General features: G+C 35.2%; 11 protein-coding genes and 3 long non-coding RNA genes across 25 annotated transcripts in view; 8 read left to right on the top strand and 6 right to left on the bottom strand.

Annotated features, from left to right (window-relative positions):
- Nucleotides 1–10499, bottom strand: part of LOC138691947 (zinc finger protein ZFP2-like) — a 23518-nt gene extending 13019 nt beyond the window's left edge. The window contains exons 1-2 of one of the 3 annotated variants that reach the window (XM_069814610.1): nt 10372–10499; nt 8078–8160 (exon numbers count right to left, since the gene is read on the bottom strand). The gene's annotated coding sequence lies outside the window, so the exon portion shown is untranslated. Of the gene's footprint in view, nt 1–41; nt 385–1330; nt 1408–8077; nt 8161–10371 lie in introns of those variants that run through there. The other 2 variants (XM_069814611.1, XM_069814612.1) reach the window with 2 other exon arrangements.
- Nucleotides 10500–25696: 15197 nt separating this feature from the next.
- LOC138691943 (zinc finger protein OZF-like) lies at nt 25697–44683 on the bottom strand. Of its 2 annotated transcripts, none has more exons than XM_069814604.1 (5): nt 44379–44683; nt 34813–34907; nt 32107–32232; nt 28778–28860; nt 25697–27828 (listed from the first exon to the last, which is right to left on the bottom strand). In XM_069814604.1, the coding sequence occupies exons 2-5, from the start codon at nt 34903–34905 to the stop codon at nt 27204–27206; spliced, it is 927 nt and encodes a 308-aa protein (XP_069670705.1). In that variant the 5' UTR covers nt 34906–34907; nt 44379–44683; the 3' UTR covers nt 25697–27203. The 2 variants fall into 2 exon arrangements, with proteins under 2 accessions (XP_069670705.1, XP_069670706.1); XM_069814605.1 differs by having other exon boundaries at nt 25697–27863; nt 44379–44679.
- On the bottom strand, nt 36547–42765 carry LOC138691928 (uncharacterized). Of its 2 annotated transcripts, XR_011329992.1 has the most exons (6): nt 42093–42765; nt 40973–41129; nt 40616–40866; nt 40228–40353; nt 39789–39996; nt 36547–39536 (listed from the first exon to the last, which is right to left on the bottom strand). It is a non-coding gene; the product is annotated as an uncharacterized lncRNA (long non-coding RNA). The 2 variants fall into 2 exon arrangements; XR_011329991.1 differs by having other exon boundaries at nt 39789–40353.
- A 1695-nt stretch (nt 44684–46378) lies between the features above and the next one.
- Nucleotides 46379–63248, bottom strand: LOC138691937 (zinc finger protein 135-like). 3 transcript variants are annotated; one of them, XM_069814594.1, is made up of 5 exons: nt 63139–63248; nt 61302–61399; nt 57751–57861; nt 56386–56465; nt 46379–48354 (listed from the first exon to the last, which is right to left on the bottom strand). In XM_069814594.1, exons 2-5 carry the CDS (start codon nt 61392–61394, stop codon nt 47376–47378), a joined length of 1263 nt encoding a protein of 420 aa, XP_069670695.1. In that variant the 5' UTR covers nt 61395–61399; nt 63139–63248; the 3' UTR covers nt 46379–47375. The 3 variants fall into 3 exon arrangements, with proteins under 3 accessions (XP_069670695.1, XP_069670696.1, XP_069670694.1); XM_069814595.1 differs by lacking the exon at nt 63139–63248 and adding an exon at nt 62828–62972; XM_069814593.1 differs by lacking the exon at nt 63139–63248 and adding an exon at nt 62712–62814.
- A 53-nt stretch (nt 63249–63301) lies between these two features.
- On the top strand, nt 63302–67217 carry LOC138691946 (uncharacterized). The gene is made up of 2 exons (XR_011329994.1): nt 63302–63437; nt 63726–67217. It is a non-coding gene; the product is annotated as an uncharacterized lncRNA (long non-coding RNA).
- Nucleotides 67218–69012: 1795 nt separating this feature from the next.
- LOC138691942 (zinc finger protein 239-like) lies at nt 69013–265305 on the bottom strand. 3 transcript variants are annotated; one of them, XM_069814601.1, is made up of 6 exons: nt 265006–265305; nt 262003–262084; nt 77053–77150; nt 74681–74791; nt 74203–74285; nt 69013–71748 (listed from the first exon to the last, which is right to left on the bottom strand). In XM_069814601.1, exons 2-6 carry the CDS (start codon nt 262028–262030, stop codon nt 71025–71027), a joined length of 1044 nt encoding a protein of 347 aa, XP_069670702.1. In that variant the 5' UTR covers nt 262031–262084; nt 265006–265305; the 3' UTR covers nt 69013–71024. The 3 variants fall into 3 exon arrangements, with proteins under 3 accessions (XP_069670702.1, XP_069670703.1, XP_069670704.1); XM_069814602.1 differs by lacking the exons at nt 262003–262084; nt 265006–265305 and adding an exon at nt 82184–82356; XM_069814603.1 differs by lacking the exons at nt 262003–262084; nt 265006–265305 and adding an exon at nt 78677–78803.
- LOC138716465 (zinc finger protein ZFP2-like) lies at nt 82364–125296 on the top strand. Its single transcript, XM_069849578.1, has 8 exons — nt 82364–82482; nt 88202–88308; nt 98949–99086; nt 100447–100529; nt 105541–106556; nt 120066–120151; nt 121864–122001; nt 125222–125296. Exons 2-8 carry the CDS (start codon nt 88222–88224, stop codon nt 125294–125296), a joined length of 1623 nt encoding a protein of 540 aa, XP_069705679.1. The 5' UTR covers nt 82364–82482; nt 88202–88221.
- Nucleotides 137367–146957, top strand: LOC138716464 (zinc finger protein OZF-like). The gene is made up of 4 exons (XM_069849577.1): nt 137367–137510; nt 138609–138719; nt 140759–140829; nt 145377–146957. Exons 1-4 carry the CDS (start codon nt 137367–137369, stop codon nt 146362–146364), a joined length of 1314 nt encoding a protein of 437 aa, XP_069705678.1. The 3' UTR covers nt 146365–146957.
- LOC138716463 (zinc finger protein 841-like) lies at nt 151406–196648 on the top strand. The gene is made up of 8 exons (XM_069849576.1): nt 151406–151722; nt 159816–159895; nt 162460–162539; nt 167922–169193; nt 179431–179575; nt 183049–183165; nt 185876–185946; nt 192873–196648. The coding sequence occupies exons 2-8, from the start codon at nt 159818–159820 to the stop codon at nt 194116–194118; spliced, it is 3009 nt and encodes a 1002-aa protein (XP_069705677.1). The 5' UTR covers nt 151406–151722; nt 159816–159817; the 3' UTR covers nt 194119–196648.
- On the top strand, nt 201836–212740 carry LOC138691934 (zinc finger protein ZFP2-like). 3 transcript variants are annotated; one of them, XM_069814588.1, is made up of 4 exons: nt 201836–202039; nt 202370–202486; nt 207394–207467; nt 211372–212740. In XM_069814588.1, the coding sequence occupies exons 1-4, from the start codon at nt 201947–201949 to the stop codon at nt 212471–212473; spliced, it is 1386 nt and encodes a 461-aa protein (XP_069670689.1). In that variant the 5' UTR covers nt 201836–201946; the 3' UTR covers nt 212474–212740. The 3 variants fall into 3 exon arrangements, with proteins under 3 accessions (XP_069670689.1, XP_069670691.1, XP_069670690.1); XM_069814590.1 differs by having other exon boundaries at nt 211380–211480; XM_069814589.1 differs by lacking the exon at nt 201836–202039 and adding an exon at nt 205082–205288 and having other exon boundaries at nt 202365–202486.
- On the top strand, nt 219691–226620 carry LOC138691930 (zinc finger protein ZFP2-like). Its single transcript, XM_069814582.1, has 4 exons — nt 219691–219943; nt 220624–220740; nt 223717–223787; nt 224533–226620. Exons 1-4 carry the CDS (start codon nt 219848–219850, stop codon nt 225779–225781), a joined length of 1533 nt encoding a protein of 510 aa, XP_069670683.1. The 5' UTR covers nt 219691–219847; the 3' UTR covers nt 225782–226620.
- LOC138691945 (uncharacterized) lies at nt 232136–238801 on the top strand. Its single transcript, XR_011329993.1, has 4 exons — nt 232136–233297; nt 235615–235731; nt 237549–237607; nt 238696–238801. It is a non-coding gene; the product is annotated as an uncharacterized lncRNA (long non-coding RNA).
- On the top strand, nt 248582–257370 carry LOC138691936 (zinc finger protein 235-like). The gene is made up of 4 exons (XM_069814592.1): nt 248582–248904; nt 252783–252899; nt 254997–255055; nt 255850–257370. The coding sequence occupies exons 1-4, from the start codon at nt 248815–248817 to the stop codon at nt 256928–256930; spliced, it is 1347 nt and encodes a 448-aa protein (XP_069670693.1). The 5' UTR covers nt 248582–248814; the 3' UTR covers nt 256931–257370.
- A 6207-nt stretch (nt 265306–271512) lies between the features above and the next one.
- LOC138691941 (gastrula zinc finger protein XlCGF17.1-like) lies at nt 271513–286892 on the bottom strand. 2 transcript variants are annotated; one of them, XM_069814598.1, is made up of 5 exons: nt 286805–286892; nt 283641–283779; nt 280564–280686; nt 276112–276194; nt 271513–272716 (listed from the first exon to the last, which is right to left on the bottom strand). In XM_069814598.1, exons 2-5 carry the CDS (start codon nt 283716–283718, stop codon nt 271942–271944), a joined length of 1059 nt encoding a protein of 352 aa, XP_069670699.1. In that variant the 5' UTR covers nt 283719–283779; nt 286805–286892; the 3' UTR covers nt 271513–271941. The 2 variants fall into 2 exon arrangements, with proteins under 2 accessions (XP_069670699.1, XP_069670701.1); XM_069814600.1 differs by having other exon boundaries at nt 283641–283709; nt 286805–286869.
- Nucleotides 286893–288358: the final 1466 nt, after the last annotated feature.

Here is a 288358-nt window from a genome sequence, read left to right as displayed (position 1 = left end):
TATGTATGATAAGAACTTTCTTATGTTAAATATTAACGAACCTTGTTAACATGTTTCGACCTATTTTCGGTCATCTTCGGAACTGGTCGTTGTTGGTCCTGGTGCCTCTTGTTTCCTGTGTGGGTGCGTTCGTAGTGTAGAGTCAAAGAGTGTGTGTGTTTTGAAGTTGAGTTGTATGTTGAGAATATCGTTGGGGTACCAATGAACCAACAGGATTACAACGAAGAACTAAACACAATCAAATACATAGCACAAGAAAACGGATACAACCCCAACATAATACGTGAGACAAAACAAAACCACAAAAAACAGAAGAATACAACACAAACACAAGAACACAAAAAATACATCACACTAACATACGAAAACAAAAACACACATAAAATTGCATCAAGAAATTAAACTACAACATCGCATACAGAACAAATAACACTCTACAAAACCATCTCAGCACACAAACAACACAAACAAATACAACCACACAGGCGTATACAAACTCAAATGTAACACCTGCAACAAGTTCTACATAGAACAGATAGGCAGATCATTTCAAACACGTTACAAAGAACACATCACAGCCATAACAAAATTACAAAACACATCACAAATGCCAACCACACCTACACAGACATCAACACAGACATGGAAATACTGCACATCCAACCAAAAAGCCAGAAACTCAACACACTAGAACAATATGAAATATACAGACACACGAAAACACACCCCAACGATATTCTCAACACACAACTCAACTTCAAAACACATACACTCTTTGACTCTACACTACTAACACACCCACACAGGAAACAAGAGGCGCCAAGACCAGTTCCGAAGATGACCGAAAATAGGTCGAAACATGTTAACAAGGTACGTTAATATTTAACACAAGAAACTTGTTATCATACATATTCCGAAGTGATACAGTGTTAAAAGTTGTGTAATCAAGATGTATAATATCTGTGTCATAATACTTCTAATCGGAAGTACAGTCTTATGACTCAAGTATTGTGAATGCTTCGACATAATTTTCGTATTTTCTTGAGCTACTGCTTAAAGATTATCAAATAAAATGTTTGTTGCCCCACGTTCCACCATGATCAGTCAGTAGTCGACGCTGTAATTTCGTTCACTGAAATTGCAAGGGTATATTGACCCAATCACAATAATGTGTTAAACTAGAAAACAAATTATTGACAGCCACTGTAACGGTGATAAATATTATACTAAGTGTACACATAATAAAATTATTCTCCAAAGAGAACTCATATACAAATTCAAGCTTAAGAACAACACATTTCAGTTAAGGGTAACTGTCTATTCAACCTACAAGAAATATTTTTGACACAACTAATTTCTCCCGTTTTAGTACTATCTTAAAAAAAATTCTGCTTAGAGTCCTTTGAACTGCATGTTCTGCATTGATTGAGATCAAATGTGCCGTGCTTTACATTTCAGGATAACTGAGGGGCGAAAAATTAAATTAAATGCTGTTTCCTTCGATTAAAGTGTAGCAAACTTAATAGGTTGCTGCTTTGGAAATTACATACTTTTCAAAATTAGGGCAGCTTTCACAAGTCTCCCTTTAAGATATTCTGTCCTTTTCGAAAATATCAAGGATGTTGGAAGTAAGAAGAAAAACAAAGGATCGCGAAGGGTTGAAATGCTGGGATCATTAATTGAACAAACCACGAAATGCCATGGTATTAGTTGCCTCATGAGTGATGCATTATTGGTGTCACTTATGAGGTTAAAAGCTAACCTATCTTTGACAGCTGACCTACGTAAACGAGAACCTTCGGTAATTCGGTAGAAAACATTGGTCAATATGACGGACATGCAGGATCAGTAATAGGTCAGATTTGGTTTAATAATAATAATAATAATAATAATAATAATAATAATAATAATAATAATAATAATAATAATAATAATCGGTATTCGTTAATAATGTTTCAATATTTTCTAACATTACTGGTACATCAATATATTTGTATGTGATGATTCACAAGAAATCTGTCCACACCTGTGCAGTAACTGTCAGCGCGTCTGGCCGCCAAACCAGGTGGCCAGGGTTCGAATCCCGGTCGGGGCAAGTTACCTGGTTGAGGTTTTTCCGGGGTTTTCCCTCAACCCAATACGAGCAAATGCTGGGTAACTTTCGGTGCTGGACCCCGGACTCATTTCACCGGCATTATCACCTTGATTTCATTCAGACACTAAATAACCTAGATGTTGATACAGTGTCGTAAAATAACACAATAAAATAAAAACAATAAAATTCACAAGGAATCTTGTTTAGGTGTAGGAATAGACATAAAATAAATACCTATATATCATGTTTGCAGTCTTAATTAGTTTGGGTGTTCATGTAAGGATGAAATAAATCTAATCTAGAATTGTAATATAATATTTCCAACTCTTTTCTAACTCGAACTCGTATTATTTTTTTCAGTTTGTTAAATAAAGACGCTGTATCAATTATTCAGTTATTTATTATTAGTTGGCGACATGAGACCGCGGATTCGCCATAGATTACCTAACAATCGCCTTAAAGTTAAAAAAACTCAATCAGGTATTCAGCCCAATCGGGAATCGAACCTACGACCGAGCGCAACTCTGGATCGGCAGGCAAGTGCCTTAGTCGACTGAGCTACGCCAGTAGCTTACTTGTATTGGGCACGTGAAGAGTCAAATTGTCTAGTGCTAGCATTGACGTAAATTACTCATTTAAACAGTGTCTGCAACTGAATATGATATTTCTCGACTCTAGTAAAACACAAGTATGCCTTCCACTAGAGGACACTCATTTCAAGCTTAAAAATAAATTACAATTAATTGTAACAGACTTTGTATGGCAAGCAAGACATATTATGACCCCTGTGTTCCTGAAAGCTTTCTAACATTCCAGACAAAGTCGGTATTAATCTGAAAAATCATGTTCTGAATTACTGCCTGTGAGACTTTCCTCTAAACTTCAACACATTGACTTTATTAAGGGTAGTTTTTGTCCTGGACATCGTGTATATATATCACTATGTATAAAAGCAAAGTAAATTTCAATTGTTAAAGAAGTTGCGCAAGAACTCTTTTCCTTGTACACTAACGTTCAAACAACACTGACCTTACTAATCGATAGTGATCGATAATTTGTTGCTGCAAGCACAGTCTAGTATATACAGTCGCGGAGATCAATACGTAGTAAATATGCAAACATTAGGTAGTTGCTCACCACTAGGATCGCTAATATCGCCTCATTACAGGCAGTGCAAAATAGTACCGTCACAGTCTATTGTTTCTATCACCCTCAAAACTCAAGCTTCGTGACTGTATATAGTAGACTGTGGTGTAAGTGTGACTTCTTTAGTTATTACTTCTATGGATAGATGGCGAAGATAATAATGTTGCCAATCGCACATAACCACATTATAGAAATATATTTTTCATTCCACTGTACAAATTGTAAAATAACACTGGGTTTAGCTGGGAATCGCTGATATTGTCAATACTTAATATACATAATCATTTTCCCTAACACTTTTTAAACTGTCCCAATATTGAGAACTAGCGCAACTTTTACAAAGTTTGTCAATTTTTTTTATATCTTTGGAATATGCATGGTAAGAACTTTGTGTTAAATATTAACGTACCTTGTTAACATGTTCCGACCTAATTTCGGTCATCTTCGGAACTGGTCGTTGTTGGTCTTGGCTCCTCGTTTCCTGTTTGGGTGCGTTCGTAATGTAGAGTCAAAGAGTGTATGTGTTTTGAAATTGAGTTGTGTGTTGAGAATATCGTTGGGGTGTGTTTTCGTGTGTATGTATATTTCATATTGTTCTAGTGTGTTGAGTTTCTGGCTTTTTTGGTTGGATACATACACTCTTTGACTCTACACTACGAACGCACCCACACAGGAAACAAGAGGCGCCAAGACCAACAACGACCAGTTCCGAAGATGACCGAAAATAGGACGAAACATGTTAACAAGGTACGTTAATATTTAACACAAGAAAGTTCTTATCATACATAGTCCGAAGTTATACAGTGTTAAAAGTTGTGTAATCAAGATGCATTATCTTTTTGGTTCTGACCATCGAATTATATAGTATATAGCTTGTTGGTTCTGACCATAGTTCTGACTTATCCCGTGGTTGGAAAGTTCGCTTACACGATCATAAAATCATAGGTCAGGTCCTTAAAAGCCAGTTTACATGTATCGAATCAGATGTATTTGATGTTGGAATAACATAAATGTATTAAGATATATGGATCATATGAGGAAACAAAGAGGGAGGCAGGAAATAGGAAAGACTGGAAAACGTTGGATTTGCAGTGAAAGACGTATCCTTGGGCAGAACACGAACGAATGATTGAATAAATGAAACAACATTAAATTTTATTTATTTTCTATTTATAAGAAAAACTTCATTTTTTTCACTATCCTGTCAGATTACTGTTAGAGTGACTAGTTGTGAATAATAGGGTGCGGATTGTATTTTTATGTAAAGAGGAAATATTTAAATTATGTGAAAGATAAAACTGGGACATGTCTAAAAAACTTGTTTAACAAAACCCAGAAATTTTATTATATATGGAATTTTTAAAGAGAAATTGTAGTCAACATTTACCTATGCTTGAATCTTAGCTGAATGGAGGACAAGGCCTGCTAGCTGTAACTCAGCCAGGGGATATAAAACTATTAGTACCAAAGGCGTACAGTAACAGACAAATATATGTTGAAATGTCCGAACATAGGATAAGCTTGTCGCTATATCCACACTAATATAAGTCGCATTGCTTAAAAAACAAGAATGTATTCCTCCTACATATTATCTTAAAACACTATAAAATTACATTACAAAATTACTGTCATGAACAATTTGAAAACACTCACTGTATCATAAATTATATTGGCTTGGTACATAAGTTAGTAGCGGTTTTCTGTACTTCCATTTATCTGCTTACATATTTCCATAGCAACCAAGTATTTATTTATGCTACGAACTGATGTACTAATCCAATGTATAGAACCAATATTCAACTCGGATAAAAGTGAACAATTTGATACTAGCACGTACCAGTATTACAAGATTTCCCTCTCATGTCTCATATCTTTGTTGATCAATTCAGAGAAACATAAATGTCTCAATAATTGAGCTGTTTAGAGCAGAAGTGGTGTAAGTCAAAAATGGATAATGAGAGTTAAAGTAAACATTCCGTAAAATAAAGCGCAAAATAGCAATTAATATTCAATTTATTAAACTATTAGTAGTCTGTGGAGAGCAAGAAGGACATATTAATTGCTACTTTGCGCTGTATCTTACAGAATTTTTAATTTACACCTCATTACCAAATTTTGACTTACATCACTTTTGCTCAGAATGGCTCAATTCATAGTTTTCTGCCTATTTTCAAATATATAAACCACAAACAATGTACTCGTTTAACTTTATAATTATTCTTGGTTGCTATAGTGTTAAATATGTATGACATCAATCTCAGACTTGTAGTCTTGATATTTCCTTGCACATGCCCAGAGGTGTCCCGATATAAAGAACTTTCAAGAACCATCACATGCGAACAGGTCCACATCTCCATGTTGGCGCGCATGCTTTTTCAGATTTTGAGACTTCGCGAAAAACTTTCCGCACACATCGCATCGGAACGGTTTTTCGCCAGAATGGAGTCGTCCGTGAGATTTGAGATTTTGTAATTGGGAAAAACGCTTCGCACAGATCTTGCATTCGAAAGGCTTCTCCCCAGAATGTACGCGTGTATGAATCTTTAAAGATGTTGACAAAGCGAAACACTTTCCACATATATTGCACTTAAAAGGCTTCTCGCCTGTGTGGACGCGTACATGTTTCCTCAAGAACCCGGAATTCGAAAACATCTTTTCACAGAAACAGCACTTAAAAGTTTTTTCACCGGTGTGCATGCGAGAATGGCTTTTGAGAGATCCTAACTCCGAAAAACACTTTCCACACACATCGCACACGAATGGTTTCTCGCCTGTGTGCTGTCTGGAATGGCCTTTGAGATGGCCAGCACGCGTGAAACATTTTCCACATACCTGACATTTGAAAGGTTTCTCACCAGAGTGAACTAGCATATGCCTCCTTACACCTTGAGCACGTGAGAAACACTTTCCACAAACATCGCACTTGAACGGGGATTCCCCTGTGTGGAGTAGTGCGTGGCTCTTGAGGTACGCAGAACGTGAAAAACACATTTCACATACTTCGCATTTGAATGGTTTCTCTCCAGTGTGATAATTAGCATGACTTTTGAGATCTGAAGAACGCGAAAAACTTTTATCACAAACATCGCATTGGAATCTCTTCTCACCTGTGTGCAGGCGTTCATGGCACTTCATGCTTCCAGAGCAAGTAAAAGATTTTTCACAAAAATCACATTTGAATGGTTTTTCGCCTGTGTGCTGACGTACATGAATTTTTAGATCTCCAGAACGAGGGAAACATTTCTCACAAACATCACATTTAAATGGTTTTTCGCCCGTATGAAGGCGAACGTGATTTTTCAGAAGTTCCGAACGCCTGAAACTGTTCCCACAAACGTCGCATTTGAAAGGCTTTTCGCCAGTATGGAGTCGTACATGGCACTTGAGAGTTCCCATCTCAGAGAAAGACTTTCCGCAGACATCACATTTGAATGGTTTGTCGCCTGTGTGGAGGCGAAAATGGTTCTTTAGATGTTCAGAACGCTTGAAACACTTTCCACAATCGTCACATTTGAATCGTTTCTCATTCTTGTCCTGAGATTTCAGAGACACCGAATTAGCTATATTACATTTGTTTGAGCTGTGAACAGTTTTAGCGGGAAGTTTTTGGCTATGCGGCCGTGAGTGTACATTGTTTTTCGTTGTGGACAGCTGGTTACACCTTGGGCGTTCAACAGAATTTACGCCGGCAGGTTTCTCAGAGACATCGGAATTTTCGCGTGTTTCTCGGACAGTCAAATGTTCTTCATTTGCAATATCGTCGGAATGCGATGATCCTCTATTCTGATATGTAGCTCCAATGCTACGATGAAAATGCTTCCTTAGTTTATATAAAGAACAAGATAACATAATAAAAATAACCATCAAGATATATATATATATATATATATATATATATATATATAAGTTGTGTCATGTACTTAATTGAATTGATATATAATTAATTAAGTTGATATGTAATTATTAAGCTGATATGTAAAATAATTAAGATGATATGTAATTAATTAAGACGATATGTAATTTAGTTGATATGTAAATTGATTAAGATGATGTGTAATTAAGTTGGAATGTAATTAATTAAGGGGATATGTAATTATTTAAATTGCCAATAGTTGGATGAAATAGCAGTATTTATAAGTTAGATTTACTTTTGCTAATCGTAGGCGTTATTATAGAATAGTTTTTAATTATAGTCCTAGGTTTATTAAATCTACTATTTATATATTTACGTTTATTTTATTTTATTTCATGTAATTGTAATTATTGTATATTATATATCACTGCCACCGGGTGTATACCCAATTGTAGTGTTAATAAATACATACATACATACATAAATACATACAATCATATTTTGATATTACAAGTGAGTAGTAATTGCATTTATTTTAGAATAAAAGAATTTCCAATTGTGCTAATAAGAAAATACATAAATAAAGAAGGTAATAACTATGTAAATAACCAAATGAAAAACTTAACTCATATAAATTCGAAGGAAAATTTAAAAGTAAAGTCAACACAAATTAAGTGATGAGACATTGGCTACGTTATGTTACAGATATGTAAATTGGATATGAATTTACGCAACGAAATCATTTCGTCTTTAAAAATGAGATAGCAGTGGCAGCAATAGTACAAGTGCTGGCAAGAGTAATAACATAATTACTATTCAATCACATTAACATTTCTCTTTGAGAGGTAAGGAATGCGAACTACAAGAATTAGGTTCGGTGGACTGGAGTTGATCAGACTTTTTTCCTACACGTCCACGTGTTTCAACTGAACTAGTCATATCAAGCACAAACTGGAGATACATTTGAACATTACTACACTCACCTCTGAGTCAAGAATTCATAATCCTCCGTCTTTACTTCAAGTGTATCCTCCTCTTTTACTGTAACTGCGTCATATGCATCTTCCTGAAAATAACACACATTATGACTGAGAAAGTTAATGCAGGGATACTGATGGGTAAAGCATAGTAGATTTTTCTGTCTTGTTCTGATATACCATTGCATCCCGTCGAATTCTACTGTTTACTTATAATCTACTGATGAAAATACCATTATACAATAAAATCCCTCGTAACAGGCACCCAAATAACCGGCTATACCAAAACAGAGGCATATATGGCTGGGAGGGTGGGAAGTCTAAGTCTGCCAGATTGCTATAGCCTAGACCAGCGGTGGCGAAAATGTAATCGTGCGCCGAGCCACTGTGTAAGCTGCAAAGTGCATAGCACCTATGGAGGGAGGCGGACACCCGAAGGGGAAGGGAAGCAACTGTCTGACTTATTAACGCATTTTCACTTTTTTATGTCAAGCACTTAAATATAATTTTATACAGTATAAGGCTACAAACTAATGTTTAGTACGTGTAACGAAGAAAGAAATGAACAATAAATGAACAATATCACAACCTAAAATTAACTGTCTTCAGAATGTCTCTGCGATAAAGTTTCAAAATCAGGAATTATGTCACTTACTGCCAGTCGTAGTTGATCACGAAGGTATTTGTCGGTCTGTCGTGATCTAAATTCGGTTTTTACTATTTTAATTGTTGAAAATAATCGTAAGTTGTAGCGAACATGGCTTCAACAGAGCAAGCGAAAGAACGAAGCTTTGGATATTTATTTTTTGGCAAAGATTTGAAAGTTCAACATTTGTCAAGTCCTTACATCTAGCTTTCATTTGACATCACATAGTAAAACAGTGAGTTCAAATTGAAGAGCTAACCGTATTATTTGTACATCGGCTGAAAAAGGGTCGATGTACAGAGATGATGATGATGATGATGATGATGATGATGACAATAACACTTAACCTTTTAATGTTTCATCAGTAACATGTAGTATAATGCCGTTTTATGTTACACAACCGTTTTCCTCGTAATACTTGTGAACAAATCATACATTTAATATTCTCATCATAACCACCTTTCAAATTTGAGTTTCCTGCCTACTTACAGTGTGATTTTTTTTTCAAAACTACTGCGCTACGTTCACTGATCCCTAGTAACTGTAGAAGAATTTTATTTTCCCTATATTTGTGTTGCTCCACTAAGATGGCCGATGTTGTTGTGTATAGTTGGAGTGTGGAAGACTCGCTACGTGTTTTTATTTCCGTTGTATGCTAAAATATCACAGTTACATAAGTTTCTATTTGATATTATTTGTCTTTCGGTGTTTAGAAGATATTTCAGTAACAAGATTGTAATTTCTCCGATACATGTGGTGTCAATATAGAAATAATGGTGGTTTAAAAACGTGACCACTACGCAAACAGGGTAGATATGCTTACCATATCCAACAAAATGTTGCATTTTTGTGTCAGCTTATTCATCATGGCTACAAGGAAGAGATGGTTGGTGACAATCACAAAGTGTTTTTGACAACTTTTTCACAGGTTCGAATCTGATGATCTCTAAGGCAGCAAAATATCTATGCATGTGGTACAGTTAGACATGGGCGTATTGGTTTACCACACGACGAAAGAAGAGACCGCGACATGAAACGTGGTGAGAGTGATAGCCACACGTCATATGCTGGAGTGTCCAGCTCAAGTGGAAGGATAGAAGGTCCATTCTTTTCCTTTATTATTACCACTCAACACATGTGAAGTGGCGTTTTGCCTTAATGAAACCAAAAACTGTTTCCTTTTGTATCATTCACAATAAGTCTGAAAACATCGTGTTCTGCAGTACTGCATAGTGGTTTTACCATGAAACCACCCATTTTCTGTGTAAAAAATGGAAGTTTTTTAAAATGTGAGGCAACTCTCTTAGACAAATAAAAGTTTAATTTCATTGCAAACACAATTTTTTATTTCCTTCCCAAATGCGTGTATCGAAGGGTTACTGAGGAAAATCCACACAGTTTTTATGTTTATTCAGTTACGAGCAACTGATAGAAAAATAAGCTTCACATGGCTGCAATTCAACATCTGGCACCATGAAATACGAACTTTTTTTGTATATACCGGTATTTATTCAATTATCCGGAAAAATCTGGTATCCGGAACTAGCCTGGTCCCTCTGGTGCCGGATAACAGGGATTCTACGTTAGCTATGCGTCCAGTTATACTGGATTATGGAAGGCTTTCGTATGTGACTTGCCAAGAGATATTACTCACCTTAAACTCACACTTCTCTACAGGAAGAGTATTTTGGTCTTGAATTTCCTCTATTTTCACGTCGCATGACAGAGCACAGTTCGAGTTCTTGCCCTCCACTGTTCTCCAAGAAACATGCGATGTCAAATTCCCTTCCTGTGGAACACACAAGTATAAAAAAATGTAATTCATTGCTGTTTCTATTGGTTTATTTTACAAAGCTTTATGAACTGCGATGGTTATCTAGTGTCTAAGTGAAATGAAGGCGATAGTGCCAGCGAAAATACTGCAGGGTCCAGCGCTGAAAGGTACCAACATTTGCTTTTAAAAAAACCTCAACCAGGTAACCTCTCCCAACCAGAATTTGAAACCAGGCCTGCTCGTTTCACGGTCAGACATGGTAACCGTTACTCCATGAAACTAGAACCTCATGAAGTACTATAAGCTCCTAACGTAAAAATGGCTATAAACGGAAAATTTCTGAGAAAAAAAAACAAAATAAACTACTTTTCACAACGGTACAGCAAATTATACTTCTATAATAATAATAATAATAATAATAATAATAATAATAATAATAATAATAATAATAATAACATAAGACACACTAATAAAAAAGGCAAAACAAAAACAGAACAAACCAACACAAACACCACGTGAGAATAAATACACAACATTAACATATCACAATACCAATACCCACAAAATTGCAACTTCATTCAGAAAACTAAAATACAAGATAGCATACAAAACAAATAACACAACACAGAAATATCTAAATAATCACATTAAACATTCAAATAAATATAATTCAACTGCAGTTTACAAACTAAAATGCAATAGTTGCCCACATTTTTACATAGGACAGACAGGAAGATCCTTTCATGCAAGATATAATGAACATATTAAAGCTATAACCAAACCTTACATTACATCAAATTATGCAGACCACATTATCGACAATAATCATGACTACAGTAATATAGAAACAGATATGGAAATTTTACACATCACACCAAAAAGTTCACAATTAAACATCCTAGAACAAGACGAAATATATAAACATACAATAACATATCCACAGCATATACTTCACACACAATTACAGTTCAATACCCACACATTATTCGACGTCATGATACATAGCACACAAACAACCAGCCCCCACCATAAGAGCAACACACCCCCACCCTACAACCAACAAATGCACATCGCAGAATTCAAAATCACTAGTAGTTCAGGAGACACTGATGAAGACGTGACATCACGTCGAAACAGGCCGTCCTTTTTTTTTTTAATTTTAACACTTTTTAACGTGTGACTAAGTAATTTTATGTTTTTAATAATAATAATAATAATAATAATAATAATAATAATAATAATAAAACTTTATTTATACTGGCAGAATTAAGACCATAGGGCCTTCTCTTACACTCTACCAGGTAACAAAGTATACAAGCAGTTAAAATTTAACAAAAAGTTAAAGAACAGAATTACAAAATAATAATGATAATAGCATAATAAATCGACACTAAACAACATGAAAATAATACCATAATAGAAAAAAAAAACACATTGGAATATAGTGAAACCAACTCATTTAGTACAAATGGTTAATATGGAAAAACGTAAGGAAGAATATAACAAAATGGAATGTAATAAAATAATAAAAAAGAAAAGAAATACGAAAATTAAATACAATTCACAATGAAAAAGATATGATAATAAATTCGTCTGGTGATCAAGAGAACAAAAAGGGGAAAGGGAGAAAAAAAGATATTTTTATATTTTAGAAAACTATCGCAGGGAAAAGGGCTTATAACTGAAAGGAATCAGAATTGAAAAAACACAATTTTAATTTATTTTTGAAACTAGACAATGTCCGACAGTCTCGACATGTTGTGGTAGAGAGTTCCAGAGATGAGCTGCAGAGACGGTAAAAGATGAAGAGTAGAAGGATGTTCTGTGTTTAGGAATGGAGAGTGTGATATGGTGTTGTAAGCGATTATCTATTTCGTGATATGAGGACAAATGTTGAAAACGAGAAGCTAAAGTAGCTAGGGTTAGAATTTTGAAGAAAATTGAAGAGTAAAGTGAGAGAGTGAATAGTTCTTCGCTCTTTGAGACACACCCAGGACAGCATATTTACGATGCAAATAAATCGAAGACATGCATTATGAACAAGCTGCAGTCTTCCTGTCAGTCTCCTCTATCTGTACCTATCTACAATCAAGTTTATATACAAATCATAGTAAAAGCCTGAACAAATCGAACCTAAATTTTCACTGATCCTCGATCTAAAGAAAACTCTCTTTCTATGTACTGCATATACCTGTACATGAAAGGCATACGAAAACCATGAACAAACCAAAGTTATGCTGTCACTGATCCTGGACCTAATGAAAACTCATCTATACTGTTTTCGCTGTAAGACAAATCCTAATGTAAACACAAGCACGTTGCTGTCATACCCGTGATTGGCTCTCAGTCGAAACACTCACACGACGCAGGAAAATATAGTTCCGCATTTGGAAACAATAATCTTGTATTATTCGGAAAAAAAATTGCATTCTAGTTGTTAAATACGATTAAACATTTAACTTCACTTGTATGTAAAACGCTATGTAAAAGAAAAGCTACTTTTATATTTTGTTATTTACTATGAACGCGGATGAATACCAAGAGTACTACCGAGATAGTCTCTTCTTGTAACAAGCTGGCATCACTTGAGCTCGTAGTTGTTCACTTAAGCACATGGTATTGTAATATGGCTTCTGCACCCGAGAAGGAATAATCCTTTGTCTGGTAGCGATTGACCTTACAAATGTAAGTTTAAAATAATTTAATTACAGTAATTATAAAGCAAAACTTTCCTAAGCAAACTAATGCATAGTAGTGAGGTTAGGTCTACTTGACGAGTAACGGGAAATGTTTAACATGAAACAGAATGTACAACATTGGGCGGGATCACGTACTGAGAATCTATGGCGCCACACTGCGGCCAATGAAGCTTCACTTCAATCACGTGATAATGTTTACATTAGGATTTTTCTTACAGCGAAAAGATTATATTCCATAGTTATACAATTTGCACAAATACACTATCGAATAATATGCTTTGTCTTAAAAAAATAAGCAGTTCTTCAATTTCAACAATGGTTCCTTCGAAAATGTCAAAACCGCCAACTCTTAATTAATTAACTTACATATTCAAACACTTGAGATTAAAATTGGTGCCCAATGACCAACTAGCCATCGAAAAAGTAGAACCGTCCGTTGACAATCGTAGCATAAACTTACGTGTTTTCTTCCACAAAACCAGTAAAACAAAATATCTTACTATGACAATACCGAACAGCTAGCAGTTCTGCGCGCGAACGGCGCAGGTGCTGCTACCTAGGCGACAGGGTGTGCTGAAACCCGTGAAAGAAACTGTAATCTACTACAATGTAGATTGTTGCTGGGCTAGTAAATAGTTTTATTAATTAGTGCTGTGTTAAAATGTCAGGGTGGGTATATGTGCTGTTTATAATTACTACAATTACAGCATTACAAATTGCTCCAAATCGTACTTTCGATTTCCGAGGGATCATGAAACGTGAGTCAACAACATTCTTTAGTAGGTTTAATGCCTTCGTCTCTGTGTTGATGGAACAATAAAAATTAGCTTTTTTTTATTCAGGCCTAATAAATGAATAGAAGTTAAAACGTACTAGAAATGTTAAGGTTTTATTGTTGTCCACATGCCTTTACTAATTATTACAAGCATCAGATTACTACCAATTTTATCTTTGCAGCTGTCAGGATTGCGTACATAAAGCGATATAGTAAATTCAGCCTTAATGTCAGAATTAATTTTGACTCACTACAGCTAATAAGAAATATGTAACAATTAAGTACGGAAAGTAATACGAAGTATGCAATATTTCTCATAATATGCAGCTTTGATATATAATAATAATGTTACATTAAATAATATTCGACATTTCTTAAGTGTCTCGTGTATTATTCCACATTAGTACCTCACGCTTTAAACAATAATCCGATTCCCGATATGTTAATATTTGTATTTGTGGTCGTAATACCATACATTTCGCACTTGCGTCAATGCTGCTAGTATACAACTGTCCGGTATTATTACAGTAAGGTATTTGTTAAAACCACAAAAATAAAATAAACACAACACGGACTCTTAATTGCATGACCAGCACTTCCTAACAATAAATAAATGCGCTCAAACCCACATTAACTTCGAAATGTGAATGTACATTTTATCGGCGTTATAATGACGGTATCAAACTGCAAAATGTGAACTGTCACGGAAAATGATCCAATGTGAAATAAATTTGTACAGCCCTAAATATTATCTCCGAATAACTTCCTCTTTGCATTTTAATATATGTATTCAGACGAAAACCAATGGCATCAAACCAATTATAAATACGTTCACACTTACACTAACCGAAGGATTTCGCTTTTTCATATTTGCGTCCTCGCTTGACACTGCTGCCAACGGGTCTACCTCGTCTTCAGTCTTGATCACATCCATTGCAACTAAAAGAAGTGTTAGAAAATCATTTGTTCGCAAGTTTGTGATCTGTTTAAAATGATTATGACTAATACTAGTATTGTAGGAAATTTAAGAATCATTTACATATTTAATAAATTAATAATTTGATTCTTCCTCCTACTTTGTCAATGACAACATATTAATCGGTACACAACAAAACGTCGAATAACAAGTACCTTCCATTCTTTGTTAATACAATGCAAACTAGACAAAAAGTAGAGCATCACAAAATGTTCAAGTAACTTATTTCATGTTAATAATCTATTCGTTGCAGGGTTCCGAAACTATACAAAATTAATAACTATTTTCATCCGGTTCCGGTTACATGCTTCTATCGTATCAAGGAGGCTATGGCAAGAAATGGGCATTATCTAAGGTGCCATAGCCAAAATTTCTCTGTAGTGACTGTTTTATGCAAAAGTGGTGTAAAATTCGAACATTTTTTCATGTTTTTATTTTAGTAGGTTATTTTTCGACGCTTTATAAACATCTTAGGTTATTTAGCGTCTGAATGAGATGGTGTTAATGCCGGTGAAATGAGTCCGGAATCCAACACCGAAAGTTACCCAGCATTTGCTCCTTCTCAACCAGGTAACTTGCACCGACCGGGAATCGAACCCGGGCCACCTGGTTTCGCGGCCAGACGAGCTAACCCTTACTCCACAGGTGTGGATTTGCTCATGTTAATAATAGGCCTACTTGAATAAACTTTCTGCCTTATTTTATAATAAATTATTTTAGATGCTCTACCTTTACCTAGCTTTATAACGTAATTGCTTCTTCATTTCAAAGTCGCTAAAATTGGATAGAATATGTGTAAGACCTGTACTAATGTCGGTTATGCTTAATTAATAACATTGTGTTAGTTTTGGTTCCTTGGTTCAGGGCAAATAACTTGTTTCCAAAGCACAGAAATAAGGGCAGGTTAGGTTAGTGTTGTAGTATACCTAAGTTTAATTAATTTAAGTGGTCTATGTGTAACGTCGTTGCCTACGAAATTACCTGAACTGTTTGAACCAAGGCAAGGGGAACACCTTCAGTTTTCCTTTATTTGGTTGAGGGAGCATGTTGGGAATCAGTAACCATTTGCTACACAAATTCAAGAAACAACTTATCTCCAAAGCATTCAAATACAGTGCACTAAGCTAAAGAACAAATTTCAACAGAATTTTTTTTGTACCGGTACCTATTACTTGAAAGAAATCCTTCATAATGTATCAATTTACCCTGGGTAGTGAATGTGCGTGCGACTTGCTATTGCGTTGGGATATGAGAGCTGTCCTGCATCTTCGTAACAGGTCTGAACTCCCAAGAATTTGATAGAAAGACTGTTATTAATTAATATTAAAGACGTTCGATATTTTCTGTTGGCTCTTGGAATAGAGGAAGCAGGAATGCGTCATGATAAATGTAAATTGGTAGTAATACTTTAAAGGTGATATGTTACAGTTGTATGAACACTGATGGCGCTTCTGGCTGATGGCGCATCTAGCCTCCCCGACCCTCCTCACTGTCGACAACCTGTTCCCACAACTCTATCCACTTGTCTGTCATCCTCCCCAACCCCTCTATTGTCTACCACTCAGCTGTTAAAGCAGTCTTTCTCACCTGACCCCAAATCTTTGAAAATAGCACATTTAAACTGTCAAAGCATTACTCCTCACTTCCAGGAATTCTCTTCTATTTTCACTAATATAGATGTCCAATGTATTCTTGTTAGCGAGACGTGGCTAAAACCCTCGTTGTCTTCCTCACTCGTTCACTTAAACGGCTATACGTTATGTAGAAATGACAGATTATACAAACGAGGGGGTGGAGTTTGCGCATATATTAGGAATGATCTGCACCCTAAAATTATTCTAAAATCACAAGGCGATGCATTACGACCCGAATATTTGTTCGTAGAAATACAAGCAAGTCTTCATAAATGTCTCTTAGCAGTTATTTATAAGCCTCCCAAAGCTGGACATTTATCCGATTTAGAAAGCCCGTTAGCCGATCTTTTACCGCAATATGAACATATCTTACTTATGGGGGATTTCAATATTAATCTTCTGGCTGTCAGATCAAATGGGACTAATCAACTGCGTAATTTGTTCGAAACTTTCAATCTAACAATTCTTCCACTCAATCCTACCCACCACACACCTACTTCTGATACTTTAATTGACCTAATCATTACGAATAATTCTGATAGAATTCTAACCTCAGGACAGTTACCAGTTCCGGGAATATCTGGTCATGATCTTATTTTTGCCGAGTACTCTCTTCAGTGCCCAAAAAATGCAGCTAAGGTAATTACTTACAGAGATCTAAAAGGCATTGACAACGACCAACTAATTTCTGACGCCCTACAAATGCCATGGCATACTATTTTTAATTTAATCACAGTTGACGAAAAAGTTGCCACCTTTAATGACATGGTAATACAATTATTCGACAAACATGCACCTTTAAAGAAGAGACGTGCCACACACCGACCTGCCCCATGGCTGAATGACAGTATTCGTAATCTTATGACGTCACGTGACGCTGCTTTCCGGAAGTACAGACACAACAAATCTGCCGAAAACTTTAACAACTACAAAAAACTTAGAAACAAAACCACACAAAGCATTAGGAATGCTAAACGCCGTCACGCCCTGAGTCTCGTCGACCCGTCCATTCCCCCTCGGTGTCTTTGGAATAACTTACGTGATATGGGAGTAGGGAAGAAAGCATCAGAAGCTGAAGTTATAAACATACCGCTTGATAAACTCAATGAATACTTTACCTCACTTCCCACTATACGACCTGAAAAACAGTCAAAACGAAATACAATTAATACTCTCCTAGCTATTCCTTCACCTTCTCGCGAAAAATTTTTCTTCTCGCACATTACTGATTCTGAAGTAAGAAGGGCTCTTAAAAGCATTAAATCTAAAGCACAAGGCACTGATAACATAAGCATTGTCTTTATCAATAAGTTAGTCGATGTCGTGCTTCCCGTAATAACTCATATTTTCAATTCATCAATTATCACGTCTGTTTATCCGCAACTCTGGAAAACAGCCTTGGTACGCCCACTTCCTAAAGTAAATTCACCTACTTCTGCAAAAGACTATAGGCCAATCTCCATTCTTCCCGTTTTATCTAAAGCTCTGGAACGCATCATTCATAAGCAGTTGTCAGACTACCTAATAGAATTTAATCTTTTAGACCCTTTACAATCAGGATTCAGAAATGGCCATAGCACTTCTACTGCTTTGTTGAATGTTACTGAGGACATACGCGCAGCCATGGATAAACGACAGGCTACTGTACTAGTTTTATTGGACTATAGCAAAGCCTTTGATTCTGTTGACTTCGATCTACTATTGACTAAACTACAAACGCTACACCTTTCTGATAGTGCTATCACCTGGATGTACTCCTACCTTACTGGCCGCCAGCAGCGTGTCATATCTAATAATCGTTTCTCATCCTGGCGTACTGTAGACACAGGAGTTCCTCAGGGATCAGTATTAGGCCCCTTGCTCTTCTCTATTTATATAAATGGAATTTCCAACTCATTTAAGCACTGCAGATATCAAATATATGCAGACGACGTTCAATTGTATATTTCAGCCCGTCCCGACGCACTAAACGATAGCATTAATAGTCTGAATGAAGATCTTGATTCCATCTCTTCCTGGTCTCAACAATTTGGGCTTAACCTAAACGCATGTAAATCACAGGCTATTCTGTTCGCGAACCGTAGATTAATTCCTGAAGTCAACGACCTGAATATTCCACCTGTGAAACTGAATAAAACAATCATCCCGTTTAGCTCTACCGTAAAAAATCTCGGAGTACATTTCGAATCTAATCTAAATTGGGATACGCATATTAAATATACATGTAAGAAGGCATTCTCTATTCTCCATTCACTAAAAAGATTGTATCATTATCCATCTAAATTAAAACAGACGCTGGTACAGACACTCATTCTACCTCACTTCGATTATTGCGACGTTTTGTTCAGTGATCTCAGGATTGATTCCGCTCAGAAACTACAGCGTGTTCATAACGCGTGCGTCCGCTTCATTTGTAATGTTCGATACTATGATCATATCTCACCTTCTTTCAAGAAGTTATCATGGCTTAGGTTACATGAGAGGAGAAATCTGCACTCACTTTCTCTCTTATATCGAATTATGCACTCTTCATCCCCCTATTATTTATTCGCTCGATTTCATACTCTCTCTCGCTATCATAATATTAATACTCGATCACAACGCGATAACACGCTAGAAATTCCACTTCACGCATCGTCTCTGTATTCCTCATCCTTCACTGTTGCTACCTCTCGTCACTGGAACTCTCTGCCGCCTGAAGTCAAGGGCTGCCGAACATTGAATTCTTTCAAATCCAAGTTAGAAAATTATCTTATGACGAGTTGCCAAACTAACTTACTATTATGACAAGTGTTGTATTGCATGTTTCCACGTATTCACATTTTTTTTATGTTCTAATGATATTCAACTTATTTTATATTTTTGTTTTCATATTTTCCGATAATGTTATATCTCTAATGTGATAAGTTGAGCTATATATAATCCTAATTTTCCTTTTTGTGTGTACTTAGAAATATTGTATTCACTGTATACTTTGTACTGCACTATTTTATTACTATTATTATTATTATTATTATTATGAATAATTGTCTTTTTTTTTGTATGCCTCATTTATTTTGACCTGTTGTTCACATATTATTATGCTTTTTTCTTTCTTTCTGTATGTTATATATTATGTCTGATTTCTTCTTATTTGTTGTTTATTTTTTATTATTATTATTATCTTATTCAGTTTTGTGTGTAAAATTGTAGTGTAATTTGTTAATTTGTAGTGTTTTTGTAACGCAGTCTTTATTCCTGGTTGAGTGTTAGAGAAGGCCGTATGGCCTTAACTCTGCCAGGTTAAATAAATCATTATTATTATTATTATTATTATCAGGGAAAGGATTTATATGTAAATACATATTTACTTATAAAGCTAATATAATTTATATTTTGCATTATCTTTATGTTTCACAATGTGTAGGGTTGAAAAATCCTACTTTTATTTTCCATATTTTTCCATATTTTAGAGTTTAATACATATTTTCGTTAATTTCCATATATTTTCCATATTTCATATAAAACAGTCCATATTATATTAGGTTTAACAATAAAACAAAACAAAATTCCATTAACTTTTAAAAATACATTTCAACAATAGAGATTTAAACACATGTTCAGTAATCCCTTTAACATCAGAATTATTTGAAAATTAGCAGTCCTATCAACAATGGGAAAGTAAGTTACAAAACTGTATTAATTTAATTTAAAATTTTTAACAGACTTCAGTTGTGCAGCTCAACAGTTAAATGCCAGTCAGAGTACACATAGGTTCAGTTTTGTAAATCATACTATAAAGACGGTAAATATGCCAAAAGTACGTCATTCAGTCAATTTAAAATCAAAACTAACAAGTTACATTTCAGAATTTAAAGAAGATGGTTTATCAACTGACAATAAAATATTATTTTGTAATTTGTGTCAGTGTGCAGTATCATCTACACAAAAGTTCCTGGTGCAACAACACATTACAACTAGTAAACATCAGGCCAACAAACAACTAAATTCCAAGCAGAGACAATTGTTTTTAACACAACCAACAACATCGAATGTAAGATCTGAGTTTAACATCGACCTGTGCCGTTCTCTCATCTCTGCTGATATTCCTCTCTACAAACTAAAGAATAAGGTCTTCAGGGAATTCCTTGAAAAATATACTCAACATACAATCCCGGATGAGTCAACACTTAGGAAGACGTATGCTCCATCCATCTACGATGAGACAATACAGAAGATAAGAGATGAAATTAAAGATAGTTCAATTTGGGTTTCCATTGATGAGACTCCCGACAAAGAAGGTAGACTTGTTGGTAATGTAGTTATCGGTTTGTTAAGTGAACAATATTCTGAACGAATTCTTTTACATTGTGATGTTCTAGAAAAGTGCAATAACAAAACTATAGTTAAACTGTTCAACGAAGCTATGGGTATCCTGTGGCCAAAGGGTATTATGTACGATAATGTGTTATTCTTTATTAGCGATGCTGCCCCTTATATGGTCAAAGCTGGACAAGCATTATCTGTTGTATATCCTAAATTGACTCATTTTACTTGTGTGGCGCATGCATTTCATCGTGTGGCAGAAGTGGTCAGAGACAATTTCCCTAAAGTAGATTTGTTGATTTCATCAGTGAAAAAAGTATTTCTCAAAGCTCCCAGTAGAGTTAACGTGTTGAAAGAAATGTACCCTGAAATTCCATTGCCACCAAAGCCAATTTTAACTAGATGGGGTACATGGCTAGAAGCAGTTGAATATTATGCCGAACATATAGACTCTATTAACAATGTTCTCCTTGCATTGGACTCTGAAGATGCAGTCTCAATTGATACTGCGAAAACAGTTACCTGTGACATAAGTGTGAAGAATGACTTAGCTCACATTCAGCATACATTTTCATGCATCATAAAAACGCTCAAAAGTCTCCAAAATAGGCACCTTTCACTATCTGAAAGTTTTGAAATTATAAATAGTACTCTGGAACAACTGAATCGTGGTAGAGGTAAAGTTGCAGATGCAGTAAGAGCTAAGGTGGACACTGTACTTTCAAAAAACCCTGGATATGAAGAACTACAAAAGGTTGTTGCTGTGATGAGTGGTGAATCAACAGTGAAGATTAACTTGGACTTATCCCCAGCAGACATTGTGAAATTGAATTATGTACCAGTTACTTCTTGTGACGTCGAACGCTCTTTTAGTCAGTATAAATCTATCCTCAGAGACAATAGAAGAAGATTCACTTTTCAGCACTTGAAAGAAATGTTTGTAACCTATTGTTATGGTAACAGACAATAAAAATTGTGTTTTGTTGAAACTACATTGGAAGATAAGGTACGTCCATAGTCATTTTTTTATAATTTTAAGTCCATATTTAATTCCATATTTTGGTAAAAATCCATATTTAATTCCATATTTTGGTAAAAATAACTACATATATATTTACATATTTCATATATTTTTAGTCCATATAAATCCGTTCCCTGATTATGACTATTACTAGTATTGTAAGCAATTTTAAGGATCATTTACATAGGCCTAATTAATAAACATTTCAAATTTGTTTCTTGCTTCCTACTTTATCAATGTCACAACATATTAACCGGGACACAACAAAATGTCGAGAAATATGTACCTTCCATTCTTTGTTAATACAATGCAAACAAGACAAAAAGAAGAGCATCACAAAATTTTGAAGTAATTTATTTCATGTTAATAATCTTATTCGTTGCAGTGTTGCGAAACGATAAAAAATTATTAACTATCTTCATCCGGTTACATGCTTCCATCGTATCAAGGAGGCTATGGCAAGAAATGGGCATTATCTAGGGCAAGGAACCATAGTAAAAATTTCTCTGTAGTGACTGTTTTATGCAAAAGTGGTGTAAATGAGAACATTTGCACATGTTAATAATACTTGAATAAACTTTCTGCCCTATTTTATAATAAATTATTTTAGATCTTATCCACATCTGTGGAGTAACGGTTAGCGCGTCTAGCCGGGAAAGCAGGTGCCCCGGGTTCGATTCCCGGTCGTGGCGAGTTACCTGGTTGAGGTTTTTTTCCGGGGTTTTCCGTCAACCCAATATGAGCAAATGCTGGGTAATTTTCGGTGTTGGACCCCGGACTCATTTCACCGGCATTATCACCTTCATCTCATTCAGACGCTAAATAATATAAGCTGTTGATAAAGCGTTGTAAAATAACCTACTAAAATACAATTTTAGACTATAGATGCTCTACCTTGACCTTGCTTTATAACGTAATTGCTTCTTCATTTCAAAGTCGCTAGAATTGGATAGAATATGTCTAAGACCGGTAGTAATGTCGGTTATGCTTAATTAATAACAATGTGTTAGTTTGTTCCTTGGTTCAGGGCAAATAACTTATTTGCATAGAAATAAGGGCAGGTTAAGTTAGTGTTTTAGTATACCTAAGTTTAATTTACTTTTAATCGTCTATGTGTAACGTCGTTGCCTACGAAATTATCTGAACTAAAGCAAGGGAACCACCTTCAGTTTTCCTTTATTTGGTTGAGGGAGCATGTTGGGAATCAGTAACCATTTGCTACACACACTGAAGAAACACTTATCTCCAAAGCATTCAAATACAGTGCACTAAGTTAAAGAATAAAATCCAACAGAATTTTTTTTGTACCGGTACCTATTACTTGAAACAAATCCCTTATAATGTATCAATTTACCCAAAGTGCTGAACGTGCATGCGATATGCTATTGCGTTGGGATATGAGAGCTGTTCTGCATCTTCATGAGAGGTCTGAACTGCCAAGAATTTGATAGAAAGACTGTTATTAATTAATATTAAATACGTTCGATATTTTCTGTTGGCTCTTGCGATAGATGAAGCGTCATGATAAATGTAAATTGGTAGTATAGAATTTCGTCCTAGGAATTCGATATGAGGGAGGGTCAGGACAGTGATAAAGTAGTAGGGCTGAAGACACGTGCAGGGACAAGAACTTAATTGAGATGGGATCGGGATTAGTGCTCTCCATCGATGACTTCACAGGCATAACAGGTAAACTACTAAAGAATGTTTTCCAGATATAATTTTACCTTAAAGTGACATGCTACTGGGTTTTGTAATTTCTACAATTTTCATAATATTACTCTTGAATATTTTATATTGGTTAGATAGTGGTAAAATTTCTAAAAATTTTACTTAGAAAAATATGCATACAAAAATATGTGACATACTGAAAACTAATGTACTGGTGCACTTTTAGTAAATATTTATTAGGGACTCACACAAATATAATTGATTTCCTAAAAGTTAAAAAATGAAGCTAAGAATCCCTATGACACTCATTAAAAAGATTGTAACACTATCCAGCTAAATTAAAGCAGACGTTTGTAGACTCTTATTATACCTTATTTCGATTATTGTGACACTTTATTCAGTGATCTCAAGGTGAATTTATCCTAGAAACTGCAACGTGTTCATAATGCGTGTGTTCGTTTCATTTGTAATGTCCGCTACTACGATCACATTTCGCCTTCTTTCGATAAATTATTGTGGCTCAGGTTAAATGAGTGGAGAAAGTTACATTCCCTTTTTCTGTTATACCGAATTTTGCACACCTCTACTCCCTCTTTCTCGGTATCATAACTTAAATACTCGGTCACAATATGATAACACGCTAGAAATACCACTCCACACATCATCTCTTTATTCTTCATCTTTCACTGTTGCTACTTCTCGTCACTGGAATTCTCTGCCGCCTGAAGTCAAGGGTTGCCGAACTTTAATTTCCTTTAAATGTAAATTAGAAAAATATCTTATGATCAGCTGCCAGACCTAACGTATTGCAAATATTTAATGGAATGTATTCCACTGTATTTTTTTTATGAAAATCATGTTTATTTATCACTTAACGCCAATATGTATCCCACTGTGTTGTTTTTTTATTAGTCAATTTTTTGTGTACATTTTATTCAATTGTCGGTTTCTGGTCTAATTATGTAAATCCTACTTAATTGTAATCTAATACTAATATGTATACTAATGTGTTTATTTTTATTTTTACTATGTACATTTTTTATTGAATTATCGGCTTCTGTTTTTATGTGATTCGTATTTGATTCTAACAACGTTAATATGTATTTCACTATGTTTATTTTTATTTTATGAGGTAAATTTTATGTAACTATCTCTTTTGATCTCATTATGTACCTAAATTGTATCAGTATGTAATTACTTAATATTGATCCAGTTTTATGTTCAACTGTGTAAGCAAGTTTTAATCCTGGTTTAGTGTAAGAGAAGGCCTTACGGCCTTAACTCTGCCAGGTTAAATAAAGCCATTATTATTATTATTATTATTATTATTATTATGAGGCACGCTTTCTTCCTAGTCAATACTTTTAGTATCGTAAGATAAAATAAATAGGTTCTTTCAGCTTTTCTACAGCACATGACACTGAAACTCCGAAACCGCATTTTCCCAAGTTATACGGTGCTGGAATCTGTGACAGGTTAGTTACGTTATATTAGTGTAGGCTTTTGGTATGCCTATCATATACGAAGGAGACAGGTTAGGTTAGGTCAGTTTAGACTTAGCATATACGAATCTGTGACAGCTTAGGATAATTGAGGCTTTTAACTTAGTTTTCCTAGCATATACAGGTTAGGATAGGATAGTTTAGACTTTTGGTATGCCTGGAATATACGAACCTGTGACAAGTTAGGTTAGGTTAGTTGAGGTTTCTGGTATGCCATGCATGTACTAAGTGATGTGAAATGTGCGTTTCTCTTTCATTTATTTCACGAGTTAAATAATCATGTTTAGGTTACCTACACCAATCAATTCCTTCCAAATTTAGCAATTTTCTGATTGTTTCTGATTATTTTCCAAGTCAAATGACGTTCGTCCTATATGAATTCTTCACATTCAAGACTACCCTTCCCCTGAATATCAGACCTTTCTTTTTTTTTATTTCTTCGTAAAAAAAATATTGTGTCATATGTGATGGAATCTTCACGACAGTATTTCTTAAAAAAAAACGTAATCTTTTTGGCACCACATTTAAAAATGAAAAAAAAAAAAAAAGACCAAAAATTCATCAAAACTCAAGAGTGTGTACCAGTAGCACTTCCCCTTAAATGGTTGCAAACACTAAACTGAAGTTTCATCATTTTTATTCAATGAAATATCAGTAAATTATACAAATTTGTTAATTCCTCAATATAACATAGACAGTGAATATTTGCCAAAATTGTAACAAGGCACCAAAAACATACTTGCCTAGCTAATCTATATTTACCAACAAAAGATACTGATCATAACCTCAATTTTTCAAATAAATCAAGAGTGAATTGTGCTTTCAGCAAAACTAGTCTTCAAATTAAAATGTCCCTTTCCAATTGATTTAGCCTGGCTACAACAGTATTGCACTTCAAATGTTGTTACATACTTTCTAACAATGATAATACCAACAACAGCTTCACTGGATGATCAAGTAACCTAGATTTTATTTCTGCATTCTCTTCTTCTTCTTCTTCGCATTTATTATCATCACCACAATTCTGATCATTCCGACCGTCACAGAGTTCCTGAACATCACAGACAACCTGTTTTCCATTTCATCGTCATAATTAAATTGAAATATGTACGCCTAATAAAACAATGTGTACAAAAGAATACAGCTTGCAGAAACACGTGAAGACAAACTTGCAACTTTCAGTCATCAATGCCAAACGTATAACAGAAAGTCACAAAGGCCAAGTGGCCCAGCGAATAGGGATTATAAAGAATGGACACTTCGCATCGGTACCTTTGATGTAGCCGGACTGATTTCAATGACCTTCAAGCCGGCTAGAGCGTGAGATTCTGCTTTCTCCCTAGAGTTGGTGCTGACATCACACCAGCTAGCAGTCGATACAGTGGAAATATAACACATATAATTAATATATCTAGGTACATTATGTATTCAAAATAAAATAAATTGGATCCAAAAAATAATAAATCCGTCATTAACTGTAATGTCTAGACTCTAGAGTTCCTTTATAATGAGAGTTGAGACGTTGACCCCAACAACAATTAAAATATGTAATGATTTGATAGCACTGGAAATGGAAAAACAAAACTCTTACGAGAAGTAAAACCATATACTATATTATATTATATACAAATATTAAACGAATTCAATACTTAATTTTATACTGTATTATATTATTTTATAATATAATTTATTATGTCTGAAATATAAAAAATTATTATTACAACCAGTTTGTCACTGAGAAATAAGGAAAAGATGTTAACTTGAATTTATTTGAAGCAAAGCGTTACTGGATTATGCAATAAGGTAGGCGATGTTTGGATCCTGTGTCTCAACTGTATTCTCAATTATTATCTTAGCCTATGCTCGATTACACTAACCTCTAGCGCTGGAAAGTAGAACTAAACGCTGGCACACAGAGAAACAAAACACAGGAAAATTTGCTCAGTGTCCATTCTTTATAATCCCTATTCGCCGAGTGGCCGTCGGATTCAAGTGGCCCAGCGCATCTGCTTGGGTACGCCAGCAATGGAACTTCAGGGCAATCTTCAACAATTTCTTAACTTTTAATAACACTAAAAAACGAATAAAAATTGGAGAACTCCTAATTTTTTATGCCATCGCTTTTAATATTATTTATATGAAGGTGTATCACATATGTATGAATGTACTTTGAGATATGCTGGTTCTGCGAAATGCTTCCCACAGAAGTGACATTTGATGTCGTCTTCACTTTTATGCATGCGGGCGTGAATTTTGAGTTCCCCTGTCAGATGGAAATGCCTTCCACATACGTTACACTTGTGAAGGTGTGCATGGACTTTGAGACTGTCCGATCGTGTGAAAAACTTACCACAGACGTTGCATTCGAAGGGTTTGTTACCGGTGTGTTGATGCATATGGCCTCTTATTTTTACCTTGTCTGAAAAGGACTTGCCACAGATATCACATTTAAACGGCTTCACGCCTATATGACTCTGTAAGTGTCTCCTAAGAGAGAAGGAGGTCGATAAAACCTTTTTGCAAATATCACACTTAAAGGTTGATTTGCCAGCTGCGTCAGTATGTTCCGAGTCACTGCGCGATTGTGTCTGTATGCTGTCTTCTCTTGTGAAACATTCCTCGAAATTGTGGCAGTCACTGGCAGGTTTCTCTGAGGAGTCACAATTATTAGGGTCTAGCCTTATAGTCACGTGTTCGTCTTGCAGAAGTCTATCGTAATGTGATGAAACACTAATGTCTTGAGTGACTGCAATGCTGTGATGAAAATAGATGATTAGTCTAAATAAAAGCTAAAGTTCAAAAGACACAAGAAAACAAGATCAAAATACACACTTAAATATACAAATTAAAAGATCATTTAAGGTTTTCGTCCTTTGGTAGGAGTATTATTAGTAGCAGTAAAGAACACAGGCATTTTTACTTGCAGCAAATAATGATATAGGATTGAAAGTAAATTTCGAAAAGACAAAGTATATGACTATGTCTCGTGACCAGAATATTGTACGAAATAAAAACATAAAAATTGGAGACTTATCTTTCGAAGAGGTGGAAAAATTCAAATATGTTGTAGCTACAGTAACAAATATAAATGACACTCGGGAGGAAATTAAACACAGAATAAATATGGGAAATGCGTGATATTATTCGGTTGAGAAGCTTTTGTCATCCAGTCTGCTGTCAAAAAATCTGAAAGTTAGAATTTATAAAACAGTTATATTACGGATTGTTCTGTATGGTTGTGAAACTTGGAGTTAGTTAGTAGGGTTTAAAAAGGGCGCGTCAGCTACTATGGCTATTTGCGCCCTTATCTAAAATCATTCACTAAACACGAACATAACACAATAACCAGAATGCTTAAAAGAACTAAAAAGCGTTGTCACGGTTAAAACAAGGCAAACAAATGTAGTTTCAACAAGGTGAAGCATAAAAACCATAAAAGTGAGAAGTTCTCAGACCCTAAGTAGTATTTAAAAAGAAACAACAAAACAATAAAACAAATGCCACCAGAGCATTTATAAAATGCAAGGATGTAAAAGGTGTGAAACTTGGATTCTCACTTTGAGAGAGGAACAGAGATTAAGGGTGTTTGAGAATAAGCCGTTCGTTGAATACAGGCCAACTCTTTGTATGAAGAACAAAATACCGTTAACACATTACAAATTTATGGCTTACTGAAGCGGTGAAACCAACGACATACACTCACCTATCAGTTAAGACTTCATCCTCCTCAGGTTCTGTTCCCACATTGACTTCCTCCTTCACAGTGACCAAGTCAAATGACTGTTCCTAAAAACAGGAAAGTGTCCTGGAATAGGTGATCAAACAATCCATCGAATTTATGTGCTAGGGATCTGAATTAATGTCCTATGAACTCCAGATACAATTTTGTATAGACAAGGAGAAATCTTTGTTGAAAATTACAATTGCATTCCATTGTCTGGTTACTTCGAGTAATGTATTAATCCGTACACCAGAAAATTAGATCTAGAAGCATCATTAGAAAATTTTCAGATCATTTAGCTATCAGATACTTAAAAGATTAATACTATAAGAATGAATATATTTCAGAGCAAGATATTAAAGATTACTATACAAAGCGAATATATGCTACTGTAATTCATTTTGCAAAGTTTTGAACACTGCACTCCACCTTGGATATATAAAGCTCACACTTCCTGACATATGGTGCCGAAAATGTATAAGAAAGATCTCTGTCAACCATAAGAAATGAAGTAACTGAGGTCTGCAATTTTATTTTACTTAGATCTATTTATTTATTAATTGATTCATTCAGTCATTTATTTATTCAATTGTTCATTCACTGTATTAATTAATTTGCTTAGTTATACTCATTTATTCATTCATTTACTTATTTCATTTATTTATTAAGTTACTTACTTATTTACATAGTTACTTAATGAGTTAATTAGTTTGAGGTGTATGAAGAGATTGATTGTATTTCAAATGAAGGTTCCACTAAGAGAACAGACAGAGAAATAAGGGTTACATAAATGACCCAATGGTAAGCTTTGAAAGAGGAGGCACTCAAGTACAACATGTAAATCTGGAGACAAACATCATTACGATTCTTGTTGTGCATATGTTTCAAACAAATAAAACACTGACAGCCAGTTTGTCCAAGTAATGTTTAATTTTGCTTAACGAATGTTAAATTAACAGCAGTTGGTAATGATTCTACACATGTAAGACAATTTTTGATTGGCTAAAATTAATCTTTAAATTCTATATAATAGAGTGAGTCATGAAACTTACATAAAATGACAACCTGTTATAGTAGGTCACGCTCCATAAACAAACCGTTGACAAATGAAAGTTGTAGGTGACGTGCTGAATAATAATTACAAAGTAAGGTTATATTTCCTCATTGCTATTATGGATACGAAATACGAAAGAAATAAAATAACACTGATGTATTTAAACAGTCCAAAGTATTTTTTAAATGTTATATTACCAGTCATATGTTAAACAATCCCTACTGAGAGACACAAAATATTAATTTCGCAACTTCTGATCGAACAGCTGTGGAGACATCGGCCATATTTAACTAACTGTTAAACGAGTTAACTGCCCGAAATCCTACATTTAAAATTAACAAACTGTTAACAATCTGTTAAACCAAACTGGTGTTGAAAATATACAATTTTATTAATTAACAAACTGTTTAGAGTTTAACAGTCGTTCAATTTTCTAAAAATACTTGGAAAAACCAGCCATCAGAATTGAGAAATAATTCTGTTGCCTTATGGTGAAAGAGTAACTATTACAAGATTTTTAGTTTATCTTTTCAACTGTTTTGGCCTACAAAATTACCATCCGGAGGACATCAGGGTGTAAATATTAAAACACTCCGGAGCTATAGTACATAGCTTTATAATTAAACAAATGAAAACGAAATAACTCAATGAAATCGATAGCTGCCCACATAAATAGTTATTATACTCATACATAAAATAAAATTACTTGGTTGGGTTTTTCCCGAGGTTTTCCCCAACTATAAGTCAAATGCCAGGCAATCTTCATCTCGGCAAGAATTTGTAATGTTGTAAAATCTTAATTGTTCCACATCTTAAAGCTTCAATGCCAATGTAAGATCTGTGGAATTCACTAAAGTAAAATTGTTTGGGTTGATCACTAGGCCCTATCTTCATGTTATATCTGTTTCACTTATTTACTTAGTTACTTAATTACTTACCTACTTATTTACTTACTAACTTAGTTACTTTTTAGTTAATTATTTACTTACTTAATTACTTGCTAACTTACTTACCTACTTATTTATTTACTTAATTCGTTACTTAATTATTTATTTAAATATTGGATTACTTAATTATTTAGTTACATACTTAATTACTTAATCACTTAATTGGTTTATTACGTTTAGAAACAATATCAATAATAATTAAGGATTCAGGCATAATATTTGACAAAATTTTAACTTTTAAGTCACATACTACATCAATTTTTAATTATGCTTATAAAGCACTTGGATTTGTTATAAGAAATTCAAAACTCTTTAATAATCCTGCAGTCCTGAATCTACTATATAACAGTTTGATTAGAAGTAAATTACAATATGCCTCAATCATATGAGACTCAATGCTTCAAGATCAACAACATGTACTTAAAATTATTCAGAATAAATTTTAAAGATATATGTGTTTTAAATCGTTTAAAAACTCTTGCCCTATTCGGACATCAACACTGCAGCTAAGATCAATGTTTAATAAGAAATCCCTCCAACATAGGAGATATGTATGCACAATGTTATTTCTCAGGAGAATACTGAGAAACAAAAGCGATTCTTCAGATATATTGAAAATAATTCCTTTTTATGCTCAGTTCGTTAAGTCATGTAAAAAAGTACTTCATATTCCTAGATCAAAAACAGTCAGTCATAAAAATTCACCCCCAATCAGAATGTAGTCCCTTTATAATAAATTAAATAACCCCAATGATAATTATTTATATTTAGGAACAGATGATATATTTAAGAAACACATTTACGTAAATTTGGTTACTTAAGAAGGTACGTCTGTCCCTCTCTCATTATATTCAGATTATTCAGTTACTCATTGTATATGTTATAAAACTCTGCTGGAAATTTAAATTTGTTTTACATTATTAACTATTCTCTTGTAAATAAAATGCTAAGAAAGTGCTTTTATGGGCAATAATGTGTACTTTAAATAAATGAATGAATGAATCAATGAATAAATGAATAGATAAATAAATAAATGCATAAATAGATAGATAGATAGATAGATAGATAGATAGATAGATAGATAGATAGATAGATAGATAGATAGATAGATAGATAGATAGATAGATAGATAGATAGATAGATAAATGAATAAATAAATTTATCTGAATATTTAGTTTGGTTAATTAGTTATTTACGTAATTATTTAATCAATCCTATCTACTTACTTACATATCTACCTATCTACATATTTTGTGAAAATTGCATTATCTAAAGAAAGAAAAGGCACACGGCTCTCAAACACAACTCACCTCGGCTTCGTATTTTACTGCACAAACATTAATAGGTTCTTGAGCTTCCTCTAATGTAGGATCATAGCTGTCATCCACGCTTTCTGTCTTTATTCCAGTCACGTCTTGGCCAAACATGTTGCCATCCTGCGAAATATATACACATCCTAATTACGTAACATATTTTAGGAGCTGCTATTTACCATCGTTTGTACATGCAAAAGCAATCACTTCACTGAAAAGGGAAGTACTCGGGTTGTCAGAAAGAAATACTGGATATTTCTACACCATTAGCAAGAGCTAACGGAATAGTTTTCGAGTCTAGACAGACACATCTGATTTTTTACTGCCTTTATGCTGAAATCATACTTACACTCTGGCTGTCATTGTTGCAATAGTGAAACATTAGTCGAATCGACGTATCACTATGCAAAAAAAAAAAAAATGGTCCAAACAACCGGGAACATCGAATTTATGCTGGTGACCAGCAGTGAACATATTCTCGCAAACTGAATCAAAAGCCAAATTTGTTTGACGGCGATTCGAAGCAATATAGTTCTCTGACCTCATACCTCATTTAGAGTAGGAACACTGCTGATTGGAAAGCTATTCGATGAATACAACGCGAAAGTAACAGACACAAGACCATCTTGACAATCAGCAAATCTCTTGCAGAAGAAGGCGAATCTTCACAATCAGCCAAGTCTGCCAAAGTCGAAGGTGAATCGTTCCAATGAGAATATTTGCCCTTGCTGGAAAAGAAAGCTCGAGCAACTGTCGCCATTACTGATGAGCTCAAAGGAAAAATTGCTGCTTTTTTGAGGAAAAAAGCTGAAAGTCTTAAAAGGTGACAATTGAAGCTCGATTGAATATGTAAGTAGCTTGCGACAAATTCAATGCTGGAAAAAGGAACTTGCTTGACGTGGAAATAGAGATTTGTTGAACATGTTCGATATTTGGTATTCTCGGACTTAAAAAATGCAGTAAATCTGGGTTATCCGATTCACGAGTTCGACATTAAAATTTGGACCCTAGGCAACGAGTCCGTCGGTAAAATGGAGTACTCAACTGACTTCATACTTGTGAATGACAGACACTTAAGTATCCGCCATTAGTAAAAATATTTTTTTATGGAAATGTAGGCCTACTTCATGACAACTGCTACAAATGATGACTTCTGCATTGCTCGGAGTCCTATGTCGAACACATGAACGTAAATAAATGGGAATATTTTTTATATTATATTGCAAATTATTTCGTATTTAACGTGGCAAGTGTGAAGGTCGCCTCTGCTTAAACGCACTCGAAAATCAGATGTTTCATTTTAGATTCCGTAACTACATCATTAGTTCTTGCTAATGATAGAAATATCCAACATTTCGTTCTGAACCCTCCAACTGTGTCACTGAACCAGGGACTAACCTAACCATTTCTACAAGGGACAACCACTGTGTGCAACCTCACGTTAAGTGCGTGCAATATCGGCTCAAGTTATATGGATTTAGACTTTACCCAAAAAATTTAACATGATGTAATTTGGATATAAGTTAAAGTTATTTCTAAATCATGCTATAAAAATATAGTCCTGACCAACCCTTCAAAACTTGTATGTAAATAACAAAAAATATCCTGTGATATGATGGAAATGGATCAAGAAGTTGTAGGCTTGATTTTCTACACACTGTAATTCAGTCTATCGAACATAAACTAGAAAACATATTGGCCTACTTTCGCGTTATTTTAATTGGTCAGCACTAAGGTTTGCTTCTTAAATAATGAAGATATCTACATTATTATTTGAAAGTATATCGGCTAGTTCAGTCTTCTTAGCTGATGTTATACCGCCAGCATTCCATTGTAAGATGTTTAGTTGATTCTGAATCATTAAAGTAGTCCCCGCCTGGAAATCCGATTGGGGGACTATTTTACCTCCAGATAATTTTACCTTAACGGTCTTCTTTTCATATTCGAGTGGCTAAATGGCAAGTTGTAGCCGATTTAAGTGAACACCATATTTTAACGTTTTGGTGGCTACTTCATTCACACACAACCCCCAGAATGTCTGAAGGACCACACCTGCTGTTGGTTGACGGGTCCATTGGACCTAGCTGGGAGATCTTGTTGATCACAGCTTTCCCTCCTTAAGCCACTGGAGGACGATTTTAGTGCCATAGCAGGTCAGCACTAGGAACAGAAAAGTAGAAAGAGGAGGAAGGAAAGGGAAATGAACCCCTAGGCCTCGAATGCTCTAATGCCGTCGGGGTCGAAGAAAGTAAGAGTTCAGGCAGAGGACTGGATAGGAAAGGGTAAAGAGAGAATTAGGTATTGGATAGAGGAAAATTATACCAAATTCAGTCATTAACTCATCAAGCTGACCAGTGCTAATTGATGAGTAGCCCCTCCCTTGTAAAATTATGCTTAACTTACTAACAGCTGCATCACGGGAAGGTAGGGATGGGACATTGGGTATTTGTCCAGGTTGGTTCCTTAAGGCCTTCAATGGGAAGGATTAATGGTGCTCCCCCCTGTATTCGACAGATACCTAAACACCTCAAAATCTGTGCTTCAGTGGCTGACCATGATAATATCTTTGAAAAACATTGGAGTGCAAGAGGTCAAATGACTTTATTGTCAAACACCTGGCATTAGAAAACAACAACAACAACTTTTTCGTTATATGTATGTTCTTCATATACATATCGCATATACTAAATATTTTCAAATTACCTCCGGTAAAGGCTTCGTGTCTTCTATAGACGTGTTATCTATTGCTTCTATATTCAATGGATCCTCCTCCATCTTTATCTTGATTGCATCCATCCCTGAAAAGAGCGAATACAAATTAATACCTATTAATCTGAAGTATGAATGCAATGGTGGAAAGCTTATTCAGATTGGAAACAAAATATCTGTTGTAAAACTGTTAATCGTTTCCCAAATTATAGAATATTGTGAAAGACGTTTAATATCAATACGCATAAAACTCTGATGTAACAATAATGCCTTACCGAGCAACGTGGTTCAATGGTAACGCATTTCGGAGATCCCAGATCCAAAAGCCGTGGTGTGCGAATCTGAGGTTTTTCATGATTTTCTTTAGTCAAGAAGGCAAACACCGAATTGGAGATTTATATACCATGATTCATCACCACCTTAATCACCAGTATCATTATGATATTGATCAATAAAAACAGCTGGGCTTTTCTATAGTAGAAGAAACTGAAATTACCAACTTCCATTTCTTTTTTTTCTTTAAGTTCTACGGTTTTTGGTATGCCTTTCATAAATTAATCTGTAACAGGTTAGGTTAGGTTAATTTAGTCTTTAGTATGGATTTCTTACAAGGTAAGATAGGTTAGTTTAGTGTTCGAGAATAAGGTTCTTAGGAAAATACTTGGGGCCAACAGGAATGAAGTTACAGGAGAATGGAGAAAGTTACACAACGCAGAACTGCACGCATTGTATTCTTCACCTGACATAATTAGGAACATTAAATCCAGACGTTTGAGATGGGCAGGACATGTAGCACATATGGGCGAATCCAGAAATGGATATAGAGTGTTAGTTGGGAGACTGGATTAATCTTGCTCAGGATAGGGACCAATGACGGGCTTATGTGAGGGCGGCAATGAACCTGCGGGTTCCTTAAAAGCCATTTGTATGTAAGTAAGTAAATTCATTATTATATCTGAATAACGAACCATGATATAGTGAGGATCACGTAAGTTCAGTTCCCAAACAGCAAATATTTCCGCCTTGTCAGTGTTGCCAACTGTTACCAGATATCACCACATGTAGTAAAATCACGATCCTATGTACTGAATGACTTCTTTACTCACAGTACTTTACCTTAATGTTGGAAGGTTATTCTAAATAGTTTCAATAATAATGAGAAATGTATTGCTATGTTCTATTCTTTTATTCCTTTACATTATTATTAGTATTAGCATTAATAGGTTACTAGACGTAAATATACAACAAAGTATAGTATATAATATTCAAGAATCAAATCTGTTCCAAGACCAATTAAATTATTGTCACTCCACTTCAAAGATTCCAGCGTACATATACTGTACTTCCTAAAGGTAGATAAATTAATAACCAATTGACTTTTGGTTGGAATTCGAATGAACTTCTGATTATCTTTTGAAATTAGTAAGGAAATGGATAATACAACTAGGCTAAAACTGAAATAATAATAAATCAACTTACAAAAATAATTTTGGTCCTTAAAAGCCATAAGTAATTTCACTTCTAGATACCTTTTTAAAGATTTCATTTGTTTGTAAATTGCTTAATAATGCTACACTTACACTTATTATTTCTGCAACTCCACGTCTGTCATTGAAAAAATGTATGATACATAACTGTGAAGTCTCTTTTTGGCTCTTGTGTCCTAAATTTAAATAAGAAAAAGCAAATGATTCAAGAAATGTGAGCTGGTGAAAATTAAATACTCAATTAATAAAATAATTACTACCAAAAGAATATTTTATTAATTCTATACAAAAGATGGATTACACAGAACAGATGGCCAGAAATCATAGATTTATACACAACATACAGCATGAAACGATCATCAAAAAATGCTTTTTGTACACAATAACATCTTTCAAACGAAGTGAAATAGCCAATAAGTTCAATAAATATTATGCTAATAAGTAATAACTATAATTAATAATTATCTACAAGTTGTAAAAGGGAATAAAATAGTATATTGTTGAAATTAGGGGGTTATGGTTTATTACGTGTATTTATAATTTTAATTACTTTTTCTACATTTAATTATATTTTAATTTCTATTAGATTAGTTGGTGGTGTGGTTGTTAGTTTTATCTGTGTACGTCAGACTATTAAGGAAAAACTGAAAGAAATATTAAATCTACTATCTACTTTATATAACAATATTTAATCAAGAACTGAATATTACTATTCATTTAATAACATAAGACCCAAAACATCTCCAAGTCCAGACAATACACATGCTGATTTTCTTAAACATGTTGGCAAACAAGCAAACTCACTACTTTTATCTTGTAATCTCATCTAAAATACAATATCTGTCTGGAGAAAATCTATCATAACATCAATTTTGAAAAGCAATTATTCAACTAATATCTTTTCGAGTTATCGACAGATACCACTTACTAGTATGATAGCCAAAATTATGGAAGAGATGATTTCATAGATTGAATTGGTTCCTGGAATCTAGTAACTAACTTTCATTTTATTGGGTTGACTTTAGAGAATTGCATTAAACAAATGGACAGATTTTAAATTTTAGTCAAGATATTAAAGATATTTTAAACAGAAAACAAAACAACTTAACAATTTTAATTTATTTTCAAGGATCATACGGCTCTGTAGATATAAATCACTTAAGAAATTGCAAACTTAGGGTGTCCATGATAAAGTGTTACACTGGGTCAGTGACTTGATTATTTGATTCATTGTCACAAATATGTAAATAGAGACAGATTCATCTGGGTTTCCCACATTGTTGTTTTCAGGAATACATTTTCCAATATTAATGTCGATGGTCTAACTAAAGAAATAGATCTTATGATAATCTCATCATTTGCAGATAATATGGTTGTCTAGAACAAAAAATCACAGTCCACAAATATTAATAAACTGAGCCAAAATCCCAACAGACTTTTTGACTCTACTTGGAGAACTCAAACTTGCTCAATTAAGGGAAACTTTACTAATAAAACACAATCCCAAGTTATTTCAAAATGAATAGTATATAAGTTAACTTTAACAGATGATGTTAAGAAATGTGATACTTCTCCAGACATTTTAAAAATCATTAGAAACGATAAATGATCTGGTCAGTGAGCGACTACATACAGTATTTTTTATAGATGGATCCTGTTTACCAAGCCATAGATGTAGTGGTGTTGTAGTACAATACCAGTATATTCCCTTTTACAGGGAATTATATTCAAACACTTGTTTGCCCCATTTTAACCGTGACAACGCTTTTTAGCTTTTTAAACATTCTGGTTATTGTATTGTGTTTGTGTTTAGTGAAAGATTATAGATAAGGGCGCAAATAGCCATAGTAGCTGACGCGCCCTTTTTAAACGCCACTAACTAACTAACTAACTAACTAACTAACTAACTAACTAACTAACTAACTAACTAACTAACTTCAAACACTGACTAATTTTGATAGTGAAAATTTAGATACACTTTTAAGCTTACAAAATCTCCAGTATCGACTTCATAAATCTGAGAAGGCTGTCATACTATCAGATTCAAAATCAGATGTTCTTGCTGCAGTAATGGACGTAACAGCATGAAATCTCAATATTTTACAGTGTTTTAATATTTTAAGCAAAATGGTCGAATTACATCGACGATTGGTACTTCCGTGGATCCATGAACTTTATGGAGTGGGAGGTAATGAGGTAGCTGAAAGGTAGCAAAATTACTGTAAGGTTATCTATACCTGCATCTTACCACACTGTTAAAAGAATAACAAGATCAGAACATGACAATGTGGTAACAAAAATCGGAATGATTCTAAAGCAAATGAAAAAATTGCAATAGGCCATCCGGCGTCTGCTCCACGATGGAGGAAAATCCTCAGAAGAAACCAACTAATCAGACCAAATGGGGGATCCAAACTATCCTCGAGTGCAGCTCTGAATTTGCAGGCCAACGAGTCTACCGACTAAGCTACATTGGTGGCTCCACTAAAAATATGAAGTACATGGCACTCAGATTATTAAATTGACAAACCTAAACAATTATTCATCAGTTAAGCTATAAAATATAATACATAGCAAGCAAGTTAAGTCAATTTAAAAGTATAAACAATTCAATCAGTTGAAATATACAGAAACTGATAATAAATATCATGCAAATTACTTCACATTACAAGCATAAACAATTCATCACTTGTGGTATACAGCCTACTATTTAATTTACAGCACATACAATTCATCAGTTAAGCTATAGACCTACAGTCTACTATTCAATTTACAGCATATATAATTCATCAATTAAGCGAAACAAAAATATAGTACAATACATAGTAAAAATAATACACCTAATTTAATAACTGAACTTCTATGAAAATCTACAGTGGCAGTACTCATATTATCACAGGCCATGATTGTCTCAAATATTTACAAAGAACTGATATTTCAGAATCTCCCCATGCCATTTCTGAAATCTCAATGAAGATATGGATCATTGTCTTGACTGTTTAACTTTACACAGCTTTCAATCATCTGGTTAAATATTGGAGTGCAAGATAACAAATGACATCAACTGCTGAACACTTGGTATCAATCAACCAACAACTTCATTACATTAAAGGGGAAAAAAAACTGAAAGAATTAATTGTATATAGACACAACACATAAGACAAGGCCGCTTCAGAACAGTAATTGGCAAGGCTCTGTTGTTTTAGGATTCTTATGTAGATTCAATTTCACCTGAAAGAAAAAAGTAGCATCTATAAGTAGTAGTAGTAGTAGTAGTAGTAGTAGTAGTAGTAGTAGTAGTAAAGATAATAATAATAATAATAATAATAATAATAATAATAATAATAATAATAATGACTGTGAAGTATGGAAATTAATATTGCAATGTTATATCAAAAGGTGATTTCACACCATCAACTCTTATCAATTAGTACAACTCTTATCATTTAGTACAATAAATCTATTATATTCAGTTGCAATCACCAGTAGCTGTTCTTTCCTCCATTTTGTTGTTGGCTGATTTTTCACAAGTCTGCTATGATATGCAGCACTATCCATGACAATAACGCATTGCCCTAATGTTCTCAGGTCAACAACTGTGTTTGCACCCACTTCTCAACTACAGGGCTATTCATAGCACTATGGTAGTCCTGACTTTTCTTTCAATTGCATGAAAAAATTAAATCAGCACCTGCAATAAAAATTATACCTGGGCATATAATTACGTCACATGAATTCACAGCATTTAAATAAAGAAAATAAAACATAACATAACATAACATAACATGACATGACATGAGATCCTCTTTGGTGAAAGGCTTTCCCACGTTTTTATTTAGTCACCAATTTTTATATTTTTGTACCCTGATTTAAAAAATTACTCTTGCCAAATTTATGTAAAATATAAATCAATATAACTTACCGAGTATAAATCCACCTTTCGTTCCGGCATCTAATCTTCCACTCTCATTTGTTGGTCTATGAATAACACCATTCATGTCACTGGAAACTTCACCTGGTTTATTTCATGAATAAGTGGGTGATCATACTTAAAAAAACAGAGAGAGAAAAGCAATTCACATTGACACTCTAAGAGACACAAAAATTTTAAAGACAGGAAAACCGTTCAAGAATTTTATAACTAACCTCTAGTTATAATATGAAACTATTAATTGCAAAACATGTTGTTCCCACCTGAATTCATTACTAGTAGCCTATATTAATTGCAATTTCATATTCCACATAAGTGTTAATCTATTTGTTAGTAAAAAATTCAATCACTCAATGTCTCACAATACATTGAAATTTACCATTCATAAAAATCCAAGTCTCATCCAAGAATACTACGGGTTTAGGGTTCTCACGCTCCACATTTCTTATATATTCTCTTAAAAACGAATAACATCACTTTCTCATACATGTGTATAAGGATCCCCTTTGCTCCATAGAAATTTCATCTCTTTCAAAATTTTTTTCACCGATGATAAGGATACTCTAAATAAATATGTTTCATAATCATCATTCATATGTTCCAGAACTTTTGCTGCTGTTAGTACTTCCCCTGTAACAGTAAATGAAAATTATGCCATATTTTTATACATAGGCCTATGACTAATATCAGAATTACATTGCATAAATCAACACAATAATTCCTGTAACTTCCCTACCTTTATGTAACTTGTCATAAATAAATCTCGCAATTGCATCTTTCGTAAAATCATCAGCATCAGTCACTGGATGTTTACGTAGTCTATGTTTTCCTGGTGTCACGAGTGGGGTCCCCTTGTGTGAATTTATCACTTTCGTGGCTGTAGTTAAGCCAAGCTGTAATAACAAACAATAACATAATACTTCTAAAAATTGTTACATCATAAAATTCATGCATAATACCAACATTTACAGCTATATGAATAGAAAATGATCAACATGTTAGGTTGGGTCTACGATAGGTTTAAGTAGGCTAATATTTAGGTAATTCTCCAGAAAAGCTACACCAAAGAAGGCATAATTTTATTTTGTTTAATTGATTTCTGTGATATTTACATAGTGATGAACACGTGGTTTTAGTGCACAGCCACAAATACTTTCAGCACAAAAATCCTTTGACACTTACCTGTATATTCTAATGCATTGTTGTAGTCCCTCCCTCAAACTTGTTACTAATTACCAATATAACATGCGAGAGGTCCATGACGAAGAGAAATGGTTAGTTTCCCAGTAGTGCGTCCTCGTCCTCTCGAGTGTTATATCTTAACAAGTACTTTGGGTGGTGTAGCTTTTCTGAAGAAACACCATATTTAATATTACTTAGACCAGTCATGAATAAATTATTCAGCCAGAGTCAACGTTCCTATGCTTTATAGAGTATGTTATATAGTTATTATATAAAACTGAATTATTTTTAAGCACCATAACAGGCCAACATTCATGTAATATTTGCTGCAATATCAAGTTAATAATTACAATATGACTTGTATTTTCTTCGGCCGATGTGGCATGTAAATTGTGATCTGAACGGTTAATTTAATACCAAAAGAGAAAACTGGAAATTTACTTTCGTGCTGTTTGATTACTTGTTCGTCTAATTTGTAAATGTATTTAAGCTATCACCTACTGCAGTATTACAGTATCTTAAATGTATTTAGTTTGGCAATATGAAAATCACTGACTTGATTAAACATTAGGCCTAACCTAAAAATTTGTTTTGTTTGACCACAATCATGAAATTATTAGTGCAAACTCCTAAAACTGAATACCACTTTGAAATGTATGCTTAAGAATACTTACTCCTAATAATTGTCCTATTCTGGTTGAAATTGCTGTCTCCGTTAGCATAATTCCTTCTTAATTATCTTCTTTCTTCAACTCATTATACACGTGAACTACAGATTTCTGAAGCGTACTCTGAATGCCACACATTTTCTTCCTTGGAGGAGTCACTGCAATACTATTTCATTTTTTTCACATAGTAATAAAAATCTAAACACGAAAGAAATTCATTAAAATTTGAAATAATATTTCTATCCATTACCCACGTGCATTATCACGCCCAAGTATATTATATTCATTCGTACTTATCTGACTATTCTTGAATTATAACCACAACGCAACACATAACATAACTATTATGTATTAATATTAATACTAATATTAATTAATTATTAATAAGTTCGAATTTCACTATCTTCCAGTAACCGGCTGAGAAATCTAGTACAATTTTAATTTCATGGAACTCCAGTACCGGCAAATATTGTCGATATTTGCCTCAGCTGCCAACATACCGGTTACAAAATCACTACCATTTATAGTATTTGTCAGTATCGAAATTCGAAACGAAGTTGGCAAAAGAAAATTCAACCTTCAAACTAGAAAATCACCATAATCCACTAGCATTTGTAGTAATGGGGGAAAAATGGTTAGGTTTCACCCTTAGGGTATCAAGTTACCTGATCTTCCCTATATACAAATTCTTGAACTTTCTCAAACATATATCCTCCAATTAATATTATAAACAGACTGTAATATTTTATTTGGGATCTCGTTTTCTTTCAATATAATTAATAGTTTTTCTATTTTAATTTGTCAAAAGCTTTTTCATAATCTATGAAAGTCATGTGTAGTCCTAAATTAAATTCTTGTCGTTTTTCTAATATAAGCTTTAAAGTGAAATCACCGTCAGCACATGATGTCTTTTCTAAAATCATTTTGTTCTTCAGTAATCAATGTTCTATATTAAATACTGGTTGTTAGCTTCTTTTTCAAAATAAATGAATAAATGTGGTATCTAGCATTAAGTAAACTTATCCCTCTGTAATCAAATACATTTATTTAATATGTTTTATTTCCTTTTACAAATATCTGTAGTCCTAACGTTTTTACTAATAAATTCTTTTGATTTATGACTAGGATTTTGCTCTTCATGAATGTGAAAAGCAAGAATTTTCATTACCTTAGAAATCTGAGATACGGTGGGCCTATTTGATTGAAATACTCTTTCACGTTAAGGTTTTCTCATTTAATAACTTCGTGGTAAGTACTCACGAAGATTATGAAATATATGTGGCACAGCAATGGGATCCAGTTTCCACCTCTCCCTTGGAAGCTCCACTTCTTTACCATTTATGACGAAAATGTCGTTCTTTAGGAAAAGTTCGTCGGCGAAATGCAAATCACACACAAAACTTTTGTTGCATAAAGGAAAATCTTGACGCGCAATAGCTTCTGCCCACTTCACAAACAGAACTTCGTTCTTTGGTGGCGAAAAGAAATGTCTCCTTTCACTTGAATCTTTATTGTAACACGATTTACAGCCAGGAACATAACAATGGTCGGCATTTTCGTGTGTTTATGTGAGCAGAATTTTCCACTACACATATATCTGCAACATGTAGCGATTTAAAAAAAAAATTACATTGATTTACCGGCTAGACATTTTCACGGCACTTTTAATCATATCTGCACGCCGTTTTAAGGTTTTTATCGACTCTAGAAATGTCAGATTTCTTTCAAATTTGGTAAATAATATTTTCGCCTCATCCAGAAATTCATTTTTTCTAGTTTTAAAAAGTATACAACTTGTACCAACTATCTCAATAATTTCATAATCATTTGGGCATTTATAATATAAGGGCATTTACTATATTTTCTACACCTTACGCCATCTTTAGTGTCTATTTCTCCTATTTCACATTTTCATACATTTATTATCCTTGTCAAAGAAGAAAAGTAAACTTCCAATAGGGACAAGGACTTGAGGTACCAGAATGAAGCTTAAATATGCGGCTATGTTGTGAACCAAAATTATTATTTTCAACCGATTATAATTACTTTATTCCATAAATATACAAATATACGTATATACTTAAAAAAAACATGCTTATATAATGTGACACACCTTTCAAAGGTTGAAGATAAATAAATAATGTTGGTATGTACCATTTATCATATGTAGGGGATCATTTTGCGAAAGATTTACCCTGGGTCAATTTATACTGGAGTTAGGTCGGTCTAAAATTATATTAATCTTTGGGCCCCAAATTCGATTTTCAAGATTGAATTATATAAATTACTTACTTTGAATCCAAGAATCATGTCACCAAAGTTTGAAAGGGATGAAGGGAAAAATTTGGATTTTTGTCCTAAGACTTGACTACTTTTAAATCAAGATCAAAGATGCCGTGGTGACATTCTATGTTTCAATACTGTTGTATGATCTGTCATTTTATCTATGAATGAACGTAATTAATTGACGCTCCGTGACTACGCCTTAATACGGTTACAAAGTCTCATAAATTCAGAGCAGTAATCAATAATAGATGAATCAACACGGACAGAATTCTATTTGGCTTGGTTAAACTGTATCACAGGGTTGCCAGATTGGGCGTAATATTACCGTTAGGGCTATATGAACGGAATTTGCGACTTATTCTAAAAAGAATTGTGACTGTCGTCATTAGGAAAACTTCTGTCTGGATTATGCAAAATTGGAGCGACGTTAAAAAACCCAAGTACCGTAATCGATTATTTTAGGCATATATTGTTTTACTTTATTAAGTAATAAGCTTGGTTTCCCGTTCTTGATACATTTCTGCAAATCGATTCCAATGACATAATAGGAACAAAGCATTGAAAAGACTCTTGCAGAATTGTTCTATATTTTGAAATAGTAGCCAGTCGTTCAAAGACAGGCCTAAATGTTACATTTGTTGGATGTGAAAGGAAATAATTATGATGAGCTTATTTCAATTTTTTAAACCTGCGTTTCTGGAAGAAACTAACATCAAAACAAGTAGTGGAAGCTTTAGGTAATCAACTGATTCTTCTGAAATTGAAGTGTATAGATTATGGGGCTGAATTTCAGATGTTATCAGAATCTTTCCTTTCTAATGAAACTAAAGGAACAATAAAATATATGTTAACTAAAGCTGAAGCTGATGACGTCTTCATGAGGACTGCACAATGGACAAAGCGGTGAAGAATAATTAATTTCTTAACACTCTGTATATACATAAAATAATCGACTGTACTTTCACGTGATTGCTATCATCTATATTCACGGATATATTTCATGGTCTTATATAATGAAGAATCAACTGCTTAAGGTTGGTTCACAATAAACCGAGAACGGAAATCTTAAAATAAAGTATTTAAATGTGAGCATTCACAATAATAATTCAAGGGGCGAAGGTCGATTCACAATAGTTTTCCAGGAAAATTCAAAACATTCAGTAACGGAACATAATCATCCTGAAAATGAAATCTCATAAAATGACAGTAGTAATTATGATAGTGGTAGTACAGTACGTACATAGCAATCAGACGATCAAAATTACTAACTTAAACAATTATTCATCAGTTGGACAATTAAAAATAGACCTGTATTATGTAGGATGCAGCATAAACAGTTTTATTAGCTATGAGTAGTGCAATATTAATTTGTTCTTTTTTCACTCCATGAACTATTCAGTTTTCTTGTGTTCATGTTCAGTGAGACTGTAGTTAATTGTGAATATTCACATTTAAATACATTTGAAGAGTTCGCGGAAAAAACGATGAATGTCACAGTGTTCTTAAGGTTGATGTCATTATCTAATTCAATGGATCACTGCGAAATTTAATGTTATTCTTATGAAAAATGGTAAAAAGGAGAATTATCACCACGAATACAGTAATCCTTTCCTTTATTTTCTATAGAAACAGCACTACATCTTGCAGTTATACTCAATTAGATCATTATCTAATCCTTAACATAAATGCGACATTCAACGTTTTTCCCGCGAACTCCTTTATTTTAACAATATTTCCATTCTCGTTGTCGTTTCCGTTCCTGGTTTATTGTGAACTAGCCTTTACCGATACTACAACGTTTAAGATCTCATCTTAATGTTAAGGCTTTCATTGTGATCGGGCCTAGTTCTTTCCAGAAATTTTGTTATTAAGTTATTGATTTTAGCACACCATTCTGGACACGTTTCTGAATTATATTTTTGAAGTCAAAAACATAAGAAAGTAACTAACCGTGGAATCATAGTCTATTAGACTTATGAAGAGTGGATTTATTTCTAGCCTTGAAATCTGTGGCCGGGAGGAAAAAGGTCTTAAATCAATTTTTTTAAGTGAGATTTTTATATATTCTGAAAACGGAAACAATTCTCTACAATCTGGTAAAACGGCGAAAGTCAAATAAGACTCCTGACTGGATTTATAGAGCTTTACCAAATGTCCTAAGTGCTTGTTGAATCGAGCAGACACAGAATAAAGGACTTAAGAATATTTAATACTTTATTCTTTACAAACCATCACATGTTTACTTTCCATGCTTCCCTATTAAAATGGTCCAACTTGTATTTTAGCTATTTTATCACTTACTTATGTCCTTTCGTTTTAAAACTTTAAGCACCAGGGTAAAAAGTCCTATAATTTTTAAGACCCATTTTGCATTCCTAATAATTTACATTTCTCATTTATTTTGACATGAAAAAGGTCTTATGTTTATTAGTCCCTTCTACTCAGTTTGGCTTCTAGTCTTAAAAGGGCTTAAGTGCGGCTATTTTTGGAAATAATCAAGAAAATAGTTAAATGAGCAACATTACCTATTTTAGAAGATATAGTAAACAAAGAATATCCAGGGAAAAACTCTTAATTAAAAGAAAAACTCTATAATTGACACCAATTTCAATCTTTCTACTGCTTTCCTGAAAAGTATAAAATTGTTACTTAAGATCTTTTTCCTCCCAGCCACAGAAATAATGCTAGCAATGATTACTACATACGTAAATTCAGAACAGTATAGGTAAAATGTAAATATGAATGCTAAACTTGTTACATATTTATGTTATGTGTAATATTTACGTTATCAATGATACACAGATAATGCATTAATTTCTTACTGAATAAAATTTGTACATTTTATATTGCATTTTCTTTATCAGTGCGTAAAATAAATATCAGTTCACAAAGTAATTACCTATTTATTTTTTACACATTACTCTCTTAAAAGCTCAATTTACACACTGATATCAACGGGTAAAATACAGCCTTACACACTATCGTAAAAAAAGCCTTTTGATGTCAGTGAATACGCATGTGTCGGGCTAGCGTGCTGGAGTGTGAATAGCCTCTCCCACAGTTATTGCACTTAAAAGGTTTCACTTTAGCGTGAGATCGTATATGGTTTCTGAGTGCATCTAGTCGTGAAAATGATCTGCCACAAATATTACATTTGAAGGGCTTTTCCTCCAAATGAATAAATGAATGGCCTCTAAATTGTGAAGAGCTAGAAAAGCTCTTTCCACAGACATCGCATTTGAATGGCTTCTCACCTGTGTGAATTCGAATATGTGGCTTTAAATGTCCCGATTGTGAAAAGCATTTCCCACAGATTTTACATTTGAATGGTTTCTCTCCTGTGTGCGTACGAATATGCTTGTTAAGTGAATCCAAGTGTGAGAAACATCGCCCACATATATAGCATTTGAATGGCTTTTCCCGCGTGTGTATGCTTATGTGTTTCTTGAGACACCAGGACTGCGTGAAATCTCTGCCGCAGACTTTGCATTTGAACAGCTTCTCGCCAGTGTGCGTACGTTGATGACCTCTGAGGGCTCCTGACTGGGAGAAGCAATCTCCACAAACATCGCATTTGTACGGCTTCTCGCCTGTGTGCGTACGTATGTGCTTTTTTAGAGAGTCCGATTGTGAAAAGCATCTTTCACAAAAATGGCATTTGAATGGCTTCTCGCCCGTGTGCGTATATTTGTGGGTTTTCAGATGTGCTGATTGTGAAAAACATTTCCCACAGATATCGCATTTGAATCTCCTCTCGTCGTCGTGCGTGCAGATGTGCATTCGGTGACTCTCCGGGTCTTGTAAGAGTTCCCAACAAATATTGCACTTGAGAGAATATTCGTCGGAACGGTTAACCAACTGTGGCTTTCTTAAGAGCAATTCGTCATGAATCTGGGATTCACCCGAAGCTTCACAAACAGCATTCTCAGCCGAGCTTTTGAGCTTTACCAGCGACGGTTCGTGTTCGTCAACGCTCAGAATGCTGGAACCAAAACACACTATGAGTGAAGATTAGGAACATCTATGCGGATAACGTGAATATGCTAGGAGAAAATCCACAAACGATTAGGGAAAACACAGGAATTTTACTTGAAGCAAGTAAAGGATAGGTTTGGAAGTAAATCCAAAAAAAGACAAAGTATATGATTTTGTCTCGTGACCAGAATATTGTACGAAATGGAAATATACAAATTGGAGATTTATCCTTCGAAGGGATGGAAAAATTGAAATATCTTGGAGCAACAGTAACAAATATAAATGACACTCGGGAGGAAATTAAAAGGCAGAATAAATATGGGAAATGCCTGTTATTATTCGGTTGAGAAGCTTTCTTCATCCAGTCTGCTGTCAAAGAATCTGAAAGTTAGAATTTATAAAACAGTTATATTACCAATTGGTTTTTATGGTTGTGAAACTTGGACTCTTACTTTGAGAGAGGAACATAGGTTAAGGGTATTTGAGAATAAGGTGCTTAGGAAAATATTTGGGGCTAAGAGGGATGAAGTTACAGGAGAATGGAGAAAGTTACACAACACAGAACTGCACGCATTGTATTCTTCACCTGACATAATTAGGAACATTGAATCCAGACATTTGAGATGGACAGGGCATGTAGCACGTATGGGCGAATCCAGAAATGCATATTGTGTTAATAGTAGAAAAGTTTTCCGGGCTATGAGGCCGTGGTCTGTTGGTTGTGAGACCAAACGTTTCGTTCACTGCTGCGGTGAACATCTTCAGTGGTGTCTATTGCTGGTGCGGCTGGTTCTACTGCGTGTGCCGATTACAGTCGGCGCTGGCTGCATCGTTGTATATATAGTGCGGGAGGGGGGGCTTGCTGTTGTTGCCTCGGTCCGCACTCGAATGTGCTTCGCGGGCGGGTTTGCTGTTTCCCACGCAATTTCAATCGAAAAGAAGAAGGCCTCAAGGTTAACAAGGCCTGGTATCCGGCATTAAGGAAAACCAACATCAAACCCGCCCGCGTAGCACATTCGAGCGCGGACCGAGGCGACAACAGCAAGCCCCCCCCCCTCCCGCACTATATATACAACGATGCAGCCAGCACAGACTGTAATCGGCACACGCAGTAGAACCAGCCGCACCAGCAATAGACACCACTGAAGATGTTCACCGCAGCAGTGAACGAAACGTTTGGTCTCACAACCAACAGACCACGGCCTCATAGCCCGGAAAACTTTTCTACTATTGACGCCGGCCGTGAAAGCCTACACTCCAACATATTGTGTTAGTTTGGAAGCTGGACGGAAAAAAATCTTTAGGGAGGCCGAGACGTAGATGGGAAGATAATATTAAAATGGATTTGAGGGAGGTGGGATATGATGATAGAGAATGGATTAATCTTGCTTGGGATAGGGACCAATGGCAGGCTTATGTGAGGGAGGCAATGAACCTTCGGGTTCCTTAAAAGCCAGTAAGTAATTAAGTAAGAAAAATAGGAAAATCCCAAGAAGAAGAAATCAACACAGCCTTGAAAATGTCCAAATGTCTCAAAATAGCAGATAGGTAATATAATGGTACATCCCTTTGCACATGGTGATGGGAAGAGAGCCCGCAGGCAAACCTCACAGCCTTTGGCTTATTGTGCAATCTTCTTACGTTGGAATGATCGTTGCAGTCCATTTATGATTGCTCTTCAAGCACATGACTCACTTCATGGTGTCATCGCTTCGATTCAGCCACAGCATCCAGTTCTGACTGCAGACCTGATCCCCGCCTGCCTGTGATGTTGTTCTGCGGCATCTGTTCGCAATTCATGTGCCTGATTCTCCTGCATCCTTAACCAGAAGAACATGCCGCAGTACATTCCACCACTCAAGAAGGCGCCATCTATCCAAGGGAGCTACACTCCTCCAGTCACCTGCAGTCCGCTTATTAAGGATATATGTACGTGAACGACCACAAATATTATCAGAAAATGCAGGCTCTAAATTTATAAAAAATTTTATAAGAAAATGAACTCACAATTGGACAGAAATTGTAAGGTACCACAACAAGACTTAGAACTTAAATATCTGATAAAAGTATAAAAAATGTTACTAATATTTTCCAAACTAGTTTTACCAAAGTACGGAAAAAAAAAACAAACAAACAAAAAAAAATTCTCTAGTTACATCATTTGGTGTCCATAACATGTTATGGTCTGTCTGACATCTTTAATATTTTCCTGCATGTAGTAAACACTTATTTCTGAAAAGTAGACTACTCTCGGACATGTAGAGTTATTTTAATAAATTAATATATCAAATATATTAAAATTTACATAATGTGCTGTGACCTAATTTTTCTATTTTCAAAGAAATGGACATTATTTTAGTCTACCTTTTGCACAAATACATCTTAAATCACAGTATAAAATTTCAGAATTCTATCTCTAATGGTTGTGGAGTTATGAAACAATATGTGAGAAAATATTGAAATTTTGGAAAATTAAATTTAAAGTAAAATGTGAATTATAAAAAAAATATTATTAGTAACCTTTTTTATATTTTTATGAGATATTTAAGTTCTAATAAGTCTTGTTGTGGTACCTTGTAATTTTTGTCCAATTGTGAGTTCATTTCCTTATAAAATTTTAGAAATTTAGAGTCTGCATTTTCTGATAATATTTGTGGCCGTTCACGAACATACACCCTTAAAGCCCCTGCAACTTCGCTGGATATGTGCAGCTCCCGCAGATAGATGCCGCCCAAAGGCAGATCCTGCAACCACGTACGCCATGTCCTCCTGGTCGAACTCTAAACTGTTAAGATGATTAATGGAATGATACTGATGAAGGCGAAAGGAAGTCTGAGGTCAAATGTCGAAAGTCACCCAGCAATTCTGCTTAGAGTGGTTGAGGGAAAACCTCAGAGGAACCTCAACCAGGTAACTTGTCCTCACCAGAATTTGAACCCAGGCCCACTTGTTTCACGGTCAAGACTAATCATTACTCCACAGCGGTGTACTAGTGTGAGTCAGTAAAGCTGGGGCCATGCTCAGACCGTCTTGTTCCCAGCAACGAACCCATTCTTAATTTGAGAGAGAGGATACATGTACCGAGAAGCAGTATTGGACGTTTCGGGAATGGCACCTCCCAGTATTTAACTCAGAACCTTCCAGTACCTAACCAGTTTCTTTTCCAACTGAGGTGAGCTGACGGAACAAAATCAGTAACAATGAAGCTGGGCGATACTGCTAACAGTATGATGTTAAGAAATCTGCTCTAACAGCAGTTGGCAACATGTAGCGCTGACTTTAGTAGTTAGATCAGGAAAGATTGCAAAAAGCAGAGTTAATGATGTAATTGAGTTGGCCATACAAAGCAACATATTATAAAAAGCTCAAGAATGGGGTCGTCCACATTATGTAAGTCTCACAGAGGCCAATCCTGCCCTGCAGATTACTATCAATTAATTTACAATTACAAAAAGACTTATCTTCAGAATTAGTGAGGTCCTTGCTTCTTCCTGTTTCTTCAGTTATTTTGCTGGGACGTGTGTTTGGTTATGTGGAATGAAGTAGGGTTGCTAGATTATTATAATTTTTGTTACAGTCTCTAAAGTAATGCCGTAGTAGAGCGGTGACCGAAGCAGGTGTCGTGATTACATCATGTAATCACAGACATTCAAACGGGCATGACGAGTTTCCTGTACATTGCTGTGTATTTTATTCAAGGACTGAAGAAAGCATTGGCGGTATCATGTCGCCCTACAAACTCTGTCTCTACAAGCAGTAAGAGGTGGTTTCGTAAAGAATGCGAAGGAAAACTTTTTTGTTGTTCTGTCGGATAAAATATATGTTTACTTTGCTCAACGGTTCAATTAGAAATATATAGAAACATTAATTGCCATGCTGAGTAATTTATTATTATTATTATTATTACTGACCACTAAGTATGTGTTTCTATAATTAATGTATACGTGCATGAATAGTGATATTTTTACGTCTTCTCCCTAGAAGGATAAAATTGTTATGTTTTATCTCAATTTTAATCTTCTTAATCTTTAGATGAGGGTAACTATTATTTCATGTAGAAATAACACTGTAGAAAACTGATTCAATATTATGTGCCAACGAACTGCTAGACGCCAGGAACTGACATGTCTTAAATCATAGCCAGGAAGAGAAAGATGAGATAAATAAATGTAAGACAAGAGTTTGAAATATCTCATGCTCTAAAGCATTTTAATAGAACAGAATTTCTAAAAAGAGTAAAGATTAAAATAGCTGAAATAACTTGTCCATAATAAGTTTTTAACTTTTAAAAACTACGAAATTCTCGATCAAGTATCGAGAGAAGAATTTAGAAATTTCCTGTTTATATTTAAGGGGAAGGTTAAAAAAAGAAGCAAGAAAAATCGTATATACTGGCTCTTGATAATAGCAATGACATTACTGATACAGCAAAGCTTGAGATTTTTATCCGCGGGATTGATCAAGATGTTAGTACAGGAACCACCACTGGTTGTAGTTTTCATGCCTTTCCTCCATCTCCTTACTTCATAGGCTGTCTGTCGCATGTAATCACTGCAGCTCGAGTTTTGGTCACCGCTGTCATAGTGCAATCATGACTTGGAGTGCCTGATCCAAGAAGTACTTTTGGTTGAACGAGGATTGAGCGTATTCTCTTCCTGCACTTTCAGCCATCTTACATGTCATACCAACATAACTTAGGAGGCATTACGAACGTTCCACGCTAGTTTGCGATGTTCCAGCTGGATGGTTGAGCGGGTATTTGAAATGTATATATTCATAGCTATCGATATAAGATTACGAATGTTTCGCGCTAGTTTCTAATGTTCGAGCGGGAATTCGTAATGTGGAAATGGCTGATCGTATTAATATTAGGAAGCTGAGCATTATTAATACTGAAAATGAAGCGCAACAGTGGTGCCGGGAGAAAGGTCTGCTTCCCGCAAATATGGAGTGTCCACTTTGTGGGGAGTTGCTGTATCCTCAATTTGGCAGGAGAGACAAATACGGTTTCTTTCATTGTCAAAAAAAATGCGCCGGGCATGAGGTTTATGGAACATTTAAGTTGTCTGCTGCAAATAACACATTTTTCAGTCGTGCGAGATTGTCAACTATGAGAGTTCTCCTTACAATTTACGGTTTTGCTGTGAAGTTTTCGTACTCCCAAACAATAAGGGAGTGCGATGAGACGAATGTACCTGATGTAGCAGAGTCAACGATCGCGGATTGGTTTTCATACTTGAGGGAAGTGTGTAGAGGTAAGAAAATGAACTGTTATGGCAGATTGGGTTAGTTTAGGCTTTTATTATGTCTTTGGTAATTATCTGTGACATGTTAAGTTACTTTAGGATTTTACTGACAGGTTAGGTTAGTTAAGGATTTTAGTGACAGGTTAGGTTAGTTTAGGATTTTAGGTTAGGTTAGGTTAGGTTTTTATGATGCGTTAGATAATTTTAGCTTTTTTATGCCTTGTGTAGGCAAATCTGTGGCAGGTTAGGTTGGGTTAGGTTAGGTTAGTTTAGGGTTTTGCTTAGGTTAGATTAGGTTAGGTTAGTTTAGGTTTTTATTTTATTTTTTATTTATTTATTTTTTTTATTTGGTTATTTTACGACGCTTTATCAACATCTCAGGTTATTTAGCGTCTGAATGAGATGAAGGTGATAATGCCGGTGAAATGAGTCTGGGGTCCAGCACCGAAAGTTACCCAGCATTTACTCACATTGGGTTGAGGGAAAACCCCGGAAAAAACCTCAACCAGGTAACTTGCCCCGACCGGGAATCGAACCCGGGCCACCTGGTTTTGCGGCTAGACGTGCTAACCGTTACTCCACAGGTGTGGACATTAGGTTTTTATGATGCGTTAGATAGTTTTAGCTTTTTTATGCCTTGTGTAGGCAAATCTGTGGCAGGTTAGGTTGGGTTAGGTTAGTTTAGGGTTTTGGTTAGGTTAGGTTAGTTTAGGGTTTAGGTTAGGTTAGGTTAGTTTAGGGTTTTGATTAGGTTAGCTTAGATTAAGTTTTTATGATGCGTTAGTTAGTTTTAGCCTTTTTATGCCTTGCGTAAGCAAATCTGTGACAGGTTAGATTGGGTTAGGTTAGATTAGGTGAGTTTAGTTTAGTTTAGGTTTTTATGATGCGTTAGATAGTTTTAGCTTTTTTTATGCCTTGTGTAGGCAAATCTGTGGCAGGTTAGGTTGGGTTAGGTTAGGTTAGTTTAGAGTTTTGCTTAGGTTAGATTAGGTTAGTTTAGGTTAGGTTAGGGTTTTATGATGCGTTAGATAGTTTTAACTTTTTTATGCCTTGTTTAGGCAAATCTGTGGCAGATTAGGTTGGGTTAGGTTAGGTTAGTTTAGGGTTTTGGTTAGGTTAGGTTAGTTTAGGTTTTTTATTATGCGTTAGATAGTTTTAGCTTTTTTATGCCCTGGGTAGGCAAATCTGTGGCAGGTTAGGTTGGGTTAGGTTAGTTTAGGTTTTTATGGTGCGTTAGATAGTTTTAGCTTTTTTATGCCTTGTGTAGGCAAATTGTGGCAGGTTAGGTTGGGTTAGGTTAGGTTAGGGTTTTATGATGCGTTAGATAGTTTTAACATTTTTATGCGTTGTGTAGGCAAATCTGTGGCAGGTTAGGTTGGTTTAGTTTAGGAGTTTAGTGAGAAGTTCGGTTAGGTTAGTTTAGGCTTTTTTTTGCTTTGCATATACGAAACTGTGCAAGGTTAGGTTAGTTTAGGCTTTTGTTATGGTTTGGATATACGAAACTGTGACAGGTTAGGTTAGGTTTTTGTAGGCTTTTGTTTGCTATAAGTTTTATTTTTCTTTCAGATAGTCTGGATCGCCGTTACAAGAACGAACCTAGAATTGGAGGGCCGAATCATATAGTAGAAATTGATGAATGCAAGATTGGACGTAGAAAATTTGAGGCTGGTCGTGTTGTGGAGGGTTCTTGGGTTTTGGGCATGATAGATCGTGAGACGAAGGAAGTGCGATTGGAGATTTGTCCGAATAATAAGAGGGACAAAGATACTTTGCTTCGCCTTATTGGGAAACATGTCGCGGCTCAAAGCACGATTATGACGGACTGCTGGAAGGGATATGAAGGCCTGGATGTTAACAATTTCCGTCATTTGACTGTGAATCACAGCCTCAACTTTGTTGATCCGGAAAGTGGTGCATGCACGAATTTGATCGAAAACGCATGGCGTGGACTTAGGGGACGTCTGTCTCGGGGAGGCGTGCGCAAGGAAGACCTCAGTGATCACCTTTGTGAATATTTATGGAGGAAGGATTGTTCGAGGCTAGCGCGCGATCCTTTTGAGGCTCTGCTTGAAGATGTAAAATTGCTCTATCCCGGAGGTGTCCGTTTCGAAGAAGGAGAAAGCGATTGAGTGTGGCTGTCGTGTAGTAGTGATTTTTTTTTTTTTTACGTTGGCAGTTGAAGTGCGTCATTGTGTACCATAATGGCGGGCTTCGAAAGAAAGTTTTCAGTTGTGAAATTTATGTTTATTGTAGTATTATATGCTCTAGTTGAGTGTTTTTCAGTGGGTATTGAATTAATAAGAGTTCTGCGTTCTTTACATTACATCGCATCGTGTGTTTCATATCACTAAAATCGTTTCACTGGCTAGAAAACTGAATGTTCGCACTCGTATTACGTTGGACGTGTCATTTCTCAGGTAATTTGCCACATATCTCTAGAATTAGTTTACTTGTAACAATTACCAATGGAATCCTTAAGTTTTAAAATGCATCTCCACAAAACATTCCATCAAATTCGCTTTGTAATTCGAACATTTTCTATTGCAAAATCGTCGGAATCCGCTCAATCCTCGTTTCACCGTACTTTTATGTGTTCTGATTCCTATTTCACCTCACACGTAAGAACATCGTCAGACAGGTGATGAAAGCAATTTAAAAATAAAGTATGGGTGTATTACAATTCTGTTACTTTCTACACCTTGAGGCAAAACTGAATTATTGATGACCTATATAATCATTTAACTGAACGCATGATATTAAGAAGAAATCAAAGGCATCAACGCTACACTTACCTTTCAGTGAAGACTTCATACTCTTCGTCTATTTCCAGGTTAGTGTCCTCTTTTACTTTAAGCACGTCAAATGTGTCTTCCTGGAAACAATGAAGATTAAGCAGAGAGTTTGAAAAGGTCACAGCCACTGAGATACAAAGTAATTATCTTGCGATTTTCATATTTCAAGATATTTTTTTTTTACAGGAAAACTCGTTTGCATTAATAACCAGCGGAAATGAATTGGGCCTAATACGTTCTTTTCTAACAATCGATCATACTAATAAATAGGGCCCGGACATATATGCACTGGAAATACCTAAAATAGGCAGGCAAATATGCACTAAAAGTGTTGAAAACATGCACTAAAAAGAATACAATATGCACTAACCAAATCTTGGAACTGTACAGTGGTTGGTTTTTTCCAACACTTTGCATGAAAGTAAATGAGTATTGCTGGGTTCTTTTGGACATAATTTACCCACTATGAAGTTGGCTGTGTATCTGCCACACGAATCTGTTGATTCATCAACCAAAATCCATACGCAGTTCCCTCCTATGTTAGACCATATTGAATCTAGGATAGAAGCATGTAGTGAAAGTAAATCATTTTTCCTAAGAGTGGATTCATCCGGTGTCCTCTGATTAAGACAATATTTTTGAAGAAATGATCGTAGATGTGGATTATTTAATTTATGCAGCGGAATGTTCTGCATACGAAAGCTTTACAAAGGTCAGCGGAAAATGTACTAACTTCAGACTGTGATTTCGCCTGAGTTAAAAGTACCTGTTGCATTTTCTTACCCTTTTGTTTTGACCAGAGATGTGCAGTTGTTTTCGAATGCTGTTCTTGTTAAAACTTTTTCTCGCGTTTCACAGTCTTCTCACATACTTGACAATATACTACATCGCCATCATTTGAATAGTCACTATTGCCTGAAATCCCACTGTTACATTAAAAATGATTTAGTGGACTTATCTTTTGGCATTTTTAGTTTAATCTCACAGAACACCGCATAAACTAGATGAAAAACAAGTCAGCAGATGAACACCTGCGATCCTGTCGACACGAACTTTGAGAGGATACTGCACTGAGAAAGGAGTGTAAGAAATTCCTTCTGTGAAAATGTCTGCAACGTCCATCTACCTGCATGTATTGTGAGACTGGAAGTATGGTCCCGTTAACATTTCACTTGAAAGAGATAGGTTATTGTGGTGCCAAGGGATGTCCAACATGTTGAATCATTAGGCTTTAAGTTTGCACTAAGCCTAATGATTCAACATGAAGCATCGTGAGTTACGTTTTATGGAGATGTTTTATGAGAAAAGAGAACACAAAATCAATATCGACGTGTTGAGGGAGAAGCAATCTGTAACATCACTCACCTCAGGTTCACACTTCACAGTACCAAACGTAATTCGCTCTGCAGATTCCTCTACCTTGATTTCCTTTTTGAGATCGCAGATAGGGTCGCTCCATTGCAGGAGTGTCTCTTGCTGTGGAATACAGACATCATCAATTTGTTAAACAGTATTATTGTTGGATGCTGGGTGTACAAGACAAGTCTTGTCTTGAAAAATAGGCAACACACAGAATATAAGAACGTGAAAAGAAAGGCCATGAGGTACTTGAACTCATGCCGGAGTATAGTGTGAAATCATGAGTAAAACTTGATAGCTATGGAGTTTCTAGGAAATTACAGAAGAGCAATAATTTCATAGTTAAAATACGAAATGGTGCCCCACTATATACTGCACAAAATTAAATTAAATGTAGAGTAAAATCCCTCGTATCCGGCACCCAAATAACCGGCAAGTAACTTTTTCAAAACACACACGATATAAATACCGCTTGTTCCACTAATAATAAGTTAAATAATGTCATACCTAATAAACTTCAAACCAGAGATCGTCTTAAAGATAACAGAATATATATGTTGCATTTCAAAAATTGTTCTAATAAATACATCAGCCAAACTTGTACAAATTATACAACCCGGCTTAAAGAACACATTTCCGATTTCAAATACAACAGACAAGAATCTAAATTCGCAATGCCTCTAATAGAGCAAGGATATGAACTAATATAAATGATACGCTATAGATTATTCAACCCATGAACGATAATCCACTTATCCATATTGCCGAAGAATTTCATATTTCACAAGCAATTAACAACGGTTTATCGCTTTTAAATGAACAATTCTCGAATAAGCACTGCACACTACACAACTTAAATTCTCCTTGCACACGTAACTTCCGGTATTCCAATACACCTCCCCCCTCCAACTTTCAGGCTGGCATTACTTAGTTAACTTGTAAATGTATATTCAATTAAGCAGTCACCCCACTCTGCAAAGTCGCATATTCAAAATTGTTTTCAAAAGTAATTCTTTAATACAACAAAGATTTTTACGTAATTTTCAGACCATAAGACCACATGTGCCTCCAGGTAAACAGCAGTAAACATGATGCTCCATATACACAATCTTCATCTTTTCACCATTTTATAACTGTATATTAACTTGTGCCTTGTAAATGCAGACATTATGACATCCATTATATACAATTACAAGATACTTTTACATATAATCGCAAGGAAGCACATGCTGTTTATACTACATAATTTTCATATTGGACCCTGTGCTTGATTTTAACATTTTAAGAATTTTAAATTTGTTTATGCTCGACCATGCCGAAATGTAGTAATTACACACCTGGTAGCAGTCCTTTAATGCATGTCATTAAAGTACACCTACTCATTAAAGGTCAGGTTTTCGATTATTCTCGGATATGCAATCGAAAGACAACGAGGAAAACGTCACGGAGGCTGGAAATCCAATACTGTCGCAGAAGGTTATGTTCTGTTACTATAATAATTAGCGTTAATTGTAAATAATATTCAAATAAATTCAATTTGTCATCTCGTTTTTCAATGTCGAGTTCAATTTCAAGGTTATATCAAGTTTAACATTTATCTTACTAGATTATATCAAGGCCGTCGACATTCGTTGCCCGGAAAAAAACAATACTTTCGCGTCTGCGCACATCTCACAATTTACGAGCTTGCACAAGGTCAGTTCGCTCCTCAGTCACATAAGCATAACATGAATACTGCTGAATAATTTCAAGTTAGGAGTATGGTCGAGCATAATAAGTCGTATGAAACTTGCCTATAATGGTAATTAAGACGCTCGTATGAAAATTATGAAACTCGCTTGCGCTCGTTTCATAAACATACATATTCGTGTCTTAATTACTATCATTATAGGCTCGTTCCATAATGTACTAATATACATTTAATGTTTTGTAATATTCATTCCTATTGTATGATCTTACACTTTCTACATGATTCACCTTTATGTAACCATTGTGTTTCATTGTTTATAGTGTAATAACTGTTCATTTTAAGGATTAATGATGATCTGATGATGGTTTTTAACAAACCGAAAAAGTTTATCATGAAATAAAATACTGCACTATTATATCAAATTAGATAAGTTTATGACGGTCATATCTGAAAAGCATTTGCTAAGTTAGATCAGTTTAGTTCAAGTGTACAGTATTATTAACCCATAATTAGGTTTTTAATTGGATATTATACGACGCTTTTTCAACTGCTATGGTGTTATAAGGTCTGAATGTAATGAAGGTGATAATGCCAGCCAAAAGAGTCCAGGATCCAACGCCGAAAGTAACTCGGCTATTATAGGGTTGAGAGAAAATCACGGACAAAATCTCAACTAGATAACTTTTCCAACCAGAATTTGAACCCAGATCCGCTTGTTCTACGAACAGACATGATAACCGTTAATTACTTCACAGGGGTGGTTTCTAATGATGTTACACTACAATATGTACAAAGTGCAGTACCAGCATTTAAAAATATCTGCAATATAATAAAATCTCATTGATGATTGAGCCCGAATGTTTAGGCATTTAACAGTTAAAATAGGCAGGGGAAAAAAGGCAATAAAAACGTAAAGAAACAATAACCTTTGAAACAGGCATTATAAATTTTACAAAGGCATAATATATTTTAGCAATAAGTTTAAATTATATCAATATAACACACATATTTACTTCGTAGATGACACATATTGACTTATAAAATACTTTTTTTCTTGGTTAACTCTTTTTTTCACAAACCTTACATAATAAAACTGTTCCATCGGTTGAAAACACATGGGCACCAAATTCACAAACGTAAGCATGAAGTTTACTTTTCAATGGATTACTCAATTTAGGCATTCTAGCTAACCGAACTTATACCTTCTGTCACCCGACAATAACTGACTGTTCCTCACTCAAATTTCTTTCTCCTACAATAATAAACACGTGTAGCACAAAATTGTAACAGTAAGATTTGAAAACATGAAAGCAAACAACTGGAAATGCTACGTGACAACTTCTATGAGAACGAGCTTAATATTTAAAATTATAAAGCTGATTGTTGGTATCGTGAAGATATGACAATATTATATTTGTAACTGTGGATTGTCAATCATTATTCATATTACATCAATAACATTAAAGCAAGATTATTAGCAGATTAAGCACCGAAATAAGTCACTTTTATTTATTATTGTTAGTATAGTGAGTCATTCTTTCTAATATTTAAATTTCATACACTTTACATTACAATTAATTAGAAAATTGCAATTAAACAAAAAATAGTGCTTTAAAATGACGAAAAAGGCATTTATTAGTAAGGCAAAATAGGCAAAATAAAGATTGGCCCTATCACTTTGATTTACTCCAAATCACATTTATATCTATGCAAATAATGATTTACTTGCACCCAGTATAAAAGGCATTTGCCAAACATCTGGGCTCTATTGATGACATTATATTGTGACAACCACCCAATAAACATAAACGTAAAAGAAGAAATCATTCAGATAAGGCGATTTAATGAAGGATGGCTTCACACTTACATGTGATAAATGGTTCGCCTCTCCTGTGTCTGAGTCGTCATTTGATTGCAAAGCCAAGGGATCGACCTCCGGTTCAGTCTTTACAACATCCATGAGGACTGAAAGAACAGTGCCAGAAAATTAGTTATTTATGATACGAGCATCACAACGTTTGATATTACAATGCGATATGTGAAAGTTGTCGAACGAGTTTGTTAACAAGTCTAGTATTTTAACATGAAGTTACGAAGTTTTAACATGAAGTTATGAAGTATAAGTATACCGTACAACGTTTTATCCACTTTGATAAACAAATAATTCTTTAATGAGACCAATATTTAAACTATTCAGTCCGCTGTAGCTTCGTCAACTTCAGGAATTAATATAACAAATAGTGAACATATTGTTGTTAATATTTATAATAAATAAAATCAATTCCATTTTATTTAATGTGTGGATCACATTATGCAACCAGTTAGGTAAGAGCAATATCATTATCTAACTACTTGCGTAATGAATATGTTTACAACTTTTTTATTAGTGATGTAAAGTCCACATTACATACTCAAATTAGATAAAATTAGGGTGAAGTTTTATTAATGTACTGCCAGAATAGGATATTAAAAACAAACACTGAAACTACCTTAGTATTGTAGTGTGGAGTAGTGGAAACTCGATGTGATCACTGGGAGAGCTGTGGTCCCACCCAACCCGCCCTAAATAGGTTCCTTACTTATATAGGAAAATCGTCGTACTTTAAGGAAGAAGGCGGCCATATTCCGTCGTTGTGACGTTATTTGAGGTGGAGTGGGAGAATAATTGCAGTGTCGCCAACTGTGATAACCATTCATATTATCTTACACACCTAACCTAACCTAACCTAACGTGCTACATACCTATTGTAACATTCCTAACGTTTAGCACACCTATTGTAATATTCCTCACAGTTTCATTTCGTTTGCCCATATTGGCATCCCTGCTACGCCTATAGCATGGAACTCAAGTGTCATCTAGTGGAAGTGAAGTGAAACTGCGACTCTGTTAATTAGGCCTACGTTTCCGAAGTTGTTTCTGTGTTATCTGCAAGAATTATTGTGTCATTGTAGTGATAATTGCATTTATATTGTACAGTAAAAATTGAAATGTGTCGTGGCTGTGATAAAAGTGTTCTAAATTTATTTCCAGCGCCACAATCCCAGTGATAAACGTGTGAATATTCGTTAGGAGTCCGTTGGAAGTGGCAGTACAGTAATAAAACTTGATAAAAATTAGTTATTTGAAGCTTGTGAAACGTTCTAAATGTTATTAGTTCAACTGAAAATATGCAGTGCTAAAAAAAAAAAAAAAAAAAGTATCGTATGGTTTACGTCCCTACGTTCCTTTCCTTCACTAGAAACCACAACGTTAGCACTTCCATTGCCATTAGCTTACCATGCATCTCTCATTTCACACGTGATTTATTACATTTATGGACAATTTCGTTTTCTTCGAATATTTCCTTATAAAATCCTCAACTTTGAAATCCATTAAAAAACAAAAAAACTTACAGATTTAATCAATTTCACTTCGAAAATTACCGGAGTAACACAGCGTTAGTTTCACCAAGAAACATTTAACATACATTAGTCAACCAGAAAGTGCGAACGGCATGTACAGGCTAATATTCAGAATTTCAAAGCTACAATGATGATTGGTATGTTATTTTATAGGCAAGATTGTGTACAAGGGTACTATAACCAACAACTGTAAATTAAATTGAAACTAGCATTATTTCACTTCTAAATTCTCAATAAAAATGCGGTATTGAAAATGTTAGATAGCGTAAGGTAATTAAGTTCAAAGAGCAGTAAATACGTACAGAAACTTCAAGAAACCAGTCAAACTGAATACTTTCTGTAACACAGTTACGATTCAGTGGGTCGTGACTAACAAATGTTTAATAATTCATATATGAAGACATATGGTTAATAATGATATAATAATTCTTGCAGAAAACAGTGGTGAAGCTAAGTTGTAAATACTGGATAGGCTGAAAAATCTGGTTACCTTGTATCTCTCTTTTATACAGCAGATGTTTTTGCGCTTTTATATCCATTTTTTTGTGATAACAGACCTTACATGAAAATGACCACTCATTATCACCCTTAAACAATACAGGTATAATAATATAACTTACTTGTCTCATTGGCAATTTTATGTTAAAAGCCATATTTTTCTAGAATGTTTAGTCTTGAAGAAAATTTGTTTTGTGTGCGAGATTTTTTCTAATTTTCAAGAGAAGAATTAGAGATTCTTTTATTATAGGATAAACTTTGAATACCATTACTATTTCCAAAAAGTGTACGGTAAATAATCTTAAATCATATATATGCAATTATTTATCACTGAAGATACTTTTAGCGCAGCGCAAAGTTTAACCTATAATATTGTCACATGTTTTAACAGATCCATTTTGACTTTCTTCTATGCAGACTGGACGAGAGAAAGAAAAAAAAAAAGACAACGGATGAAAACAACGTTTTAGCAGCTTCTAAAAATGTGTAGGGAGACTCTTAGGCTTCACGGCTTAGACCACACGATTTTGTACAGACATAAAAAATGAAATAATGGGCCTAAAAATGAAATTGCATAGTGAACAACCTGTTCTCAAACTTGATATTGAAAATGTGATCGTGCACTGAGTGGGATTATACAATGAACTCCTTCGATTTGAGAATCAATGTTAAGCATTACCTGGATAAATCTTGGAGAAAAGGGTCCACATTTAGACGTGCCCTTCTTCCGACCATTAAAAATGACTTGGAGGAAGACTGGTTCTGTGTCAAAGACGGTGTTTCTTGACCTGCTGAAATCTGTGATGGAAACTGTTAGATTGGAAAGAAGAGGGAATGTTAAGAGTGGAATTGTGCCTCTAAATAAAGACAAAGGGCCGAAGCCAAGGCAGCAAGGAAAGAAGATGATAATGCCAGGTCAGAGTGTTACTGGGGCAGATTTAGGCCCGTAACACACTTGCAGTTTTCGCTAGCGAGAAATGTGTTGCGAGAAAGAGGCGAAGGGCCTTCCTCCACACACTTGGCGAGTTCTCGCTATCACAGATCACACCTCGCTATGATCATCTATGCACTGCCTTCATGCAGAAAGCATCTCTCTTATAGTAATCACTCGTTGGGGGAAATATTATAGGTTATGTATTTACTTATATTGTCGTACTTAAATATATAACCTGTAAGTATATTGTCGTACTTTACAAATTACGTACGAACGCTATGTTGAATCTGAGTATTCAGATGATGAGGAAATGGAGTTACATGAACATATTTTGTTAATGAAAAAAAAAAAGGTAGGCTTAAAATTAAAGCCAGAAATATTTCAAAATCACATTGTACCTTACGAAAATAAGGGCGAGTTTTGGACACTGGTTTCGATTTGAATGATGATACGTTTAGGCGTTATTTCAGGTTGAATGGACCTCAGTTTTTTCCATTCATGATATGATAGAGGATTCTTTGCTATGTTCTGATTAAAATTATGTAAACTGTTAAGACATATAGATACATTATTTCAAATGTTTAATACTATTAAATCTCATAAAAATAAAATATAGCCCTATTTATTTTCAGATAATCTGATATTTGTCTCCAGATTTCTTCTTTAAGTTTCGTGTTTTTATAGATTTCATCCCGTTTATCATATAAATAGGCCTACGGGTGACATCGTACAAGTTCGATAAGTTTCTGCCTGCAATTATCAGCCATCTTTCCTCATTTTAAAATAAAAACAATACAATTCATCGCCATCTGTGGTATCTTTTTCTACATTCAATCGTCATAAAGAGTATGAATGTCAAACATCTTTGATAAATGTGTCAAGAAAATTCGCTGAGCTACCGATTCCAACGAGAAACTCGCGCGAGGTTTTTGCCTCGAGCGAGAATCTCTTCCAGTGTGTGGACGTCCATTTGATTCCATGTTATCAAGTTTTTAATTTTCTCGCAACACATTTCTCGCTGGTGAAAACTCTGAAAGTGTGTTACGGGCCTTAAGTGAAGATCATCCCGATGCTGTTATTGCTGCTGACAGTTCCAGGAACAATGAAGAAACCACAAATGAAGACACATTTATTGCAGATGTAAACATGCAAGAAAGAAGTGAGTGTATGTACAGAGATGGAATGACATATACAGGCATTTTTCCTGTGAAAAGTGCTGATATAAATGTAAATGACTGACTCCTAATGACGTTTCATAGCCGCAGCTATATAGGGAAAGTGATAGTTTTGTCCCCCAAATTTCTAGCAACATTTTTTGAAGGAGAAACCCTCGAACAAAATGCAGTGTTCCTTGTTTGTCTTCCCCAATACAGACGACATTACTGAATTTAAGTATGATCAAGCAATAAGTAGGCTTCAAACTCCATATCAGAAAGAGGATAAATTCTGACATTTGCGATAAATTCAAAGGAGTGAGAAAGTGACAACACTGTTCTCTGCCATTAATTTAAGCGTGTCATTGATGTATGTTAGCTTACTTTTTAAAATATGTAATTTGTGTTGCTATTCAACCTACATGACTAACAAAATACATAAGAATTAAACACTTCTCATTCACTCCACCTAAGAGGTGAATAGAAACAAGAAGAAATTATTTTTTAAAAATATATTTACATATAATTTTAAATGTTTTAGATACTTAGAATTTATGTTATTCAACCTACACGGTGATTACTAGCAAAACACATAACACTCAAATGCTTGTCGTTCACCCCACCCAATGGGTGAATGCATATCATTTAACATTAATTTGTGAAGCATTTATGCAGAGAATATTCAAAGTCGTTGCTATTGATCCCGTTTCATGGTACTAGGAGATTTAAGTTGTATAATAGACAAACCAAATACAGAATGCCAGCTCAACTTACAAAAACATTGCTTCACCCCATTAAATGGATTTTTTGTTCCAAACAATAAAACTCAAACTTTACTGTTATTCACTTATTCGGCAGGTAATCACTACTGACCTATTTGCTTAGAAAAAGATTTAACAGACCTATCGGTGAAGATGAAATAAAATACATTTCAAATGATCTGAAAGTTTTTCGAAATAGTAAAAATGACCCAAAAAATATAAAAATGACCTATTTGTTCAAAAGTAAAAAAATGCAATATAAGAAATCAGTTTTTTACGTCGATATTAACATAGAAAGGATTTCTATATTAATAACCATCGTCTTAATGTGAAAAATAAGAATATGACTTTTCACCAACATCCTCCCCCTACTGATAACACATGTAGGTTGTAGATCAGCTTTTATACGAAACAGCTGTTATGATTGCAGCGTAAGCTGAAACCCTCTCGTAGTGGTCAGTGACCTCGACAAGATTGTTAGGGTAAGTCTAAAAAAGACTGAATAGTACAAGTTCAAGATTGGAGTATCCCACAATTTTAATTCTAATTACAAATTTCCCTATCAAGTCTTTTTTTTTTAAATTATGTTTTATTTAACGACGCTCGCAACTGCAGAGGTTATATCAGCGTCGCCAGATTTGCCGGAATTTTGTCCCGCAGGAGTTCTTTTACATGCCAGTAAATCTACTGACATAAGCGTGTCGCATTTAAGCACACTTAAATGCCATCGACCTGGCTCGGGATCGAACCCGCAACCTTGGGCATAGAAGGCCAGCGCTATACCAACTCGCCAACCAGGTCGACATCGTAAGTCTTCCAAAGTCAGATTTAAGACACTGGAAAAGATTAAAAAACGGGCTCTTAAGTGTTGTCGGAAAAATTCACCATTAAAATGGGACACACTCACGGACAGGAGAACGCGAATTCGATTATGCGCACTGTTCAAAACACACAGAGGTGAGCCTGCCTGGAGAGAAATAAAAAATAGGTTGCAGCCGCCAAATTACTCTTCAAGGAACGACCACTCATATAAATTGAGGGAAAGAAGGCAGAGGACGGACACTGGAAAGTTTTCTTTTCTCAATCGTACTATCAGGGACTGGAATGCTTTACCTGCAGACTTACTAAAGGCTTTACCAATAACCAAAAATGTATTTATAAATAGGCTTAAGGACTTTACTATTAGACGGTAATTATACACAGTACTTAAAGGGTGTAAATGATATGTTGTTATTGAAGTGTTGTATCAGTGAAGAAGTATGTTGTCAGTGAAGTGTGTTGTATCAGTGAAGAAGTATATCGTGTCAGTGAAGTGTGATGTGTAAGTGAAACGTGTTCCTGTCAGTGAAGCTGTATAGGTTATAGTGGCAGTGCAAAGTATTTGAACAGTGAAATGTTTTTGAAGTGTTAGTGAAATCAGGATAGAATCAGTGAAATGTGTCGTAGTTCCAGTGCAGTGAGTGAGTTGACAGAGAAATGAGTGTAATGTTGAAAGGTACTTGTGCAGATATGAACATATACTCGTGAGTTTTAGTTCGATCTTAGTTTTAAGATACAAACTAGAATATTTCAAATGTTATTTTAAGTGATCGTTTCATTTAATTTAGTATATTCCCTGTTGTTATTATTATTATTATTATTATTAGTATTATCATTAATTGTATTTTTAATTAATAAGTTTATTATTGTCATTATTGAGTGTAATTAGTTACCACTGCCACCGGGTATATACCCATTGCAGTGTGAATAAATACATACATACAAGTGGGGACGTCTCTTAAATTTTTTTTTGTACGTTATTTTACGACACTTTATCAACATCTCCGGTTATTTAGCGTCTGAACGAGATGAAGGTGATAATGCCGGTGAAATGAGCCCGGTGTCCACCGCCTAAAGTTACCCAGTGTTTGCTCATATTGGGTTGTGGGAAAACCCCGGAAAAACCTCAACCAGGTAACTTGTCCCAACCGGGAATCGAACTCGGGCCACCTTGTTTCGCGGCCAGACGCGCTAGCCGTTACTCCACAGGTGTGGACGCGTCTCTTAAATGATATGCCCCAAATCTAGTAAGCGAATCCTCCATCTCCAAGCAAAAGTCCTGTGAAATAAAACAGTCTATCTAGGCATTACTCTTGAATATGACACATGCAACAACTCCAACGAATAAGTGCCCTGGTTCGCATAGGGTATTGTGCATAGAGAGGAGCTACTGATTGAGTTCTGTTGCCATGGTGCGCAGAATTACAGTTGTTGATGCAGATGGTTCGTGGACGAGATACTAGTCCTTAAGACAGCATTTATTTTTGCTTTAATGTATTTAAATTATTTATTTATATCTTGTGTATAAGAAAAGAAGCAAGTATTATTTTTGTTTGTTCAGGCCAGGTCTCGCCTATTAATAACCCACAGGTGATTGGCGATAATATTTCTACATGACTGGTATAACGAAAATTATTAACGGATGTCATTTAACATTTGAAATAATCAATTAAAAAAAAAAAGCTTTTCCTGTAATAGGAACCGAATTCTCAGTCTATGGAACAGAAGACTGACTCCTACCCCTATGCCACACACCTCTTAAAGTTGACTACACTGTAGACAGAAGACTTACAATAAATAAACATTGCCTTCAAGTACAGTTCGTTTACATGTGTAAACTAAACTTTACATTCTAATGACAAAGAATCCGCCCATTCCTTTGCCGCAAAGTGTATTCATTAAGGAAATATTCTCCTCTCTCTCTTTAATATGGTGGCTCTCAACTTTTCAGAGACCGCGCCAGGTAAATGGTTTCTCTAAAAGGCGAGGGCAAACAAATTTACTCGTTAATACCTTCCCAATTTTTTTATATTCATACATTTCACTAACATAAATATTAATAATTAAGTATGGCGTACGTAATATTAAGGCTTAAAGCCCATCAGTGGTTGAAACTCAGGAAAAATTTTTCTTTTTTATTTTCAGTGCATCTTTCTTACGCTAGGAGACTCCAGTAGGTTTGTTGACTAAATCGGAATGTTTTGTGTTGAAGATCTCGAAAATGTTGCGATGGCTTCATAGCTTCACTTCCCAAAACAGTAGCACAAGACACACTGAGGTCGTGGCAATTGGTATGATACAAACTTTTAAGTGCTTGTCCGTGTACTTAAGTGTGAATCCAGACTTTTTCTTCTGCGCGTTGCTAGTTTTTCCCTCCATTTGTTTACTCTGGAGATCGCTCTGTAGACTTCGAATCGCTAGTTGTTGCTCACAAACATCAGTACGAAATATCTTAATATCAAAATAAAGCGAAGTCCCTTGTCTTTTATTCATATTAACATTTAAATCTGTACGCCTATTACTTAAAAAAAGCACACACAGAACAGTGGGCTTTGAAACAAGCACTTAACATTCTACAATGCGAGCTTGCGAAGACACAGTTTCCACTATGACTTTTTCATATCAAGAACGGAGACATATAGGCTTAATTTTCAATTTAAATGCAATAATTTTGTTCATACTTTCCGGCTAATATCAGTCAGTGACATCTGCAACAGAGATATACTTCGTTGAGTTTTGAAAACAGAGGATTCGCCGACCATTCTTGTAAACGGTTTGCGGGCAATTTTTAAGAGCTGTCATAAACAGCGTGGTATTCTCTTTTCCGAATATTGAAAGCTTTTTAAGTCAGAGAAACTGCCGATCATTAAAAAATAAGTGGCTTGGTCATAGAGATTTGCTACAGAAATGTCATTTAATCACATTTTAGAGCTTACAGTTCACAGACGAACTGGATCTGCACTTATCGACACGATCACAAAAATTATTCGCATAAGAATATCAATCAATCTTCTTAATGTATCCAGCTGTTTGCTGACGACATAAAGTCCACGGTATAATCTTTTCGCTGTAAGAAAAATCCTAATGTAAACAATAGCACGTGACTGAAGTGAGGCTTCATTGGCTGCTGTTTGGCGTCATAGATTCTCAGTACGTGTTCCCGCCTACTGTTGTACATTCTGTTTCATGTTAAACATTTCCCGTTACTCGTCAAGTAGGCCTAACCTCACTACTATGCATTCGTTTGCCTAGGAAACATTTTATAATTACTGGTAATTAAATTATTTTTAAGTCTTATGTCTTCACAATGGACAGTTGAGGATGCAGAAGTCATACTTCAGTACCGCGTGCTTACGTGAACAACTACGAGCTCAAGTGACGCCAGCTTGTTACAAGAACAGACTACCTCGGTATTACTGTTGGTATTCATCCGCGTTCATAGTACATAACAAAATATAAAAGTAGTTTTTCTTTTACATAACGTCTTACATATGAGTGAAGTTAAATGTTTAATTGTATTTAAGAACTAGAATTCAATTTTTTTATTTTCAAATAATACAAGACTGTGGTTTTCAAATACGAACTATATTTTCCTGCGTCGTGTGAGTGTTTCGACTGGGAGCCAATCACGGGTATGACAGCCACGTCCTCATGTTTACATTAGAATTTTTCTTACAGCGAAAATAGTATAGTCTATTCAGTTGTTGTTTTTCACGAGAAATGAGGGGTATTTTGATCGGTGTTCATTCTAGATGCATGTTGCTAGTAGCCAGAGTTGGGGTGTAGTCAATATGTACTGCAGGACTGTGTCTTCTGCATTTTAATTTACTTGTTTTGTGGTTTATGGATGGACAGTATAGAAGAATGTGTTCCAGATCTTCATCATGATTATTACACCACAGACAAGTAGGATTATCAGAAATGTGAAATCGGTGTAGGTACAATTGTGTGACAATGTGACCTGTTCTGGCTCTTGTTAAAAATGTTTGAATATATCTGGGCAAACACTGGTTTAACGGTTTCTAGTCTTTGTGCGTGCGTACATGACTCTTAAGATCCTCTAAATGTAAACAAGATATGCCACAGACACCGCATTTAAATGGGTCTTTACACTCCCCACAAAGGTGGAATCGAGAATTTATTCTGACGGCCAGCGACTGTGAGAACAGTTTGCCACACTTATCGCACGGGAAGAGTTTCACTTCATTGTGAGTCAGCAAATGTGCCTTGAGCGCAGATTGTTTTGCGAAGCACGTCCCACACACTTGGCATTTGAATGGCCTCTCGCCGGTATGTGTACATAGATGGAGCTTGAGATATGACAACATGGAGAAACATTTCCCACAATAATCGCATTTGTAAGGCTTCTCACCAGTGTGCAATCGAGCATGTCTTCTGATTGTTCCCGAGAGCGAGAAACATTTTCCACACACGTCGCATATGTACGGCTTTTCACCAGTGTGTATACGTAAATGGGCTTTTAGGGTTGACGAATTCGCCAAACATTTCCCGCAGATATCGCATTTATATCTCTTATCGTCGTTACGTTTGCAGACATGACTCTGGAGATCTGGTAACAATTTGCCACAAGTGTTGCACTTCTGTGAAGATTCGCCAGCGTCTTCAGCCTGCAAGTTTCTCTCTCCTTCGTAAATCTGCGTGTCGTAAGCAGAATTCCCTGCCGAGACAGAATTCCCAACTCTTGTGGGTTTGTCCGGTGCTGCGTGTCCGTCTCTCTTCAAAGTGCTGTAATTGAGAGATTACAGCACTGAAGGTGATGACATCACAGTAACAGTATATTACGATACAAGGTTAGCAAGTGTTCTTACAAAATCGAGGGTTTTCATTTTCAGATTTTGTAATGCACGTCACAAATGTGTACTGTACATTATTTTTTCCACGATAATATATTTTGAAAATAATATTGTTAAAAATTTTAATGTATAGTACGTATATTACATTCTAAACAGCTGACTGATGGCTAGCAGTCTGGCCAACGTACAAACTACACCATCAACTTCAATGTGAAGGAATAAAAATGAATCAGGTACTTGTAATATTTCATGTTCATAGTAAAAGAGAGGGCAAACGAAATTTCGAGACAAGATATTTCTAGTAATATTAAAGACATAGGATCACTAAAATACTATAGAGAGGTTAAGCAGTTTTGGGAACAGGAAGAATATGTTAGACTAAATTCAAGGGAAGAGAGAACAGGAATGGCATGGTGGAGATTAGGTATCTGGAGACTCAAGAATAGGAGAGGGAACGTAGAGAAGGATAAATGTCCTTTGTGTGGACTAGCTGAAGACGCAATGCATATTGCTTTAAAGTGTCAGGCAACGAATGATTTGAGACACAGTTGGGTGGATAAAAAAATTCTACAAATAAACGCTATAGTAGCTTATAAAAAGTGAATGGTCACCTAAACGCCAGCAATCTGCGTTAAAATTAGATGGGAAGAGAAAGTCAAAGCTCTAACGGAGATGGAATTATAAATGTTGAGTAGTCACACGATAAGAAACTACGAAGAGTAGTCAATGGAGTGACAGAATAATTCTTAAAAGAGTAGGAGTTTTAAATAAAAGAGGTATACTTATTAGTTGTTTATTATTATTACTTTCATCATTATTATTATTATTATTAGTATTATTATTGTAAACATAAGATACTTAAAAGTTCAAATGTATTAATTTTTTGTTATATTTGTATAGAGAGAGATGGCGGATTAAGAATTGGAATACATCTAATCCGCCATGACGTGAACAATGATTGATGAAATAAATAAATAAATAAATAAATAAACATTTCGTGTTCAATGGGAATAATTTTTTTTTCTTTTGGTTAAGTGAAGTTTCAGTTGTTTAAATAAATTTCAATACATTTCAAATGTAGTAATTTGTTATGTATAATGTATATTAAATAATTAACAATACCTTTTGCGTATGAATTTTACATGCATGGTAGGATTGTAGCATATATAGAAGGGAATGGTTTTCATTACAGCTCTAAAGCAGTTACTTGTAATATTTCAACATACTTATCTAGATTGACAACTGTGAAATCAACAATGGCAGTTTGCTATAACAACAAAACACACTATCGTGGAAAAAAGTAACAAACAACATGGCAGTAAAATTGTCCAGTGTTGTAAAATGCTAAAGGTAGAAGACTAGAGATTAATTTAGAACCAAGTTCTCAAATTGAACTACTGAGATTACGTCTTGGTCGCGTTGTGTCGTACTGAACTCTGTTTACATTAATCTAGTTCAATTCTCATTTTAATTTTGAAAAGTGGACATTGCAATACAGAAAAACAAATGAATTACGAAATTCGTTTGCTCGTAGGATAATACGGAACAAAACGATCCAGCTTTCAGCATCCTGTGACAATATAGTGACTGCACAGAATGAGTAAATTATGGATGACACTGTAGCTAAGAAACAAGATTTGCAAATTTCTCGCAAAAGATATATATATATATATATATATATATATATATATATATATATATATAATAGAAAATAAAAAAGGCGATTCAGTTACTTCCAAATCTAAAGAAAAGACGTGGAAAGAAATTCTAACTGAATTTAAAGCTATGAATATATCTGAAGCCTGTATATCCTCCCACACAATGTTTATTATTGTTTTTTTATAAAGTCGAAATTCGTTAAATTATTAACAATTCCAAGCACGTTTATTTTCAAATGGTAAAGAATAACAGACGTTTATGCCATCCTAGCATTATAAACAGGTTGTTGCTACATCGAAAATCGTGCGTAATTGGCTTATTATAGCATGTGTGGCAATAATAGCAATGACGTAATAATGGAATGCTTGCTATCTTGGTTATCACTTCTACGTGCGATGCAACAAGAAATGAATTGCAGGACAGATGGTAACGTGCCATTATTGAAAATCTTTAACAATTTTGTATATGTTTTGTAATATCACATGGGCACAACACGTATGTATGTATGTATGTATGTATGTATGTATGTATGTATGTATGTATGTATGTATGTATGTATGTATGTATGTATGTATGTATGTATGTATTAGCACTACTTGACTGTTGCATGGGAGTTCACACTCTTTTCCTATACATCATGGTAAAACTCAACTATGAATATCCTATGCTATCACTGAACTGAACCAGAGAAATAGACAAAAATTAAATATATGCACATCACACTCACCTCTCAGTCAAGACTTCAGATTCTTCTTGCATCACTTCCAGCTTAGCCTCTTCTTTTACAGTGACGAAGTCAAATGTGTCTGCCTGAGAATAATAAATATTTTAAAGGCGAAGACAGACTGAAAGGCTGAGGATTACTGACATACAAACTAACTGAAAACGTTGCGGGAATCACACTCCTTGTCAATGCAATTTGTAATCACGCACGCACGCACCCACCCACCCACGCACGCACGCACACACACACATATTTTGTCCTCATTTTCGCAGAAGTTAAAAATCCACAACATAGCCTATGTAACTCTTTCTCAGAAACGAAGAAAGCTAGAAGCATTAAATTTATAATATATAAGAAACACTGAAGACGAAATGGCCCATCACGAAACATTACGAGTAGAGTTCTATGGGGATGTACTTTCGTGGCAAAACAGAATAACATCGAAACGGTCGCCATAGCAACAACCAATAGCACCACTCACCTCAGGCTCAAACTTCAAGGAAGAAAACGTATTTGGCTCTACAGATTGCTCAGCTTTCACCTCCCATTTGACATCACAGTTCGAGGTGTTGCACTGCACTGCTATCTGTCCCTGCAGATTACAAATACATAATAATTTATATCTGTACACACACGGGATACATCACAAGGTTCAATGTTGGGCAAAAATCGGTAAAACTGAGAAAACGGCCCAGCTGTTTGACATTCTAACACCTCTGGAAAAAAAAAAAAAAAAGGTGATCAAGATGAAATCTCATTTCTCATTTTCTCACTGCCAAGTAGGTGTAAAGCAGTCCTCAATAGAAGTGACATAACTTTGGCATTAAAATCATAAGACAATTCGACAGAAGAACTAGACCAAAGAAAACATTTTTTTTTTCTTTATGCTCGACCATGCCGAATTATACACCTGGTAGCAGTCTTTTAATGCATGTCATTAAAATACACCTATTCATTAAAGTTCAGGTTTTCGATTATTCTCGGATATGCAATCGAAAGACAACGAGGGAATCGTCACGGAGGCTGGAAATCCAATACTGTCGCAGAAGGTTATGTTCTGTTACTATAATAATTAGCGTTAATTGTAAATAATATTCAAATAAATTCAATTAGTCATCTCGTTTTCCAATTCTAAATCAATTTCCAGATTATATCAAAATCAGTTCATGTTATTCTCTAGATTACATCAAGGTCAATGACATTGTTCCTCAGAAAAAATCAATACTTTCGCGTCTGCGCACATCTCACAATTTACGAGCTATGCTTCCGATCTTCAGTCAGATAGAAATAATTTCAAGTCAGAAATATGGTCGAGCATAAAAAGTCGTATGAAACTTGCCTATAATGGTAATTAAGACGCTCGTATGAAAATTATTTAACTCGCTTGCGTTTGTTTCATAAACATACTCTCGTCTTAATTACTATCATTATAGGCTCGTAGCATAATGTACTATTAACAATGCGCACTACAAATAGTACAGAGTAATGAACATGAGTGGCTTTACTTTTCGGCACCCAATACCATTCTATACTTTCCACCAGCTCTGATTGAGGTTCTGGCTGATATATATATATCTATTATCAGACAGCACATCTCACTTGGAGATATGTGTCAGAGGAAGAAATGCATCAGAAGTCTGATTAGTGTAATATGTAGCTAATCGGCGAAGTATGCAATGGAGGGGGACAGGAACTGACTACCATACCCCATATCTCCTGGCCTACATGCCTCATTAATGCTGCCATATTGGTATCACTTGTGAGGTTCAGACCTGTCTTTGGACAGTTGACTGAACAATAGTTTTCACAGCCTAACTTACAACTCATAGTTTTTTTTTTAGTGTGCAGTCATACACAATTCGAGCTGCAAAAAAAAAAAAAAAAAAAAAAACCAAACAAATGTTGGGGATGTAATAAAAACACAGCAAAATATGTGAAAGCAATAGTTTAATATTTATGAAAATCTACACTGTATAAGCTACTTGATACAGTAGCAAAGTAAAAGTAATATAAACAATTATAGAAGAATTATGTAGAAAAACAATCTTGGAAGACTCATCATTAGTTTAGCGCTCTTCTTATTTGTTGTTGTGACGTCAGCCTATTGCGAACTGTCTTCTTGCTCGACATGGCTGAACATGCCAGTGAAGCATTACAAATTAAACTGTCTAAAGATACTAACTCACCGTGTTGGCAAAGGCGTCTTAATGAGGAAAACTCTAAATTTCTCCATTTCCATAAAAATTATAAAATCTGTTTATATGTCAATTATACTTCCATTTCTCAGCATTAAAATAAACCACGATTTTGATCATTGGGTGAAAGGGTTTCGGAGCTACAACAGTTTAAAGTTGCTAATTTTATAAAAATACGATAAATTTAAATATTTTTAATTTAAACACTATAAAGTTCTGATGCCTCAAACTTTGCACAAAGCATTGTATCACAGTTGTCAACGGACAGAAAAAGTTTCATTGTATTTAAAATTTGGAAGGTCAATTTTCTCTATATTTCAGTCGATTTGAGATGGAATAGCTCGACATGTTTTGCTATTAATAATCGCTTCTGCTGTAAAGACGATATCAATGTCATATACAATACTATGAAGGGGTTTATCCCCTGTTACCTCATTTTCTCGCGAAACTCTTCGAAAGTGCCATAAGGGAAAAACTGGTGGCTTTTAAACAATTGCCATTTTTTTATAGGCGAAGTCTTAGTTAAGAAATCACACCTCATAACATTGTATTAAGAATTTATTATGTAGTAGTGTAACTGTAACCTAATATAAATAAATACAAAGGCAAAAAATATTCGAATTCTTATGACATCAAAGCAAAGTCCATTGATACGTACCTCAGATAGATGGCTTGTGTGTTCTGTATCTGCATTATTAATCGACTGTATAAGCAAAGGGTCGAACTCAGGTTCTGTCTTGATCAGATCCATTACAACTGAAACAACAGCGTCAAAAAGTCGTAATTGTCTAGTTTACATTCTCGAAATATTTTTTTTTCGGAAAGACCGATGCTACCTTAAGGTACAGGAAGATTTCGCTAAGATTAATCCAAAAGTAGGAATCATGATAAAGAATATTCTGAATGGAGATCATACTGCGAAATTCCTTGTGGTGAGGTTACGGACCCGGAAAAAGAAAACTTTATGGACCGTAAGAAACAAATATGAAACTTGAAATGTCCGTCCATGGAGAGCTACAATTTCCGGTCAACAGAACAAATTGAAAAGGGCTACCACTAATTAATGTAATAAGTCCCTAGAAAACTTAATTCCGTATTATGTGCAATGTAGATAAGCTACACAATTGCGAAAAAAAAAAAAAGAATAACCACTTGCTATTTGAGGCGTGTTGGAAATGCTCTCATTGCAGGTTCAAATGTGCCCCTCCTTGAATTAAAAGCGAAACTCATACACCTACAGAAGGCCGTATGCGTCAGGCAGAACCTGAGCTATATTGTAAATGTGGAGAACAATGATTGACTACAATAGAATTAATGCCGGTAATTATTTATTTAGCTCATACCGCATTTTCTCGAAGAAATTTATTCAGAACAGCTTGATCTGAGAAAAAGTCTAAACTACTGAAATTATGAGGAAGGCAAGAATTTTAACTAGTAAATAACTACATTAAAGAACAATAATCTTCGGTACACTTCAGTGTGTGGTATAGTTGGCACAGGATGACTGAAGTTGCTGTATTTGTGACATGCCATATTTGACACATATTAGCGGTACTGTGTAAGCGCGGGGATTGTTTTGCATTGTTTTTTTACCGTCCGCCGATGTATATTTTCGTAAAAAATCGCGTGTTGAAGGTTAGAAAATTACTAAATTGTAAAACTATAAAAATTTGTAAAAATTGTAATTGTAATGTTGCAAAATTTTGACTTGTTCCACATCTTAAAGCTTCATTGCTCATGTAAGATCTATGGAAGAAAATGAATGAATGAAATGGAATAGGTTAGACTAGATGAGGGGATAGATAAGTGGTAGGAGACCGAGGACTCTGACAAAGTTAGTTATTTAGTATTGTTTTATGCTCAATTTTAGCTGATACTACGTTTTTGCGAAGCCAAATCCAGCAGTTCGAAATAAATAAATTTTGTCGAAATAACGCGCCATTATCTGAAGTAAATAATTACCTTAATGTCTTTTCTACTCGTTTATTTACACACAGGCAATCACAAGCACATCCTAGCGAAATATTTGTGGACAAAGTAGTGCACCACATCACAATGAAACGACAGTCATTTACACAGGTATAATTTCCTTGGTACGAGCATTACAACATGCATAAACATTAAAAAACAATTTGTAATGTCTTACGCACGTGTGGCACCGATCAAAGCGCGTTTTTATGCAATGACGAGACAATACAAGTTGGAGAGATATACAATAAAATTACATCTTTTGTAACTTACAGCCTACACAGACGAAGTCGAAAACTTTGCAAGCTGCTTACCTTAAATTGTTTACGAATACTGATTTGTAAGATATTTACACTCGTAGAGAAAGGAGCTGAAAACTTATGAGACACGTAATAACTTCAATAAAAGTATTACGTCGGCAGAACAATTATTCAAAACATGACACTGCCTCCTTGATAAGTTGCGCGCAAGTGACTGGCGTACAAAAAAGGAACAGCAGGATGAAGGGAAACAAAGGAACCCGAATTACGATGCAACTATTGCTTTTGTAGATATATGTAAGGCGTTACACAATATTAGCCACTCTCATTTACCGGGAAAAAACTCGAAAATTCCCCTTCCAGTTTAAAAATTATTATTATTATTATTATTATTATTATTTTATTTTTTTTTTTTTTTTACTAATGGTTGGTACATGAACTTTTCGTCACTGACACATGTAAAGCCAGTTGTGTAGACCAATTTACCGTAAGAGTCGTCGCACAGCGAGTCGCTCATTCTTGCAAGAGGTTGTGAGGAGAAATGGCGGTCATATTGAACATATTATTCCTTAGGGAACGTATTCCAGTATATAATGATTAATTCTGTACTCCTACAATATAAATGAATATGCGTTATGTGTAAAAGAATTGGTATGACATTTCATGAGCCACCCTACACTTATTGCAAGAACACACTACATCTTTTCTCTCTAAAGTGAGAGTATCACCTTGCAGTCCACGCCTGTGGAGTAACGGTTAGCGCGTCTAGCCGCGAAACCAGGTGGCCCGGGTTCGATTCCCGGTCGGGAGGTTTTTCCGGGGTTTTCCCTCAACCCAATATGAGCAAATGCTGGGCAACTTTCGGTGCTGGACCCCGGACTCATTTCACATTTCACCGGCATTATCACCTTCATCTCATTCAGACGCTAAATAACCTAAGATGTTGGTAAAGCGTCGTAAAATAACCAACTAAAATAAAAAAGTATCACCTTGCATCCTTGTTACCAACGCAGCTTCAACATTGTCTATACAATCACATGGTACGTGTTTTGAAAATTGTAAATAATTTGTCCTGTTTTCTTATGAAGAGTCATGCACTTTCTAAATTAATATTTAATAATAGTATTACTCACCAGATATTTGGTGATCCAAAATGGGATACGCAATATTTTTCTGGTAGTATAACACAGATAATTTAATAGGAAAATGGATCTAATCGCATTATATTTACATCTTTCATAAATAGAAGAAACAGACTTATTATGTACGAGTACATCACTTTAACTGAATGCCTACTGCCCTGCGTTTTTCGTAAGTCACATATTGTCAGCCATTTTACACTCTTAACGGGATAGTAGGCTATGTGACCTGAACCTCTTACGCGGGAAGATGTCCATCTTCTACGTATTTATCCGAAATATTAAAAAAATAAAAAAAATACTATTAAGGAGAGCTAAATCTTCAAGGAAATATTATTAAAGGAAGAGATACGTAATACAGTGACGGTACTTAGGATTCATTTTTTTTAACGTTGGAAGATTAATTCTTAGGGCTATACTACACGAACGCTAAAAACGTTGCGTTGACAACGTTCTTTTATAGGAACTTAGTTTTTGGTAATATGATTGCTTGTATAATTGCATGACTATACTACACAAGCGTTAAAAATGCTGCGTTTGGTTGCGTTGCTTCGACGTTGAGAAGTTTCAACGCAGGAGTCTGCGTTGGCAACGCCATCTTTTGCAAACGTATTCATACTACATGTGCGTCACCAACGCAACGTCAATAACAGACTGGATATTGTGAAGCAAATGCAGATTTTACTACCTACTCTTGGTGAGAATGAAACCATTTCGAATATACCTCCACCTAAACAAGAAGACATACCGGATGGTATTATTTCTCAGGCTACTTCGGGTAATGTAGACGATACCCAAACAAAATCGGGACCATCTCTTCGCTCGACAGGGACAGGAAGAAAAGAAAAATCTGAAAATATTCTAGTAACTGCAACAAGGGTTATTACAAATATATCAGAGAGCGTGGCCATACAAAGACAAGACAAAGAGAATGACAAGGATGCAAACAAAGCTTTCCTATTATCATTTATCAAAATCATGGACAATTTACCTCCAGAGCTTGCAATTGAAGCCCGTTTCAAAGTTTCGGAAGTGTTCAGAAACCTGCTTGTCGAGCAACGGGCAACATCAAGAATGTCCCAATTGTCAGATACATTGCCGTTGAATGTTATTGCCGATGGTTCAAATGATTCTGAGTTCATTGTTAATTTCAGTCAGTACGATTTTTGCAGCTTGTAATGTTCTTAATTTTCAACATATTATGCATGAAATAAAAATATAATCATTACAAATTAAGGCAAATTTTATTACTTACCTTAATGTTACTACCAGCTTTTCGACAGGATGAATTGATTTCCTCACTACAATATCAGTTTTCCTAATTTTATCAGAAATTAAATTCAAAAGATCATGAAAACTTTTTATTGATGTTCCGTAATAGAGAAAAAAAACTTGTCGGAATACTGTCGGTGATTTTCAAATGCAGTAGGTATAAAACTTTCCTGTCGAAAGTCTCTCAATGTTTGCGGGATGAATTCGCCATCTCCTTTTCCTCTTTTTTTGAGACAGACTTATAAATTGAACACATAGCAGAGCTACATATGCAACTTGTATAACCCATTGCAGTTCTGAAACCAAACACAGCGTCCCTAACGCAACGTGTAGTTTATACACTTTTCATGCGTTATCAACGCCTGTCAACGCAACATTTTTAACGTTCGTGTGTTACAGCCCTTAATATGACTACCAGTGGGCCAACCTATAACCCCTGATCATATAATATCAGCTTGACTATTCCCATGTTATGAAATAACAACCTATAAAAGAGGGCAAAGAGAACTACCACTAAGATCTCCACTGTCGAAAATCAATTTTTTGGTAACCACTAAGGTGTACTGCAAGCTTTTACTTCATGCAATTCCATCAAGTTAATACGTGACTTCTTTCGCAATCGCTAGATGGCAGCATAGTGAATAATGAAAGTTGTCTTGAATATGTCATATATGATGAAGGCTATAGGCCTACCCTACGTCTTTTCTTCTAGTAGGTTATTTTACGACAACATCTAAGGTTATTTTAGCGTCTGAATGATATGAAGGTGATAATGACGGTGAAATGAGTCCGGGGTCCAGCACCGAAAGTTACCCAGCATTTGCTGATATTGGGTTGAGGGAAAACCCCGGAAAAAACCTCAACAAGGTAACTTGCCCCGACCGGGAATCGAACCCGGGCCACCTGGTTTCGCGGCCAGTCGCGCTAACCGTTACTCCAAAGATGTGGACTTCCCTATGTCCTAGGCAACATTGTACAAATCCAAAAGGAATTCAAAATAATTGAAACTTAGCTACTTTATTTGCTAAATCTATCAACCCTACAGTAGAGTTTAATTTCTGAAATAATAACAAACAAATTAACGTTTCTTTAGCAATAAGAGCCGGATGATTAAAGCTATTTTTAGAAACAAATTTAATTTCTGACATACCGATATGATGAACGCAATGAAAGACGTCTTCCAATGCTTTGGTTAATTTCTCAGATGAAAGTATGTTACTTATTCCCAAACGAAGAACGAAAAATTCACTTAATGCAGGCAATAAGATTATATTTCACAATCTGAATTTTCGTTAATTTGGGTGAATTGGAGTGGCACGGCAGCCTAGATCTTCATCATGTACCTACGTACAACCCAGGCCAGTAGTATTTAGTGGTTGTTATTAGGATGATTCAATACTAATTGTGGCACCTATTTTGGCAGATTCGTAGATATTATTTTAAAATAAGGTAATACCATGAAGTGTAAATATTAAGGAGCTGTAAGGTGAAAGGATAAGACATCTTTACCGCCCAGGAGCTGATAATGAAAGCATCAAAGTGGCCTAGGTTGCACTTCGTTTTCTTATATCTTAATTAAAGAAGCAAATTTTCGAACATAGAATTCTTGTAAGAGGTGACCTGGATTGTCTTGAGCATTGCTTACGAGATTATACAAGCTGGCGCATAGCGCTTGAAATACGAGTCTGAAGTGGTTCCCTCGTAATGCCAATTCCGCCGCTCGGAGCGCTGTTCTAGACTAAATATTCATAGCAGAACACTTAAATGACATTGACATTTGGGGCATTTAAGGACTCACCATTGCTTATTAAATGCTTCGTACAATATTTTATGAACAATAGACGTAATTTCCAAACTTATACGCCTCAATTATATTACAATAAAAAGGCTGTCAGTCTTGATATTAAAAGATATTACATAGACTATTATAAACTAAGGTACTACTTTCTGTTGTTCAATTCATACACAGTACCTTTTCGGAAATAATGAAAGAAACTTTATTTTACATGAACACTGTAGTCTACCCTTTTCACATATTCATTTATTATTATTATTATTCCAATGAATTAAGGTACTGTATTATCTTCCATTTCCCTGACTTCATAATTTAATCATTTGTAAGTAGGCCTAACTTATCCCTTTCTTTTTTTAAAATATATTGACGTTGAAGTGTTATGATTTTTACAAACTGCAGTCACAATACATGATTAGTACAAATGTGCGATTTTTCTTGCACAACTTGCAGCGGTGAAATAAATATCTAATAGGCCTGTTGATTAACCTGTTACTTACAAATGGCTTTTAAGGAACCCGCAGGTTCATTGCTGCCCTCACATAAGCCCGCCACCATCGGTCCCTATCCTGTGCAAGATTAATCCAGTAGTGGGTAGTAGTAGCAAATGCTATGATATTTTAGTGTGTGTAATAATAATAATAATAATAATAATAATAATCCGTGGCGCTACAGCCCGTGGAGGGCCTAGACTGACCAGCCGGCTGCTGGCCTCACGCCTACATGCCGAAACAGAGGTGGACGATCATCCAACCACAATGGAGGTATCGTGTGGTTAGCACGATGATCCCCCAGCCGTTATAGCTGGTATTCGCAACCGGATTTCGCTACCTATCGTAGCTCCCCAAGTGCATCATCACGATGCTGAGTGGGCACCGGTCCCATACACTGGCCGAAATTTCATGAGAAAATTTCTTCTACCACGATGATTCGAACCAGCGTGCATTCCGTAACGCGAGTCCTAGGTAGGATGCCTTAGAATTCGACGCCACGGCGCGGGACAATAATAATAATAATAATAATAATAATAATAATAATAATAATAATAATAATAATTTATTTAGCATACAAGATGAATCATAGTCTTTTGTTATTTCATATATAATGGCAATGCAGTGTTTGAGGGTATGAAAGTAAAAAAAAATGTATTTTGGGGGTACCTTAACAACAGTCACGTTGCCAGGATCAGAGCAAGGGGGGTTCGGGATTAAAAAATGGGGTGCGAGCTGTAATAATGTAGTACATAAAAAATCCAAAATGTTCTTTCTTGCACTTGCGCGAATACTATACATGTTTATTATTATTATTATTATTATTATTATTATTATTATTATTCTTGCTCATCACATCCATTACGATACACTATGGGACGTAGTTGTTTTTTCACATTCAAGAAATTGTTTGTTTTTGTTCTTCAAAATAATTTATGCCTAGTATTTTGTTAAATGTTAAATGTTATGTTTTATTTAACGACGCTCGCAACTGCAGAGGTTATATCAGCGTCGCCGGATGTGCCGGAATTTTCTCCCGCAGGAGTTCTTTTACATGCCAGTAAATCTACTGACATGAGCCTGTCGCATTTAAGCACACTTAAATGCCATCGACCTGGCCCGGGATCGAACCCGCAACCTTGGGCATAGAAGGCCAGCGCTATACCAACTTGCCAACCAGGTCGACTAGTATTTTGTTAATAAATTGCCCTTAGGGGTGCGGAAAGGCGTACTCTGATTTTTTATGGGTTGCTTGCGCACCCTTTCGCACCCCCCTAGCGACGTCCCTGCTTAACAACAAAGATTGAATACCACTACTCTAGTGAATATACTCGTCGTATTAACTGTGGACAGTAATGGAAGGAAATAACTGACTATACAACCTGACAGAAGGGCAGGATATTGTAAAATTTATAAGAGCCCAAAGGATAAGATGGCTGGGACATCTAAATAGAATAATAATAAGAATGTTAAAGGGTAGACTATATTTATAATAGCAGAAGAAAGGTTACACCAAGGTGAGGTGGATGGACAGTATAAATACAGACCTTGAGCCTATGGGAGTGGGAGACTAGACAAATATGATGGATGACAGAGCAAGATGGAAGGCTGTTGTTAAAGAGGCCAAAACCCACCAGGGTTGTAATGCCATATGATGATGATGATGATGATGATGACTATTAGCAGCACTGTAGTGTTAGCTTCTCATTGGATATGCTAACACACGACTTTTCAAGTGTCGCAGTGTCATGGTCGTATGGTGTAAGAAAACGAAGAACAACGATCTGACCACTAGATTTTCCATAATTTTCATCTCAAAAGAATACAGACGTGGACAAATTATTAGCAAAATGGAAGATTTCTGTTACATATTTTTACAAAATATGATTCTTCAGTTTAGACTACAGTTGACATTCTTGCGTATTTCGAAATTATTAGCAAAATTGAAGATTTGTACTGTATATTTTTTTACAAAATTTGACTCTTCAATTTGGACTGCATTTGATATTTTTGCATATTTACAAATTATTAGCAAAATATGAAGATTTTTATGATATATTTTTTACAAAATTTGACTCTTCAATTTGGACTGCAGTTGACATTTTTGCATATTTACAAATTATTAGCAAAATATGAAGATTTTTATGATATATTTTTACAAAATTTGACTCTTCAATTTAAACTACAGTTGACATTTTTGCATATTTCTATCTACTGTAATGATAGAAATATGCAAAATTGTCAACTGTAGTCTAAATTGAAAAGTCAAATTTTGTAAACAGAATTATCATAAAAATCGTCAATTTTGTTAATAATTTGTCCACGTCTGTACATTCTGGATGTACTTTGGCTGTAATAATTTAACTTTCACTATCTTACAGTAGCACGGGAAGAGCTCGAGTGTTGTATAATTTTATCTTTGTATTTGTGAGTTCCTTAAGTTGCTGAATATGAAAATATTAGTTGTCACTGACATAAAAAAGTTTGGATGTATTTATTTGCTCCATAATTTTGGTCTTAATTAATATAGGGGAGACGGTTGTACCTTTGAACATTTTTTGTTTCTTATTTTCGCTGCTATCTAAAGGACTCGAACTGAAGTAGAGTGAAGAGAAAGCTGCTAAATAGCTCTGGTCATAGTTTCGGTTTCATTTATTGCAAAGTGTGAGTTCTGTGAACAAAACAATTTTTTTAGTACCAAAATTAAATGAGTAGCTTAATATCAAAGATGGACATCTGTCATCTCCATAGTTTTGATCTAGAAAGCAATTTTTTAATTCACAATGTTCTCTGTAATATTTAACACAATTTATTTTATAAATATAGTGTTAGAGTTTGCATATGGTTCCACTATAACTGGGAAGAGCATGAAAAATTGTATACAAAACCACAGCTATCTAAATTTCGATTGAGGTCAGATGTCCGTCTTTGATATTAAGCTTCCTGGGTAACGTTCGGTGCTGGACCCCAGACTCATTTCACCGGCATTATCACCTTCATCTCATTCAGACGCTAAATAACCATAGATGTTTATAAAGCGTCGTAAAATAACTTACTAAAAAAAAGATATTACGCTACTCAAATATTCGTTCATTGTTATATATTTTCTAGGAAGAAACCAAATTGTATTTGTGATTATCAATTAAGAACAATGTGTTCTATATCAACCTGTGCATGATGACATACGTTAATTTCCATGATTTATTCGAACCTCTAGTTTTGGCAGCATATATTTGTTTAAACGTGCACCCTCTTCTACCTTTGAACACAAAACATCTTGTACCATGGAACATTGCTTTTATTTTAAGATCATGCCACGAAGTAAGTCTGAAGTTAAGAGGCCCCCAATTGATCCGGATGCCTTGAAGAAAGCTGTTGAAGCCGTTATTGCTCCTCCAGAAAATAAAATCTCAATCAGAGAAGCCTGCACTGGTTTATAATGACTATTACACTCTTACTACGTCATACTACTTTTGACCAATAAAACGATACGAAAGGACGTATTTCAACCAATCATGGCTGCTTATCGCACAATTTTATCGCGTCCCTAGCATTTGTTTAATTTTATCGCATCCCTAGCATTTGTTTAATTTTATCGCGTCCCTAGCATTTGTTTCTTTGCTTGCCAACATTTGAAACTACGCTGGTCTGGACGTCAAAAAAAAAAATATATATATATATATATATAATTACAAACCACTCCAGTCGATGCACAGCAGTTTCAAATATGACTCGCATTGGCATTCAAGAACAAGAATTAATAAAAATCACTGATCATACCTATGCATCTTCTGAAATCCGATTTACAAATAAATGAAGAGCACCATTCGGAAATCCTGAATAAGTTGAATACACCATGTAGGCCTAAATCAACGAGTTACACTTCTATTACGCACACGTCTAATATAACATCAATTGAACCACCAACCACATTCAAATTTGAAAAGTGTACATTCAATAATTATTCCTTTTAAAATTATTTATGTTTATTTTTTATGTCAGCGTCGTTAATTAAAACTTTTCTAACACTTGTGTATATTAGTTAGGTTATGTTATAGCTTCTGCTATATGATATTATGGATAGTCACGTATCAGAGATTGTTTAATATTAAGATTTATTGAAAATCATCTGTCAAGTGACGTTGATTACTGGGATTCGGATAATTGAAGTGGAATGTTGCATTTTAGTAAAAATGAAACTGAATCAACAAAGCCTTCTTGACTAGTAACATTGCCATTGCCATTGTGTATAATAGAGAACTTCTCGACGAGAAGGCATTGCTCACTACTGCCATCTAGCATGCATCTAGCGTAATATTTGTAATGTTGAGATGGTACACTAATACATTTGAAGACAAATGTATTTTCGTAAGTCAATTAATATTTTATTGTATTGGAGTACTTCGTTACTTCTAATCTTTATATACTTTCTTCTAATCGTGTAATAGTCAATTAAATCCCACTCGAGTTTTGATTTTCTGTAGACAAATCAAAACGTCTAGTGAGGTTACTGTTGACAAATACATTTTAAATATGATTATGAGTTTTTACAGCTTTATTCCCACCTATATTCTATGTGTTCCAATTTAGAATAGGGTATGATCCAAGGTACATGAAGCTGTTGTATCTTTGAACACATAACATATCCCCTCATTTTACTTTTTCCATCCTTCAAAGATTTGCGAAACAGGAAAAATAAATACAGAAAATTCTAGAGGAATCTTGAATAATTATTTAAGCATTTTTTGCATTTAAAAATTTCATTTTATATAAAAAATAAAAAATAAAATGAAGTGTGGAAAGTGTTTGAAGGCACAACAGTCTCCCCTAAACCCAATGCAATGCAATATTCAGATAAATGCTTCCCAACATCCTCATGTTACAGTGAATGTCAATTTCCTAACGATGGATGTAATCAAGACGGAACTTGAAGAGCAAGACCCACTGGCTATAGATAACACGGATTTAGAAGATAAGAAGCCTGAATCACAGGTATGCCTATGTTGAAAGTAATTATTTTCTTTTGTTTATTCATGACATCTATAATAATCTATACTAATAATAAATCTGTAGCAGAAATTTTTCTGGTAATTTTCGAAAAATAATTGGTCCTAACATATATAATTAACCACCCTGAAACCGAAAATCGCTTTTTTGAAATTTTTGTTTCTATGTCTGTCTGTCTGTCTGTCTGTTACCTTTTCACGCGATAATGGCTGAACCGATTTCGATGAAAATTGGAATATAAATTAAGTTCGTTGTAACTTAGATTATAGGCTATATGGCATTCAAAATACGTTATTTAAAAGGGGGGTTATAAGGGGGCCTGAATTAAATAAATCGAAATATCTCGCTTATTATTGATTTTTGTGAAAAATATTACATAACAAACGTTTCTTTAAAAATGATTTTTGATAAGTTTTATTCTGTGAAAAATTTTGACAGGACTGATATTTAATGAGATAAATGAGTTTTAAAATTAAAATAACTGCCATCTAAGGCGGTGTATTGAAATAAAAAACAAATGACTTCGTGTATAAGGGGCTATGAAACATAGCCTACAGACAATGTTTCTGTGCTTGTATGAAGTAATATAGGAAGCTAAATTAACCGATTTGTATAATTAATTATTATTTCATCATTGGAAAGTGTAGTTTCTCTAGATGGACATAATGCTATAATGTTATTACAGTAACTTGTGAGTGAATTGACGACAGGTAAGATTAAAATAGCTTCTTATGCACAGAAAACTTGATAGGTTATTCTGTATATTCATTTCCTGTATTTCTTAAAATAATGTTTATGAACATATTCATTTTTATCTCAGAGAATTAACGAACAACGAGAGTGTAGTGATTTAGTATGCAGTAATAGTACGTTAGCTTAGCAATCCATTATTTTATAATTCAAATTTTAACTATGCTCAATTGAATCGTGTTAAAATACATAAAATACATATGCAATAAATGCAATGCAAAAAAATTGGGTAATGAGCCAAGCAGATATGTTGCGCTGTTGTAAAAGTTGTTCCTCCTGAGATTCAAGAGCGCCCACAACAAATTAAAAACTTTCTAATTCGAGTACATCCGTTATCAACACACTTTTTCATAACGTAACGTAACGTAACGTAACATAAAACATAACATAACATAAAACATAACATATAACATAAAACATAACATAACATAACATAACATAACATAAAACATAACATAACATAACATAACATAACAACATAACATAACATAACATAACATAACATAACATAACATAACGTAACGTAACGTAACGTAACGTAACGTAACGTAACGTAACGTAACGTAACGTAACATAACATAACATAACATAACATAATAATAAATCTGTAGCCAAAATTGTTCTGTTAATTTTCGCTTTTCCAAAAATAATTGGTAATAACAATTAAGACACATGTTAAAGGAATTGTCATTGCACCAAATGAGTGGTCTCTGGATCAAAATGATTGCATTTTAATATTTTAAATACAATTAAGTAACATATTAAACGATTTATCCTTCTATCAAACACGAATGTTCCCTGGATCAAATGTCCAATTTTAATTATGTAATTACTTTATATTTATTTCTAACGGGTGCAGCGGAGAGCACGGTTACGGCTAGTATATCATATTACAAAAAAGTGTACGTCTTTCAAATTATATTCAATGCACTTAATTATAGTAATGGAAACTAAGCAAAAATATCTGTGCTAATTGCCATCATGTCACTAGCAATTCTATTTCTTTTTTAAGCTTCTAATAATTGATCACGCGCCCTGATGTAAATAGCGGTTTACAACAAATTGCAGGCTAGTTTATTGTATAAAACACGCATGACTCTTTAATTCTTGTACATTATAGTATAAGTAATGTAGTACATAAGTTCAAAAGGAAAATATTATTTTAGGTGTGCGTCCAGATTGATAACTGTTGAATGTGTAAGTGAAGCAATTTGACAAAAAGTAAATTTCTAAGGCAATCTTTAAGCACAATTGTTTTGTTGCATTCATTGCTTAGGCCTATATTTATTTTTTCCTCCTCTAATGTACACGCAAACAGTTCCCGCGCTTGAAAGTACATCAGACATGGTGATTGTCAGTTCGTTTTCTGATTATCGCTGGACGGAGAGCCACAGAGACACGGGACGAGCCGCTAAATAAGCCCTCACTTCTGCAGTGAAAATAGCTTAATGAAAACTTTACAAAAACTTACCTTATGCCTAACGATGATAGCTCCCTGGCACATTTCACATCTTTGAAACACATTTGCTATCACTCGGCAGAATTTTCTAGACATTCTTCTACATGAATCGCACTTCACACAAGGATAATTAAAACACGCTGTTTCACAGACACTGTACAAAGTCTTGAATAAAAAAGTATATATAAACGAAACACTTCTTATTGCGAACTAACAATTGCCGCATGTGACCTACTTTCAAGCGCGGGGAATGGAGACTACATTGCCACTACTTCCCTTTCTCCCAACCAGAGATAATTGGAATACATTGTTTTTACAGATTTTCATGCAATGTCATTTTATAAATACTAGTAAAAGGTTACTCACACAAAATTAAGAAACACCTGGTATTTCTAAGTATTAATTAGCAGTTATCACTAATACTACCAACGATTACGGAAAACGCGGAATTCTACTTGAAGCAAGTAAAGCGATACGTTTGGAAGTAAATCCCGAAAAGACAAAGTATAAGATTATATCTCTTCACCAGAATACTGTACGAAATGGAAATATAAAAATTGGAGATTTATCCTTCGAAGATTGGAAAAATTCGAATATCTTGGAGCAACAGTAATAAATATAAATGACACTCGGGAGGAAATTAAACACAGAATAAATATGGGAAATGCCTGTTATTATTCGGTTGAAAAGCTTTTATCATCCACTCTGCTGTCAAAAAATCTTAAAGTTAGAATTTATAAAATAGTTATATTACCGGTTGTTCTTTATGGTTGTGAAACTTGGACTCTCACTTTGAGAGAGGAACATAGATTAAGGACCTTTGAAAATAAAGTTCTTAGGAACATATTTGGGGCTAAGAGGGATGAAGTTACAGGAGAATGGAGAAAGCTACACAACGCAGAACTGCACGCATTGTATTCTTCACCTGACATAATTAGGAACATTAAATCCGGACATTTGGGATGGGCAGGGCATGTAGCAAGTATGGGCTAATCCAGAAATGCATATAGTGTTAATTGGGAGGCCGGAGGAAAAAAGATCTTTGGGGAGGCCGAGACGTAGATGAGAAGATAATATGAAAATGGATTTGAGGGAGGTGGGATATGATGATAGAGAATGGATTAATCTTGCTCAGGATAGGGACCAATGGTGGGCTTATGTGAGGGCGGCAATGAACCTCCGTGTTCCTTAAAAGCCAGTAAGCAAGTAGGTATCACTAATACTATTGTCCACACCTGTGGAGTAACGGTTAGCGCGTCTGGCCGCGAAACCAGGTGCCCCAGGTTCGATTCCCGGTCGGGGCAAGTTACCTGGGTGAGGTTTTTTCCGGGGTTTTCCCTCAACCCAATATGAGCAAATGCATGGAAATATCATATGTACTTCGGTACATTAAAATAATATATATAAATTGTTTGTTTTGATTTAGATTTTTCTTTTCGGTTGAAATTTCATCAATTAAAAGCAAATTAACTATACTCAATATGATTAATGAATCAAAGGATATATTATTCGATGCTTTTTCAAGCATATTAACAAAAAACGATAAAGTTAACGAAATGACAAAAAAATTTGTAATGTGTAAGGCTATGGAACTGATACCTCAGAACAAAGATTATGCATACGTTAGGGACACTTACTGGCCCAACATTAAGAAGGCAACTTTGATAAGTACCAATTCAAGTTCACAGTATCATAATATGAATATATTATGTAGCTAGTGAGTGTACTGCCGACATGAATGCCACTTATGATTTGAAAAATTCGGGTTTTTTTTTTTTTTTTTTCAGTTTTACGTTTGATCTATTCGTAAATTAGTGTCGTTTTGTATTTAATTTGTAGGCTAAAGTTGACAATGTCAGAAGAACTGGCAGTGGAGGAGGAAAGCCAGCAAAAATTACTGCAGTTGATGAATTGGTATTAGATTATTAGGAAAAAAATCTGCATGTATTGCTGGTCAAGGGAAGAAAAACCTGATGGCATTGGAAAATAATCAACATCCCGATTTGTAGAGCAATTTGCATTTGAAGCTTTGCTGATAATGTATGACTTCTATTTGTTTGTCTTGTTATATCAGGTCCCACTATATTTAACAACTCTTCAAGCTTTTCAGCACTTTACCTAAACTTTTCATTATATTTAAACAATGCTCCTTTAAAGGAATAATATTTGTTCTTTCTCTATATAGTTTTAGCTCCTCTCATAACAACTTCATCACTTCAATCAGAATCACGAAACCACATAACCGCAATATTTTGTTTTATTATCTGAGAAAGGTTGCCACTGGTAACTGATAATATAGGAATCACCAGTCTTTAGAGTCTTGTAGGAATATTCCTGTTGAATACTAGTATAATCAACTAGATTAGCATTTTGAGAAACAGAATCACTTATGAACTGGTGAAATCGACCAATATTACTAGTCTGTGAACTGGTAACTAGTACTTTACCCTTGTAGTTTCTAGAAACACAGACTTGTAAAATAAACTAATATTACTACTGCACAGACTAGTATTACTAGTCCATGAGTTTTGAGAAACAAGCCCCTGGTCTGTGATTAGGGTGCATGATGACTGAGTAGTACGGAACCACTATAGTTTTGTTCCAGCAAGCATTTAAGAACGCGTCCTGAAGCATGCGCCAGTGCGTCACAACTAGTTCGAAATTTTATGTTGTTGCAACGTCGTTTGTTGAACTTTCTGTCACGGCCTTCGGAGTTTCTTCTAATATTAAAATTATAGTCATCTTTCGACTTAATTATTCGTAAAATATATCTCTATCACCTTTCAAATCACTCATCATTGAACATTTGTTTATTTTAATCTGCCTAATCTCGAAGCATTTCAACCAAAACCTCAGATTAAAACATCTTCGCATGCGTCAACAGTTCAGAATTCCCAGTGCCGGAGCCTTCTTCAGTTACAAGCCGGAGCCATACGTCGGCAACTCTGTAATTAACTGCCACCCTGAGGCTGACCATACAGGGCAAGTTGTTTGTACTAATGCCGATTTTCAATGTAAATTAATGTTACAATACAAGTGTGTGTTCATGGAATTATGTTCGCGGTCGTACCTAACGTAAATTGTTGATGTATTATATAGTAAATGCGCGTTGGTGATAAAAAACAAGATAATAAATGAAAATAAAATGGTTGCAGTCTTTGGGAATTTTTACGGTTATTGGTGACAAAGTAATTGGCTATTCTACTAAATATTAAATATTGTATAACTACATTTTTATAGTCTTATTTGTGGTATCAGAATTCTAGCCAAATTGTTGGGTCTCGCCTCCTATATCAATAAAGTTACGCCATTGGTTTTCAAATTCATTGCTAACAGCTGTTTTGTGAACCCATAAATGTTGCAGTTTTGTTGAAGATTCGGAATGCCTGCTATACGTCAGAACTACCTATAATTTGTAGACGCATATAATCACTTTGTTGGTTTTCAAGGTTTGTTTATTAATATTATTTATTTTGTAATAAATTAGGTATAAACATGTTTCTTTTCACTTCGTATTTTTTTTAGAGGATTTAAAGTTCACCGAGTTTATGCTAATTGACGCATACATGTACTTAATGATAATGTTGCGTTTTGTTACTACGTATTATGTTGAAGGTATGTTTTTTCATGGATTTTTTTACTGGGCTTAACTGTATTTACATCTTCACACTTTTATTATAATAGGTATATCAATAGTTTCTTCTGTTTACATTTTATTTTAGGCCTATTTGCATAATTTACATTCTTAGCTTGTTTTCTGTAGTTAAATTTATTTAAAATTATATTTTAAAAAGTTTATAACAAATAATTTAGGATAACAGTATTGTTATGGTGACTGGCCAGGTTCAAACTAAAACTGGCTTCCTGGACATCTGAAATATTTATAGAAAAACACGACATAATCACATGAAATTAAAATGCATATGATATCCTACACCTTTCATGGCAGAGTTGAAACAACATTAAGCGGCAAAACATTGTCAATTACTAGCCACAAATTTGTTAACTGAATGGAACTTAAGAATACTGCGTAGGAGCTTACGTCTTTATTGCATTATTGATTTTATTATTTTCGGTGCAAGGAATATCTTTTTTATTTATTTATTTACCTTCGTACTATCAATAAAAACATGTTTTTTTTTGTAATTATTTTAAGTGGCATCCTTTGTATGTAAGTAGCCTACTTACGCCGTATTCTGAAGTATAGCTAATTGATTGCAATAAAACACTATTTTCGAACCCGTAATAATTTACATCCCTACTCTGAATCTTGATCTTACCTTTGTGCATGAAGTAATATTGAAAAAATACGCGTTACGTACAACGAAAGCAATGAGCAAACACAATATCACTTTAAAATCTCTGCCAGTGCTGTTCGTAATCGATCTTGTTATAAACCACGTTCGAACAGGGAACTGGAAGTTCAGTATCGGTTCGGAATCAGTTCTAGTCTTGTTGGAACGCACATTGAGTTGCTGCGCATGAGTAGGCAGTTCAGAATCGATTCAGAAACCCATTAATGTAATCTGCCTTGAAGTTCTAAGGGTCTCAGTGTGCTTCTCACACAGTTAGCGGAGTTCTGGTTTTGCATCTTGCGCCTCTGCAGCGAATTAAGGTTAGTTCACAATAAACTGGAACAGAAACGAGAGCGAGAATGGAAATATTGTTAAAACAAATGTATTTAAATAATATTGTAAGTAACTATTGTGAATGCTGACATTTAAATATATTTTAACATTATTTCCATTCTCGTTGTCGTTTCCAATAATAATAATAATAATAATTATTATTATTTATTTATTTATTTATTTAGAATATTAATGTGCGAAACAACAGCACAAGACCAATTACAGTTTAGCATGAGATACAAACAAAACAACAAATGATGATGAGAATGAATGATAGAAATGGCAGTGAGATGAAATACAATCAATATAACAGTCTACATTAATCAATTGACCAAATGCAACAAAATAAATAGCACAAATAATAATTATTAAAATTAGTTCAGTGAGATGATAAAAAATAAAGACAATTGAATAGAATGAATTACAAATGTATTAATGAAATCAAATAAATGAAGACTGGAATAATATAAGTAATACTGTAAAGATAAGAATTGGCAAGAATAGTATAATACATATATTGACAATGGCATAAATTAATAAAACTGACATAAAAACTCAAATATATACTACACATTAAATGGATCCAAGTTCAATCCACGCAAATTAGCATAATAATAATAATAATAATATTTATAATTATAATAATAATAATAATAATAATAAAGAACATGAATTACACTGATTATTTTACAAGAATTAATACTATTATATTTTATGGAAAGGAGTTGATTCATACAAAAGTATTACCAATATGTGTAGAAAGATAATGCAATCAATATTAGCAAAGACATTGCCATGTTCTAATACTTCTATACATTGAATGGATCGAAATCGCCTACATGTAAGTTAGCATGTTTAATACATCTGGAGACCGGCGACGAAGATTTAGAATTTCTAATATAGAAGAGTTTGTGATGTCTCATGTCCTTCATAGGAATACGAAGGCTGACACTGTTTAAGAAAGATGGACAATTAATGTCACCTTTAAGGACCTTACATAAGAAGAAGTAATCGAGATCATGACGTCTGGCATACAGGCTTCGACATTTAAAGTGCTCGCAATTTTTATCATAGTTATACTCAGAGTTATTAGACAGGAATCGGTAAGAACATAATGAAATATATTTCCTTTGAATATTTTCCAGTTTAGCCGAATCAGAACTAGTAATAGAGTTCCAAACTACAGATGCATATTCGAGTTTCGATCTCAGTAATGTATAGTATGGTATTAAAAGAGAATCAGGTGTTGAAAAAGAATAAGTTATTGATCGAATTATTCCTAACATTCTTATTGCATAGTTATAAATATAATCTATATGGTTATGAAAATATAATTTATTGTCAATTAATACACCGAGGTCTCTAATACAATCTTTTCTGGTAATTAATACATTTTTTAGATGATAGTTATATTTTAGTGTAGAGGTTTTCCTTGAAAATGATATTACGTAAGTTTTGGATTCATTAATCACCATCCCGTTATCAACTGACCAATTGGTAATAGAATTAATGTCACCCTGAAGAAATTGACAGTCGGCAACACTGTTGATTTTTCGAAAAATTGTAAGATCATCAGCGAATAATAGATAGTCAGAACTTATTCTTTTGCAAATGTCGTCAATGAAGATTAAAAATAGAAGAGGTCCTAAAGTTGAGCCCAGGGGCACACCACAAATAATATTAAATGGATCAGAGAGAGTATTCGAAATTCGTACACTAGATTGTATATCGCGTAAATAATTTTCAAACCAGCTTACATAGCTTACCGATAGTCCTATATTATCTAATTTAGACAAAAGAATAGAATGTGGAACTACATCAAACGCCTTACTGAAATCAAAGTATATTGCATCAATTTGGCCCTGTGATTCAACAACTGGTACAATCTGATTCAAATAAGAGACTAAAGTAGTTGTAGTAGATTTGGATTTAGTAAATCCGTGCTGTGCAGAATTTAATTTGTTTTTTACAAAAAAAGAAAAATGCTTGTGAATTATAGTTTCAAAAATTTTTGAGAAATTATTTAAAACAGAGATAGATCTGTAGTTACCAACTACATTCCTCTTGCCATAATAATAATAATAATAATAATAATAATAATAATAATAATAATTTATATTATTGCTACTACTATTACTGCTACTTATATTTCTATTATTCGACTATTTTATTGATCCTCTCAAACAGTGACAAATTTGTAACGGTTACTTCTAAAGGGCTGTCAAATTTGATATACATCACAATATTCTCATGTGGTTTATACAAGTCAAGACAATTGCTCGTTGCATATTGAATGATGAGTTTGGATATTGTCAATGTTCGGTTCTTTTAATTGGCTGCATTAATCCAGTTTGGTATTTTCCTAAGTGATAAAATATATTCTAAAAGATATTTTCACATACGGCGTAGAAGAAACTCAGCTTCTATTACACATATTACAGTATGGGCTATTCCATATGAAATCGATCAGTAAAAAACCTCGCATTTTTTTTATACTCTAATTTTTTCCCTACTTATATAAGGTGCTGAGGGGAGTGCATTTTCAAAAATATACTATCGAAAGTCAAACGTTTTCATATTGAGTGACAAATTTAGCGTATTTTATAAAAACAAGCCTCTTTCAGCGCTCAGAACTCTGGAACCATTTACTGCAGAACATTGAACGAGAGCTTATTTTGAAGCTGACATTTGGTAGGTTATGTTAAGAAGTAATCCTTATTTTTATTGTACACAGAGAAACAGATAATCTGATTTTACTTGCTTTTAGGATTTTTGGCCATTTGTAAAAATGTAGAAAAGTATTGAGAAAAAACTTTTCATTATTAAGAGGGATCCGGTATTGTTTGCTTAGTGGCTCGACAATAAGTTTCGAGGGTATTAAAGAGATTATTTTCACACGATGCAGTCCCGCACGCACTGGTCGAGAGTGAAGATAAACTAGTGTTTGGCGTCATTTTACTCTTGTGTTTAGGAAAACCTGTGACAAAGCTAGCACAGCCATGACTACTAGACGACACATCACGTGTTTGTCTCCTGGCCTTGCTTCCTTCGGCTAGCTCCCGCCTCACAGTCAGCTGGTTAGCTCACGCGCGTACTATTTATTTTCTTTATTTCATATTTTCAATATTTTCTTATCAACGGTGCACCAGTAAAAAATGTGTTTATTTGTACTTTCAATGCGGAATCTAACTATATATTTTAAAAATATTTTTTCGTGGGCAATGAAGACAAATCTAAATTTCTCCATTTCCATAAAAAGTAAGAAAAACTGTTTACATGTCAATATAAACTTTAACTTCTGAGCATCAAAATAAACCATGATTTTGATCATTGGGTGAAAGGGTTTCGGAGCCACAACAGTTTAAAGTTGCTAATTTTATGAAAATACGATAACTTTAAATATTATTAATTTAAATACTATTAAGTTCTGATGTCTCAAACTTTGCACAAAGCATTATATCACAGTTGTCTACAGACAGAAAAAGTTTCATTGTATTTAAAAATTGCAAGGTCAATTTTCTCTATATTTAGGTTGATTTGAGATGGAATAGCCCGTATGCTAGTTATTTCTATTAAAAACACCTGGTCTATAACCAGGCATTTGCTGTGTGCCTTAAGGTCTCCTGCCTATTGTGTGTCAAATTTTCTTCTCTAATTTGTCGTGTGAGTTGAGGCAGTTAGCCAGTGACCATGTAGAACCATATTCACGGCTAATACCCATGTAGACAACTTTAAAATACTTAGATAAAATAGGTATAGATGATGATTTTTTTTTTTTTGTTCTGTAGGAATGGAATTTATCCCATCTGGAAGCGATGGCCATGAAGACAGAATGCGTGGACTACAGCTATGATATAAAAACAGAGATAAAGGTTGAAGACACTCCAGTTCCTATCAGCTTTCCTATGGTCAAAACTGAAGTAGATGTAAGTTGTTCACCATCAATATACAGATATACCGGCAGTGCATTTTACATAATATATCAGAGCCATTAACAATCTGGAATAGTAGTAAGAATTTTCTCTTTTTCCAGTATTTCCTAAACTTAGAAAGCTCTCACTTCAAGCTTGATGTTATGTAATAATAATTCACAATTATATATTACTGGTAGTTAACAGGGAATTATCTGGAATGTATATAGAAAGTTCATGATCCTAGTAGCAGGACTTCATTTTATCTTACTAAAATTTCTATTTTGTTCTTATGTGTAGCAGTGACTCTGCTATTGAGCAAAAAGTTCGAACTTATACAATGGATTATTCAAACATCACGAATTTTTCTTTTTTTAAGTCTGCTTTATCAAGAATTAAATCTGTATAATACTAATAATGATAATACACTTTTTTATAAGCGATTTGGGGTTACTCTGTCACAAACAATTCTATGAAAATATTCCACACTGCTGCTTGGAAATTAATTAATTCGCACTGCAAACTACAATCTCAAATGTTTTTTTTTTAAATCAGCATTAATAATTTTTATGCTCGACCATGCCGAAATGTAGTAATTATACACCTGGAAGCAGACCTTTAATGCATGTCATTAAAGTACACCTACTCATTAAAGGTCAGGTCTTTCAGCCAATGACGACTCAGGTTACAACTGTTCAGCCAATGACAGGTCAGCTTTCTACCGTTATAAAACCGCAAGTATCGATTATTCTCGGATATGCAATCGAAAGAGAATTAGCGAAAAGTCAAGGAGGCTGGAAATGCAATACTGTCGCAGAAGGTTATGTTCTGTTACTATAATAATTAGCGTTAACTGTAAATAATATTCAAATAAATTCAATTTGTCATCTCGTTTTTCAATGTCCAATTTAATTTCAATGTTATCTCTGTAGGTTCTTATGGCCTAGCAAGGTCAATGTGGATATCTGTTCCTCAGAAAAAATCAATACTTTCGCGTCTGCGCACATCTCACAACATACGGGACATTGCTCCAGGTCAGATACAATAAAATTAATAATATCAAGTTAGAAATATGGTCGAACATAAAAAGTCGTATGAAACTCGCCTATAATGGTAATTAAGAAGCTTGTATGAAAATTATGAAACTCGCTTGCGCTCGTTTCATAAATATCCATACTCCCTTCTTAATTACCTTCATTATAGGCTCGTTGCATAATGTACTATTATAGTATTAATGAATAACGCCAATCCACAAACGATTAGGGAAAACACGGGAATTTTATTTTAAGCAGATTCATGTAACATTTTTCATGTTAGAATAATTGGAAAATTAAAATAACGCCTGTTGACATCTGTAAATGCTGTTCACTTGCAGCACCAGTGGTGGGACTTGGACGAGGTGAAGGCAGAGGTCAAGTTGGAAGTAATGGCAGAGGAGAATGAAGTTTCGACTGAGAGGTGAGTGCAGTGTGCGAGTCTTCGCTTCATTCCTTTTCATTGGTTCATTAAAGTGATCACGTAAGATGCACCTTCTAATGTGTTGCGTCATTTTATACCAAATGTAGTCATTGTTGTGTCTATGAATGGCACAATGTATAGTGGTACTGAAATGTCATAAAATATGTTAAACATATCATTAGCGCAAGTACCAAAACCTGCAATGCTACATTCCACCATCGTCACTATTGTTGCTGCCCCTGCTCCATAACCTTCAGCTCGTGTTCTCAATTATCATACTTCATAATTTGGTCTTCATTTGTTTAAGGGTATCAATGAATGAAGTCTGAGAAAATTGGTAAATGAAATTGATTATTAGCGTTTTCAATTTAAAAGTATCACAAATTTGTCTACAAAGTCACTTGTTCCTGCACTTTTTCACTCCTCAACGCAGAATTTTAGCAGTAATGCACATTATATTTAAAATATCCTTCACATCCCTCTTTGCTGTTTTTGTCACTTTGTTATTTTTTCATCACTCCTCTGTAATGATTCCTGCAGCGGAGTTAAACATATGAGTTCATACTTTCTGAAAATATTGTCACAAGTGCAAAAATTTAATCTCGTCTAGCTTTGATGGATATCGTATTTCAGTAGAAGTTTTTATAATAGTGAAATTACAATGGTAATTAAATTTTTACCTCTGAAGTTCTGGCTGGTATGTTCATCAATTATCAAGCAGTACATCTACTTGACGATATGTGTCACAGGAAGAACAATTGTTTGTATGCATCTGAAGTCTCATCTGTGTAATATGTAGCTAGTGGGCGATATATGCAATGGAGGGGAAAAGGAATTGGCCAAACTATCCCATTATCACCGGGTTTAGTTGCATCATAAGTAGTGCCTTATTGATGTCACTTGTGAGCTTCAGACAGACCTGTCTTCGTACAGTTGACTAAACAACAACAATTAAATTAAAAGAAATAATATAAAGTTGTAAGTTTAGGAATTTGTGTACAGTGAAATATGCAGTACATTCCATATTAAAAACCACTGCAAATTATGTTCATACGCACGTGAGATAATCTATATAAAATTTGAGCTCATTGATATTAAAATTGTTATAAAACGTTCTGTTTACATACCATCCTTGTTTTTAAGAAACCTCCTATGTGACAGTACGGAAAAAAATTTTCCAGGAGGAAGAAAAAATCAATGTTGTCATTTATGTTCATCATATTCACCTTCGTGTACATAATGTCTGCGTCCGATTTATTTTCAATATCCGCTGACATGATCATATATCGGAATATTTTCTACGACTCTCCTGGCTCCGCTTGCAAGATAGACGTTTAGTACATTCTCTTTGCCTGCTATATCGAATTATACATGATTCCACACCCAACTACCTTGCCTCTCGGTTTACTCTCCTAGCTTCACATCGTAATCGTAATACACAATCTGTTGCTATCAATACCACGTCATCAGACATCTCTATAGTCAAGTTCTTTCTCAATAGCCATGGCCCGCTCATGGAATTCGCTGCCGCTGGAAATCAGGGGTAGTCTTAGTCCCCAGTTGTTTAAAATTAGGTTGTTTAGAAATATTTTAAATGCACAGAATTAGTTCTTTTAGGTGTAATTTTTATGTATTATTATTATTATTATTATTGTTATTATTATTATTATTATTATTATTATTATTATTGTTTTACACAGTCATTACTTTATTTTTCCATTAACACTAATATCTAGGTAATTGTCATTGTCTCAATTTAACCCGTGCTGTGCTGATCATACTAATTCTACTATTCCTTTAGTTGTGAGATTATATTCATATGTATTAATTCTTTTTTTTTTTTTTTTTTAGTTAATACTGTATACTAGAATGTATTTTCCTGTTTGTGATTATGTATTCAGTCTCTTTTTTTTATTATATATATTTTTTGTTATTATTATTTTAAAGTTAATACTGATTGTGTATATGTATTCAATCTCTCTTTTTTACTTTACTATGTTTATTATTTTTTTAAGCTGATATTCGTATACCAGTATGTATTTTTCTGTATGTGATTTGATCCTGGTTGAGTGGAAGAAAAAGCCTGTTGGCCTTAACTCTGCCAGGGAAAATAAAACTATTATTATTATTATTATTATTATTATTATTACTATTATTACGTTTTCTACTGAATTATTTCATATTCTTACGTATGCCCATTGATTTTAATTAATCTTTTCTTCCTCCTGAAAAATTTATTTTCTGTACAGCAATATAAGGAGTTTCATAAAAAATATCGACGGTATATTAGTAATTAAAAACTAATCAAAGCTTATCATTGGATAATATGTAAACCCACAGTCCAAATGTGCTACAGCGTGTGCCGGTAAGTGCTTAAAAAAGTGGTAAAGGCTTCGTTGTGATTACTTTAAAACTGCAGAGATCGAAAAATTCAGTAATGGCTATTGTTAAGATTATCCTCTTTAACTTGCAACGAATTTTGCTAGGCCCTTCAACTTGTTTCTAGACCTCTGCTTTGCATGTGTTACCTGGTCTGTACTCATCACATGACCAGCCCATTCTTATGTAATGTCACAGAAGTACAGTATATATAAAAAAGATAAAGAAATATAAGGAAAAATCATTATTATTATTATTATTATTATTATTATATTATTATTATTATTATTATTATTATTATAACAATTTATAATAGATTGTTCAATATTAAATCCTCTGCTTCATAACGCAACCTAAAAGAAAGAAAGAAGGGGAAAAAAGACAATGGATGCAGACAATTTTAATAGTAGTGATAGAAATAGTTTTGAGACATGAATCACTTAGAGTGAATAACGAAACAGATTTCGTTAACAGCAAACAAAAGAAGGGCTGTAAATTAATTCCTGCAGACTATAATCCCACGAACAGAATGCACAGGGCGTGGAAGAATCAAAATTAGTCCGGGTACCTATATTCTTTGTATGACCCAGTGAAACTAAATCATCTGCTCAATATTCATTTCGCTCTCCAGTTCTTTGTACATTTGTCAAAAGAAAAAGTAGCCGCTCTCTAGAAGCAAAGTTCGCTACAATTCGGAGACAGGGGATGTTACATGTTGTTGGACCACGTTGCCTGATATCCACAGTTATAATTAAAGTGTTCTCTGTGTTACTTTATAGCGTAATGGTAGCGCTCTGGCCTGGTATTCGTGAGGTCATGCGTTCCAACACAACCTAGTGCTTTTTATGTTTTTTTTTTTGTTTTGTTTTTAAGAGAGGACGTGTCATCGAGCATATGTTCTTTGACAAAAATGACCCCTTCTGTGTGATCTATCATTCCCAAAGTTTGTCGGCGATATCCTGTTCAGTGGCGGCTCGTGAATTTTTAAACATGTGCTACAATAATAATAATAATAATAATAATAATAATAATAATTAAAGTTAATTCTCCTTCCGGTTGGCGAACGTTTCTATCACCTTAGTACTGAAAAATGTTACGTTTTATTTAACGACGCTCACAACTGCCGAGGTAATATCAGCGTCGCCGGTGTCCCGGAATTTTGTCCCGTAGGAGTCCTTTTACATGCCAGCAAATCTGACCTGGATATATCTCTAATTTTATGAACTAGATGAATTGAAAACCACATTTGTAATAGAAAAATAAATGTCTCATATTTAAATACATTTTTAATAAATGAAGTTTTAGGTACTAAACACATAAGTTGGCTATTCCATTCTGGCTACTCTTTGGTGAGCACAAGGGACAGCAGTTTGAGGAGGTTTTCGGTGCTTGCGGGGAAGTTAAGAGGGTAACTGAAGCCGCGCATTTCTCCATGTCTTGTGCTTAGCACATCTCTCACTAGAGTGCAGGGTGAATGATGAAACGTGTCAAGGCGGACGATTCAAATGGTTTAACAATATATCAGGTAAGGTTGTTGATTGGTGTAGTGCGAATAACCTTATGATAAATTCTAACAGAACTGTTAAGTTAAACTTTGGTATTAATCGTCTTACTACTGTTAGTAATACTGCTGTTAGGTTTCTGGGCATCTTTCTTGAGCCTAGAATGGGATGGAAAACTCATGTTGATAATGTTGCTAAGAAAATAAGTAAAGGCCTATATATGTTAAGGTTGTTAAGGAATAATTTACCTAACAAGGTATTGTTTACAATATTTCATAGCCATATACAAAGTCTTTTAAATTATGGTATTATTCTTTGGGGTCACCATACTTCTGCTCAAGCTCTTTTCATATTACAAAAGAAAGCTTTAAGATTAATTTATGGAGTACCAAATACGACTCATTGTAAACCTCTTTTTATAAGGTCACAAATTTTGACATTGCCGTCTATGTAAATATTGGCCTGTCTCCTTTACATTCGGAATAACATTAATAATTACATAGCATGTAATTCTGTTCATGAATATTCTACAAGAAATAATACAAATTTACATATTGACAAATGTAAATACAGTATTACTCAAAATAGTTTTCTATTCTTTGCTTTTAAATTATTTAATAGTCTACCTGTTGATATAAGGAATCTTCCATTCCGAGTGTTTAGGACACGAATTAGGACTATATAAATGGCAAATCCATTGCATGATGTCGATGAGTTTTTTAATATTCATGTATCTTAATTTGTATCCATTGTATAATATCATGTATTTTAAATTGTATATGACGATGCCATACATGTTCCACATGTTTTTGCAAAATAATCTATCTATCTATCTATCTATCTATAGAATGGAAACATACGATAACTATTTAAATTAAAGAAATATTTTTGAGGTTTTTAAAACAAAACATATTTTTCTCTCTTACTTTTATTATGTGCTGAACCACATGAGCACAAAAGTACCAGCCGCCCCTGGTCCTTTTACACCCTGTAGATGCACGAATTTGAACATCTGCCCTACAGTATCATCCATTCAGCATTTATATCTGGTGGTAATTTCTTGTACGTGTACATTTATATGCAGCTGTGGATGTCACTTAATATGATTCTGATGCTATATTTTATTGTAGCTTTGCAGTTACCCAGAACAGCAGTGTATCATCGGAGTACAACAGTATAAAACATGAAGAACCAGAGGACTCTTCAAGCATGTGCAATATTTGTCACAAGAATTTTTCAAATCCCTTTACTCTGAAATACCATTTGCGAACTCATGCAGGTGAATCGCATTCTGAATGGCTTTCATTCGAGAAATTATTCAAATGCGATGTGTGTGGAAAGTGTTTCGCGGATTCGGTTCACCTAACAAGACATGAATGTCTGCATACCGGCGAAAAACCATTTAAATGTGACTTCTGTGGAAAATGTTTCTCGCAGTACGTTAATCTGAGAAGACACGCAGTCAAGCACCAAAGCGAGACACCTTTCAAATGTGATGTTTGCGTTAAGTCTTTTTCACAGTCAGGAGACCTCAAGAGACATGTACGTCTTCACACGGGCGAGAAGCCATTTAAATGCGATATCTGTGGTAAATACTTCGCCCAACCAGGACATCTTACAACTCATGCACGAAAGCATACTGGGGAAAAACCATTCCGATGTGGTGAATGCGGAAAGTGTTTTTCGGAGTCTAGTAACCTCAGACGACATGAACTTCAGCATTCTGGCGAAAAACCATTCAAGTGTGATGTCTGTGGGGAATGTTTTTCGTATAACATTACTCTGAAAAGACATTCGCTAAAGCACACGATGGTGAAGACATTCGAGTGTGACTTTTGTAAGAAGTGTTTCACAGAATCAAAGGATTTCAAAATGCATCGATGTCTAGAAACAGGCGAGAGGGCTTTCAAATGCAAATTTTGTGATAAGAACTTCTTGAATCCGCGGCAGCTAACAACCCACGAATATCAGCATACTGCCGACAAACCTTACAAGTGCGATATATGTGGAGAGTGTTTTCCGTACTCAATAAATCTCAATAGACATTCACTGAAGCACGCAATTGAAACACCAGTGAAATGCGACGTTTGTGGGAAGAGTTTTATGCAATCCGGTCATCTCAAACGGCACCAACGCCTTCATACAGGTGAGAAGCCATTCAAGTGCAATTACTGTGGTAAGCAATTCACGCAATCCGCACAAGTTAGAACTCATGAGAGACAGCATACCGGCGAAAGACCATTCAAATGCGACGTATGTGGTAAGTGTTTTCCGTTTTCGATGAACTTGAAAAGGCATGCATTCAGGCATACAGGCAAGAAACCGTTCAAATGTGACGTTTGTGCAAAGGCTTTCTCGCAATCGGGTGATCTCAAAAGACATGTACGGCTTCACTCCGGCGAGAAGCCATACGAATGCAATTACTGTGGAAAGTACTTTTCTCAGCCGGGTCATCTCACGACCCATGAGCGCCACCATACTGGCCAAAAGCTGTTCATGTGCGATGTCTGTGGAAAGTCTTTTTCGCAATCGGCATCATTAAACAGACATGCACGCAAGCATATTGCCTAGAAAATATTGCAATATAAAAAAATTTTAATATCAATAGACGATTATATAGGAAGTAATTTGGTGCAGTGCTTCAATATTCAATTTGATATCACCGTTTCTTGTGAAGAAAATTAATGTAACTGTATAATGTTAAGGGTATATGTACGTGAACGACCACAAATATTATGAGAAAATGTAGGCTCTAAATTTATAAAATTTTATAAGAAAATGATCTCACAATTGGACAAAAATTATAAGGTACCACAAGAAGACTTGGCAGAACTTAAATATCTGAATAAAAGTATAGAAAACGTTACCGATAATATTTTGCAAACCAGCTTTATTAAAGTATGAAAAACAAAAAAAATTCTGCAGTTACATCATTTGGTAACCATAACATTGTTATGGTCTCTCTGAGATCTTTAATATTTCTCCTGTATTTAATAAACACTTATTTATGAACAGTAGACTACTCTCAGACATGTAGAGTTGTTTATTTTAATACAGCTAATTTTTTGTTTGTTCTATATAAAATATATTAAAATTTACAACATGTTTTGTGACCTAATTTTTCTATTTTCAAAGAAATGGACATTATTGTAGTCTACCTTTTGCATAAATGCAAGTTAAATCAGTGACAAAATTTCAGAATTCCATCTCTAAAGGTTGTAGAGATATGAAATAATATGTGTGAAAATCTTCAAATTTTGGAAAATTTACTTTAAAGTAAAAAGTGAATTCTAAAAAACATTATTAGTACCCTTTTTTATACTTTTTTCAGATACTTAAGTTGTAATAAGTCTTGTTGGTGCCTTGCAATTATTTTTATTCAGTTATGAGTTATTTCATTATAACATTTTAGACATTTAGAGCCTGCATTTTCTGATAATATTTGTGGTCGTTCACGTACATATACCCTTAAAGGGACAAATTGTTCCGGGACCTTTGGCTAATCATGCGAACTCTCTACCACTGAACTATGCAGGCGCGATACTAATTCTCGGTCCAATTCTTCACTTTTCATGTCTACACAGCTTTATAGGAAGCCAAACCTGGAAGCCAGCATTAGTATTGTGTAGTAAGGAAAATTAGAAGTGGTTGAAATGAATTCTTTATAATGTGTTACTGTATATTATGTGTGTCTTTAAAGCAGGCAATTTGAAATTCCTTAGTGAAATATATGTAATGTAACAGTAAAAATCTTCTGTGCCAAAATATTTCTTCTTATCAATACCTTAATAATTTTTGTATGAAACTAGAAAAATATGGACCTCTGGCATTATAATTAAAATGCAAATTTTACTTTTCGGATCCGTGTATACATACATTGCAAGTTTTTAAACTCTAACAGTTCCGCCGAAATGGCTTCAAAATCCACCTCACAGTTAATTCCTTCAAATGATTTGGCATCTAAACTTCATTTTAAGAAAATGCTAAAATCTGTTAGTTTTATTATGCCTACGTCGTTGTGCTCCAAGAGAATAACAGCGGAAGCTAAAATAATGAAAGAATTCACCATCTAGCAATATTTCAAGATCTATTTATTTACTTGCGAAATCTTCGAAATGTTTCAGTACAAATTTTCATACAGTATCTTTAGAGGTACTAGCAAGTCGTGTATTTCATTTTGGAATAAAAAAACTACTTTTAGTAGAGGTTTCTCTTTCATGATTTTTTTTGTCAATGTTCTAATCTTTTACAACAAAAATTGCCTGGGAGTCTTGAATTTTTACCAGAGGTCAACTCAGTCTATAAATATCCTCATTAGTTTTCGGGGATTGTCTAGGTTCCTTCTTTGGCCAACAACCAGCAGCAGTTACTGCATCACATCACAGCTGTGGTGCGGTTTACATATTGCCACACACTGTGCAATGTGGGAGGAATCGGATTATGAATTAGATATGTTGGCACTTGGAGTGTTTCCATAGTATTAACAGTCACAGATATAAAGTGCTATTATGAAGTAGCTGTAAGTGAAATAGCTAATTATGAAGACAGATATGAGAGTATGCGAATACATGTAGACAATGACTGTGTAAGTAGAGAGAAGTTTGTGAAAAATAGAAGAGGAATGTAACATGCAGGAATGAAATGTGGTCGTATATATTTTAGTTCTGTTTCAATGTGCATATTTAGAATAGACACCTAAAATAGTTATCGATTCAGAAATGTTATAGTTCAGAGTTCTGGTGTTAAATATTTGATTTCTGCACCCCTCATCCGATATGCAAGATGCACAACTATTCAACTAAATCCACGTAGTTTACAAGTGCCTAACTTTTTATGACCTACTATAACACTGAAACAATCTATTTAACGAGATTGTACAGTTTGCAATGATATACATTCCGTTTGTAACATTACGCAAATAACACTCTGTAACTACACATGGAGCTCAACATTTTTATGTCACGAAATTGTAAAATAACTAGCATACACAAGTGTACTAATTTCAAGCTATATACAGGCTTAACCATAAGTAATCTCAATAATTTAAGGGAGTTATTCTTTGAGGTATTTCATACGAAAAAGTTAAAAAAAAAACTTTCCTCGTTTTTGCTTAATTTTCGAGATAAAGACTGTTTTATATGAAACAATTTATAGCGTGTTTGTGAAATTGGGAAAGTCATTCACTGAATTCCCAACATCCTCAATCAATTTGAGAGAGCAGTGTATTATAACGATAAATGAGCTGTTCACAGCAAAAGTGGTGTAAGTAAAAAATGGGTAATGAGGGTTAAAGTAAACATTCTGTAAAATACAGCGCAAAGTAGCAATTAATATTGTTTCTTTAATCTATTAGTAGTCAGTGGATAGCACCAAGGATATATTAATTGCTATTTTCCGATGTATTTTACGGAATTTTTACTTTAAACCTCATTACCCAATTTTGACTTACACCACTTCTGCTCTGAACGGCTCAAATGATTGAAGGAATTTTAGTTTTATTCTTTAAATGTGCAGAAATTTTATGCGAACAAATGTAATGTAAAATTTCTTTGCAGAACGAAAAGCTATTTTTTATTCAGATCACATTTCTGCACATTTAAAGGACAAAACTAAAATTCTTTCAATAATTTTATTATCATAATGCACTGCTCTCTTAAAATGACTGAGTTTACTGGGAATTCTAGCACTGGCTTTCCCAAAACACGCTATGAAATGTTTCATATAAAACCATATTTATCTCGAAAACAAAGCAAGAACAAAGAAAACTGTATTAAAATTTTGTTTGAAATATCTCAAATAATAACACCGTGAAATTAATGACATCGCTTACGGATCTCTCTCTATATTGAATTCAAGTAAATGTAACATGTAGCCAACTTCAGTATGTCAAACAGTTTTCAACGACCTCCTCTATTTTTGTCAAGATTGACGTATCTGGTTGAGAAAATATATATTATATACACAAATATTTAGTGTTTAGTCTAATGATCATCATCATAATCATAATAATAATAATCATCATCATGTGTGAAGAGAAAGTAAAAGACTTAGGGTGGGAATCTCTCAAATCAATGCGACGAAAAACCAGACTCACAGCAATGTTTAAGGCACAAATGGGACACAAAGCATGGACCGATATCAATGCTAGATTAGCAACACCATCATACTTAGGCAGGGCAGATATAATAGGAAGTTTAAATGTAGAAAACAAAGAACGGACGTGGCAAAATTTTCCATTGTTAACCACACAATAGTAGATTGGAACAGCTTACCTGCGGCAATCTTTCAGGGTGGTCCTCTCAAAATCAATACATTTAATGAAAGGTTGAGAAGATTAGACTGAAAATGTAATTGTAGGTGCAGTGTAACTATCTAAGTTGTGTCATGTAATTAATTAAGTTGATATGTAATCAATTAAGATGATATGTAATTAATTAAGATGATATGTAATTTAGTTGATATGTTAATAAATTAAGGGTGTAATGAAGTTGATTTGTAATTAATTAAGGTGATATGTAAATTGGTAATAGTTGGGTGAAATAGAAGTACTTATAACTATAAGTTAGGTATACATTTGCTTATTGTAGGCGTTATTATAGAATAGTTTTTATTTATAGTCCTAGGTTTATTGCATCTAGTTATGTATAGTTAGAAATAAATTTAGGTTTATCTAATTTCATTTTATTTCTTTTATTGCTGTAATTATTGTATAATTGTAATGGTATTATTGTATATTATATATCACTGCACCAGGTGTATACCCAATTGTAGTGTTAATAAATACATACACATCATCATCATCAGCAGCTCTAGCAGCATCGCAGTAACTATTCCTACGTAATTTCCTTTATTGTATACCAACTTCGAAAATTAATTACTTTCTTCACTTGCACATTTTGTTATCTCAAGTGTACTCTACGCTACGTGTTTGTATTTAACTGTTTTAAGTAATCAAATCATGATTTCATATTGTGTTTATACATTCGTTCTTTTCATTTGATATTAGGCTAGTGCCAGCAGTAATATCGAAAAATGTATAACTTTTTATACAGATAATTGAAGTTGACACGCTACATTGCGTAATATATTTACTGTGGATGTGTCTGAAATACATTTGTTCTACTGTAGTTAGAAAGTGCAATTACATAATAATATGGTGATGATTCTGCTATGGAAGATACATCCAACGTCAGTTTGCAGGACTCTAAACATTGATTCAATACAATACCTGGCGACATGTTTAATAAACTACTGAGCAATGCCCATTCTGTTAATTGCAAACACATTTTATAGTGTACAGAACTTTTGAATGTTGAAATTAATTTGGTTTTTAAATTAGATTTATTTTTAGTATTTTTATGTATTATTTTATAGTACTGGTACATGAATTCGTCGATAGCATTTTGGCTAATGATAAAATACAGAATTATTTTCAGCTGAAAATGTAGATATACTGCATGAAGACAGTGGTAATGAACAAGGAATTAATTTTTTTAAGTAAAAGTTGATTGCCTATCCCAGAGCCAGATGTAACTAGTATATGGAATGAGAAAACCGTTCTGTTAAAAATGTTGATGATAATATGGAATTATTCTCAAGAGGAAAGAAGCGTTTTTTTGTTCTATATTTCGAATCTGCCATAAATATACCATGTCAAATTGTTGCGCACATTATGAACTAAATTAAAAATGTATAATATTTTATATAATTTAAATTTAAAAAAATATATTACAAGTCCTTTGCTGAATGGTCCACTGACAGATGTGATACCATCAAAAGGTGAGAAGAATTTTGAGAACGATCAGACCTTGAGTTTTATTCTTCTAAAAATGATGTGGTTTGTGTCACTGACAAAGAAGTACTACGCGCAAGAAGTGAAAAATGATGATGATGATGATGATGATGATAATAATAATAATAAAACCATTTGGCAGCTTTGTTTAAATTAAAAATTTCCAACTAGACCAGAGCATGCTTAACATATAACTTATTTAATATTTTATGAAAGAAAACTTCGCCACATAGATTAAATATGATACTCTCCTACACAGGCGAATATTCATTTAAATAGAGAACAATTAACATTAAGCTTAATATATATATATATATATATATATATATATATATATATATATATATATACCAATGTTAAATTACGCAAGTAGGTGATTCCTTGATATAACAGAAAATTTTAGAATGGCTAGATATTTTTATAACACAATCTGGAATGAGGAACATTTGACAAAATTTTATTAAAGGAGCCACCGAGGTGGTTTACTCGCTGGACAAAGACTCCATCACCCAATTTATAACTTGTTTTTTTTTTTTTTTTTTTTTTTTTTTTGGAAAGTCCTTCATTAACGGTAAAGGGGTTTTCTCCATGAGCCCCATTTCAACTGTAGCATCCCAACTATTCTTCCTAATATTCTTATCTCATTGAGGGTGCAGTATAGACCGACCTCCTGTTGCGCACCCTGGTCAACAGCTCTGTCGGTAAATTGGTCTGCAGAACTGGCTACGTTCGGATGAATGATGAACAGTGAAGTATCCGCCATTAGATAAAAAATCTAGTAATATTACCGTGCTAATAGCTTATGCGAGGAAAGCATACCTGCAATTTGAATGTTACGATGAATTTTTTAAATTTATCTTTAAAATACAGAATAGCCCTACCAGAAACAAAAGTCTTTGCTTTTTTTTTTTTTCTAGTATTCATTTTCTTACATTGTTCAGATCCGTTTTCACATCGTACACAAGGATCAAGGTGTAATATAAGCGCCATACTAATTAACAAGTTTGTATATTCAAGGTGGGTAAAATTTCCATACCCATAAATAAATTTAACCTGAATTATTATTATTATTATTATTATTATTATAATTATTATTACCATTTTTTGTTTGGTGATTTAACGACGCTATATTAACTACCGGGTTATTTAGCGTCGTTGGAATTGTTGATAGCAAGATGCTCTTTGGCGAGATGAGGCCGAAGTTTGGCCATAGATTACCTGACATTCGTCTTACGGTTTGGGAGAATCCTGAAAAAAGCCCAACCATGTAATGAGCCCAAGTGGAAATCGAACCCACAACCGAACATAGCAGGCAAACACATTATCGCCAGGGCTATGCGGAATCAGCATCCAATTACTTTCACTGCATAAATACTCAATTTATGAATATAATGCCTAACGATTCACTTCACTACAGGTGAGACCTCTGTTACGGCTGCAAATTAATCAGAATTAAAATAAAATTGAGACCAATGCACCTAATTATAGCAACAATAACAAATATAATTGTAATTACTTTATAAATTGTAAAATAAAGTAATAGTAATTCAGCAATGAGCGATGACAAATTTGAGAATGGGAAATGCAAGGTTAACGTTCATTATTGATACTTAATATCTGACGTAATGTGATGTACATAATGGACGGCACCTCATTAGGCAGTAGGCCTTAGCTACATTCTCAGATTAGACCATATAACTTATTCTTACAAGAAGGAACGAATATTCCTTTGATGGAGAAAAATTTCGTATCGACCAATTTTGTTACCCATCGAGAAGCAGATATTGCACGGCATTCTTGATCGACATTGTTCAGTCGTATGTTATGAACTGAATATTGTGAAGTCTCGTTAAGTTGTTAAACATTAATGTGGATGATTTTGGATTAATATTTCTACATACAAGTAACTGCAAGTAATTAAGGTAATTGTTTACAAAGACTACACCATTGATTTTTGCCGAAAAAAAAAAAAGTAAAACCCTTGAATGTCTGCTCAAATTTAAAAACATTCAGAAATTTTGGCTTGCAAATGTAGCCTATAATATTTCTAACGCGGAATCGAATTCAACATAGAACTTACTAACAAACGATAAATCTTTACAATAGCGTTACCAAATGAATGCAGACTGCAAGAAAAGACACATTCGTAGACTACTGTGAGTATATGCAAGGGATACCAAAGGCCTAAACTACCACTGATTCATATAATATGGAAGACATCAAAAGCCTAATAATGTATGCTAACATGTCACAGATTCCTAAATGCAAGGCAAAACAAATGCCAAAACTAAAGTGACCTAACCTGTCACAGATTGCTGCACCTCTCTTTCGGCTCGACTTTCACAGCAACTTTCGACCCTTAATTTCGGTGTGTCCACACATGTGGAATAACGGGTAGCGCGTCTGGCCGCGAAACCAGGTGGCCCGGGTTCGATTCCATGTCGAGGAAAGTTACCTGGTTGAGGTTTTTTCCGGGGTTTTCCCTCAACCCAATATGAACAAATGCTGGGTAACTTTCGGTGCTGGACCCCGGAATCATTTCACCGTCATTATCACCTTCATTTCATTCAGACGCTAAATAACCTAAAATGTTGATAAAGTGTCGTAAAATAACCTAGTAAAATAAATAAAATTTTGCTGTTAATTTGTTTTTAAGATACGTATGACTCGACTAGAAGCCAAAGATGTAAATATGTTTGTACACTTAGCGGCTAAAAGGATGGGCCGACTCCTGGTCGATAGAAATGCTAAGTTCTATCGCGCGGTCCACTCGTGTAAATGTAACCCACTGCAAGGCATTGCTGTGGTGCCTCTTCGTTGAAAGTCGTCCGTCTATAATGTAGTAAACCTTACGAGCAGTGTGTGGCCCAGTGGTAAGAAGTCTGACATCCATACCAGAGGTTGTGAGTTCGCCTCTCGGTACAGTAAAATTATTTCTTTTATTTTCACTTTTACTTAATTTATTAGTTTAAATGTGAAATGGCATTTGTTAACAAACTTCGTTACACCTGCTTTGTAAAAATATTATTGTCCATCACCTGTGGGCTGTTAATAGGTGAGACCTGGCCTGTATAAACAAAAATACTTGTTTCACATCCTAAAAAAACGGACGCATATCTAACACAAATAAATAATTAAATTAACAAAAACAAACAATTTTTTAATCAAAACAAGGCCTGTGGTGGGGACTAGTATCTCGTCCACAAACCACCTGCGTCAACATCTGCCCTCATTCTGCGCGGCATGGAGTCCACAAGTTTATGGAGTTCTTGGCCATCTCCTCCCAAGCATCTAGAACTCTATCCCACAATTCCTCAGGTGTCCGAACGGGTGGTTGTTCTGCCCAATTACAGCGTAGGATCCTTTTGACTGCAGCCCACAAATTTTGAATCGGATTCATATCTGGTGAACTTGGAGGCCAGTCGACTGGGTCGACATCACGCCTCCTCGTAAACCATCTTTGAATCCGGTTGGCGGTGTGTATCGGATGATTATCCTGCTGGAAGAAAAGTGTTCCTTCTGGATATCGTTTTCAGGGGGAAGGGATCATTACATTTGCCAAAATGTGTTCGTAGACTTCTGCCGTAAACCGCCCGTGGATGCGTTCGTTGCTATTGGAGACAATTACCTCGTCGAAGAAAATGATATTTTTCCAATCGAAGTCCTGTCGGAACCAGGGCAATGATTTATTGTTTCTGTGCCATCTTCAAGCGTAATGACGAGACAGGACGTTTTATTAACATACAGCAGTATTGCTTGAAAGAGAGAGGGAGGTTTATTATTTATAAGAGTTTGAGCATATTCTAAGAGATATCGCCACATAATTAAAGCTTTGCGAGACACATATGATGGCAAATTTGTAATAAAAAAAAAAAAGAAGATTGAGGGAGATTCGAACCTTGAGCTACTACTACTAGCTTGTTCAATAGACCAATGCCGTAACGACTTACGCTACTGTAACTGTTAATATCAGTTCGGCATAATATGTGATTTTCCTGTTCATATTCGCTCCGGTTGATTTTGTATTTATCAATTTTATTATTATTTCACTCTTTAAGGGCCCTGGTGTATCTAGAATCAACCCGCCATTCGATTTTATTACATATTTTAGACTCTTAAACAAAATACAGCAAATTTAAATGGTTTACTTATGTGTTACCTGGTGAACTATGGCTTTGACGAGACGAGCATGCGGATTGTTATGTCTGAGGACTTAGAAATTGTCGGCCGGCCCATTCTTTTTGCCGCTAAGTGTACCTCAATGTGGTAAACCAGTATTAGTACAGAAATACCAAAGGCCATATTATAACCCGTAATATAAGTAATAATTGAAGGGACTCACCTATTAAAACGTGATGTTTGTGGGCAGGATACAATTCTCCAACAGGAGGAAGAATATATGATGCCTAATCCGCCACTGAACGCCTAGTCATATCAACTTCATGTTCAATAAACGTCTGACGCAGAGAATCACGTGTCAAATGAAAGAACACAAAAGCACTTCCTCTACACTCAAATGAAGACTCTTGTACATGCATTTTACTCAACGTAGATTCATTAAATTAAATTAAATTTGAAGAACAGAACAACCGCATGCCTCCGTGACTTAGAAACAAAAGAGAGTAACTAATTGCCTCACAACTAGTGTTGCCAACTCTGTTCGATAGGTTATGCTAAACAGGTCGGAAAATCTTCGAGAAAAATAATTTTGTACTTAATTCTGTAACTGCGTTTAGTGCGAATAATTAATTTTTGAGTCAATACAGTTCATACATGATTCAATATATTATGAACGAAGCATTGTTATTTTTTGAAATCCCACTATACTCTTCTGTACCACACATGCAGAGTCCTTATGCACGAATTAAAGTATTTAATTCAAATTCACTACATTAAAAAAAAATAGACATTTCAGTATCATCCACGCTTTTTTCTACAAATGCCATGATATTTTCAGACGTCGATAGAAATGTTGATGTTTTATGTAACTTTGATTTAAGAACTTAAAAATGTTGATGCAGAGCGTATATGAAGAAACGTTTAGCCCGTTGTTATACCACATCGAAGAGTTTCATGTAAATTCGATTTTGTAACAATGAATAATATCGCATTTATCGTACATTTAAAGTTCGATTTTCTTCTAAACAGTATTGAATAATGTAGGCAATTAATAATTTCACTGCTTGAAATACTGGAGTGAATTAAGCAATGTAAAAAATCTGCCAGATTTTCCGCTATCAGCTGACAAGGATATTTTCGTTTAACCAATTCAAATATGCCAGATTCAGCTAAGTTGGGAACGCTGCTCACAACGGAAAAGTATAATTCCATGTGAAAACGACACATGTGGCGTCATTGGAACGTCACCAATTGTATCATACGCTACTAAATGTCACGGAGTGCATCAAACTCACACGGCATTAAAACGTCACCATAATCATTGTTCAGATTCTGGCTGATACGTATATCTATCAGGCCAAGGTTACCAGACTGGGCTACTCCAAAGCCCTGTTTGCGACTAATTTTTTCTTCAGGCGATTTGCGAATTTTTGGATTACTAGAAATTTTGGCAAGCGAAATTTGGGCGGAAGAAAACTCCTTGTCATTTTTAAAAAATCTTATATTTTTCTTTCAGTTTAGCCTATATTTGACATGACATGGGTTTTCGATCTATAAATGAATGATTTCGCCTAATAACTGATACGATAATTGAAAACCACGTGAATCACCACCGATGTTAATCCACAGTGTTACGTCTCTACGTGTCACATTCTTAGCTTGTTTTCTGTAGTTATATTTATTTAAAATTATATTTTAAAAAGTTTATAACAAATAATTTAGGATAACAGTATTGTTATGGTGGCTGACCAGGTTCAAACTAAAACTGACTTCCTGGACATCTGAAATATTTATAGAAAAGCACGACATAATCACATGAAATTAAAATGCATATGATATCCTACACCTTTCATGTCAGAGGTGAAACAACATTAAGCGGCGAAACACTGTCAATTTACTAGACACATAATGGTTAATTGATTGGAATAGGGTATTGCGAAAGTACGTCATTATTTTATTTATTTTTGGTACAAGTAACATTTCTTTAAGTATTTATTTATTTTCCCTTGTACCATCAATAAAAAAACAAGTGTGTTTTTATTTTTTTTTAATTATAAGTGTAGTTGCTACGACACAGGCACACAGCACTTTCTAGGCATCTGAAATATTTGTAGAAAAACACGATAGATAATCGCTTAAGCTAATATTAAAATATATCCTAAACCTTTCACAGATGAAACACCATTAAGTCGCAAAACATTGACAATTTGCTAGCCACAAATTTGTTAACTGAATGGAACTTAAGAATACTGCGTAGGAACTTACGTCTTTATTGCATTATTGATTTTATTATTTTCGGTGCAAGGAATATCTTTTTTATTTATTTATTTACCTTCGTACTATCAATAAAAACATGTTTTTTTTTGTAATTATTTTAAGTGGCATCCTTTGTATGTAAGTAGCCTACTTACGCCGTATTCTGAAGTATAGCTAATTGATTGCAATAAAACACTATTTTCGAACCCCTAATAATTTACATCACTACTCTGAATCTTGATCTTACCTTTGTGCATGAAGTAATATTGAAAAAATACGCGTTACGTATAACGAAAGCAATGAGCAAACACAATATCACTTTAAAATCTCCCGCCTCCACTCTGCGTTGCCAAACCTACCCATGCCCCGGCTTGTAACTAAAGAAGGCTCTGGCTTTCTCCACAAACAATCTTCATGATGAAGTTTGTGCCATCAAAACCAGTAAGTCTATGATCAAAACAAACCACTTTCGGCGCTGGACCCTGGACTCATTTCGCTGGCATTATCACCTGGCGGTTTTGTGGCTTGTCATATACCATGATACAGTTTGTGGACTGTTGACTGACAGAGCGTATAACACATAACAAAGTTACGTCCTTATGCACGAATTAACATATTTAATTCAAATTCACTATATTAAAAAAAATTAGACATTTCAGTATCATCCACGTTTTTAGGTGCGATCAAATCACAGTTAGCAGTGTTTATTTCATGTTTTCTGTACAAGACAAGCCTATATGGGAATTTTAATAGTAAAAGAAAAAGAATTTAGGTGCAGAACCTAAAATTCCTAGTTCTAGGTGTATCATATTGAATATAAAATAACTTTTGTAACACTCCTCATATGTCCGCCCCCTTGGTGTCGAGATAGCGTGCTGGACTCCTGATCAAGGTGGTCCGGGTTCGATTCCCGGTCGTGAAGTCAGGGGTATTTAATTCGGACCTTTTCACGGGTACTGGTGGTTGTCTGTCCATTGTCCCAGTGTGTGTGGTGTCTTGCAGTGGCCCCTGGGTAACCTGATCTAGTAAAAGGGGGAGTCCTGGAGTATGTGCGTGTGTTCAGTAGAGTTGTGGGTCTAGGCACAATAAACCTCCAGGCTGCGGTGCCGAAATTACTAAAAAAAGAAACACTCCTCATATAGTTTTATACTGGTGTCTGTCCAAATGGATCAGAGAGTAGGATTCATTAAACATCACTTCTGCATTGCTAGCTCACCTTTAGAGTCTGGATGTGGAAAACAGTCCATTATGCACGACTTTTATGTTTAAGGAGAGTTCGGCCGGCGCTGTATAGCTCAGGTGGAAAGAACGCTCAGAGCGCACAGCTGAGAGGTCCTGGGTTCGATTCCCGGTGACGGAATGGATTTTTCTCCAATAATAGGTGTCTACAGTATGACTATAGTCACTGATTATTCAATGAGGACGGTGAGGCCCCATAATATATGAATATAAGTAAAAGAATGTCACTTTCTTAATGACTTCTTTCAGTTGCAATGGATGTCATCAAGACAGAAATTCAAGTCGACCCGTTGGCTGTACAGACAGATGTGGGCGAGAAGAAACATTTTGCAGAGGTAATATTATGTTCTATTTTATATATGTGTAACAATATTATATCCCACTCCATGGCATTTTGGTCTCCGGCATCCTGCCTAGGACTCGCATTATGGAATGCACTCTGGTTGAAATTCTCATGTGGGGGGGGGGGGAAATGGCGTGACTGGTGCCGACCCAGCATAATGCATTTGGGGACCTAGGACAGGTAGCGAAATCTAGTTATTAAAGCCAGCTGTAATGCTAGGAGAGGGGGATCACTGCTGCCATTCTGGTTGGATGATGGTCTAGCTCTGTTTTGAGATGTGGACGTAAAGCTCTTAATGTTCTGTAATGCCTCGGATTATTATATATTATTATTAATAGCAACAATATTATGTCGTATGTCAGAAAAGTAAACATCTTCGGATTTGTAAGTAATTTTTACCTCCTAAATTATTGGTATATTGATAAAATTAGAGCATTATCATGGTTTGTACGCTTAAGAAGCAATTCGATTAAAACTTCTTTTCAAAAACATTTACTGAATGTCTTATTTTTAAATATAAATACGGATACAACATGTAACACAATGACAAATAAACGAACAAACTCTAAGCCTTGGGAATAACGTAAAGAGACGGCATAGGAATGAAGATATAAAAAATCAGTTACAGATATTCAACTTAAATACAGAAATAGATCGTTAGAGACAGAACTAGCTAGAACATGTAGATCGAATGAATGATGAAAATGCTGCAGTACTTAGGTACCTATGTAAATGAAAATGAAGTATTGGCAGGTCCAAAAATATAGATAAATCAATGAACCTACTATTTGGAACTCGGAATTTAAAGCCTAAACAATAACAAATAACAACATCAGGTTACATTTCTATTTGCACTCATATTGGATACCAAATGTACCCCACAAGATCGCACTTAATTGTTATACATTATAATTCCAGTCTATATGTTAAGTTGCTACTTTATATGCAAATTACCGCAAAAATATCGGTGGTGTTCGGGTAATAAATGACTTAAGGGGACGCAGAGGTGAATATTTCAAAATCCACAAAATTTATCCGATTTGTTTGAAATTGATCATGGACACTAAGTGTATTATTAGTAATGGACATACCAAGTTTCAACTTTCCAAGTACAATAGTTCTGTAAATATTAATAATTTGATAAAACTTTATATCCTTTGATATAAAATGCTCCATCACCATATTGTAAGAAATTTTCAATATTTCTTTTTATTTATATGTTCAGAGAAGGTATATAAATAATGATAAGTATTAGTTTATTATGGGAATAATATAGTAATACAGTTATCTTGGTTTTAATTTCGCACCTTTAAGGGCACAAAATAAAAAACTGACATCGGAATATCAAAATAAAAATGGAAAAAAACAAATTTTTAATTTTTCTTCAGTTTTGTTGGAAAATTTCACCTCTACCTCCCTTTAACTCTCATTTTCTTAAATCTCACATTTTTGCTGTAATTAGTGTAATTAGTTAAAATTTAATTAGAAAACATTAAGAATATTTCTTCAAAGTTTTGATGTACACCCTGTGTATGGACAAGAATGAATATATAGACATATATTTCTAGGCGCAAGACATTTTATATCGACAGTTTTTCCAGTAGTACACTTGACGCTATCGTACAATTAGGAAATAATGTGTTCGCCTGCTTCTTTTAGGATTTATAAAACATCAGGCATTTATGATACATCTGTGTTCTGCAGGGAGGAAATTTATTGGGTCCAGAAGAGACCGGCATAAAGGCAGAATATATGGACCATAGCTATGATCTCACATCGGAAATGAAAGTTGAGGCAACACCACTGCCATTTCATTTGGAAATGGTGAAGTGTGAAGCTGAGGTAAGTGAGGTTCATGAGGCGCACAGCTCATCTCTTTCCTTAATATTTGCAGTCCACTACTGAAGACGATCCAGCAGTAATTTGCTATTCGCATAGCGCTTCATGACTTTATAAAACGGAAACGTATTGATTGGCTTGTTGCTCTCCATACACTTGTTTTAAAACATTTTCCTTACTGTGCTAGGTACCTTTGCAAAGTTTTCTGAGGAGAATTTTCTAGTAGGTACTATATCTCATGTTTTCCACTGATAAAACAGGAGTAGCCCAACTCATATATCTGTGGCCGGGAGGAAAAAGGTCTAAAGTAAGAATTTTATACTTTTCAGGAGAGCAGTAGAAAGATTGAAATTGGTGTCAATTATAGAGTTTTTTTAACTAAGAGGTTTTTCCTGGATGTTATTTGTTTATACTTCTTCTAAAATAGGTAATGGTCAATGTTCCGAAATCTGTGGAGCAAATCACAGATTTGCTCATTTAACAATTTTCTTGATTATTTCCAAAAATAGCCGCACTTAAGCCCTTTTAAGATTAGAAGCCAAACTGAGTAGAAGGCACTATTTAAACATAAGACCTTTTTCATGTCAAAATAAATGAGAAATGTAAATTATTAGGGATGCAAAATAGGTCTTAAAGAATTATAGGACTGTTTACCCTGGTGCTTAAAGTTTTAAAAGGAAAGGGCATCAGTATGTGATAAAATGACTAAAATACATTTTAGACCTTTTTAGGAGGGTAGCATGGAAAGTAAACATATGATGGTTTGTAAAGAATAAAGTATTAAATATTCTTAAACCCTTTAATCTGCGTGTGCTCGATTCATAAAGTATTTCGGACATTTGGTAACGCTCTGTAAATCTAGTCAGGAGTCTTATTTGACTTTAGCCGTTTTACCAGATTGTAGAGAATTGTTTCCGCTTTCAGAATATATAAAAATCTCATTTTCACAAAAAATTGACTTAAGACCTTTTTCTTCCCGGCACAGATATATAGATTTTTCCTATAATAGCATCTGTTCGCACTTTTAATACTAACTAACAAATTCTTTGTGATAATGGAAAGTAAGTCCAGGGATAACAGCGGCGAAATTTCCTCTTCCAGGATTTGTAAGAATGTTTCTTCACTTAAATGTAGTAAATCAACTTCCTTTGTTCCGAACGGTATGGAATTCTCACCATGTTACGCAATGTGCAAAGCACAGAGCAATAAATATGTTCAACTAGCACCACATTCACAACTCATCTGCCTGTAACACTGGTTGTCAGCTTGTATGACTGCATCGCACAGTGTGTAAAAGCCACAATCTAGCTGGACAAAATCGTAACTTCTCTTATGGCTAACAGATTATTGTGAAACCTTGTACAGGAGTTACAGGTAGAATATATATATGAATCAGTTATTGTTGAAAGGAACCATGTCCACTTTTTAAAGTTTTGAGATAATCGAAAAAGACTGTTTTGTGAGTAATCTATCGAAGATTAAACCAAAATATATTGTGCACATAAAATATAGATATACAGAATTAGTTTAGACTCATAAAAATATTCACACAGTCATTAGAATCTTTTTAATCTAGGAAACACGTCATTGGACTTAGTTGCTTTCAACATGGAAATGCTCTATTTATAAAAACGTAAACACATTTTGGCCCATAAGAACAAATTGAGAATTTATTAAATCACCTGTAATGCACGTCTTAAGGAAAAAAAATCAAGTATGAAACATGTTACTTGCATGGTGCAGTATAACATACATTATTTTCACAAAATACAAAGAATATTTACAGTAGTCATACACCTCTGTAATGAGAACAACTCAGAAAACAAAACAACGTTTTTAAAATATCCATATTATTTGATTGAATTAACCAATATATTATTATTCTTGGGTAAATACAGAACAACAGTACAAATAAATTACTGTTTTCAATAAAGTAGGTTCTCTTTTTGCTCCATTGGCCATTGCAATATTTCATCATAGAAAACTTTGCTATCTCCTGATGTAGTAACATAACGATAAACTTTCCTCACATCTCCTAGTTTGCTTGTTTTGATTGGAACTCGTCCTTCAGGATAGATTTTCTGTAATAGGCTAATAAGATTACAATTTCTCGTGTATTCCGTCCTCCATTATCTGCTACTGTTATCAAGTACAGAATAATCAAATCTGAACATTTAATGCGACAAACAACTAGTAATCAACAATCAGTCTCTGCAGACTCATAAAACCCGTTAAATATTGGAGGCAGAATATACTGTAAACACAGGGCCGCCAACCTGGAATCTTCGTCATTCCGTGTTGAAAAGCACTGTCTGCAGGAGCTACTTCCTTTCAACACCGAATGACAAGATTGACCTCCTCAAATAAAGCACAAGGAATATGAGTAATAAGTTGCTTTCTACATTACTACTCGATAAAAAAAAATGAAATTGACAAAAATGTGGACTTAGTTGCTTTGAACAACGAACGATTCATATATATTGCGAAATCTGATTGTGTTTGTGTAAGAGGAACAACCCCTTTATAGCGGGTGCCTTTAGACAAAATTTACAATTTCTCTCCTAGATAACAGTATGTTACGAATGCACAAGAATTACAGGTAGCATTTATTTTTAGTGTAGGAACTCTGATATCGCGACTCTTTATAGTAGGCAGTTTTAGACAAAATTATTGCTCTTCGATATAAGAGAAGTTTATGAAACTTAGTAAACGACTTACATTTAGCACAAATATTTTGTGTACGAGAAATTTTATGTTATATATAAACCGTATTTTAAGCTGATTTAATTGTAAATGTGATAATAATTGATTCCTGGTACGGCTAAAAGCAGAACTCCATGGTAATCTGCTCCTAATATTCTCTTCTATTGAAGATTAGACTTGATATGCATTCAGGCCGCCAGCATAGAAGCTTATAGGTCCACACCTGTGGAGTAACGGTCAGCACGTCTGGCTGCGAAACCAGGTGGCCCGGGTTCGAATCCCGGTCGGGGCAAGTTACCTGGTTGAGGTTTTTTCCGGGATTTTCCCTCAACCCTATACGAGCAAATGCTGGGTAACTTTCGGTGTTGGACCCCGGACTCATTTCACCGGCATTATCAGCTTCATATCATTCAGACGCTAAATAACCTAGATGTTCATACAGCGTCGTAAAATAACCCAATTAAAATAAATAGAAGCTTATTCTTCAGCTATATCTCTGTTATTACCACATCTGTTTCAGGATGAGTCGCCTGACTGGCAAACTTTGGAGACGGAAGTGAAAGCTGAGGGGGATGAAGTGTTGACTGAGAGGTGAGTGTGGATTCTTATTGAGACGAGACATTTATTTTTCACGGTTGGAACTTTGGGGTTTTCCCAGTCTTAGCTTTGAGCCCACAATAGAATACATTGTGCGAGTTCTCCGTATCAGTTTTTGCAATAAACAGACGTCAAGATTTTCCTACCAGTTCACATTGAGAATCTCATTCAATTTGCAAAATGCTGTTGATAAATTTGTATTTTCAACCATAGTTAGATACACAGCACAGCAACATATTTTCTTCGTTGAAACATATCTACTAAGGAAGAAGTCATTCGAGAAAATTTCGGCGGCCAGAGATGTAGGCCATCCCGTATTATGTGCAGAGGACAGAGGTATAGTGATTACAGCCAACACATTGCAATCTTCAATAGAGGCAATTCTCCTCAAAATAAGGGATTGCTTCTCATGCAATAAATCAGTATTAAATTGTAACAACACTAACGTAGTCCAATTTAAATCCTGCCCAAATTGAACCTAGCAAACTTCAAGCGCAATAATTAATAACAGACTCCTAATAGAAACAACAACCAAATTTCTTGGCTCACAAATCTATATGTTAAATTGGAAAAATCTTATTAAAGAAATTACCCTTAAACTAAATACAGCATGTATCGCTATTAGATCTATGCAAGTGATAGTAAATATCAATACCTTAAAAACAACATAATTTCCATAATTCCACTCTGTAGAGTTTTGGAATAATGTTCTGGTGAAATACTACAGATGGTAACAGTATATTCCTTACTTACTGGCTTTTAAGGAACCCGGAGGTTCATTGCCGCCCTCACATAAGCCCGCCATCGGTCCCTATCCTGAGCAAGATTAATCCATTCTCTATCATCATATCCCACCTCCCTCAAATCCATTTTAATATTATCCTCCCATCTATATCTCGGCTTCCCCAAAGGTCTTTTTCTCTCCGGCCTCCCAACTAACACTCAATATGCATTTCTGGATTCGCCCATACGTGCTACATGCTCTGCCCATCTCAAACGTCTGGATTTAATGTTCCTAATTATGTCAGGTGAAGAATACAATGCGTGCAGTTCTGTGTTGTGTAACTTTCTCCATTCTCCTGTAACTTCATCCCTCTTAGCCCCAAATATTTTCCTAAGCACCTTATTCTCAAATACCCTTAACCCTTGTTCCTCTCTCAGAGTGAGAGTCCAAGTTTCACAACCATACAGAACAACCGGTAATATAACTGTTATATAAATTCTAACTTTCAGATTTTTGACAGCAGACTGGATGATAAAAGCTTCTCAACCGAATAATAACAGGGATATACCATATTTATTTTGTGTTTAATTTCTTCCCGAGCATCATTTATATTAGTTACTGTTGCTCCAAGATATTTGAACTTCTCCACCTCTTCAAAAGATAAATTTACAATTTTTATATTTCCATTTCGTACAATATTCTGATCACGAGACATAATCATATGTATTATGGGGAAGGAAACGGTAATCATCAATTAGGAACAGGATTCTTTGTTCATAAAAGAATAAAATCAGGAGTAAAAGGTCGAATTTATCAGTGATAGGTTATCGTATTTAGTACTTAAGGGTAGATGGTGCGATATCGTAGTTCTAAATACTGATGCCCCTACAGAAGAGAAAGACAGTATATTCCTACTACAAAAAAGAGTAATTGGTATAACAGTAAGTGCCAAACCTAGGTAATCATGTAGGCCCATTTTTAAAGATTTATAAATTATGTCCATAGCTTGTCAGTATATTTTTTTATCAATAAGCTTTCTTATATGTAATCGTGAAAATTTTGTATCTAATTCAACAGTTCATAGCATAAATACTCGTCAAAAATGACTTTCATACTCCATCGGCAAGTCTATCGTGCTATCAAAAAGAAGTGTGTTACATGGCAGTAAAAAATTTTGTGCGAGATCGTGCGTATTCGCTTGGTTTTCGCACAAAACCAATCCGCGGAAAGTCTAAAATTCCACATTCAGTATTCCCAACCTAACACACATAACAATTCCCCTCTTCTTTCCGCTTAAGTGACATATTGATTTTACTGCTTTAGGCTTTTAACATATTATTTTTAGAGACGTTCAATATAGTAATAATTATAAATTGGAAACTTACCACTGCAATTTCAACTAAATTGCACTGTTAATTTTTGTTTTTAAATATTTGCAAAAATTAAGTAAACTCTACAACTTGCCGATGTTATTACTGCAATATGTTATATAAATAATATTGTTAAAATATTAAAATGAAAAATAAATCATTACATAACCTTACCGTTTGTTTTGAGTTCGGATTTATTGACTGGGGGGGAAAAAGAAGACAGACGTATATCACGGCCTGCTGGGGTATAGTAAACACAGAAAACATTTTAAAGCAACAATGTTGAAGATAGATATTTTTGTTTTGCAAATTTGCCGACATTGAACAGAAACCAAGATGGAGATTTCATTGCAACTAATTAGAAATTCCTCTTTCTGGTATGTAATAAACGATCTTCGCACAAAATAATGTACGATACACGAGCGGTATGTTTTCTTTCAATTCTCGGAAATTAAAAAAGCTCAACTACGTTTCACTTTTTCAAACTTTCCCTCGAACATGAAAACTTTAACGTACCGCTCTTGTAACGCATATTAGTATTAATATCCTTCCTATGGATGTAAAAAATCAGACTGAAAACATAACATCATTTATGGCGAAATTAAAGAAGTATCTAATTTGTCACGCCTTGTTTTTCCTATAGGTGAATTTATAATATTCAGCAACGTTGGATGAATACTTTTGTCTTGTATTAAGTATCGATACTAACCCCTTGTGTTGTACTAGTATATTGCAAACTCTTCTGTATATATTTCAATTAGACTGGCACTATAATTAAGACTTTGTCATACTATTAAGATTTTTTTTGGCGTTCCACATTCGAGCTTTGAAGCAATGTACGAATAACATGGAATGTAAATAAATACAACGCACTTTCTTCTCAGCTTTTCAGTTGCACACGGTAACGGGAAGTCATCAGAAAGCGACGATATTGAACATCACGACCACGTGACGAAATGCCACAGCCCAAGAAATGCCATGTCCTCAGAAAATTCTTATTTCGAAAGTTCTTCTAACAGCTATAATTACGAAAGGCTGTCATACACAGAAGACATCTTGAAGATAAAATCTCGCAACCAGAAAGACGACGGTTCAATTCGTAATGAAGCAGTCAACAAATGTAACATCTGCGGAAAGTCTTTTTCATTGTTAAATGCTTTAAAAGTACATTTACGTACACACACTGCCGAAAAGCCATTCAAATGTCAGGTTTGTGGAATGTGTTTTTCACAATCTGGACATCTGATAACGCACGCACGGAAGCATACCGGTGAGAAGCCATTTAAGTGTGATCTCTGTGACTTAAGTTTCTCAAAGTCGGGGAATTTAACGCGTCATGCACGTCGGCATACCGGCGATAAGCCATACACGTGCAGTACCTGTAACAAGTCTTTCTCGGAAGCGGAATACCTCAAGAGGCATTCACGCCTACACACAGGAGAAAAATCGTTCAAGTGCGACGTGTGCGGAAAGCTGTTTCTGGAAAGGGGAAATCTTCGTAGCCATGCTCGACATCACACAGGCGAGAAGCCATTCAAATGTAAACTCTGTGGAAAGGATTTTTCCAGATCGGGGCACCTCAAGAGACATTCACGCGTACACACGGGAGAAAAACCGTTCAAATGTGATGTGTGCGGAGAGCGTTTTTTCGAACTGGGGTATCTTCGTAACCATGCACGCCATCACACCGGCGAGGAGCCGTTTAAATGTGAAGTCTGTGGAAAGCATTTTTCCAGATCGGGGCACCTCAAGAGGCATGCAAGTGTACACACGGGCGAGAAACCATTCCAATGTCATATCTGTGGAAAGACTTTCAGGGAATCGTACAGTGTGAAAACGCATTCACGACTGCACGCTGTTTAATATCGTTTCAAATGATTCATCTTTTGTTGTTATTGTTGTAATATAATATGTGGAAATATATCTACTGAAAATGTCAAATGCTATAATTATATATTGTAAGATGTCCACTCAAATTAAAATTGAAAGAATACTGACTTACTTCTAATTGTAAATAATAATAATAATAATAATAATAATAATAATAATAATAATAATAATAATAATAATAGTAATAATAATGAGATAATTTACATATTTATCGGCGATATATATAACCATTAAACATTGAGAAACCTGAAACAGCTATTATTGTTAACAAGAATTGTTAGAAAAATATTTCGTTAGCCTATTCTTAAATTGGTTTGATGTCTGACAGTCCCTGACATTACTCGGTAGGGAATTCCAAAGCCAAGGAACAGCCACAGTGAAAGAAGATGAATATGTGGATGTTCGGTGGGAGGGAATGGATAATATTGAGGAGTGTTGTGATCGCGTGTCAAGGTTATGATGGGTGGATAAATTTTGAAAACGAGACGCAAGATAGACAGGAATGGAGAAATGCAATATGTGAAAGAGAAGGGAAAGACAGTCGATTTTCCTACGATCTTCTAGACTGAGCCAAGACAACATTTCGAGGGATGGTGTTACGTGATCAGCCCGGCGAATATTGCAGACGAAACGGACGTACATTTATGAACACGTTGTAGTCTCTGCGCCGAAGTAACGCTTAGGTCAGTAAGCAAAATATCACAGTAATAGAAGTGGGGCATCACGAGTGTTTGCACTAACTTTTTTTTTTTCATGGAAAAGGGTAGAAAATTCTTCAATCGCCTAAACGAGTGGATTAATGAGAATACTTTTTTGCAGGTTTCTGCAACTTGAATGTTCCAATTTAAAATTTTATCCATATAAATACCTAGATTCTTTACTGATTCACTGAACGGAATTTCGGTGCCGTATATTTTAATCGGGGACAAATTTGGTATGGTAATAGTGCTTAACAAACGTGAATGGACCACAATGATTGACTGTGATTTTTGTGGATTTCTTTAAGTCGGAATTTCCGTGTCCATGTTCAGATTGAGTCCAGATCGTCATTAATTTTAGTTATTGCATCATTTATTTAGTCATTATGGAATTTTATGTATATTTGAAGGTCGTCTGCATAGAGATGGTGTCGGCAGTACTTTAGAGATTCTGATATGTCGTTGATATAAATTGTAAATAGTAAAGGGCCAAGAACTGATCCCTGTGGGATCCCTGGAATTAAAAATTTTCTGTGGCAATTTTTCTAACCTAACGCATTTATTCATTCGATGATAACCATGAACTGAGACTTCAGTATATTTCTACTTGCGTGGCGACCAATGATCAAAAATGTTCGAAAATTCGCGCTTAGAAATTATTTATTTTATTGGTTATGCCATAATTGAAGGGTAAGGAGAAAAGGATACGGGAGAAAAAAGGTAGGTAGTAAGTCAACTTCCTTGACAATCTAGAAAAGCGAAATTAGAGCTTCAAAACCTTACTTGACACGTAAATTAACAGTGAAAAAACCATGTACCGTACATTGAATAAATGAAGTTTCAAATATTACTAAATGAAACAAAGCCTGATCTCAAGTCCGGCATTTATCAACATCGAAGGAAAGCCGAAAAATCGCTGAGACTACCAATTGTCCTGGGGGGAAAAAAGCCAGGAAAGTCATCTGAAAGAGACAACACTCGGATTATGTGACTTAAAAGAACTTCTTACGTAAATTCTGTTACAGTTATATTTATAACAAAATTATTTATTTTATTTTTTTATTGTTAGTGAGTTTGAAATGAATACAAATTAATAAATACAATGAAATACTCCTGAATGAGTAAGACTCGTGCTCAGGAGGGGATTCCAATACAGACAAAAATAAAATTAAAATTGAGAGTGAATACAGATTAAAAAATGTTTAATATGTTTAAACCCAAGACTATAAATCCAATACAATTTCTTTTATTACTTTGGAGAGGATTCGTGGTTAAAATAATATTGGAATATTTTTTTTTAATAATCTGGGACCTTGACCTATGCTATGATAAAAAGCTGCATTGGTTTTACATTTAGGTTCACACAAACGTAGATAATTCATATTTTTGTTCTATATTTATGTATATACATCTCAAAGTTATTAAAATTTGTATAAAAATATTTTAATAAAATAAAATAATACATTTGTTTAATGTTGAAAACTTTGAAATGTTTAAACAACAATTCAGCTAAGTACTCTTTCTGCTTTTTTAAACAAATTTTAATACTTTTTTCTGTAGTAAAATTAACGGGTAAAGGTTGGATTTATAATTTCCACCCCAACCTATAATACCATACATAAATATAGAGTGAAATAATAATTATAATTAATTATTGTTGGAATTGATTTATATATAAGCTCATAGTATACGAAGTGTCCGGCCTAAAGGTATACATAAATAACGGCGTATAATGTGAAAAATTGGGCATTCTCATTTTGCAATGTAAAGCGCAATAGATAGAACATCTCCCCGAGATTTTGATCTCACTCACTTGCAAGATCAATGCTGCGTCATGTGCCGCGCAAGCGCAGAAACGGAATGAGTAAGATGATCAGTCTTTCCACGTGAGTGGAGATGTGCACGCTATCAGTCAAGTAGAAGCTTCAAAAGTAGCGCGAGACTTAACATTATCATCAGGTCGAAGTGCTTCAAAGTACAGAAAATCATAGGCGTATCTAAGGCCGCAATAAATGCAGTAACCACAAATATCTTGTAAGGAGGCCCTTTCTAAGATAACAGAAGAAAAGCTAACAAGACATCAACATATTCCAAAATAGAGAATTAATGAAATCGATGCTATCTGGACAAGGAATCTACTTCCATTATTTGAATGTGTGATAGAATGATATAGCAAGCTCTTCTGGACCATACCGTTACCCGACTGATAAAGTTTGAAGAAGTAATAGCTTTCTTGGATGAACGATTTGTCAGCAATACGTCACTGATAACAATCTGAGGCATTGACGGCATAGGCTCCACTGAGTATGGAAACAGAAGTTCTAGGAAGATGATACCGAGCCTCTGTATTTATGACTTCTTTAGTGCAATTGGAATTACGTAGTGGAAATTCCAGGGAAGTGAATTTAAAAAATAATTTGGCAGAATCCTCGTCCTTCATCAGCTCGGTACTGCAGGACAGTGAGATCTGTGTTTCAACGAGAGACTGTACTATAAGCGAGCTGAGTAAAATGTGAAAGCTCTAAAACCAACCGATGTTGAATTCAAAGGCCGTAAGTGTGGTGTTTGACACCACTAACTATTTTCCATGACAGATTGAAAGGTATGCAATGCGGTAACCGGAACTACATAGCCCCTACACATAGCTTTGATACATGTATCTGCGGAATAGGTGCCAAAGATGCTAATGACTTAGAGAAGTATATGTTCAGGGCAATTAAGGAAGAAAATCTAGGATCAGGGCTTTCTTTTTATATAGGTGGATTTACTGCTATGGTTTCTTTACGACAGTCATCGTCGGCTGGATTGATTTGTCTTCAAATTGAGAGCGATGTTCGTCGTAGAAAGCAAAAGAATGACGACAAACCAATATGGCTTCAAAAGGTGTATTTAGCAACTTCTCAACAATAAATTATTATATTCTAATTAATTTTATTACCAATCATCATGGCCTGTATGATATGGGTTCGAAAGTATATAGAGATGCCCATAAAAAATAAATGTTGTAGAAAGAAGTTTGTGAAATTATAGGGAGGACTGGTAAAGTGACTTGTTTTCTAGATAGGCTAATATACGAGTACATTAGAAAAACAATATTACAAATGAACTTTTAAATGACAGTGTTTATAAAAATGCCGAATTGAGTTTTTTTTTTAAAGTAGGGACGTATAAACAGGATGTCAAGAGAATCTTTTCCGTGAAATTTCAACCTTTAATAATGACGATTACAGTAATCTAGGTTTAATTAATTAGATTATTTGAGGCTATTTTAAAATTCAAATGAAGTGTGTCCTATCATTAGATTTCAGTTGAATACCTTGGCGATAGCTTGAATATTGAAACCACTACAATTTCTAACCAATAATGTAATTTATTTTGCTCACATTGTTCGCTCGCTCGGAAAATAAAAGTATTTTTACAGAAAAGCTACAACAAAGAGGGCACAATATTCTTGCCCTTCACCGACTTTTGTGAAATTTAGCTACTGTACATACTGTATATTGATAAACACGTTGTTTTAGTTTGCAGTCACATATATTTTCAATGCCGAACAAAAATCGTTTAATGCCTACCTATATAATCTAATGCACTGTTCTAGCCCCACCCCACATGTTAATAATTCCCACCATAACATGCGAGAGACCCAGGACGAATAATTACTATACCTATTGTAACAAGCAGACGGAGGGAAGCTGCATATTTCTAAAAATTATAAAATTTAATAAACATGGATAATTATTGCATTATTATTTACGATACCCAGTACCTTAAAGTAATAGACAATTTCTCGCTAAACTTCTTCGTTTTTCAACAAATGAAGTAGGCTTTCTCTTCACATCATTTTCAGTTGAAGACAAAATAAAATTGAACTGCTCTATGGTAAGTATAAAATATTATTTGACTTTAATTTGATTAGTAGATCTAAGTAGATATTTACAAATTAGCGTACTGAAACATCCTTCTGATTTTAAACATATCATCACTGGATTGGAGTCTCTGTCTATTGGTGTACATATATGTAATTCGATCATATTCTTCTTCCTCAAGCAGTAATACAGTCGTTATTTTTTCCTTATTTAAAGCCATTTTAACAACTTGTAAATTCTCAAGTTAATTGTTAAACAGCTGGATATTAATCTACGATATCCTCGATCGACTGATTGTCGATTCTTAGAAATGGATTATTCTCTACAGCGTGTGTCTACTGTGCAAGAAAGATACCATATCCTACACTGCACCGAAAGAACAAAATCATTGATTTCATGCAGTGACGACAGCGCCCGTAGGGAAAAGCCCTAAAACTCTTTGTCTTTGCACGAATGTGCGCATTTTCTACTTTATAACGTCAGCAATAAATCTTTGCCCTAATGCATGAAGTTTTCTATCAGTTGCGATCAAGTCGGCAGTGAGCGCTCTCTCTGTACTGAAGAGGACGAGCAAAAAGAAAAAAAAAATTAGAAAAGGCCAGTTTAGCTCACCAGACACTGTACGTGATAGGTGAGTGTTGTGTCGAATGCACATTTCATGTGGGTGGGAATGATTCCTGTATATGTTACACGTCTTGACAGTAATTCCGAAGATACGTGTGTGCATGATTTAGTGTAGGTGTACATTGGACATCGAGTGTCCTGAAGTTGGTTTAAATTCTTATTAATACAGTTTGTGATGATGTCTGTGGTTTTAAAGATCCCTTTGTTTATCTTTTGACGCTTTATCAACTGCTATAGTTATCTACCGTCTGAATGAGATGGTGATAATGCCAGCGAAATAAGTCCTGGGTACAGCGCCGAAAGTTACCCAGCATTTGCTCTTGATGGGTTGAGAGAAATCTCAGCAAAAAACCTCAACCAGGTAACTTGTCCCACCCAGGATTTGAACACGGGCCCGTTTGTTTCACTGTCCTTTTTTGTTGTGTGCAATGGACTCACTGACTCACTCACTAGGGATTCGGTATGGGATTGAGATGTAATTCTGTGGTTGAAAAGTATGCTTTATTTATTAATTGAATTCAGTTAAGATATAGACACCAATAATGTATTGTTACAGAGGAAGGTCTCCCAGTACCGGACACTTAAGCCTTTTCAACAACTGTGGAAAATTTAAGTAACTGATTGTAATAATAGTACTGCAAATATGATGAAGTGACTTTTACTCTCACAATCTCGATGAATTTAATTAATGACCTACAGTTAAGACAAATTACATAAACAATTAAAGTTAAACATCCTTGCTATTACAGTAGGCCTACAGCACAAAATGGATGCCGGTATGGGACATACAGTAAACATCATTCGTCGGACAATTTAAAACAAATACAAGCAAATAAAAATAAGGAATCATTAGCATGAAAGCATTTTGAATCAAAAGTAGACATTTTTTATATTTATAAGGAGTAAGAAACTACTTAAGCACATTGTTTATACACAAATACCACAATAATCCTTTGCCACACTACTTGAAGATACTGATGATTTGGAACAATTATTGGATTTACTGAAAATGATTGCATACAAAATAATTAATGTTATCTGAATCGGTAAATTCCAAATGTGACCAATCTGCACATAAAGTTCACTGTACCCAGGATTCATCACTTGTTTCCAAACAGATGATGCATTCCCTTTCATCTTCGGTCAAGTCAATAGTTCTCTTTTATGATTCCATTTCCTTTGCCACATTTGCAATGTAGTAGTTGAATTCCCTGACTCTAATTCCTTAACTATGTCTCTTAAGGTACTTTCATGATAGTGATTCCCTGTTCTATAACATTTTATATTATTCTCTTCCCATTTGCCTCCGTTATTGTTTTCCGCGTCAGAACAAAGACCTTCAAATAATAAATAGGCTATGAAATCTTATCCTTAATGTCTGGTACTGGGAGAACAGATACTTTCCGATAATGGATGACTAGCGGGCTGACCTAAATTTTCCCGAATGCACACCATATTCATGCGCAAATCAAAACCAATTATATAGTACACAGCCCTTTTAATATACAATCCAAGAACTACATATAACAAATACTGTCACTTCAAGAAACAGTAGAAAGTGTAGAAAACACTTCGAAAACATTTTTTTACTAGGTTATTTTACGACACTTTGTCAACATCTTAGGTAATTTAGCGTCTGATTGAGATGAAGGTGATAATGCCGGTGAAATGAGTCCGGAGTACAACGCCGAAAGTTACCCAGGATTTGCTCATATTGGGTTGAGGGAAAACCCCGGAAAAAACTCAACCAGTAACTTGCCCCGACCGGGAATCGAACCCGGGCCACTTGGTTTCGCAGCCACATGCGCTAACCGTTACTCCACAGGTGTGGACTTGGAAAACATACACGTCACACTAAACACTCATATAACCTACTGTAGAGGCCTAACACTTGTCTCAAACTTAAATCAAGAAATACTCTGTAACGATACATATGTGCCATCTATCATCTACCGGGAATAGCAGGAATTCCGTTTGTCCGATACTGCGAGCTGTCCAGGGCTAGGGAGACGTTCCCCTACATTTTGTGTAGAAGATAATTACCTCATAACTATTTTCGAAATTTCACCAAACGTTGTTTTCACTATTATAAGTAAACCTTTCTCAAAAGCCTTCATTCTGCAAATATCTATCAATCTGTCACAATATGTCTTTTTCAGTTGTGATGGATGTGATAAAAATGGAATATGAAATCGACCCATTGGCGATGCAGACAAGCGATAACACAGATCGAGAAGAGAAGAAGCTCCTATCAGAGGTAACCTGGAACTGAGTAGTAGACAGCAAATACACACGTCAAAATTGTCTAAGGAACAACTAAAAAATTTCAAATATTGAGAAAATTGACCAAGTTACAATACTGAACGGAAGTGAATATTAAAGTGCTAGTCATTTGTCATTCTACCAGGTTACCATAGTAACCAACGTTGTTATTTTGTATTGTTACATTGGAAAGAATTAAATTAGTGTGTTTTAACAGGGGACATATGTAACTAAAAACTGTCTAAAATCGTCATAAACAGTTAAGAATAGTTTTAATGATGGAAGAACGTCGTCATTTAAACCATCATTAAATGTTTAAGGTGATTGGTATAATTGAAAGTGGCGGAACACGCTGATGAGGGCTCTAAATACGGGAAGAGGTGTAATTTCAAGAATGTGGAGTCGTTATGAACAATTTGGCAGTCCAGAAGAAAGGCACGAAGGGTTACCACTGCAGGACAAGACAGATTTCTGTACCTTAAAGCCCTGAGGGAAAGAACTTCAACTGCCGCAATGTTAAGAAGCGGCTTGCAAAATGTAAGTAACGTAATTGTTTCAACTCAAACTATCAGAAATAGACTGCATGGAAGAGGCCTTCATGCCCGTCGACCTTTAAGGTGTCCAGCTATTCGTCATGGAAATCGAGCACGTCGTGTTTTGTGGTGCCCACAACATCAAAATTGGGCAGTGGATCAATAGGGACAGGTCCTCTTTACAGATTAATCACGCTTCGGTTTGCACCCAGACTCCAGAAGAGTGCTCATATGGAGGCCACCAGGTGACGCAGAAAGGCTTAGGAACGTACAGGAGATCCACAAATTTCAAGGAGCTTCTATCATGGTCTGGGGAGGAATAATGACCAATAGAAAGACTGACGTCGTTCTTATAAGAGAAACACAGCGAGCAAATGTTTATATTCTAAACATTTTGCAACCTTTGGTGCTTCCGATCGCTGAAGAGTATGGGCCTGAATTCCTCTACATGCATAATAATTCCAGAGCACATGTTGCCGGAGTGGTGCGTCAAACACACAATATTCAAGTGCTACAGTAGCCTGCGCAATCTCCTGATTTAAACCCCATAGAGCACCTTTGGAATAACCTTCAAAGAAACGTTTCGGAGAATCTAGACAACAACCAGTGCCTTGATCAGCTGTACGCTCGGCTTAGACATCACTGGGATACCATTCCTCAAGATGAGATTTTCCATCTTATTTCGTCAATGCCAATCGCCTTAAACATTTCATCATGGTTTAAATGACGACGTTCTTCCATAATAAAAACTATTATTTACTGTTTAGATCTGCTGACTTTCAATACAGTAATGTTATTTCTGACCAAGCATTATCGTGAATGCTTCACGGGGATGACAGTGTTCATGAAAAAATGGTGAAAGGTTTGAATGCTAAAGTCATTGTGGATATGAACTATAATTATTAATATCCTCCATTGGTTGAAGAAACGGATGCTTATTTGTTTAAATGTTGAATGTCGCCTGTGAACCACTTTTTTTTTGGACAATACTTGAAATATATTTGTATGCACTTACTTATGGCTTTTAGGGAACCCGGAGGTTCATTGCTGCCCTCACATAAGGCCATCATCCCAAATAACACTCTATATGCATTTCTGGATTCTCCCATATGTGCTACATGCCCTGCGCGGCTCAAACGTCTGGATTTAAAGTTCCTAATTATATTTGTATTCACTATCTGTAAGAATAGTAAGATAACAAATGTACGACAGTTTTGTGCTGAAATACAACATCTTTTGATAAGTTGGTAGGACGGTTGCATTTCCTTTATCTGGCAAACGTGGTAATATATATATGACAGATATATTGCATCTCTATGTTTTTTTTTTTTTTTTTTTTTCAGGAAGGGAATTTCTTGCATCTGCAAGTGGCTGAAATAAAGGAGGAATGTGTGGACCACATATACGATCTCACATCAGAAACTCCAAAGGCAGTAGTGAAGTGTGAAGCTGAGGTGAGTGGAGATCGTAGGATGTACTTGTTCTTTCAATTTGAAACACAGTGGTTCTTGGTTTGTAACCAAAACATGGATTGCTGTGGCTTTTGAGATGGTTTGCCGTCATTATTGAGAATATGGCACTAAGAAAATTGAAGTCTGTCGATTTGGTTGCCTGTTGCATCGGAAAGCATGGCTCATTAGAAGGATAATGTTACTTACCATTATGGCATTGTAAAAATGATGTGACCATGCAATTAAATTTCGGAATAAGAACCATCAAACCTAATAACTTTGTGGTCAGTTGTGTTATGGCTCGAGGTGGCTACTCTAGCGATAAAGTGAGAGTGCAGTGTATTGACACAGACTCCGATCTTGACGACACGTGACATGTCTTCATACAGGCTTGCATGGATCATCACCCCCTCCTACTAGGATGGACGTAAGTACAACACTTAGAATTACTTGACGGACAATATTACGGATTGCCATCTAGTGTTAGCAGAGTGGCTGTGCGGTCATTTCCACTTATTGCTTCTCCTGACAGCTCTCTGCTTCCCCTCTCCAGATTGAAAGTTAATATGATCTCGTCTATCAATGTTATACTACACAACAATGTTCCTTTTGTTAAACATAATTCTATTTGTTCGAAGAATCGCGGTGTAGATCCCTCATGTGCTCTGTTTCTTTCAGCACGATTCAATCTTTCTATTCTTAGTGGTTCCATCTAACGGATTTCTCATAAATGAAGATCTCCCCACAAAAAGGATTCTTACATTCATAGTTCCTGGCCAAGGCAAGGTCATTCACTTCAAACCCAGCATTCTCCAATCTTCCCTATTTCCTACCTTCCTCTTACAAGGAGAGGACACGCTCTGTATATCACCAAATTAAATCAGATTTTGTGACATGAAAGTATAAGACGTATTGTTTAAAGTCATACCTAGCATGGGTGGCCAATGACCCCTCGTCTTGGAAATATTGGCTATTGTTTGTGACATACTTCCGTTAGGTGCTCAATAGGGAAGCATTAGACTGTGTAATGGCGTAGCCCATATGGTTGGATGCTCAGTTGTTATCCAGGCAACCTGAGTTCGAATCCTAATATTTTCTGCTACAGAAATAGAACAAACGCCATAGACACATCTTGCCTTCCTACCTGAGCAGTATTTCATTGTTTATCCTTTACAATACAATGTTAGTTAATTAGTAAATTGTTTAAAACATGATGAAGCATTGAATACATTGAGAAATGTGATATAGGTATGTAAATACATAACTGTGAATACAAAATTAATCACTATTAAAAGAAAAAAAAATATAGGACCAGTTAAGATTCGAACTCAGGTTGCCTGGATAACAGCTCAGCATCCAACTATATGAGCTACACCCTTACAGAGTCTAATGCTTCCCTATTAGGCACCTAACGGAAGTATGTCACAAACAATAGCCAATATTTTAAAAACGAGGGGTCATTGGCCACCCATACCAGGTATGACTTTGAACAGTGCGTCTTGTACTTTCATCTCACACAATCTTATTCCATTCGGTGATGTACAGAGCGTGTCCTCTCTTTGTTAGTCTCGATATGAGATCAGTGTATCTTAATGTCGTCTATCATCTGATATCTTCTTCTGCCCCATACTCATTACCCGTTCACCATTCCTTCCAGTGCATTCTTCAGTATTCAGTTTCTTCTCAGCCAGTGACCCAACCAATTCCTTTTCCTCTTCCTGATCAGCTTCAGCATCATTCTTTCTTCGCCCACTCTTTCCAACACAGCTTCATTCCTTATTCTGTCTGTCCATTTCACATGCTCTATTCATCTCCACATCCACATTTCAAATTCTTCTAGTCTCATCTCGTCACTTCGTCGTAATGTCCATGTTTCTGGTCCATATAATGCTGTACTCCACACAAAGCACTTCCCTAGACTCTTACTTATTTATTTTTCCACAGTTCTGCAGAATATCCTGGTTTTTCTCTAAAAAGCTTCCTTTGCCATTCCTATACTCAGAATTCTTACATTTACTTAATTTAAAGTTGTCCCTTTTCAGGACGAGTCATGTGAGGTGAAAAGAGTGAAGGAGGAGATCAAGCAGGAAGGGGACGACGTCTTGACTGAAAGGTGAGTGAAATATGTATGTCTTTCTCTTCATTTATACGATGAAGTAGGAAGTCTTAAACTTCATGCAAGCAACTAATTTTTATGGCGACTAAAATGATACAAACCAGTTATCAGAACTATGATTGGTGCACCCATTTACTCTACAAGTCTTGAAGCACTCAGACTCTGTGCAAAATATCAGCACATCATTCTCTTTCCTTAGCTTTGTACCTCCAACTTACGTCCTTTATTTGTTTGAATCATCATCTATGTATTTCGTTTTCAAGCAACATTATGTAATATTCGGACATAAGTTTTTTTTTATTTTTTTTATAGTAGGTTATTTTACGACGCTTTATCAACATCTTAGGTTATTTAGCGTCTGAATGAGATGAAGGTGATAATGCCGGTGAAATGAGTCCGGGGTCCAGCACCGAAAGTTACCCAGCATTTGCTCATATTGGGTTGAGGGAAAACCTCGGAAAAAACCTCAACCAGGTAACTTGCCCCGACTGGGAATCGAACCCGGGCCACCTGGTATCACAGCCAGACGCGCTGACCGTTACTCCACAGATGTGGACCGGACATAAGTCATATCTGTTTAAAGAGATGTTGCAGTTCCTCTTCAAGATCCATTGAAGTATTGCAAGGAAATGTTTAACTTTTTGAAATGCCATTCAATAACCATTTTTTTGTCGAATTTCTGTGTTACAGTAAATAATCTTCTACATCTCCTTTAATATACATACTTGTATACTGTCCCAATTTCACATTTTGTTGAATTCGCTGTTCATTACTTCACATTCTAATATTATTGTGAGTAAAATAATGCTGCCTATACAGTTCCACGACGTTTACACCTGAGAATTGTGATGGCAGCGCTACACCACAACTTACAGCTCAGAGATTGATATTCTTTCTCATTTGCAATAAGTGAATACTTATGTTTTGCTGTTGATTTTAAAAAATTATGCTTGTTTCACAGTTTTTGTTGAAGTGGATGTTTATTTACTGTGGTTACACATCTTTTCTTGTTCTTGTACACTTTACACGGTCTTGAAAGAGGTGATATTAGTCGATTTTTTGATATACTAAAGCTTTTGACACTATGATACTCATACTCATGAGAAAGCTTGATTCTTGTGGCTTTAATATCTCTAGTAATTGATCCGTTGTATTCATAGCTAGGTGATAGATATGAATCTGTTTACATTAATATTTCTGGGTTTAAATTAATCAAGTATGATGTCCTTCAGAGTTGAATTTTGGGACCAGTATTTCTCTTTTTATACAGGGTGATTCACGAGGAAAGGTAAAAAAATTAGGGTGTGAATTCTGAAGCAATTCTGAGTCAATAATTTCATATGAATATAGGTCCGTTTTCGAACGGTTACGGAGATATGGCTCTTTCATTAAAAAAAAAAAAAACTTCCAAGATTCCATTGTACTAACTCGCATTTAGAGACAGATAACGGACAAATTTAAAGTTTATATTCATGTATGCATTCATACCTAATATTCTAGAAGTCGGGGTCGATGTTTTCGCACATTTTCAAAGGTATCTCCTTCTGCTTCAATGCACTGTTGCGCTCGGGCGTGAATCGCGCTCATCGCTTGGGAGAGTTGCACGTAACTGTTCTCTATGCCGCATCCAAAATACGGTCGATTAGCGACTCTCTCGTTTCCCCCTTCCTTTGCTATACCAAGTCTTTCATCCAACCCCATAGACAGTAAGTACTCTTCGATATGGTACCCTTCTGTTCGGAAAGCGTCGTTCATATTCAGCGACGGCACGCAAGAACTTCCATCACACAAACCATAAACATACACAATATCGGCGTATTCAGCAGTCGAAAATTTATAAGGCATCTTGAAAAACACAACTTAACACTTCCGATAACTGTACCTGTATAACTACTGTACTGTAGGTAGCTGACTGGACTGCTGTGAATTGATAGGCTTAAGTGATAGTGTAGGCCATTTGTGTTATCTGCGGGTTCTGTGTCATTACATCAGACAAGGGCAGGCGATTGGACATTTGTAATGCCCCACCACCCGGTTTCTTCCTCTTATCTACACCGTTCACAATGCAGATTCCAATGTTACGTCATTCATTGCGACCTTGACCTTGTCTCACGCCTCGTCTCACGTCAGCAGCATATGGTAACGTCTGATTCACATTGGGGCGAGACGTTTTACCAAAAAAATGCGTCTAGCTCCGCCATCGTTTGAAAACGGACCTATGTTCATATGAACTTTTTCACTCAAAATGGCCTAAGATATCGTATACTAAATTTTTTACCTTTCCTCGTGAATCCACCTGTATATTAATGATCTTACTGACATATACACGGTAACTGTTTAAACTGCACATCTTTTTGTTGATGATATAGCGCTTAATATTTCATGAGATAGCGAATATCTTTGTTCTGTTAAAATTGAGAACATTTTTTTCTAAAATTGTTAATTGCAGTAGTGCTAATATTTACGTCTCAACAGTAATAAGACTGTTAATATAAATTTCAGCGTCAATCGAAACGATTTCGTTCCTGGTAATTCGAATAGATTTTTAGTTATTTACCTATCAAACTTGGAATAGCAATCTCACAATGATTTTATTGCTGACAAAATAAGTAAACGCATATTTGTATTAAGAATTCTTAGTTATAGCATAGATCAAAATTCATTCATTTCCGTTTACTATGCTTATATACACAGCAATTTTAGTTATGAAATTTTGGAGTAATCATAATTCATATACTAAAAAAAAAAATTATTTTTATTTTGTACAGAAGAGCCATGAGGATTATCTGTGGTGGTGTTCCTCGTACCAATTGTAGACCATTATTTCCCAAGCATGGTGTGTTAACATTAACTTCTTTATATATCTGGAGCTACTTTATTTTGATTGATTGATTGTTTATTCCATGCATGGCCATTATACATGGATGTACACGTCAATTACATAATAAATAAAAAACACAATAAAATTTAAAACATTACAAGTTAAAATACATTTAAAATAAAAAATCAAGTTAGTATTGCATAAATCATAACTTGTGATTTATGAATTCGTTTACTGAATAAAAAGTTCGATCAGTTAAAATCTGTCTAACGTTCACTTTAAATTTTGCATAAGGTAAAGTTTGTATCTGCAATGGTAATTTATTAAAAACACAATGCCAGTATAGGCAGGCGATTTTTCATATTTCACGAGTCTATGATTTTTTATTGAGAACAGATGTGCATTTCGTGTATTATAATTATGATAATCTAAATTCTTATTGTATTTATTACTCATTCTGCTTCACGAAAATTAGGCATTTGTAAATATAAATGGTTGGAAATGTTACAGTTTTGTATTGTTTAAAATATAGTTTGCATGAGTCAAAATTCTTTAATTTAAAATTGGATCGTATAATTCTTTTTTGTGAAATAAATATCCTATTAACATTGGTAGAGTTACCCCATAAGAAAATGGCATAATTGAGATATGCATAAGCAAGTGAATGGTAAATTCAAATCAATATACAGGGTGCGTCAGAAACAACGGATGGATTTCACATGGCAAGAAAATTGTAAAGATTCATCAAATCAAAAATTTATTGTTATCAATATATTCACCAATACATGCAGTTTATTTATGTAAAACAACATTATCCATATGATGTCCTTGGCTTTCAATACAGGCATCGAGGCGTTTTCTGATGTTCGCCATCACTTTCACAGTCATAGCTGGTGCAATTGCCACGATTTCTTCACGAATCGCTGTCTTCAGTTCGTCCAGTGTATGTGATCGATGTTTACAAGCTTACGCCTCCAAATGGTCCCAAAGAAAGAAGTCGCAGGGCGCGAGATCTTACCGTAGCCTCGGACAATCTCAGTGCAATAGAATTTCGTCCAGGTGATTTCTTCTTTAATGTTGAACCTGTGATACGAAATGAAGCCACCCACCGCAAAATTGTATTCCGAGTTGGAATCCTAGCGTGACATCCGATGTCGAAATGAGTCCTGAGTGGCGATCACAGACTCTTCATTTTTCAAAAATGTCTCTACGATGAAAGCACGTTGTACACCAGACCAACACCATATTCTCAACTGAAACTGCATTCTATGGCTGACCCAACAGTCGTGGTCCCCCTCACTATATCTCTCTCCTCGTTGCGTATCGATAGTTTGACATCCATCCGTTCTTTCTGACGCACCTTTTATTTTATATTAAGAATAATTTGTCGAAAATATTTCTTTTTCTATTTTACATAATTATCCAACTCAAAATTTTTCAGGCATTTATCTTAATAAAAACAAATTCAGCATTACTCAAATTAGATTTGAAACTTTATCAACTATACTTTTCAATCCATATAAGGAAATTGCCCATTAACGCTTTTAAGTGTAAGGTCAAGACATTATTGACTTAAAAGCCTTTATCTAGTCTAGATGAATTTCATAATATTAATTTTTAACGTATGTTTTTATGTGATGATGCTATGCATTAATTGAAATGTCTTCAGCATGAATAATCTACCTACCTACAAAACCTATCTAATGTAAGATTTTGATTACAGAATTCACACACGACTGTTACCTGAAATCGACAAGATTGCGCGTGACGAGAATGTTACACTCAGTCCCTATCCCGAAAATTCGTCACCTTCTGAGAAGGAATTGAACCATCAACATTTTGATAAATGTTGTGATTATGACAAATTGCCCACAAAGGAAGAGAACTCGAAGATACTATGGAGTCTTCTCTCGACTCATGCAAGCAAGAGTCCAGATGACTCACAATTCAGTTGTCATATCTGTGGTGCGGTGTTTTCAACAGCAAGTTTTCTAAAAAGTCATTTTGGTCACCATGCCATCGACAAGCCGTTCAAGTGCGATATTTGTGGAAAGCGTTTTGCGGACTCGGGAAATCTGATGAAGCATTCTCGCCATCACGCTGGTGACACGCCGTTTAAATGTGAGACGTGTGGAAAGTGTTTCTCGCAAAAGAAAAGTCTCAAAATTCATGCCAGGTTTCACAACAGCGAGTCAGTATTCATCTGCGATATCTGTGGGAAATGTTTCAGATTATCGAGAAACCTGAAGACCCATATATTGCAACACACCGGCTTGAACCCTTTCAAATGCAATGTCTGTGAAAAATCCTTCCCGAAATTCGGAAATCTCAAAAGGCATGAAACAGTTCACACACGCAATTTACCGTTCAAATGCGATGACTGTGGAGATTCTTTTTCGGGATCCGAACTTCTCACAAAACATCTGAAGTTTCATGCAAGCGAGAGGCGATTCAATTGCGATGTGTGTGGAAAACGTTTCAACCGATTGGCAGAACTGAAAACTCATATATTCTTGCATACTGGCGAGAAGCCTTTTAAATGCAATGTATGTGAGAAAGGTTTCGCTCAGTCGGCGCACCTCAAGAGGCACGCACGTGTACATACCGGCGAGAAACCATTTAAGTGCGTTGTATGTGGAAAGTGTTTTACGGAATCTGGAAATCTGAAAAAGCATTCAAAATGTCATAAGCGCCAAAAGTCGTTAGAGTGAGCTTTATGGGGCACATTGCCCGTACTAAAACTAAAGCGGCCACATTAATAACGGAACCTCTGAAACGCTAAATTTGAAAATCTAAATCTCGCTGAAGACAGTGCCAACTGCAATTCACGCCACTCTGCAAAAGCAACGTTGTGTTGGCTGTTTGAAAAGATATAGGGATAGAAGTCATATACTAGGATCGTCTACGAGCCACTATGGCGGAACTTCAAGTGGACAATTAGCAAATTTCTTGTTTCATCTCTGATTTGAGTACATGTATTTGAAGAGTCCACTGCAAGAATGATGGATGTCATTTGGAATACATTTTGCAGGAGAAGCATTTGAAAGTTTGAAATGCTTAGCGCTCAAAGCTTAACTGTGATTTTCCGATCATTACTGGACAATGACTATCCGTGTTAATGCCATATAACTCTGTATGTACATTCTATATGTCTTAAGCTATGCATTGACAGTCTTGGTTTATTTTCGACAAGAAAGTGACGTCCATCATTCTTGCAGTGGACTCTTCTTTTCTGAGCTATGGTGTGTTGGCTTTCACCATTGTTGTTTACATCCGATTCCATATATGCAATAAATTATAATTTCCTACAATTCATTCTTTGAGATTTATTGTATTTAATTGTGGCGATGGGGTAAAACAAATAATATGGGCAAGGAAATTAATCCTTTTAATATTACGAATGAATCGGACTGCAGTGAAAGATTTTCATTGTTCTTAAAATCAGAAAAAATTTCTAGCCAGTGAGTTCGGAGTGAGTTCGGAGAGCAACTACTCTATCTCTGGTGGGTGGACAAACATTCAGTTTGCTAAAAGCAGTAATTATGCCATTGAATGGCAGGTCTTAAGAGGAGTTAATTGAAGTATTATCTTAACATTTTATTACGTAACGTATTAAAATTTATGAACGATACTGTTTTGAGAAACATCTGCAAGGTTCGGACGAATTAATTATGTCATGTGGCGAAATTGCACCGTTTAGCTAAATTATGTAATTTTGGACAGTGTTTAGACACGTGTATGTAAGATCAATTGGTATGTGGAATGCAAGATGAAATTAAAGAAATAGTTGTTAGGTCGTAATGATCTTACCTTGCAGCAAGCTATTACCGATATTTTAATGAGTGAGAAAGCAGCTTCATGTTGTCGTGAAGTCAGAGAAAGCAGTAATTAATATAACCACGGACTTCCAAGTACGGTATTAAAGGAACTTCAAATACCAGTATTTCTTTCTGTTTTGGTTGTGGAGGGCAACACTTTCGCAGTGAAGTGTCCGCTTAGACAATCCATTAGTTTTGCTTGCCAACACAAAGGTCATATAAGGAATGTGTCACTCTGTAGTTCGTTCAGTTGACTCTAAATGAAGTTCCAAACTTTCTGCTGAAATGGCATTGATAATTTTGATTCTGTCCATTTAGTTTCTATCAATAATAAGTAAAGGGAAGACCTATGCTCAGATGGTTTGATGGCGTGACAGATGACTTGGTGGCATTGGGATTGAGAAAGTGGAGGAGGAAGGCACTGGCTTTTAAGGAACCCGGAGGTTCATTGCTGCCCTCACATAAGCCCGCCATTGCTGCCTATCCTGAGCAAGATTAATCCATTCTCTATCATCATATCCCATCTCCCTCAAATCCATTTTAATATTATCTTCCCATCTACGTCTCGGCCTCCCTAAAGGTCTTTTTCCCTCCAGCCTCCCAACTAACACTCTATATGCATTTCTGGATTCGCCCATATGTGCTACATGCCCTGCTCATCTCAAACGTCTGGATTTAATGTTCCTGATTATGTCAGGTGAAGAATACAATGCGTGCAGTTCTGTGTTATGTAACTCTCTCCATTCTCCTGTAATTTCATCCCTCTTAGCCCCAAATATTTTTCTAAGCACCTTATTCTCAAACACCTTAACCTATGATCCTCTCTCATAGTGAGAGTCCAAGTTTCACAACCATACAGAACAATCGGTAATATAACTGTTTTATAAATTCTAACTTTCAGATTTTTTGACAGCAGACTGGATGATAAAAGCTTCTCAACCGAATAATAAGAGGCATTGCCCATATTTATTCTGTGTTTAATTTCCTCCCGAGTATCATTTATATATTTTGTTACTGTTGCTCCAAGACATTTGAACTTCTCCACCTCTTCAAAAGGTAAATTTCCGATTTTTATATTTCCAATTCGTACAATATTCTCGTCACGAGACAATCATATACTTTGTCTTTTCGGGATTTACTTTCAAACCTATCTCTTTACTTGCTTCAAGTAAAATTCCCGTGTTTTCCCTAATCGTTTGTGGATTTCCTCCTAACATATTCACGTCGTCCGCATAGACAAGAGCTGATGTAACCCATTCAGTTCCAATATCATAGTCCTTGTAAAATTCAAGCAACAGGAAAAGCCACATTACATGATGTTTTGTACGTTCGAAAACAACCTAGAAATCTGTTGTCCCTATTAGCAGCTCAATATAAAAATCCAAACAGTGGAAGGAGGAGAATTAATAGTCAAACTTCAGAAGCAGAAGTTAAAATATGCTTAAAGTTAGCATCACATTATCTTGGATTAGCAAATAAGCAATATCATGGAACAGTTAATGTGAGTGAACAAGAGCAAAGAAAATATTAAAATCATTTTGGACTTTCCAATGTAAAGGAATGAAAACTCCAATGTCGAAAAGTTCTTCAAGTTGTCAAGAAAGAACTGAAGATGGAAATGGCCGTGCAGGGCTGCAGTGCGTTCAAAGAAGGGCTAAGAAGAATTTATTATGCCAAATTTAATTCCTTACTCAGCACATTTGTTCTTATTTCAATAATCTTCTTCTTCTTCTTCGTCTTCAGGTTCTACAACTCTCAGGTGAAAGTTTTGGCCATGGATGAATATACAGAGACATCATTTTATTTTTACTTCAATTTTTATTGTACCTGAGTTTTTGAATGTACTTCACTCCCACCCCTTCCACTAATGAAATTCCCCTCTACACACAGATCCAAGACCGCATATAGTAAACAGCACTGAGTGAGTATAATACGTTCCAGAAATATGTTCGCGTTTTCCATTGACGAAAGAGCTTTCAATATTGAATCATATTTTCGCACAGGTGCTGTCCGTTTGCCTACTTCGCATCCCTATTTCCTCCACCTGTTTCTGTTCGCCCCTCTGTAAAAGCAGGGCTGTGTTAGCTCTTTTCTGAAAACATTGATTTCTGTTAGGAATTGGACGTTTACGTAATATTATACAACTATTTAAAATAACTTAAATAAAAGGGCCTCGTTAAGTAATTAACTGTCACGTGATTTCCCCCCTTTCTACGATCCTGCGGCATAACCACTCGGACGGACAGTAGATAGCATGTCTGAGTAATTTTATATTTTCGGGTCGGGCAGAAGTGGAGATTGAATTTACAGTACGTAAGGTACTCTTTTATATAGTAGGTACAGAATTATTTCAACATGAGTTACTAGTACGAAGGACGAAACTGGCAATTGGAATTAGATGCAATAGTCTATAGTGCGATAATATGCACAAAAGAACTGAAGCCTGTATCGAAATGAACGGCCACCATTTTCAAAAATGTTTTTAAATATCCACTAACCAGATATCAATAAAGGAAAACTGGAGTGTTTTAGTGATGCAGACTTTGGAGGATTCAGCGAAACTGTTGCTATACTTTTGTGCTGGCAGCAACATCGCTACATCAACGAGCAAAGCTGAATTTATCGCGGCATCCGAGGCAGTCAAAGAAACTATTTCACTTGGTAAGCTTTTTAATTTTTAAATAATTAACAAAGCTACTGTATGCTTCACTCCTACAAGTGGCTATAATGACACAACAGTAGGAATATTTCAAATTCTAGAACTTCACAACAGGACAAAGTATGTAAATATTACACATTCCCTTATACGAGAAAGAGTGACTGAAAGAAATCTTGGATTACATCAGATTGCAACTTAGCAGTAAATTGCAGACATACCATAATCAGTAACTCATTAGCACAAGTAGACAAAAATATAACTTTATTTTTCTTAGCAAGAGAAAGTATTAAATTTTAAAGTATAAATCGAAGTGTTACATATAATTACGTTACAATATTTTGTTAAAAATATAGAAAACAACAAATGAAGATTGTCATAGAAAGTTTAGTTCTTCATGACTGGAGAATTTGCTACCATATTAAAGAACTTACACTAACATAATTATATATATATATATATATATATATATATATATATATATATAGTTCATATTCTTTTCCTACGGTATTCAATACTTCAATGTCACTTAAAGTTAGTACGGTATTTATAAAAGAGTTATTTTATCGGTTGTCCTGTATGGTTGTGAAACTTGGACTCTCACTTTGAGGAAGAAACAGAGGTTAAGGGTGTACGAGAATAAGGTGCTTAGGAAAATATTTGGGGATAAAAGAGATGAATTTACAGTAGAATGGAGGAAGTTACACAACGCAGAACTGCACGCATTGTATTCTTCACCTGACATAATTAGGAACATTAAATCCAGACGGTTGAGATGGGCAGGGCATGTAGCACGTAGTATTTAGTATTTATTTATTTAACCTGGTAGAGATAAGGCCGTCAGGCCTTCTCTGCCCCTCTACCAGGGGATTACAACTATAACATGAACAATAAGATTACAATTAATATGGGCGAATCCAGAAATGCATATAGAGTGTTAGTTGGGAGACCGGAGGGAAAAAGACCTTTAGGGAGGCCGAGACGTAGATGGGAGGATAATATTAAAATGGATTTGAGGGAGGTGGGGTATGATGATAGAGACTGGATTAATCTTGCACAGGATAGGGACCGATGGCGGGCTTATGTGAGGGCGGCAATGAACCTTCGGGTTCCTTAAATGCCATTTGTAAGTAAGTATTATTATTATTATTATTATTATTACTATTATTATCCAGAGTTTAGTAAATTTTCTTCATTTGCTAAATGTGGCATATTGATTTATATACACACATGTCAAGGCATCCTTAATCCCCTGCGTGTACATTCAGGTACCTTAACTGAGAGTCATTTCGACAGGTCAATTACTTTTATTGCAATTTTGTTAGAAAAAATTGTCGCGGATGTTCTTTAATTCACTTGCAACTTAATATGCATTCCAATTACACAGCCTACATGCGTGAATGCGAGTTTTTATTTGGTATATGGCAGTCATTCTACAAATACTTAAATGGCTGCAACCCTCTATTCTATTTTAGTTTGGAAACATGCAGATACCTTGCCTGTTTACTACAATGCTGTTAGTTTTATGGTTTAGAGGACATATATGCAATAATTCTAGTGCTTCAGTGCAACAAGTTTGTATCAGCTGGTACAAGGTAGGAAGTTATCCAGTGTATATTTTCTGCAGAAGAGGATTAAGAAGATTTTACATAATGTAAATAATTGCTGATGTCATAGAGTTAAATACCATTATGAGGCATAATTATAAATCTAATAGCCTACATGTGAATTCTGGAGGCACGAAAAATCTTTTACTTCGGATAGCTAATAGAATTAAGAGGGGCAGTATTCCAGTAATGACCAGTATAATTCCTGCTTTCGCCTTTAAAAAAAAATATAGGTTAGAAAACGAGAGTTGACCTACAGGTAATCAACACAGTGATTGAAATATAGATCATACATTTTGTAGGTCTAATTCAAATTCAAAAACAAAAGATATCCGTAGGTACCGGTACAGGTAGTTTAGTTAATTTCATAAGAACATACAAAGCCTTCGAAACAGGTCAGCAGAGTTATTGACATTCCTAGAAATCGAACAATTAAAGCCATACATAATATGCTCCACTGAATATCACTTGAAACACCACGAATTATACACTGTAAGGATACAAACTAGAAGGTACTGCTAGCTATTGCAGACAGAATCTACAGAAAGAGGTACCAGTATATGAATACTTTAATAATATCAACCTTTCAAAATTTAGCAGAGAAAAAGATTTAGAACGTCCGTGCGATATATATATATATATATATATATATATATATATATATATATATTTGAACTGGTAATGGAAATTATGGGAAAACGGCTGAACGGATTTTAATAAATGACCCCTCATTTTGAAGCTTGGAACTCAAAGTTTTTCGGAAAAATAGTAGTTTTCAGTGAAATGTCAATTTTTCAACATAATTTTCCTATTTTCCAAAATCCATCTGTCGTCAGTTTTGAGAACTAGCTAATTGTATTTCATAATAAAACAAAACACACACTACAGTAAACAATATTACACGAAGGCCATAAACTGGAAGAATGCTGACATATTTATAGCTCAAATTAAATTGGTTATTAAAAACTTAACTTACTAAAAATAATTTACAGGTTCGATTCTGTGGTGTGTAATTTTCTGGGTACAGCTGTGTATTGGATATTAAAAACTACAAAACTTAAGGTGGTTTGATGACATTATTACCATTAGAAATGAAATATTATTGAAGTTAATGCCATGATGCGACTATTTTTCTTTAATTATACATATTAATGCTATATTGATGATATGAAAGTGAATCGTTTTGGGGTTGTGTAAGTAGATGTAGCGAATAAAAAATTCGATTTTGATTTCTATATTTTACTGAGTGGCGGCTATATAGTATATGTTACTGAAAGCTATAAAACTTACGTAAGAAAATAATATTATACACATCTCAATCCGATAAAATGAGCTACAACACATACATGAAAAAAAAAAAAAACACGAATAAATGTTTTGAGGAGACTTAAATATTGACTGTCTCACTGAGAACACTAAAAAAGAAGCATTTAACACATTACTAGCAACCTTCAATTTAATAGATACGGCAAGATTTCCAACTACACCTAGAATACAAAGAGGGTCGGTTTCTGTATTCGATAATATGAGGAAGAATAAATGAGCGAGTTAGGCCCACCGGACAGTTCTCATTATAAATGGTCTGACGCACAACTAATAAGCATAAACGATAACCTTACTGCATCAAAACAAGACTAAATCTGTCACGTTCACACAGGTATATAAGTCTGGTTAGGGTACACCATTTCGTAGCATGTTTCAAATCACTATGATAACCTATAAAATGAACGAGCATATCAGAAAAACGCGGTTTGAAAACTGAAATCCATCCGCCCATTCCAGACTGTGTTATTTTTAATATACCTAGATACCGTTGGCCAATAGCAGGCACTTCGACTTTGCATACTTCCACTCGGTAATGAGTTTTGGAATAATATTCTGGGGAAATTCCACAGATAGTAACAATATATTTCTATTACAAAAAAGAGTAATTAGAATAATAGTAGGCACCAAATCTAGGGAATCGTGTAGGACTATTTAAAAAAAACTACAAATAATGCCCATGGCTTGTCAGTATATCTTTTCATTAATAGTGTTCCTCGTATGTAATCGTGAAAACTTTGTAACTAATTCAACAGTTCATAGCATAAATACACATAAAAAAATGACTTTCATACTCCATCGGCAAGTCTATCGTGCTATCAAAAAGGAGTGCGTTATATGGCAGTAAAAATTTTTAATAGCCTCCCTATCGATATAAAAAATGAAACTCAAAACATAAAATTATTTAGGGCCAAATGAAAGAAGTACCTAATTTCTCACGCCTTCTATTCTGTAGGTGAATTCATGACATTCAATAACACTTCATGAAATTGATACTAAAACTGTGTGTTGTACTAGTAGACTATATTGTAAATCCCGTCTGTATATATTTCATCTAGACTGTGACTATAAATTAAGACTTTATAATAGTATTAAGTTTTTTGACTTGTTCCATATTCTAGCTGTAAGCATGTATGAATACCATGGAATGTTAATAAATACAATACAATAAGACGTAAAATTGTCAGCTGTACCCAGTTGAAAAGCCTTGAGCTGTAGCAATGTGAATATCCTCGGTCCCCTGTCACTTAGCAATCCGTCAGTAATTATTTACTTCAGAACTCTGATTTTATTTGGATTGAGCGGAAAGCAATAATTTTCATTTTATCTAGTTAGTATGTACGACTTTGAAGTAGCTAGGGATATATTCTAGGGTAGACATAAGTGTGTGATATTATAGGTTGCAGGAAACTTGCAACTTTACTTACCTTGCCGATGTCGAGATTCGAAACACCGATCTTCACTCCATAGTCCTAATCCCTAGACATGTGGTAACATGCTTTATATTAAAGCATAAATCTTCGTCGGAAATTCAAACATTACGTCATATATTACGTAGAAAAGCGCGCCACTTCATCACACAAGACCAACTTCTGCCAATAAACACCCTTCAAACACCCTAATCTTTCCTCTAATATACATCCTTCGTAAAACACTAACCTGTCACTGATATACAACCTTCATCAAGCCCTAACCTTTCACTGATAACCGTGCTTGTAACTATAATAATATCGTAGCATTGCAAGTATATCTTGACGGCACTGCAATTATTGACGTCATGAGCAATTTACGTTTTGTCGCCTCCATTACGAACATAGAACGATCAACACATTGCCAGAAATTGTCGCTGCAACACGGAATGCAGAAAGACCCATATTACGCAATAGGATACAAAACGACCTGTTCGTTACAAGACATGTAGTTCCTACAACATTACATGTACACAAAAAATGGGCTATGATATTCCCAAGACGAAAATCGCGTATTTCATAACCTCGGTACCAAAGCATAACCTAGTATAGTAATAACCAGGGAAAGGATTTATATGTAAATACATATTTACTTATAAAGCTAATATAATTTATATTTTGCATTATCTTTATGTTTCACAATGTGTAGGGTTGAAAAATCCTACTTTTATTTTCCATATTTTTCCATATTTTAGAGTTTAGTACATATTTTCGTTAATTTCCATATATTTTCCATATTTCATATAAAACAGTCCATATTATATTAGGTTTAACAATAAAACAAAACAAAATTCCATTAACTTTTAAAAATACATTTCAACAATAGAGATTTAAACACATGTTCAGTAATCCCTTTAACATCAGAGTTATTTGAAAATTAGCAGTCCTATCAACAATGGGAAAGTAAGTTACAAAACTGTATTAATTTAATTTAAAATTTTTAACAGACTTCAGTTGTGCAGCTCAACAGTTAAATGCCAGTCAGAGTACACATAGGTTCAGTTTTGTAAATCATACTATAAAGACGGTAAATATGCCAAAAGTACGTCATTCAGTCAATTTAAAATCAAAACTAACAAGTTACATTTCAGAATTTAAAGAAGATGGTTTATCAACTGACAATAAAATATTATTTTGTAATTTGTGTCAGTGTGCAGTATCATCTACACAAAAGTTCCTGGTGCAACAACACATTACAACTAGTAAACATCAGGCCAACAAACAACTAAATTCCAAGCAGAGACAATTGTTTTTAACACAACCAACAACATCGAATGTAAGATCTGAGTTTAACATCGACCTGTGCCGTTCTCTCATCTCTGCTGATATTCCTCTCTACAAACTAAAGAATAAGGTCTTCAGGGAATTCCTTGAAAAATATACTCAACATACAATCCCGGATGAGTCAACACTTAGGAAGACGTATGCTCCATCCATCTACGATGAGACAATACAGAAGATAAGAGATGAAATTAAAGATAGTTCAATTTGGGTTTCCATTGATGAGACTCCCGACAAAGAAGGTAGACTTGTTGGTAATGTAGTTATCGGTTTGTTAAGTGAACAATATTCTGAACGAATTCTTTTACATTGTGATGTTCTAGAAAAGTGCAATAACAAAACTATAGTTTAACTGTTCAACGAAGCTATGGGTATCCTGTGGCCAAAGGGTATTATGTACGATAATGTGTTATTCTTTATTAGCGATGCTGCCCCTTATATGGTCAAAGCTGGACAAGCATTATCTGTTGTATATCCTAAATTGACTCATTTTACTTGTGTGGCGCATGCATTTCATCATGTGGCAGAAGTGGTCAGAGACAATTTCCCTAAAGTAGATTTGTTGATTTCATCAGTGAAAAAAGTATTTCTCAAAGCTCCCAGTAGAGTTAACGTGTTGAAAGAAATGTACCCTGAAATTCCATTGCCACCAAAGCCAATTTTAACTAGATGGGGTACATGGCTAGAAGCAGTTGAATATTATGCCGAACATATAGACTCTATTAACAATGTTCTCCTTGCATTGGACTCTGAAGATGCAGTCTCAATTGATACTGCGAAAACAGTTACCTGTGACATAAGTGTGAAGAATGACTTAGCTCACATTCAGCATACATTTTCATGCATCATAAAAACGCTCAAAAGTCTCCAAAATAGGCACCTTTCACTATCTGAAAGTTTTGAAATTATAAATAGTACTGTGGAACAACTGAATCGTGGTAGAGGTAAAGTTGCAGATGCAGTAAGAGCTAAGGTGGACACTGTACTTTCAAAAAACCCTGGATATGAAGAACTACAAAAGGTTGTTGCTGTGATGAGTGGTGAATCAACAGTGAAGATTAACTTGGACTTATCCCCAGCAGACATTGTGAAATTGAATTATGTACCAGTTACTTCTTGTGACGTCGAACGCTCTTTTAGTCAGTATAAATCTATCCTCAGAGACAATAGAAGAAGATTCACTTTTCAGCACTTGAAAGAAATGTTTGTAACCTATTGTTATGGTAACAGACAATAAAAATTGTGTTTTGTTGAAACTACATTGGAAGATAAGGTACGTCCATTATATTTTTTGTTTAGTTTGATTAAAATGTACCAATATTTAACGTACATAGTCATTTTTTTATAATTTTAAGTCCATATTTAATTCCATATTTTGGTAAAAATCCATATTTAATTCCATATTTTGGTAAAAATAACTACATATATATTTACATATTTCATATATTTTTAGTCCATATAAATCCGTTCCCTGGTAATAACATAGCAAAAGCATCCTATCCACATACAAAATACGTTTATCAACAGTAATCTCACTAGAGGTTTTGATTTATCTAGAGAAAATCAAAATTCGAGTGGGATTTCATTGACTATTACACGCTTAGAAGAAAGTATATAAAGATTAAAAGAAATAAAGTACTCTAATACAATAAACTATTAATCGACTTACTAAAATTCTATTTCACTAATGTTAGCTTCACCAAAACGTTATAACAGAGCCGCCATTTTCAGTTGACTGCCTATGCTGTAAACAAATGACGATCGCAAAGTATGTTTTATAGTACTGTACCATAAAGAATTTGCAGTTTGAAATGTTGGCAAACAAATGGTAGGGAGGTGATAAAAACAGAATAAATAAAGTACCGGTACTCTAATACAATAAAATAGATATTAACTGACTTACACTAGAATTCTATTTCACTAATGTTGACTTCACCAGAACGTTTGAACGGACCCACCTTTTTCAGTCGACTATCTATACGGGAAACATTATGACGATCGCAAAGCATGTTTTATAGTACCGTAAAGAATTTACAGTTTGAAATGTTGGCAACCAAAGAAACAAATGCTAGGGAAGTGATAAAAACAAACAAATGCTATTGAAATGTTGGCAAACAAAGAAACAAATGCTAGGGAAGTGATAAAAACAAACAAATGCTAGGGAAACGATAAAAAAAATACACAAATGCTAGGGAAGTGATAAAACTGTAGTATAAACAGCCATTATTGGTCGAAACACGTCCTTTCGTACCGTTTTTTGGTAGGTTATTTTACGACGCTTTTTCAACATCTTCTCCTCTATGGTACCCTGACCAGTGATTGAAGATGGTGAGTTTGTGGGTTTACCCTATTTTGAACATAGTAGTAGTGTCTGATCGTGGGAATCGTGTTGCAGTACGTTTTATTCTCCGCCAGGGTATGCTCCCGTAAATATTGAGTGTTAAAAGTTGGGTTAGAGTAGGTTACAAGCGGTACGTACCGGTAATACCAAAGTGAAAACCTTTGATGGATTAAATGGGAGAATAGCAAAGTGACAAGATATTGATGCATATGACAAGGAGAGATGCTTTCTTCTCAATTTTAGTACTTTGTACGTATTAGCCAATTCAAATCCAGAAGTTCTAAATAAATTTTGTCAGAAAATACGCCATGGACTGAAGTAAGTAATTGCCATCCTTTCGTCTCAAAGCTGGTTCACAACAAACCAGGAACGGAAACGAGAACGAGAACGGAAATATTGTTAAAATGTATCTTGATTAGAAAACTTTTAACATTATATCACTTTGGAATGTGTATTATAGATTTTTGGCGAGTTAAATATTACTGTACCTGGTTAACTGGTTTCGGCCTGTTATGGGCCTTGTTCAGAACTGGTGGTGCTGGTGTTTGCGCCAATTAAATGTTACTAACCGTTCACTCGATCTTTATTTGTGAGCACTACATGGAAAATATTTGTGCCTGCTTAGACTGCAGAACATGATTTATTATCGGTTGCATAGCCTTACACAGAACTTCGTGGTATGCATAAAAGTTTTCATTTGTACGATACATACTGCAAGGTGTCAAAATGTTTGGAACACAAGTTGTATACAAAATCTTTTAAATAAAAACGTTCCTACGATTACGCTCATTCACTTGCTAGCAGTTCCGCATGGGGTGAGGTATTATTCTGTGCTTGGAAACTATACGTAATCAAATTCAATGACAATCTATCCATCAAAATCTTTTATGCTCGACCATGGCGAAATGTAGTAATTATACACCTGGTAGTAGCCCTTTAATGCACCTAATTAAAGTACACCTATTCATTATAATTCAGTTGTTCAGCCAATGAGAAATCACCATTGTACCATTATAAAACCGCAAGTATCGATTATTCTCCGATATGCAATCGAAAGACAATTAGCGAAAAGTCACTGAGGCTGGAAATCCAATACTGTCGCAGAAGGTTATGTTCTGTTACTATAATAATTAGCGTTAATTGTAAATAATATTCAAATAAATTCAATTTTTCATCTCGTTTTTCAATTCTAAATCAATTTTCAGGTTATATGAAGCCTAATATTCATGTTATTCTCTAGATTGTATCAAGGTCAATGAAATTCGTATTTCGGAAAAAATCAATACTTTCGCGTCTGCGCACATCTCACAATTCAGGTCAGTTCCGCTCGTCACTTACATAACCATAACATGAATACTTATGAATAATTTCAAGTTAGAAATATGGTCGAGCATAAAAAGTCGTATGAAACTTGCCTATAATGGTATTTAAGACGTTCGTATGAAAGTTATGAAAGGAGCGCAAGCGAGTTTCATAAACAAACATACTCGCGTCTTAATTACTATCATTATAGGCTCGTTGCATAATGTAGTATTATAGATTGCATAGAACAAAAACTGTATCATAGTTTCGAAATTTAACCAAAGCTCTAACCATTATGAATAAACCTTTCTCAGCAAATTTAATTGTGCAAATATCTATAAATCTATTAATTATATCTTTTTCAGTTATGATGGATGTGATGGAGGCAGAACATGATATCGCCCCATTAATGATACACACAGAAGTGAAGAAGCCTCTTTCACAGGTAAATTTTTATTTTAGTTGGTTATTTAACGACGCTGTATCAACTACGAGGTTATTTAGCGTCCATGAGATTGGTGATAGCGAGATATTTGGCGAGATGAGGCCGAGGATTCGCCGTACATAACCTTGCATTCATATTACGGTTGGGGAAAAACTCGGAAAAAACCCAACCAGGTAATCAGCCCAAGCGGGGATCGAACCTGTGCCCGAACGCAACTTCAGACCGGCAGGCAAGCGCCTTAACCGACTGAGCCACGCCGGTGGCTTCCCACAGGCAAATTGGAAGTGGAAAATACAAGGTGATTCAAACCTAAAGGACCTGCACTTCTGCAGGCTCTCAGCACTACAGTCAAGCTAGCAGATCAACAGCTCTCATTTATAACATGCTTGCTGGCTCATGGCACTATAGCACGGACATCTTTGTCATAACTAGACCTCGGATTTTAGGTAAAAACCTATTTTGTTCCTCATAATATATACAAAAGAAAAGTTGTACAGGCCTATATACGAATTATGGAAATATATGCTCGAAAATGGTGGTTCTATACAACCTAAAAATACCTAATTTCACGTTACAAACTATTTTTACCTAATTTTACATTTTCCAATTTCTACAGTTGGTAATATGGAAACGCTGTGTAATTCTGTATGCCAGTCGTGCCTTGACAACAATTGCAGCATAGTTCGCCTCCTCTATTCATTACAGTGTTAGATTTCAGAGCGAAGACATTGTATTTAGTGGAAAGTAAAACATGAATGTGCTGTTCCCTTGCATCTAATACCAACATTTAAATATGCTCTGGTGTCATCAGTTGATGTGGAACGCTCATTTTCGGCATATAAGATGGTGTTATCTGAGAAGCGATGCAGTTTCTCAATGGAAAACTTAGAAAAGGTGCTAGTTGTATACTCTGGCTCTAATTATGGACATGTACAATGAAATAATGTCAAATGTTTCGGCTAATTTGTAATGGGAAATAAAAAAAAATGTCATTTTATGTTCACCTATTTTTGTAATTTTAGAACCTATTTTGATTTGTGATAGAACCTATTTTAGGTACCTAATTTAAGATTTTTAGGACCTAAATGTCCGAGGTCTAGTCATAACTACTGAATTACGTATATCAGGAAATGAAGAGAATCTTACTTTAATATCGGAGCAATTGCTCATAATGTTTCCCATAACGTTGTATACACATATTGGAGCTATATATTATATTCTTGGAGAACTGAATGCTATAATTGGGGCCATCCCCAATAATATACACATTTAATGTCTTCTGAAAAGATTTTTATCCCCATGCTGCATTTTCTCTCTATCAAGAGAATGATGCGTTTTATTTCAGTTTTGAATTACTATTGTCTTATAAGGCTTTACTTTTAACTATAGCACTTTATTGCATAAGCAGAACAACCCACCATTTCTAATCCCACAGTGAAGATGACATCACAATTTTAACATGAAATAGTATATAAGGACAAGATTATGTATGCACGTTTGATGTTGGGAGACAGTAAACTATCACTACAGTTGCCCGTGAAATAAGGAAATGCAATGGTAAAGTAAATCTATATGTAAGAATTAAAGTTTGAAAGAATATTAAAAATATAAAGTAAAATAAATCTTATATGCATTAATTTAAGTGAAAATTAATGAAGTAATTAATTTAAAAATATAAAATAAAGTAGACTATGTGCCTTAATATTTATATGAAAATGTATTTATTACAAAAAAAAAGCTATTAAGTAAAGTAAATACTAGCTATATCAATGTCTTAATGGAATTACATAAATTAATTTGAAGGTAGAAAGCAATTACAACTAAAAAGAAATTGATCTGCACGTGGAGACTCGAACCCTCGAACTTCCGACTTAACTACCAGCATTTTGATCAGTAGGCTATCAGTCACAACAATGAATTAAACTCTCTATATGAAGTAGTATAACATGCATAAATGTTTCAATGAATGCAGTTAGAATCCCCATGACTACTGAATGCAAATATTGAAATCAAATTTCATTTCTTGCAATATTTCACAATAAAATACGTTGAATTATATTTATATTACAGAGTTAATTATACAGCGCTTTCATTTCAAAAGTTCCCAGTCTAAATAACTAATTATTTAAATTGAATTCAATGAAACCAAAAACACGTCAATTTAGATACTGAGAGGGAAGTCTGAAATCAGGCTTAACCGTATTTTAGATTTCATTCCCAACCCCACTTTGAAATTTCAAATGGCATCCAAAACCTTTAATATGAAAGAATATTCAATTGTTTATACACCTCATGCATTTGTTTTCTATCACCGCCTGGCAACCTGGATTGTTGTCTTCCCTGCTGAACATCAACTAGTGGTATTAGCTGTTTTAATAACTATGATTATGATTAAGTCATTAGTAATGGAATGTGTTACCGAAAACAATAGTTTTATAAGGTGCTGCAAAAATTACCGAATCTTCTACATGTATTACATTGCGTACAAGTTCACGTCACTAAAGTCGATATATATCATCTTGCTCAGTTCAGTTTAGTTTACGTTTTTCGTACTCTCTTCTTAGGAAGACGCATGTGACGTGGATAGAGTGAAGGAGGAGCTGAAGTTAAAGACATCGGAAGAAGATGACGTCTCCACTAAGAGGTGAGTGTAATCTGTGAGTCTTTTGTCGATATTTTCGCTACTTCATTTGCACCATGACGTAGGGAGGGCATTCGAAACAGTTCCAATACTAATAATCGTGTAAGGAATTGTTATATTCCTGTCCACACCTGTGGAGTAACGGTTAGCGCGTCTAGCTGCGAAACCAGGTGGCCCGGGTTCGATTCCCGGTCGGGGCAAGTTACCTGGTTGAGGTTTTTTCCGGGGTTTTCCCTCAACCCAATATGAGCAAATGCTGGGTAACTTTCGGTGTTGGACCCCGGACTCATTTCACCGGCATTATCACCTTCATCTCATTCAGATGCTAAATAACCTAAGCTGTTGATAAAGCGTCGTAAAACAACCTACTAAAGTTATATTCCTAGCAACAATGGCTAGTGTATCTTTCTCACTGCTCCTATATGGAATTCTAATGGCAGAGCGAAGACCAGATGTCACTGAGTTGCAGTGGCGGCTCGTGATAAAATACTATGTGTGTTCACAATTTTGTGTTCCAAAATCGAAGAGAATTTGAAATCGTACGTTTTTAGCCTAATATGAAATGTCATGATTCCAGAGTTTCACTGTCGAAAAAACCGTACATAAATTCAAAACAACATATAATAATAATAATAATAATAATAATGAAAGCTAATCTTTTTATTAACAATTTTTCCTGGAAAGCCAGATTACCCAGTTCTTTACTCTCCAAAATTACTTGAACGGAGTTCATTGTTTACGTCTGTTAAAAGTTAATACATAAAACAATTTACAAAAGCGTGCGTTGAGTAATATAGGCCTACTGTATTTTGATTCACAACACACTGATACATTATAGCCTATACCAGTACTGTAATCCCATTCGCATAGATTGATTACTATAAATACATGCCAGTAAATATTATTCTTAAATAATATACACCACCATACAGATATTTAAATTCATACCACCATCACATTCAGCATGCAAGTGTTTCAAAGCCAAACTATGTTATATGCCGACACTGAAGTATAGTAACTCACAAACTACACTCTCGTAGCAGCACTGTACACACATCAACATAAAGTAAACGTTCTGACAGTGAGATGCTGACACCTGCAGGCTAAAATACAGACTTATTAAATTTTCTCGAGATATAGCACGTAAACGATAGGCATCGATGCAGCTGACATCTGTAGGGTAGATTCACTGTTCACTTAATGGTTTGTGCTCTTGACGAGTCATAAGCGGCCAGCGAAAGACAATTTTCTCTCGCGCACGCGTGAAATTCCTGAAACCTTCTTGAAAAGAGCACGGCTTGTACGTGAACGGATGTTGCCAAGTTTACATAAGAAGTTTATGCAAGATGCGGAAAGTTTAAAATACTCGATCCTGATATTATACATCCCCACTACGCCAATACGGTATTAAATAATAAAACTAGTCGTGCAATAATGGAAACAAGGTGTTCACGTGCGCTTAGTGACGCACCGCCACTGCTGAGATGCGACTAGTGCCTTATAAATAAACACTGAGCAGTATACTGCTTGTCATGACGGACATGTCTGTCTGACTAAAGGATGTCTGTGTAAGCAACAGCATATTTCCTAAACCTGGGTAGTAGTTGGGATGTGTGGGGACAAGGCTTAATTTCTCTTGTTGCAGAAGCGTGCATTTGCGCCGGATCTTACTCCAGCAAGGGCTTTTTAATTCCAGAAAATTACAGACGGATAAGTTCAAAGGCGTTTTGATATAATTGATACATACGAGTACATACGTTTAATATGCATCTATGTCCAGTTTCGTGAGGCTCAGTTGTGATGTAATTATAAATACAAAAGAGAAACATACATCCTGTGGATTGAATTGATTACATTTTATTGAGATTGACTTCTAAGTTATAACAGCTGTTCCATTGTGAGTAACTTCTAAGGTTTCCACAACTACTGCTTTTCAACATCATCCATTTCAATTATTTGGAGTTTTAACCCATAATTCAAAGCCCCGGGTTAGACGAGGATGTCTCCTCGCTATTTATTTTATTGGTAGTTGTCCACAATTTCCTCCGTGTGATGTAAGTTTATCCCGAAAACCTTTCCTAATACAATGCCTTAGATCTATATTACACTATCAAATTTCTGTGTCACAGAATATGATAAAATTGTTGATCAAATATATATGATCAAATGTAAGATTTTGAGTATATTATACTATGCCCTTTAATTCTATTAGACGGGATATGACAAACTCAAACAGCTGCCTCCAAGGTATCGAAGTGTAGCACTCGTGAGAACTGAAAAAATGAATGCAACTCAGAGACAAATTCAACATCATTATCCTATTCTCAAAAGGCAGTAGCTTGATTGCTACCTAATCTTCCAATTTTTGAAGTTGAGATATATATTAAATGTCACAGTCTTCACATTGATATGACATTGATGTCAGAAATCACATCCTAGAGTAATGCGCAATCTTCGTGAATCACTCTCTATATTATTAATTGTAAGAATAGAATATTCAAAATGATTTATTTAATTCGGAATTTAAAATATTCAATGAATAGAAAAATCTGCCCTACAATAGACAATGACATCTGAGATGCAAAAATTTCGGACAATCTTTTACAATGTAACAATAAAACATATAATAAAGTATTGAACTTTAGATAGTTTTAACAATGCAGAATGATCTAAAAATACAATTTAGCAAAATGCAAAGAAGCATATATTACATATATAAATAATTCATATGAATTAACTATTAATGTATGTATGTATATTTGGTTTATTTAACGACGCTCGCAACTGCCGAAGTTATTTCTACGTCGTTGGTGCGCCGGAATTTTTTCCCGCAAGAATTCCCTTACATGCCAGTAAGTCTACTGACATGAACCTATACCATTTAAGTACACTTAAATGGCATCGATCTGGGCCGGAATCGAACCCGCAATCTCGGGCACAATAGGCCAGCACTCTACCGACTGTGCTACCCAGGCCGAAGATCATTCTGTCGGCAAATCTTGGTTTAAGATATGATCCGTAGTAGTTTTCCTTGGGTTATTTTACGACCCTGTTTGAACATTTTAGGTTATTTAGCGTCTGAATGAAATGAAGGTGATAATGCCGGTGATATGCAACCAGGGTCCAGCACAAATAGTTACCCAGCATTTGCTCGTATTGGGTTGAGGGAAAACCTTGGAAAATCCTCAATCAGGTAACTTACCCCTATCTGGGTTCGAACTACGGCCATCTATTTTCGCGGTCAGACACACTATCCATTACGCCACAGGTATGGATCCGTATTAGTTACCTGCATCTAATGCCTAAACGTGATAATATGTTGCCTGGAAATGTAAAGCACTTAAATAATAATAATAATCATCATCATCATCCTGTCAAGTACTAGTCCCAAAAGAACTGTTACGGACTGAAAAAGCGATTTTCTTGCCATCTTTTCATAGGTCGACCAAGTGACCGTTTCCCATTTGGACGGTACTTCATTATTGCCTTAGGGATCCTGGATGAAACCATTCTTGAGACGTGTTCCTTGCAGTTTAACTGATATCTGGAGATATAGTCCAGTATTGATGACACATTAAGTTCTTGAAACATATCTTCATTTTTCTTCCGATCCCATTTAGTGTAGCCAGCTGTTCGGCGCATGAATCTCATCTTGCAAGCTGTTAGTCTGCTTTCATCTTTTGTCCTTATAGTCCACGCTTCACTCCCATAACATAGGACTGGTCGAGCTATTATTTGATAAAGACGAGTACGAGTTGATTTTTGTACTTATGAAGGTTTTAAAACTCTATTAATGACGCCCATTGATTTGTTGAATTTTACAATTTTCTCTGATAAATCGAAATTTTCAACAAAAAAAAGTTTATATCCTAAATGATTAAACTCATTAACTCTCTCCAAAATTGTGTTATTTAAACAAATTTTTCTTGGTATTGGGTATTTATCACAAAAGGCCATTATTTTTGTTTTGTTAATGGATATTTCCATTGAATATTTTCGAGCTATTAAATTTACATTCTGTACGGACCATTGCAAATCATCTTCAGATGATGTTAGTAAAACAAGATCATCTGCAAACGTTATTACATCTAATTTTAAATTTCTGTTAATTATGATCTATCCGTGTTTTCTTTCTCTAAAATCTTTCACAATGGCATTCATATAAACATTAAAAAGCAAAGGAGAGAGGCCACAGCCTTGTCTGACTTCTGAGTTTATTTCCGTCCAATGGGTTATTATTTCTTTTATTTTCACTGCAATAAGGTTTGATTTAAGAAGGTTATAAATATTATATATGATCTGCTTTGGAATCTGCTGACGACTTACGGATGAATAAGGCATTTAAATAATAAATGTTTAAATTTACAGTATGTCCATGGTTTGTGAAGCACCATTTTTATTCCGTTCAGAAATTCAATTTTTTATTTACATCATACTTACTTACTTACTGGCTTTTAAGCAACCCGAAGGTTCATTGCCACCCTCACATAAGCCCGCCATTGGTCCCTATCCTGAGCAAGATTAATCCATTCTCTATCATCATATCCCACCTCCCTCAAATCCATTTTAATATTATCCTCCCATCTACGTCTCGGTCTCCCCAAAGGTCTATTTCCTTCCGGTCTCCCAACTAACACTCTATATGCATTTCTGGATTCGCCCATACGTGCTACATGCCCTGCCCCCCTCAAACGTCTGGATTTAATGTTCCTAATTATGTCAGGTGAAGAATACAATGCGTGCAGTTCTGTGTTCTGTAACTTTCTCCATTCTCCTGTAACTTCATCCCTCTTAGCCCCAAATATCTTCCTAAGCACCTAATTCTCAAAGACCCTTAACCTATGTTCCTCTCTCAAAGTGAGGGTCCAAGTTTCACAACCATACAGAACAACCGGTAATATAACTGTTTTATAAATTCTAAATTTCAGATTTTTTGACAGCAGAGTAGATGACAAAAGCTTCTCAACCGAATAATAACAGGCATTTCCCATATTTATTCTGTGCTTAATTTCCTCCCGAGTATCATTTATATTTGTTACTGTTGCTCCCAGATATTTGAACTTCTCCACCTCTTCAAAAGATAAATTTCCAATTTTTATATTTCAATTTCGTACAATATTCTGGTCACGAGACATAATCATATACTTTGTCTTTTCCGGATTTACTTCCAAACCTATCTCTTTACTTGTTTGAAGTAAAATTCCCGTGTTTTCCCTAATCGTTTGTGAATATTTACATCATACACATTGTAATTTATTCCGAAAGAATGTACTATGTACTGTTTTCGTCATTTTCTTAGTTTGTGAATTTCCAGTTCAGTCCTTAAAATCAAAGAAATCTTATATTACAATCCACTGAGTATTTTATGATGGATTTTCATTCCAGCATTAACACAGGACTGTCACCTGAAAACTACGATATTGCCGATGAAGAACCACACCCTACAGATTTGTTACCATCTGAGAAATCAACTCGTCTAAGTATTGATGAATGTCGTGACTTCTACGAACTGCTCGAAGAAGAAGACAACATGACGACACTATCGATTGGTGTCGAAACTGCTGCAAAGACAAGTAGGGACGAGGCGCTAACGAATTGTGATGTGCTTTCCACAAGTGTTCTAGAAAGTCATGTTGGTCATCATGCAAGCGAGAAGCCATTCAAATGTAATCTGTGCAATGAGAGTTTCTCACAAGCGGGAGACCTCAATAGGCATTCGCGTTTACATGCAGGCGAGAAATCATTCAAATGCAATGTTTGTGGAAAGTGTTTTCCGGATTCGGGAAAACTGGTAAACCATTCTCGTGCTCATACGGGTGAAAAACCATTTAAATGCGATGAGTGTGGAAGATGTTTCTCGCAGAAGGGAGATCTTAGATCTCACTCGCGATATCACACAGGCGACGCGCCGTACATTTGCGATGCCTGTGGAAAGTGTTTCAGGAAACCGGGACATCTGAAAACCCATTCGCGGCAACATACAGGCTTAAAGGCTTTAAAATGCAAAGTTTGTGAAAAGTCCTTCTCACAATTCGAACAACTAAAAAGGCACGCGACGCTACATAAACGCAACCTGCCATTGAAATGCGATGTGTGCGGGAAGTCTTTTTCCCGAGCGGGACTTCTCAGAAAACATTTATACTTCCACACAGACGAGAGACCATTCAATTGCGATGTCTGTGGGAAGGGCTTCAAGCGATGGTGGCATCTGCAGACTCACGCACGCCTGCATACAGGCGACAAGCCATTCAAATGCGAGGTCTGTGGGAAGGGGTTCACGCAATCGAGTAATCTAAAAACGCACTCACGTCTGCATACGGGAGAGAAGCCATTTTCATGCAACGTATGTGGAAAATCATTTACGAATTCTGGAGAACACAAAATCCACGCGCTCTCTCATTCCGGTGAGAGACCTTTCAAATGCCATGTTTGTGGTAAGTCTTTTCTTCGTTGTGGACACTTGAAGGACCATGCACGATTACATTCGGGCGAGAAGGCATTCAAATGCGACACTTGTGGAAAGTGTTTCGCGATAAGAAAAAATCTTACTCGGCATGAACGCGTACACACAGGCGAGAAGCCATACAAGTGCGATCAATGCGAGCAGAGCTTCTCGCAATCCCAGTCTCTCAAAATGCATCAATATACAAAGCATTAGGCTGAGAACTGTGATGTATGTCGAGATATTGCAATGCTTTGGCCTTCACCCTACAGACGGAAATAATATGTTGCTATACAGTGGACAGAACATTAAAACAGGTATTTTATTACACCACACGGAAGGCATGAGATGATAGAAATAAAGTTACATAAATCTGAACAGCTACTTTCTATTAATTGTTCGATTTTATTCACCTAATATATGTTATCTGTGGGCGCAAGAAATACAGGTGGTGGAGTATGCATGTTTTTCAAAAATCGTTGACCAAACAATGTCAGTTATGTTATTTAGAGCATTACTCCGTGCTAATCGTATGTGTGAAGCAAAGCACGGAAATATAATATTGTGTATTGTATTGTTTTTCTTCATATACATGATTATCTCAAAACTGATATAGTGACGCCCACTGAACAACGCCAGTGTTTGACCACGACAGATCACCATACTACACTGTTTTCGCTATAAGAAAAATCCTAATGTAAACATAAGCATGTTGCTGTCATACCCGTGATTGGCTCCCAGTCGAAACACTCACACGACGCAGGAAAATATAGTTCGTATTTGGAAACCACAATCTTTTATTACTTGAAAATAAAAAAATTGAAATCTAGTTGCTAAATACGATGAAACATTTAACTTCACTCATGTGTAAAACGCTATGTAAAAGAAAAGATACTTTTATATTTTGTTATGTAGCCTACTACGAACGCGGAAGAATACCAACAGTAATACCGAGGTAGTCTATTCTTGTAACAAGCTGGCGTCACTTGAGCTCGTAGTTGTTCACGTAAGCTAGTAATCATATATGGCTCCTGTATCATCAACTGTCTATTGTTAAGATATATGACTTAAAAATAATTTAATTGTAGTAATTATAAAGTAAATGTTTCCTAAGCAAACGAATGCATAGTAGTGAGGTTAGGCCTACTTGACGAGTAACGGGAAATGTTTAACATGAAACAGAATGTACATCAGTAGGCGGGAACACGTACTGAGAATCTATGGCGCCAAACAGCGGCCAATGAAGCCTCACTTCAGTCACGTGCTACTGTTTACATTAGGATTTGTCTTGCAGCGAAAAGATTATATGCTTGCATTCGAGATCTTACTGTGTTTCGCCCAATCAGAACTTACTTTCTCTCCGAATTAAGAAATGTGATAAGTTTTCATAATATGATATCCGTGTTTTATAATTCACAACCAAAGACGTCAATTCGACTATTCTTACCAGTTCGTCTTACTGTATTTTAATGGCTCATGAATCTGGTAAATCTTAGCTGATTTCATCTCTCCTGACTGGTGTTTATGTTATTCATCAGGTATCAGCGACTTTGTTTATGAATAAGGTAGTATAGAATGAGGGGAAGGCATCAACATATGAAAGGCGTGAATCTCCGTCTCCTGAAACTAGCTGTCAGTCTGCAGCCTGTACTTAACAAGTGATAATAAACATACAGTACTAGTGACGAAGCTAAGAATAATTGTAGTTAATTATTTGGTTGTGTTTTGAAATGGATACATATTCAGTGCATTAAAGTTTATATTACATTCTGAAAAGTGACAGGAACACTAAATTCTATTCTATGGCAGTAGAAGATTAGGACAAAAACAAAAAATGGGTAAAATATTAGACGTAAATTTCCTGACAGTCAGGCTGGGTGTAGAAAACTACTAAATTTAGTGAATACCTTTAACGTAACAGGTTCTGCGAATAATTCCAAATTTGTATCATGCAAGATGGACAACACTTTCGGTAGCTATTGTAAGGATAGTAAGTATCGAATGTTACTAATGTAACATAGTATGTAAGTTTTAAACTGGAGAAGTGTCATGTGTTAATTGGTGCAAGTGGCATAGATCTGCTGGTGGTCAGCTGAAAGAAACATCGAAAAAGCTCAGTGAGATCCATATTGCAATGTATTGATATAAATGATGGTAATGAATGGGAGTAAGATTGGCATAAGCTCACAAATACTGTAGCCATTTGTAGTAGCCACGTGTGCTATCTTAAAATACTGGCGTCATGGAGATCAGGGCGACAGTGTTTGTCCACTGATCCCTATGTGGTAGCTGTTTAATTTTTTTCTAGCTATGACTCAGATTTTTAGGTATAAATTGCTTCTGTAAGATGATATCCTGAAGTAAGTGTATATATATATATATATATATATATATATATATATATATATATATATATATATATATATATATAATATCATCCAGAGGGACTAGGCCTTTAGACCTGTTCCGTCCTCTGAAAGAAATTGATCTCTCCATCTCTTCGTAGGCCTTCCTCTGTCTCTCTTGCCTTTAGGTTTGCACTCTAGAATCTTTTTAGGGATGCGGTATTCTGGCATTCTTTGTAAGTGTTCGTAGTATTTTTTTTTGGCAGTCTTTTATTTTATTGTTTAAGTTGAAGATGTTCAGTTCGTCTCTTATCGTTTCATTATATTGTCTGTCTGTTCTTCTGTATCCAGCTACCGATGTCAAAAATCTCATTTCTGATACTTCTATTTTGTGTTTCTATGGTTTTCTGTTAGAGTCCAGCATTCTGAGCCATACAAGAGATGGGACTGCCAAGACTTTATAAAACTTCATAGTGGTTTCTTTCCTTGTCTTGTTTAATAGGGTTCTTTTAATCCTTCCACATATTTGATTAAAATTTTGTAATTTTCTTTGTTGATCTAATTCTGTTGTGTTTCCAATTTCACAGCCCAGGTATTTAAAATCTCTTACTTGCTGTACTATATTGTCGTCAATTAAAATTTTACATCGTAACTGTGTTTTCGCTATTATATATATATATATATATATATATATATATATATATATATATGTCCACACCTGTGGAGTAACGGTCAGCGCGTCTGGCCGCGAAAACAGGTGGCCCGGGTTCGAATCCCGGTCGGGGCAAGTTGAGGTTTTTTCCGGGGTTTTCCCTCAACCCAATACGAGCAAATGCTGGGTAACTTTCGGTGCTGGACCCCGGACTCATTTCACCGGCATTATCACCTTCATTTCATTCAGACACTAAATAACCTAGATGTTGATACAGCGTCGTACAATAACCAAAAAAAAATATAATATTTACACACACACACACACACACACATATATATATATACACACACACACAAATCGAGTTTCTATGCAGACTGGTCGTACTCCAATCTCTAGCTAACTATATCTGTTGTCAGGTAGAGAGCAGTCATATGCCAGCGTATGGACCGTGCATGCTTCCCTACGGAGACTGTTCCCTCTTCTGCTTAGCTTCCTCGGAACAGGGTGCTTGGTACTACTGTCATTAAGACAACAGAACATTACTAACCAAGTCCGGTCTGCATGGGAATATTCTGTATGCAGTGAAACTTCCCCTAACGGACACTTCCCAATACCGGACTCCTCTCAGTGATTGCAAAATAACATTGGCCCTTATGATAAAATTCTTCCAAATAGCGGACATTCTCAATAACGGACGCGGACACTGAAATGTATCTCCCAACAACAATTAAAACTTCCAGATAACGGACAGCGTGAAAGAAAAAAAAAAGAAAAGACGGTAGTAAATTAAATGGAATTCTAACAAATCTTTGCAACAGTCATTATCGTGCATTTGAACGTTCTTGTACTTTATTGAAGGTAAGCAGCACAGTTGTTAGTTGTGATACTGTACGTGAGCAGTCCGTACTTTCTTAGTTTGTCAAGTTGAATGTTCGGAAGTACAGTCACATTAAAAAGTCACAAAAACGTAAACGTTTGTCACTAAAAGAGAAAGTGGATATTGTAAAGCATAGTGAGAAGGAGAAATTAAGTGTTCGTCAGCTGGCCACAAAGTTTAACGTTGGAAAAACTCAGGTTAGTGAAATTTTGAAAAACACGGATGTTATTTTAAAATCATACACTGAGAATGCAAATGAGAACACAAAAATAGCTTTTCCTAAAACTGAGGGCCTTGCCATTGACAATTTAACATATGAATGGTTTTGCCGTGCTAGAGCAAATAAGATACCTTTATCTGGGACCTTGATTAGAGAGATAGCCTTAGAAATTGCAAAAGAGTTGGGTTATTCTAATTTTAAACCTTCGGGTGGTTGGCTAGACAAGTTTCGGTCACGACACAATATTTCCTACAAAAGTGTATGTGGTGAATCTTCTTCTGTTGATCCAGAAATTGCATCTGACTGGAAAAGTAAACTTACTGGTATTTGTATTTTGATGTACTGTATACATACTAACGATTTTCTAAATAGCGTACACTCCTCAATAACGGACATTTAATTTTTCCCCGGCGGTGTCCACTATTGGGAAGTTTCACTGTATATGTATTAGGTTGTCTATTTAGTTTTTTTTAATAAATAACTCAATATTTAATAACAAGCTACGAATTTATGCATAACCCTAAAAGATTGCGACCCTCCGTAAGAATAAATGACAAGAAAATGTCTGACTCCAAATCTGTTACGTGTGGCGACAAAATTCGCTAAGCTATCAGGACAAATGTTTCTATGAACAGTAACCTCTTGGAAAAATAACCCATTGACCCTACCATGTATAGGGATGTATGAATAAATATTAACCTGCAACACGTTACTACATTAGTTTCATTTAATCATTGACACCTTTCCTTTAAATACAATATGTAACTAATAAATTATAAAAATAACCAACAATTAGGGCAGTGATCGCCAAAAGCTGTGTCGCGACACATGCCCCTGTCTCCACTCAAGCGTAACCATGGCATCATATCCCCACCCTCTGTTTACAGCCATCACTTCGATATAAGTAAAGACATTTGTGCGAGATCGTGCGTATTTGCTTGTTTTCCGCACAGAACCAATACGCGGTAAGTGTGAAATACCACATTCAGTATTCCCAACGTAACACACATAACAATTTCCCTGTTCTTACCGCTTAAGCGCGACATCCACTTTACTGCTTTAGGCTTTTAACATATTATTTTTAGAGACGTTTAACACAGTAATAATTATAAATTGGAAACTTACCACTGCAATTTCACCTAAATTGCAATGTTAATTATTGCTTTTAAATATTTGCAAAAATTAAGTAAAGTCTACTACTCCACGAAACTTATTGCATTCCTGATACTCATAACATTAAGGAAGCCGTGAAAAAATCAACAAGATTCCAGATGCCGATGTTATTACTGCAATATGTTATATAAATAATATTGTTAAAATACCTATTAAATAAAAAATAAATAATTACATAACCTTGCCGTTTGTTTTAAGTTCGCATTTATAGACTGGGGGGGGGGGGGGAAGACAGACGTATATCACGGCCTGCTGGAATATAGTAAACACAGAAAACATTTTATAGCAACAATGCTGAAGAAAGATATTTTGGTTTTCCGAAGTTGCCGTCATTAAACAGAAACCAACATGGAGATTTCATTGCAACTAATTAGAAATTCGTCTTTCAGGTATGTAATAAACAATCTTCGCACAAAATAATGTACGATACACGAGCGGTATGTTTGTTTTCATGTTCTCGGAAATTAAAAAAGCTCAAGTACGTTTCTTTTTTTCAATCTTTTCCTCGACCATGAAAACGTCAACATGGCGCTCTTGTAACGTATATTACTATTATCAGCAGCGGACGTACACATGTAATGTTACAAGTGTGTAGGGTAATATGTTTCGATGTCTTTTCGAAAACAGATATTAAGTAAAAACGGTAATTTTAAGGAGCATGGAAGGAAAAGTATTTATTTTGTGCAGATGGCAAAAATATGAGATACTTAATTTGTTGTAAAATTTTAAATGAAGAATAAAAGAACAATGTACGTTATCATTATATTTCTTGTTATGAAGACTACCACGTCTTTACCTGTAACTTGAATAATAAACGAACAATAAGAAGTAACGGCTTCTATGTTTTAATCGGTGTAAAATACTTCCACGTTCTTTTCTACGTATGAGTGTAATTTGAATATTTCATTAATAAATAAACAATAAAAAATATCGGCTTCTATGTCTTAATCGGAGTAAAATACTTCAACTTTTTTTTTTTAAGTATATAGTGTAATTTACAATTTCGTGACAAGTCTGGTACGTTTTTATAAGTTCAAATATCTGCTGATGTAAAGTACACGCTCTTCCTATGGTAAATAAGAAAATAAATTTATTTTATTTTATTAATAATACAAAAATAATTAATAGTTGGATAAAAAATTAACATGGAAAAAGTATGTTCAGTTAATAAGTAGAAGAATATTATATTGCTTTCGTTTTTTGGTCACAGTCCGTCTCTGCACTGTTATTCACTGCATTACCTGAGGAGATACCCACTCCACCCCTCTCCCTGCGATAGTGGTGTGCGGGTTGCATTTCTATTACGTCACAATTTCGTGGTGTTTGGCAACCACTGAATTAAGGTATGGAAATTTCATATAGTAAAACCAAGTGTTTGCATTTAGAGGAAAATGCTCCTATACCCAGCCTCAATAACAAATTATTAGAAAGAGTGAACAACTTTAACTGCCTTGAATATTCGTCGTCATTTACTCATGAACTTGACATAAAAATAAAATTATCAAATTTATAAAAACATCATGCATAATAAATTTAATTTTCAAACCATTATTAGTTCAGAGGAATATACGGATAAAAATTTATAAATCTCTTGTCTGACCAATTTTATCTTAGGAATCAAGAATCACTGCTGCCAAGATGAAGTTCATTAGACGCACACAATGGGACCACAAAAAATTATGATGATATTCTGAAAGAACTCACAATCGAACCATTATTACACTTTGTAAACAAACAAAGGAATAGCTGGGAAGCTGACTACCATATCTTAACCCGAATGAGCTGGTGTGGAGGATATCAAGGGGCAGCGTCACATACTCGAAGGAGTGTTGTCAACATGTTGAATAAAATAAAGCAAAATATATGGCCAGTGATGTTGAGAAAAGCAAGTGATAGGTAGTATTATTATTGGGATTTTGTATTTTGATCTGGATTCCAGCTCATCTTCAAGCCCAACAACTGATTCAGAAGAATCTCATTGAATCAGGTAAGTTTTAAGTTATATCGACCCTTTTCTCAACTTTCAACTTCTGCCTTCCTGTGTTCATTCCCGACTGCGGGAAGAATATTTTCCTCTCTGAACACATATTCTAATATTATTAATATTACACCTCCCTGAATAACGATATATATTTTTTCTGAAATAACGAAAACCTGAATTGACAAATAAGTCCAATGAAGTAATTTTTCAGGAGACCAAAATACTATATAGGTTTGCAAAATGTATAAGAGTATATAAACAAATATTTGTATGTTAAAAAAACACAGGCTTAGAATCGAACTTGTGATATTTCCTTTTACAGTATGCTACCCTCTGCATAATACTATATCAGGTAAAAAGTACAAATTTGGTAAATTTTGGATTTTATATGTTTGTCCATCAGGTTGATTGTCAGGTGGCAATTTGAAAAATGTCTCCCTCAGGCCAAAATCACAACTATGTTGTAAATTGTTTGTAATTGATTATGATACGTACTGTAGTTTTTTTTTCCAAATAAAAAGAAATTAAGCTGGAAATGAAACATTTTTGAGTAGCGGACCCATGACCGTTCTGGCGTGGAACACTATAAATAACCTAGTAACCATGGGCTGAATACTTTTCTGTACTCTTTCCATGTAAAACTTATAAATGATAAAAGTAATTACAAATAACTATTGTGTGTATGTAAATGTGTTTCTTATACTCACATTCATTTGAAGGAAAATAAAGAATTTAATATGACTTATGTAGCATGTAGCAGCGGACATTGGTGTCATCTATGGCAGGGAGGAAAATGTTTTGGAGAGAACACCGTTGTCCTTCATGGCAGTCAGACTGCTAAGGTCTTCAATTGCATTTTCCAAAGAAAAAAAAAAAAGGCCTACTTACTTACTTCTGTACGGATATGAAAATATTTTCTCCTCTAGAGTGAATTTCCTAAGTCAGCTTATTCTGAATGTAGTTTGTAAATACCACCTGAATTTCAACATTAAACAGAAATGTATCCCTTAATATAAAAATAGTACTAGGTTATATTAAAACATATATTTTACACGACCTCCTTTTTAGAACTACCGTATGCAACAAACACGATACCTTCTCCGTTTTCATATATTGGATAAAATGAGTCATCATTGTACCAAAAATTTAAGATACAACCATGGGAAATGCCATACTAATACAACAATAAAAATAAAAATAAAACATAACTAAATTTATAACTGCTCCGCAACTTAGTAAAGCATCGTTCACCTTCCTTCAGAAGTAAATATGCCATTCTTGAAGTGTAATATGATATTTTCTTTTAAATTGGCTACTTTAGGACGCATTATCAACCGCTATGGTAATCTAGCGCCTGAGAGAGATGAAAGTGATAATACTAGCGAGATGAGTCGAGGGTTCAGCACAGAAGATTACCCAGCATTGTTCTTAATGGGTTGAGGGAAAACTTCGGAAAAACCTCAATCAGGTACTAACCAGGATTTGAAGCCGGGCCCGCTCGTTTAACGGTGAGACATGCTAACCGTTACTCGATTTGATGATGATGATGATGTTGATGATTGGAAAAAAAGCACGGGATTTATTACATTCTAATCTGTAATAAATTCTTCGTAGGCTACACACCATCTTTTAAAATTATACACGTTTTTGCATCACGAGAAGGTAAATAAATATTCACAAAGTTTCACGGCATAATTGATCCCAGTAGGCTATAATAATATACTGTTTCATTACAACATACTATATTTGGGAAGGGAGTCGCTGAATTACAACATTCAAATAAATTACTACTGCACTTCCTAAGGCAGGCGTAGAAATAGTATTTTTCTTCTTTTGGATGTAACATGAGAGTCTAATAATACGTATAGAAATAATTATTTAATAAGCCCACCTAGTTGAGGAATTAATATATTTTGAATCTTGCGTACACTACTTTTAACACTTGAATATAAGTAATCGATTAAATGGCGCACTTACTCGTGTTAATTATGTAAGTGTGCGGCTTACAGCTGTTTCGGTGCTTTATCATACCATCCTCAGAGCCTACAATGAACACAACAAATATGCAGACAACATAATATACTGGCACAGATACGTAGACGACATACTCATACTATACAAAGGAAACAAAAGACAAATACACAAACTACACCAATACATAAACAAATTACACCCACAACTTCAATAGACACTGGAACTTGAAAACAACAACTCCATAAATTTCCTACACATCACCATAACAAAAATTGACAGCAAACACACCTTCAAAATATACAGAAAACCAATCACCACCACCACCACCACACATACACAACACATCTAGCCATCCCATACAACACAAACATGCTGCATTCAGGACAATGGTACACAGATTACTCAACATACCCATGAGCCAACAACACTACAATGAAGAAGTGAACACAATCAAATAGATAGCAGAAGAAAATGTGATACAATCCAAACATAATAAAAAACATCATAAGGAAGACAAAACAAAAACTTAAACACAAAAACACGCCAAACACAACACAAACACAAGAAATACATCGCACTAATATATGAAAACAAAAACACACATAAGATCACATCTTCATTCAGAAAACAGAAATACAACATAGCATACAGAACAGAAAACACACAACAAAGACATCTCAACACACAAAAAACACAAACAAATAAATACGACCACACAGGCGTATAGAAACTCACATGTAATAGTTGCGACAAGTTCTACATTGGACACACAGGCAGATCATTCCAAACTCGCTACAAAGAACACATCAAAGCAATAACCAGAGGACACAATACATCTACATACGCCGATCACATAACCAATGCTAACCATACATACAATAACATAAATACGGACATGGAAATCCTACACATACAACCCAAGAACCAAAAACTCAACGTACTAGAACAATATGAAATATACAAACACACTAAAACACACCCCGATCAAATTCTCAACACACAGATCAATTTCAGTACACACACACACACTATTTGACTCCACTTTTCAACAATCAAACACACCCACACAACAGGCAGAGAAGTACGGGATGACGCCGAGATCTAGTAGGCTCTGAGGATCGTGTGAAGAAGCACCGAAACAGCTGTAAGCCGCATAGACTTACATAATTAACACGAGTAAGTCCGCTAGTTAATCATTTACTTATATTATATTTTGCATGATTTAAGTACAGAAGTTCAGCAAACACAAATGGATTCGTGTTGCACACCTTCCGCTGTGATGGAAGTGATCAAGACAGAACCAGAGGACGACCCGTTGGCCGTACAAAGAAGTGAGGACTCAGACAAAGAAGAGAAGAAACCTTTATTGAAGGTAGGCCTACACAAATAGACTTAACATGTCTTGGTTCCGAAGAGTTTGACGTAAATACGTCTTCTACTGAAATTATTTTTTAGGTAATGAAATATGAAGAGGCTGTGGCCTAAATTACCTTTTATTGTGTCTTTGGCTGAACTAGTTCCCATTCGTACACCGCTCATACGAATCTGTAACAGGTTAGGTTTCGTTAGTTTAGGCTTTTGTTATGCCTTGTCTCTATATATACATATAGAATTTGAACTGGTAATGGAAATGCGGGAAAACGGCTGAACGGATTTTAATGAATGACCCGTCATTTTTAAGTTTGGCATCCAAGGATTTTCAGACAAATAGTAACTTTCAGTGAAGTGTTAGTTTTCCTACATAATTTTCCTATTTTCCAAAATCAATCTTTCGTCAGTTTTGAGAATTAATTGCATTTCAGAATAAAATAAAACACACACTACAATAAACAATAAGATATTACACGAAGGCCATGACCTGCAGGAATGCTGACATATTACAGTTGAAATTCAAGACTTACTAAAATAATTTACAGGTCTGATTCTGCGGTGTGTAATTTTCTGAGTACAGCTGCGTATTGGATATTAAAATCTACAAAACTTGAGGTGGTTCGATGACATTATTACCATTAGAAATGACATATTATTATAGTTAATGCCATGATATGGCTATTTTTCATTAATTATAAATATTAATGCTATATTGATGATATGAACGTGAAACGTTTTGGGGTTATATAACTTAAGTAGCTGTAGAGAATATCTTAAATTAGATCTTCATTTCTGTAATTTACTGAGTGCCGGCTATTACACATATATATATATATATATATATATATATATATATATATATATTGTTATCAAAAATCAAATATTTTTATAGGTATTAATGAAGTGGGGTTGGGTCTTTTTCATATATTTAATGGCAGTGTGGTGTAGATCTTTACATGCATGATTCTCGTCAGTATTGGCTCGAGAGAGCGCAAAAATTACAGTTCCTATGGAAAGACCAAAAAGTATTACTTACTAATAAAATAAGAGGCCTACAAAATGTTGTAGTCTCCCTATCATTTCAGCAAGATCTCTTAACAGGATAAAATGATTTTACCCTCTACATTTCAAGCTCTACATGGAGCAGCTATACCAAGATGCTATGTCTATTGTTCGAAAGCACAGAAAACCCTACAATCCACAATGACCTGAAATAGCTATTGCTTTACTCCCACATGATAAACCCACTGATCATCCTGACATTGTTACTTGCATTTTCGCGTTGACACTCAAAAACTGAAGATGGATAGGTTCAAGAAAAAGTATTTGGCATAAAAACATTCAGAGGGAGTGTTTTTCATTATTATGCAAGGAAATAACTTTCAAAATGTCTGGTATTCTTCATTGGAAATAAATCTGAAAAATTAGTCTGCAGCATTTGCTGCACAAGCCACTAGTAGCCTATAGTATCAACTGTATCTCTACAAAAAGTCCCTTATAAATCCAACTATTGTCACTTCCGAAGTGACTGAATTTATCTGAGCAAACATTTATTTTCAATCGTAAAGTGAGTTATCCTTTAAAACTGAACATGTATCTAATTTTAAATAGTTTTACAATAGGTAGCCTGATAAGATGATAGTTACTAAACGGCGCGCAATTATATTGCTGTAAATGCTTATAATTTCCAAACCACTGGCGCCAATTCTAATTTAAAACCATATTTAGAAACTTACAGATTGTATAAACTGTAGATCTCGATCTATCCTGAAAATTATAGGTGCCAAGCCCTGTTAATGGGACTTTGATATGCATATTTGCTCTTTTAGGTAAGTAATACTAATAAACAACGTTAATAATTTATTAAAACACAGTAAAACCTCGTTAGTACGCTGTCGCTTATAAGGTTATGCCATTCATAACATACACTCTTTTTATACGATCCGGGGACATTTCACATGTAATCCTGGAGAATTTTACCCTCTTGTAACGCTTCCAAATCCCGTTTGTGGCAATTTTTTCAGATCCAAAGCAACAAAATCCCTACAAAATTGCGAAATTTGTATTTTAAAAGCATAGTCAAGAAATATGCTGCTTTGATTGCACTCAGGTCATTGCACCACGAGTGCAGGAAAGAAATTCCACCCACTTCCTGGAAAAACTCTCCAGTCAGCACTTCCGGAAGTTGTATTTACCAGTACTTTCCTTTGATGAAAGGATTTTAACACTCAAAAGCCTCCCTCTCAATACGTTCCTGTCATTTCTGTAAGATTTAGCCATCCTTTGAATCCTCTAGAATGTACAGCGCATTTGATAGTGGAAAATGGCAAAGCGGAAATCTTTGTCTATAACTGAAAAATTGCATTAGTGGTGCTCCTAGCGGTATATCAAGTGAAGTTATCTGTAGTTACCTGAACCGCATAGAAAATGTTTAATTCATAATAGCAATACAAACACACAGCAAACAACAATCGAAGATTTTTTTTATATGAAATGAGCTCTTGATTGCATTTTGCACTGTAACTAATGCACAACATAATGTTTCCTATGAAGTGGTGTCCAAACTGTTTTTTCCATTTCATACATCGTTTGTCCTCTCTAGTGCTGTCCCACTTATAATACCAGCCAACTAAGAAATACCATCTTAAACACATAGATGTGATTGGATCAAGGGACTTTGGCCAGCTTGAGGAAGTTCACCAAGAAAAGAAAGAATCAACTAAGAAATACTATCTTAAACACACAGACGTGATTGGATTTTCATTGGTATCCATGATCTAATTCTAAAATTCTTTAATACCTTTAGAAAACTATTTGGTTTACCAAAACCTTTAATAGATGACATTGTGAGAATAGTTTTGAAAAAAAATCATGTCAAATTTTAAATAATCACTAACACTCTTAAGCTATATTTTAATTAGATTTTAGTATACGTATCAATTTCTTTTTTTCTTCTTATTATCCTTTGTATTTATATTTGTACATCATATGTCAGGTGTGCTTAAATGCGACAGGTTCTGTCAGTAGATTTACTGGCATGTAAAAGAACTCCTGCGGGACAAAATTCCGGCACATCCGGCGACGCTGATATAGCCTCTGCAGTTGCGAGCGTCGTTAAATAAAACATAACATCATATGTCAGTATACTGACACTTAAGAGTCTATCTCTGTTGGCAGGCAGTTTGTAATGATAATAATAATAATAATAATAATAATAATAATAATAATAATAATAATAATAATAATAACAATAAATTGTCCTACAATGTAACAATATGGAATGCTCTAGAAAATTAAATTTACTGTATATTTTCAATGAAAAATATATTGCAAAAATTATACAGTTTTTGGAATTCCAAAAATTTGGTGGTACAAAAAAAACATGGTCTCTTCTAACTTTCCCTCGATTCTGTTATAAATGCTCTTGCCACCCTAATAACGAATAACAAAATTTAAACTGTAACTCTTCTGCAGGATGAGAATTTCTTGAACCTGTACGTCCCAGGGATAAAGACAGAGAGTGTGGACCCCAGCGATGATCCAAGATCAGAGGTGAAATGTGAAGAAACTCCAGTGAAGTCTGAAATTCAGGTCGGTGGAGAATATAAATCTTACTGAGTTATTCACAGTAGCTGTAACAGCAGCAGTAGTAGTAGTAGTAGTAGTAGTAATGTATGGTGTTCCTGTTAACCTCTAAAGTGGGACGATAGTTAATTTGTCCCTTCAAGTTAATCTTCTGACTTGTGGTTGCCTATATACTGGAACTGTCATATACCTACATCAGTTGCATGGCTGTGAATCACATATCCTTCTGAGAGGGCGATTTTCTGGAGCTGTGATTTTTAAACTATAATCATAGCCGAAACTAGTGACAAATTTATAACGGCGACAAAATCACAGGTCTTCAAATCACACCCCGTCACTAGTTGTCAGTGGCCAATCTCTACATTTGTTAAGTATCACCCGTGATGCTTTCAGGGATGACTCCCATTGCTCAATTAAGTTTTTTATTCTATGCAATTTATTTTCCAATTCTGTAAGCCATTCTGCCTCGCAGTCCAACCAAACTCAATTAAGATATTAGGTCTCGCCACTGCTCACGTCTCTACACACTCTGTCTTTAGACGAGCATCTCTAGCTGTAGCATCAGACCCCTCATTGCTGTCAATTAGTGACGAAATTATTTATTTAGAATTTTTTTCCCTTACAAAATTTATGTTTCTGATTTCGCTCATTTTTACAATAAAATTACACTGAATAATATTAGAAACCTTCCTGAAGATTTTCCTGTGCTTAGTTGCCTCATGAGTGATCCCTTATTGATGTCTCTTTTGAGCTTCAAACCACCAACAAAAAGCAATCACTTTAGTTTCTTCATTTTGGTACTTTTATAAATTGCATTGATGTGATTAAAAATATCAGGCCCACTGAAAATATTGCTTACTATACGATTTTTCTAGCTTCTTGATTTTGCTAAGTTATAATTGAAGCGTCGGCTGGAACAACGTTGTAAGTTACAAAATTTTCATTCGGCATGTTTCCGTGTAATAATGTTGTATGTCATGTTACCTTGCTATACTCCTTGGCTTGCAACTGTCCATCAATGCAGTACGTGAAATGTCCACTCAAAAGTTTGCTACCCTCATAAGAACAACGTTGTATTCGTATACATTTTTGCAGCTCCTGTAAATTTTACCAAATGTAACTTATAACGTTGTTCCAGCCGACGTAATTGTTGATGTTAGTATAAATTTACCTTATTCAGAAATTTTTCTTAATTTCTGATTTTGCCAATTTACACTTAATTTTACTGATATATTAAATGTAAATGTTAATAAAACATGTCCTATTAAGCGTTTCTTTTCAACATTTTGATTTTGCTACATTCAATATACTTGTAAAATCGTAATTATACAATTTCCTGAAAATTTCCCCTTACTAGTAATTTTTTCAAGCTTATTGAGTTTACAGAGTTTCATGATCATAGATATTCCTGAAAATATTCGCTTAGTAAACATATTGTTTAGCTTATTGACTTTGCTAAATTTTATAACCTTAGGTACACGTAATTATAAAGTTTCCTGAAAATTATCCATTTATTAAGAATTTTTTAATTTAGTCGACTTTGGTAAACTATATCTTAATTATAAATATAATGTAATATAATATAATATAATATAATATAATATAATATAATATAATATAATTTAATATAAACTTTCCAGAAACATTTACCTCCAATAATGGAATTAATTGCTTCATAGTAATTTTGTTACTTTCTTGATTTAACTCATTTTTATTTTTGTACTGATATGATTATAAATTGTCCTGAAAATTGTACTTTTATTATGCAATTTATCTTGGCCTTCTGGATTTTGCATAGTATTATAAGTGTACTGGCATAATTATACATTTTCCTGGAAATTTTCGCCTTGTTAAGCAATTCTTAGGCCATAGAATTTGCTGTTTAAATCAATATAAATTATAAATGCTCCTTAAATTTTTCTGCAATAGGCTATTTTAGTTTTATTTTCATTTGCTAAGTTTTATAATTGTAGTGATATAATTCTCAATGACTTCTTATCCTGATCACTAGGTGACCTACTTGTTAAAATAGCCGCAATTTACAGAATACATAATATGTGTGTCACAGAATCACACGGAAACTGCAAATGTCCAAATGAGGGGCGTTTTCTCAAAACTCGTTATCTACAAAACCTTCTTTTTTTTTTCAAGACAACTCTCTTCTAAAATACACAACTGTAGATACAGAGTTTTGAAAAATCTCTTTTATTTCGAGATCAATTTACTGATATACTTACGAACTTTAGCTTAATTCTGATAGCACCATTGGATTCTCCTGACCCAAAAACGTAAGGATACGCTAAAAACCCAAATCGAAAAAAAATGTAGATAACGAGTTTTGTGAAAATGCCCCTCAATTTAAAATGGATCATGATTTAAAAATGAATTTGATCTGAAACTCAACTGTAGGTCACATTTCCTCCATCATTGGCCATATTCAATACAACACAAAACTTTCTACATGGCTGAGCTGTTAATGCTCAACGCGATCAGGGAAGACAAGTGTGCTAGGACTTTAGCGATAGATGTGATAACTGTGGATGGAACAGTGAATATCATGAAAAAACTGGTGTATGTCGAATATGCTGCCAAGTTTTCAGGAGGGCACACGAACGTTGCTCTCTATAGGAAGGGTAGTCTCGTACCAAAAACTTTAACATGCAAGTCAAGCGATGCTCAAACATGTTTCAGTTTTGTCTCTGCTCACTCTTTTCAGGATGAATGGTGGGAAACCAACGACCAGGAAGGAAATCTGAGTGTGAAGGATCCAGTGGAAGATAGTGGGAGGTGAGTGTAGTTTGGGAACCTTCACTTTGTCCTTGTCCTCACCAGTTCATCTACATAATTAAGCAGGAATTACTTTCAAAATGAGCTGAAGAAGGGGTGACTTTCATTCAATTCATAGTCTGAATAATTGAATACATCCCCAGAATTATGTTGCATAATCCATTTTTAACGAATGTGAGTTAAGGGCAAGAATGTGAGTTAAGACCTCAAAGTGGGTTGACATCCGTCAACCGTCAGTTGGGAGAGCGTTGGTACGTTTAACCAAAGGTCCCGGGTTCGATACCCGGCCCCGGAACAATTTTTCCCTCGAAATTATTCAAGTTAACTTTACAGGGAGTTATACCTGAAAGCTTGATTTGCATAATACACGTCACTGTACGTAACAGAAAACCACAATTTAAGTCACACAGAGTTAGTGTGCGCTCAATGTTGGTTGCTTGATGGTTGTCAGCCCACTTTGAGGTCTGTGGATATAGAGGGAAAAATTGGATCGGTGTCGGGTAGAGTTCCCAGGTAGCTCAGTTGGGAGAGCGTTGGTACGTTTAATCAAAGGTCCAGGGTTCGATACCAGGCCCCGGAACAATTTTTTTCCTCGAAATTATACAAATCAACTTGACAGGGAGTTATAGCTGAAAGCTTGATTTTCTTGCGAAAAATATTGTTGCGTATCCCATCCCTGTTAGCGCTATAGTGGCATAATACCGAATTATTATGAGTGGAGAATATTGTAAGGCTTTGAAGTTGGCAGTGCCTAAAGTAATGTTGCATATGATGAGAAACATGACGGACGTAAACAGCATTTCTCCACCGTACAGCTCATTAAATCATTTTAATAAAGGAAGACGTCGAACGGTAAACATACAGAAGTGGAGGGATGTGAGAAACAAAATGCTGAGGAACAGCGGGAAGGAATATACAATACGAAAGAACATTACAGTACCTGGGAAGAAGCCTCTGGATGAAGTAAGTATATAAATGATTCATATCCAACATGATATTTTACGTGTAATTATATTTATTATGGGCTTGTTTTTATTACCTTTTATAACTTTAAATATGTAATGTGTTACTTTCTTCTGTCATTGTGAGGTATTTACTCTAGAATACAGGGTGATCCGTTTGGGTATGGATAAAATAAAAACACCGTAAAACATTTACTACTGGACTTTATTTGTTGAAACTTTGTGCATACAACAATGGAAGATGGGAACTTCCTCAGAACTCAACATGACCCCCATTGCGCACCCTGCACAACTCATAACGGTGACGCAATTCAGCCCATATCCGTTGTAACATAAGAGGGGTGATTTGTTGAAGAGCTTGAGTAATTTTTACTCTCAGATCATCATGTTATTTTAAGTTAAATGTTATTTTAAGTGATCGTGCTTCATTTAATTTAGGATATTCCCTGTTTTTATTATTAATATTATTATTATTATTATTATTATTATTATTATTATTATTAATTATTGTTAGTATTAATTATTAGTATTATTATTAATTGTACTTTTAATTAATAAGTTTATTATTGTGATTACTGAGTGTAACGAATTACCACTGCCACCTGGTTTATACCCATTGCAGTGGGAATAAATACATACATACATCAATGTTCCTGGGTTTCTGTGAATAGACAATGTCTTTAACAAAACCCCACACGAAGAAGTCAGGAATAATTAGATCTAGGGAGTTTGGGGAATAAGCCAAGAGATAGCTGCTTCTCGTATTGGGTTTCGCCTGCGACCTCCTGCATTTTTTTTAACACAGAACCTGTTTCTACGAATGATCGATACCACAACATTATGGAATCGTATTTAGGTACATTACGCACACCATACTCACATCGAAATTCCTTTGATCTCTTGGAACACTCTCAAGTTCAGCATACCAAAGAACACATTGTGCCTGCTGTTGATTTGTAGTAATCATTTTAATCATCTACGATTTTCATTTGTCCTTTCAGATCATGCATTGTTGATTGTTATTTATGGTAACTCCCACCTTTTAATCATAATATAACCAGCAAGAAGTTTTCCCACTGTAATAATAGCTTTATAATAATAAATTAATATTATCCATACCAAAACGGATCAGACTGTAAGTACGTTACTCAGCTTCACTTAGAAATACTCATGTCGATTGATTCCTATGAAACTTCTGTTTTAGGAACGTACTTGCTTCTGCAAGCATAATGATTGTCAGAGGGTTAACTTAGATGGACGTTGGCATCTATTTTCTGAGTTTTACAAAATGAGCTATAACAACCAAAGTAAATATCTGTCAGAGAACATAGAGATTATTCAGCCTGTACGTCGCCGTGTTGCAGAAGATATCTCCAAGAAAAGTTGTTCATTTCGCTATTACCTTCCTGTGCAAGGCAAGCGATTAACGGTGTGCCAAAAGACATTCTGCGACACTTTTCAAATCTCACGTCGACGAGTGCAAGTTCTGCAAATTAAAATAAAAGATGGTATGACTGATTTCAAAGATCGACGTGGCACTCATGACAACAGGCCTCGAAAAATAAGCGACGGCACTAAAAGCAGAGTTTTCCAAAGCAACAAAGACATTATAATCGTCACTCAGATTCAAAAGAATCTTAATTTTGCAATCAATGATGCCTTAGGAGCATCTCTGGCACGAGAGTATTGCCGAAACGGGTGTGACAGAAATAGTTCCATGTTTGTTCTGCTGTTTGCAAGAGCATTACCAACCTTTGTTTCTGCTGAGGATAGGTTGCTCTGATGGCCGTGTGTGACTATTTGGATCCTCAGTGTAGAGAATTCTACCAGAGCTTAAAAGTGTAAGGACACTGATCTTTCTAATGTGACTGGTAGGTAGGGTTGCCAATCCTCTCGTATTTCCCGGTATCTCCCGTATTTGGCAGTAATTTTCAATAGTCTCCCGGCTCCCATATTTTTCTTTCTTTGAGCATTTTTCATCCCTTAGGCCGGGTGCACACAGAATCGCACGCGGCGCGACAGATGCGAGCAGACTGTCTGGTAGCTGCAGTGTACTGCGCATGCATTAGTAGTAGCTATGATTGCATACTTTCACAATCTACAAATACTATTGTTGTGTACTGCACATTATTCATAATGGAGCTGGATGTGAATAAATTAATTGTTTTAGTACAGGAAAGATACGTAGTGTACAATCTTTGAAACAATATTATGACAATAATGTGGTTTCTAAAAATGTGTGAGAAATTGCAAATGAGATGAAAGCACCAGGTGAATAATAATTAATAATAATAATTTGTACTAAGCCTAATTCTTTGCAGTATACTATAATAATAATAATAATAATAATAATAATAATAATAATAATAATAATAATAATAATAATAGTAATAATAATACTTTATTTATACTGGCAGAGTTAAGGTCATAGAGCCTTCTCTTACACTCTACCAGGTCACAAAGTATACAAGCAGTTAAAATTTAACAAAAAATTAAAGAACAGAATACTAACATATTACAAAAAAAAAAGTAATAATAGCATAACAAAGTTGACACTAAACAACATGAAAATAATACCGTAATAGAAAAAAAGAAAGTAAAATACATTGGAATATAGTGAAAGCAATACATTTAGTACAAATGCTTAATATGGAAAAACGTAAGGAAGAATATAACAAAATGGAATGTAATAAAATAATAATAAAAAAGAAAAGAAATACCAAATTTAAATAAAATTCACGATAAAAAGTCTATGATAATAAATTCATCGATTGAAAAAGAGAACAAAAAGGGGTAAGGAAGGAAAAAGAAATATATATAGCCTATACTTTTACAAAACTATGGCAGAGGAAAGGGCTTATACCTGAAAGGAACCTAATTCAATAAGTGCAATTTTAATTTATTTTTGAAACTAGACACTCATTACTGAAATTAATAATAATAATTTGTAAAAAAAGGTATCCCTGTAACATGCCATGAAGGCACTTGGGGGGCATGGAGGTAGAGCCCCATGCTTTCCATGACCTCGGCACTAGAATGAGGTGGTGTGGTCGGCACAACGCTCTGACCGCCTTTTACCCCCGGGAAAGACCCGGTACTCAATTTTATAGGAACTAAGCCTAATTCTCTGCTCTATATTATCACTCATTATTGATTTAATATATTATTTTTGTTTATTGTGAGTCGTTAAGTAGCCATAAACATACATAATGACGTATTTTAAGACTCTTTCAATTGTAAAGATTTTTAAACGTATTAAGCATCCTTAGGAAATATTAACCAAATACAATAGAATTTCACTCCATTTTCTAGCCTAGACCAGTTTTCCAAACGCACACAGCCAGCAAATCAGTTGTCACGTGCAGACAGTTTTAAACTGCGTAAAGAATTGAAGCCTGCATTGTAATGAACGGCAACCATTTTCAGCAACTTGTTTAAAAATTCAGATTAGCTTATTTTGAATTGAGGTGGCTAGAAGCAAAGGAGTGCTAGTGACATTTGTAATAACATGAGTTAAGTGCATCCAGTGTAAGCTAAAGTATCTAAAATTTTAGTGGCAAAGGGATATTTTAATCGCATCACACATTAAAATTTAAATAAAAATTTCACCGGTTTTACGAAAGCTTAAATATGTAAACCCCATTTTCTCAAAAGTAACTTAAGTGCACTTACAGCCCTTTACTTATGACCCCCTCAATTTAAATACACTCTCTATATTGTATGTTAACATCAATAATTAATATGCTAAATAAAGTAGACATTACATAACGAACATAGCCGCCTAAAAAGTTGAGTTTAAAAAAAAAATGTTACTACTCTACTGTATTTTGATAAATTCCGTAAAAGTGATGATCAAACTGAAAATCGTAATATCGTATTTCCCTACAACATAAATGGATACACTACTTTTCTCTCCTCCTATACCTAGTAAAATGATTTGTTTACATATTGCACTAGTAACATCAAACTCCTGTAATGGAAGGGGGCAACAGTGTTTCCGAGTATAGCCAGGTTAATGTTAAAAATGTTGGTAAAAATGAAGTGATGTCCCTATATATGTAGCTTTCCTGACACGCAATCGTGTTGGGTTGGCTGATTATTGTGATACATTTGGAGTCAGCACAATTGCTTTGGCCAACATATGTTTCCAACAGTCATATGCACCAGTATTTTTACCTTTATACGCAACCTGTGTGTGTATCAAGTTCAGCACACCTTTAGAATGCTTACGAAGCAACTAAAATATCACCCCTTCACAACTGAGTCTTGAAATGAAATTTTCTCATCCAAGCAAAATTATTCTCTCTCTCTTTCAGTCCACTCATATGGCGAAATTAATGGTTACCATGTCTAGTTCTGAAAAGAAGCAGACTAGGGTTCAAATCCTGCTTGGGACTTTAAGGCACATTTTTACTTTAATTATACATATTTCGCTCAAATTTCCACCTCCATGGGTTAAAGAGCAGCATATTTGGAAATGCAATAGAATCATTCAACAAGGTCACAGAGCTAATGTATAAAAAACTCACCCGACAATTTTTTAATGCCAACAGCTATGGGGTTCACGCCTGTGGAGTAAGAGTTAGCATGCCTGGTAGTGGAACGAGTGGACCCGAGCTCAGATCCTGGTTAGGAAAAGTTATCTGGTTGAACTTATTTCCGGGGGTTTCCCTCAACCCATTAAAAGCAAAAGAGCTACTGGACCTTGGATTGATTTTGCCGACATTATCACTTTGTTGTCATTGAGACGCTAGATAACCGCAACAGGATCGTAAAATAACCCAGCCACCGGCGTGACTCAGTCGGTTAAGGCACTTGCCTGCTGGTCTGAATTTGCGTTTGGGCGCGGGTTCAATCCCCGCTTGGGCTGATTACCTGGTTGGGTTTTTTCCCAGGTTTTCCCCAACCGTAATGTGAATGCCAGGTAATCTATGGCGAATCCTCGGCCTCATCTCGCCAAATATCATCTCGCTATCACCAATCTCATCCACGCTAAATAACCTAGTAGTTGATACAGCGTCGTTAAATAACCAACTAAAATAAAAATAAAATAACGCACTAAAAAATTACACGCTCTAGGTCTCTAAACTTAAAAAAAAAATTTATACCCCAATTACCCCAACCCACCATAGCTAAAAATAGACTGGGATGAAGTCTTTAGATTATTATGGGTTTCTGATGCTTATATTAGAACCTTGGGGCTTAGGATGGAACCTGGCTCTTTTACAGGTTTAACTGGATGACACCTGTCAGCATCGAATTCGTCAATCGTCCAGTTCAAGTGCTGGACAATCATTTCATATATTTGGCTCCAAATGGCGAAAGCTATCCAAAGTTCAAGAAACTGTACCAGGTCCAGTAATCAAAAAGTAAATCCAAGTATCTGGTTTCCTTTCACTTAACAGAACCTTATAAATTGCACTTTTCAATAGAAGGTTGACAGTTATTTAAGGGGAGGCAGATGTGAAATTTTCGAACAAAACTGAAGAAAAAATGAAAATTTGGTTTTTTCCATTTTTATTATCTTTATTTTGATATTCCGATGTTAGTTTTTGATTTTGTGCCCTTAAAAGTATGAATTAAAACCAAGATAACTATATTATTATATTATTCCCATAATAAACTAATACTTATCATTATTTATATACCTTCTCTGAATATATATAAATAAAAAGAAATATTGAAAATTTCTTACAATATGGTGCACGGAGCATTTTATATCAAACGATATAAAGTTTTATAAAATTATTAATATTTACAGAACTATTGTACTTACAAAGATGAAACTTGATATGTCCATTACTAATAACATACTTAGTATTCATGATCAATTTCAAACAAATCGGATAACTTGTGTGTATTTTGAAATATTCACCTCTGCTACCCCTGAACGAGATGAAGCAATCAATATAATGTAACATTCCGGCAGTGATTGTCATACACACCTGCAATGCTTTGTTGTAGTGTTGCAGGTACTCACAACAGTGGGATTTGGACTCAAAGCATATCACACTGCTACAAGTTGGCCCAGGACGATCGCGTCACCAGTCAACGAATCCAGAAGGTTTCCTCGCAGAAACCTTCTTATGGTAGGACTGGGTGCGGAATACTGAAGGGATTGCTTCTAAGAAAGGATGAAGAGGAGAGACTTAGGACAACACAGACAGACGACAACTCAATAAACAGCAGTATCTGTCCAAAGTCTTCTGGATCATCCGAAAATCTCCAGACACATGTGGATAGCAACACATGTTACAAGTCATTGGTACACCGAGCCGCGGAAAACAAGGGATTTAAATGTGATATTTGTGGTAAAATTCTTTTACATTCAAATTCCCTGAAGCGACATCTTCGCCAACACACTGGCGAAAAACCATTCACATGCGACGTGTGTGGTAAAAGTTTTTCAGATCCTTCATACCTCAAAATACATCAACGCCAACACACAGGCGAAAAACCTTTCAAATGCCATGTGTGTAGTAAAAGTTTCTCAAATTCCAGGCATCGGACAATGCACGTCCGTCAGCACACGGGAGACAAGCGCTACAAATGTGATTTTTGTGATGAGAGATTTCTGAATTCGGGAACTCTGAAAAGACATGTGCGCCAGCACACAGGCGAGAAACCATACGTATGCGACACGTGTGGTAAAAGATTCTCAGATTCTGGGTACCTTAAAATACATATACGACTGCACACAGGCGAAAAACCGTTCAAATGCCATGTGTGTGGTAAAAGTTTCGCAAATACCACGCATCGCACGACTCATGTACGCCAACACACGGGAGACAAGCGCTATGTGTGTGACGTTTGCGGAAAACAATTTGTTCTGTTAGGAACTCTGAGGAGACATGCACGTCAGCACACAGGCGAAAAACCGTTCACATGCAACGTGTGTGGTAAAAGTTTTTCAGATTCTTCGTATCTTAAAATACATCAACGCCAGCACACTGGCGAAAAGCCGTTCAAATGCCATGTCTGTGGTAAAAGCTTCGCAAATACCACGCATCGCACGACTCATGTACGCCAGCACACTGGAGACAAGCGCTACAAATGTAAGGTTTGTGGCCACAGGTTTTTGCAGTCAGGAACTCTGAAGAGACATCTACGCCAGCACACGGGCGAGAGACCGTTCAAATGCGATATTTGCGGCAAGAGCTTCTCAGAATCGGGATATCTCAAAAGACATCCATGTCGTCACACTGATTAGCGATAAGAAGTGATTACAAGTAAAGGTAATATTACCCCTACTGCAATCTTTCTGTGTAGCGCGATCATAAGGATCCTCATTGGCAGTAGGAAGTCGGTACAATATACTGATTTCCTTTATATTCTTAGTCAAAACCAAAGCCATCAAGAAGGAATATTTCAATAGGGATATCTTATGCGAAGTTTTACCGTCAGATAGCAGGAGTGTTCCATGCGGCGCAACATGTTGAAGGGCTATGTTTTGTCATGTACTACAGTTGATTACATTTTCCCGCTTGTTGGTTTTCTGTGCGCGTCAAATTTATATTTACAGTTATTTTGTATAACCTGGTATAATTTAATATAATTCAGTATTTTCTTACCTCATAATTTAATTTAATTTACAATAAATAATAACGTAAACCTGTGTAATATTGAGCGATTCCCCGAGATGGGTGGGGAAATCTGCACTATGCAGAGTATAGATACGAGTAAATTGAATGTTCATGAAGCTAAACGAGAACTTTGAGAACAATATGCACGAATAAAAAAATAGGAAATATGTCGAAAGTGAATATTGCCCTCTTTAATAATTAGTATTTAAGAACCGTACGCTAAAAACAGGATATGCAGCCACCAATGTGTTTTTTTATAGGGAAGAGACTATCGAGATTGAATTCCTTGTATTTTTTCTTTAGTTGCAGAAAGATCAAATGCAATTTTGAATAGGATGATATAATATGATCGCAGTAGTATCACGATTAGTCGTGTGTTTTGTAGGTTAAGGACATGCAGTTTTGAATACTGTGTGGGATGATTTTGAAAATTTGAACTTAAAACAAGGTTTTAATAATTAGGGTACAGTACATTAAAAACATTATTCACGAAATGGATTTCACTAGGGATCGTCCTGGATAATGAACATTCCAGTTTATCGAGAGTTTACTGCAGGCGTAAACTTCGGAGACTCCTACAACTACTGCATATAATCTAAGCTAACATAGCTCGCTGTCGAGGTTGCATATGTTTTTATTAATTTTTCTGTTCCCTCTTCCAAAATGAAACTGTAGTCAACAATTCCTTACTTGAAGTAGTTTAATTACTTATATTTTTAAGGTTTAAAGCATATATTCTGAATATTTTGGGACCTGATTGAAGAAAAAAAGCTTTCCCTGGTTTTTATATATAGGAGGATAACAAAAATTTGCCATTTTCAGTTGTTTTAAGAGTATTTAATATATTAATACACTACGTATATCCTCAATGTTTATATACCGAAAAACAAATGCACACGCAAAGCGCATCCCTCATAGTGCACGTGCGCTATCTGTTGGTGCTAGTTCAGGATATCCCTATTGGAAGATCCATTGGGAATAGAACTCATGCCTTGGTTTAGTAGTGTCTCACGTTAACCACTACACTACTAGGAGACCCGTTATATATGTTAATTTTACTCTTCCTATCACCTTGCAAGAAGCCATTCAAATGTGTTCTATGAAGTAAGAGCATCTCCACCTGTGAGACTCGGAATATAGATACGCCAATGTACAGACGAGGAGTTCCAGTTTGTTTACAGTAAGATTTTTATGTTGGGATGGCTTTTAAAATATATACAGTGTATGCAAGAAATAAATTAAAATCAACTATTGGTATTGGGTTCAACTTAAATGGTAATTTCTTTATTTAGTTTATGAATTTCTAAAATGGACCTGCCAGACTTTCACAGAGTTTACAATTTACTTTCACTGTAAGCTCCCTATGAACAACTTTCTGCCATCTTGTGACACCACAGCAAGTCAATTCACTTTTCCCATATCCAATGAGGTATTTATTCAAGAAAATTAAAAATGTCCTCCGTTACTCTCTGTACACATGCTTCATAACTAATGCTGACCGCACATACAATAACATAAATACACACATGAAAATTCTACACATACAACCCAAAAACCAAAAAGCTCAACACCCTGGAACAATATGAAAAAAAAACACGCACGCACGCACACACACACACACACACACACACTATTTTACTCCACGTTTCAACACTTTTCAACACGCAAACGCATCCCCACAACAGGCAGCGAAGTTCGAGATGAGCCGAGATCTAATAGGCTCTGAGGATGGTGTGAAAGCACCGAAACAGCTGTAAGCCAGAGTTGCTTATGTAGTTTAACACGAGTAAGTTTACCAATCACTTAATATAGTTATTTAAACATAGATATAAATGTCATAAATTTAAAAAACATGATTTGTAGTTCATTAAAATTTTAAAATATACTATTTACGAGCTATCAGTTATATATTTTATTTCATTGTACAATTATTTGGAAAGCATGTATATGTTTATTGCCTGAATCATATCAACGTGCATTACTGTTGCGTTTGAGCATAAATGAAAACTTGTTTAAAATGAAATACATTATATGAAACAATTGTTCATAAACATATGGGTTGTATTACGTGATATGTGGTGTAATTTGTGGTTTGATAATGTAATTGTGAGATTGTGTGTAATCCCAATTAAATTAAAATGGATTGCTATTTCGTGATGCACGGTTCCATTTTGTGTAATCAATCACTATCATGCGTAAACTTGTTACATTATTCTTGGTCATAAAAGCAGAATGTGGATTGTTAGCTGATATTTTGCCAAAATATATTAATATATAAAAGTGAATGTGGGTATGTATGTATGTATGTATATAGTGTGTATGTTCTCTACACAAATACACACGCTTTGACCGATATGTGCCAAAGTTTGCACATTTAACCTTCATAACCAGGAGAAAAACATAGACTATATTAAAATTGTTAAAATGGACTTTAAATTAATTAATACAATAATAAATAAAAATAAATACGATCAAACATTCATGTGTAAAATTAAAATGCAATCTTCTACAGTCAATTGTTCTTTATTATTATCTGTTGTATTGAACATCGACTTTCAGGGGCCATGGAAATTATAACACGAAATTAAATAACATTGTTGATACACATCATGAAGGCTAAAACTAGAAAATTCATGGAGTAAATATCTTTACGCAGTCCAGAACCGTATTATGTATTTCTCCATGCAGTTGTAGATAGTGAGCAGGCTGTGTTTTATCAAACTGAATTCTTGAATTCTTTGAAATCACAAGGATTGCTACCATGAATCACCAGTACTATTGCGAAATATTGAAGTGGAAGGGAAGGCCTGAGGGTCTTAACTACGCCAAAATAAACACACACATATACATACACACATACATACATACAAATTAAAACACATTTGAAAGTAAGTAACGTGATGAAATATTTTCTTTCGTTACCTGACCTGCATTTGTTTTAAATTGAGTTAATCCTTTTAGGCATTTGGCTAAGAAGTTCATTATTTCATGCAAGTGACGCTCTGTAAAGATTCATTTAATGGACGAGGAGGAAAGCTTTTTATAGACAATTCGTTTTCGTTGTCTGCAGTTGAGTCTCTTAAGATTTCCGAAAAGTCTTAACAACCAGTTTAATTAAAAAATGCAAAAAGGATAACTCGGGCAATGCCGGGTTCTTTCAACTAGTAAATTTATAAAATTATGGTTCATTTAACGACGCTCGCAACTGCAGAGGTTATATTAGCGTCGCCGGTGTGCCGAAATTTTGTCCCGCAGGAGTTCTTTTACAAACCAGTAAATCTACTGACATGAGCCTGTCGCATTTAAGCACACTTAAATGCCATCGTCCTCGGGCGGGATCGAACCCGCAACCTCGTGCATAGAAGACTAGCGCTATACCAACTACGCTCCCGAGGGCGACTTGTGCCAAATGATCTAAAATGGAAATATAAACCTGAAAGTGATGAGTATAAAATATTAGTATGATAAATCTATATATTAATGAATATGTGATTAAAACTTACGCAGTTGATTTTAGCTACCGTATGTAAACTGGAAATGGAATTCTCTTCTGGGTGTGTAGTCGGCGATGTTATTTCGCGTGCACGAAGTGAGAGGCAGATGTTAGATGTTTGTGGCCTTTGGTTTTTATGTTAGTGTATGATTTCCAGTAGTCTGTTATGATGGTGCTTTTTTTGGACCCATTTTTATACGAGTATTATGTTAGTGTGTCTTCTGTTCTATCATCTATTGGAACTAAGAAACTTTTCCCAGTTGTTCTTTCTATGCCTCCTAAAATCCACTGTTCTTCCACGAAATGTCCGCTGTAATATTTTCGATTTCCAAATTTCGACTCATCAATTTCTCCAATTTTTCCTAGTCTTCCAATAGGTTCAGATTATTCTTCGTTGTAAGTATTAGAATACTTCTGTAGAAATTTGTCCAGTCCGTTATTGTGTGTTTCGAAAATCAATGTTCCCTGATTATATCTTATATTACTTTAGGTACATTATTACAGGGATTGTTAAATTATAAATTACTTTTCAAGAACCAGGATCCTAATCTAATAGATTTGTTAGTTCGGTAACTTTCCTCTTCTTTCGATATGTTGTGCTGCCAGCTAATTTCCTCATTACTCCTAATGCAATATTGTGGTTTTTTATTTTTATTTTATTGGGTTATTTTACGACGCTGTATCAACATCTAGGTTATTTAACGTCTGAATGATATGAAGGTGATAATGCCGGTGTAATGAGTCCGGGGTCCAGCGCCGAAAGTTACCCAGCATTTGCTCTTAATGGGTACAGGGAAAACCCCGGAAAAGCCTCATCCAAGTAACTTAACAGAACCAGGATTTTAACCCGGGCCCGCTAGTTGCACGGTCAGGTAGGCTAACAGATACTCCACAACGGTGGATGTTCCAGTGTTAACTACGATGTATCGCACGACTCCGCCATCTTATGTCACCCTACGACGTCAAAATATCCATCGTATCTTTAAAATGAAGTGGTATTAATTTCGGTAGTAGTTTGCAATTTATCAGTTACCTTGTCACTGGCCCCGAGGTACGTGGGTTCAAATCCGACGATCACCGACTTGCGAGAGATAAAATCACTAATTCCAAATAGACACAAAACTGGAAGTGATGTTTAAACGGACCTTCAAATTCGATATACAACGATGCTTAAATTGAAGCAATAAGTTACCAAGGAAACATAAATTATTAACATTCGCCCGACAAGCTTTCCTATTATCGGAACATGCAGTACCAACACCCAATATGGCTGCGGTATATAGAAAACGTTCGGCAAGTTTCAAATGCGTTACGGCCAATAAACTTATATGCATAAAACAACGTATTTAGACATACCTGCATGAAGCTATATGTTGTTCGTAATTTACCTCAATGGGGTACAAAAACTAATACTACATAAAATCTCTTTCTTCGTATTTATAATACACACCAACAACACACGACTCTTTCGAATAAACCGGTGCCGGATTTAGGAAGTCAGTTCAATCGTCACTCGCTAGAATGCACTGGATGCAATACAACCGTCGTCAAAGCAATGCCAACTTGCATAACAATATTTAGGTTTCACTCAACGAGCTAGAAAGAGAAAGTCTTCTCTTTCTAACTCGTTGGTTTCACTCCTTTGTTCTTATTAATCTATACTAATAATAAATCTGTAGCCGAAATTTTTCTGGTAATTTTCGATTTTCCAAAAATAATTGGTCCTAACATATATAATTAACCGCTCTGAAACCGAAAATCGTTTTTTTTTTTAATTTTTGTTTGTATGTCTGTCTGTCTCCATGTTTGTTACCTTTTCACGCGATAATGCCTGAACCGATTTATATGAAAATTGGAATATAAATTAAGTTCGTTGTAACTTAGAATTTAGGCTACATGGAATTCAAAATATTTTACTTAAAAGAGGGGTTATAAGGGGCTTGAATTAAATAAATTGAAATATCTCCTTTATTATTAATTTTCATGAAAAATATTACATACAAAAGTTTCTTTAAAAATAATTTCCGGTAAGTTTCATTCCATGCAACATTTTGATAGGGCTGATATTTAATGAGATAAATGAGTTTCAAAATTACAATAACAACACCATCTAAGACGGTGTAATGAAATAAAAAACAAAAGACTTCGTCTATAAGGGCTTTTGGACAACAACAATCGAAAGCTATGAAACATAGCCTACAGAGAATGTTTCTTTGTTTGTATGAAGTACTATCTGAAGCTAAATTAACCGATTTGTATAATTAGTTATTATTTCACCGATGGAAAGTGTAGTTTCTCTAGATGGACATAATGCTATAATGTTATTACAGTAACTTCTGAGTGAATCGAGGACAGGTAAGATTAAAATAGCTTCTTATGCACAGAAAACTTGATAGGCTATTCTGTACATTCGTTTCCTATATTTCCTAAAATAATTTTTATGACCAAATGAGTGGTCTCTGGATCACAGTTTACATTGAGCTCAACGGCGGAATATGTAGTGGAAGTGTTGCAGTAACAAACAGCAGTCCAGCGGGGGGGGGGGGGGGGAAGGTGGACATCAGGATGATGATTTAGTATTACAATAAAGACCGCTACACCATACTTTCAGATTATGGAAATAATAATAATAATAATAATAATAATAATAATAGGCTGATGCTGTACCGGGTTAGCCAGCTGATCCGGGGTTGCACTAGAGCGTAGGTTCGATTTCCGTTTCGGCTCATTATCTGGTTGGGTGTTATTCCGAGATTTCCCCAATCGTAAGGCGAACGTCAGGTAGCCTAACCTATGGCGAATCATCGGCCTCTTCTGGCCAAATACCATTTCGCTATCACCAATTCCATCGATGCTAAAGTCCACACCTGTGGAGTAACAGTCAGCGCGTCTGGCCGTGAATCCAGATGGCCCGGGTTCGAATCCCGGTGGGGGCAAGTTACCTGGTTGAGGTTTTTTCCGGGGCTTTCCCTCAACCCAATACGAGCAAATGCTGGGTAACTTTCGGTGCTGGACCCCGGACTCATTTCACCGGCATTATCACCTTCATTTCATTCAGATGCTAAATAACCTAGATATTGATACAGCGTCGTAAAATAACCCGATAAAATAAAAATCGATGCTAAATAACCTAGTAGTTGATACAGCCTTAAGAAAGGAAGTATTCACTGTACGAGTGGAATGTCCGGAATATCCTGACGAGTACCGTTAAAACGCTTTCTTAAGGAGTTACGTACAATATTTTGTTTCAAACTATATAATTTTTGTTTTATTTGTTAATTGCTGTATGTTTGAGATGCAGACAATATGCTCATTACAAGGCACATAGTTATCGTCATTGAACAAATAGATGACGGGCAGGAGAGATTTGTTATCAATAACTTGGTCCCATCCAAGAAAGAATACCAAAGTTCTAGGCCTAGATCACTATAACGTAAAGTTCCATTTTTCGTACTGGTAGGAAAAGAAGTATAGGACAATTTTCAGAACACGGATTCCTTCCTTTCCCTCTTACTTCAAAATTCCAACCTTGTGCACACAAAATAAATTATTAGCATTGAAAAGTGCCTACTACTACTACTACTACTACTACTACTACTACTACTACTACTACTACTAAGTAGTAGTAATAATAATAATAATAATAATAATAATAATAATAATAGGAAGAGGAAGAAGCAGAAACAGAATACGCTATACACAAAAGCAGATTATTTATTACATTCTAATCTGTAACTGTACGCATCATCTTTTAGCATAGGCTGCTCTCCATAAGAAATATAAAACCACAATGATTCACGGCATAATTGATCCCGGTATATACCGTATCGTTTGATTACAACGTAGTGGATGTAGGAAGGCAGTCACTGATGTATAACAATAATCCAACACACGCTATTGAACTTTCTAACAGAGCCGTAGAAGTTCTGCAAACACAAATGAATTAGGCTACAATTTCAGCTATGATGGATGTGTTCAAGACAGAACCAGAGTTCGATCCGTTGGCCGTACAAACAAATGAGGACTCAGACAAAGAAGATAAATCTGTATTGGAGGTAGGCCTACACGAGAAGACTAATTTCACGTAACTCAACTAGTACAGAGGTAGTTTTGTTCGTACTGCGCTTACATCATGCACACACACATAAACACACACGCACCACGCAGACACACACACACACACACACTTTATAACTTCAATGATTTTCATTTGGAAATCACAGAAACCACCTCAGCTCTAGTTTCGCCATGTCTTCTAATCTTAACGTTTATTTTCAATAGTAACGCAAGTTACCCTTTAGAACTGAACATGTATCTAGTACCGTTATAATGCACTTGCCACTCTAATGATGTATAACAAAATTTAAACTGTATATCATCTGCAGGATGAGAATTTTATGAACGTGTACGTCCCTGGGATAAAGACAGAGAGTGTGGACCCCAGCGATGATCCGTTATCGGAGGTGAAATGTGAAGAAACTTCAGTGAAGTCTGAAATTCAGGTGAGTGGAGAACATAAACCTGAGTTATCCACAGCACCAGTAATAGCAGTAGTAGTAATATACGGTGCGTCAGTAGCTACAGCTGTTTTAATTATTATATTCAATGTTCATTTTTAAAGGTATTATTATTGTTATTATTATTATTATTATTTACTATTCATTTCGTTTTCAGAACAAAAGTATTTATACCGACGTCACAACGTTCGTGCAATATTTGGAAGGAATATATGTTTCTTATTGTGATTGAGAGTGAAAGATTTTTGCTAATAATAAGTAATACATTTTGATAATAGTGCATTATTATATACTGTATAATTATTAATTACCTCTCTTCAGCACTGATTGGTTGTTTATATATGTACACTTTTTGGATTTTAGGTTCTATTAGCATCAAGATGTAATTGAACATTGAGCGAGACATTCTTAAATATTCGTAAAATCAATCTGGAAATGCCTTAAGCTGCTGATATAATTTATAGAATTCACCAAGTTTTGTGCGTTCCTTATTGGCTGGATGCACGCTGCATTTTCTCCTTGTGTTGGAAACTAATCACCATTCATTGCACTACTCATACATAAATCACTATCACTGTCAGAATCTGGAAACATTTTTAAAGTACTAATAGGTACGATCAATAAATTAATTAGTATTCATCACGTTGTGTTCATGGAGAATCTGAGACCTGTTACTCATTGGCCGCATAATGGCGAGGTGAACTGCTTCGGAGCGCTACTTGGAGAGGCGAGATAACAACTCCAACATGTTTTTACACTAAGACACATATTTCCTTAAACACTGATCACATTCAAAACAACACACAACTTTGTACTTGCCTGAGCTGTTAATGCATAACCTTATTAGGGATCGAACCCGGGCTCTCAGGATGTAGTAAAATGGGCAAAGACGCCCCAGTGCCATAGACGCCCCACCTCTAAATGCTTCCAACTGATGACTCAGGATGGCAGCACATGCTACTCTAGTGAAAGCACAGTACTTTGTGAGTCAGTTCAAGTGGTGGTCGCATAGTTTCTTTCTCTTACAGCGTTGTGGCATTGTTTGCAAGGTAAGCACACATTTTATTTATTCAAAATGTTTTCTAGACGTGATTTTTGACGATAAACTGATCGGAAATTAAGAACAGTGTGTGATTGCTAACTAGCATACTGGAAGAACACTATTTTGTGCATTGTGTCTTTGTGTTAGAATCTCACATCGTACACGCGGGAGTCACGTGATCGCCCGAGGCATCTTTGCACCACACGATCAGGGAAGATGCCCCACCACTGAGTGGGCAATGATGCCCCACTGGTTTTTGACATGAATTCCATTCAATTATATTTTTAAAATGTTAAGAATGATATTATCTCACATAATATTCGCAAGTTATTAATTTGCAGACATAAAAATGTAATAAAACACTTGAATAGAATTACACGGCATGTATTTAGGACCTTTGAAAATGATTGCAATACAAGAAAGAAATTAAAAATATGTTTAATTAATAATAATAATAAAATAATAATAATGATAATAATAATACTTACTTACTTACATACTGGCTTTTAAGGAACCCGGAAGTTCATTGCCGCCCTCACATAAGCCCGCCATCGGTCCCTATCCGGAGCAAGATTAATCCAGTCTCTATCATCATATCTCACCTCCCTCAAATCCATTTTAATATTATCCTCCCATCTACGTCTCGGCCTTCCCAAAGGTCTTTTTCCCTCCGGCCTCCCAACTAACACTCTATATGCATTTCTGGATTCGCCCATACGTGCTACATGCCCTGCCCATCTCAAACGTCTGGATTTAATGTTCCTAATTATGTCAGGTGAAGAATACAATGCGTGCAGTTCTGTGTTGTGTAACTTTCTCCATTCTCCTGTAACTTCATCCCGCTTAGCCCCAAATATTTTCCTAAGCACCTTATTCTCAAACACCCTTAACCTATGTTCCTCTCTCAAAGTGGGAGTCCAAGTTTCACAACCATAAAGAACAACCGGCAATATAACTGTTTTATAAATTCTAACTTTCAGATTTTTTGACAACAGACTGGATGATAAAAGCTTCTCAACCGAATAATAACAGGCATTTCCCATAGTTATTCAGTGTTTAATTTCCTCCCGAGTATCATTTATATTTGTTACTGTTGCTCCAAGACATTTGAACTTCTCCACCTCTTCAAAAGATAAATTTCCAATTTTTATACTTCCATTTCGTACAATATTCTGGTCACGAGACATAATCATATACTTTGTCTTTTCGGGATTTACTTCCAAACCTATCTCTTTATTTGCTTCCAGTAAAATTCCCGTGTTTTCCCTAATTGTTTGTGGATTTTCTAACATATTCACGTCATCCGCATAGACAAGCAGCTGATGTAACCCGTTCAATTCCAAGCCCTCTCTGTTCTCCTGGACTTTCCTAATGGCATATTCTAGAGCGAAGTTAAAAAGTGAAGGTGATAGTGCATCTCCCTGCTTTAGCCCACAGTGAATTGGAAACGCATCTGACAGAAACTGAATAATAATAATAATAATAATAATAATAATAATAATAATAATAATAACATATGTTCATTATATTGCTTTCAGATGGGAAAATATATATTAAAAAAGTCAATTCTGATCGAGAGAGGTGGAGTGAAGAATCTCTAATTATGGCTATAGCTGCAGTACGAGATGAGAAAATTGGAGTTCATGAAGCAAGTAGACAATATGGCATACTGTCACGGACTCTTCGTAGAAGAATTATGAAAAATTCAACGAAGAAACTGGGACTTGGGCCGTATGGCATTTTAGGTAACGAAAATAAAATTCGTGTCGTTAATCATATTAAGAGACTTGAAGGTTGTGGATTTGCACCCACTAGCCGTGATGTGAGAATCCTGGCATATTCATTTAGTGAGAAGCTAGGCCTGCATGGCAAATTCACCAAAGGGAGGGCAGGATATGACTGGTTTAGATCTTTCAAGCTGCGACATCCTGATCCTAGTATCAGACAGTCAGAGGGACTCTCCATTGCACGAGCGGAAGGTCTTAATAGGGATGTTATACATCAGTATTTCAACTTATTAAAATCGACCGTGCTTGAACATAATTTGGCTAATAAACCTGGCAATATATTTAATGTAGACGAGTCAGGTCTTCAGGTGATCAACAACGTAGGCAAAGTAGTAGCCACGAAAGGTTCCAAAGAGGTCTGTAGATTAACAAGTGGAGAAAAAGGGGACACAATAACATTGATAGCCTGTTGCAATGCGGAGGGAAATTTTCTGCACCGGTTTGTATTTTCAAAGGAGTAAACAAGAAATCAGAATTTGAAGATGGAATGCCTGCAGATTCCAAGGTAATTATGAACAAAGAATCTGCTTATTTCCATAACAGTATATGTATGGCCTGGCTGAGAGACCACTTTATCCCTTGAAAAGCTCCGGGCAAAGTACTTTTGATACTAGACGGTCATGCTTCCCACTGCAATCAGTACGAAATGTTGGAATTCGCAAGAGACAATGACATCCTACTGTTGTGCCTTCCCCCGCATTCCACCAAATATCTGCAACCTCTTGATAGAACTTTTTTCAAGTCGCTGAAGGGATTTTACAATGAAGAATGTAATTCCTGGTTTATGGCTAATCAGGGCCGTAAAATCACCTGCTTGCAATTTGGTACACTGCTGGGAAAGGCATGGGGCAAGCTGGAACAAATTCCAATGCAATTAATGGAATATACCCTGTCAATGACAATAGCATTCCAGATTATGCGTTTGCAGTATCGGACAACAGCTCCTGTGTACCAGAATCTTCAGCAGCTTCAAGTCGATCGCATGAAACTCAGCAGAAACCTCAGTCTTCCTTGCCAAATTCAGATATCATTTCACAGCCTTCCTGTTCAAATGCATATTCATCTGTCAATCCTTCATCACCCACTGAAGAAACGCCAACTAAGATCCTCATGGAACTCTCCCCTCCACCGATGATTGCAAAAACAAAACTGTTAAGAGCTAAAAGGAACATCCATGGGCAGATTTTGACAAGTGCTGACAATATAAAGGCTAGGCAAGACATTACCGTGAAAAATAAACAGTTACCAAAGCCCAAGAAGGTTCCAAAAAGATCAACTGAAATTGTACTTTCCAGTGATTCAGAGGACTCGGGCAGCCAAGTTGGTGGTGTTTCTGATGACAATGATGACACCCGCAAGGAGTGTAAGGACTATTATTATCTTACCAAAGAAGAATGTGACTGGCTACAGTGTTCTGCATGCAAAAAGTGGCTGCATGAAAATTGCACAATTTTTGGGACATTTTGCATTGACTGTGGCAGAAAACAATCGAATAAAAAGGTGTTGAAACGTGCGAAAAACGTGAAAATGTAGAAAAAATCAATGTACATTACATTAAGAAAATTATATCCATTGTGGCTTTTTATATTTCCTGTGTTCTCTAGATTTAGAACTTTTGTTTGAATCCATTTACTAATGGGGCATCTTTCACCAACCACGTGCCACAGATGCCCCTCTGCATTGTATTATTGTTTTGTTTATAATAAATTATCATGATATCAATTAACAAAAACAATCCTATTTACGTATAGAATGAATGTCACACGAAATATTACATTCATTATTACATGTTATATATGCCGTTAATTAGTAAAATTTTGAGTGTAATAAAGAGTATGGCATCTTTGCCCATTTTACCCTAACTTGAGTGTGGTACCATTTGCGTCACTGTGGATGACAAAGAAAACACGAAAAGAAATTGAGTGTATGGTAGGTAATATGCTTCAGGAGGGAACAAGAACTTAGTCTCTTTAGAAAGGCTAGTCTTGTCTCAGAAACTTTAACACGGAAGCAAGTGGTATAATCGAACATGTTTGAGTTTTGTCTGTACTTCTCTTTTTCAGGAAGACTGGGGCAAAACCAACACACAGAAAGGAGAGCTGAAAATGGAAGACAGACTGGACGATAATGAGAGGAGGTGAGTGTAGTTTGCCGATCTACACTTTGTCCCTGTCCTCACGAGTTCATGGTAACAGGCTACGGGGTTAACATGCCTGGCCGTGAAAGTAGCGGACCCGGGTTCAAATTTTGGTTGAGGTATTTTCCGGGGTTTTCGTTCCACACATTACAAGCAGATCTTGGGTAACTTTCGACGCTAGACCCAGGACCCATTTTGCCGAACATTGAAATCTTTGAAATCCAAGTTAGAAATTTATCTTATGACGAGCTGCCAAACTAACTTCCTATTATGACAAGTGTTGTATTGCATGTTTCCACGTATTCACATTTTTTTATGTTCTAGTGATATTCAACTTATTTTATGTTTTTGTTTTCATATTTTCCGATAATGGTATATCTATAATGTGATAACATGAGCTATATATAATCATAATTTTCCTTACTGTGTGTACTTAAAAATATTGTATTCATTGTATGCTTTGTACTGCACTATTTTATTACTACTATTATTATTATTATTACTATTATTATTACTATTCTTATTTTTTATCATTATTATTATTATTATTATTATTATTATTATTATTATTATTATCAATAATTGTCTTAATTTTTTATACTTTGTATGTCTCATTTATTTTGATCTGCTGTTCACAGTTCATTATGCTTTTTCCTTCCTTTCTGTATGTTATATATTATGTCTGATTTCTACTTACTTGTTGTTTACGTTTTATTATCTTATTCAGCTTTGTGTGTAAAATTGTAGTATACTTTGTAAATTTGTAGTGTTTTTTGTAACGCAGTTTTACTCCTGGTTGAGTGTTAGAGAAGGCCGTACGGCCTTAACTCTGCCAGGTTAAATAAATCATTATTATTATTATTATTATTATTATTATCAAGAATTGTCTTATTTTTTTATACTTTGTATGTCTCATTTGTTTTGAGCAGCTGTTGACATATTATTATGCTTTTTCCTTTCTTTCTGTATGTTATGTATTATGTCTGATTTGTACTTACTTGTTTACATTTTATTATTATTATCTTATTCAGTTTTGTGTGTAAAATTGTAGTGTACTTTGTAAATTTGTAGTGTTTTCTGTAACAGAGTTTTACTCCTGGTTGAGTATTAGATAAGGCCGTATGGCCTTAACTCTGCCAGGTTAAATAAATCATTATTATTATTTATATATATTATATATATTATTTTAATGTACCGAAGTACATATGACATTGCCATGCAGATATTCTGCGTCATCATACGATGTAAGAGTAATGGAACGGAGAAAAATTCTCTCCGGCGCCGGGATTTGAACCCGGGTTTTCAGCTCTACGTGCTGATGTTTTATCCACTAAGCCACACCTGATACCACCCCGGCGTCGGACAGAATCGTCTCAGATTAAGTTCCAACTCTTGGGTTCCCTCTAGTGGCCGCCCTCTGCACTACATCCTAGATGTCTATGAACGTAGGACTGAAGTCCACACATGTGCGGAGGTGCACTCGTTATGAGTGACTAGTTGGCCGGGATCCGACGGAATAAGTGCCGTCTTATATCACGAAGTGATTTACGCATATCATATATATTATTTTAATGCACCGAAATACATATGATATTTCCATGCATGTATTCTGCGTCATCATACGATGTAAGACTGATGGGACAGAGAAAAATTCTCACTTTTACATCGTATTATTATTATTATTATTATTATTATTATTATTATTATTATTATTATCATCACCTTCATATCATTCAGATGCTAGACAACCACAGCAGTTGATAAAGCGTCGTAAAATAACCCACTAAAAATAACAGGCTATGGGTCACTAAAGTTAAGAAAGGCTATTTTATAGCCCAAGTACCCCAACCAAGCCTACTTAAAAAGAGATTGGGATGAAGTCTTGGTTATTATGGGTTGCTGATGCTAATATTAGAAGTTCCTGGGGCTCCAAGCCCCGAGTCTTACCAGGTATCAGTCTGATGATAAATCCTGGTTCTGTTCAAGCTTTGACTGGATGACACCTGTCAGTATTGAATTCATGAATCATACAGCCTAACAGTTGGACAATTAAGGTGGGTGCTCTTGTTATGGCCGTGTTCCTTATATGGGCACCCCCCCCCATTGTGAGTTAGTTAACCAAAAAATCCGCTAAATTGCAGCAGCATCCAGTGAAAGGACATCCTGGTATGTCACTTGATCGTTTTCCATCCAGTCAGGTTGAGCAATATGGCGTCAGTTGCCTGTTTTGCGGTTTTCATGTGACGACTTATTTTTCTCTGGCAAGTCTCCTTTGTTTTATGCATGTTTTTCAAAGACTTGTTTCATGAAAACCATCGTACTCCATTCAGTTTTTAATGTTCTGTTGATTGGTGTTGTCGTTGATGGCGTATTTTTTACGAGTTGTTCGTAATCAAACGGTTTTCGTGAAAGCTTACCTGCTCCTGATATGGCCACATCAAATGCACTATGGCCATATGAAGTTCATTTCACTTTTATTTTTTCACCTGGCAATTTTACATGCCTTATAGCTGGGATTACGCAAAAATTTTGTATTTTAAGAAATACAACTTATTTTTTATGGTAAACCTGTTTTGACTACGCTTTTGAATTATAAAAAAGGTTATTAAGTGTCATGTTATTCATTTTACACCAAAATTATTTAATTTTAGCACAACTGCGCTATCAAACTGAAAACAATCACAATTTGTAGAACATGGAGCAAGGGTGGCCATATCATGTGCACATGTTCCTGAAATGGCCACTACGTAGACTTTTGGACAATTAAAGCTATTTTTATGGGAAAAGAAAATTGTTTTAAGAAAGTCCATTAGACTGAGAACGAGTAGAGTAACAAAAAAGTGGTTTACATTTTTTTGTTCAAAATGGTGGCTAGAAAAATTCTCAAACCTTAGCATGGCCATATCAGGGACACCTACCTTATTATTATATGACACCAAATGGCGAAAATTATCCAAAGTTCAAGAAACTGTACCAGGTACGTCCCTCAAAAGGAAATCCAAGCATCAGGTTTCCCATTGCTTAAGGGTATATGTACATGAACGACCACAAATATCAGAAACTGCAGGCTCTAAAGTTCTGAAAATTTATAAGAAAATTAACTCACTATTGGAAAAGAATTACAAGGTACCACAACATGAGTTATTCCAACTTACATATCTGATAAAATTATAAAAAAGGTTACTAATAATATTTTTCAAACCAGTTTTATCAAAATATAAAAAAAAAAAATCCTGCAGTTACATCGTTTGGTAACCATAACATTGTTATGATCTCTCTGACAACTTTAATATTTTTCCTGCATGTAATAAACAGTTATTTCTGAAAATTAGAGTAGTCTCAGAGTTGTTTATTTTAATACAATTATTTTTTATTTATCCTATATAAAATATATTAAAATTTACATAATATTTTGTGACCTAATTTTTCTATTTTCAAAGAAATGGGCATTATTATAGTCTACCTTTTGCATAAATGAATGCTAAATCAGAGTAGAAATTTTCAGAATTCTATCTCTAATGGTTGTGCAGTTATGAAATAATGTGTGAAAATTTTCAACTTTTGCAAAATTTAATTTAAAGTTAAAGGTGAATTCTAAAAAATATTATTAATAATCTTTTTTATACTTTTATCAGATATTTAAGTCCTAATAAGTCTTGTTGCGGTACCTTGTAATTTTTGTCCAATTATAAGTTCATTTCCCTATAAACTTTTAGAAATTTAGGGCCTGCACTTTCAGATAATATTTGTGGTCGTTCACATATATATACCCTTAACAGAGGCCTATAAAGTACACTTTTCAATAGAAGGATGACGGTTGTTTAACGTGATGAAGCAGTCAGTTTAATGTAACATTCCCTGTGTGATTTTTATATAGCCCTACTCCTGCAGTACTTTGTTGTAGTGTTGCAGGTACTCATAGCAGGGGGCTTTGGACTCAAAACACATCGCACTGCCACAACCGGGCCCAAAATGATCGTGTTACCAGTCAACAAATGCAGGAGTTAAGCGTTTCCTCAGAAAAACCTTCTTATGACAATATTCGCTGTGAAATACTGAAGGAATTGCTTCTAAGAAAGGATGAAAAGGACAGAATTCCGACAACAGAAACCAACGACAGTTCAGTGAACTGTACAAATTCTTCTAGATCTTTCGAAACTCTGCAGAGAGACTTGGTGTGTCATACACATGAAAAATCATTCGTACAAAAAGCCGCGGAAAAAAAGGGATTTAAATGTGATATTTGTGGCCAAATTCTTTCACGCTCATATTCCCTGAAACGACATCTTCGCCAACACACAGGCGAAAAACCATTCACATGCGACGTGTGTTGTAAAAGTTTCTCAGATCCTTCACACTTCAAAATACATCAGCGACAGCACACGGGCGAAAAGCCGTTCAAGTGCCATGTGTGTGGTAGATGTTTCTCAAATTCCAGGCATCGGACAATGCATGTACGCCGGCACACGGGAGACAAGCGCTACAAGTGTGATGTTTGTGGTGAAAGATTTCTGCGTTCAGTATCCCTGAAAAGACATTTAAGCCAGCACACAGGCCAAAAACCATTCAAATGCGTCACTTGTGGTAAATGTTTCTCAGATTCTCGGTACCTTACAATACACATACGCCTGCACACAGGCGAAAAACCGTTCAAATGCCATCTCTGCGATAAAAGTTTCGTGGGATCTGCGTACCTTAAAGTACATATACGCCAGCACACAGGAGAAAAGCCGTTCAAATGCCATGTCTGTGGTAAAAGTTTCGCAAATACCACGCATCGCACGACTCATGTACGCCAGCACACAGGAGACAAACGCTACATATGTGAGATTTGTGGTCACAGGTTTTTTCAGTCAGGGACTATGAAGAGACATCTACGCAAGCACACGGGCGAGAAACCATTCAAATGCGATATTTGCGGCAATAGCTTCTCAGAATTGGGATATCTCAAAAGACATCCATGTCATCACTCTGTTGAGAGCACATTGACTACCGCTTCTCAGTGATTATAGCTGAAGGTAATATTGACCCTACTGCAGACAGTGCAGCGGCATATTAAGAAATGTTGGAATAATATACTGATTCAGGCTGATTCACGACGATTTACCGCCACTCACGTAGCTTATTTGTGAGGAAAAAATGTGATATAAACATACTATGTCCTAATCTCAATATTTTCAGAGTGACACTAATTTGAAGTTGCTAGTTAAATACCTTTTTCTTCAGTTTTAAGGGTAAAGGAATATTACAAATAAAGGAGGAACTATTCAGAAGTATCATTTCTTTGTTCGGCTAGTGTTCTGAAACTAAAAATGTATTGTTAATTACTTTGTACAGATTTTGTTTTCGACTTTTTAACTGAAATTACAGTATTCTTACACATTTATCACAAAAATTGTTACGAATCATACGACCTTAGAAACGTGATTGTTCACAGCTTAATTATGCATCCTACTGTACTGTCTTTAAGAATTTACAAGAGTAGCGTGACTTGTAATAATTGTACTGATAGATACGTAAGAAAATGTAATTTTGTAGTTAAAAATCGAATACATAATATACATAATATAAAATAGATATAGAAACAAGCAATAATGCCGCAAAACAAGGAAAGGGCTATTATTTTTATTTATTTATCTAAACGATAACAGCTCCCTGTATTAACAGGCTGCCACAGAGACAGAGCATATTGAGCAATAGGCAGTTGGAAGTATAAATAACATACATATGTTAAAGTTGAAGGGAGTCTTACAACAACGACAAGAAATGACTGAATAAATAAGTAGCTACTAATTAATTAGTTGAAGATCATTGTTGACCGTAGAGATGGTTGTGGAGTATAAATATTGATCCTCTCAGAGCTGCAAGAACGATGTCATCAATTGCCTTCCTCTGTAGGCCGAAACGTTGCCAGGTCTGGAAGAAGAAACCGGGAATAGTTCCGCGCGCTCCAACCATAAGGCCTATTACTTCAATTGTATTTTCTCCTACCAGGTTTATCGTGGTGTATTCATATTCATATGTTCTCTATATAACCCGTGCAAGACCAGTGTTAATCCTTAAATTGGAAAAACTTCATTTCTCGCATTAGATTATTAAACCGTATCCGACTGTAAATGAAACAACTATCGCAATGTTCTTGTTTTATATGTTGTACAATATTATAGTATTGTGTAATTTTGGATATTTAATTTTCCTACGAGTTTTTCTTTATTGTTCTATTAAAATTATAGTATATATTAAAATGTTGTATCCTATAGGATACTTTACGAATTTAAGGGTTAAGCTATGGTAGCGAAACCTGGACAATAAGAAGGGATGAAAGCAGACTAATAGTTAATGAGATGCGATTTATGCTACATAGAGCGGGATATACAAGATGAGACCATAAACGAAATGAGAACGTAATAGAAGAACTGGGACTAAAGCCAATTCTCCACAATATACAAAATTACCAGGCCAACTAGATGGACCATCTGCAGCGGATATCATCGCAAAGAATCTCAAGAGCCATGCTTCCTTATGTATGTATGTATGTATTTATTTACACTGCAAATGGGCAAGCACCCGTTGGCAATGGTATACACAATATAAACAATACACAATAAAATGATAAGCAATACACAATAAAATTTACACAATACAATTTTACAATACATATACAATTTTATACACAATACAATAAGAATACACAATACAATTTAACATAATAATAATAAAACATAAATAAAATACCTAATTTTACAATACAACCTACATAATTATGTATAGGTCCTACATAAGTGTCAATAGTCTTTCACTTTACTCTCATCTCACTCCCTGTAGTGGCACTATGACGCATTTCACTGACACTTTAGCACACATTTCACTGACACTATAGGACACATTTCATTGACGCTATAAATTATCACTGATCCGAACTGTTCACTGCACTGTAAAACCATAACTTCGCTGACTCACCCCGCTTCACTGATACAACAGTTCAAATAAGTCAAATAATTACACCTTATGCATACTTATAAACAGAACTACATTTAAACTAAACATTTCTAGTCTAAGGCCCTCTTACACGCTATTTTAAAATAATTTACAATTCAAACCAAGGAAGTAACTCGTCAGCCTAGATAAATACATGTCACCTTAAAAAATTAAATGTTAAATGTCACCTTAATTTTAATTTGCACTTTATACACAACTTTTTAAATTATTCTTGAATCTCCTTAAGGAAGGACAGCCCTCAAAGACCGCTGCAGGTAGGTCATTCCAATCATTTATAGTTCTATTTAAAAATGAAAATTTACCTACATCCGTTTTCTGTTTCCTACATTTGATTTTAAAATCATGATCGTTCCTACCATAGTACGTTGGCTTTTCTAACCGAGCCGTTATGTCTACCCATGCTTTCTGACCTAGATGTGCTCTATTCAATGACGTTATTCTAGTTTACCTACGTCGGTTTTCCAAAGTTTACCATCTAAGTTCTTTTATCGTATCGTTTCCATCTTCTCTTTTACCTTTAACAAATTTAGCTGCCCTATACTGGATTCTTTCTAAGGAATTTATCTGATATATTCTATAGGGATCCCAACACGTAGTTCCGTATTCCATTAACGGTCGCACTAACGTTAGATATGCTATTTCCCTCGTTTTGGGGCTAGCCTTTCTCAAGATTCTCATAATAAAGTGAAGTGCCCTCCATGCTTTACCCGTAACATTATCAACGTGTTCTCCCAAAAAAAGTTTAGAGTTTAAATACACTCCTAGGTATTTACAACATTGTTCTTGCGGAATTACAACACCACTGAATTCGTAATTAAGACTAGTTTCCTCTCGGGTTTTACAAAATGTTATAGATTTACTTTTAGAACCATTTATTTTCATCCTATGCAGTAAAGCCCATTATTCCTCAAAGAAAGAGATCACTGGGACGCTGGAGGAACAATTCTTCTTTGAGACCGTAACAGGCCACGACCTAATACTTGGATTTGGATGATGATGATGATGATGATGATTATTTGAATATAATTATGTGTGTGTGTTCCGCCTTTGCTTATCATACAATTAAAATGGTGAAACTAATAAATCATGTTTTCATTAACGTTTTCGGTATCTATGTACCATCTTCAGATGTATATATATATATATATATATATATAATGCTAATTGATAACCAAGCCTCTAGGTGCATGTGTCGTAAACTTAAATAATCAGTTTTTTTGTGCGTACTGTGTTATATCGATGAAGTGTTGCCATAATTGAATGAATAATATTTGTTGGTGCAACGTACTATCAGAATTAAACTTAAAATTAAATGTTTCAGTCAATATTTAAAACACTATTTAAACACTAGTTAAAACTGTTTAAAACACGTCTAGCTCAACGCCAATAAACAAGATCACCACAACTGCCGCATTCAACTTCACATCGGCAAACACCGCACAACAAGTGATCTCCAACTGCATATATTTAAAGTGATGCACAAACCATGTGTTTTAAACAGTACTAAATAGTGTTTAAATAGTGTTTTAAATATTGACTGAAACATTTAATTTTAATACGATGAAAGAGTAATGGAACGGAGAAAAATTCTCTCCGGCGCCGGGATTTGAACCCGGGTTTTCAGCTCTACGTGCTGATGCTTTATCCACTAAGCCACACCGGATACAACCCCGACGCCGGTTAGAATCGTCTCAGATTAAGCTCCAACTCTTGGGTTCCCTCTAGTGGCCGCCCTCTGCACTACGTCATAGATGTCTATGAACGCAGGACCGAAGTCCACACATGTGTTGAGGTGCACTCGATATGAGTGACTAGTTGGCCGGGATCCGACGGAATAAGCGCCGTCTTAAATCACGAAGTGATTTACGCATATCATATATATTATTTTAATGTACTGAAGTACATATGATATTTCCATGCAGATATTCTGCGTCATCATACGATGAAAGTTGTATCCGGTGTGGCTTAGTGGATAAAGCATCAGCACGTAGAGCTGAAAACCCGGGTTCAAATCCCGGCGCCGGAGAGAATTTTTCTCCGTTCCATTACTCTTTCATCGTATGATGACGCAGAATATCTGCATGGAAATATCATATGTACTTCAGTACATTAAAATAATATATATATATTTAATTTTAAGTTTAATTCTGATAGTACGTTGCACCAACAAATATTATTCATTCAATTATGGCAACACTTCATCGATATAATACAGTACGCACAAAAAAACTGATTATTTAAGTTCACGACACATGCACCTAGAGGCTTGGTTATCAATTAGCATTATATATATATATATATATATATATATATATACATCTGAAGATGGTACATAGGTACCGAAAACGTTAATGAAAATATGATTTATTAGTTTCACCATTTTAATTGTATGATAAGCAAAGGCGGAACACACACACATAATTATATTCAAATTGTGATAGCTTATCGGTATACCTTCAATATGAAATTGATGATGATTAATCCTGGAGGTCGGAAAGTAACTGCAAGGTGCGGCAGTCAATCGGGCGATTTTGCAACAGCACTTATTTTGCTTTGGCTTGAGTGGGGAGAATCACGATGACGCCATTCTTCAAAGCATTTCAGTCACAATGGAGTTGTGGTCAGGAGAGTTACGTGCTTATGCTGTAAAAGCATTTCACAGAACCAGCGACAGTTACGTGATCGATGAGCGTGAATTTCGGAGAGAGTTCGGGATTCATCGTGATCATGCTGTTCCATCAAGACCTGGGTTCGTACCTTTGAGGCTACTAGTTCTACACACATTAAGAAAGCTGGTGCGTACACCCGAGAACATAGCGGTAGTGAGACAGGCTACTGAATGGAGTCCACGCCGGTGTGCGCGTCGTCATTCTTTGTCTGAATTCCTGACCGTAGTGTTCGGCGCATTTTACCCAAAGATCTTCATTTCCACCCTTGTAAGATTCAAATTACGCATACACTACGGGAACAGGGCCATGGAAACAGGCTTCAATTCTGCAGTTGATTAATGGAAACCAGAATCTCGTGAACAACTTACTGATGAGCGATGAGGTCCATCTTTATTTATCAGGGTTTGTTAATAAACAAAATTGGCGTTATTGTTATGCCACAAACCCAAAAGAAATTCATGAGTAGGGACGAGGTTCACTGGTACTGATACCTGTGTTTACTAGTTGATGGGAGCAGTCCAGCGATCGGCGGAACGAAAATGCTACGTTTCTACAGGTTACCACTGCCTTATAGTGTGTATGTGAGTAGCATATGCCTTAATTTGTTACATCTTTACAATATTACTTACATATATCTACAACAACGACGAGTTAGTCAAATTACACACAAGCATTTGCAATCGAGTTACGTACATTGTATGTATGTATGTATTTATTCACACTGCAGTGGGTGCGGTGGCAGTGGTAACTAATTACACTCAATAATGACAATAATAAACTTGTTAATTAAAAATACAATTAATAATAATACTAATAATTAATACTAACAATAATTAATAATAATAATAATAATAATAATAATAATAATACACTGGTCAAAAAAAGTTAAGCATATTTCCAGTTTACCCAATAATACCTGATATCTATGCTTCTTTTGGTTTTATTTGGCATGTATTATGTTTACCAATTCAAACTCTTTCATTTGTTTTATTCTGCATCACTAGGTAACGTCCAAATCACGGCTAGTAAACAATTCGAGCGAAGTTCAATCAGTGTCGTTTTGCTTCATAGTGCTTCATAGTGCAGTACAATGGCTCGGAACACCCTTACAATGGCAGACCGCATCAAAATCATCACTTTGATGGAACAAAACATGAGACAAGTTGATGTTGCTAACATCCTTCATGTGAATCAGAGTATTGTCTCCAGACTGTGGAGAAAGTTCCAGGAAACCCAATCAATAGCAGATCGACCTCGCGAGGGCCGTCCACGCAAAACAACACCAGGTCAGGACCGGTATGTAAGGTTATCTGCACGTAGGAAACCTATAGCCTCAGCTACAACTCTGCGCCATGACCTGCGCGAAGCCACTGGTGTTGTTGTAAGTAGCCAAACTGTGCGCAATAGACCTCATGACATAGGGTTGTATGCTCGAAGACCACTCAAGACTCCAGCACTCCGTCCACATCACAGGGGTGCTCGTGCAAGATGGGCTAGAGCACATGAGAATTGGACACGAGACCTATGGACCAGAACTTTATTCTCAGACGAAGTGAGAATGGGCCTACACCTGACAACTCTATTCGCGTATGGAGACGAACAGGGGAACGAAATCATCCCTCAATGACCGTGGAACGTCACCAACAGTTTGGTGGTTCAATCTTGTTTTGGGCAGGTGTCATGTTTGGCCGCCGCACACCACTGGTTTCAATAGAGGGAAACATGACTGCTGCCGTGTATGAGAACAACACCCTCCAACCCATAGTAAGTGGTTTTGCAGAGACTGCAGGAAAAGGGTTCACTCTACAGGACGATAATGCTCGGCCTCATCGTGCTCATAGTGTGCAGCTCTATCTGGTAGAACATGGGATCCGAAGAATGGATTGGCCAGCATGCTCACCGGATATGAACTGCATAGAGCATGCATGGAGCTTTCTCAGGAGAGCCATTTCCAATCGTCCACATCACCCATTAACGATTCAAGAACTCAGGAATGCTGCCTTGGAAGAATGGGACAATTTGCCTTAGGAGAGCTTAGATGCGTTGGTACTGAGTATGCCCCGTCGCATACAGGAGTGCCCCAGGGTTCGTGGAGAACCAACACGTTATTAAACAGGGTACTGAAAGCACCATCTCCTTTTCTTTGATGATGTACGAATTTCAACTTCCCTTATCTTTTCCGTTGTTTCCAAACACTGCAACTTTTTCATTTCATATTGAGTCCATTGTTAACAAATAGTGTATTTCTACTTTTAAGTTTATTCTGTGGAACCAAGAAACCCAATTATAATTTACCTATTTTATTTTAATTAATAAAAACCGTTATATGCCTAAATATGCTTAACTTTTTTTGACCAGAATAATAATAATAATAATAATAATAATAATAATAATAATAATAATAATAGGAAGAGGAAGAAGCAGAAACAGAATAAGCTATAAACAAAAGCAGATTATTTATTACATTATAATCTGTACTGTAGGTTTGTTCTTTTAGTATAGGCTACTCTCCGTCCGTATGGAAAATAAAACCAGAATGATTCACGGCATAATTGATCCCGGTATTTATCGTTTGATTACAACGTAGTGGCTGGGAAGAGAGTCACTGATCTACAACAATAAAATCGAACACATGCTGCCTGAACTTTCAAATACAGGAGTAGAAGTTCTGCAAACACATATGAATTGCTGTTGTAGGCTACAATTTCAGCTATGATGGATGTGATCAAGACAGAACCAGAGGTCGATCCGTTGGCTGTACAAACAAATGACGACTCAGACAAAGAAGATAACAAATCTGTATTGGAGGTAGGTCTACATGAGAACACTTATTTCACGTAACTTGTTTTGGATATGTGGAGTTTGAAGTAAATACATCTTCTACTGAAATTACTTTTTGGGCAATGAAATATGACGAAGCTGTCGGCCTAAATCACCCGAATTAAGTCAGTAATAGGCCTACTAATGAACTACGATAACTGATAACCTTGTTAATACGCTCCTGCTTATAACGCTGTCCCATTCATTACGTTCTTTTTATACATACATTTCATATAACTTGCACCATTTTGCCCCTCTAGTAAAGCTTCCAAATCCTGATTCCAGCGCTTTTTTTCTGATCGAATAGGAGTAAAAACATCCGAAAAAACTGCGAAACTTGCGTTTTAAATGAACACTGGAATGAAATTTCTAATTTTTTTTTTTAATTTTTGTGCCAATTATTTTATAAGTTTAACCACTTATATATATGCCATTGCCAAGAGGTCCTGCACAAAATTTTATATTCCTAGGCTACCTTAATTCATTTCGGAGTGAAATACACTTTTTTTTTTTAATATCCGATACCATAAATGTCCTTTACGGACCAGTTTTTGAAATTTAATTCTAAAAACAATAATTTGGTAGAAATTTGTTTAAAGTAATTTAGTTTTTTGGAAATACTACTTATTTCATTTTCTTTCAAAATTAAAACTGTATCTCTTCCGTAGGATAAGAATTCCTTGAGCGTGTACGTCTCCGGGATAAAGACAGAGAGTGTGGACCCCAGCGATGATCCGTTATCAGAGGTGAAATATGAAGAAACTTCAGTGAAGTCTGAAATTCAGGTGAGTGGAGCACATTAACCTGAGTTATTCACAGCAGCAGAAACAGCAGCAGTAGTAGTAATATACGGTGCGTCAGCAGCTACAGCTGTTCGTGCTGTTTAAATAAATTTGTTTAACAAATACAAATATAAGCAGCGAGGGATATAAAATACTATCACACATTTAAAACCCTTGCTGAGCTAATAATTCAAACAAAAGACAGTTGAGTCGGAATAAATACTTTGTTGTGATCTTAGCGCTAAAAGTAATAACTTTCATCAGATATAAATAGCGTGACGTGAGCAGAAGATAAAATATGGCAAATACTCGGACGGAAGGATAATCACTACAAAATATAAAATGACAGAACAAATATTGAAAGTGTAGTGTCCGATGGTCATGAAATTATTCATGAAATAAAATAGGCTATCACAGTAAAAATAATCAGTAGCAGAACTAAAAAGTTCGTATTTATTATCGCCCCAAATAAAGTAGCTATCTGGACAACAGATAAGAAGGGCGACTATTAATATAAAATTAAATAACCTTGTCGAGCCCTCTATTAACAGAGTAATCTATACTAATAATAAATCTGTAGCCCAAATTCTTCTGGTAATTTTCGATTTTCCAAAAATAATTGGTCCTAACATACCGACCCTGAAACCGAAAATCGCTTTTTTGAAATGTTTCTTTGTATGTCTGTCTGTTTGTCTGTTACCTTTTCAAGCGATAATGGCCGAACCGATTTATATGAAAATTGGAATATAAATTAAGTTCATTGTAACTTAGAATTTAGGCTATATGACATTCAAAATATTTTATTTAAAAGGGAGGTTATAAGGGGGCTTGAATTAAATAAATCGAAATATCTCCCTTATTATTAATTTTCATGAAAAATATTACATAGCAAAAGTTTCTTTAAAAATAATTTCCGATAAGTTTTATTCTATGCAAAATTTTGATAGGACCGATATTTAATGAGATAAATGAGTTTCAAAATTACAATAACAACGCCATCTAAGGCGGTGTATTGAAATAAAAAATAAACGACTTCGTCTATAAGGGGACTTGGACAACAACAATCGAAAGCTATGAAACATAGCCTACAGAGAATGTTTCTGTGTTTGTATGAAGTAATATCGGAAGCTAAATTAACCGATTTGTATAATTAATTATTAATTCACCATTGCAAAGTGTAGTTTCTCTAGATGGACATAATGCTATAATGTTATTACAGTAACTTCTGAGTGAATCGAGGACAGGTAAGATTAAAATAGCTTCTTATGCACAGAAAACTTGATAGGCTATTCTGTACATTCGTTTCCTGTATTTCCTAAAATAATTTTTATGACCAAGTGAGTGGTCTCTGGATCAAAATAATCGCATTTTAATTTTTTAATACAATTTAAATTAAGTAACATAATAAACGATTTATTCTTCTATGAAACACGAATGTTCCCTGGATCAAATGTCCTATTTTAATTATGTAATTATTTTATATTTATTTCTAACAGGTGCAGCGGAGCGCACGGGTACGGCTAGTCTTAAATAAAGCATTACTAAAGAACTCGTGTATCAATGCAAGCTGAAGCTGGGAGGCAGAATATTTTGAACGTTGTGACAAAATATGTTCTAAGATTAATGAAACATGACACATCACACTTAGGTGAAGGATCACCACTCAAGAGATTAGTGTGCAATAAATAGCAGTAGAGATGGGAAGTGACAGAATTATATATTTTTCTGAAAACTTTCCCCTTGTTAAGCAATTTTCAGCCCATTGCATTCCCTGTGTAAATCGATATAAATTATAAATGCTCCTTACAATGTTCTGCAATATTTTAGGTTTATGATTTTGTTAATTTTTATAACTATAATCTCAATGACCTGTTACCCTGATCGCTAGGGGAGCTAGTTGTTAAAATAACCACAATTTACACAATACATAATATGTGTGTGAAACAGTTATTTTTATTGGGTTATTTTACGATGCTGTATCAACATCTGAGGTTATTTAGTGTCTGAATGAAATGCAGGTGTCCACACCTGTGGAGTAACGGTCAGCGCGTCTGGCCGCGAAACCAGGTGGCCCGGGTTCGAATCCCGGTCGTGGCAAGTTACCTGGTTGAGGTTTTTTCCGGGGTTTTCCCTCAACCCAATACGAGCAAATGCTGGGTAACTTTCGGTGCTGGACCCCGGACTCATTTCACCGGCATTATCACCTTCATATCATTCAGACGCTAAATAACCTAGATGTTGATACAGCGTCGTAAAATAACCCAATAAAAATAAAAAAAAATAAATGAAGGTGATAATGCCAGTGGCATGAGTCCAGGGCCCAGCACCGAAAGTTACCCAGCATTTGCTCGTATAGGGTTGAGGGAAAACATGACAGAACTTTGTACTTGACTGAGGTGTTAATGCATAACCTGATTAGGGATCGAACCCGGGTTATCAGGATGTAACTCCACCACTTGAGTCTCTGTGGATAGCACAGCAAACGCGAAAAGAAATTGTGTGTATGTCAGATAATATGCTACTGTTGAGTTTTCAGCAGGGAACACGAACTTAGCTCTCTTTAGGAAGTGTAGTCGTCTTCCAGAAACTTCAGCATGGAAGCAAAGTGATATTGCCGAAACTCATGTTTACAATATCATGCTCTTTCAACTACATTCCTAAATAATTGATATTGATATTGATTTTATTGATATAGTTCACAAGTACAAAACTTAATAATATAACAAAAGATCTATAAACAAATGTAGTTCTACATACTAAATATACAATTTCCTAGACTCATTATTTTATCGCAAATCTCAATAATTTATTGGTTCAAACTTGCACTTACGTCTGGTTTTAGTGCATGTTTAAACCAATCGTGATAACCATTAAGACATTAAACCTTATTTTATCTGCTCCTTTTCACAATTTAATAGCAAAGTGATATAATCAAACATGTTTGAGTTTTGTCTCCAATTGTTTTCCTTTTTCTTCCAGGATGATTGGTGCAATGCCAGCACACCAGAAGGAGATCTGAAAGTGGAAGACGCAGTGGAAGATAGTGAGAGGTGAGTGTAGTTTGGGAATCTTCACTTTGTCCTTGTCCTCACGAGTTAACTAACATAATTAAGCAGGAATTTATTTCAAAATGAGCTGAAGAAGGGGATGATTGACATTCAATTCAAGGGCTGAATAATTCTTGTAGTACATAGTATTAAAATGACATCGTTACTTCAAAAAGCGTAAATGTAATTTTTTTTTTTTTTTTACTTTTTCTTTCCTTCTCACTTATATCATTTCATTTTCGCCGATAGTAATTGAACAATGTAAACTAAATGTTTCATTCACCTTCAAGAACATGACACTGTATAACTTAAGTTTTTTTTAAGATTATTTATTTTGCTACATGTTTGGCCAACAGTGTTTGGAAGCATTGTTGGGGTCATGAAATTGGTATACCTCAGGGGCGAATGCTAGTCACAAAAGTTAAGCTTGCTCTTTTATTCATAGGGGAAGATTGGAGGATATAATAATTATGAATCATCCAGTGCAACAGTTAGACAAATATTTCATGTATATGGCGCAAAATGGCGAAATCTATCCTAAGTTCAAGAAATTGTAACAGATCCAGCCTTCAAAACGCAAAACCAAGTGTCTCGTTTCGTTTTGCTTAACAGAACCTTATGAAGTGCACTTTTCAATAGAAGATTGACTGTTATTTAATGTGATGAAGCAGACAATAGAATGTAACATTCCTTCTGTGATTATTATACACACCTGTAACACTTCATTACAGTGATGCCTTTGTTGTAGTGTTCCAGGTACTCACAACAGTGGACATTGGACTCAAAGAACATCAAACTCCTGCAAAATCGCCCAGGATGATCAAGATACCACTCAACGAATCCAGGAGATATGTGCTTCCTCAGAAACACCTTCTGACGATAGGACTGGCTGTCAAATACAGAACGGATTTCTTCTGAGAAAGAAGGAAGAGGAGAGACTTCGGACAATGGAGAGTGGCGACACTTCGGTGACCTGCAGTATCTGTCCAAAGTCTTTTGCAACTTTCGAAAATCTACAGACACATCTGGACACCCACACATATGAGAAATCATTCGTACATCGTGACGAGGAAAACAAGGGATTTAAATGTAATATTTGTGGTAAAATTCTTTCACGTTCACATTCCCTGAAACGACACCTTCGCCACCACACAGGCGAAAAACCATACATATGCGACATGTGTGGTAAAACTTTCTCAGATTCTTCATACCTCAAAATACATAAGCGACAACACACGGGCGAGAAGCCGTTCAAATGCGATGTGTGTGATAAAAGTTTCTCAAATTCCAGGCATCGTACAATGCATGTCCGTCTGCATATTGGAGACAAGCGTTATAAATGTGATGTTTGTGGTGAAAGATTTCTGCGTTTAACGTCTCTGAAAAGACATGTGAGCCATCACACAGGGGAAAAACCATTCAAATGCGATATGTGTGGTAAGAGTTTCGCAGATTATGCATACCTTACGATACATATACGCCTGCACACGGGTGAAAAGCCGTTCAAATGCCATGTGTGCGGCAAATGTTTCGCAAATGAAACACATCACACAACTCATGTACGCCGGCACACTGGAGACAAGCGCTATGTGTGTGACGTTTGTGGGAAACAATTTGTTCAGTTGGGAACTCTGAAGAGACATGCACGTCAGCACACAGGCGAAAAACCGTTCAAATGTCACGTGTGTGGTAAAAGTTACTCTGATAACAGGAATCTGACAGCTCATGTGCGGCAGTGTACAGGAGACAAACGTTTCAAATGTGAGCTTTGTGATCGGAGGTTTTCGCAGTCAGGATCTCTGAAGCGACATCTACGCTACCACAAGGGCGAGAAAGCATTCAAATGCGATATTTGCGGCAAGGGCTTTGGAGAATCGAGAAATCTCAAAAGACATTCATGTCAACACTCTGTTATTAAGTCGCTGGGTAGCGATAATATTAACCCTACTGCAGGCTCTCAGTGTGACGTCATGTTGAGCATCCCTCATTGTCGATAGCAAACTGAGAACAGTATACTAATTTCCTCCACAGTCAACGTGAATACCAATGCTGTCACAAGAGTTACTTCAATTTAAAATTTCATTGGGATTAGAATTCGCATCCTTTGGTTAAGTAGTGCTTCACTTTAACCACTACGCTACCAGGTGATCCTCTTATACAGAGACATCATTTTATTTTTACTTCAATTTTTATTATACCTGAGTTTTTGAATGTACTTCACACCCACCCCTCTACTAATGAAGTTCAACCGTCGTCCACACACACCCAAGACCACATATACAGTCATAGTAGTCTTACGGTCATAGTAAACAGTACGTTCCAAAAATATGTTGGCGTTTTCCAGTGACGAAAGAGCTTTCAATATTGAATCATTCTCCCACAGGTACTGTCATCCATTTGCCTACGTCGTATCCCGGTTTCCCCCACCATATTTTATTCGCCAGCTAGTGGCTGGGCTGACTTAGCTCTTTCCTGAGAACATTAATTTCTGTTAGGAATTGGAGGTCTACGTGATATTATACAACTGTTTAAAATAACGTAAATAAAAGGGCCTCGTTAAGTAATTAACTGTCATGTGATTTCCTCCCTTTCTACGACCCTACGACATAACCACTTGGACGGACAGTAGATAGCGTGTCTGAGTAAATTTATCTTTTCATCGGGCAGAAGTGAAGATTGAATTTACAGTACGTAAGGTACTCTTTTATAGAGTAAAAAAAAGGTAAAGGTATCCCCATAACATGCCATGAAGGCACTTGGGGGGCCATAGAGATAGAGCCCCATGCTTTCCATGACCTCGGCACTAGAATGAGGTGGTGTGGTCGGCACCACGCTCTGACCGCCTTTTACCCCCGGGAAGGACCCGGTACTCAATTTCATAGGAGGCTGAGTGAACCTCGGGGCCGTTCTGAAAGTCTGGCAGATACAGAATTATTTAAACATGAGTAACTAGTACGAAGAACGAAACTGGTAATTGGAATTACGTACAATAGTCTATAGTGCGATAATATGCACATTAGAACTGAAGCCTGTATCGAAATGAACGTCCACCATTTAAAAAAATGCGTTTAAATATTCATATTATGATTATTTTTCAATTTAACTTCATTCTCTGTAGTGTGCGCTAATGTGCTGTAGACAGTATAATATACACTGCATAATGAATACGTCCGCATGGACAGCTCAGTTCGTGACTAAAAATACTCATTCTTAACACTGTACTCTATTTTGATTAAACAAAAACCTAATGAAAATGATCAAACTCAAAAACGCGATATTTCCTAGTTTACGTTACGCCAGTATCATCGAACTCCAGTCGTGGAAGGGGGTAGCAAACGGCGTTGCTCCAGAGGTATAGGCAAGGTAATATTAAAAATGTTAGTAAAATTAAAATGATGTCCCTGTATATGTTCCTATCACTTTGCAAGAACGCATTCAAACGAGATCATTGAAGTAAGAGTATTTCCATCTGGAAGACTCATAATACAAATATGTCGACATACAAGTCTTTCCAATTTGTTTACAGTATGATTTTTCTCTAGAGTTTGTTTTAAAATGTACGCAAGAGATAAATTAAAATCAATTATTGGGCTCAAGTGGAGTGGCACGTTCTTTATTCACATTATGAATTAGTGCAGTGGACTTGTGAGCAAGTTGCGAGGGAAGGACGTTTAGAGACTTTACCATTTACTTTTACTGTAAGGTTAAATGGACAATTTTTCTGCCGCCTTATGGCACTACAGCGAATCAAATGACTTTTCCCATTATTTAGTGAACTCATATCAATTTCGAGGATTTATTCCACTTAATTTTGGATTTTCATTTCATTTTTCATGTATAAAATTAAGTTTCCAACACATTTCGCGTATATGGTTAAAACCATAGAAATATAATAAAATATAACTCACTCTAACAGGACGATACACTCTAACACACTAGATTGAAATCTTTCTCGGGCGTGGAATTTAAGGATTACAAGTGGAAATTCTATTCTGCCCATTCCATGAATCCGCTGACTCCTATTACAATAGTACATAATGCAACGGGCCTATAATGGTAGTAATTAAAACGCGAGGATGTTTATGAAACGAGCGCGAGTTTCATAATTTTCATACGAGCGACTTAATTACCATTATAGGCAAGTTTCATACGACTTTTTATGCTCGACCATATTTATAACTTGAAATTATTCATAAGTATTTATGTTATTGTTATGGGAGTGAGTGCAATAGCCTATCTCATAGATTGTGAGATGTGCGCAGACGCGAAAGTATTGGTTTTTTCCGGGAAACGAATGTCGACGTCCTTGATATAATCTAGAGAGTAAGATAAAAATTAATCTTTATATAAGCTTGAAATTGAATTCGACATTAAAAAACGAGATGATAAATTGAATTTATTTGAATATTATTTACAATTAACGCTAATTATTATAGTAACAGAACATAATCTTCTGCGACAGAATTGGGTTTTCAGCCTCCGTGACGTCTTTCGATTGCATATCCGAGAATAATCGAAAACCTGAGCTTTAACGAATAGGCGTACTCTAATGACGTGCATTAAAGGACTGCTACCAGGTGTATAATTACTACATTTCGGCATGGTCGAGCATAAAGGTAATTTTAAATTGTTTCCAAAACTGCGATGACTTTCAGTTCTGATAAAATGTATTGATTTGTTTTGTATTTTGTAGTCTTCCGCATATACTTTGTCTTATGGCAGAACATATGATGCATGGTAAGCTTGGATTTTTTTTTTAAATTGTGTAGTGAACATGTAGCGGCAGCTAATAGTAGTAGTAGTAGTAGTAGTAGTAGTAGTAGTAGTAGTAGTAGTAGTAGTAGTAGTAGCAGTAGTAGTAGTAGCAGTAGTAGTAGTAGTGATGGTCGTGGTAGTAGTAAAGGAAAATCTGACAGACTGCTGGAGCTAAGCTCTTCACGAGATCTAAAATGCGAATACTAGACGGGAACAATGTTCTTTCAGATTATGGGAATAATAATAATAATAATAAAAATAATAATAATGGTAATAATAATAATGCCATGTATTGTGGTCCCTATCACCACGGCATGGCGCATCCTCAGGTTGCAGATAGAGGAGACGGCCTCCAGATATGGAGGGTAGCTGCGAATATATTGAATAAGCAGTCGTGGACAGCCGATAAGGGGTGGTCCTCCAGCTTGGGGGTTGGGCGAAGGGCTAACAACCCATCACCGTAAAAAACAGCTTGTTACGTATCCCTATAATAAGCCTCGGAATAGGACTGATTCTCTGGCACGACCACAGCAAAGGAATAAGGATTTGAGATTTGGCACTTGGAACGTAACTAGTCTTTATAGAACAGGAGGGGTAACATTAGTAGCAAAAGAACTAGCTAGATATAGAATAGACTTCGTAGGAGTACAAGAGGTTAGGTTAGATGGGAATGGCATATCACAAATAGGAGATTACTTGTTGTATTATGGGGAAGGAAACAATAATCACCAATTAGGAACAGGATTCTTTGTTCATAAAAGAATAAAATCAGCAGTAAAAAAGGTCGAATTTATCAGTGACAGGTTATCATATTTAGTACTTAAGGGTAGATGGTGCGACATCATAGTTATAAATGCTCACGCCCCTACAGAAGAGAAAGACGACCATATAAAGAATAGCTTCTATGAGGAATTGGAACATACTTTTGATCAGTTCCCTAGATATCACATGAAAATTTTATTGGGGGATTTCAATGCTAAGGTAGGACGGGAGGATATTTTTAGACCAACTATTGGAAAAGAGAGCCTACACGCAATTAGTAGTGACAATGGAGTTAGATTAGTCAACTTTGCCACATCGAAAAATTTAATTGTCAAAAGTACAACATTCCCCCATAAGGATATACATAAATATACTTGGACTTCTCCAGATGGATTGACACACAACCAAATAGATCACATCTTGATAGATAAACGGAGACATACTAGTATAGTAGATATTCGAACTTTCAGGGGTGCAGACTGTAATTCTGACCATTATTTGGTGATTGGAGAATTAAGAGAAAGATTATCAGTAGCCAAGCGAGTAGAGCAACAAGTTAATATTACTAAATTCAATATTTTGAAATTAAAGGACGAGGAAGCTAAGCAAAATTATCAGGTCGAAATTTCGAATAGGTTTGCCACTTTAGAAAGTTCCGACGAAGTTGAGAAAGAATTAGATGTTAATAGCGTGTGGGAAAATATCAGAGATAGTATCAAAATTGCAGCTGAGCAGAGCATAGGTTATTATGAAACTAAGAAAAAGAAACCGTGGTTTCATGAAGATTGTTGCATGGTAGTAGAAAGAAGGAAACAGGCAAAATTGAAATTCTTACAGGATCCAGTTGAGGAGAAGAGAGATAATTATTTCAATGAAAGACGGGAAGCAAGTCGTACACTTAGGAATAAAAAGAGAGGTTACTTGAAGGAAAAACTGAATGAGGTAGAAACAAATAGTAAGAATAAAAACATTCGAGATTTATATAAGGGTATAAAGGAATTTAAGAACGGATATCAGCCAAGGGTAAACGTGATCAAGGATGAGAATGGTGACTTGCTTGCAGACTCTCCATCAATCCTAAACAGATGGAAAAACTATTTTGCGCAACTACTAAATGTACATAGGCCAAATAGAAATGATCGGAACGAAATTGAAATACAAACTGCTGAGCCATTTATACCCGAACCCACGCTTTCAGAAGTCGAAATTGCGATAGAAAATCTGAAAAAGTACAAGTATCCAGGTATCGATCAAATTCCAGCAGAATTAATACAAGAGGGTGGGAGTGCATTATATAGCGAAATTTATAAACTTGTACTTGCTATTTGGGAAAAGGAAATTGTACCAGAACAATGGAAGGAGTCCATAATTGTACCTATTTTTAAAAAGGGGGACAAAACCAACTGTGGTAACTTTCGAGGAATATCACTTTTGTTGACGTCGTACAAAATTTTGTCCAATATTCTTTTGAGAAGATTAACTCCGTACGTAGATGAAATTATTGGGGATCATCAGTGCGGTTTTCGGCGTAATAGATCGACTATTGATCAGATTTTTTGTATTCGACAGATAATGGAGAAAAAATGGGAGTATAAGGGTACAGTACATCAGTTATTCATAGATTTCAAAAAGGCTTATGACTCTGTTAAGAGGGAAGTATTATATGATATTCTTATTGAATTTGGTATTCCCAAGAAACTAGTTCGATTAATTAAAATGTGTCTCAGTGAAACATACAGCAGAGTCCGTATAGGTCAGTTTCTATCCGATGCTTTTCCAATTCACTGCGGGCTAAAGCAGGGAGATGCACTATCACCTTTACTTTTTAACTTCGCTCTAGAATATGCCATTAGGAAAGTTCAGGATAACAGGCAGGATTTGGAATTGAACGGGTTACATCAGCTTCTTGTCTATGCGGATGACGTGAATATGTTAGGAGAAAATACACAAACGATTAGGGAAAACACGGAAATTTTACTTGAAGCAAGTAGAGCGATCGGTTTGGAAGTAAATCCCGAAAAGACTAAGTATATGATTATGTCTCGTGACCAGAATATTGTACGAAATGGAAATATAAAAATTGGAGATTTATCCTTCGAAGAGGTGGAAAAATTCAAATATCTTGGAGCAACAGTAACAAATATAAATGACACTCGGGAGGAAATTAAACGCAGAATAAATATGGGAAATGTGTGTTATTATTCGGTTGAGAAGCTCTTATCATCCAGTCTGCTGTCGAAAAATCTGAAAGTTAGAATTTATAAAACAGTTATATTACCGGTTCTTCTGTATGGTTGTGAAACTTGGACTCTCACTCAGAGAGAGGAACATAGGTTCAGGGTGTTTGAGAATAAGGTGCTAAGGAAAATATTTGGGGCTAAGCGGGATGAAGTTACAGGAGAATGGAGAAAGTTACACAACACAGAACTGCACGCATTGTATTCTTCACCTGACATAATTAGGAACATTAAATCCAGACGTTTGAGATGGGCAGGGCATGTAGCACGTATGGGCGAATCCAGAAATGCATATAGAGTGTTAGTTGGGAGACCGGAGGGAAAAAGACCTTTAGGGAGGCCGAGACGTAGATGGGAGGATAATATTAAAATGGATTTGAGGGAGGTGGGGTATGATGATAGAGACTGGATTAATCTTGCACAGGATAGGGACCGCTGGCGGGCTTATGTGAGGGCGACAATGAACCTTCGGGTTCCTTAAAAGCCATTTGTAAGTAAGTAAGTAATAATAATAATGATAATAATAATAATAATAATAATAATAATAATGGGCCAGGGGCGGGCCTCACGCTGTGGTGGGTTAGCTCCCTGACCCGAGTTGCGCTCCAGCGTAGGTTCGAATCCCGTTTGGGCTGACTGGTTGGGTTTTTTCCGAGGTTTTCCTCAATCGTAAGGCGAATGTCAGGTAACTTATGGCGAATCCTGAGCCTCGTCTCGTCCAATACCATCTCGCTGTCACCAATTCCATCGACGTTAAATAACCTAGTAGTTGATACAGCGTCGTTGAATAACTAAGTCAAAATTAATAACACTACTGTTACTATTACTGATACTACTAATAATTTTAAGAAGAAGCAGAAAAAGAATAAGCTATACACAAAAAGAGATGATTTATTATATTCTAATCGAAAATGCTCTCTCAATTAATATCACTCAATAAAAGAATTTTATTCCAATGGATACCATCCCATTGTGGAATCCTGGGAAACGAGAATGCGGATGCTTTAGCAAAGAAGGGCAGCACTGCTACTTACAGACCTGTTACTAAATCTACGTATTACTCTGTGAAAAGATTTATTAAATCTACATACTTAGACTTCAACAAACAAAATTTGATAACTCAATCCCAAGGGAAAAAATGGAACTCTCTGCATCATAATCCACAGTTAATTCCCGATTTACCACGAAAATCATCTGTAGCTGCATTTAGATTGGCAACAGGCCATGATTGTTTGGCCAAGCACCTGCATAGAATTGGAATATATCAGTCCCCAAACTGCCCATTGTGCAACTCAAACCAAGAAATGGATTCGGAACACCTCAAAATCTGTGCTTCAGTGGCTGACCATGATAATATCTTTGAAAAATATTGGAGTGCAAGAGGTCAAATGACTTTATTGTCAAACGCCTGGCATTAGAAAACAACATCAACATATTCTAATCTGTAACTGTACATATCATCTGTATACGGAAATTAAACCAAAATATTCACGGCATAATTGATCCTGGTATATACCGTATCGTTTGATAACAACATAGTATATGTGGGAAGGCAGTCACTGATTTACAACAATAATCCAACACATCGCTATTGAATTTCCTAACACAGGCGTAGAAGTTCTGCAAACACATATGAATTGCTTTGCAGGCTAGAATTTCAGCTCTGGTGGATGTGATCAAGACAGAACCAGAGGTCGATCCGTTGGCCGTACAAACAAATGAGGACTCAGACAAAGAAGATAAGAAATATATATTGAAGGTAGGTCTACGTGAGAAGACTTATTGCATGTATCGGTAACTTGTTTTGGATGCGAAGAGTTTGAAGTAAGTACGTCTCCTATCGAAGAAACGATTACCGAAAACCAATGGTGGCGTTACTGTCTGTTTTGACGTGTGTATGTAGGGACGCCGTAGGGGCGAGAGGTGCGGGCCGATGGAAGTACTGTCTCTTCCAAGAAGATGAACAAATGAGGACATCATTGTGAAAAAAAATAACGTAGGAAGAAAAAAATTCGAAGCTAATTAAACGCGCAACACATGTTTACACATGAAATAATACCGTGCGATACAGGACACGTATTCACATGCAATGGAACAAACTAAAGTCGTAACTATCACAACGCTAGACTGATTCTATCGATGTCATTTCTCTTCCGACTGTACTCTTGAATATCATTCAAGTTATCTCGTGACCTTTCCTGTCGCCCGCTCTTCCTTATCGCACTGTTTGATTCGCATTCCTTCCGTCGATAATCCGTACTTGCGAGACCTATATCGAAATTACAGAATTACTTTCTATGCATGAAATATGAAGGAGTTGTCGTCTAAATTATGTTTTATCATGTCTTCTGGCTAAACTATTACCAAAGTAGTTTCCTTCGTACCCTCCTGATTTATTTTGCATATACGAATCTGTGACAGGTTAGGTGTGATTATTCGGCTGCTGTGTCTTCCATATACGATCAGCTGCATCTCCACCGCACAAAAAAAATCCGTTATATATTCAGCGACTTTCACTTCCCAAATCGCAGTAACCACCTCGGTGCTAGTTTCCCCATGTCTTCTAATCGCAACGTTTATTTTCAGTCGTAACGTAAGCTACCCTTTTGGATTGAACATACTTATATCTAATTTGAATCAGTTACAGCCCGCGCAAGGAACGATTACCGAAACGATGTGGTGGCGTTACCAGCGAATAGGGTTTATAAAGAATGGACACTTCGCATCGGTACATTTGATGTAGCCGGACTGATTTCAATGACCTTGAAGCCAGCTAGAGCGTGAAATTCTGCTTTCTCCCTAAAGTTGGCGTTGATATCACGCCACCTAGCAGTCGACACAGCGGAAATATAACACATACAATTAATTTATATAGGTACATTATGTACTCAAATAAAATAAATTGGATACATAAAATAATAAATCCGTCATTAACTTTAATGTCTAGACTCTAGAGTTCCTTTATAATGAGAGTTGAGACGTTGACCCCAACAACAATTAAAATATGTAATGATTTGATAGCGCTGAAAATGGAAAAACAAAACTCTCATGAGAAGTAAAACCATATACCTAGGCCTATATTATATTATATTCAAATATTAAACGAATTTGATACATAATTTTATAATATATTATTTTATAGTATAATTTATTATATCCTAAATCCGTATAAAAAATTATTATTACTACTAGTTTGTCACTGAGAAATAAGGAAAAGCTGTTAACTTGAATTTATTTGAAGGAAAGCGTTACTGGATTATGCAATAAGGTAGGCGATGTTTGGATCCTGTGTCTAAACTCTATTCTCAATTATTATCTTAGCGTATGCTCGATTACGCTAACCTCTAGCGCTTGAAAGTGGAACTAAACGCTGGCGCACAGAGAAACAAAACACAGGAAAATTCGCTCAGTGTCCATTCTTTATAATCCCTATTCGCTGGCGTTACTAGATTATGTGATCTGGGAGAGTCATACTGTAGGGTCGCGTAAACTAGCAAGCTGTCCTTCCAAGTCCTGATTATGACGTAAACACGGTAACTGAGGAGTGTTGATATTATTGTACAATAGTTAGTACTAGCGTGCAATACCACTAACGTCCACACCTGTGGAGTAACGGTTAGCGTGTCTGGCCACGAAACCAGATGGCCCGGGTTCGAATCCCGGTCGGGGAAGTTACCTGGTTGAGGTTTTCTCCGGGATTTTCCCTCAACCCAATACGAGCAAATGCTGGGTAACTTTCGGTGCTGGATCCTGGACTCATTTCACCGGCATTATCACCTTCATACCATTCGGACGGTAAATAACCTGAGATGTTGATACAGCGTTGTAAAATAACCCAATAAAATAAATAAATAAAAGTTACCTATTGTCCACAACGAAACAATACGGAAAGCCCTAGAAAAATTAATTTTCTCTGTAACTTCAATGAAAAAAATTTATAAAATTTATGCAGTTTTTGGAATTTCAAAAATATTGTGCACAAAAATACGGTCTTTTCTAACTTTTCCTCAATTCTGTTATTATGCACTTGCCACCATAATAGAGAACAACAAATTTAAACTGTATCTCTTCTGTAGAATGAGAACTTACTCAACCTGCACATCTCTGGGATAAAGACAGAGAGTGTGGACCCCAGCGATGATCCGTTATCGGAGGTGAAATGTGAAGAAACTTCAGTGAAGTCTGAAATTCAGGTGAGTGGAGCAGTATTAGCTTCAGCAGTAACAGCAGTAGTAGTAATATGCGGTGCGTCAGCAGCTACAGCTGTTTGTGCTATTTACGTTAATTTAACACATGCAAATATAATCAGCGAGAAATATAAAACACTATCACATATTTAAAACTTTTGTCAAGCTAACAATTGAAACAAAAGACAAGTGAGTCGGATTAAATAATTCGTTGTAATCTTAGCCGCTAAAAATAATATATTTCACGAGATATAAATAGTCTGTTTCAGGTCCAGTGACAATTTTCCTTACTAAGCTTAAATAACTTTTTTAGCTTTTTGATTTTGCTACGTTATAACTCTTCATATGAGTATAAATTTCTCTTATTCAGAAATTTTTGTTAATTCCTTCATTTTGCCTATTTATACGTAATTTTAATAATGTAAATGTAAATGTTCCTGAAAAATGTACAATTTTTAAGTGTTTCTCTTCTTTCAGGTATTTGATTTCGCTACGTTCATTATACTTGTAAACCCGTAATTATACATTTTCTTGAAAATGTTTCCTTATCAGTAATTATTATTTCAAGCTTAGTGAGTTTACTAAGATTCACAGTAATTCTACTTGTAATATGCTCACAGATTTTTGTGAAAATATTAGTTTGTTAAGCAAATATTTTAGCTCATATGATCTCCAAAATATATTTAGTATTTATTTATTTAACCTCATAGAGATAAGGCCATTAGGCCTTCTCTGCCCTCTACTAGGAGATTACAACTATAATATGAAGAATAAAATTACAACTAATATTAAATTTACAATTACAGTTACAATAAAAATTAAAGTACGACAAGATTACCTGATTAATGAAATCTAGACAATTTATCATAGAAGTTAAGAACAAAGAATATTTTTGTATTTACTGAATTACAAATTAAACCTAGAATAACAAAATTCTATAGTGATAAAATTACCATATATTGAGATATTTTGTGATAAATTAAGAAACCATGCATTATATACATGCAATTATCAATTTTCCTGAAAACTTTACATTTATTAAGAATATTTTCATCTGTTCGACTTTGCTAAACTTTATCATTATTCAACTACTATATTACAAACTTTCCTGAAACTTTTACCTTTTAATAATGGAATTAATTACTTACTAGTAATTTTATTACTTTCTTCGTTTTGCTCATTTTTATTTCTGTATTGATATGATTATAAATTGTCCTGTAAATCGTACTTTCATTATGCAATGTTTCTTACCCTTTTGGATTTGCTAAGTATTGTACTGGCGCATTTACCTGATAATCTTTCCCTTGTTAAGCAATGTTTAACCCACTAAATTTGCTGTTTCAATCTATATCACCTACAAACGCTCTTTAAATCGTCCTGCAATATTTTAGGATATATATTTTGCCACTGAAAATAGCCAACATTTACACAATACATATTATATGCATTAGACAGTCACATTTAAAACTGCATACTCCCAATTGAAAACAGATAATGATTTAAAAATTAATTAGATCTGAAACTCAAATGTAGGACATATTTCCTCAATCTTTGACCACATTCAATACAGCACAGAACTTCGTACTTGACTGGGCTTTTAATGCACAACTTGATTGGGCATCGAACCTGGGCCGTCACTGTGAATGGCACAGCAAACACGAAGAGAAATTGTGTGTATGTGAAATATGTTGTCGTTAATATTTTCAGGATGGAACACAATCTTGGCTCTCTTTAGGAAGGCCAGTCTTGTCGCAGAAAGTTGAACATGAAAGCAATTGATATAATCAACATGTTTGAGTTTTGTCTGTACTTTTCTTTTTCAGGAAGATTGGTGCAACGCTAACACACAGGAAGGAGAGCGGAAAGTGGAAGATAGTGGGAGGTGAGTGTAGTTTGGGAATCTTCATTTTGTCGTTGTCCTCACTAGTTCACTTACATAATAAAACGAAGCAGGAATTACTTTGAAGATTAGTTGAAGAAGGGGAATTCACATTCAATTCATAGCCTGAAAAATTCTTGTGGAATTATTAAAATGACATCATTACGTCAAAAAGGCGTGGCATTAAATTTATGTATTTTTTCTTTCCTTCTCACATACTGTCCCATTAACGCTGACATTAATTCAACAATATAAGCTAAATGAGGAGCTTTTTTTTTTTCAAAAGTTAACATGTCCATTTTTAGAAAATGCTACAAATATGCGTCTCTGTGATAAACGAACATTTTTCTTCGGTAAAAATTTATATCAATGGATTGCAAAAGAAAAAAAATCTTTAATATTTCGCCACAGAACATATTTTGTTCATTGCAGAAAAGTAAATTTTTGGTTTCTGAAGTGTATTTTCGTATATTGGACATGTTAAGTTTTAAAAAAAGCTCCTCAAATGTTTCATTCACTTTCAGGAACATGACACTGTATAACCTAAGATGTTCTTTATTTGCGACATGTTCGCCAAAACTGTTCGCCAGCATTGTCAGGGCCAACAATAATTTATCATGAAACATTTGGCCAGCCCAAAATATCGCCAATGTTGGAAGTTACACAATGTACGTACCTCCACCCAAAACTATCTGCATCATGCACCTTTATCAACTTCTTTATTTGTTACTCTATCAGACAGATTAATTTGCCAAAGAGAGGGAAAAGTAATATTCCGTAATGAAAGATGGAGAGTGATATGTTTTCTTGCTTAATGGGACTTATCAGGTACAAGTCTGAGGTTGGCTGGATGACTGGATCACATTTGTTGGCATAGAAAACATTAATCACCCATTTCAACATTTGAATAAATATTTCATGTATATGATGCAAATGGTGAAAGCTATCCCAAGTTCAAGAAACTGTACCAGGTGTAGTCCTGAAAAAGGAAAGCCAAGTGTCTGGTTTCCTGTCTCGTAACAGAACCTTATAAACCGCACTTTTCAATATGTGATGTGATTATTATACACACCTGAAATGCTTTGTTGTAGTGTTGCAGGTACTCACAACAGTGAGCTTTGGACTCAAAGCACATCACACTGCTACAAGGTGACCCAGGATGATCGTGTTACTAGCCAACAAAACAAGGAGATAAGTATATATTTTATATATTTTGATGTACCGAAGTACATATGATATTTCCATGCAGATATTCTGCGTCATCACATGATCAAATCCCGGCGACGGAGAGAATTTTTCTCCGTTCCATCTCTCTTTCATCAAGGAGATAAGTGTTTCCTCAGAAAAACCTTCCTATGATAATATTGGCTGTGGAATACTGAAGGGATTGCTTCTAAGAAAGAATGAAGAGGAGAGACCTCGGACGACACAGACCGACGACAGTTCAATGAACAGTATCTGTCCAAAGTCTTCTGGATCTTCTGAAAACATCGAGACACATTTGGGCAGTCAGACATGTGCCAAATCATTCGTATATCAAGACGCGGGAAACAAGGGATTTAAATGTGATATTTGTGGCAAAAGTCTTTCCCGCTCACATTCCCTGAAAGTACACATTCGTCAACACACAGGCGGAAAACCATTCACATGCGACGTGTGTGGTAAAAGTTTCTCAGATTCTTCAATCAGCAATATACATAAGCGACAACACACGGGCGAAAAGCCGTTCAAATGCGATGTGTGCGATAGAAGTTTCTCAAATTCCAGATATCGGATAATGCATGTACGTCTGCACACGGGAGACAAGCGCTACAAATGTGATATTTGTGGTGAAAGATTTCTGCGTTCAGAACATCTGAAAAGACATGTGAGCTATCACACAGGGGAAAAAACCATTCAAATGCGACACCTGTGGTAAAAGTTTCTTAGATTCAACACATTTTAAAGGACACATGCGGCAGCACACGGGCGAAAAGCCGTTCAAGTGCCATATCTGCGGCAAGCGTTTCTTAGATGTCACGTACCGGAGAAATCATGTCCGCCAACACACAGGGGAGAACCGTTATGTATGCGACTATTGTGGGAAAGAATTTGTTCTGTTTGGATCTCTGAAGAGACATGCACGTCAGCATACAGGCGAAAAACCGTTCAAATGCCACGTGTGTGGTGAAAGTTTCGATGTGCCGACACACAGGAGAGAAACGGTACAAGTGTGAGGTTTGTGATCGCAGGTTTTCGCAGTCTGGGACTCTGAAGAGACATCTACGTCACCACACGGGTGAGAAACCATTCAAATGCGATATTTGCGGCAAGAGCTTTATGCAATCGGCAAATCTTAAAAAGCATAAATGTCAGCACTAGGGCTAAGAATTGAATGCCGTTACATTAGGCAGGTAGGTAGGCAGAACTTTATTGTCGAAGGCATAATATAAGCATAGACATGGTCAAGTATATACAATTACAATTTAATTTAAAATAAGTCAAATATAAAAAACATTATTCATTTCGAGGGCCCATGTGTGCATCCTCAAGATTGTAGGGACACAATTTTATTAATTTCGTTTTTATATAATTCCTAAATTTGAGAAACTTTTTTGTATATTTGATGTGATCAGGCAAACTATTGTAGATTTTGATTCCAAAGACCATATAGGTTCTACTAGTGTTTGTAAGATGGTGTGTTGGAATAGTTAAACTATTTTTGTTACGAGTATCGTGTTGTGGAAGTCACAGTTTTGGTGAAAATCAGACGTATTTTTATAAGTTAGTCGTAAAACATTAAAAATATATAAACCATAAACAGTAAGAATATTATATTGTAAAAAATGTTCCCCACAAGAGGTCCTACTGTCAACGCCAGCTATGCACCTGAAAATATGCTTTTGAGCAATAAATACGTGGTACAGTCATTAAGTTCTGACACTGACGCCTGAAGGGTAGGCACCCACAAGAATCTGGATGTCTCAGAAGATGTCACGTGATACGGCGTACACTTAAACAGATCGACATCCTCCCTCAATATAGTCGCCGTTGGCCGCTATGCACGTCTGCCAACGTTGGTGTAGCTGCTGGAAGCACCGCTGAAAGATGTTGGCAGGAAGATGCCGTACGGCTTCTCTTGTGGCAGTCATGACCTTTTCGGCCGCATAAAAATTACGCCCTCCTAGGATTGATTTCATGAGGGGAAAGAGAAAAAAAATCGCATGGTGCGAGATCAGGTGAGTACGGAGGGTGTGGCAAAACAGCGACCTGTTGCCTTGCAAGTTCCTCTTGGACAAGGATGGAGCGATGTGCAGGGGCGTTGTCGTGTAGCAGCAGCCAATTCGTCCTATGCCAAAGCTCAGGACGCTTACGACGAATTGAATTGCGTAAACGGCCAAGAATCTCTTTGTAGAGGATCTTGTCTACAGTTGCACCTTGTGGGATGAATTCTATGTGAACAATTCCATTTGAATAAAAAAAAAAACTGTTAAAGCATCACCTTGCCTTTTGACCTGTCTTGTTGCGGATTTTTCTGTCGTGGAAATAATGGCGTTTTCCAGGTGGCGGATTGTCGCTTCAGTTGCGGATCGTAAAGGAAACACCATGTTTCTTCTCCAGTTATGATCGGTTATAGCAGTTTCGCCTAATTTCTGACAGAACGTGACGTTTGCCCGTTGCTCAAACTGCAACATACTCGAGTTCCGACGCGCGCATTCAGATCACCGTCACAACAATGACCGTAGTTCTGCTTACAGTGCATGCACTCAACTGTCTCTTGTTGGGTCGAGAGACTAACTGACAAGGTATCATACCATGGCGCCACCTATGCGCTATAGTGCACCACTACGCCACTATGCGCTCAGTATTAGAACTTAATGACTGTACCACGTATATCATTCAGCATGGTTCCAGATACCCAAAAACAAACACCATATGAAAGCCTTGACTCGACGTGTGCGAAATAATAAGACATTAATACATCGTGATTTATTATCGTCCTCAAAATTCTGATTTGGTAACAAATGCTATTGAGTTTAGAAATTAAACTCATGCTCTTCATGCGCCTCTGATTAGGTACCGGTACGTAATTGCGTTGGGGTGAGGGGTTTGAGTGTGTTTCGTTCAGCAGTGAACTTCAGTTGATCGGTTACATTACGACCGAATACTGCTATTCGTAACAGGCAACATTCAACGTCCTGTGAAGAAGAATAATAGCAAGCAGTGGCGTAGCATGAAATTTTGAGCAGGGGAAGCTAACTCAAGTTGTCTTTCATGCAATATGAGAAAACGTATTACAAAAATACAGTCTTAAATAAATAGTAGTCAATTTCAAGTCAGCACTCGAAGATTGGTTGGAACATAATAAGTAACACCAATAAGGCATGACCTCAAATGAGACGTAATAAAATACGATTTCACGGTTTACACATATCTCTTAACAAATAGACACGTATACGTATAACATTAGCTCACTCCCTGTCATACTTAGAGAAATCACAATATTAGTATCATTACGTAAGTATGCGTCTGTCTTTTGGTTGTGTCCTTCATTGACAGCAAGGGAGTCGGTCATTTGTTTTTTAAATCACACTTTTGTTCGTAAGTCAGTCTTGATAATACAATTGTCCTAAAAAATTCAAGTAAATTAGTGTCAGGAACTGTTATTTCGCTCATTATTTATTATATCAGCCACAATGCACACTAACACTTCAACTGAACACAACTGACGAAAAGGGATAACTCGGAAACTACTTATTTTAAATGTTAAATCTAGCTTCTTTGCGAGCCTTGCGACTAGGGTAGTTTAAAAGGGATGGAAAATCTGCGGGGTGGATTACACAGAAGAAACCGGTCTGCTAGGAAGCTGGTGTGTGCAGGCATCTTGTTTACTGCTGCATCACAAATCATCCTGAGCTGCCGCATCACAACATTTAAAGCGTAAATATAAATTCTATTAAAATTGATAAATAATTTTCTCCATAAACTGCAGGTTTATTATGAAATCATTATTAACTGGGGAAGCTAAGCTTTTTAGCTTACATTGACGCTACGCCACTGATAGCAAGATGCCGAGGACGAAATTTGTGACATTTTCAAATGAGGAAATTTGTAATTATGATACAGATTTTGAGATAATGCTTATGTAAAATGTTTCTGCAGAAGTGCAACGAAGTATCTCTAGATATAAGGCTGTGTTTTCTAGAAACAGGCAATTATTCTCCTTCGAAAATGTGGTTTGTTATTCACTGCAACAATATATGAAATGAAAAATTATTGTGAACAAAAACGTAGTACACTATCATATTAACATAGTGAAATAATAAGGCTGATGCGTGTTGTAAATATCATATTAGGTGTATTTTCTACAGACATAAAATTGCACGTAGTCAATGATATGGTGACGAACCGAATAGTTGGAACACGAAATAGGAAACAATGTAGCAAACGAGATAAAAAAGAATACTAGATAAGCATTATGTATATTTAAATCTATGTTAAATTTCTGACAATTTCAAGTGAGGATATTTATAATAATGATACACACTTTGAAATAGATAATGCTTCTATCAAATATTTCAAATATATCATTGTTTCTGCAGAAGTGGAACGAAGTTTTTCTTGATGTAAGGCTGTGTTTTCTAGAAACAGGCAATCATTCTCCTTCGAAAATTTGAAAATGTGGTTTGTTATTCACTGCAGCAATATGTGGAATGAAAAAATATTGTAAACAAAAACGTCATACACTATCATATTAACATAGTGAAATAATAACGTTGATATGTTTGGAAATATATTACGTGTATTTTATACACGAAAATAAAATGGCTTTAAAGTAGTGCAATTTTTGTTTAACAAAGAAAATTATGTCTCTAAATGTTTCTTTAGCAGATAGTTGTGTTTCGAAGTCAAAGGAGTGGCTTTCAACCACCCAAATGCTGAGGACTAACTTACCGTGAGGATAAGCATGAGTTCAAACGAACGAGAGACACTGCGTTAACTCACCCCAACTCTGAGACGTACTCGAAGTCAGAGGAGCACAAAGCACACTGTTGATGAGCCACTGACTAGCGACAGTAAAAAGTGTCTCAGTGATTACAATTGCAGATAATATTAACTCTACTGCAGACTCTCAGTTTAGCATGATGTTAAGCATCCTTCATTTGCAGACATTGGCTGTAGAAATGTCAACACAATGATTTCCTTTGTATTCTGAGTCACCACCAACGCTGTCGGAGGGTATCAATTCAATTTGAAAATCGAATAATTTTGAAGGAAAAAATTTTTCCGGGGCTGGGTATCGAACCCGGGACCTTTGGTTAAATGTACCAATGCTCCACCAACTGAGCTACCCTGGAACTCCACCAGACACCGATCCAATTTTTCCCTCTATATCCACATACCTCAAAATGGGCTGACAACCGTCAAGTAACCAACACTTAAATTGTGGTTTTCTGTTAACGAACAGTGACGTGTATTATGCAAATCAAGCTTTCTGGTATAACTCCCTGTAAAGTTGATTTGAATAATTTCGAGGGAAAAACTGAAAGTCCATTGGGATTAGAACTCACATTCTGTGGTTTAGTAATGCCTTACTGTAACCACTACACCACCAGGTGACCCTCTTATGTAAGTTGATGATGCTTTTCCTATCACCTTCCACGAAGCCATTCAAATGAGGTCTTCGAAGTAAGAATACCTCCGTCTGCAAGACTCCAATACAGATATATCGGCATACATACCAGCTGTTCCCGTTTGTTTACAGCAAGATTTTTCTGTTGAGATGGTTTTAAAATATGTCTGAAGAATACACTGTACGCAAGAGACAAATTAAAATCAATTTTTGGACTCGAGTTGAGTCGTACGTTCTTCAGTTACATTATGAATTCCGAAACTGGACTTATCAGTAAGTTGGGAGGGAAAGACTTTTAGACACTTTACCTTTTACTTTTACTGTAAGGTCGTAGGGACAACTTTCCTACCATCTTATGTCACTACAGCGAGTGAAATGATTTGCCCCATAATTTCGTGAATATATATATCAATTTTTTCTGATATATTTCACTTAATCTTGGACTATCATTAAGGAATTTGAATTTTCCATGCATAAAATTAAGTTTCCAACACATTTCGCGTAAATCGTTAAAACCAAAAAATCAGACCCCTAGCAATCAATAAAATATACCTCACCGTAACAGGAAGATAGAGTCTAACACACTCAGGTTCGATGAGTAATGTGATACAAGGCACTAAGTACTCCACAAACCTCGTAATTGGTACACACAAATTCTTTTGCTGAATTTTCTTCAGAACATTCGTTCTCTCCACTCGTGTCGGTAGCAGTGTGCTATTCACAGAGGAAATATCTTCTGCCTAGTTATCAAAAATTTTGGCAGAAAACAATACTGCATTAGTGGTTAATAGAAAAGTGCTTCAGTTTTCACAATGGGTGGTTATGTTATTTTCTGTCTTGTTAGTTAAACTCGGGATTAGTGTAGATTCTTATTATTTTTTCTAACATCGTTATTAACGACGCTGTATCAACTACGGGGATTGATGATAGCGAGATAATATTTACAGAGATGAGACCGAGGATTCGTCACAGATTACTCGACATTTGCCTTACGGTTGAGGACAACTTGGGGAAAAACCCAAACATGTAATCATCCCAAGCTGGGGATCGAACCCGCGACCGAGCGCAACTTAGCGTTGGCAGGGAAGCGTCTTAACCGACTGAGCTACGCCACTAACTTGGGTTTATTGCAACAGAAATTTAACTTCGACATTAACGCGGTCCACTTTATTAGGGTCCTGACATTTACTATTATAGAATACCTCATGTGTGTAATGACATACTGAATATGCTCCTCCTGTGGAAGAGATGACGTCATCCAGTCCGTGGAGATGAGTGGAATAAACATTGGGAATTGAAATAGAAGTTGGATGCCGGTACTCCTTTCCATTTTTGTCTTTAAACATCCCGCACTTAAATTCAAGGAGGTGGAGGCTTCTAGCACAGTCTACTATATACAGTCGCGAAGCTCAATATGTCGTAAAAATGCAAACATGGGTAGTTGCCCACCACTAGGATCGCTACTATCGTCCTCCTAGCAGCCGACAAAATATGTTACACTTTCGTTGTCGTGTTCTTTTGGAAAAATTAACACCTTCCTTCCATTATTGAAATATTAAATGCATAAAGTTAATTTATTATTTTAATGAAGTATATTAAATTCCACCATAAATTCGAAGATATCTGCAAGAAATAAGTTAATATAATTTTTGTTTGTGCAAAACGAACTGAAATTTACTATAATAGCATCATTCATTCAAGATTATAGCGATAATTAACTATGAAACCAATAAATATTAATTTGCATTTCTCTTTACAACAATAATAATGGAAATATGAATTAATGGAGTAACTTACGTGTACCGGTACTTGTGGTGTAGGCTTACGTAGTTAACAAAGTGGGATGAGATTAAGCAATAATAATCACACTAGAATTGGAAATAAAACGTGATCAATAAATTTTATTGCAACAGACTTTTTCTACCTCTCTAGTAAAGCAACAAATAAAAATAACAACAAAATTAACAGCTATAATTAAAAACATATCCTTTGAAAAAAAAAAGTAGGCCTAAGCAATAATAATCCCACCAGAATTGAAAATAAAACGTTATCAATAAATTTCATTAAAACAAACTTAATTTTTCTAAGTCTTTAGTAAAATAACACATAAAAATAATAACAAAATTAATAGCTACAATTAAAAATATATTCTCTGAAGAAAAAAAGGTAGACCTAACCTTTATTTCTCTGGAAATTTAGCAGCCTAAGTGACAGAACTTTAATCGGTATCTAATGTCCTTTCGGTTAGACTGAAACATTTCATTGTGAAATTTAAGGATATAATGTATTCTAACAGTCACAAAGAACTATAAAAAGTAAGAGTTTTGTTTCTGCACAGCATTCTTGTGGAAACCCAGGAACCTTTCTGAATCTTTCGGAAATCGGAAAAAGGATAACTCTGGCCTCTTTCTCTTACTGTTGCTACAATTTATAGCACTACAAACGTCTCCTCCTTGTCCCATATGATTATTCCAATTATTATATTTTAGCCATTAACATTTTCATTATAACCAATAACGAACATTTCACAAGCATCAATGTGAAATACGCAACGAGCTAGCACTCGATAGAAATACGACACAGTCCAAAGTCGACCATGGACAGTCTATTGTTTCTAGTTGCTAACCGCTTGGAGCGCTTTATCACGAGATTTGCAAAAAAACACCTCACGCTTCGCGACTGTATATAGTAGACTGTGCTTCTAGTTTAACTACTTCACAAACGCTTCCTCATTCCAGGGGCCTACTCTCGAGACAAAGTAATTTATTCTATATGATTCACACATTAATAATTATGTTAAAAAAAACTATTTCTGTCTTTATATCCCCCGCGTTTATTACTTAGTAACATTTATATTTCGTTAAGTGTTACATGTCCACATCAAATTTCACAACCGAACAGATCACCATTTAAACATAGAAGACGATTCATAATTATTTTAAAAAAGAACTTACTTGGACAATAATCAATCGCCACTACCATTAAAAATGCTTTCTGGGTGGTGCGGTCCAAGCCTTCAAACACAATCTGTCCAGAAATTTGCACCTGGACCTCTTGACCAACATGTCTTAGCAGTACATGGCATTATGGCGGTCAAACATCCATTCATTACTATGGTGGTTAGTTCTACGTTTATCTGTGCAAAGTAGTGGGCGCTGGAAAGTAAAACTACGTGTTCAGTAGCCTACGCTGTACTAGTCGCAGGATGGTACGTAATTATTAAAGGATCATTCCATGAAATTGGGACATTTTCAGGAAAAAGAAAAATCTCAGAATCTCTGCTTGTTATATGTCATATTTTTTCGTAATGATCCGAATTTTTTGAACCTGACAACACTCATTGTGTAAAAACACGTATTTGGAAGAAAAAGCACAAAAAACTCTGTGGTTTAAGAGCGCGAAATTATCTATTAGAAATCACATATCTGAATGCACATTTAAGGCAAATAAATAATTACTTCTGTATGTTAAATGCATTAATAATGAAGTGCTGACCTTTATTAATAATTATAATGCATAGAAACCGTAATACAATGATTATTTCGTGCTTGATTACAGTTATTACAAAGAAAGGTTGAGAGTTCGTGTGTCACGCTCAAATGGACATTTGTTTATATTTCTTCAAAACCATTTCATTTTTAATGTTTCATAAATGTAAATGTGAGACATATCACATAACAATCAACTTCTTATATGGACAACATTTTCTACAAGAAAAACACGTGACACACGTAACACAATGACTGTGACACACGAACAAAAATGTTATGATCATGTATCACTAAGTTCATTCTAAAATCCTGTTACAATTTTTATAGTTATTGGAAGATTTTACACCTAAACATAATTACTACTGCGATTTCAAATACTTACTGTTGATTTAGATAATTGTGTGTGTGCACACGCACCTGTGCCTTTTTTTCAATGTAGGCCTACATATACTGCAGGTTAAACATTCTTGAAAATATGTGTTCCATAACTGTTGTAAGCGGGAAAGGAATTGGCCACGCTACCCCATTATCTCTTGGCCTATTTGCCTCATAAGTGGTGCCTTCTTGGTATCACTAGTGAGGGTCACACCTGTCTTTGGACAGTTGACTAAACAACAACAATTGTTGTAAAAATATAGTGTGTAGGCCTAAAATTGGCATAGAAACATTAAATTTATGCCTAAAGTTCGTGTAAAATATTTATTTTTTTAAATTACTTTAATTAAAAACTTACAAAACTTGGTTCATGTTAATTTATTTCATATAAAACAGAAGCTTATTTATACCCTTCATGGGCTGTAGCGCCAAGGATTTACTTTTTATTTCACTACTACTGATACAAACAAGAAGAAGAAGAAAGAAGAAGAAGCTATACACAACAGATGATTTATTACATTCTAATCTGTGACTACATAAGATCTCCGTACGGAAAATAAAACCAGAAAGATTCACGGCATTATTGATCCCGGTATATATAGTTTGATTACAACGTAGTGGATGTACGAAGGGAGTTTACAACAATAGTTCAACACATCGCTATTGAACTTCCTAACAGAGGCGTAGAAGTTCTGCAAACACACTTGAATTAGGCTACAATTTCAGTTCTGATGGACGTGATCAAGACAGAACCAGAGGTCGATCCTTTGGCCGTACAAACAAGTGAGGACTCGGACAAAGAAGATAAATCTGTATTGGAGGTAGGCCTACATGTATATCCCGTAAGTTAACTTGTTTTGGATACGAAGAGTTTGAAATTAATACATCTTGTACTCACATTATATTTTAAGAGTGAAATATGAAGGGGCTGTCGGCGTAAATATATTTAATTTCTATTTTTTGCATGGAAAATTCTCTGACAAGTTAAAAATTGCTATCAAAAAAACAATTTTTAAATGTGGTGCTAATATGAATAATTATAGACCCATACTTCGATTTCTTGTTTTTCTAAATAATTTGAAAAATACATTAAAATAGAAACTTGGATCATTTAAATAAGCAGAATATATTAAGTGAAAAACAATTTGGAATTATAAAAAACTGTAGTACAGAGAATACTATTTTCAATGTTACTCAAAAAATTATTAAGGTACTTGATCAAGATTTTAAATGTGTTAGTATGTTTTTGGATATAAGAAAAGCTTTTGATAATGTAAGTCATCATTTTTAATAGAGAAATTAATTGTGTTGAAATTAAAATTAATGCTTATAATTTATTAAAATTTATTTAAATGATAGACTTGAAGCTACTAAAACTGATAATGAATTAAATGCATTTATTAAAAATTAACATAGGAGTCCCGCAAGAAACAGTCCTTGGACCGATTTTATTTTTAATATCAATATAAATGACCTTTTAATGATAGACCTTAAAGAATATGAAGGTGATTTATATTCGTATCCTAATGATACAGTTTTACTTTTTAGTGGAAAAACTTGGACTGATGCTTATTATAATGCAAATAGTGGTTTAAAGTTAATAAAAAATGGTTGGATTTAAATTCTCTTGTAATTAATGAAGATAAAATAATGGCTATCCCATTTTCTTTAAATAATAAAGGTACCGTAATAAATGAATTTCATCTGTACTGAAGATTAAAATGCATAATTTTGACTATTCCGATATAAATTGCATTTGTTACATTAATGAAGTTAATGAGATGAAAATGGTATAATTATTGATAATGATTTAAAATGGAATAATCATATTGATTATATTTGTTAATAAATTACGTAAAACAATACATTACTTCGTTGTCCTATGAAATATTTTGTTAATTAACTTTTTGCGTACAATTTATCTAGCATTACATCAATCTATATTTATGTATGGTATTATAGGTTCGGGTGGAACTTATAAATCCAGCCTGTATCCGTTTATTTTACTACAGAAAAAACTATTACAAATTTGTTTAAAAAGCACAAACATTACTCAAGTGAACTGTTGTTTAAACGTTTCAAAGTTTTCAACATTAAACTAATTTATTATTTTATTTCATTTAAATGTTTTCACAAAAATGTTAATAACTTTTGAAAGGTATATATATATATATATATATATATATATATATATATATATAACTAAAAGTATGAATTCTATGCGTTTATCTGAACCTAAATGTAGAACCAATGTAGCTTTTTATCATAGCTTGAGTCAAGGTCCTAGATTATTAAACAAATATTATTCTAATATTATTTTAACCGCTAATCCTCTTCAAATTAATAAAATAAATATAAAAATTGTATTGGATTTATAGTTTAGGTTTGAAGATATTTAACACTTTTTAATCTGTAATTTATTCACTCTCAATTTTATTTTAGTTTGTATTGGAATCCCCTCTTAGCAAGAGTCTTACTCATTCAGGAGTGCGCTAGTTTATATTATATTATATTAATTTGTATTCGTTTGAAATACACTAGCACTAAAATAAATAAATAAATTAATTAATTAATTACGTTCTTTTTATACGGTTCCTGGACATTTCATAGAATCCTGCACATTTTCCCCTCTAGTAACACTTCCAAATCCCGTTTGTAGCGCTTTTTTCGGATCGAATACGAGTAAAAAATTTGTACAAAAGTGCGAAACTTTCGATTCAAAACCACAGTGAAGAATACGTTGCTTTCCCTGTACTGAGGTCATTGAACTACGAGTGCAAGAAATTTCACCCTATACCTGAAAAAACCCTCCAGTCAGCACTTCAGGAAGTTGTATTTACCGGTACTTTTATTTACATCAAAGGATTTTAACACTCAAAAGCCTTCCTCTCAATACATTCCTGTCATTTCCATAAAATTAAATCATCCTTTGAATTCTCTAGAGTGTGCAGTAGATTTGATAGTGCAAAATGGCAAAGCGGAAATCTCTGTCTGTAAGTGAAAAAATAAATTAGTGTTCCTCCGAGGTGTGTGTATCAAGTGAAGTTATCTGTAGTAACTTGACCCGTAAACAAAATGTTAATATTCACAATAGCAATACAAACACACAGCAACGAATAATCGAAGATATTTTTTTCACATGAAATGAGTTCTTAGTTCCATTTTGAACTGTACCTAATGCACAACGTAATGTTTTAACGCTTATAACACTTTAAGGCCTCATTCCCGTGATGAGCGTATTAACGGAGTTATAAAAAGGTAAAGGTATCCCCGTAACACGCCATAAGGCACTTGGGGGGCATGGAGTTAGAGCCCCATGCTTTCCATGACCTGGGCACTAGAATGAGGTGGTATGGTCGGCACCACGCTCTGACCGTCTTTTACCCCTGGAAAAGACCCGGTACTCAATTTTATAGGAGGCTGAGTGAACCTCGGGGCCGTTCTGAAACTTTGGCAACGAGAAAAAATCCTGTCACCACCTGGGATCGAACCCTGGAATCGAACGTTATGTTTTATGCTCACAACTGCCGAGGTTATATGAGCGTCGTCGGTGTGACGGAATTTTGTCCCACAGGAGTTCCTTTACATGCCATTAAATCTACTGACATGAGCCTGTCCCATTTAAGCACACTTCAATGCCATCGACCTGGCCTGGGATCGAACTCGCAACCTCGGGCATAGAAGGCCAGTGCTATACCAACTGCGCCAATCAGGTCGATGAATTATACTATACTGGAAATGAAAATAAATATATTATACAGGTCTGTATCTTCAGATCATTTCCCATCCAAGGTTCAATATGGTAAGGCTTTTAGTTTTTGAGTAATTGCAATTTTCTTGCATTTTTGGCTCCTTTATTCAGTTATTACTCAGTTACTTCACCCAGATTTTTCTAGTAACCTTTCGATAAAGACGTGTTTAGGTCAAGTAAATGGCCTGTCTCACACAGAAGATAAAATGATGACGGTTGTCTTATAAACCAGAGGAAAGCAAGCCAAGATATCCAGCTTCGTATTCGTGACTGAGTATGTTGCAATGCTCCATAATAATCTGTCGAATGGAGATGCATATGACTGGCATTAAATCTGTGGGCCACTACTGACACATATTCTCCTCTTAAGTTCTTACTTTTTGCACGATCGTGTTTCTGTTGTACTTCCTGCTGCTATTGTCGACAGGCCTTCTAATTTGCATTTACAATACGTGAACTCGTTGCTAGATTGTTACAACTCATAACAGCAATAGTTTTGCTACAGAGCGTAAGAGTACCAATCAGTTACAGCCAATGTTCATAACTCTTCAATATTTATGTTCACGCACATGTCAGAATCATCGCTTTCCAAAATGTTTGCACCTATGATGAATGCAATGTACAACAGTATCTGTTTAACAAAATAATGCTCCCTTCAATGTATAATATTTATATTGACTAAAGTGGCACAGAATCAAGAAAATCTATTACTGAGGTTACTTAGTTACGTATTGTCCCACAACGAAACAATGCAGGAAGCCCTAGAAAAATGAATTGACTCTATACTTTCAATGCAAAAGTTTTATAAAATTTATACAGTTTTTTTTTTAGTTTCAAAAATAAGGTCGTTGCAAAAAATATCGTCTTTTATAACTTTTCTCTATTCTGTCATAATGCACTTGCCACCATAATAATGAATAACAAATTTAAACTGTATTTCTTCTGTAGCATGAGAATTTATTGAATCTGCACATCTCTGGAATAAAGACAGAGAATGTGAGCCCCAGCGATGATCCATTATCGGAGGTGAAATGTGAAGAAACTTCAGTGACCTCTGATATGAAGGTGAGTGGAAAACATAAACCTGAGTTATCCACAGCAACAGTAATAGCAGCAGTAGTAATATACGGTGTCAGCAGCTACAGCTGTTTGTGCTATTTACGTAAATTTGCTTAACACATGCAAATATAAGCAGTGAGGGTTATAAACTACTACCACACATTTAAAACCCTTGCTGAGCTAATAATCCAAAAAAAAGACAGTTGAGTCGGATTATACAATTGGTTGTAATCTTAGCCGCTAAAAGTATCTTTCATTTATCTTTTTGATTTTGCTACGTTATAACAGTTGATATGAATATAAATTTCCCTTATTCAGAAATTTTTTTTTGATTTTGCCAATTTGTACCTAATATTAGTAATGTAAATGTAGATATTCCTGAAAAATGTACAATTTCTAAGCCTTTCTTTTCTTTCAGGTATTTGATTTCGCCACGTTCATTATACTTGTAAACTCGTAACTATACTATTTCTTGAAAATTTTCCCTTATTAGTAACTATTTCAAGCTTATTGAGTTTACCAAGTTTCACAGCAGTTGTACTTGTAATATGATCATACATTTTCGACAAAATATTCTTTTGATATGCAAATATTTTAACTTTAGGCGTTACTAAATATTGTAACCTTACTGATATATATATATATATATATATATATATATATATATATATACGTAATTTTCCTGAGACTTGTCCATTTATTAAGAAGTCTTTTATCTGCCCGAGTTTGCTAAACTTTATCATTATTCTACTAATATATTAAGAACTTTCCTCAACCATTCACCTCCAATAAAGGAATTAATTGTTTAATAGTAATTTTATTAATTTCTTGATTTTGTTCATTTTTATTTCTATACTGATATGATTATAAATTGTCCTGAAAATCCTATGTAATGTTTCTTGCTCTTTTGCATTTGCTGAGTATCATAATTTTACTGCCAACGTAATCATGCATTTACCTGAAATTTTTCCCCTTGCTAAGCAATTTTTAGCCCATTGAATTTGCTGTTTCAGTCTAGGTTATATAAACTATAAATGCTCTTTAAAACGTCCTGTAATATTGTAGGTTATTAATTTTTCCTTCTTTTATAATTTAACCGTCGGCTGGAACAACTTTGTAAGTTACAAAATTTTCATTCGGCATGTTGCCGTGTAATAATGTTGTATGTCATGTTACCTTGCTATACTCCTTGGCTTGCAACTGTCCATCAATGCAGTACGTGAAATTTGTCCACTCAAAAGTTTGCTATCCTATAAGAACAACGGTGTACGTGTACACATTTTTTGCAGCTCCTGTAAATTTTACCAAATGTAACTTACAACGTTGTTCCAGCCGACGCTTCAATTATTTGATATAATTCTCAATGACCTCTTATGCTATTGCTAGGTGACCTAGTTGTTGTTAAATTAGCCAAAATTTACACTATACATATTATATCCACTATTACATAATAACATAAAAATTGCAGACGCTGAATTGAAGATTAACCATGATTTAAAAACTAATTTGATCTGAAACTCAACTGTAGAACATATTCCCTCACGTCCACACCTATACAGTAACGGTTAGCGCGTCTGGCTGCGAAACCAGGGTTCGATACCCGGTCGGGAAAAGTTATCTGGTTCAGGTTTTTTCTGGGGTTTTCCCTCAACGCAGTATGAGCAAATGCTGGGTAGCTTTCGATGTTGGGCCCTGGAGTCATTTCACTGGCATTATCACCATCATCTCATTCAGACGCCAATTAACCTAAGATGTTGATAAAGCGTCGTAAAATAACCTACTAAAATAGAAAAAAAAATATTTCCTCACTCATTGACCACATTCACTACAACACAGAATTTTGAACTCAACTCAGCTCTTAATGCAAAACCTGAACGGGGATCGAACCCGGGCCATCACTGTGCTACCACTTGAGTCACTGGATGCCACAGCAAACACGAAGAGAAATTGTGTATGTGTCAAATATGTTGTCGTTAATATTTTCAGGAGGGAGTAAAAACTTGGCTCCCTTTAGGAAGGCCAGTTTTGTCGCAGAAAGTTTAACACGGAAGCAAGTGATATAATCAAACATGTTTGAGTTTTGTCTCTGCTCTTCTTTTTCAGGAAGATTGGTGCAACGCTAACACACAGGAAGGAGAGCTGAAAGTGGAAGATAGTGGGAGGTGAGTGCAGTTTGGGAATCTTCACTTTGTCCTTATCCTCACTAGTTTACGTAAATAATTAAGCAGGAATTTCGAAATTGAATGAAGAAGGGGATGATTCACATTCAATTCATAGCCCGAAAAATTCTTGTGGTAGTATTAAAATGACACCATTACGTCAAAAAGCGTGGCATTAAATTTATGTATTTTTCTTTCCTTCTCATATATTGTCTCATTTTCGCTGATATCAATTAAACAATATAAACTAAATGTTTCATTCACTTTCAGGAACATGACACTGTATAACCTAAGATGCTTTTTTTGTGACATGTTTGGCCAACAGTGTTCGCCAGCATTGTCAGGGCGAACATACTGGTATATATAAACAATAATTTATCATGCAACTTTTGGCCACCCAACATATCGCAAATGTTGGAAGTTAAACAATGTACGTAGGCCCACCCAAAACTATCTGCCTCATGCATCTTCATCAGCTTCTTTATTTGTTACTCTATCAGACAGATTAATTTTCCGAAGAGAGGGCATAGAATTCATTAATCACCCCGTCCATCAGTTGGACTAATATTTCATGTATATGATGCAAAATGACAAAAGCTATCCCAAGTTCATGAAACTGTACCAGGTGCAGTCCTCAAAAAACAAAGCCAAGTGTCTGGTTTCCTCTCTCTTAACAGAACCTTATAAACCGCACTTTTCAAAAAGAAGATTGACACTTATTTAATGTGATGAAGCAGACAATATACTGTAATATTCCTTCTGTGATTATTATACACACCTGCAATTCTTTGTTGTAGTGTTGCAGGTACTCATAACACTGAGCTTTGGACTGAAAGCACATCACACTGCTACAAGTTGGCCCAGGACGATCGCGTTACCAGCCAACAAAACAAGGAGATAAGTGTTCCCTCAGAAAAACCTTCCTATGATAATATTGGCTGTGGAATACTGAAGGGATTGCTTCTAAGAAAGAATGAAGAGGAGAGACCTCGGACGACACAGACCGACGACAGTTCAATGGACTGCAGCATCTGTCCAAAGACTTTTGGATCTTTCCAAAACCTCCAGACACATTTGGGTAGTAACACACGTGACAAATCAGTTGTACATCGAGAAGCGGAAAACAAGAGATTTAAATGTGGTATTTGTGGTAAAGGTCTTTCACACTCATATTCCCTGAAACTACATCTTCGCCAGCACACGGGCGAAAAACCATTCACGTGCGACGTCTGTGGTAAAAGTTTCTCAAATCCTGCATATTTAAAAATACATAAACGTCTCCATACTGGTGAAAAGCCGTTCAAATGTAATGTGTGTGATAAAGGTTTCTCAAATCCCAGACATCGGACAATGCACGTGCGTCAGCACACGGGAGACAAGCGGTACAAGTGTGATGTTTGCGGTCAGAGATTTCTTGTGTCGGGAACTCTGAAAAGACATGCACGTCGTCACACGGGCGAAAAACCATTCAAATGTGACACGTGTGGTAAAAACTTCTCAGATTCTGCATACCTTAAAGTACATAAACGTCAGCACACGGGCGAAAGGCCGTTCAAATGCCATGTGTGCGATAAAAGATTCTTAGGTTCTGCCTACCTTAGAATACATATACGCCTACACACAGGCGAAAAGCCGTTCAAATGCCATCTGTGTGGTAAAACTTTCGCGAATAGCACGCATCGCACAACTCACGTCCGTCAACACACAGGAGACAAGCGCTACAGATGTGAGGTTTGCGATCAAAGGTTTGTGCAGTCGGGAAGTCTGAAGAGACATCTACGCCAGCACACGGGCGAAAAACCGTTCAAGTGCGATATTTGCTGCATCAGCTTCTCAGAATCGGTATATCTCAAGAGACATACATGCCATCCTGTTTAGAAGCCACTATCCAGTGATTATAAGTAAAGGTAATATTAACCCTACTGCAGACACTCAGTCCAGCGCGATGTTAAGGATTCTCATTGGCAGTAGGAATGTGAGTACAGTCCTTTGTATTCTGAGTCAACATCAATGTTGTCAGAAGGATTATTTCAATTGGAAAATTCATTGAGATTAGAACTCACATCCTCTGGTTTATAAGGTCTTTCTTTAACCACTACACTATCAGGAGACCGTCTTCTACAGAATGATTCACGAGGATTTACCATTACTTACTGAGCTTATTTCCGAAGACATTCTGAGCAAATAATGGCATATAAAGATTTGTCCTAATCTCAATATTTTCAAAGTTACACTAATTTGAAGTCGTTAGTAAAATACCTTTTTTTCCTTCAGTTTTACGGTGAAAAATATTAAAAACAGAGAATGAACTATTCAGAAGTGTCATATCTTTAATTGGCTAGTGTTATAAAGCTAAAAATGTGTTCTTAATTGCCTTGTACAGATTTTATTTTTAAATTTTTAACTAAAAATGACATCATTCTGACGCACTTATAACGACGTCCCGCAGGATTTCTTTTACATGCCAGTAAACCTACTCACATGAGCCTGTCGCATTTAAGCACTACAAGAATTATTTGCAGATGACACAAGTATAGTAATTTCAGCCAATAACTCCAACACATTCCAATCTTCAACAGAGGAAATTCTCTTCAAAATATGTGACTGGTTCTCAGTCAATAAAGTGGTATTAAATTGTAACAAAACTAACATAATTCAATCTAAGTCCTGTCCAAATTCAACCTCGCAAATTTCTAGCGCAAGAATTAACAATATATCCCTATTAGAAATAACAACAACCAAATTTCTTGGCTTAAAAATCGATAATGTGTTAAATTGGAAAAATCATATTAAAGAAATTACCCCCAAACTAAATTCAGCTTGTTTTGTTATTAGATCTATGCAAAAGATAGTAAATATCAATACCTTAAAAACAATATACTTTGGAAACTTCCACTCGCTAATGAGTTTTGGAATAATATTCTGGGGAAATTCCACAGATAGTAACAGTATATTTCTATTACAAAAAAGAGTAATTAGAATAATAGTAGGTGCCAAATCTAGGGAATCTTGTAGGACTGTTCTCAAAAAAACTACAAATAATGCCCGTGGCTTGTCAGTAAATCTTTTCATTAATAATCTTCCTCTTATGTAGTCGTGAAAACTTTGTAACTAATTCAACAGTTCATAGCATAAATACACGTCAGAAAATGACTTTCATACTCCATCGGCGAGTCTATCGTGCTATGAAAAAGGAGTAAAAATTTTTAATAGCCTCCCTATCGATATAAAAAATGAAACTCAAAACATAAGATTATTTAGGACCAAATTAAAGAAGTACCTAATTTCTCACGCCTTCTAATCTGTAGGTGAATTCATGACATTCAATAATGCTTCATGAAATTGATACTAAAACTTTGTGTTGTACTAGTAGACTATATTGTAAATCTCGTCTGTATATATTTCATCTAGACTGTGACTATAAATTAAGACTTTATAATAGTATTAAGGTTTTTGACTTGTTCCATATTCTAGCTGTGAAGCAATGTATGAATACCATGGAATGTTAATAAATACAATACAATACAACAATTGTTACAAATCATACGACTTTGGGAACTTAAGTCTTCACAATTTAATCTGCTTCTTAAAGTAGTCTTAAAAATATACAAGAGTGGCGTGATCTGTCACTATTGTTGTGATAAATTCGTAAGAAAATGTAAGTTTGTAGTCAGAAGTCGAAAAAAAAAAATTCTGTACGCAGTAACTATGGAATTCACAATATATTTTTAACTTCAGAATACTAGCTATTTAAAGAAGTAATATTCACGAATAGTTCATTCTTTATTTGTAATATTCTTCTACTCTTAAAGCTCAAGAATAATGGCATTTCATAAACAACTTCAAATTTGTGTCACTCTGAAAATGTTAAGACGAGGAAAAATATTTACATGAAATATTTTGCTCAGAATTTGTTCGGAAATAAGGTTCGTAAGGGACGGTAAATCCTAGTGAATCATCATGTATATGTTAATTAAGAATATCTCCACCTGCAAGGCTCACAATCGAGACATGTCAATATACAGGCGAGCTGTTCCAGTGTCATTACGGAAAGATTATTCTGTAGAGATGAGTTTTAAAAAAATATACTGAACAATACATTGTATGCAAGGAATAAATTAAAATGAGTAACTGAGATGAAGTTGAGTGGTAAGTTATTTATTTACATTATGAAATCCTAAACTGGGCTTGTCACTAAGTTGCGTGGGAAAGACTTTTGGAGAGTTTACACTTTACTTTTACCGTGAGCACAAAGAGAATCCGTCAATTCTCCTAGACAAATTTCCTGCTATCCTACCACACTATCGCGTGACAAATTACTTTTCTCGTAACCAGTCTGTTGATTATTCAAGGAAATTAATATAATGATACTTCAATTTGAGAGCAGTTGCTGAAAATGTTCCCCATTACCTTCCCTAAACATGTTTCATAGAAGTATGAAGTTCTGATTTTCGATTTGTGAGATCGCGAAATTTCAGTCCAATTGCCATACAGAAATACAGGCATGTTCTGTGTAGTGTGGATCAAGGGAGCAATGCGTGGGTTTTTCTTTATATTTTTAAATATTATATAGGCTACCCAATGGAGCCCTATATTTACTTCCTGGAAATGTATGTACTGAAGAACAACGTTATGTCTGTCTATTAATAGTTCCATTGACAAGTAGTACTTATGGCTTTTAAGGAACCCGGAGGTCCATTGCCACCCTGATATAAGCCTACCATGGGTCCCTATCCTGTGCAAGATTAATCCAGTCTCTATCATCATATCCCACCTCCCTCAAATCCATTTTAATATTATCTTCCCATCTACTTCTCGGCCTCCCTAAAGGTCTCTTTCCGTCAGACCTCCCAAGTAACACTCTATATGCATTTCTTGATTCGCCAATACGTGCTACATGCCCTGCCCATATCAAATGTGTGGATTTAATGTTCTTAATTATGTCAGATGAAGAATACAATGCGTGCAGTTCTGTGTTGTGTAACTTTCTCCATTCTCCTGTAACTTCATTCCTCTTAGAACCGCTAATATTTTCCTAAGCACCTTATTCTCAAACACATTTATCTCTGGTCCTCTCTCAAAGTGAGAGTCCAAGATTTACAACCATAAAGAACAACTGTTAATATAACTATTTTATAAATTCCAACTTTCAGATGATAAAAGCTTCTCAAGCGCATAATAACAGGCATTTCCCATATTTATTCTGCGTTTAATTTAGCCTAAATAAGTAGTGCGATAAAGACTCAAATGACATACAACAAAGACGATTGAATTTGTATTTTAACCTGGGAATAAGCTTTGTTGTAGCCTATATTACTACAGTGTTATTGTCTTTAAAACGAAAGACACAAAGTAGTTCCAATTCCCGCTGGTGACTGCAACAAAATATTATTCCCTTTCCGAGTACGATCATTCGTCACTTTTTTGCCTGTACGATAAGGACAGACACAGGTCTTCAAATACAAATTGTTCGTACAAAATAGGGACGTACGGCAACTCTACTTACTGTGTTTTGCCCAAACAAGGCTTCCTTCTATCGAAACATACTGGTACTCAATATAGGTGCTGCATATAAGAAAATTTAGGCAAACTACTGTTTGTTTGTAATGGTCGACAATTATTCTATTCTTCTGTTAAATGTATCTACATATAGAAACAAAGAAACCTAACCCCACTATAATATTCCACAAGCCATATTAATTAAATCTGTTTATTGTAATATTCTAGAAGTCATATTAAATAATAAATTCACTGTAACATTCTAGAACTCATATTAATTAATCAATTTAGTGTAATATTCTAGAAGTCATATTAAGGGGAATGGATGGTATTCTTTTTTTAACATTTTCTTATTTGGTGTAAAATATTAATTTTTTGTTTGTAGAGAGCTCACAGCTGTGGCAACTCAACCAAATAAAAATATTTGAAAAAAAAAAATTATTTGGGAGCCCAAATTTGAAAAAAAATATACCCAATGCAGGATTGTACTGAAAGCGATATATCTAAACCGTTTTTAAAGATAGATTCAAAAACAAAAGTATGTTCTACAAACTGTCTGTAACAGAATTATGATATTAGTTCCTACCTTTGTAAAATAAACAATTAAAATTCAATAACAATTTTCTGATTTCCTTTCTTGCAAGGACGTATTTTTTAAATGAAATGAATTAACAAAATTCTGTTACAGAGAAAAGTTTCCTAATAGTCTAAAGAATGTGTGTTCTAAATTTCATGCATGAATCTTTAATAGTTCAGAAATTAAGTTATATCCATTTTTGTCTGGCAATGCAGAAAAAAATTGAAGTTACTGGAAACCGATAAAAGCGGGCGTGTGATTTAAAAATCCATAGCGCAGGAAGTTTAAAAATGACGTCCCAACATCAGATAAGGGCACACATACCCACAAAATTTAATGATATGCATTCCACACATTATAGGGTATTTTAAAGAATTTTTTTTTTTAATTTACTCATTTTTCACCAAAAAATACCATACTCTCCCCTTAATTAATCAATTTACTGTAACATTCTAGAAGTCATATTAAATAATAAATTCACTCTAACATTCTAGAAACCATAATTAATTAATCCATTCGCTGTAATATTTTTGAATTCATATTAATTAATCAATTCATTGTAATGTACTACAAGTCATATTAATTAATCAATTTCTTATCTCAGCCAATACAGCCATTCTTTGGCTAACTGACCTATGAAAAATAGTTGCCATATGCGAATCCAAATTTACAGCATTAAAATCGTAGCTGTAACAAAAACGTAATAAGTTTATAATGAAAAATAAAATTAATGTTTTTTTTTTTAAGTTGGTTATTTAACGATGCGATATTAACTACAGCCTTGCTAACAATAACATGTGGTCACAACACAAAACTCCAGGGTAACCATTCTCGTCCAAAAATTCAAATTTGCATAGAATGAAACATCACTTACCTGTATCGACTGCAGTCTCCAATCCCATTCCCAGTGGAAGCACGACCAATCTCCGCTACAGCAGCAAGGACCATCTGCACATCTGTAATGGGCAACAGCGACCTAAGTGCGTGCAATACTGGTTCGTCATTCTAGACTATACTCTCAAATCTTTTGTTCACATTACATGTATTGTAGCTTTGCTCTACAATCTCGTCAAATAGAAGTATCATCAATAACTTCAAGAGTACCGCTATCGTTTTAGGACCTTGTTTTACTTGTATATATATATATATATTATATATATATATATATATATATATATATATATATATATATATATTGATTTTTTACCCCAGTCACTTGCCAAACTAGATGAATTCTTAACAAAGCTACATTCCATCTGGGGTAAAAAAAAATCAATATAGCCTATATATATATATATATATATATATATATATATATATATATATATATATATATATATCATATTTAACCACGCTGTATCAATTATGAAACTATTTAGCGTCGATGAGATTCGTGATAAGATGTTACGCCTATTTGGTGATATGAGGCCGAAGATTCGCCATAGATTTCCTGACACTCGTTTTTATAATAATTGCGGAAAACCTCGTAAAATCCCAAACAGGTAACCAGCTCAAGCGAGATCGAATCCGCGTCCAAGCGTAACTCCACATCGACAGAGCTACGCCGGTGGTGAAAGTGATTATATAAAGCGTGAAATAAATAGGTGGACCACTTCAAAATGAGCACGAAACGCTCATTCCACTTCATTTAGTCTTGGGAAAAGTAGTCTAATCTGTCACGGCTTCGTTTATAAAAGCATACGAAAGGCCTAGTTAATCTAACCTAACCTGTCACACATTCGTATATCTAGGTACACAAGAAGTCAAAACTAAGCTAACCTGTCACCACAGATTCGTATATGCAAGGTATACCAAAAGCTGTCATACCTGCCATAGATTCGTATAACAAGGAGAAATTCTGAAAGACAACTCCACTATTTTCGAATTTTTTTTTTTTTTTCACAAAGGACGATTATATACTCGATTTTCGAGAGATAATACAAAAAAAATTCTAAAAAACATATTTTCGACTATAACCTAACATAACCCAACCTTAAACCAAGCTAAACTAAAGTAGGCCCTAACATACCATTACCTAAGATTAGCTAAAACTTTAAAAATCTAAAACCTGTAAAACCATAGTTCGCCTGCAACAATCTACGCACATAAATTATGGGAACTTAATGTAGAATAATTATACATGCTCAGAACTTCTAAAATCCATGGAGAGGTTTTCCTCTAGAATGAAAGCCTAAACTAATTTAACTCGTCACAAATTCCCGAACTGTAAAACTTTGAAAAATGCAAGATGGAAGTTTCTGTGTCGCATGCCATAGAAGAGTCTTGGAATCTGTTCAATTCGTTATATTTAGTTACTTTCGTTCCCAATTGCTTAAATTAGGTACTTTCTGATTCGTTACTGTCGTTCCTGGTAGACACTATGATAATTATTATTTTCACACTTTCTCATTATTCTACACGCAAACTTACATGCCTAATAATAAGTGGTGCCTTCTTGGTGTCATTTTGAGGTTCAGATCCGTCTTCGGATAGTTGACTAAACAACAGTACTTGTGAATTATTATAGCTAAGTGGATACACAAACTATGAAAAACATCAGAAGAGTAAAACACTCTAGACATTCCTCAAATTATGATCTAAACTGAACCAAGTAATTGTTCGATCACAAGTCATGTCGGTAGAATCCAACGAAGAGTCGCTATTTTTTTCGCGATCAATAGGATGACGTAATAGGCCTGTATGACGTTACGTATGTCCGGACATTACATTGCAAATACGAAACAATTTAGCTTACCTCAGTAAGATTAATATAATACTAAAGGAAATATTGTAGTGAATCTATTTAATATACGAATAGTAACACAAATGATAGTGGATAAGTGTAGTAATGACATCATTCGGATATTTACCATACTAGTTCCTTGTACAATATTAAGTTAATTAATTATTGATCTATATTCCGTATTAACTAGAATAAGGTTAATAGTAAACTAATGAATTAAGTTCTATTACATAATAATAAAGATATATGTTTAATATCTTTGGAAATATTTAATGTTAATTGTGCGTAAGTATAATTTTTCAGGATTTGTTCATCAAAGAAATCGTAGCATGATGGTGGATTATTAAACGAAAACTCCTAGGATCAAATCCCGGCGTATTTAAAGGTAAGTCAGATATTCCAATATAAAAAAGTTACTGTATTAGAATAAAGTAGATAGAGAGAGAAGAGAAAAGTAGAGGAAAATATGCGAGGAACAGAGAGTAGTCAAATGGTGAAAAGTGGGAGAAGAAACGGGCGGTAGCATTCGTGTAGGGGGGCCGTAGGCACCGATTAAAATCATATTTTGAAGTTGTATCATCATGCATGACGTCATACGTCATCGATCTCCTATGGCTATCGGTCTGGAAAAACGGCGACTGATTCTTGGCTCTTATCACTATGTCTAACTACGCACCACTTTCAAATGTCAAAAAAGATATATCTATCGCATGACTCTACGTATCAGTCTACAGATCACAATACCGTCACCTTATAACGTAATAACGGTATGTCATCAACGACGTCATAATACTCATCGTAGGTCTATATTTAAAAAAATGAACATCGTGATCGGAAATTCAGCAATTATCTTGTCACCGGGCCCAAGGTACGTGGGTTAAAAATCCGACGATCACAGACTTGCTAGGTATAAAGTCCCTAATTTCTACCATGATACAAAACTAGAAGTGATGTATAAAAGCATATTCAAATTACAATAAATTACCAAGGAGACATAACTTAATATTCGGCCGACAAGGCTTCCTATTATCGGAACATACCAACATCTAATATGGATGCGATATGCAACAGAATTTCGGCAAATTTGAAATGCCAATAAACGTATCTGCATAAAGCGACGATATTTAGACATACCTGCATAAAACATATGCTGTCCATAATTCACCTAAATGATACTAACACACAAATCTCCCTTTCTTCGTATTTATAACATACTCGAACACCAAACTCACATGAGTCGTTCCAAATTACCGGTTCCGGAATAAAGAAGACTCGGTTCAATTGTCACCCACTAGAATGCAGTACAGTACAACCGTTGTCAAAGCAATGTCTACTTACACGATAATATTTAGTTCTTACTCCCTTTCTTCTTATTCAATACGTACGAGTTTATTTATCTGGAAATTGTGAAATGAAACGCAATTATTATGTTTATGTAAGAAGTTTACAACTTAAAAAGCAATTACAATAATTTACATCGCGACCTGAGATGCTATACATTTCTTGATGGTGGTAAATGCGATGCAGTAACCATTGAATATCGTGCGGGGGGGGGGGGGAGAAAGCTACTGAATGATAAAAGATGAAATAGTTTTAATATACTGAATATTTTCTAGCTCTTATAATGACTTTAACTGGTAATAAAAAATTAAATTTAGTATGAAAAAATACATTCTAATAATGTAGAATGTAATGTTATAAAAAGCAGAAAACACTGTAGGCCTAATTATAAGGGAATTTCTATAATCAGTGGCGTAGACTCCTATCATCACTTTGAGATGGGATCAACAGTTTCTCCTTTAACCCTTCAGTACTCGCGTGGATTACAATAGTAATCCACTGATATTTAATCCTGTATTACGTCACCGCCTTCAGCACTGCGTAGCTGAGCGTCATTGCAATTTCTCGTCACAGTCTAAGTGAGGCATTACTGGTGTTTAGACGTATTTGTCGCAACGCTTTGGAAAGTTATACGGAGTTTTATCAAGTTATACGCAGTTTTTCCGAGTGGATTACCATTGTAATCCACGCGAGTACTGACGTCAGTTTCTTGCTCAGGTAAGTGAAATAGTTTTTATATGGTTATGAGTGATGCAATGCAGGAACTTTATGAAAAAAGTGTGTGATATCGTTCCATCCTCTTTGTAGTTGGCTCCAATGGGTACGGAAAATACAAGCAATATTTGCAAGTGGCTAGATGAAGATCTGGATGTTGGCATTGAAAATGAAAGTGATGATGAAAGCAACAAAGAAGATCTTTTGAATGAAGTTCACGATTCTAATTCAGAACAAGACAATGAGGAGGAGGATGATGATTATGGTGATGGTGATGGTGATGAAAGACTAATGTCTATAAATGATGGAAATTGCTATACGGGAAGAGACAACACTACAATTTGGCAGGAAGAACCAGTATCTCTACGAGGGAGAAGAAGAGCACAAAATATAGTGATTCATTTACCGGGCCCTAAAAGAGCTGCAAAAAATGCGCGGACACACACAGAGTGTTTTGACTGCTTTATTGATCAGACAATAATCAATGTAATAGTAAGGTGTACTAATATTTATATTGAAAAAGTGAAGCGTAATTACGGACGTGACAGAGATTGCAAATTAACAAATGACGTTGAAATTCGAGCACTCTTAGGTATTTTGTATCTTGCCGGTGCTTTGAAATCGGGAAGACTGAACGTAAGAGAACTATGGGATAAAAATGGAACAGGTATAGAGTCAATTTACCTGACTATGACCTACAATAGATTCCAATTTTTGTTACGATGTCTACGCTTTGATAACATTCATGACAGGCAGGAAAGGAAAGAAATTGATAAACTGGCTGCTGTACGTGAAGTGTTCGAGTTATTTGTTCAGAATTCACAAAGGTGCTACATTCCAAGCGAATATGTAACTATAGACGAGCAGTTGGTTGCATTCAAAGGACGATGTCCCATGAAACTGTATATACCTACTAAACCAGCAAAATATGGGATCAAAATTTTTGCTATGGTGGATGTGAAAACATATTACACTCATAACTTGGAAATTTATGCTGGTATTCAACCAGATGGTCCATTTCACCAAAGTAACAGTGCACATGCAGTGGTGAAGAGGCTGGTTCATCCCATCAAAGGAACAGGAAGAAATGTGACCACCGATAACTGGTTCACGAGCATACCTCTGTGTTTAGATCTTCTAGAAAATGACAAAATTACACTTGTAGGAACCTTGAAAAAAAAACAAAAGAGAAATCCCTCCTCATTTCACAACTACTCAAGACAGGGAAGTTAACAGTACATTGTTTGGATTCAATGAAAACTGCACAATTATTTCGTATGTACCAAAGAAAAACAAAACAGTGTTAGCATTATCAACCATGCATTATGATACGGCAATGGATGAGGAAACAGGAGGAAGCCAGAAACCTGAAATAATATCTTTCTATAATAGAACTAAATGTGCTGTGGATGTCCTGGACCAGTTATGCTCAGCCTATGATGTAAGCAGAAATTCACGCCGCTGGCCTCTGACTATTTTCTTTGACTTACTAAACATAGCAGGTGTCAATGCTCTTGTTGTTTATTCTGCAAACAAACAAAAAATTCTACGGAAAAACTTCCTAAAAACCCTTGCTCTGGACCTAATGAAGCCACTAATTTCCGAGCGTATCACCCAACAGACAATTCCAAGAGAAATAAAGAGAAGAGGAGAGCAACTGTTAGGCATTCCACAAACAGGTCAAGAAGAAGGAACACGGCCAGAAGGTATTGGTAGGTGCTACATGTGTGGTAGAACAAGAAACAAGAGCACAAGACAATCTTGTTCCCAGTGCTTGAAGAGAATTTGTCCTACTCATTCAGATGTAATTTGTTTGAACTGTGTAGAAGAAATGCATAGGCCTACTCAGATAATTGAATCAGATGTAGATTAGACTCACGTGTGTAAAGTGTGAAATGCAAACATAAACATGAAAGTGCATCAATATCCTTCTTACAATACACAAAAACATCTGTAAAATATTGCAAGTGAAGTGAGAATGATTGTTACATCCCTGAATTTTTTCATTGCTACACCCCTGAGTGAGGTATTCGGTTATCAAATATGACGTAAGTAAGGTCAGCAGTAGTGAACTTGCGTTTCCCGTGGGAGAGATTAAGAGAGATCAAGAGTTCAGATGACCTTCAAACATCGAGTGAGCAACAATGCTAGATAACCTACATAATTATGATGATAGTGAACTAACTCATAACTATGATGCAACAATAAATTATGACTCAAAGACACGACCAGTGTTGAAATATTATGCAAACATGTCACTTGAATGCAATTTGTGTGCTATCCATTTCATTATTAATATTTATATTTAATACGTTCCGTTATGCGTACCATATCTATTCTTATTACTGTAATAACTGAAAACAATATATTTCTTAACATTTAAATCTAATTCCAATGTTTAAACCTTGTCTGTAAACAAAAACAAATGTGGATTACCATTGTAATCCAGGTGAGTACTGGCGTTACGGAATTTAACGCGAGTAACGAAGGGTTAACCACAGTCTAGTGTATACAGTCACGAAGTTTAATACGTAGTAAATATGCATCCATAGTTGCTAACCACTAGGATCGCTACCATCGCCTCATTAAAATGCGAAATAGTACCTGCACAGTCTATTGTTCCTAGTAACCTCAGAAACTCAAGTTTCGTAACTATATATACTAGACTGTGCTGTAACCACAGACTCCAGAAAATAATGTTATGTACATCATCTATAGCTTTTTTTTATGTTATATTTCTTATATTCACTTTCATCTACGATAGTCCACATAGGAACCAATATGTTGTAATTGTGAGTGCACATAGTTCGCTATTTCCTTTACATCCTGCACTTTCACAATGTGAAAACTTCTCCTATGGGACATGCAGTAGCTGAAATGCTGAATACTTAACCCATTCCTGGAAATTTTATGTGATGGAAAGCATAGAATACACCTTCCCTAATAAACTGGTCAGCTATTAACTTACCAAGCGGAATGTATCTGTACCCTGTAAAATTGGAAGGAATGAGAACATATCATTCATAACAATATTTTCACATTGATTTCACAATTGGAGCAGTCTTTCTGTATTAAGTTCAGTAGCAATGTCAAAATCTAGCACTCATAACTTACTGTCAGTTATAATGTGATTTCTTTTCTCTTTTCCATTTTCTATTACTTCAAAGAATCGAGAGGATATGTACAACATATATATTTCACCTAAACTAATAGAAATAATGAGAATAAATTGCTGAAAGGAAAACAACTGAAGTTGAAATGGAAATGCTTACTTCATATCCAACAAACGGTCTTCAATGCACTGCCTGATTATCGCAGTTTTTTGAAGAGACAAGGAAAAATGTTCATAACTTAACAAAAAAGTTACTGTGGTTCAAGTGCTAGCAGCCTGGACCTCCATGCAGACTACCTGGGTTCCATCCTCGGCCAGGAAGTGACAGAATTTATGGCGGATTTTTTTTTAAATTTTATTGGGTTATTTTACGATGCTGTATCAACATCTAGGTTATTTGAGTAGCTTAATATCAAAGGCGGACATCACACCTTCAGATGAAATTTAGATAATGTGGATTTTTATACATTTTTCATGCTTTTTTCAGTTATGGTGAAACTATATACAAACTCGAACACTATATTTATAAAAATAGATTGTTTTAAAATATTACAAAGAACAATGTGAAACAAAAAAGTGCCTCTAGATCAAAACTATGGAGACGACAGATGTCCGTCTTTGATATTAAACTACTCATTTAGTGTCTGAATGAAATGAAGGTGATAATGCTGGTGAAATGAGTCCGGGGTCCAGCACCGAAAGTTATCCAGCATTTGCTTGTATTGGGTTGACAGAAAACCCTAGAAAAAACCTCAACCAGGTAACTTGCCCCAACCAGGATTTATGGTGGAAAAAGTAGACGTTGCAGAGGGCTTTTCTCGAGGTACTCACACTTCCCTCTATCAGCCGCAATAGTAAAAATAGACTGGGTGAAGTCTTGGGGGCAGTACGGGTTTCCGATGATGATATAGAAAGGGCTTGGGGCTCCGGGCCCCTGGGGCTTATCAGGCTACCCATCAGTTACGCGGGCTGAAGGATGGCCCACTTGTCACTGTCGGAATAACGAATGCCACACACGCACCCTCTGTCGGACTTGGAAATCATCTCATGTAAAGACCCACAAAGGGCTAACCTTGCCTTATTTCAACCGCTGCATTTCTACTTCGATGATACTGAAAAGCAATTGTGTAGTGAACATCTATCGAGAGCTTTTTAATTCGTCAGTGTGTTAGATGAGGATGCCAGCAAATATAAGAAACACCTGGAGTTTGGCAGATGGACAGTTCATGATGCACTATCAATACAATTATGCAAGGACTTCGTAAATAAAGATGTTGTAGTAAGTAAAAGTGTACAGACCAAAAAAATAAAAACAAGTGCTTGTAATTAGAAAACAAAGCGAAATTGACTACTCCTAAATGTTAAAAAAACACACACTCTCTCTCTCTCCTTTTTTGCTTTTCTATAGAAATACCATCACACAAAATTAAACTTTCACAGTGAACACAGGTGCACTCTACATCTCTGAAGGCAACTGTAAAGTGTAATCCCAGAACTAGCTCAGTACATTTGGTCATTTTAATGATTTATACCTACAGAACCTTCATTTCAAAACTTCCCTGTCTAAATTACTACACAGGATGTTTCAGAAATACTTTGACAAACCCTAGGGGCATCTTCCTCACACCAAAAAAAACAAAGGTTAATATAAACATATATCCAAAAGTAATTTTGTTTTCGCATCTTTTGTTTTCTAGCGTCGCCTGGCCACAGGAATTGTTGTTATTGTTGATTAGAGCTGAAGAGAATAAACCTACAAACACTTATTCAGCATTTCACGTAATAGTTTTCTTTTTGACTAGGTTATTTTACGAGGCTTTATCAATATCTTAGGTTACTTAGCGTCTGAATAAGATGGTGATAATGCCGGTGAAATGAGTCCGGGATCCAGCACCGATAGTTATCCAGCATTTGCTCTTATTGAATTGAGGGAATACCTGGGCCAACAACCAGTTAAATTGCCCCGACCGGGATTCGAACCCGGACTACCTGGTTTCGCGGCCAGACGCGCTAGCCTTTATTCGGCAGGTGTGGACAGTTGTGTTTGTGCATTCAGTTAGCTGAAAATGGTGTATACCCTTCAAGAGAGAAGAGAAATTATCTTTATTGTTTAAATTTAGGAAATTACACAAAATGAACTGTTTATATCCTACAATCAACTGAAAATAACAATAATCAGGTTGTCAGGCGACGATAGAAAACAAAAGATGCGAAAACAAGTTACTGAGATGTATAAAAAAATTGAATTCCTTTTCAAATTCAAGTATCACAAGATAGGGGGGCCATTGGAAATTTCAAAGTTGGGGTGAGAGAGTGGAACTTAATAATCAGTTAAGACAGGTTTTAAACTTTTCCCTCAATATCTAAATTGACGTGTTCATTGTTTAATTAATATTTTATAGTTATTTAGACTGGGAATTTTTAAAATGAACGCTCTGTATGTTTGTGTACGTCATATTTTAAGCTTTTCTTAAAAAAAAAAAGCCAATCCTTCTATAAAAGTTTGTGTTATTTTGCAAGTCACTTCAAAACTCCCTCAGTCTATAGACCAGAGAATAAAAAAAACCGAACACAGTTCTTAAATAAAAATTGACTTAACGTGTTTCGAAATCACTCTTCAATTGAAGACATTATTACAAAAACAACTCTAGTCAAAATTACTATTTTTCAGAAGAACAATAAAAAATAAAAGAATAACACGTCAGCTATTTCCGTTCAACTGGTGTTTTATACTTGTGTCTATTGCACTTGACATGGGCCGTTTTTTGAGTCTATAAACATTTAAAATAGTAGCAAATGTGTCCTTAACTCAATTTCATTAAAAATGACTAGGGCTGTTCTTGTAATAATGTCTTCAATTGTGTCCCACCATAAAAGATTCCTACATATAAACCATTAGCAACTTATTTTCTAACGATTTTCGCCTTATATTTGCATTCATGGTATGTAAGACTTCCCGAAAGCGAATAACTTTCGCCACAAATGCAGCATTTGAACTGCTTGTCTTTGGCATGTGTGCCTTCATGGTATCTGAGAGTTCCCGATGTTGTGAAACATTTCCCACATATTTCGCATTTAAAAGGCTTCTCACCTGTATGCCTTCGTATATGGATTTTAAGACTCCCGGAATGTGAAAAACAGTTACCACAAAACACGCATTTAAATAGCTTTTCGCCGGTGTGTGTTCGTAAATGTACTTTAAGCGCAGCCAACTGCGAAAAACATTTCTCGCAAGTATCACACTTGAACGGCTTCTCCCCGGTGTGAGTTCTCACATGATACGCAAGCGCTCCAGATCTCGTGAAACATTTCCCACATGCCGAGCATTTAAACGGCTTTTCGCCCGTGTGTGTCCGTACATGTGCATCTAGGTCTGTCGTCTGAGCGAAACATTTTCCACAGAAATCGCATTTGAATTTCTTTTTACGGTTGTGCGTCCGGGAATGTATTCTGAGCCTGGAGGCAGTATTGAAGACTTTACCACAAACATCGCACTCAAAAGAAGTCCTGTCTTTGGATCTGTGGGACTCTGAGTGCACATCGTTCTCTCTTCTACGCAATCGATCCTTAATCTCAGGTTCAGAAGTGCTATCACAGAATGAATTTTCTAAGGACACACAATTTCCTGGAGTTCTCTTCGTCACAAGTGGCTTTTCAATGGCATCACTATCTCCATTGCTGCAAACGAAATTTATTTATTTACTTATTTATCATTTTGCTAATAATTGTAACATAATAGTACATTATGCAACGAGCCTATAATGATAGTAATTAAGACGCGAGTATGTTTGTTTATGAAACGAGCGTACCGAGTTTCATAATTTTCATACCAGCGCCTTAATTACCATTATAGGTAAGTTTCATACGACTTTTTATGCTCGACCATATTTCTAACTTGAAAGTATTCATAAGTATTCTTTTTATTTGTATCTGACAGAAGATCGGAAGTGACCTTGTTCATAGCTCTTAAATTGTGAGATGTGCGCAGACGCGAAAGTATTGATTTTTTCCGAGGAACAATAATGTCATTGACCTTGATGTAATCTAGAGAATAACATGAACTAATTTTGATATAACATGGAAATTGATTTAGAATTGACAAACGACATGACAAATTGAATTTATTTGAATATTATTTACTATTAACGCTAATTATTATAGTAACAGAACATAACCTTCTGCGACAGTATTGGATTTCCAGCCTCCGTGACGTTTCCCTCGTCTTTCGATTGCATATCCGAGAATAATCGAAAACCTGAACTTTAATGAATAGGTGTACTTTAATGACATGCATTAAAGGACTGCTACCAGGTGCATAATTACTACATTTCGGCATGGTCGAGCATAAAATGTAATATATGCAGAAAAACTTAAGCTCGCCCCTGAAAGAGTACAACTCGTGCTCAGGGGCGGATTCCTGAATTGAAATTAATAATAATACAATACAATTTGGCTTATGTCTACTGTGCAATTATAGTATATAAATTTAAATTTACAATTTTTCAATTTATGTAAAATCCATAAATAACTTCTTAAAAATAATACTAGAACTATTAGAATTGACAAGATTAGGATATTTAAATATAAATTTGTTATATATTCTTGGGACTAAATTACTACTATGATTAAATACTGTAACAGTGTTGCATTTTGGTTTAAACAATCTTAAAGAATTCATACCGTTTGTTTCATAACTATGAGAATACAAATTAATTACAAACGCCATGCCAGGAATAGAATGGACTATACCATGATATATAGGGTGTTTCATAAGTAACTTGTCACTCAAAAAAATTGAATAATTTTTACGATTTTTGGCTGTGTTGTACATCTCTGCTAGCAAGAACCTTTCTTCGCGCCGTACACACGATTTAGTTACGCGTTTCCCGCCAGAAGTCGATTTAGCTACAAATGTTCGAACAGAAAGCGCCATCTCTATTCTATGCCTACAGAAACAATTTTGCAAGAAGATGGAACTACGCCCCATTATTTACGGGATGTTCCAAGCGTTTCCCAAGCGGTGGATTGGTCGCGTAGGTCCAATAGCTTGGACGCAATGATCTCCAGACTTATAAGAATTTGTTACGGATTGTGTGACTGCTGATAAATCTAGCACCATACCAGAACTGATAGGAAAGATTCTGCACACGAGCTCTCAAGAGTGCACGAGGACCTGGTCTGTTGCTTGCAATTGTGCAATTTTTAATTTTTAATTTTATTGGGTAATTTTACGACGCTGAATCAACATCTCAGGTTATTTAGCGTCTGAATGAAATTAAGGTGATAATGCCGGTGAAATGAGTCCGGGGTCCAGCACCGAAAGTTACCCAGAATTTGTTTGTATTGGATTGAGGGAAACCCCCGGAAAAAAATCTCAACCAAGTAACTTACTGTGACTGGGAGCATATGTGCATTCTTTGGGCGGCAGACATGTTGAGGACTGTGAGTCATAATTAGTATAAGTGTAAGCTCACTGCAATTTATCGTAATTTGTCGTTTTTTGGCACACTAACTCTAAGTTTTAAATTTCATAGCGAAAGTTTCATTCATCTCTAGATAGAAAATTGGAGACTTCTGGCGTGCAAACGCATAACCAAATCGACTGCACTGCACTGGGGAAGGTTCTTACTGGCAGAAATGTATAACACTGCTAAAATTCGTAAAAACTAGTCAATTTTTCGAGGTTTCAGTTACTTATGAAAGATCCTGTATATATAGTAGATCATATATCACATGATGAATTTGCATTTTCCAACACATAACATTTTATAGGTCGAAAGTCAGAATTGACAGTAAGGTCTTAACCATACATACAATGACTTATAACAGGTAAATGGACAAAGACTCAATAGAAAGAATGTGGTTTGAAGCAGAACTCATGAAAAGGAATTTTTCAAACATTTGAAAGTGGGAAGGTCAACCTAAGAGAAACATGTTGCAAAGTACTGAACTCGAAAATATTTATCAAACAACATATATTTATTATCGATTTATTAATTTGTACTACAGAATAATATCTGTAATATTGACAATTAATATTTGAGGAGAAAAATTCGCTCCGGTGCCGGGGATCGAACCCGGGACCTTGGTTCTACGTACCAGTTGACATTGGACATATACGTCAACATATATGCCTAACTTGGAGTCAGGCCACAAAGGGAAACATTGAAGGAAGAGGGTTCGGTCCAGTGCTGTGGATTGGATTCGGCGTAGCTCAGTGATCAGAGCGCTTGGTACGTAGAACCATGGACCCGGGTTCGATCCCCGGCGCCAGAGCGAATTTTTCTCCTCAAATATTAACATATATTTCATTGATATGGCTAGCCACTATGTCGTTTGATCCATGCCTCCAGTACTGTGACCATGAACACGGAGACACTCCGAATAAGAAGCAAATTAATTCCTTACAGTGACGTCAAACCATTGTTATCACTTCTTAGAGCTTTATAAAGAAGTGACAAAGTAATTACACGCGATGCTTAGGATACAGCAAGAGCAAACATTATGGATCAACAACAAATTTGAGGCTGGAAAAGAATTTTAAAGTGATTTGTGTAAATATAGATCAACGTTTTTATTTTACTTGGTTACTTAACGACGGTGTATCAACTACGAGGTTATTTAGCGTCGATGGGATTGGTGACAGCGATATAAGGCCGAGAATTCGCCATAGATTACCTGACATTTGCCTTATGGTTGGAGAAACCCTCGAAAAAACCCAACCAGGAAATCACTCTAAGCGGGAATCGAACCCGCGCCCGAACGCATCTCCGGATCAGCAGGCAAGAGCCTTAGCCGAATGAGCTACGCCGATGGTTAGATCAACGTGAATTTCAGATTCCTACATCTATAAAACACAAATTATACTACAAGGCGATTTTTGTAAGTATTAACAGAAGGATGGGAAAAATCCTACAATTTGGACAATTTTACACATAAATTCCTCAATCCCTACTAGGGTTAACATACCCCTACAATAGGGATTTTATCCTACACCTCGCAACACTGATTTTACAACAATTAACTAATCCAGTACAGTAAGGATGAGGTGTAGACTGGCTGCCTACACTCACCTCTTAGGCAAGAATTCATCTTCCTCTGTTGTTACGTCCAGGGTTTGCTCCTCCTTCACTGTGTCCACGTCACATGACTCTGCCTGAAAAGAGTTTTGGTGCTGTGCAAATTGTAAGTTACTGTATTGCTGACTGGCAGTGCTCAGTCTCTGTTAAGTGAGGTGATAAGTACGCTTACTTGACTCTTTGAGTCATTGATGACCCAGTGGCACCACCCACCCAAAAATGTATAATTATTATTATTATTATTATTATTATTATTAGTATTATTATTATTATTATTATCATGTTGCGTGGAACTCTATTACTTCTACTGATTCAGCTAAACTAGAAAATATCCAAAGAAAATTCATTTCTCTTTGTGCGTTCAGATTCGTACCCAACTCCTCTTCTTTAAATTATGAACTATCTAGTAAATATTTTAACTGTACCAGTCTGTATTCGAGACGTCAGGATATTGATTACACTTTCTTCAATTATGCCATTAATAGTGTCATTGATTGTGATTCTTTTATACAAAACACCTACTTGGAATTCCAGTGAAAGGTTTTCCAGGTCAAAGAATTTTCTTGACTAAATTATTTAAATCTCTTTCTCCAATAGCCAGGTGTATTAAAAGTGCTAATTTGCAAGATCAGATTTGATTTTACTTATGCATGACATATCCTTACTTGTTATTTAATATATTTTATTATTTGTTAGATATTGCCATTTATTTTGTTGCATTTGGTGAATGGTTAATGTTGACCATTATATTGATTGCATTTTACTTCGCTGCCATTTTCTGTCATTCATTCTCAGAATCATTTATTCTGTTTTTTTTTTTTTTTTTGGCTTTTATTTTGTGCTAAACTGTAATTGGCCTTGTGCTGTTGTTTTGCACATTATTATTAGAAATAAATAAAAATTATTATTATTATTATTATTATTATTATTATTATTATTATTATTATCTGTTGTGATACGTGGTAGATTGGTTACTGAAAACAATAAACAACACATCATTCAAAATGAGTAAGGATGCATTGTTGGTGTGCACTTCATTCAGATCTCCTACTACTAATCGGGTACCATGTAAGAATAGTGTTCAAAAGTTGGACTTTGAAGATGTTAGGCATATATGTTGACGTATATGTCCAATATCAACTGCCATTATACTAGGAGCGCACTCAAGTGAGTGTCTTGTTTGGCCGGGATTCCGCAGTTAAGTGCACAGTAATCTGTACAAATATGCACTGCTGCTATGAGAATATTATAGATTTATTAATTTGTCATACAGAATAATTTCTGTAATATTGACAATTAATATTTTTGAGGAAACAGGCCACAAAGGGACACATTGAAGGAGAAGAATTCGGTCCGGTGCTGTGGATTGAATTCGGCGTAGCTCAGTGGTCAGAGCGCTTGGTACGTAGAACTAAGGACCCGGGTTCGATCTCCGGCACCGGAGCGAATTTTTCTCCTGAAATATTATATGTTGCTGTTTTGCAATATTATCGACTTTCTCGTTTCCAGGTATGCTACAATGACTTGGTATCCACTGAAATGTTGCTTTCTTTTGGAGTTTTTTTAGTTTAGTTAGTTGTTTCAGAATTGGAATAATCGTATGTGCATATAAGTTTGGTACATATTTGATTATATTAAATATAGGAAGTATGCAAATAGATTTTTCAGAAATTTGAGTAACATACTGAAGAGCAGCATCAATAGCTAGCAATTCTGTGTCAAGACTGGAGGAGGATGAACATGGCACTCACCTTGACGTGGTGAGGGGGCTTAAATTTGTTGTTTAAGCTAACAAGTAACAAAGAGGTACCCACAGAATCTGCATTAACATTAACGCAATCATTGCTTATGATACACGAAGTCCCTCAGTGTAAAATTGTCTGGAGTTAAAATAGTCCCTCAATCGGATCTTCGGGTAGGGAATGCAGTGAGAGGTGCCAAGAATCGTACTACACAAGGTAAGATATCAGAACAAATATGTATATGAGTGGACATTTGGTGTTCACTTTCAATAGAATTCCAATATATTTAATTACAAAACACCATACAGAATTGGCACCATTTACAGACTAATTTAGTCATATTGGAAGTTGAAAAATGAATTGGCACGGAATAAAGGTAAAAATCACTCCAAGCAGTAGACAGATGCCTAAATAAATGGTCGAATATTGGGGTGAAGAATTTGGTCAACATCTATAATGAACTAGCAGAATACAAAATATTATATAATATTGAGATCTGGGGTAGTAGGTTATCCAGCAGTAACATTGATACAGTAAGAGCCAAAATGTGTAAAAAAATTTCTAGGAATACCGGAGAATGTTTCTAACCTGGCAGCGTTACTAGAGATGGGAACCGATTCGAGTCTGGGAATTATTCTAGAAAGAAAAATCAAATCTTTAGGTAATATTCTGTGTAGCAATGATTCGGCACTTATGAAAACATGTATCTTTTGTATGAAAGCCGCTAATTGGAAATCGAATTGGCTGAAAGAACTGGAAAGTGAAATAAACAGATTAGGTCGAAATTGGCTATGGAGAGAACTAGGGTCTATAAACACGAAAACTATTGGACGAATAGTAAAAGAGAGGGAAAACGAAATTTCGAGACAAGATATTTTTAGTAATATTAAAGACCTAGGATCACTAAAATACTATAGGGAGGTTAAGCAGTTTTGGGAACAGGAAGAATATGTTAGACTAAATTCAAAGGAAGAGAGAACAGGAATGGCATGGTGGAGATTAGGTATCTGGAGACTCAAGAATAGGAGAGGGAACGTAGAGAAGGATAAATGTCCTTTGTGTGGACTAGCGGAAGACGCAATGCATATTGTGCTAAAGTGCCAGGCAACGAATGATTTGAGAAACAGTTGGATGGATAAAAAATTTCTACAAATAAACGCTATAGTAGTATATAAAAAAATGAATGGTCACCTAAACGCCAGCAATCTGCATAAATTAAGAAAATTTCTTTTTAGAGTTAAAATTAGATGGGAAGAGAAAGTCAAAGCTCTAACGGAGATGGAATTATAAATGTTGAGTAGTCACACGATAAGAAACTATGAAGAGTAGCCAATGAAGTTAACAGAATAATTCTTAAGAGATTGAGCATAAAAAATGCAAAAGCTAAAGTAGGAATTTGAAATACAAGAGCTATACATATTATTGGTTCTGTATTATTAGTTCTGTATTATTATTATTATTATTATTATTATTATTATTATTATTATTATTATTATTATTATTATTATTATTGTAAACAGAGGATTCTTATAGGTTCATTATGTATTAATTTTTGTTATATTTGTATAGAGAGTGATGGCGGATTAAGAACTGGAATACATCTAATCCGCTATGACGTAAACAAACAAACAAACAAATAAATAAATAAATAAAATGAATAAATAAATGAATAAATAAATAAATATATTGAATAAATAAATCAATAAATTGAATAAATATATTGAATAAATAAATCAATAAAATGAATAAATAAATTGAATAGAATAAATAAATTGAATAAATTAAATAAATAAATTGAATAAATAAATCAATAAATTGAATAAATAAATAAATAATTAAATAAATAAAAGAATAAATAAATGAATAAATAAAATGAATAAATAAAATGAATGAATAAATAAATAAATTGAACAAATAAATAAATAAATTGAATAAATAAATTAAATAAATAAATAAATAAATAAATAAATAAATAAATAAATAGAATAAATAAATCAATAAATTGAATAAATAAATCAATAAATTGAATAAATAAATAAATAAATTGAATAAATAAATCAATAAATTGAATAAATAAATCAATAAAATGAATAAATAAAATAAATAAATAAACTGAATAAATAAATTGAATAAATAAATAGAATAAATAAATCAATAAATTGAATAAATAAATTGAATAAATAAATCAATAAAATGAATAAATAAAATGAATAAATAAACAAATAAATAAATTGAATAAATAAATAAATAAATTGAATAAATAAATAAATTGAATAAATAAAATGAATAAATAAATAAATCGAATAAATAAATAAATAAATTGAATACATAAACTAAATAAATTGAATAAATAAACTAAATAAGTAAATAAATAAATAAATTGAATAAATAAATTGAATAAATAAATAAATAAATAAATAAATAAATTGAATAAATAAATTAATAAATAAATAAACTGAATAAATAAATCAATAAATTGAATAAGTAAATCAATAAATTGAATAAATAAAATGACTAATAAAATAAATAAATAATTAAATAAATAAAATAAATAAATAAAATGAATAAATAAATTTAGTCATATGCATCATATATCAAACACTGTAGAGTAAGAACAAATCAGACTGACAGATGGCAAATGATATAACTCATAAAATATAACGATCCCATAGGAAATATTGCAGTAACAAATCACTCCACTCACCTCAGCTTCACGTTCCAGAGGAAACTTAACTGGCACCGGTGTTTCCTCTACTTTCACCTCTGAAGTGAGATCCTCGTATTCTGCCTTCACACAAACTGGCTGCGGATTTGATAAATCTCCTTCCTGCATAACCCAGACAGTCGCATTTTTTTCCAGTTTAGTAGCGAATACTTAACATCTTACAGCAAAGACTCTGCATATACATGTCAGCACTTGGTTCCTGATATGAGAAAAATTATTAACCCGCGATCGCTCGCATTGTTAGTTAAAATCTAACAATGTTTAATTTTCTGTTACTTAATGCTGTTGAAGATGTGGAGCTCTTGCTCCAACAATGCCTGCTTCTATACTTCTGATTTGATTATCGCACCCAAGATTTAATTACAAGTCTGTTGGCAGCGTTATTAATAAAGACGTGGACCAAGCTAGATGAATGTAACATGGGAGTAAATGTGTTAGTCTTTCGTGAAATTTAATTGGTTGGTAGGTGGCTAAAGCTCTGGTATTATGGCAATGAAGCCATCAGCACTCTTGCAGTCCAGTATTTTTCTGTGATGTTGAGATGAACAGACAAAGGTTCGCAAATTTCATGATAGTATTTAACCATGATTACGTCCTTTCCACATAATACACAATGGGGTGAGAGGGAGATGGTGATTCTATAGAAATGAGCTGCCAAACATTCATGCCGTCAGAAGGCAGAAGACTGCCACTGCTGAATTTCTTGGTTCTTCAGGGATGTTGTTTAAATTTTGGAGGAGGGGTTCCCATGATTTATCTTTAGCAGATTCCTTTATTCTGTTCAAAAATTTTTGTTTGTATTGGAATTTTTTGATTGAATTCAACAGTAATTGCATTAGAGTGCAGCCTTTCTTAGCCACTTAATCTGCCAATTCATTGCAATGCCGCATTGCCTAGTTTTTGGAGCAGCTTAATCAGGGTCCAGAACTGAGAAGAGGTGTCAGTTTTTTGTGAACTAGTATTAGATATAACTTGTATAGCTGCTTTTGAGTCAATGAGGATTACAGCTTTGGAAAATGGATTTATTATTTGAAGTAGAATGTTTAGAAGAGTGAATATGGCTTCTTTTAACTATTCCATCAAAGTTGGTGAAGCCCTTCCCGACTGCTTTATAGTATGAGAAAAATTAACAAGTTCCTCCACCTCCTGCACCATCAAAATCGTTTTGTAAAGATCCATCACTGTAAGTGTATAACCAGGTTTCATAAGTATATTTGCTATTAATCAGTTCTAATGTTAATTGTTTTCTTAGATTTGGATTTGTATCATTACTAACATTTGGTTTCAATAAGTTGTTTTCAATTTGAATATTTATGTATTCGAAGGGATTTTGTAGGATCTGTAACATTTAGTTGGGGAATGAGATGCGACTGTAATCTTTTAAGTTTCTGCATAATCCTTCTTGTGCTTTTTAATTTAGTGGGCAAAATTTTGTATTTCTCCAATAGTTTGTATTAGGCAGTCTGATTAATTTCTCATACTGGATTTCTGCTTCTTTTTCAAACTCGTGAAATTTAGAGCAGTGCAATATATTGACTATTTATTGTATCTTCAACGCCGATCAATAGTGTATCTTCTTTCTTCTGAGTATTTTATATTGAAAGTAAGTACGTTTTTAATTATAGTTCTATTCCGAATGCACCAAGCATTTTATTTTAGTTTGTTTTATTTTATTTCCTCAGAAAGCAATACAACAATTTTTTTTTTTTGCAAATCAAGATTTCAGGTGTAACTACCTGTAAAGTTGATTTGAATAATTTCGAGGGAAAAATTGTTCCGGAGCCGGGTATCGAACCCGGGACCTTTGGTTTAACGTACCAACGCTCTACCACTGAGCTACCCGGTAACTCTAACCGACACCGATCCAATTTTTCCCTCTATATCCACAGACCTCAAAGTGGGCTGACAACCGTCAAGCAACCAACTTCGAGTGCACACTAACTCCATGTGACTTAAATTGTGGTTTTCTGTTAACGAACAGTGACGTGTATTATGCAAATCAAGATTTCAGGTATAACTCCCTGTAAAGTTGATTTGAATAATTTCGAGGGAAAAATTGTTCCGGAGCCGGGTATCGAACCCGGGACCTTTGGTTTAACGTACCAACGCTCTACCACTGAGCTTTACTTAGGTAAATTCGTGTTGGATGTACCACGAGATAGTACAGATTCACACAATACAGCTGTAATAGTCGTTTTAGCCAAATATGTAAAGATCACAAAGAAAGACCTGTGTTTATCTGCCGTGAATGATTCAGATTAGTAAAATATGAACTGAAAAAAAATGTTGAATTTTGAAATTTCTTTATTTCAGTCAAAAGTCTTCATTCAAGTATATTTCAAAAACTTTGTTTGCAATCTTCGTCAATTTTATATATAAAACAAAATTATTTATAATTATTTATTTATGATTAAACGATAAAATATTAAATATATTATTTGTACTCAGATAAATAAAATATGGCCTGAAAATATCTGAATTCGTAACATATTATTTGTTTCAGTGAAAAGTTTGTTACAGGAATATTTCAAATACAATTTCCAATATTGTACAATTTCTTTATAAAACAGTTCTTTTTGTTATAAAATAAATAAAATAACTTATGTATAACTTCAGAACTGTAGAATAAGTTATGAAAAAAAATATCTCGAATTCTAAAATTATTGTTTGAGAAAAATACAGATTTCAGTTTTGAGTATTTTGTTTGTAAAAAAGTTCTACTGCTTAAAAATGATTAATTTGTATTTATTGCATGTACATAATTAAAAACATAGATGCAATAACGTAAAAGGTCTTTGTATGTGTAACATATTCGTTAATGCAAATATAAACTAATAAACAGAAAAATCAATTATGTTAGACAAAATCTAACATTGCAGTTATTGCATAACAACAACAGGCACGAGCGATCCTGGGTTAAAAATTGAAAGCATTATACAGGCAATGAATCAGAATTCAGAAACAAATGCAGAATAGCAATATATCGCAATATGAATATCTTATATATCATAATACAATACAATAAGAAAACAGAACATAAATAGTGTTTCATTTACCTGCAATAAAGGCTTCTCGTCTTTTACATCAATCAATTGTTTAGCTTCCAGGTCGGTGTCGTGTTCCATCTTGTACATCGATAGCAGCCACAGGAGAACAGTCAGAAATCAACATCAATTAAGAAATGTGTAAAAATGCCTGTTTGGAAAAGTTACGAAATCATTAACATTTTTACATTTTATTACGAAATATTACGTAAATAATTCGAAAACATGATCTGTTATAAGTTACTGGTGAACATACGTCACACAGTTCCTCAAACATAACCTGTGTCATTAGACAAGAAGTTCGCATCCACAGTTTAGGTGCATTTTCACATAGGAAGGTTGTTACATTACAGTCTTAGAAACGCCAATTTAAAATACAAAAATAAATGAAGTCGCCAATGTAAGAAGTACAAAAACGTACATAAAATAGCTAGTTATGTGACGTCATTTCCGGCGTGATAAGATAAGAGCAGGATTGCCAGACGTCCTGGATTTTAATGGTGTGTCTTATGTCTGGATTCAGTTTTATTCGTCCCAGAATATCAAAAAGTTTCGGAAGATACATTTCTTTGCTAATTTGTGTAAAATTATTTTTAAAAATTCCTTATCCATATTTCCAAGACCCTGTCCAATTTATGTTTAACATCATCGCCTGGCGCCTGCTATCAAGTTGTATTCAAATACATATGAAAAGTAGTAAAAGAATAATACTGTAGTATAATATACTATTATATTAGGTATTATACATTATTTTTAGTCTTTACTGTCTTTGGAAGTTGGTTTATAGTTGATAGGATTTAAACATTGTATGAAGCATTTTTTTCTCTATAGATGGGCCCGAGATGTAGAGACTGGAGAGATGGTAGAGACTGGATTAATCTTGCACAGGATAGGGACCGATGGCGGGCTTATGTGAGGGTGGCAATGAACCTCCGGGTTCCTTAAAAGTAATTTTTAAGTAAGTAAGATGGGGCTGTAATGTGACATTATTTTTTCAAATTTGATCAATAATTCAGAAGAAATTTCACAATCCAGCAAAAACGTACAGAATTTAAGAAGTTTAAGCTCTATAGAATTACCTACAGTTGTATTATAAATTAAATTAATTCAAATGTGTAGTCACCCTCTTCTGTCCTAGATTCCAGACTAGAGAATCAGGCAACCCTGGATCTGAGTAGAGTAGGAAGGGTACTCAGATGAGGATAGTTTAATTTAGCCTAGCAAGACCTGTAATTTATGTTCGGCTTTTATCACATGTTCGCATCTGAATAACTCAACACAGTCTACCATCACTGATAGGCGCGGGACATCTTTGAAATATTGGGGGGAGGGTGAAGGGTAGGATACTGACTTAAGGTCTGAAAAAACTTTAATTACTGTTTCTAAAAATGTCGTTACTTATTTTTCAGAAAATACCATCATCTGACTTTTCAAATAGTAACGATTAAAACTGATTAACACAAGCTACGTCCCTTACACATTACCTTTTCCCTTGTACGGTCAGACGTCGCTACTTTTACTATGCTGCAGTATAAAATACTGCACAACACTCGTACTGCGACGTGTGAATAATGTTGCAACAAGCAAAGTAGCGGCTGCCGAACCTGCTACTCGCCACTTTTTCACGCTGAATGCAGTTTAAAAGTAGTGACGTGTAAATAAGGTTGTCAGGGTTGCAGCCGCAACATATACATATTGCTTTTGTTGAAACTTTTGCAGCAGCTGCAAACAGTGTTGCGATCCAAATGTGCCAATGATATTTTATATTGTTTGCATATATTTTAATGTTTGACGTGATGAAAATATTTGTAACAGTAACTAAATGCACAGCGCGGTCAGAATATATTTGCTGATAATACAATATATTTTTTTTAATTTCCCATATAATAGAAAGTGACAGGAACAAAAACTTCTTACTGTTTTGAAAATCAATCACATACGCTATAAAATGAAAGTATTGATCACTAGAAATTGATGTGATCCCTGGGAGAGCTGTAAGCCTACCTAACCCGTCCTAAATATGTACCTTACTTATATACGAAAATCATCGTGCGTGAATTAAGAATACGGCCATATTTCTTTAATGTAACAGAGGTTTCAGTGTTGTGACACAGTAATAACACTACACACCTAATCAAACCTAACCTCCGACATAATACTACAAACCTAATCAAATCTAGCCTAACCTCTGACATAATACTATACACCTAATCAAACCTAACCTGTCACATAATACACACCTAATCTAACCTAAAATGTCACATAATACTACACACCTATAGTAACATTCTTCACGTTTAGTATCACTTCGTTTGCATGTATTGGCAACCCTGCTACTCGTGTGGGGGGGGGGGCCATCTAGTGGAAGTGGATCGTAATGCCATGAAAAATTATGGCGACTTTGATATTAATTACATTTATATCACAAAATATACACTGAACGAATTAAATGTAATTATATAATTAGATATATATATATAGTACAATATGAACCGAAATGTGTTGTGGCTGTGATAAAAGTATTTAAAATGTATCAATAGCGTCACATTGGCAGTGATAAAATTGTGCAATATTTGTTCAGTGGCTGGTGAATACTCCACCTTGAATTTTCCAAGCAATTCAAAATAGCGTAACCATTCATAAAATAATGCACTCTCTTCGAGGCCAATATAATACAGAAGGGTAAAAAAATAATAATCCTCCTAATACTCACAAAAAGTTCGTATACCCTAACATAAGGGCCCATTGATCCCCTTCATCGTAGTTTTCGGAAATTGTAACTTCAAATTGTTCTGTATTTCTATTGTAGTTAACGCTTTGTTCTCAAATTTATAATTAAAAGAGGGAATACGTAGGCTATTGCTTTAGGCTAGCTGTACAATCTGAAACTCGTAACTCGAACATAACCACAAAATGTATTGGAAAATAAACACGAAGACTCAAAACTGCAGCTAAATTGAGGCTGCAAATGAATCGCCTTGTGTGAGAACAGAATCGCAACCTGTTAACACAATACGAAACTTTTGCAACTGCAGTACAAAAGATGCTCAGCATAAGTAGCGACTTGTGACAGATTTTTAGAGAGAGACTAATGAAGTCGTTAGTTCAATTACACAGGTTCTCACACAAAGTAAACAGAGCATCCACTAAAATTCATTTAATACAAATCGTCTTACCCTTTCCTTCTAATTGCTAAATTACCTTACGCATAGATATATCTATTCCACATCACAATTCCAAACATGAAACAATTTACAAAATAATACAAATTAATGCAATATACGTAGTTGAATGCTATCAAGGATGCCGTGATCATAAATTTTAACTAGAAAAAAAATGGAATTATAGGCTACATTTCCTCTTCAATTTATTTTCTCATTTATTTTTTTCTTTATTTATATGGACAAAACTTCAGAACAATGTTACTGCTTTACCCTCTGCCCCAAAATTCCAACCTTTTCCACACAAAATAAATTACTGGCACTGAAAAGTGTTTTTTTTTTTTTCGTAAAGGTGAATCGGATTCAATATATCAACAATCATATATCTTTTTACTACGTGTCATTGATTCGTATATGCAAGATTTATTAGCGGAATAGCCATTATAGGCTATATCACTTTTAAGGAATCCGGAGGTTCATTGCCACCCTCACATAAGCCCGCCATCATCCATATCCTGAGCTCCTGAGCAAGATTAATCCAGTCGCTATTTATTTGTCTATCGTCTCTACCTCCACATCCCACCTTCCTCAAATTGAGGTGATCAAAGCATATCCAAGCCTGTAGCATCTATGTTATATATGAGCATAATGTTATTTTAGAGCTTACTGCAGCCGTTTTAGAAGTTACCGCACCGCTCTAAACTTTGGCAACTACAAGAAGAAAATGACAACATCTACAAAAAAGAAGAGGAAACTTTAAAATAAGTTTAAGAATAGAATGAACATCACTGTTCCGTTTCTAAGCCTTTCCTAAACATCAGTTTGATGTTCACACCTGTGGAGTTGCGGCTAGTGAGTCTGCTCGCAAAACCAGGTGGCTCGGGTTCGATTCTCTGTCGGCTCCTTCTGAACGCTATAAAAAAAAAAAAAAACTGGTAAAACAAACTTGCAAAATTCGGCGGCCCAGGGAAAGACTGAATGCAGTAGCTGTGTTTAGCATAAATAAATACATTTCAGATTATTTCTGTCTTTAATAAGCTAGTGAAAAATAAAGTATATCAATATGTCTCGTGACCAGAACAATACGAAATGGAAATATAAAAATTGGAAATTTATGCTTTGAAAAGGTGGAATAATTCAAGTACTGTACAGTGTTGCAACAGTAACAAATATTCATCATACTGGGAAGGAAATTAAACGAAGAATAAATACGGGAAATGCCTGTTAGAAGTTTTTGTCTCGAAAAATCTGAAAGTTAGAATTGATAAAACAGTTATATAACCAGTTGTTCTATATGACTGTGAAATTTGGACTCTCACTTTGAGAAAGTAACAGAGGTTAAGGGCGTTCGAGAATGGTGCTTAGGAAAATATTTCGGGTAAGAAGCATGAAATTGCAAGAGAATGGAGAAAGTTAGCGCAACACAGAACTGCACGCATTGTATTCTTCACCAAACATAATGAGGGACATTAAATACAGATGTTTGAGATGGGCAGGGCATGCAGCACGTATGGGTGAATCTGGAAATGCAGATACAGAGTTAGTGGGAAGACTTAAAGGGAAAAGACA

This window comes from Periplaneta americana, chromosome 16 (genome assembly GCF_040183065.1).
Source record: "Periplaneta americana isolate PAMFEO1 chromosome 16, P.americana_PAMFEO1_priV1, whole genome shotgun sequence".
Lineage (NCBI taxonomy): Eukaryota > Metazoa > Arthropoda > Insecta > Blattodea > Blattidae > Periplaneta > Periplaneta americana.
The sequence above is the reverse complement of the archived record's forward strand: the minus strand, read 5'-3'. Positions and strand labels throughout refer to the sequence as shown.

Coding starts and splice junctions, on each gene's coding strand:
- LOC138691930 (XM_069814582.1), top strand. CDS start 219,848: ATGATGGATGTGATCAAGACAGAACCAGAGGTCGATCCGTTGGCTGTA. Junction 219,944..220,623: donor ATAACAAATCTGTATTGGAG/GTAGGTCTACAT, acceptor TCTCTTCCGTAG/GATAAGAATTCCTTGAGCGT. Junction 223,788..224,532: donor GCAGTGGAAGATAGTGAGAG/GTGAGTGTAGTT, acceptor CCTTTGTTGTAG/TGTTCCAGGTACTCACAACA.
- LOC138716465 (XM_069849578.1), top strand. CDS start 88,222: ATGGATGTAATCAAGACGGAACTTGAAGAGCAAGACCCACTGGCTATA. Junction 88,309..98,948: donor ATAAGAAGCCTGAATCACAG/GTATGCCTATGT, acceptor TTTGTTCTGTAG/GAATGGAATTTATCCCATCT. Junction 99,087..100,446: donor TGGTCAAAACTGAAGTAGAT/GTAAGTTGTTCA, acceptor GTTCACTTGCAG/CACCAGTGGTGGGACTTGGA.
- LOC138691937 (XM_069814593.1), bottom strand. Junction 56,466..57,750: donor CTGTGAAGTGTGAACCTGAG/GTGAGTGATGTT, acceptor CATTGTTTCCAG/GAAGACACATTTGACGTGCT. Junction 48,355..56,385: donor TATGAAGTCTTCACTGAAAG/GTAAGTGTAGCG, acceptor TTTTGGTTCCAG/CATTCTGAGCGTTGACGAAC.
- LOC138691942 (XM_069814601.1), bottom strand. CDS start 262,030: ATGGGATTGGAGACTGCAGTCGATACAG. Junction 74,286..74,680: donor CCTTGAAGTTTGAGCCTGAG/GTGAGTGGTGCT, acceptor TATTATTCTCAG/GCAGACACATTTGACTTCGT. Junction 71,749..74,202: donor TCTGAAGTCTTGACTGAGAG/GTGAGTGTGATG, acceptor TCTCAATTACAG/CACTTTGAAGAGAGACGGAC.
- LOC138716464 (XM_069849577.1), top strand. CDS start 137,367: ATGGAAATCGAGCACGTCGTGTTTTGTGGTGCCCACAACATCAAAATT. Junction 137,511..138,608: donor GCTCATATGGAGGCCACCAG/GTGACGCAGAAA, acceptor TTTTTTTTTCAG/GAAGGGAATTTCTTGCATCT. Junction 140,830..145,376: donor GACGACGTCTTGACTGAAAG/GTGAGTGAAATA, acceptor TTTTGATTACAG/AATTCACACACGACTGTTAC.
- LOC138691936 (XM_069814592.1), top strand. CDS start 248,815: ATGGACGTGATCAAGACAGAACCAGAGGTCGATCCTTTGGCCGTACAA. Junction 252,900..254,996: donor CAGTGACCTCTGATATGAAG/GTGAGTGGAAAA, acceptor CTTCTTTTTCAG/GAAGATTGGTGCAACGCTAA. Junction 255,056..255,849: donor AAAGTGGAAGATAGTGGGAG/GTGAGTGCAGTT, acceptor TCTTTGTTGTAG/TGTTGCAGGTACTCATAACA.
- LOC138691934 (XM_069814588.1), top strand. CDS start 201,947: ATGATGGATGTGTTCAAGACAGAACCAGAGTTCGATCCGTTGGCCGTA. Junction 202,040..202,369: donor AAGATAAATCTGTATTGGAG/GTAGGCCTACAC, acceptor TATCATCTGCAG/GATGAGAATTTTATGAACGT. Junction 202,487..207,393: donor CAGTGAAGTCTGAAATTCAG/GTGAGTGGAGAA, acceptor TCTCTTTTTCAG/GAAGACTGGGGCAAAACCAA.
- LOC138716463 (XM_069849576.1), top strand. CDS start 159,818: ATGATGGATGTGATGGAGGCAGAACATGATATCGCCCCATTAATGATA. Junction 179,576..183,048: donor AGAAGAAACCTTTATTGAAG/GTAGGCCTACAC, acceptor ACTCTTCTGCAG/GATGAGAATTTCTTGAACCT. Junction 183,166..185,875: donor CAGTGAAGTCTGAAATTCAG/GTCGGTGGAGAA, acceptor CACTCTTTTCAG/GATGAATGGTGGGAAACCAA.
- LOC138691941 (XM_069814598.1), bottom strand. CDS start 283,718: ATGTACAAGATGGAACACGACACCGACCTGGAAGCTAAACAATTGATT. Junction 276,195..280,563: donor CTCTGGAACGTGAAGCTGAG/GTGAGTGGAGTG, acceptor AACTCTTTTCAG/GCAGAGTCATGTGACGTGGA. Junction 272,717..276,111: donor GATGAATTCTTGCCTAAGAG/GTGAGTGTAGGC, acceptor TTTCGTTTGCAG/CAATGGAGATAGTGATGCCA.
- LOC138691943 (XM_069814604.1), bottom strand. CDS start 34,905: ATGGATGCAATCAAGATAAAGATGGAGGAGGATCCATTGAATATAGAA. Junction 32,233..34,812: donor ACACGAAGCCTTTACCGGAG/GTAATTTGAAAA, acceptor TATATTTCGCAG/GATGGCAACATGTTTGGCCA. Junction 28,861..32,106: donor CAGTAAAATACGAAGCCGAG/GTGAGTTGTGTT, acceptor TCCTGTTTTTAG/GAACAGTCATTTGACTTGGT.